The sequence below is a fragment of the Phlebotomus papatasi genome, chromosome 1, assembly GCF_024763615.1.
Source record: "Phlebotomus papatasi isolate M1 chromosome 1, Ppap_2.1, whole genome shotgun sequence".
NCBI classification, from domain to species: domain Eukaryota; kingdom Metazoa; phylum Arthropoda; class Insecta; order Diptera; family Psychodidae; genus Phlebotomus; species Phlebotomus papatasi.
Window position 1 is genome coordinate 31,347,327 of NC_077222.1, and position 257,652 is coordinate 31,604,978.

The 257,652-nt window shown below is 34.2% G+C and overlaps 13 protein-coding genes across 19 annotated transcripts; 5 read left to right on the top strand and 8 right to left on the bottom strand.

The window, feature by feature from the left end:
- Positions 1-519: 519 nt before the first annotated feature.
- LOC129800084 (CUE domain-containing protein 2-A) lies at positions 520-6,047 on the top strand. The gene is made up of 2 exons (XM_055844770.1): positions 520-540; positions 1,374-6,047. Exons 1-2 carry the CDS (start codon positions 520-522, stop codon positions 1,725-1,727), a joined length of 375 nt encoding a protein of 124 aa, XP_055700745.1. The 3' UTR covers positions 1,728-6,047.
- A 3,496-nt stretch (positions 6,048-9,543) lies between these two features.
- LOC129798829 (deoxynucleoside kinase) lies at positions 9,544-16,256 on the bottom strand. Of its 2 annotated transcripts, none has more exons than XM_055842218.1 (3): positions 16,060-16,256; positions 15,362-15,584; positions 9,544-10,270 (listed from the first exon to the last, which is right to left on the bottom strand). In XM_055842218.1, the coding sequence occupies exons 1-3, from the start codon at positions 16,073-16,075 to the stop codon at positions 9,739-9,741; spliced, it is 771 nt and encodes a 256-aa protein (XP_055698193.1). In that variant the 5' UTR covers positions 16,076-16,256; the 3' UTR covers positions 9,544-9,738. The 2 variants fall into 2 exon arrangements, with proteins under 2 accessions (XP_055698193.1, XP_055698194.1); XM_055842219.1 differs by lacking the exon at positions 16,060-16,256 and adding an exon at positions 15,652-15,869.
- Positions 16,257-21,986: 5,730 nt separating this feature from the next.
- On the bottom strand, positions 21,987-34,253 carry LOC129798805 (ATP-binding cassette sub-family G member 5). The gene is made up of 9 exons (XM_055842160.1): positions 33,562-34,253; positions 33,186-33,485; positions 32,816-33,114; positions 31,238-31,381; positions 23,261-23,428; positions 23,029-23,203; positions 22,927-22,963; positions 22,725-22,863; positions 21,987-22,655 (listed from the first exon to the last, which is right to left on the bottom strand). Exons 1-9 carry the CDS (start codon positions 33,613-33,615, stop codon positions 22,163-22,165), a joined length of 1,809 nt encoding a protein of 602 aa, XP_055698135.1. The 5' UTR covers positions 33,616-34,253; the 3' UTR covers positions 21,987-22,162.
- Positions 27,830-31,058, bottom strand: LOC129798802 (uncharacterized). The gene is made up of 2 exons (XM_055842154.1): positions 30,471-31,058; positions 27,830-30,379 (listed from the first exon to the last, which is right to left on the bottom strand). Exon 2 carries the CDS (start codon positions 30,307-30,309, stop codon positions 27,907-27,909), a length of 2,403 nt encoding a protein of 800 aa, XP_055698129.1. The 5' UTR covers positions 30,310-30,379; positions 30,471-31,058; the 3' UTR covers positions 27,830-27,906.
- A 134-nt stretch (positions 34,254-34,387) lies between the features above and the next one.
- Positions 34,388-102,455, top strand: LOC129798800 (ATP-binding cassette sub-family G member 8). Of its 3 annotated transcripts, none has more exons than XM_055842149.1 (10): positions 34,388-34,839; positions 36,324-36,352; positions 71,460-71,593; positions 92,346-92,495; positions 95,332-95,787; positions 95,851-96,224; positions 96,284-96,890; positions 96,950-97,353; positions 101,783-102,063; positions 102,134-102,455. In XM_055842149.1, coding segments are annotated over exons 1-10 (2,676 nt in total). In that variant the 5' UTR covers positions 34,388-34,838; the 3' UTR covers positions 102,374-102,455. The 3 variants fall into 3 exon arrangements, with proteins under 3 accessions (XP_055698124.1, XP_055698126.1, XP_055698127.1); XM_055842151.1 differs by having other exon boundaries at positions 92,364-92,495; XM_055842152.1 differs by lacking the exon at positions 36,324-36,352.
- A 14,138-nt stretch (positions 102,456-116,593) lies between these two features.
- LOC129798830 (uncharacterized) lies at positions 116,594-121,213 on the top strand. The gene is made up of 2 exons (XM_055842220.1): positions 116,594-117,815; positions 119,382-121,213. The coding sequence occupies exon 1, from the start codon at positions 116,709-116,711 to the stop codon at positions 117,414-117,416; it is 708 nt and encodes a 235-aa protein (XP_055698195.1). The 5' UTR covers positions 116,594-116,708; the 3' UTR covers positions 117,417-117,815; positions 119,382-121,213.
- Positions 120,689-195,218, bottom strand: LOC129798799 (dedicator of cytokinesis protein 3). Of its 2 annotated transcripts, XM_055842148.1 has the most exons (11): positions 194,976-195,202; positions 172,105-172,346; positions 171,867-172,015; positions 136,801-136,921; positions 136,104-136,733; positions 129,587-131,740; positions 126,696-126,805; positions 126,053-126,259; positions 125,764-125,938; positions 120,992-122,707; positions 120,689-120,911 (listed from the first exon to the last, which is right to left on the bottom strand). In XM_055842148.1, the coding sequence occupies exons 1-11, from the start codon at positions 195,007-195,009 to the stop codon at positions 120,753-120,755; spliced, it is 5,697 nt and encodes a 1,898-aa protein (XP_055698123.1). In that variant the 5' UTR covers positions 195,010-195,202; the 3' UTR covers positions 120,689-120,752. The 2 variants fall into 2 exon arrangements, with proteins under 2 accessions (XP_055698123.1, XP_055698122.1); XM_055842147.1 differs by having other exon boundaries at positions 120,689-122,707; positions 194,976-195,218.
- On the top strand, positions 155,788-168,013 carry LOC129798821 (innexin inx3). Its single transcript, XM_055842199.1, has 6 exons — positions 155,788-156,084; positions 162,322-162,530; positions 165,384-165,589; positions 165,665-166,125; positions 166,339-166,492; positions 166,826-168,013. Exons 2-6 carry the CDS (start codon positions 162,368-162,370, stop codon positions 167,033-167,035), a joined length of 1,194 nt encoding a protein of 397 aa, XP_055698174.1. The 5' UTR covers positions 155,788-156,084; positions 162,322-162,367; the 3' UTR covers positions 167,036-168,013.
- Positions 195,219-195,471: 253 nt separating the features above from the next.
- On the bottom strand, positions 195,472-205,624 carry LOC129800888 (protein sneaky). Its single transcript, XM_055845966.1, has 7 exons — positions 205,482-205,624; positions 205,229-205,386; positions 204,703-205,172; positions 204,484-204,650; positions 200,498-200,619; positions 199,720-200,438; positions 195,472-195,597 (listed from the first exon to the last, which is right to left on the bottom strand). The coding sequence occupies exons 1-7, from the start codon at positions 205,622-205,624 to the stop codon at positions 195,472-195,474; spliced, it is 1,905 nt and encodes a 634-aa protein (XP_055701941.1).
- Position 205,625: 1 nt separating this feature from the next.
- On the bottom strand, positions 205,626-212,498 carry LOC129798806 (guanine nucleotide-binding protein-like 3 homolog). The gene is made up of 3 exons (XM_055842161.1): positions 212,393-212,498; positions 211,177-212,316; positions 205,626-206,314 (listed from the first exon to the last, which is right to left on the bottom strand). Exons 1-3 carry the CDS (start codon positions 212,412-212,414, stop codon positions 205,686-205,688), a joined length of 1,791 nt encoding a protein of 596 aa, XP_055698136.1. The 5' UTR covers positions 212,415-212,498; the 3' UTR covers positions 205,626-205,685.
- A 38-nt stretch (positions 212,499-212,536) lies between these two features.
- On the top strand, positions 212,537-219,697 carry LOC129798816 (actin-like protein 6B). The gene is made up of 5 exons (XM_055842192.1): positions 212,537-212,857; positions 212,923-213,056; positions 213,117-213,276; positions 218,736-218,797; positions 218,871-219,697. The coding sequence occupies exons 1-5, from the start codon at positions 212,653-212,655 to the stop codon at positions 219,582-219,584; spliced, it is 1,275 nt and encodes a 424-aa protein (XP_055698167.1). The 5' UTR covers positions 212,537-212,652; the 3' UTR covers positions 219,585-219,697.
- Positions 219,698-219,726: 29 nt separating this feature from the next.
- On the bottom strand, positions 219,727-235,689 carry LOC129798814 (juvenile hormone epoxide hydrolase 1-like). Of its 3 annotated transcripts, none has more exons than XM_055842175.1 (6): positions 234,376-235,689; positions 230,980-231,154; positions 230,328-230,543; positions 224,162-224,708; positions 223,910-224,101; positions 219,727-220,241 (listed from the first exon to the last, which is right to left on the bottom strand). In XM_055842175.1, exons 3-6 carry the CDS (start codon positions 230,520-230,522, stop codon positions 219,781-219,783), a joined length of 1,395 nt encoding a protein of 464 aa, XP_055698150.1. In that variant the 5' UTR covers positions 230,523-230,543; positions 230,980-231,154; positions 234,376-235,689; the 3' UTR covers positions 219,727-219,780. The 3 variants fall into 3 exon arrangements, with proteins under 3 accessions (XP_055698150.1, XP_055698149.1, XP_055698148.1); XM_055842174.1 differs by having other exon boundaries at positions 234,269-235,689; XM_055842173.1 differs by having other exon boundaries at positions 234,221-234,440.
- A 3,415-nt stretch (positions 235,690-239,104) lies between these two features.
- LOC129798812 (facilitated trehalose transporter Tret1-like) lies at positions 239,105-248,883 on the bottom strand. The gene is made up of 3 exons (XM_055842170.1): positions 247,735-248,883; positions 240,355-240,503; positions 239,105-240,295 (listed from the first exon to the last, which is right to left on the bottom strand). Exons 1-3 carry the CDS (start codon positions 248,177-248,179, stop codon positions 239,426-239,428), a joined length of 1,464 nt encoding a protein of 487 aa, XP_055698145.1. The 5' UTR covers positions 248,180-248,883; the 3' UTR covers positions 239,105-239,425.
- Between the last annotated feature and the right edge of the window lie 8,769 nt (positions 248,884-257,652).

Here is a 257,652-nt window from a genome sequence, read left to right on the forward strand (position 1 = left end):
AATTATCTCCCAATATTCTGATTCTTGGTCTATTTTTTAAAATTTAAATCATAAAAATATTATCAAATAATTTTTTCACAAAGAGAAAGTTACGCTAGAGAAAATGCTCTCTGCAGTTCAGACTTTACCATCTTTTTCCGGGAAAATCGAAAATTAATCTTAATTTTTGCTACACAAAAAGAATCTGTAATTCTTTAAGATCCATTGCTTACCTCATTTAGTATTTAAAGTTCTTAATTTTTTGTTACAAGACAAATAAAAAAGCAATATCGATTTGTTCCAAGGCATATGGTACAATTTTTACATTCGAATGTGAAGGTACATGCCTCTGAATCTCGAACAGTTTCTGAAAATATTGCTGTCGAAACATTAAACGAGGTATTATTTACAAGCCTGGGCCTAATACACTCATTGGAACTATCATTTTAGTGAAACAAACTATCAAAAAAAAATTTAATTTTTCTGAAGTGTTACTTTTTCTTTGGTAATAAAATAAGTTGGAAAAACCATTTTATCGATATGGAAACTATAAAATCCGATGTAAAAAGAGAAATGTGGTGCTCCACGACCCCATACATTGAATTGGCCGGTAAGGCTAGCTTGCCTAGAATGCTGTGAATTTTTTTCTGTATAGTCTCTATAATTTTTCAAAAAACTTAATAAAATTGAAAATTGACTAAGAAGTGTACAATGAATGCAATTTTTAAACATATTAGCTGCAAAATAAGATTAAATTTTAAAATTTAACAATGGAAAATCGATTTAAGGAAATGATTGAGTTTAATGGCATATATGGACGATATTTTATCCTAGGCAATTTTAATATCATACCCAATGTGGTCATATTAGTAAAAAGATGTTTTTTTTAAATCAAAATGTATAATATTATACTTATTTGAAGTTCATTAGCCGAGGAACAATAAATATATTTTCACTTATAAAGAAAATTAATTAATCTTTGCAACATTATTCGATTCTTATTTTTCTATTACAAATGTTTGACAAATCTGAGTTGTCGACACTGTACCAGTCGGGTAAAAGTATCTACGTCACTGGCGGTTCGATCTGGCCCACCTTATACTTGAAACATCTTGGTAAACAAGCTTTATAGACGAGTATTATTGTTTTTCTTATATACACTGACGGCGTTGTTAATGTCATTTGGTGCGATTAGACCGATTATTAGAAACGTGCTTAATCAGAAAGTTTTTGGTGTTCTAAGGAGGACTCAAACCTCGAACACTTGCATCTTAGAGGACGCGCTTTAGCATTTACTATATTACGTATCAAAATACACCATATGAGCCTAACCTAATAAGACTTAATACTTGAGTCGGCCATTTTGAAAATGATTGTTTTCTATTGGCTGACAGGTGAAGCACTGCGTGACCATTGCAAGTGGTGACATTGATCGTGCCACGCAGATTCTGCTGCATCGCCAGGAAACTGGACAGTGTCTCTCTGGAAATGGCACAAACATCCAGGCTCCCAAGAGTCATGCTATTGACGATGCTGAGCTCAAGAGTCGCATCATTGCGCGATATTCGTATGTGGACAAGAACTCGGAGAATCGCGAGTATAAGCCAGTGGCTCCCAAGGTGGAACCAAAGAAGATGGTTCGCTATCGGGACAACAAGATTGTTTCGCTCAAGGGGGAGCGATACACTGAGGTATGTGGTGATGATGAGGCTGAGTTGAAAAAACCAAAGAAACCAATTTGTCCGTAACTAAGATTGTTCACGTATAAAAAACAGAAGCGTAAATTGTCCAGTGTGCTTATAACCTCACAATTTCACAATCCCAATAGCCACTCTGTCCTTCCTATGTTTCTGTTTTTTATATTGAACCACTTTCAGTCGAAATCACACATGAAAATTGACAGTTTGTGCAAAAATTTGCAATTTTCGCTGTGGTCAGGTGCATGGACTTATGATATGTCGAGTCCACCATCAGTGCTGTACTTACTGCTAACCCTAAGTTTATTATCCACCTATTTGGCTAAGATGATACCCAGAAATGGTGCCCGAAATGAGCATAAAGAGGCACCTAGATGGTGTCTAGATAAGTTATTGATGCAATTACCATTTCTGCATGAATGTCTCATGAATGAATATTTTAATAATTATTACTTTAGTGTGTTCTGCCGAAGAACGTCAACAGTTACAATTATGCATATTGTATTAGTTATTTCAATTAATTATTTATTAGTTAATGCAAATCTAGCATCTATGTATTCCAATTGGACATTTTTGTGATATTAGGACTATACTGTGACAAGAACAAAAAGAACAAAACTTGTGGGAATCTCAAAAGGGGGCGCGCTCATTCGTCTCAGAGGCGAAACGTTCACATATTTTTTGTTTGACAACCCCCCTTGCATTTTATGATAATAAAAAAAAACACCAAATATCTAGTCATTCATTTAACTCAAATGTCTCCCTACTAAAAAAGGTCCAAGACGCGGGATGTTCAAGAACTATTGCGAGAAAATTTTATCTAAATTTCCTTTTAATGCCATTATTGCTTAACTTTGAGTTTGACTGTCAAATTAGAAGAACTGATTTTATTTAATGTTGCCAGAGTTCTAAATTTAAATAAAAACTAAAGGGATTTGTTACAAAGCCACATGCTTTTTTCAAACTTTTAGTTTGCAGCGAGGTAATAACATTTTTTCCTGTTTAAGCTCTGTCCAAAAGTAATTTTAAGCCACGCCCTCTCATAGGCTTTATACTGATTTTTAATATATGCAAACGTTAGTTTGAAGTTAGTTATGAAGTTCATTTGGTATGTGGTTTATGAAGCAGTTGAGCTTGGACAGATGTTTTGAAGTTTTCCGGCTTATGTTCCCATTTTTTTTTTAATTCCGAAGTTCTTTTATTTTGGTACAAATCAGGGAATATTGTCTGTCATGGGGTGCTGTGACTTGGTTCAAATTGCAACCAAAATCATGATACTGACAGTCGTCACTGAATATATAATTGATACATAAATTCTTCAGATCGGATCAAAGGTTCACCATTTTCAACATTAAACATGATGATTTTGGTGGTGCTGGTGTTCTAGTGTTTCCCTAAGTTTTTTTTCTTTTGCGATCCTTTTGATGACTTCTCGATTTGATTTTTTTTAAATAGAATAGTTGGACCTTCGGATTTGTTTTCCCATGTTCACTGCGAAATGAATATAGGGGGAGGCTTTCAGGCTTCACATATTTCATACTATTCCCGTGTTCCTTTAATGAATCTGACCTATCACATATTTCTAGAAAAATTAGGTTGGATTTATTAAATGAATATGAGAGAAATATGAAATGTTCGAAGTGAGAGAATGTGCGAAACCTGAAAGCATACCCCTGTACATACGATCCTACACTGAGCCGTACGTCTTCAGGCATTTACTCATGCGAAGCTATCTTCTACGCAGTGTTATGGTCTCTACACAAGAAACTTACGTCACAATTTAGTATTTTGAAGTAAATCGCCTTCAATTGATTTTGAAGATATACCGGCGATTTTCTTCAAAATACTAAATTTTGACGTAAATTTTTACAACTATAGAGGCCCTTATGCTGCTCTTTACTGTGTGCAATTCGCAATTCATGTGGTATCGTCGTCCTTTTTTTGCGTAATACTGTCTAACTTTTGCACCTCTTCTAATAACAATTTGCCAGTCACATTGATTCTGCAATTTTGACGAAAACATATTCAGAAAACCCTCATGAATCATATTAATAAACCGTTCTCTAACTTTTTTACGTAGAAACTTAATTAAGAAAACTTTGATTCTTGTCTCTGTTCCCTGAGTGAGCAAAGGGCTAAGTCCTTCCAAATCTTATGCTTCTCGGAGGAAGTACTCCCTTGATGGTGCATCACTCATTTTTCTGCACGCGTTCTATCACTTTAAGTCAGAGACAGCTTCATTGAAAGCTTACCTAGCGCTCTCTTTCTCTCTCGAAACACCAACGTCGTGAGAACAAATACTCATGCCGAATATTTATCCCCAAAACGGGGATTTGTCCCAAATTTTATATTGTGCTGGCGAGTTCATTGGAGAGCTGACTGGTGCTGATGTAAAGCAGTGTAGCTAAGAGACTGATCTTCTCTTCTCGGCAGACTGTCTCACCAGATCCTGCTGATGTGAATCCTTCCATCTAGCTTCTTTCCACTGTCAGTGCCCTCATCACCTCAGCAAAAGTAATAATGAAAGATTGATTTCAAACCACAGAATTTAATAATAATAATAATGCTGGCACAATATTCCATGAGGGAACTAGGCCTTCCCGCAAGGGGATTTCTAGACATACATTATTATTTTTTTCTGATACGGGATGAGGTTGTCAGTCCCATGCCCGTGGAATCAAGTGCAGTGAAGCTCACTGGATACAATCCGAACACCTTTAACGCCAGAAAAATTCCTGGTAACCTAAAGGGGATTCGAACCCGGGACACTTGCATCATATAGCGAGTACTCTACCACTTGACTCATTGAGTGCCCCCACAGAATTTAAACATGCCCAAAATCTGCTGAAATGAACCTCTCCCTGATGATGCACGTGACGGAAAACTGACTTTTTGTCCTTGCAGGCTTGATAATAGAGTCTCTTCAAATACTCTGTCACATTTTCCTCTTTATGGCCTCTGCAACTAGAGACATTTATGTCCATATTGAAGCAAATTCCCTACGTTGATGTAGGAAAAACTCTTCAATATGGACATAAATTTCTCTAGTGTGTAGAGACCATAAGCTTTCCGTGCATATTGAAGTAGAAATATTTAAATCTTCTCCACTAAAATAAACACAAAACCACTGTCCAATTTTTTCAAAGTTGCTTTCAAATGGTATCTACTATCTATACCTTCGTTGTTCCTGGCTCTCGCATTGTTTGGTATATGTTGCAAGGAAGGAAGACTCATATCAAAGAATGAGAATTCTTTTTGAACAATATCAGTAGGGAAGTTTTGCAGCCTTGGATGATGAAAGTATTGCAAAACTCGGGTTTTTCTTTAATAAATCTAACCAATGACAAGTCAAATTAATTAGGGAAAAATCAAGTGGTATGATGCTTCCATCGCTCGAAGCTTTAAAATCTTCTCCTGAATTTGTGAACGTACATCATCCATCCCATGTATATGATTTGGCGTGGCTTTTTTATACAGATTTTTTCATCCTTATTCAGAACTTAATACCAGAAATTGTGGTAACTTGAAGTATAGTGTAGAAAATGATTTTAAAAAAGTAATTTCAATGAAGTATACATATTTGAGTGGAGCGTGATTAAAAATTATGTATCAGCGGAGTTTTTGAGTTATGATGTCTGTGAAAGCTTTTTAAACATAATTGAGTTATGGCTTTAAATGGCATTTTATAGCTGATAAAATTAATTCAAATTGGTCCTTGAACATCTTTCTATCCCGAAATCTCTTTATTATACCAGTACAAAAATTATTTTAACTGTATTCTAATTAATTTTTCATCAATCTTCCCGTAAATAAATGTGCCAATCATTTTATTTTTGTATTCATGTTTATTAGAGAGAAAGAAAAGAAGAAAAAAAACTTATTTTATGTGTTCCATCATAATTAGTGTTGATTCCTTAAGCGAAACAAAAATAACCATGACTTGATACAGGAATAAAAAGGAAGATAAAATTGATAAAAGAAATACCATTGAGAAAACAGTATGGCCCTAATATTACCATTTGTAATTTTAGTTCCTTTATTATTAGTAATTTCCTTTTTATCCCCAATTTTCTCAACAGAGAAAGACAGAGTAGGATTAACAAGTGCACATGAATTTATTTGCGTGTAGAGAAAAAGAAACCATTAATTAAAGAGGTTTTAATCAAGAAAAAAAAATTACAGTAAAAATAATCGTATTTCTTAAATGTGTGTTTAAACAAAAAAAAAGAAGAAGAAAATCAAGAAAAAGAAACACTTTCTTTGAGTATTGAATGTATTAAGTGACATGATGTAGGAAATATTATGTGAAAAAATGACGATGGAAATATTGATGATAATCTTTCTTGGAAATACAATTCAGTGAAACTGAGAAGAGATAATGCATTTTAAATCGCAGATTTATAGAGCCACTCTGCTCTACTTTTTTTCCCCGCGGTAAAACTTTATGCAATCGAAATCCCATTGAGCAGCTCTGTCATGCCGCAGTTCCTGATAAGGTAATTTATCCCAAAGTTATGTAATGTATTTCAAGGTCTATCGAGTCACAGCACTTTAAATCAGTTTAGAAGTTGAATGTCTATAAGAGGATGAGCAGGAATGTTGATAAATCGTCAATCGTCGGTTGTAGGAAGAGCTAATGATATCGATGTATAACAAAATACTTTTAGGCATTATGTTAATATGGGTTTCAGATTAAAGTTGGAACTCCGTCTCCGAAGATACCTAAATTATGATAGCAAGCAAGACTACTGAATTTTGAGGTATTTTTTTTGGGAGTAGTGGTTACTTTAGTGAATCGCATCTAGGCCCAGAAATGAAACTTATCTCTGACAGCTATTGCCTTCGGCAATACTTCGGGGTCGAGCTTGAACCGAGAGTGCTTTACAACCCTCCAGGAAGAGACGAGGCTTTAGCCCCTTCCTTATTACCATCCGTTCCCCGAATTCGTCACTTTAAACGGCGTTAACACAGATATTGTGATCGGCAATATCACCGGAGAAGACTGAGCCCGCGAATGCTGTACTGCTCTTCAGGAAGTGACGAATTTGTGGCCCCCTTCCGTGGTCCTCTTAATCGTACAAGCCCGCTTCCTTGAACATGGAGAGAACAGATAGTCATTGGCTACTTATGGATCGGACTTATAGAGTGTTTGAATCGTCGTTCCTTACCCTGGTAAGCAAATCCAATAGACCCATCGCAGAAAGAGTGTCGAGGCTGTTGCCCCCTTTCCTGATCACCCTCTGTTCCTAAGCCCGCTTCGTCCTACACCGACTAGAACTGAGGTTAACACGGCTAGATTATCTCAGAATCGACGTTCATCTTTAATGGATCCCACTACTTAGTTGTCGTAAATCATCTAAGTTTGACGTCGAGGTCAGTCATCGAATCTACCTGGAAAGAGTAGCCGCACTCCATTTAGAATGGTAAGGCCTTTGCCCTTATGATTCCGTCGTAATCTAGCCGTCGGAAGTGTAGCGAACAAATTTAAAAATTTGAAAAATTTTCTCTCTTGAACTGAATTGCTCGCGCCTCAAAAGATGCTATTCGAGGGTAGCAATATTTGTGCAACTTCCAAGTGAAAGTGAGTGTCCCGTTGTGTGATGGGAGAGCACACGATGGACCAGGAATTGAGTTAGTAAGTGCCCAGTCGTAAGTGTGTAAATCTCACCCAGAGGAGCCCACCATTACCCCATCATTACCGACAACGCTGGAAGGAGCTACAAAGCGCTCCCAGGAATAAGTGTGTGCTGTCCCCCTGAAGTGCCCGAGACAAGATCGCGGAATCAATATTATCAGAAGAGCAAAATATTGTAAACTAATTTAATAATATAAGTGCGATTGTGAAGAGAATTTCCCTTTTTTTTCATTTTCCACGAGGAGGCCAGAGGCCACGTTTCAGAAAGTCTAGCATAATCATTTTCGGGACGTGCCGAAGCCATGTCTCCTTTTCCTGGTCAACAACTGTGCACGTAATAATAGTAATAGTAATATTTATTCAATCACAAAAATAGGGTTCATCCCTCTTACAATTGTGATAAAGAAAAACAAGTACAAAAAAACAGCAACAAAAAAAAAAGAAAAATAAAAGGAGGATTTACAATAGTATTAGAAAAGGTAAATGAAAATTAAATAAGAAAAAAAAAAGATCTAATAAGTGCTTCCTTAAGATTCAGCCTGAAAAAAGCGTTGGATGCCATCTGCAGACCTACGCAGATTACTTGAAACGGAGTTAAAGATAACTACGCCCTTTACAAATAATGACCGGTAAAGACAGTCACTCCTGACCTTAAGCACTATGAGTCCCCGAACTCTGGCCGAGCCCCCCCTAACCAGAAGACTCGACAGATACTGAGGACACCCAAATATTAACAAATTAAATAGAAAAAGCACAGCTCTTAAGTGTGAAGTAAGGTCACAGCCAATAAATACATTTCTATGGGAAGTGATATGGTCCCGACGATTTAAGTCACAGATATACCTGACACAATTATTGAAAGAAACTGTGAGACGACGGATGCTGTCACTATCCGCCGAAAAGAAGAGTTCTGCTCCGTAGTTAAAGAAAGGAAGAAGAAGCGCTCTCGCGAGGAGCAAGCGAGTGTCATAAGGTGTGATGTCCCGGAAGCGTCGGAGGGTGTACAAAGAATAGTTGACCTTACGGCAAATTGATGTGGCATGATCTGACCAAGACAAAGCAGAATTAAAGATTACTCCAAGGTTTTTTACCTGATCAACAAAGGGAATAATTTCTCCGTGAAAGATTAGAGGATAAAAATCAAAAGAAACAGTTCTCTTATAAATAACGATTGTTTGAGACTTTTTCGGGTTTAAAAGTAAATCATTCGAAGACGCCCAGTACTTAATATTAGAAAGGTTGGAATTCATAAGTTCAAAGGCGTCCAAGGGATTGGTAGGATCACCATCGACATAGATTTGAAGGTCATCTGCATAGAGATGGAATAGGCAATTTAACAAGATTGAAGGTAAATCATTGATGAAAAGACAGAATAAAAGAGGGCCGATGCCATTACATAGGAATGCAGGTGGGGAATTATTGTCACCAAATTTTACAATTTGTGATCTACCAGCAAAGTAGGATCGAATAAGGGCAACAGCAGAAGAAAATTTGAATAGACTACACAGCTTGTAGCAAAGGAGGTTGTGAGGAAGACTATCAAAGGCCTTAGTGAAATCTAGAAGAACTAGAATCACAAAACGACCACGATCAATAGCTGAAGAAATGTCATAATTTACCTTGAGAAGGGCGGAGGTAGTAATATCGTCGGTTGCGTCTACCTCTGTCGTATCTGCATTTCTTTTGTGTCAGCATTTCACGCAAGAGGGGATGTATGTATTGTAGCTTGCACCAAATGCAGATACAAAACAAATGCAGATACGACAGAGGTAGCCGCAACCGACGATATGTGCGACAATCTGATGTGTCTTCGGATGAACTGTTGCTGGCGCAAAACCCAGACAATTTTCTCACTCTAAAAGTTGAAAAGTCTCATCGTCAACAATATTAAGATTACAACGGTCATGATTTGAAAAGTTATTGAGGAGTGGATAATTTGGTTATCTCAGGGCTAGGGACAACATCTCTTATCCGGATTATCTAACCGGCTAAATGGGTACTTCATTGCTGTCACCTTTCATATATCTACCCCAAGGGATACCTTTCCGATAGAGACTCTGGCTGGGGTTGACGGAACTGCTCCCGGGAGCTGGGGTCAGTGTGACGCCTCTGCCATGGATTACCTGTTCCTTTCTGATATGCCCTTCCAAGGACCTCTTACCAAAAGTTATTTTAAATCTTGTCAGCTTTGTTGAGAGCGTTGAAAGTTAGAAAAATTGAAAGGCCTTACAATTCATTATTACACTTTTATTATCAAGAAAGTTGTATGTCCAATTGCAACTGAAATACTACACTCGTGTTTGGAAAAAAAAAACTTTCACCATCAATCTTTGGTCCATTCCAAAAATAGAAAAAAAAGTTCACACAAAAAAAGACACTACAATTCTAGTAAGGAATAAATTACTTCATGTGGAAATGCTGCAAATGCTAGAAGTTCTCCTTGGTCTGCTTACTAGGCGAAGCCAAAATGGGCTGCCTGTTGGTATTTTCAATTAGGATTGGCTTGAGGATGCTACTCTCTGACCTCACATATTCAGTTCCAATGAGATTGAGGTCGAGATTTCCGTCTAGCACGAGAACCGGAGCTGGTCGGTGGTGTAGACCATGAATGAGCCAATCCTCGTAGCGATTGTGGATCTCCCGGAGGTATTCGAGGGGCACGCAGCTCTCCTCTGACCGGGCACGAGCCTTCACTCGCTCATAGGCCACCTCGGGATCCGTCCGGAGGTAGACAATGAGATCCGCCTGGATATTCACCATGGACTCGATGCTAGAGTACCATTCTTGGAGAATGTTATACATACCCGGATGCAACATTCCCGAGCGCGTCATGTTCTCCACGAAGCAATAGCGAGCGCTATACATAGAGCGCTCCATCAATTTCACAGACTTCTCCGTGGGATGGACGTGCATGTTCAGCATTGTAATCGTGACGTAAGTTTGGAAGGGCATTGCCCACCTAGTTACCCAAAAAATCTCATAAAACCATCTACAAGTGCCTCATATTTTTAAAGAATTAATCATTGCACTAAAATTATTCGAAATTTTACAAAAAAAAAGCTTAAGTTAAATGGGTCAAAGTTGATGATCTATGGAGGGTCGGTCAGATATCTAAAACCGTTTTGCCTCTAAATCAAGAACGGTTAAACGATGAGACGTAATTTTATAGAGCGATTACACTTCATTGAGACTTTGAATGCAAGTTTGTTTTACCGTAGATTCTCGCTCAATCGGTTATTTTCTGAACCGGGCGAAAAATTTTGTTGGCAATTTTCACGTTTAATTATGAAACAAATTTGCTCAAATTCGCTGTAGTTCCTCTTATTTTATCATTATTCTTTATAATTGAGCGCTTTTTGTGGAATTTACAATGGCTTTGACTCCAAATCTATCGATAATTTGGATGTGACATTTTGCCCCATATGCCCGATTGAGAGAGAGTCTACTGTATAATCATAATCTACAAAAAGAACTTGTTTTGTAAACCAATAATGGTTCTTTTCTTAAGAAAGTTGAAAATTTGTAGAATATCCACGATTAAAACGTACATTTTGCACGTCAATTTACTTGGATAAGCAAGATTTAATGAAAATTGAGGTTATTTTTTACTTAACCTTTAATAATTCATACACTGTAAATATTTGTTACCCGGGTGCATTTTTAATCCTTTATTTTACCAATCCACATAGTAATTAATATGTCCTTCTGGTTTTATCAAATATCTTTTCTAAAGTTCCTTAAAATACTTTTGAAGGTTATGTTCAGCATAACCTCGTTTTGTGTGAGAACTCTTCAGCTAAATATAAAAATGAGGACCGTAGACTTTATTTTTGCTGAAAGAAACTTATGGAATAATTTTCAACTTTTGTGCTGGTTGTTTAGCGTAGAATATTCGCCGGCGTGAAGGTTAGAATTTTCCAAAGTTATGACTTTTGAACAAATATTTAACGAAAATCATTGCAAAATTTCACAATTATCCGCTTTTTTTCCTTGAATCGGTATTACAAATACATTTCCCTAATACAGAATCCCTAATTCCCAAATGTTATGGTAGAATTTTTGGGTTATTTACAACATAACCTCAAAAGTTCCAAACAAACTTTCTATTTTCTATTTTAGAAAATAGAAGCTTCTAAATTTACTTTTAAATATAATTTTTAAGCTGAATACACATGAAAAAAAGTTGCAAAGGAATTTTTACTTTGTACTTGGTAGTTCTCAATTTAACTCTTAACTGTTCCCAATTACATTTGATTCAAATATATGCGAATGAATCGGTTGTCAAATCATTTCTCTCAAATTTACACGAAAGAAAATATAAACAGTTGCTTTATGCGCGCAATGCTAATTTGACAGACGATTCATTCGCATGCACTTGATTCGAATGCAATTAGGAACAGTTGGGAGTTAAATTGGGAACTACAATCGTCTTTATGAAAAAGTTTAATGGAAAAATGCTTAAGAAAGATCAGCCTATCAGAGTGTTCTATTTCGGTCTATGTCTATGCATTTTTTTATGCACTTTTTCATCATGTGAATGAGACTTAACAATTTTGAGAGACAATTTGCGATTTAAAAAAAAAAAGCTTAACCTCGTAAAAACATTTTGAGCTTACGACCTAATGCAGTTCCACAGCAAGAAGACTTAAAAATGTTAACAAATTAATCTAAATTGTTTGCATTCAAATTTCCGACATTAAAAAATATCAGAAATAAGGTTGTTTTTACTATTCAAATATTTTAGCGAAAATATTTTAAGGTTAGACCCGAAATAAGCTGATCACATCTGTGATTTTTCTATTCAAATTTTTCAGCAAAATATACTCTGTAAAAATAAATTACGAGGAGAATTCAGTATATTACCCTGAGAAATTATTTAAGAATACAAGGTTAGGTCGGATTTAACCTCAAAAATATTTTGAGCAGTAATACTTCTCCAAATTCTAAGAAATTTATGAAGTTCCTTTTTTGCGATATACAGTAGAGTCTCTCAAATCTGAATCTCTCAAATTCGAATGATAGTTAAATTCCAAACGTCAAATGTAAGGTTATGTAAAGTTATGTTACAAAATTCATGCTATAATGATTGAGAATCATTTTTCTCTGTTGTGCCCTAAATATTTACAGACATTATTATCGTATAAAATGAAGAAGCAATATATACATCACCACGAAAATTAGAGAAAATGTACGGGAATTTGATTTAAAGTGCAATTTAATCAGAATTTGAAAGGTGAGAAATGTCATTCATAGCCCGCAAGCGTTCAAATTTGGAAGACTCTACTGTGTTTTCTAAGCATGCTATAGTATTAGGTGAGATTCTTAACAATCTCACCTACTATAATCCTAACAAAATTTCATGTCCTCCGATCGCGCTCAAACTTGGCCAAAATGTGTTTCGCCACTTCCTGATCACGAATATATGGGGGGCTAAGTTACGTTCCCGGCCGGCCGGCCGGCCGTCCGGCCGCTCTTTGGAGCTTAATAGCTCCTAAACTAAAAAAGATATCGACTTGCGGTTTTCGGCAAAGGTTAAATATCGTATGAAAATTGCAACATGGTGCATTGACCCCCCACCCCCCACCCCTCCTTCCGCCATTTTGAAGACCCCCATTTTTTTGTTTTCTCAATAGCTCCGCCCCTATGGCATCAAGCGGGCTCAAATTTTAGTAAGTTATAACTGGGCCTTAGAGCTTTCCATCAATACCAAACTTAAGGTCCCCCGACCCCCCTGACCCGAGCTATAAGGGTCCAAAAAAATTTCTTAAAATGGCCATAACTCCGGTTCTAATTGTCAGAATTTAAAAGATGAGGGCTTTTTGGAAAGCTCTCGTGAAATGCCACTTCCCCTTCTAACATCGCAAGTTCGTAAAACCACCGCTAGGGGCGCTATTATTAAAAAGAAAATTTTTAAATCTTAAAAGTTAAATAACTCAAAAATTCCTTATGCAATCGGGCTGAAATTTTAGTATGTTGTAGCCGTTGATTATACCTATCAAACAAAAAAAACCTTAAGTCGATCCATAACCCCTGACCCGAGCTATAAGGGGTCAAAGTTCGAACATTGACCGGCCTCTATCTCCGGTTCTAATTAACATAGCGGCCTAAATTTTACCTTTTTGGTTTCGTCTCGATGAGCACTTTCAGATGGAAGTTCAAAAAGTTACCACAGGTGGCGCTGTGATAGCGTCAAAATTCATCGAAATTCAAAGACATTTTTCTCAAAAACGGCATTGTGCAAGTTAATGAAATTTTAGTATGTTGTAGTCCAGTCTAGGACGTTTCCAAAATGGTGCGTAAGCGCGCTGTGCTTAAAACAGAATTGGAGATATGAGGGGTCAAAGTTCACAAAATTCAAAAAATCATATCTCCGGTTCTATGTGACCGATTTTGATGAATGAGGGCTTATACGAAAGGTCTCACCAAATGCTACAACTTTTTAGAATATTTGAACTTCGTGGGACCAACACCAGGGGCGCCACAGTCGAAAAACCAATTTCAATATCACATAACCTCAATTATCTCGACTGTCGCTGAACCGATTTTGATGATTACTTCAACATAATTGTAGAGCACATTTGTCTCTACATTTCGTCCATACATCATTTTCCGCTCAGACTACGTTATCACTCCGATTTTGCCGTTTAAGTGTGAAAAAATTGATTTTTCCAATAATAACGCTTTGAAATCACTCAGATGCCAATTTGACTGCCTCTACTCCACCAAGACACTTAAAATAGGGTTTTAAATGGAAAGTCCCACAAAAGACAACAATTCTTTGATATAGTTGAAGTTCAACAAATGACTACTTGGGGCACTCTGGATGAAAAAACGAGTTAAGAAACAAAAGACCTCGCTTATCTTGGCTTCTGAGTAATCGATGAGATCATGTTCTATGGGAAAATTATAAAGAACATTCTGGTCTACATTTCACCCATATATCACTTTTCTGTCAGTTCATCCAAATCCTTGATATTTTGGTTTAAATGCAAAATTTGTATAATTTCACGAATTTGATTCAAGATGACTGAATGGCGTCTCCCAACTTCAGCTCCAAATCGAATTTGCTTGCACTCCGAGTTAGCTCACGTTAAGAATCTCACCTACATAAGCCGGTTAGGATTATCTGTCCCTTTATATACCCGGTAATCCCAAATAGCCAAAATATATTAAATTCTAACCTCCAAAATTGCGTCTTCAGCGTCTATTTCTCTAATTATCTCAAGAGGTTATGCGTGGTTATTTGTGATTTAATTTAAATATGATTTTGTTGAAAAAAAAAATAACAATTATCTTTGCATAGAATATGAATCACATTTTTATTTAAAAGATCTTTTTAAGCAAAACAAACTCTTTTATTAGGTTATGGTTAATCTAACTTCAAACTCTTAATAACCTTTTGGAAAATTAAGGGAATGCTGCAGAAAATAATTTTGAGGTGACATATTTTAACGATTTCATTTTACAAAAACTTCTAAAGTTGTCGGAGAATTAAAATAAAAATAAAGATGCGTAGTTTTAAGTGAGGTTGGAGACGGTTAATGTTAGTTAAAGTGCAAAAACACTCATCTATTTTAGAGAATGTTTAAGAAATCGTGAAATTTAATTTATATCAAATTTTTTTTTGCTAAAATTACATGCTAGTTCATAAAGTTTTTCCAACCAGAATCAATTTATTTTTTAGGTTATGTACAACCTAACCTCAAATTCCTTAACCGTTATGTAATTTTGAATTTTTTTGTGGCTTACACAGTATTTTTTGGAGTTCATTGACCCATTCGAAGATTTGGAACATGCTAAATTCAAATATTTGTCAAACGATTGTGTGCTAATGGGTTAATTTATGTAAATTTCAAATAAATTTTTAGGACTTTGACCCTAAGCCTCCAATTTGGCTACAATTTTAAAGCTATGCGCAATTATTTTATTAAACTTGTGAAAATTTAGTGAGACATCTTGGAGGTCTTGAACACTTCCCTGATCTCTCCTGACCATTTATAGTAAAAAATAAATAAATAAAAGAAATTTCTAAGGCTTTTTTTAGACTCACCTGTACGGTTCCTTATACATCAGATCCAGCAAATTGATCCCCCCACAGTTCCTCCACTGCTCCACAGGCTCAGTGAGCAGACAAACGGAGTCCTGGTACTTCTGGAAGTGATTCAGGAAGGTGGTTTTCCCACTTCCAATATTTCCTTCGATGAACACCGTGAAGGGCTGTCCTTCGCTGCAGTATTTGGGTCTATTGCTGGCCATCCTCGAGATGAATCTACCTGAAATGGGGCCAAAGATTGTCCTCATTAGCCAACTCATCTGCAACCCACGCTAAACTTTTCGCACTTTTCTCCAAGCTGAAAAAATCACTTTCTGCAGGTTTTTCCACAAAATTCCAACGCACAGGGACTTATTGCGATCTTTAGCAGACTTTGTCGTATTTTTTAGTAAAATCAGACTATTAAATCTGAGGGAAAATTGAGGAAAATCACGAGTTACCGCCTGAGGCAGAAGCCAGAGTCTAAATTAGGAACGGTTTTCCCTCCAATTTTGAACTGACATACTGTCAGATTGTATTTCCGCTGTCAAGCTTTCTTCTGGTCTTTTGTTTACTTCCTGCGACGCAATTTCCCGCTTTTGCTGACTTCTGCCTCACAATGGAACTTGAGGAGCCACCCTCAGTATCGCAAATGCAAGGATCAGCACATTATCATCTTTCGTCAATATTGCAAAAATTATCAAAACATTACTCACATATTGATCTTCTCATTGTCGTGATTTAAACCACGCAGAAATCACTATTTATGCAATTTGATACTTCACAGCAAGCACTATCATACAAACAACTACATTTGAAGAAACTTTTACAATTTCACCATCTATCGCAAACCAGATAATCGCGAAAAGTCATGGGTTTGTTTACGCTACACAAAGAAGATAACCTCACTTTTAGAAAGTTTGCAGAGTAGAGCACTCTATTAACCGCTCCCTGAAACTTGTTATACACACTGTTTGCGGGATTTTTAAATTTTCGACGAGTCATTTTGAATTCGAATGGTATATTCGTCAGACCAGACAAAAAATGAATAAATTAAAAAATATTTCCAGTTTTAAGTAAAAAAAAAGTTTAGAAAAACAATATTTATTTGAATATTAAGAAGCACTAGGACTAGGTCATTTTTTCTACTTTTATACAGAGCGACAGGAACTCAGCCAATTAAAAAATAAAACTGTAGAAAATTCTTGGAAGAATTCACCGGAAAGGGCATTTCTCCCGAGTCTAAAATATAAAATAAAATATAAAACATTCTTCAAAAAGTAATTATGTATATGAAAATATAAATACTTATAGTTAGAAAGGTCAATAATAACATTATTAATAAAGTCATCAATGTAAAAACAAATAATATTTCTTATTTGCTTCTAAATTTTATGATTTATATTTTTAATAAAATGCAACCAATGAAACCCTTTATTTAAAAAAAAAACCAAAAAATATTTTTATTCAATGGGAATAGATTTCTATTATCTCTAGTCTAAAAATACCTGCCATATTCTAAAATTCGTAAATATATAAACAAATAGGGGAAAGTGCTCTCCCTTCGAACGTTCATGCCTTCGAATAAATGTGAATTTCGTTTGTTTTTCGTAAAAGATTCACAATAAATTATAACAGAATCATCAACAAATGATGATAAGCCAACTAAATATTTAATAGAAATGTGTGAGTCTCTTAGGAAAACTAAAAGAAAATTCACATTATTCGAAGGCATAAACGTTCGAACCCATTCCTTATGCCCAACGCATAATAACTTTTGTTTGTAAATATGTTTTCAAAATTTTCTATGAGAGAAAACGAGATAACTAGATCTCTGTTTCATTCACTCTCATTGAAATGTTAAAAACATGTTTACAAAATAAAAGTTATTGTGCACTGGTCATTACCATTATACGCATTATACTGGTCATTATACGCAAATTCAGTGATTTTATATGATTTATTGCTAGGCAAGTGTTATCCAAAATGCTATAAGGAATGAATTTTTAGTAACTTTAATCCTTCAATTACTTGGGAAAATTAGTCTAGCAGAGATGAAAATACATTTTATTGTTCATTTCCCAATTCGCAGAAAGTCATGCAAAAATTTTGCTTAAAATGGCGTACGGCAAATACGACATCCCGTAGAATTTGTTTAAATTGACCTTCATCCTCTTTCTCCTTTTTCTTGATTTAAATTTTTAATGCAAATTTGTTTTCGTGGATAGTTACTAAATCAATAGAGTTTGTAATGAATTTACAGAATTTAAATTCGGTGACCGTTAAGACGCGTGTTTGAGAGCGACTCCTTGCGCCCCCATATTAAATTTTTTTTCTTTTCAAAAGAATCATCTATTAATCTGTAATGACTCCGACACACCTTTTAGATCAGGAAAATTTCATGAAATCGAAATTCGAATCCCTTTCTTTCTCATATGTTTTCCATATGACTATCTCATTCTTTCGCACAGCAAATTCGATTGAGCTAAATTGAATTTGGAGTGATGTTTAAAAGAAGAAGAAGAGCACAGTAGAATGAGATAGACATATTCAAACCATGTGAGAAAGAAAGAAATACCAATTTCGACTTCATGAAATTTTCCTGATCTTAAAGGTGTGCCAGAGTCATAAGAAACTAATTTCAAAATATGAACATTCTATCTCAAGTATTTCTAGTACATTGACTGAGTGGGTTAAAGCGTATCCTTAAAAAAAATTTTCCAAGGAAAATGCTTCAAAAATAAACACAAAAAAGGTAATAAAGCATCCGAGTCTTGCGAGCCGAACGAACTTCTCAGAAGAACCTGTCCTATAACTCTTTCTCGGAATTTTTTTTGATTGAATATAAGATTAATATTGATTTAATTTTTTTTATAGATTATCATAAAACTATTTTCATGTTCAAAAGAATTGAAGAAAAAGTTAAAAAATTATTAACATTTTAGTAACTTACTTGGACCAAATCCGGTTAAAATTAGGCCCTTTGTCCTTTGAATAATCCAAGAAGGTGATTTTTTCGGTGAAATGTGTCGAAGGAAGAAATGTTCAACTGGACTTACCTCCAAAACATATTCAAAAATTAACAAAATCGGCTGTGTCAATATTTTGAGCAGTTACAAAAATCTCATAACCAAGGGGGAGATATTAGAGTTGGAAGTGGTGTACGGTTGAAAATGAAGTGCTTGGAAGTCTTTGGAAGTGGAAGTGCCCGAATATAAGATCTTTTCTGCCTAATTCCGTATTTTTTGGACTACGGTAATTTTAGTTGAGATTTTTAATTCGAACGGCAGTGTAATTTGAAAAGATTTTTTTGACATTTTACAAGTTCGATTATGACAATGAAATGGGACAAATATGCTCAAATTTATTACAGCTTAATTTGGGTAGTAATTTTTCCGAGGAAATACAGTAGACTCTTCGATATCCGGCTGACTGGGGGACAAAATGACATTTAGGTTTTTTGAATGATCAACGGTTTTTCTATTTTGTGCTGTGTGAATTTATTTTCTGTCTGACAAAGAACAAGAGAATTTTCTTCATGGTGTGCTTATGTTTCATTTTTTATCACAATTATGTATTAAAAACTTCGATACAATGTTAACTCTTTCCGGACCACAACATATCCAGCGAACGAATTTCAGTAAAACTCACTTTATTGTAAGTCTTACTGGTCAAATATGATACTTTTGTAGAGAAAGAATTTTCTCCGCCTCTGGGAAATTGGAAAACTCATGGGAACTCTCGTCCCCTAAAGAACGCAAAAGATAGAAACTTGGACAAACTTCAATTTTCCAAAAGCCAATAATATCAATTTTGTGAATTATTTTTGCATGTCAAATGACTCCTTTACAATGTTGATCACTAAAACAAGAAGAATTATTGACCAGTATCTTGTGGGATGTCCAGGAAGTGCTGAAAAGGACACCCAGCTCCTGCTTGCCAACAGATTCCTCAAAATATTTCACAGAATAACACTTTAACACACATTTCTCTCAACAGGATGTTATTGCAGACACATTAAGCTTTCTCAAGAGCCAAAAAAACACTTCCTGGACAATCAGAATTCACCAAAATCTGGAAGAATAGGAAAAACTTCCCCGAAAGCAATCTCTTTCGCTGCCAAATGTCAAAATTATCGGCCATATTGACAAAAATTTCGCTCCCGCTTGAATTTTCTTACAAGGTTGGTGTCAAAAAGCAAATGGCGGACATTGGCGGGATAACCTTACATTTGACCTCTAGATTTTTGGGGACGAGAGTACCCATCAACTTTGAACAAGTTTTTTGAAAATTTATGAAAAAATTGTTTTTCGAATTTATGTAATCTGTAATTGATAGTTATCATACTTATTGGCCCCGAGAGGTTTTTCCTTATTCGGGTCTAGAAATATGAAAAAAGTCACAATATGTGCAAGGAAGCAGAAAATCGAAAATTCACGATTTTTGACCAAGAATATCTTAGCTCAGGAGTTAATTGGGATCCTGCAAAAAATATCCTAGATTTGGACATCCTTATAGTTTGTAATCATCCACAAGAATCGGAATTTTATCGATTCTAAATAGTCTAAAAAAATTATTTTTTCCATGGGTACCCAGAGTCCCAAAGGAGACGAAAGAGTTAATAAGGTTAATAATACTTTAATTCACTCTGGACAAACTTCATGTTTAGTGAAAATAATTTTGAATATATCAACCGCCAGTGTTTGGCAGCTGTCACCCGGATATCGAAGTGCTGGATATCGAAGAGTCTACTGTATTCAGCTGAATAATAATTTTCCTTAATTTTTACATGAATTTCAAATTCAAAATTGCTCGTAAATACAGTAGACTCTCGCTAATTCGGCTCTTTTAAGATCCGGATTACTTTATAATTCGAGCAGAAGTTGAAGTTGAGTTTGTTGACATTTTTCAAGTTTAATAATGCGATTATCAAATGAAGCAAATATGCTAAAATTTGGCATGGTTTGTCTTAGTTTTGATGTGATTTTGCGTTATTAAGAGGTTTTCATGAAATTTGTAATAACAATGAGCATGTAAACTCAATATGAGTATGCATATCAACAAAAAATCGTTGCAGTTCAAACAGTTTGATGTCCGAATTTCTCTCTAATTCGGTTGATATATCGGTCTCAAATGCCCGAATTTGGGAGAGTCTACTGTAATGACATAGCTATTGCAATTGTCTTTAAATCCTTGCTCTAAAAATGATTAAAAGTGGCTTTGAAAATTATGAAATAGGGATTTATTCTTCGAAACATCAAATCTGTTTTAAACGGTCTCTAATATTGATGGTAATATTGTGAGTATCCTAGTGGGAGAAAATTTTTTGATAACAGTTGAAGAGATTATTAAAATAATGGAAAATAGTAATTCGATCGTATTTCGCTTTGTAGGAAAACTTGGATGTGTTTAAAAGCTCGCTACATGGGTACCATATATTTCACGGAAAGGAATAAGAGGAATTGTGTAAATGTGGCCATATTTCTTCTGATATGTTGCTGTAAAGATCCTTTTCTGAATATGGATTGATGACAGGTGATGAGAAATTTCTAACAATAACGGAAAAGATCCTGGAAAAAGTAGCCAAGTTTGTTGCAAAAGTTAATTAGCAAAATGTTTTAATTTTAAAGGATTTAGAAGCCAAGGAGAGAATCAAGTTTAATAAAAAAAAATGAAGACACTTCTAAAGTGCTGAATTAGTTGTTGTACTCGTACTTTTGGTCTCTTAGACTTTCAAACGCAGTTTCAATTGTTATAAACTACAATACATTTTTTTTTTAAAAACTCTCTTTTCCAAAAGTAGCTTCACTGGTCTCTTATGAAAATTCAAAATAAGTATGCAAGAATATCTGTCGCTAGAAATTCAAAATATAAGCAAAATGTTAATAATATGCGTAATAACAAATTTCTTGAGATATTTTTTAAAGTTTTCTTAACTAGATTTCTCATCAGATTAAACTATTTATTTCTAAGTATGAGAAGTGCATGAAGTTACACTCTTTGTCTCCAATTAGAAACTTCCCTTGTCTCCGTTTGGATTAATTTGTTTCCAATAGAAGCATTTTACACTCGCGTATTTTTCTTGTATTTAAGAGGTTTTCAAATTATATCTAAAGAATTTTCACTAAACATTAACATTCTAGAAGAGTCAAGGAGCAAATTTATGTAATTCTCTTCAGAAAAAATATGAACTTAACTCTTTCCGGACCGCGGCATATGCTGCAAGCCAATTTTACCATTTTTTAATCAAAAATATCTAAGTTCAGGAGTTAATTGAGGTCCTACAAAAAATATCTTACATTTGGACATCCTTATAGTTTGTAATCATCCAAAAGAATTGAATTTTTCTCAGTTCTGAATAATTAAAAAACACGGTTTTTCACAGAATATTCATATGCTGCTTTGGGTACTCAGAGTCCCAAAAGAGACGAAAGAGTTAATGTGTTGAATCTTCCGTCAAAGTTAAAGCGTCTGGAAATGGTTTTGAATTAGGACATTTACCCTAAATCCGAAATTCGGGTCCGATCTGACAAGGTCGGATTTCACCTGAGACCACAAAAACTGAGATTGTAAGGAATCTCAGCTAACTAGGTCAAGTGCTATCAAAGTTATCAATTGACTGATTAAATTAGTTTTCTAAAAATTTTCTGAAGAGATTTTTATTGTCTTCACTCATACTGATCGTTAAATCTACGATCGCTTACAAATCACATACATTCAGGCGTTATAAAATGCATTTGAATAAGTTTGAAAATAAAATCAGTTGAAGAAAAAAAATTATTAAATATTCTTTTAAACCTAAGTATTGAAATTTGAAGATTAGTCTCTGAACTTCCTCCTTACAAATCTGGGCAGTGGCATCATGTAGAGGATCATATTGATGATGGCTAGTCCAATTGGGAAGGCAATTGAGAGTGCAAGATCAACACTTTCCTGGGGATCAGCTTTGCCAAGACGCTCGTGGAGGAAGTCATAAGGTGCCACACAGACTGTCTGAGGACCTGCAGTGCAACTGACAGGACGGGACAAGAAGAATGTATTGTGGAGCAGCAAAGAGGCGTATCTTGTATGAGTTCCTCTGGAATTGTCCTGAAGCCATGGAAGGAGACCTTTGTAGGATCTCACTGTACCACTGGCCATAGAGAGGCTGATGCAGAGTAAATAGGCGACTGCAACTGATGTGTTGATCCTCGATTTGACGAACAAATGGAATAAGATACAGAGCTGCTCTGCAAGAACGAAACTTGTCCACAGTGCTATTAAGAGGTAAAGGAAGGCTGTCCCAATGGGCCTGGAGGGATTGAGAATGATCCTGGGATGAAAAAATTTACAATTATTTTTTTTTTCAATTGAAAGTAAATTAAGTAGAGTGCAATCTTACGGATAGACCACGCATGAAGCGATTGCTGCTGATATAAAGGAAAATGGGAGTGAAACGGAGTCGTAAGCTATCAGTAGAGAAGCTCCTGAGTACAATCCTTCAGCGTTCTCTTGTATAAATCTCTTTCTCCAAGTGGGAACTAATTGAAATAAACCGTAATTGTATAACAAATTTCAAGAAATGTGTTAATTGTAAAACTCACAAGTCGTGATCGTCGTCAAGATTCCGGAACCGTACGCCTACAAAATGAGAAAATGATAAACACGTGCAAGAGATCATTCAATGTGAAAGGAAGAATAGCTACCAATCCCAAAACATTGAGAACCATGCCGCTCTTGCTGAAGAAGCCCCTCTGATCGTCCTTCAAGTTTGTATAGAAGAGCCATAGGGTACACATGGCCAGAGGAAGTGCAAATAATCTCAGAAATAGATTTTTCATACCAGCATAACCGCATGAAAATGTTGAAGCCAGAAGCCGTCTGCAAAAAAGAGATCAGTTTGCAATTTGTTTTTGTAGAAGATCAAGGTAATCTTACAAGTAGATTGTCCCGAAGACTTTCATCTCGTTGGGTTTCCCATAGGCCAAGGGTACCTTTCCGGCTGTCATGGGGTTAATGGGAGCTTCGGGAATTGGAGTCTCTCGAGCAAATCGGTCAACAAGGGCCTCAATTTGCTGACTGGACTCGAGGAAACGATCTCGGCTTCTACAAAAAAAAAAGCATGAAAGAACTTTACAAGTTTCAAGAGATAACCGTTAATTAATTACTTTTTTCAAATCGCAGCATAATTTGCAAATTGGCGATCGTGACGAGTGATGTTAGCCGATATTTGCACACAAAATAAAAAGATAAATTATAGAAACACGTTTAACCCATTCCTTACCATGGTATTATACATCATACGTAAATTGAGTGATTTTAGATGATTTATTCCAGGGCAATTGATATTCGAATTTCTGTCGGGAATGGATTTTTATTTACTTTAGGCCTTCAATTACTTGGAAAAAATAGCCCGAGAGAGATAGGAATACATTTTATTGTTCTTTTCTCGCTTCACGTGAAATCATGAAAAATTTTGCTCAAAATGGCGGACGGAAAATACGACATCCCGTCGAATTTGTTAAAATTGACCTTCATCCTCTTTCCTGATTTGAATTCTGGTTGCCAATGTGTTTCTTTGGATAGTTACTCTATCTAAATCAATAGAGTTTGTAATGAATTAATGTGCAGAATTTAAATTCAATGACCGTTAAGACGCGTGTTTGAGGGCGGCTCCCATGGGGGCGCGCATAATGGATAAAAATTATTTCTTTACAAAAAAAATCATCTATTAATCTGTAGGAAACTAATCCCAAAATATGAACATATCTCAAGTATTTCTGGTACATTGACTGAATGGGTTAATCCTCTCTCGGGTTTCAGTATCAAATGGGCAAAGAGAAAAAGACAAGGGGAGATATTAGTGGAAAACTCGTGTACACCACTTGCAGCACTTATTAAATTTGTATGAAAAATGTCAAAGACTTCCTCACTTCCGGAAGTGCCATAGATGATTTCCAGCACTTCTGCACTTCCAGGCACTTCCAGCGTTTGAATTTAAAAGAAACGGTTAAAATCTAATGTGAATTTTCTTCAACAGCTGGATTATTATTTTTGACTTTATTCAATATCGCAATTGCATTTTAATTTAACTGAAAAATAAAAAAAACTTGTTTAACTATTAAAATTGAATTTTAATAGTTTCTCTCAGATAGTTGATCCGAGTTGGATCGTGTGTAATCGTGAGGTGTTGTGCAGGATGCCCTGTCTATTAAAGGGACGTAAGTGGCCATTTAAGATAAGAAGTGGTGGATTTGCACGGAAAAGCATTTTGGGCGTTCATATAATTTCAATTCAATTCAAATTATTTAGAAAAAAAAAATGGACGGTATGTCTTCTATACAAAATCTCTCTATATTTAGATCATGTTCTTCAATTTAGAATGATTAAAAGGTGTCTTAGTAAATTCCGAAATAGGGATTTATACCCTTCGAAAGATCAACGCCATTTTAAACGGCCTCTAACATTGATAACGATATTGTGAGTATCCTAATGGAAGAAAATTTATGCATAATATTTGAAAATATTGTTAAGATGTTGTAAAAGAATAATTTGCTTGTATTTCGTTATTTCCAAAATATTGGATACATTTCCAAGATCGGTATATGAGTTCCACATTTTTCTTGACTGAAATGCTTAAGGTGAACCGAACGAATGTGGCCATTTTTCTCCTCGTTTGTTACGACAAATAATCTTGTTTTGGATCGATTGGAAAAAAGTGATGGAAAAGGTCTTGAAAAAAACAGTCAAGCCTATTGGAAAAACTGACCTTCATCTCACGATGGCGATGTTGCAAATTTAAGAAGATTTCAGGGAAATTGTTTAATTTAGGCTATCTAAACTCGATGAAATAGTCATAGAAGACAAGAACAGTGAGCATTTTTTTTAGTTTTGATTAGTTTTTTTTGAGAAAACTCAGTTTTTGGCCAAAAGAAAAAAAGCATAATTTTCGAAGGCAATAACGTGAAATTGTGTGTCTCATAACAGAAGTTGTCAAAGTGCTAAAGGGGTTGTATAGTAGGAAATTCTTCAAAACCTAGAATAATCTCCGTTAATTGAGCCTTCCGATTAGCATTTCTTCCAATTTATATCGAATAATATGTAAAAAAAATGTAACTTTCCCAAAAACTGTCAAAAACAACCTTTCGAACTATTTTCAAGAAAAACGGATCTTTTCCTTAAAAAAATGGAATTGATAGGGGAAAATACTCTAGGTTGGACCACAAATATGAAGTTCAAACTTGATGATTTTTTTTTGTGAGAAAATCGAAAATTAATCCCAATTTTCATTACACCGAAAAAAATTTTTAGTTAATTGAGATCCCATGCTTATATCATTTACCATTCAAAATCCCTTAGTTTCTTTTTATGAGGTAAATAAAACTACTGCGTCGATTTGGTCCAAGGCATGGTACAATTTTTGCCTTCGTATGTGACGTTACATGCCTTTGAATCTAGAATTTTCTCGGAAAATATATCTATCGAAACACTAAACAATCTATTATTGATTAGACTGAGGTCTAATACACTCACTGAAACTATTACTACAGAGAAAAACGCTAACAAAAAGAATCTTTTCCAATTTTTCTGAAATACTGCTATTCCAGTAGGAATAAATTGTTGGAAAAGCCATATTATCGATATGACAACCCTAAAATACGACTGTAAAAAGAGAAGGGTGATACTTTATGCCATTTTGAAGTCAATAACCTGAGGTTATTTTGTTTCCGGAAACAAATAAAAACAAAATTTTGGAAATTGTTTCTTAAATGATATCAATCCAAATGTCTTGCCTTTGTGTGATCCTGCAAGATCACCATGGTGAGCAATGAAATAACCCTAGCCACGTACCGATTTGAAGACTTTTAAACATCTTCATCGGACCATCATTTCCAGACTCTCAAAAAGACAACACATTACACTATAACCATTCCGATTGGAGTGAAATGAAAATAAAGCTACAAAATTTGCTATTTTCCTCACGATACAAGAATAATCCTACTTTTAAGTAAGTACATTATATACGATGCATTTAGTCAGCAGTGACGGTGAATTTATTTGCTTTACTGCTAGAATCCTTGAGGATTTTTCGAGCGCAATGTGAAGCAAAACATACAAAAATGTGAGGTTGTGGAATAACATATGACATAATGGCGGTAGTGTTACTAGATAAGCATTCGAAGGCATGAAATTCTTAAATTCTAAGGCAAGATATGGGGTGATTTTGCATGTTATCCACCACCCACAAAAATGGTACCCTTCTCGAGAAAAACTATGTTGACGATAATCAACTTTAATTAACCCTTTATCATTCACACTAGTCACTTTTTTCCAAAAATCATTTTAAATAGGAAAAGCACATGTAAAATTCAATACCAAAATGAAGCTTTGAGTTCATTTTCAATTTTTTCTTCTAAAAGCATAAAAACGCATCACTAGGCCTTCTATTTTTGGAGGAGACTCGTAATTGATAATAAGCTAACTAATATTTGATAGAAATGTGTAAGTTTTTTAGAAAAACCAAAAGAAATTCACAATATTCGAAGGCATGAACGTTCGAAGGGACAGTACTTTCCCCTATATCTTTGAAGGACAAATATTAGGTCAGGATCAATTGAAATTACACTCTTGATTATATTAATTATATTTTTGAAAGTATTAACTATTGAATTTGCATTGGGTGGCCTACGAACTTATGCAATCATCCAATAGTTATTTCTGATAGTTTCCTGTAGCTAAACCAGCTAAACCATCCGAAAGAATCGACCATTACTACATTATTCCAACTGAAAATGTAATTTGAAATTTAAATATTTGTAAGGCATTATCAATTAAGTTTCCTTCATTGGAACAGTGGACGTTAGTTGAACGATATTTGAATTTTTTTAACCATAATTTTGATGAGGAACTCAAAATAATTTCAATAAAAAACAACATTAATTTAACTCTCAGGACAATCCTTAATTGCGCTATATGCTCACAAGTAATTTTTCTACTGTAATTAAATGAAAAGCGCATAAATCATTACATTTTTGAGATTTCCACTTCCGCAGTACTTCCACCTCAGTGTACACCACTTCCAAGCTAACAACTTCCCCTTGGAAAAAGAAGAGAAGATCACGAAGAAGGACAAGCCTACTTACACTCAAGGGGTAGTTCTTCGCGTTTTCCTTTCTTTTGCCCATCTAAAACAGTGAGGAAATCTCAAAATTCCAAATTAGAAATGATTCCAAATTACCCATATAGATATAAACCTACGGATAGGACAAGATGAGCATTTTCCTAAGGAGCCAGCGAAGCGACCTCAAAAACTGAAATGAAATCAAGTGTTCTGAAGCAATGAATTTATCATTGTTTTTCTTTTTCTTGTCGGGTTGGTGTGTGATTCAATATCAGTGAGGAATTTAACTAACTAGAAGCCTAGAACAAGAATTAGGATTCTTGTTCTATAGACAAGAATGAACTACCGCTGCTGATAAAACAAAATTCAATATAAAATTGGGTGGATTATTGAAAGAAATTCACATTGTTTATTAAAATGTCTTGCACCTGAAGAGTGTCTTACAAAAGCATTTAGTGGATATTTAGTGTAATCCTGTGTTCTGGCGTAGGAAAAGCAATGGAATCATCTCGTCCTTGGGCAGATTCTGAATCTTCTCCGACACATAAATACTGTCTGGACTGAGGACATGGCGACTTCTGGACGATGTGGCGGGAATGTTGAGCACACGGCGAGCCAGTTTCTTAAGACTGGGACACTGATTGAAGCCCTTCCAAAATTGCAGGACATCCACGGGCTCCGTGAGACGAATGTCCATGTAAGTTTTAATTTCCGTCTCAATGGGTTCCTCAGACACGGAATTGTCCATGAATTCCATGAAATTGATCAGTGATGAATTTGAAGTGCCAGGAATGGGTTCACTGAGATTCATCTTGATGGATTTATTGGCTGAAGAACTGTCATCAGTACTAGATCCCATGACAGTTTCCAGATTCTGCCGTACAACATCTAGAATATCATTCTTCTCATCTTCATGCAAGAAACGCATATTCTTGAAATTGGGATCAAGGAATAGGGCTATTTTGTGATACTGAGACACAGTGAAGTGTTTCTTGAGTAAAGCATTAGCACTGTTTTTGATGTGTGCCACAAATTCGCCATTTTTGGGCAATATTCGACCACTCTGCTGGAACTTCTTAGTCCACAGGTACACTTCATTGAGGGTGGTGTTACTTTCAGAGCGGACACTGTCAAGGGATTGTTGGAAGGGTTCCAGGAAATCTAGCACTTGAATAATAGTTTCGAGTTTTTCATTGAAAAACTCTTGGAAAATGTCCTCTTCACTGTGGTAGGTCTCGGAAAAATTTGCAATGGCCTTCAAGAGCCGGAAGTACTTGTGCCATCGTGTGGGATAGCTGGCTTCGAGGATCTCTTTGAAGGAAACCACACCTTGTTGCATCAAATGGTGCGAAAGGTCATCGATTGACTTGAGGAATGTGGGAAATTCAGTGAGAAGATCATCCAGTACCTGGATTAATATCTCACACATGCAGTTCATCACAGTGACGTTGGGGAATGCTTCGCGAATTACAGTATCTTCCATCCGGATCACCATTTTTAGACCTTCGAGCTGGACGGAATCGAGAAACTCACTGAGTATCTCATGGACAATGACCCGAATGTTCTGGGCATTTGCTTCAGGAAGGACACGAGAGCCCAGATTGTACCGAGTCAGGATGAAGTTTTCATCAATAAGGAAGACCTCTACGGTGAGGCACATGTCGTCACGATGACGCCACAGATCCAGACATACGCAAATGTCATTGCCGGTGAGAACGGACTTGATTTCTTCCTTCATTTGCGCCATCACCGCTTCAATGTGCGTTCCTGCCAATTCTTGGGGCATTGTGAGGATGTTCTCAATACTCTGGTGCCCGTACTCAGCACCAATATTTAATAGGATTTGAGCAAATTCATGGAAACCTGGCTGTTGGAAAAATGCCAGTGGCAGGAGATCCCGGGCGGCAAATTTTATCTGAGCCGTAGCAAAATGGGCCAAATCACCAGGAGGAATGATTTTTGACTCCCCACGTAGACCAGAATTGGCCAGGAAATGTGGCATCAGCGACACCAAGGCTGACGTCATGGCTTGCTGCCGATTAGCATGCTCAGCATCTGTTATGTCATCTGCGGAGGACGTTGGGGCGTAGTTTAAAGTGCCCTGGATAACCCGCGGAGGTGATTTCGATGGAGCCCTCATATTGCACCTATGTCGGACCAGACTTGCCGTTCCGGTTTTTTTCTTGTACGACAGCACTACGCCACAGTGCATGCAGCGGATAAAATCCTGCCTGATGCTGTTGTAGTAGATGATCTTGAATTGCTTCCACATGTGATTCTTGTACTTGGTGGGATCACGTGCTGTGATGCTGGGATCATTGGCACGAATAAGGGCTTCCAGTTCGTGCTTCTGCAGCTTAAAACTCAGATCGGCCTTGCCATCCAACTCCTCCATACTGACATCTGGTTCAGGGAATGAGCCATCGCTATAGCCAAATATTGGTTCCTCTTTAATAGTGATGTCATCTTTAATATCATCACCCATGGTCTGGGAATCCCTGTCATCATCCACCATTTCTTGAGATTGATCAGGAAGAAAGGAAGCAGTTGAAGTGGAGGCCCGATGGCTGTTAGCTGTCTCATTAGGGGTTTCGCGACATCGACCCTCACATTTGTGGCGCAACAGACTAGCTGTGCCTGTTTTACTTTTGTAAGCTAACACATTGTCGCAATCCAAGCACTTCACAAAGTTCTGGCGAACACCGCGATAGACAATGGGCCTGAAGTACTTCCAAACGTGACTTTTGATATTCTCCGGCATCACAATGTCGATCTCATCACTCGCTTCGCGCAGTTTTTGTTCAAGTTCTGCTCGTGACAGCAGAACTGCCTGGCATGACGATGTGGGTCCGTATTCTTGCTTCATTGTCTTCAGCACACACACAGTCACCCGTGGCTGGACGGTGGATTGCTAGCGGACGCGAAATGGCTGTCCACTGTGAAGAGAGAAAAAAAAAACTGGTATCTACAGGGTGTCTTTGTTCACATCTGCAACGAAGCACGGAAGGTGTGCGTGGGTCAACTCACCTCTATAATGCCCTTTCTTGGAATTCTCCAGTTACCGAAAGATATTCCCAAGATTGGGAAAATACGCAGACGAGATTTGGAACTTCTTCCCAAGGAGAAAATAATTGACTTTGTCACTGATGTATCTATCTCACTCTATTTGTTTGTCTCGTGCAGCACAGGAACCAGCTACATTCACTGCCAACCAACCACTGACTCTGTGAGTCTCTCCACATCGTCCACATAGCGAATGTCGCCACTCACACAAGCCCTCGTACGTGTCTCTCGAAATCGATGAACGACCGAGAATTCTCCTCCACAGTTCACGGCCCATGTAACACACCCGAACAATATCTCACGAACACATGGGAAAGCCCGATCCAATGGATTCTCCAACCACTTCTCACCTTCCCACTCTGCCGACATACACATGCCACTGGTCAGACAGAGATGATAAACATAGAAACACACATACTAAAAGGAGACGCATGCGTGTATTGGAGCATGTCACGTATTCACCACTTGCGTGACTCACGTAATTCCACTGTTTCTTTTTTTTACCTTCGGTTTGCGGACTCCTCCTCTCTCTTTCCATCTACTGTAAATTTATCTCTGGCCAGAGCGAGGAGAAAAATACCGCTGTGGACCCTCGTAAACGCGGAGGTGATACCGAGACCGAGTCATGAAATCCAGAGAGGTATTGGCGCGTTCGTCACGATTTTGCTCATAAATTGAGTGGCGGGAAACTAAGGGGCTGCTCAAAAGAATATTTTGAGCTCTACACTCACCTTCGATCAACTGTTGAAAGACACAGGTAATACATTAAAGGATTTTCCAGCTGAGGGCAAGGGAAACCAATTCCATGGAAGTACTCCAACATAGCCCTAGTACCTCCGGAGTAAACCACACCGCCCAAGCAAAGGAACAGCGCTCTTAAAAAAACAAAAAATATATATTTATATAATGCCGTAGATGCACTTAAAGGATGGTCTTCATTGATCCGATCTACCTTATTTGATCAGTAAAGGCCCATCCTTAATTCTAGAATTGAGGAAAAATTTACGAACAGCAGAGGGACAAAGTCACCTAGGATTTATGTACTACCGTAGATGCGCTTAAAGGATGGTCTCCATTGATCCGATCTACCCTATTCGATAGTTGAAGACCCATCCTTAAGTTCTACAATTGAGGAAAAATTTACGAACAGCAAAGTGACAAAGTCACCCCCGCAGATTAAAGTCACCTAGGATTTATGTACTACCGTAGATGCGCTTAAAGGATGGTCTTCATTGACCCGATCTACCCTATCCGATCGGTGAAGAGGGTGAAGACCCATCCTTAAGTTCTAGAATTAAGGAAAACTTTACGAACAGCAGAGAGGCAAAGCCATCCCCGCAGATCAAAGTTACCTAGGATTTATGTAGTACCGTAGATACGCTTAAGGGATGGTCTTCATTGACCCGATCTACCCTATCCGATCGGTGAAGAGGGTGAAGACCCATCCTTAAATTCTAGAATTGAAGAAAAGTTTACGAACAGCAGAGGGACAAAGTCACCCTCGCAAATCAAAGTCACCTAGGATTTATGTAGTACCGTAGATGCACTTAAAGGATGGTTTTCATTGGTCCGATCTACCCTATCTGATCGGTGAAGACCCATCCTTAAGTTCTAGAATTAAGGAAAAGTTTACGAACAGCAGAGGGACAAAGTCATCTAGGATTTATGTAGTACCGTAGATGCGCTTAAAGGATGCTCTTCATTGATTCGATCTACCCTATCCGATCGGTGAAAACCCATCCTTAAGTTCTAGAATTGAAGAAAAGTTTACGAACAGCAGAGGGACAAAGTCACCCACGCAGATCAAAGTCGCCTAGGATTTATGTACTACCGTAGATACGCTTAAAGGATGCTCTTCATTGATCCGATCTGCCCTATCCGATCGGTGAAGACCCATCCTTAAGTTCTAGAATTAAGGAAAAGTTTACGAACAGCAGAGGGACAAAGTCATCTAGGATTTATGTAGTACCGTAGATGCGCTTAAGGGATGCTCGTCATTGATCCAATCTACCCTATCCGATCGGTGAAAACCCATCCTTAAGTTGTAGAATTAAGGAAAAGTTTACGAACAGCAGAGGGACAAAGCCACCCCCGCAGATTAAAGTCACCTAGGATTTATGTACTACCGTAGATGAGCTTAAAGGATGGTCTTCATTGATCCGATCTACTCTATCCGATAGGTGAAAACCTATCCTTAAGTTCTAGAATTGAGGAAAAGTTTACGAACAGCAGAGGGACAAAGTCACCCCTGCAGATCAAAGTCTCCCGCATCTACGGTCTATAAAAGTAGGACTATTATCAAAACTTACCTATCCAGGAAGGGAAATACATCTGAACGAGGCTTTTCAAGGGATAGCAGGACACCGCAACCACTCTTTTTAGCAGAATTGGACAGGATTGAGATTAATAGATATGCACTGAGAGGATCTAGTCCTTGAGTGGGTTCGTCCAAGAGAAGCATAACTGGATCGCGAACCAACTGAACACCAATGGCAAGTCGCCTCTTTTCGCTGATTGTAAGGTATTCTACCCTTTTATTGCTGACTTGAGACAGGGCTAGATCAGCTAGAATCTGACGGACCTTTGAAGCTTTCAAGTAGCCAGTAAACTGTAATGTAGGATCATGAAGTATTAGTTACAGTTTGGTCAGTAAAGGACCTCTTCAATTAGTACACTTACAATGGTGGGGGTGTAATGCAGGGTCTGCGAAACCGTAAGTCCGGGAATAAAGTTAGTAGCATGTGTGACATATCCACATCGTTGCTGGAATAGGCTCTTGGTCAAAGGAGCTCCATTTAGTAAGACCTGTCCTCTAGTGGAGCCATCTCCGCGCCTTGCGATCACATCCAGCAAGGCTCTCTTGCCGCTTCCTTTGGATCCTAGGATCGCCATAACTTCTCCACTGTGCACGGTTAAATTGACACACTTGAGGACGAGTGCTGAGGTGTCTCCACCGCTGAAGCATCCACCCCCATCGACCTGTAGGTCATACATTTAAATCATGATCAATGGACAAATTGGTTATCCAGGGAAGGGTAGCCATAGGGAGTCTTACCTCTGTCGTGTGATAGATATTGTGCGCTTCCAATACATAATCACTCCCGATCATTGTGGAGCTGGAGTTGGCGTCTGACACACACGATCAAGTAACTGGTGATCAATTGCACACAACCACAGATTAGTCTACGCAACTTCTTGGGTCGGACCACAAGATAGATGGTTAGGAAGGCACGTTCATTGAGTGCGATCGCGTCAGCGACCAATACTGTACTGTAGCAGCTCTGAGAGTTTATAGGTGATCCCACAGAGTTGAGCTTCTCTCGGAAAAACGGGGGTCTTTAGTGTGTAGTGGTAGGCCCCATGATGATTTTGTGTGACTCAATACTTTAGCGTTACCTGTCGTTTGTGTATTTGTTCAACAGGTAACATTTTACCTGAAGAGGCTTTTAAATCAAACAATTGGGACAGCATTTCTATCAATAGTTTGGTACTTTCACCTTATGACCCAAACGTGACTCCTGCGTATTTTCCCAATTTCGATTTATTGATTCTTATCGAGGTTTACTTCACGCTTTTTATTCTTAGTATGGCTAATGATCTTTAGTATCGTCCAGTGATCGTCTTGTTTGTATTTTCAACCTCACACAGGTGCAATAGGTGAGCTCTTTAAACAATCAACGTGGATTCTCCAGCAATACAGTTGCGCGTTGATTTTGTACACTCGATCTAGTGTTTAGTGGCTATATGAGAAGTATCTCTGCAAAGGCCTGAAAGAGCCACAAACGGCACAAAGCACTGGATTGAGTGAACATATGATGGATGTACAGGTAAAAATTGAGGTGGATCGCGAATGTATGTGTAGCGTTCACGGTTCTTGTTCAAGATGGCGTCACAATTGTTTTAGTCATTTACTTGCACTGGCATCGGGCAGATCGTATGAAGATCGCGGTGCCGGATACCAAAATTGACCTCTTCAAAAAAAGAGCTGTATTTGGTGAATTGGACCAAAACCAGACCATCGTGGTCACATATCAACCGCAATATCATCATTCATTACTATCACAACCACCGTTTTCTTGTTGGAATTCATCAGTGATCGGTGCTGTGGCTTGATTAGTGTTTTGTGTGCAAGAACCCATCATCCTGTGTTCTGTGATCGCACCAATCTCAGTTGCATAGTTCTGTTTCTCTTTTTTTTGTTCAACGCGAGTGCAATGATCGTAACACGGATGGATCTATGAATGATAGTAACACCTAGTTCGTGGTGATCGAGACATGCAATTCTATGGATTAAATTATCTCACCTAATATTGTATTCTGCAGAAGAAAATCAGTAAGTTCGCCAATTGGTACGCCTTCTTCTTGAATCTCAGACGTGTCACAATATTTATTCATATGGCGATGAAGGTTTCTCTGACGTGATCTTTTGGGTGGAGATGTAGCACCAATGTGAGAAGATCAATCGAAGCGATTCTTACCTTGCCAATTGAGTATTTCTTCTTTTTCACCATTCTGGTGTATATATATGTAATTTCGACGAATGACACAGAGAGAAAAAAATGTATGACATAAATCCACTGAGAATTCCAAAAATGTGTGTCACATTTCCAATCCAACATCAATGGTATGGACTTTCTTGAGCTCACCAGGCGAAAGATCACCCAAAAAAAAGCGATCACAACCACCTCTTGAATATTTAAACGGTGCTATTTTGAGACTCTGCGACCGGTTATTGTTTTATTTCATTAAGTATTTATGGGGCGACTTTTGTTGAGGGGGAGAGGCGAATAAGCCAGATGAAAAGCATTCGCGGTTGCCACTGCAAGATCGCCATCGAGGATCGAATGAACGTGCGCGTGCAGAATGCAGAGATCGATGGAAAAAAAAAAGAAATCCTCAAGAGTCCCAATCAGAGTGTTTAATCAGATTTCCCGCTCGTTGATCGCGGGAGATTTTTAATTTGCTGAAAACAAGACTTATTGCAAAATAACACGAGTCGCCAAGCACAAACCGTAACTAGGTGATCATTACATAAATGCCACAGAGAGACGCCTACAGATTGATTTGTACAAAATGGTACAATTTACCAAGTAATTTTTTGGTGACTAACCCATCATGCCCAAAAAGATGGCAAAAATCCGCTCGATCGAGGACGATGTGCATCAATCAAGCGAGAGTTGCGTGCAATTTATCTGTTGAATGACATGTGATCTTTTTCCCAACACAATATTCTTTTCTTCACTCTGGGCTTAAAATGTTTTGATATGATGGGGCAAATGAATAGGAGGAAATACAATATCCCAATTCCCATCGTCATCCCATTAAAGATGTGATTAAGAATAAAATTCAAGTACTGTCGTGCCACTTTTTTGCACCATCAAAGTGATCGCAATTTAATGAATCGCGTTCTGTGTGCTTTAACGGTCCATTGATTGCATTTGTCTGCACCGTGAAGATCACAATTTTTACCAATCAATTTCATACACCTCAAAGCCATCAATATTTTGGCTGACCCAGAAACTTTTTTCCCCACCTAAAGCATAATAGCAATTTACGATATCACTGAGAGTTAATTTTGATAATTTTTCGAACGCCTGTGGTGATCTTTTCGCATCAATAATCAGTGAAGATCATCTCAAAATTTCTGCAGATCGCCAAAAAAATCACATGAAAATTACTAAAGATCGCGTGAGATCACACAATAATCGCAAATGATCATTTAGTTTTGATACATTTTTGACAAATTGCACCTTTTTAATTGATGTTTATCTACTGATTTTCCTAACGTTTCTCTTTTTTGTCTCTTCCACTTTCTAGTGAGTCGTCAAGAACGTACTTTTCGGAATGTAAGTCTTTAACCTTCACATACCATTTATTTTCTCCCATCAAACATTATCTTTAATGAACTGTAGTATTACACTAGGCAACAATTCTTTTGGCGCAGAAATCTTATGTTTTGAAACTAGCGAACCACGATATTCTAATTAGAGTAAATTGACATTCAAATAAATATTTAGTCACATAAAATATTTTGGTCTCGTTGTGAATACTGACTGGCTCAAGCTTTGAGCAATTTGAGCGCTTTTAAGTTCTAGCCAATCACAGAAAGTTATAGGACTACAGCAGGACCTTATTCAATAAGTTCCGATACTGACTGATAGATGACGTTAATTAATAAATTAAGATAATAATGCTCCCGGCACACCTTTTAGATCGGTAAAATTTCATGAAATCAAAATTCGCTTCCTTATCTTTCTAGAAAGATTTGTTCATCTACAGATAGAGATAGATAGATTTTATTTCAAAAATTGCACTGAACAAAATTTAATGTGATGTTAAAAAGAAGAAGAAGAGTGCAAAAAGAAGGCTAGATATATGCAAATCTTTAGAAAAAGAAAGGGATGTGAATTTCGACTTTATGAAGTTTTCCTGATTTATAAGGTGTGTCGGAGCCATAAGAATAAGAAAATTAGGAAGAATAAGAAATTGAAAATGAAATTTAAATTTCAATCTTCGAATTTTAATTTGAAAAAAGGAGAATTTTAGTTACTGAATTCAGTTAAATTGAAAAGACGTTGGAACAGTGGCGGATACAGGGAATTCAGAAAATTATTAAGAGAGGTCCCGGGATACCAAGAATAAAATTGTGAACGTGGGGCCGCTATATCTTGATCTAGACCAGATTGATCCATAGGTTGAGGTGCCTGTCATTAAGGATTGATAAGAGACTGTATTTAGTGTCAATGGCGTAGCCAGGATTTTACTAATAGGGGGCCAAATTTGTAGATTATCCCCAAAAGAATTCGGTTTTCGAACGCAAAGACCAAGAGTTTGCTCGAAAATGAGTAAAATGTCATTTTTTTTTTATAAATTTGAGCTTATTTAAAAATCAATAAGATTCTTATGCGGACCTTTCGAACAATGAAATCCATTTAGGAAGTTTCTTTTTAAAGAAATTCTGTTACTGTTTTAATGGTATTTCTGCACCGATTTTAACGGTTTTAGACAAGGGGTACAAAAACGTTTTCATGGCTCACAGAAACTTTTCATTGGAGGGAATTGCATTTAATGCTCAACGCACAACAAATTTTGTTTTGTAAACATGTTTTTGACATTTAAATGAGCGCGAGTGAGATCTAGATCTAGTCATCTCGCTCACTCTTATAGATAATTTCGAAAACATGTTTACAAAACAAAAGTTATTGTGCGCTACGTATAAAGCTTTTGAAAATAAGCATCTTTAGTTTTGTTTTTTGAACCGTTTGAAACCGAATAAACGTCAAATGAAAATTGTACGTCCATGGTCAAAACGCTACATGGACAAACTTATTTTAACGTTTATTCGGTTTTAAACGGTTCTTGCTCACTGCAGATTTAAAGGTACGCCGGAGGCATAAAATTTCATAAAATCAAAATCTAAATCTCTTTCTTAAATATTTTGAATACGTCTATTTCTTTTTCCGCTCTCAAAATTAGATTTAGCAAAACTGAATTTATTGATGTTCAGAATAAGAAGAAGAGTGCGACATACATGTACAAAATGTCTAAGAAAGAAATGCGAATTTTGAATTCATGAAATTTTTCTGATCTAAAAACTCAGAGTCATTATGGCTTCGGCACACCTTTCATGAAATCAAAATTCATATCCCTTTCTTTCTTACACGTTTTACATACATTTATCTCATTCTTTAAATTCGACTGAGCTAAATTGAATTTGTGATTACGTTTAAAAGAAAAAAGAATGCGAAAGAATGAGATAGACACATTCAAAGCGTGCTAGAAAGCAAGGGATTCGAATCGAATTTCGATATCATGAAATTTTCCTGATCTAAAGTGTGCTGGAACCATTATTGACCAAATTAAACTCATTTTATCGAGCTATTTGATTTTTTTTACTGCTCATTATTGTGTTAAAGGTCAAACAGACGTTAGACATAGTAATTTTTTATGAAAAATGCAAAAATTTGCAAATTGTATGTCTTATTTTACATAAATCTTAGGAATTGTCATCTTCATGCAATAGTTATAAATTTTGTACTCAATGCATAATATTAAATACTTTTTTCCACTTTGTAAAAGTTTGTCTCTAAATTATTGCATTTGCTTTATATCTCAATTTAAAAATTCACTTGAGAAAAAGTGTACCATGCACCATGGTTTTGTATGGAAGATGTATAAGAATGCTCCCTACTGGTTAATAGTTATAGATATAATAAAATTATTGCAATAATAGTAAAATAATGTGTCTTTTTTATTAGTTATCGTCAGGAAGTATTAAGTGGTGTATCATTAAAATGGGTCTGATGCTAAAATGTAGCAGTTAAGTGAGATTCTTGACAATTTAACCTATTTCTGCATAACATGAAATTATTTAGGTTTACATTGTTCCTATATTTTCCCAGAGAAATTCTAAAATGGTTCAACTTCAATAGTTTAAACGAATTGGAGGCAATAAGAATTAAAAATAGTGGATTCTTTTATCTGATCGGATTGTGAAACAAAGTCTAAATTAAAAAAAGAAGTACTGTGATCCTCTCGTTATTTTAAAAGTCATACCCTACTACACTGAGAAAAAAGAGGCTGCGATTAACTTTTTTTCGTCAGAACTAACACTTTTTGGGTGTAAAAATATATCAACATTTTTAATGTTAATTTTACACCTTTTAAGGGTAAAATCAACATGAAAGAAGGGTAACTTTTACCCGTAATGCACCTAAAAAGGGTAATATTTACACCGTTTTCGGATCAATACTGCAGGGTAAAATTAACATTTCCGGAAAGTTATTTTAACTTTTTCGGATTTCTCTCAGTCAGTGTATGAATTTTAAATGTTACAAAAACTTATAGATCATTCCAAAACCTCTCCATATTTGTCAAATATATTCAAAAAGCACGATAAATTTGGTCGCAATGGTAAATTCAATAAAAAAAGTGGAAAAATTTAAAATTTATATTTTCGTCAATAGGATTCATGAAATTAACTTATCTTGTGATTTATTTATTTGCGAGCCTTTAACTAAAAATTTTGTTGCCTAGTGTATTAGTTTGCCAAAGTAGTTAATTTCCAGTCAACTTTTGACTAATGGTGTGTGAAAGGTGTGAGTTTAGAATGCGTGCTGAAATGAAAATATTAGTCATTTTGTTCTTCCCCAAAACTATTCATTGCTAAATAGGTGGTAATTTGAGTGCATGACGATCACTCGATCATTAAATTTGACTCAGTTTCTATTGAAATTCGATGTGGATGGAGATGAATCTTTCTACTGCGTGTGCCAATTCTGAAAGCCATTCCCACCTTTTCTTTCACACAGAGCAATTTCCCTGATGAGATGGAATTGTGGATGGAAAGCGGTACACTGTGTGAATCAGTGATCTTTCAATGGGAATTCTCGTTGATCTATATAATTTTGTGAAAATCCCCTCGGGCCGCATCCCAAAACGGGACTCTATCCTAAATTCCTCATCAAATTGCATTTTCTCTTGTAGCATGGACTTATATACCTATCATCCATGGATAACCCTTTTGAACCCTTTACTGATTACACACAATCTCTTCCGTGGACACTAGCAATTAACCCATTTTCGCGGGCTTTTTATCCAACTTCCATCGTGATTTGTTGGCTCTATTTTTCTGCAATGATTTCTAACTAATTGGGCGTGTCTCAATGACATTTTTGTTCGCCTGCAAAATTTATTCAACATGCAAATATTTTTATTATAAGTATTAGAAGAGAGAGAGAGTCGCAAAACAGATGATGGTTTTCATATTCATGGAGCCCACAGCGTGTGTCGAATACCGATCATAATAGTGATTGAATGGAGGACACAATAATTGGAGGGTTTTCCAGCATAAGACCCACTGGTACAACCAAGATCATTTGGCACAATTTTCTTCTTCCAATCTATTGTGTTACCTAACGCCCACAGGGAAGCATTTTCACCCATCAATTTTTCATGAAATATGATGTGGGAAGAGTTAGAAGGACTTGACATTATTTTATTTTTAATTATTTAATTGCTTTACAAAATCATAGAGAACAAAAGTTGTTAAATATTTACTTTGATATTCAAAATATTTTTCGACTATAAAGACGAGACCCTTTTTACAGATCGAAAATCTACAATCTTAGTCTGACTCGATGTATTTTTTGCCGCTATGGACGATAGGGACAAAATTAGCCCAAACCTTTTCCTGATAGTACTTATAACTGATAATTTTCACTTTATAAAACTCATCGTAATGATTTCGAACTTTGGTGTTTAAGGACGAAAAATTTGCCTTGATTACCTTCAATGAGAAAAAAAGAGGGTGCGATTAACTTTTTTTCCTCGCAACTTTAACACTTTTTAGGTGTAAAAATATATCAACATTTTTTATGTTAATTTTACACCTTTTTAAGGGTTATATTAACATGGAAAAGGGTAACTTTAACCCCTAATACACCTAAAAAGGGTAATATTTACACCGATTTCGGATTAATAATGCAGGGTAAAATTAACATTTCCGGAATGTTATTTTAACTTTTTCGGATTTCTCTCAGTGTTCAAAACATATTCAAAAACTGAAAGAAATCGTAGGAGGCGTTTTCGAAATAAACCAAAAAACATGATTTTGGAGGGAAAGGAAGTCGATATCCCTTACCGTTTGTCCTCTAGCTGAGTCACAGGTTGAAAAAAGTGGATTATATAATTGCTTTCTCTTTGAATTCGAGCATTTTTTTCAAATTCCAAGAAGGTTTTAATAAAAAAAATTAAATACAAAAATAAAAAAAAATAAAAATTATTCATCAATGCGGTAATTTGAAAATTCGTAACTTTTGATTTTAAATATTTACTATAATGCAAATACCTGGATTTTTACAAAAAAAAAAAGATTATGGAAACTGCTCTCTCGTGGAGTTCGAGCGCTTAATATTCTAGATTTTCATAATCTTGTATTTTACGATTATGTACAAAGATTAGAATTAAAGAAATCACTTTGGATAGACAGGAAAATTTTTTTTGGGTCATCGGTAACCCATCGATGACCCAAACGTCCTTAAAGGGTTAAGTGTATTTAAGCTCATTGCATGCAATTGGATTAATGCTTGGATTAATGACAACCCAAAAAGGATTTTTTTTATTGTTTAGTTAGAAGCTAAAATATTTTCCTAATCAATAAAAGGTCATGTTTTTTTTTTTTAGTTGTCCTTAAAGGATTAACACTACCAAATTTACAGTGACATTAGTCATATAAAAGGGTCCAATTGAGTCTTTTGCAATCTCTTTTTCAAATCTGATTTGGCCTTTTAAATGATTCTTTTCGATCCTTCTTTGAAGGATCATATTGACCTTTTACGAAAGTTCGAAATTTTGATTCTTGAAAGCTTACTTTGAGGACTCTTTTCAAAACGATCATCTGCCGAAAACCCTCAACCCTTCGATTTTTCCATTTGATAGTATTATTTATAGTATTATTTATAGTATAGGAACACTGTTCCATTTCCAGTGAAATTTTGCACTAGAATTCCCCATAGAATATGTATTAATATACTCAATAAATGACTTATGGTACTTTGCTTTCAATCAAGCAATCGGTTCGGTTTCATTTTCCGGTTGGATATTATTTTAATTGCTCTGTAAATTCAATTTGATCATTAAAATAGATTCTGTTGTTATTTTTGAAAAGCTCGAGTTGAAGAACTTTTTAAAGGGCCACTGCACGACAACCAGGCCACCACTTACTTGAATCACTGAAGTGATCTTTCAATGAAAGAATGATTTATCCTTTTACTTTAATGCAATTGAGCCTTTTAGGCTATGATCCTTTTAAAAGGATACCCAGTGACTCTTTTATTTTTCCCAGTGTGTTGAGGTATAATGGATTAGAATCCGGGATACTTTCTTTAAGCATTCTTTTACTTTACCCGTTGAGGTGCACTACTTTTTTTGTAAAAAGAAAAACATTTTTTGCCACTTTTGAAACATACCTATAACCTCAATTCAGTGATAAAGCACGGTTTATGATTTAAAATAAATAAAGCATGTCCACGATAAAATTGTTCCCAAAAATAATGCTATAAAAATGAAGTCTACATAATATTTAAAAAAAGAAAATATTTTTTTTCTTTAATTCATTGTAGATTTATTAGATATATTAGTTTTTTTATTCAAGTATTTGATTGGCGAAATCTCAAATCTTCTTCTTGAGTTCTCCCATCAAGGTCTGTACAAGATCATCACCGCGGTTTTTGGTTGTTTCATTCCATTTTCCTTGAAGTCCTCGATGTTCTCGATGCGTTTAGCCTTCTTCTTGAGATTGTATTTGTTAATAGACCGATATGTTTCAACTGGACGGAGATTTGTATTGTTTGGCGGATTCATCTCCTTGGGTACATAACGAACGTCGTTCTCCTCGTACCATTCTTTGGTTGCTTTTGAGTAATGGCACGACGCCAAATCTGGCCAGAAGATCGGGGGTATGTCATGGCATCTGTACAGGAGGTAACAGGCGTTTTTGGAGACACTCCGTGATGTAAATTGACGAGTTCATGTTGCTCTGCATGAAGAACGCCTTGCTATGACGTCCACATGAGCAGATCGCTGTCCAAACCATGTATTTTTTTGGAAATTTCAAAATTTTTGTACCTGTACTTTTTCTTACATCCTGTGCAAAACTTGGCGGTGTAATACTGCTGTCCTGGTAATTTTTTGAAGTCTCCTTTTACGTATGTTTCATCATCCATCAAGATGTACTCACTAAAGCCAGACATCATCTTATCGTGCAGCCTACGAGCTCGTGTTTTAGCTGGCTGACTTTGTGCATCCGTGCGGTGAGGAGCTGTTTGGCCTTATAAGTCTTCAGTCCATTATTCTGTTTGATTTTGTTTACAACGCTGGGAGAACATTTAAGTTTTTTAGCCATATCCCTCACAGATGTCGAAAGATTGTTCTTGTAGCGTATGATCACCTTCTTCTCCAAATTTCGATCTCCAATACCTCCGATTTTTTTTTCTGGGAAGTGGTTTTACTGTCGAGGAATCGAAGAATCACCCTCCGGACGGTCTGGTGGGAGGTGTTTGTGAGTTATCCATGGTTCGCGTAATTAATTCCAGAATTTTTCAGATACACTATCAGTTTCCTTCTCTTTTCCATTATTATTTCGTATCTCAGTGAAAAATGAACAGAATTTGATGAGAGCTTCGCTAAAAGAAAGGTAAAAACACGTGTTACAATGTTTATATACAACGAAAATGCGGAGCTAGTGACATCTGTCATAATAATATAAAAACACTTGGAACAATTTTATCGTGGACATGCTTTTTTTAATGGGAAAATTAAAGATTTACGATTCTGAATTAAAAGACGCTTTATCTGCTCCTATCTTGAGACTTGTTTGTGTTTAAAGGTGTAAAAAGTTCTTCCACTAGATTCAAAATTAAACTAAAAGACATTTGGCATTTCCTTTGCTGCTTCGTTATTGTGTAATTTGTTACCTTTCAGTTTAAAAGCCTGAGTTTAAAGTTAAAGTTTTTATAGGAGAATACGAATCATCCTTTAAAGGACGATATAAGGATGTAATTCTTTAAATATTTATCTCAGAATTGAAAAGATATTAAGAATATTCTAAAGAAAAAAATCTTTGCTAGGATAAAATGTTGATATGAGAACAATTTATTTTAAGTTTTCGTAAATAATGTATTTTTTTTTAAATGTATAGTATAGATGCAGATGACTTTGTACTCCTGCTTTTCGTATAAGCTTCTCTTTAATTCTAGCATTCAAGGATGGGTCTTCACCGATCGGACAAGGCAGATCGAATCGGTGAAAACCATTCTTAACAGATCCCTTGGCAGGGGTAAAATCGAAAGATTCAAACGAACACATAAAAAAAAATCAATGAGTTATCCTATCTTTTGAGGAATTTATTTGAATTTCTCAAGAAGACCTTGGGCTGTTCTTAACGAAAGAAAACCTATGCCTTATTGATCATTCTTGTATGACTTTGATTTATTGTCAACGATAATTCAAATTTAATTGTTAAACGTTAGATATTAACAGTGAATTTTTATGACTTTGTTTTTATAGTAAATGGAAATTGATCACATCTGAAGCAATATCCGTAACAATAAAGTGTGTTAGTATAATAAAGTATGTGACATATAAAGTTTGTTGTAAAACACCTATTTGCTCCCGAACAACCAGAAATTTTCTCACTTACGAAAATTTACATCAGTTGTAAACATACTACTCAAAATTCTTTTTACTGTTTGAATAAGTGACGTAAGGGTCTGTTTTCACGCATATGAATTACAGAATTATAAAAAATTATGAATATTGATGATGCTTAAAATATCATCACTTTGTGACTGTATTCATCTGGTATTTTCTTGGAATTGTCTTCAAACAAGCTTGTCAAGGAATATCAAGGTAAAGAATTAAATTACAATGGAACTTCAACAGAAAAAAATACAGGAAAACAAGATCCCCCATCTGTGATTGAAGATGCGTCAAAATGCCAGGAAATTGTCCAATGATTTCACACAGTCGCACCTAAAATGGAATAAATATGTGGCGGAACAACAAAAAATTGTCGCGAAGAGTCCTTCAACTTCTCGCTATGGCAATTGAGAGGCACAGGTGAATCTCAACCTTGTCGAAGAGAGATAAATTAGCACCGGTGGTGAATGTGGAGGGCGTGCAGATGTCCAATTCCGGTGCTGTGTATATGCGTGTATCTTTTCACATTTCATTTCATTTCCGATGGAACAATGGTGCATTTATTATCGTCAATTTGTTACTCCATCTCATCTCACGATAAGCCCCACATAACTACTGCATCCCATTGTCTTTAGCCACTATTGAAGAGGGGTCTTCAAAGAATCTTAAAAAAAAAGAATTTTCTTGTGGGGAGAACGAAACCTCCACAAAACCCTGACTTCCTCCAACCTAAGTATTCAACCTTAACACAGAGTTCAAATGTTGATTTTTTTTCTTACCTCTGACAATTTCTGCTTCTGCACTTTTTATACCTTCCTTCCCACGAAAGATCTGTTGAAAGATCTGACTCATGCGAAATGCGCATACGATCTCAAGTGTTGATTCATCAACATTTGACCAATTTTCATTATGACAAATTTTCTTGACAAATATTGTCAATACCAATTTGCAATCGTCTTCGGTCTTCTTTTAGTCATTCTCACCTTAAAAAATACCATAAAATTATACAAAATGCGAAGTTTGGGGTTTTCCATCGAAAGCGTTAAGCGAAATTAGTAAAGAAAGTTCACTATAAAGTGAAAACTTCTTTGCAAAATGTTTGATTCATGACCCAAATGGAATTATGGATGTTTGTAAATAAATAAATCTCTCTAAAGAATTTCAAAAACAAAATAGTGTAATGATTTTTCCATTAAATTAATTTTGCGGAATGCATTAATATCAAAAGTAATAAATAAGTAAATAGAAAAAATTAATGTTTTCGTGATTATTTGTAGATAAATTTGATATGAGGACTTCCCTTAAACAGTAGAAGTGATATCTAAGATGTTTCGGATTCTAGTTTCATCATACATGTTCTTTATTGCTATTTACTTGAGTTCTTTAAAAGAGAAATACTTTTAATTCTAATGGCACTGAGGACACCTTTCAGTGCGTGAAATTCCATATATTTAAACTTTACATATTTCTCTTTGAAAGGAATTATAGATATATTTGTCTCCTTAATGTCAAATGAAAATTGAAATACAAATTGAAAATGAAAATGAAATTGAAATTTCAAATTTCGTAAATTGAAATAGAAATTGATACTGAATTTTTCTTTGAATTTCATTCAATTGAAAAGGTGTAGGGGGAAGTACTCTCCCTTCGAACGTTCATGCCTTCGAATAATGTGAATTTTCTCTTATTTTTCCTAAGAGACTTACACATTTATATTAAATATTAGTTAGCTTATTATCAATTACTGACAATTATGTGATAATTTATGTAAGTCCCTTAGGAAAAATAAAATAAAATTCACATTATTCGAAGGCATGAACGTTCGAAGGGAGAGTACTTTCCCCTACTAGTGAAATAAGAGACGACATTTACTTTTAAATAATTCATGAGCTCTCTTAGGACCCTCATAGACCCACATACCCGTTTTGAAGCGAAAAATACAATTTTTACACTTATGCTTATACTTCGGGAGGGCCACGCAGATGCTTTTGAAAGACAATCTCTGTCTGTGAGCAGACCCTCCTTCTTATTTAGTGACCTACGTGCATATGTACGGCTGCAAAATATACAACTTGAGAGAGGATTTTCCTTGTGGTGGTTCAAGAAACAGAGAGGTGATAATAATAATAATAAGAATAATAATAATAATCATAATAAAAACAAGATATGATGATTGATGATGCTTATGGAATACGACAGAAAGAGAGAGGAGTTAATAATTGTAACAGAACTGACGTAAGACATATCTTGAGAATCAAGGAGATAAACTCGCTCCGGGTGCATCAGGGATGGTTATCCTTTCATGACAGGAAAACACGAATATATTTTTGCCAAAGCTTTCGACGCTACAACGCACCTTCCTCAGTGGCTAAAAAGGAGGGAAAATTTTATTCAAGGCAATTGATTTACATGAGAGAAATGTCTCTGAAATTTGTCTCTCTCAATTGCTCTATTCCTAATCAGGATGCACTAAAACATATGTTTTAGTGCATCCTCATTAGAAGTACAACACGATTTTCAGTGAGTTGAAGCTAAACAAAGAAATCTAAATCAATTGCCTTGTATAAAACTTCCCAAGAAGCAAAATAGCTGCCTTATAGAACCAAGTATTTGACAAGTCTTCTAGTGCACTTTTAAAAGACTTAAAGTGAAAATTTTTTGTTGAAATTCCCATAGCAGCTCTTAAGATCCTTAAGAGTGCGCCACTTTACTCATAGTAATCTCAATGATGGAAGCAAGAGCGTTATAAGTAAATAAATAGATTTTTGGTTCTATAGTACCTTTCTTAGGGAATTCTACAAGACTATTTTAAGAAAAAAATGCTTCTTGGGTTTCCTTCCTTTTTAGCCACTGAGGAATGCGCGTTGTAGCGTCGAAAGCTTTGGCAAAAACATCCGTGTTTTCCTGTCCTGAAGGGATAACCACACCTGACGCACCCGGACGGAGTTTATCTCCTTAATTCTCAAGGAGTTAATAATTGCCCCTTTATGACCCAGGCATAATTATCGCCAGTAATCCGTCACAATTTTTGGTGAATCGCTTTCTATTTGAATGGAAGAAATTCTTCAAGTTGAAATAGTTGTGTCAACCATTAACATATCAGACATGCGTACCTCCTTCGTTGCTCAGTAAATATTCTAAATAAATTCTGGATTAATAAAATCAGTTAAAAATAATTTTATTTGTTGTTTATTTGAATAGGGGAAACTGGGGCACCACCAAACACGAGGTACCAGCAAACACTGCGATTTTTTAATCGGATATTCGACTTCAGAGGATAAGACCTATAGGAATTTATAGGCACTATAGGGATGCTTGTCCACTGCAGAAATGATCGAGATAGTCCAAGTAGTTTAGAAATAAAAATTAGTGTTTGGTGGTACCCCGTGTTTGGTGGTGCCCCAGTTTCCTGTAGTTCAATTTAATTCAATTATTTTACCGATTGATAGTATGGTCGGATTTTGGGCAGAATAGGCCTCAAGGACTTACCCAAAAAATAAAATTGCTGTCTTATGGCTTCTACATACTAGAGAAATTTATGTCCATAATGCAGCAAATTCTCTACGCTTGTGAAGAAAAAATTCTTCAATATGGACATAAAATTCCTCTAGTGTCTAGAAGCCATTATGGAGTGAAGGGTTTGACAATTTTTTAAGCATATTTTAAATATTCATGTAATAAAAATTTTGTAGTCAAATTTAAGTAAAAGATCTTGTGGTGCTATTCCAATTAAAAATGAACATGTTTTTGGCACTTCACTGTTCTCCAGTACTTCTATGTATACATTATCGACTTTTCTTTGTGTTGGTTCTTGTCACGACTGTTTCATGATGTTAAAACACGATGAGGACTGGGAAAATAGTCATGACAGGAAAGAACACAAAGAAAAGTCGATAATGTAGAAGCACTTGAGAACAGTGTAATGTGCTAGAAAAACATGTTCAGTTTTTATTTGAATAGCATATTGGAACAAGTCCCTTATGAGCGCGCCACTTTACTTTTGTAGTCTCAGTGACGCAAGCAAGAACGCTATAAGTATACTATAAGAATTTTGATTCTATTCCGCCTTACATAGTAAATCCTACGAAACTACATTAAGAAATAATGCTTCTTGGGTTTAGGGTGGTTACTAGGATGATAGACTAACGGATGGAGCATTTTAATTCATAAATGGCATATTTTTCTTAAGTTCTTTATAATTTTTAAGCCTTAGATCCCACAAAAATAAATATAACACGAAATGGTATCTACATACAGAGAATATATTTTTATTGAATTTAAAATTTTACTGGTGTTACAAATAGAAAAATTGCCAGAAAAATTCAAAAAATTGCGAATGTTACATCTTTTTCATATGGGTTTTAGGAACTGTTATCCTCATCGTGCAATCATTATAAATGTTGTGCCAATAACAGAACATTAGATACTCTTTCATTTGGTAAAATTTTAAAATGATTGCATTTGGTTTTATTACCAAAACTAAAAAATCATTTAAGAAAAAATATACCATACTTTTGTACGGAAAATGGTCCTGGGTGGTTATGATATTTCTATATAGTTGTCATAACCATTGAGTAACTCCTTTGACATCTTATTACCCTTTTTGCATCACAAATTCTAATCAATTTGCACGAATTTTTAGTACGAAAATTTAAAAATTTAAAATTAATTATATTTTGTGCAAATATAAAGTTATTTACTTTTTAGCCGAGACACTTTTGAAGAATCAAACACTGTCTATCAGCACAATGATTATCTTGTTCTTTGACGTGAGTAAAAGCGATATTGTACTGATTATGCTATATCATTTTAATTCCATTTTATTACATTAAAAATTAAAAAGAAGAAAATGAAAATATTAAGGTTCAAAATATATGGGATCGTGGGTTTGGGTCCTGGTTAAAATCCCCAATAATGGTTCAAAATCCTGAAAAGCCAAAGTACGGAAAAGTCAAAACCACGAAAGAATCGAAATCCTGAAAGCCAAAATCTTAAACCTCAAAATCCCGAAAGAGCCAAAATCCTTAATAGTAGTATCATATCTACTCCCACAATTGCATCTGAGCTTTTTGGGGACAAAGGGATTTTTTCTCTCTATCAGGAAATTACTCTAGACCCCCTCCGTTTAATTTCGTCCTATTTAGAATTTTGATCATTCGGTATTTTGGCTTTCAGGATTTTGACTTTCCGGATTTTGACTTTCCGGATTTTGACTTTTTGGGATTTCGGCTTTTCGGGATTTTGACTTTCGGAATTTTGTCCAGTGCCGCTTGGGATTATATCAGTGAGAGAGAAATTACCGCTTAATTTTTCAATTAAGAAATACAATTAAAAAAATCATAAGTTTGTACTAGGCTGTGACAAAATTATAGAGGATCTCTTCTGGTTGCATTTAAGATTTCGAACCTAAAAAGTCATCATCTCTCACAAATGAGCATAAAAATTTTAAATTCTGTATTTATTCAAATGTAAAACGGAGGAAAGTCATCTTAAAAATCCACTTTAATCTCTCTCTTAAAAATTCCCCTAATATTAATTTCCATCTCAATGTCAACGTATGATCCTCGGTTTGCATGAGTAATTCTTTTCTGCTTGATCGCCAAGGTCAATGTTTACCTGAGCACGATCACTTCTTCTTCGTGGTCTGTGTGCTCTTCCTCTCCATCTCGGATGGTGAGCTTGGAATTGTGAGCTCTAAAGTTCAAAGACACTGTCTGTTGGCTTCTTTGCAGACAATCGACCACCTTTACGTTCAATTTTTCGTAAAGATCTCTCAGTATGAAAACATTAAATTTCTATAACTCTGTCCCAGGGAGAATTGTATTCAAGTCACGATATCCAAAAAGTGCCAAAAAATTCTTGCCTCATCGACAATTCTCTTCCATCACTGATATCACTGGAGACATCTCCATTTGCTATCCAGGTGAGCACACAAGAAAGGCGTAGTTCGCATGTATAGAGAAGATTCACCGGTATGTCTCTGAGAAGTGCTTCAACAAACGGAATTGGCAGAGATGAATAGAAAACGGGAATTTTATTTAAAACTCTAATTACGATGGTCAATATCTTAAGGAATTTTATTCATCCAACAATTTTCTACACATTTATACTTAATTTCCTAAGCAAACAATTTAGCACGCAGCACAGTTTTCAACCTGTCCACCTCTTCCCCAAAAATTCACTGGAATTCTGTTAATCGTCCAAAGTTGTTGACGCCAAAGAAACCAACTCAATGAAATTGCCTTACTGATTCATTCAGCAGATATTTCCTCCTATTACATTGTACTAAGTGGTTTGTGTGAGATATTGCAAAACTGCGATCATGTAAATCAAATTGAAAATTTCCTCAAGATTTGTTGTGTGGTGTAAAATGTATTGCTCAAGTGGCTTTTGACCCTGCAGTTTCATGCAATTGGAGAGTTTTCTTACTTTTTCGCTAAGCTGTCTACACATATGAGCATTTTTTAAAAAAATTCTTTAAAAAAATTTTTAAAAAATAAAAATGGGTCGGTTTTTTTTACAAAATTGCTTACATACTAGGCAAATTTCTGTAAAAAATCCATTTTTTTACAAAAATTTTCACTAGTGTAGAGCCGATTCTTTTTAAAAACCTTTTTAGGGTTATTTTTTAAAGAATTTTTTTAAAAAATGCTCATAGTGTGTAGACAGCCTAGACCAAAAAAAAAGAACAACCATGCAAAAGATTTATGGTCGATAAAGAGATCAGGGGGATTTTGTAGGGAAAATGTTTGTTTGAAGAATTTACTGCAATTGCTTTTGTTTGCTAGAAGATGCATCAATCTTTACTCAATTTGCAGAATTGTCTATTTTTGCTGTGAGAGAAGTAATTGCAAAATTGCTGCAAGAACTGTTTCTAAAATTATGCAAGGCAAAGGTTGTGAATGTGCTTATAATCTTTAGTGAACGATAAAATATTCTTGTAAAGATGACTTAGCATTACTTATTGGGTAAGAACATTTAGGGAAGAACGGGGCAATTAATAACTAAAAATTACTTTGATTTTGTAGTTTTATATTGGGATAGAACACCAAAGACGGGTTAAAAATTACGATATAAATTTTCGTGTTTATAAAACGTTTTAAAAACGGTTTTGAAGCTTAATTATAATCAAAATAATGATTAAAGTAAATTCCTATCAGATTCCTCTAACTAAACTATTTCTTGGCTTATGTAGAGAGGCATTTTAGCCAGATACTCGTGGAAATGTAGGGGGAAGTGGGGCACCTTTGAAAGTGGGGTGCCTTTGTAATTGGGATTTGTCACCTATACTTTTAAATAAAATTAAGCCTTATTGGGATATAATTTAGCTGCACAAACAGATTGAGAAGCTAAATAACATTATGATTGGCTCCAGAGTTAAGAATTTGGGAATCATTTTCAATGAAACCCTTACTTGGACTGACCATGCAGCTGAGATTTGTAGAAAGGTTTTCCATACCTTGCGCACTCTTAGACGTCTCCAAGCCTTCACACCACAGGGTACCAGGCTCCTACTTATTAGGTCCCTAATTATTCCTTTCTTCACCTATGGGGCTGAATTATTTTTCAGCGCCAGTGTTGAGACGAAGGATCGCCTGAGTAGGGCATTTAATTCTTGTGTGCGTTACGTTTTTGGGTTGCGCAAATACGATCATATTTCTCCTTGGGTTGACTCAATCCTAGGCCTTTCTCTTGTCCCTTATCTGCAGACTCGTGCTGTTGACTTTGTCTCTCGATTATTGTACACTGGTGGGCCAAGGTATCTCACGGAGTTTGTGATGGCTGGATCATCCACTAGGGCTTCGTGTCTCCGTGTGCCGGGTTCGGGGTGTCGCATTCTCCGCAATTCCCTTTTTGTAGAGGGAATTATTCTATGGAATAACTTACCGCGTGAGCGGAAGAGGGAGCTTATCCTCAGATTTGTGTCTACCACGCATTCCTTAAATCCCGCACAAACAATTGTTTAGGGAAATGTCTTTGTACAGAGGACAGCTTGTCCTATTTATTTATCAATAAATTGAATTGAATTGAATTGAATATGGCTCACTCCCACTTAAACATAGGAGAAAAATCCCAATTTCAAAGGTGCCCCACTTTTAAAAGTATCCCACTTCCACCTAATCTATTCATTAATTTGATTAATTACGTTAGGCCGGTTCTTGGGTTAAGTCGTAAGTGTGTCTAGGTCTAGGGCATAAGAGATGTGCATTACGAGTTCCGAATTACTCCAATCATTCCCCTACAGCTATTTTGGAATATATTTAAATAAGTCTTAATAAATTAGCCACTATGACCTAATCAGGTTCAAAATTTAGTATGTAATGGTCACCACAACCGTAGATACGCAGTGCTCTCCGTTAGAACGTTCATGTCTTCGAGTAATGTGAATTTACTTTTATTATTCCTAAGAGACTTACACATTTCTATTTAGTTAGCTTATTATCAATTGTTGATTATTCCGAGATAATTTAGTGTAAATCTCTTACGAAAAAACAAACGAAATTTACATTATTCGAAGGCATGAACGTTCGAAGGGAGAGCACTTTCCCCTATTTGCACAAAAATTCGTTGATGTTCGAAGAATTCAAATCAAACTCATTTTTCGCACAAGACAATAAAAGTTTATGAAATATTTTTTTAATTGAATTTATCTCAATAAGAAGCTGGTAAGGGAATGAAACTCAGTAATAAAATGAAAGGGAATTTTAATAATATAGGTTTTGTTGCTTTAATTACTTTGACTAACACGTGGACGAAATGAGAAGTAAAGATATCTTTTCTTTGGTTTTAGAAATCGATCTTTGAGTTTATTAAATTACACTTGTGAATAAAGCAAAGAGTAAAATTTTTTTCGGCTTCATGAGGCGCTTCTTCACTCCTCAGAACTAGAAAAAAATAAAAACTAAATTATGTATTATAATGTAATTTATGTATGTTGTAACTGTTCTTTAAACATTCTAAACAAAATAAGAAAAAATAGATATATGTAACATGTCATTCAATAAGTCCGTATGATGATTAAAAAAAATGTTGTTTAAATTCGATCTTGTTTATCTATAATTTTATTTATTTAATATCTGAATCATCCTAATTTGTTAACTAATGGTGAAGAGTCTGGTTAATATATTTATCTAACTTGAATATCATTTCAAAGATGGGTGGGTAAGGATACATTCAAGTTTTTTTTGATAAAGTTGCCATATATTTATATCATCCTACGGATACGGACTTAATGAATGACCTGTTTCACCCTGCTCCACTTTTATTTTTATAATTTAGTCAAACTTTTGTTTTGAATTGTATTTGTTAACCCTGCAAAATTATTTGTTCATGATACTGATAAATATATTCCAAAAGCATTTTTTCGATTCAAATACTTACAATTTAAAAGTTTAGAACAACTGTAAATCACGTTCATATTTTTTGTACGTTTACCTATAATAAAACCAATGTGGACAAAAAGTGGATAAAACAACAAATCGTATTTAAATAAATAAACTGGCAGTTAATTTTTATTAGAGAGAGAGAGGGATTATTTTACATTTGGAATGTTTTTAAAACCATTTATTATATAAACCTGATCACCTCTCTAGAGAAGGGAAAAAATATCTTATGGACCATACGGGGAGGGTTTCATGTTTCGCATACACTTCGAACACTTTGTATTTTTCCATATTATTTTAATGAATCTGATTTAATATTTTGAGGAAATGTGTGAAATGTGACTTAATATTAAAATATATTGACTTAAGTCAGGCTCTCCAAAGGAATAAGGGAAAAATATGAAGTGTTCGAAGCCTGAAGGCCTTCCCCTACATCTTACCACATTTTTTTGTTTGAAGAAGTTTTGTTTAAATTAATTCTAAAATCGAGCAGAATTTTAATGACATGAAATTCTCAATTCCTTAATGCTAATGACTGAAATACTAGATTTTTCTGTTCTTTTCGATACGGTTAAGTTTGTAGAATTTTAAAATGCTTGAATACGGAATTTTGTTTTGAGATTCTTTGTGCAAAAAAGAATTCTTCAACTTCCAGATGTCTGTTTTTTGAATAAAAAGATTGAGTTGTTTTCCTTGATTTAGGGGGAACTGGGGCAGTAGTAAACTGGGGTAGATGTAAACACTGTAATTTTTTTCATTAATTTTAAGACTCCAGAGGATAAAACCCATAAGCATTCATAGATACCACGGGGATGTATGTCCACAGAAGAATTGGTCAATAAAATCCTAATACTTTAAAAATAAAAATCATTTTCCCCAAAAATGTTGATATTTCAATTATTTTGGTCATTTAGATTTCCACCTGGAAATTAAAAACTGTGTAAAATAATCGAAATGTAGCAATACCAGTTCTTTCCTACATCTTTTAGGATTATATTTATGGATTTACTAGACAAATTGAGATTCTCATTATTTCAAAAGAATTAATAATTGGTCAGAAAACAGCATTTGGGGTAGATGTAATCAGGCAATTTCAATTTCACAAAATGAGTAGGTAAAAGAGCGGGAAATTGACCTTCATGCGAAATATCTATAATTCATAGATTACGAAAAAAATTGGTGGCGCTGTGTTCAATAAAAAGTCACATGATGTCAAAATATGGGGAAAATCCATTGAAAAATGTCTTTGATATGCATGCTTTTAGTTTTTTTGGTATTTTAATTATTCTTTGTAAAAAGTGTCATGATTTTTTGAAAAATATACAGTCTTTATATATCTCTTAAGTAATTAAAATAATCGAGAGTGGTGCAAAGTTAATTTCAAGAGTGGGAAAAAAGGTGTTTACATCCTCCCCAGAAAGTGGTTACTTCTACCCCAGGTATTTTGTGAAAAGAGAAAAATGCACAGGGACACAAATTTTATTTTTATGGAAAACTCAATTGTTTTCCAGCATCCGCATTATCTTCGACGAATTGCCTATACCCAAGGGTAAAACATGAGCTAAGAAATATTTTCCAAAAAATCACGGTGTCCTTGGAAAATCACCTCAAATTCGCATCTATCGAAAATGGTTACATGTGCCCCAGTCTCCCCTACGGGAATCGGATTATCAATCAAATGCTGAATTCCGTAAATTTTAAAACTCAAAAGATGATTGAGAATTGATGATAAAAACACATTTTTTGTGCGAAAATGAATAATGTAATTAATTTCGTTGAATGAAGAAGTTTTTGAGGTGATTACATTGGATATTTCTTCAGATAGGAGTGAATCACAAAAGATTCAAATGTATTGAGAGTGAGACTTTTCAATTGTGGAAAAGAAAGAGTCTCTTGAGATCTCGGAACCACCCACTTAGGTGTCTTTAACAGAGAAACCACAGTTTGTGATTGAAGCAGAAATATATCTTCACTAGCTTCTTTTCTTACTACCATTTTTACCCATGAAAGAATCATCAAGCTTTGCGATCAGAAAAGTGCTTCGTTTTTATTCCCCTTACAACTCATAATTCCTTCCATTGTTCTTGTATTTGGTGATTTTTGCTCTTAATGGAAGTCTCACGGTCTACATTTAGTTTCTTCTGCTCTTCTTCGGTCCATTCTGCCCATTTTCCACCCAAGTTTTTCTTCCGATTCTTCGTTAAATCGTCGAACGGGCTGTTTTTGTGCATATGCCACTAGCAAAAAGAGATGTACAACTCTATATAACTAAAATTTTAATGGGAGAAAATGTTTTTCATGCATGATCTTCTTCTTTTTTTTAGTACATATATACTTCTCACTTTTCTATGTTATTTTCACTTATTGCCGGGAGAGAAATGTTAAGAGTCACGAATGCAAATTGAACCTCTCTTCAACATAACAGACACTTGCAAAATTGTGCTCTAAATCTGAGATAACAATCTGTGCTTACTTTTAAAAACGGGTTCTCAATTCTGTAGTATTTTTTATTAATCAATTTAACAGAGAGCCCCACTTTTGCACAATAAATTAAAATTTTGAATGTGAGATCTAATTCAAATAGGGGAGACTGGGGCTGAATTACCCAATAAATTACATTCTTCTTTCGATTCAATTTTTGAAAAACAAATCTTGGATTTTACTGATAAACATTTAAAAAAATTGGTCACATGAGCATATTTCGATTAAATAAAATCTTTAAATTGAACCTAAGTTTTAGTAACATAACATTTATTTATTTCTAAATATTTAAAAAGAATTCTTTATGACCTTTAAATATTCCATTTAATGGTTTTTCAAGGTCAAAACCGGATTTGGAGGCTTTTTCAGAAGGGTTCTTTGAAAACTTGAAAAGTAGTTTATCATCTTAACTTTCTTTAAATCAATTCGTAAAACATTTTAAAAATTGATAAAAATTCAGACATCAATTTGGGTGATACTCTGACCACTTTGAGTGGAATTTCGGCCGCCTTGTTTGTGACCACCTCTTGTGAAATAATAGATAGAAAATTTCTAAATGTCGTACGAAATTTGTTTAATATTTACTATATTCATTTATATGATCCATATTGAGATATTTCTTGTAATTAATCTTAAAGACCTGAAGAGTTGGCATTACCAACTTGTCCTTCTTGAACTCTACCAAGGCCTTTTCCATATCATATTTTTCATAGAGGTGGTGCTTTTTTCTTTCTTTGAGCATCTCACAACCTAGAAATTTAAAGGGAATTAAAATAAATAAGTAACTTGAGGAAGCAAAAGATGTGGCCGAAATAGTAAACATCACCTCACTAGAGATAAGCTCACAAAATGTCTATTTTTCACGCTAAATATTTCATCGAGCCAGGAAATTTCACTCGGAACCAAAGAACGATTCACTATTAACTTTAACAAAAACAATCTTTAATAAACACTTTTCAATTTTAATGAAAAACCTCGAAGGAAAATCATTTATTCTTCACTGCAAACTACAAAACTAATAGCAACACATGTAACCTGTCACATTTTTTGTAAGACTCTTTTCTCACTAAAGTTTCTCTAACATAATTTTAATCCATATTATATCCAAATTTTAACGATATTTGTGTCAATATATTCTAAAAAGAAAAAGTATATAAAAAATCATTGACTATTCAAAGATTAAGTCCAAAATTCTGTTTCTTGACCGAAGTTGCACTCAAAGTGGTCAAAATTTCAAGCTAGCTGAAATTTGGCACACTTAGAAGGTGTGGCAAATTTCGTCATAGTTGCATGCAAGCGCCAAAGTCTCAAGTTTGTACTTTAATATTTTTAATACAAATTGATTTTTTTGTTACTTTTTTATAAGGAGTGCTGCTTGGAGCTTGTAAACAGTTTATCGTCTTTATTTTCTCTAAAATAACTCTTAATACATTAAAAAAAGTATAAAAATGAAGATATAGCCTTGGTTGCCTATTCCGGCAACTTCATTCTCATAGTTCCTTACCTTTCCGGAATTCTTCCAATGTCTTTTTCAGATCATCTTGCTCGTTGAAGAGATTTTTTTTTTTGTTATTTTTTGCATTGTATAATCTCTAGATGGAAAAACTAAAACTTCATGGAAATTTGAGGATCAAAAAATGTGGTCGGTATTGCACGTTGACCGGAATTTGGTACACTTACCCTACCCTATAATTTAGAGTTTCCAATTTAACATTGGAAATGCCCAAATATTAAGAGAGAGACTATTGCAGCCTGACTATTTTGTTTAGACTTATTTTTAAGGAGTGTTGTTTTCGAACTTTGTAGGTAGTACAATTTTTTTTCTCTAAAATCATACTCCCTCCGTCTTCGTCATACGTTTGTTAGTACATTTTATATGAAAGAATGTACGACTTTTTTGGGACAGAAGGAGTACATTTTAAAATGAATAAAAATATAACTTTGACTAATATTTTGGCCATGTTTTTCTAAATTCCTTACCTGTCCGGAATTATTTTAAAGTCTTTTTCACTGAAGCGATATCTTTTTTTTTTGTTTTTTGCTTTGTATAATCTATAGAGTATACAAAAAAATAAAGTTTATGGAAATTTGAGGAACAAAAGAAGTGGTCGAAATTGCAAACTGGGCGAAATTTGGTACACTTGCCCTAATTCCGAATCTTATAACATTTAAAAGATATTTCAGATATTAGTTATTATTTTATTAAATGAAAGGGAATCACTTGGATCAGCAATTTTTGTAAATTTATCGTGTTCTATATCAGTAATTATTGTATCAATATGGAAGGATATACACAGCCTATAAAAAAAATTGCTGATTTAGGCGACGGGTAAGTTATGACAATTGCCGATATCAGTACGAGGATTAGGGTAAACTAGCTTAAAAAACTGCCCCATTCTCCCCTACTTCAACATCCAACTAATGTTGCCACGGGTGCCACAATGATTTGTATACCGTTTGCGATATGATCTTAAAGACAGATTTACCTGGCATATTTAGTAAATATCAAGGTAAATATTACCATAGTATCTTGACTTTCTCAATTAAAATGAACAATCGGAAGAGATGGTTTTGGTGAATAGGCGACTTTTTTCTGTGTGATAGGAAGTGTAAACAGTGAGCATCCGCACCCAAAAAAGGGTCCACACACCCATCTAAAAATGCGGATTGTAATGAGAAATTCCTCTGCAGAGTCGTAACTTATCCATCATTCAATTCACATAGGATGAATGTAAAAGCATTTCCACGTGCAATTTACCACAAAATTAATTTTTGTCCCCAAAGCCGCACTTTCATTTATAGGAAGAAGGAGTGCCATTTCCTCAGCATTCACTAGCCACAAATTCAATTTCGCCCTCAAATGCATCCCAATTGTTCACCCATAGTGCATTCTTTTCACCTCCACCGCCCATGGGAGACACGTGGAAGTGCTTTCCATTTAATTGCACCTCAAACAGACGGCAGTCTTATACAATGATGTCATTAGGTGGCTTTTTGGCGCCAATTTACACTGTCTCATCCATTCTGGAAATAAATTCGCGCGTTCTGTGAAATAAAAAGAGCCCATGTTGAAGTTCGTGAGAAAGATTCACACTTGCTGATGGTCAGACAAGAACAATAACACTTGTCCTCCTATCTCGTCTAATTTAGCAGTTTAGAGCCATAAATGAATTAACCTCATTTTTAAGAATCTCCGCCACTCTGCACATTTGACAAATTTCCCGACTCCAAAAGAATAACCGTTTCACTCGATTACTGGAGCGGATTGTGTGACTAAAGAACCAACTAATCAACTTCCAAGTGGAAGATTTTAAGACCTAATTGCAATCCGTTATTGTATAGTTTTTCAGTGAATTGCACTGCAATTGCCACTCAATAAAATTGATCTGATTGCATCGTAAATTGAGATGCAATTTGTCTTTTTAGAGCAAAACGGAGAGAATAAAATTTATTGTAAAATTACATTAATAATGACATCTATATAACTGCATGAATTGCTCCTATGAGGTATGCTGACTGAAAAGATGATGATCGTGACAGCAAAATAAAAGTAATATGAAAAAAAAAGATTCACCAATTTTACTTGGACTATAAAATGTATAAAAGATTGTAAAACATCTTTTTGAGATAAGACTATCTCGAGATGAAGTTTTTAAGATTCTGGGAATCTAAAAATAACTGTAAAGCAAGAACAAGAGTGTCTGGAAATGGAAATTTCAGACGTCCTCAAATGAGGCTTCCATTGATAAGATTTACAACCAATAAATAAAATTTAAAAATGAGTTCAAAACAACTTTTCTAAATTAGTCTATTTTCCAGTTCCCAGACATTAGGGGAATTGTCCTAAATTTCACACAGTTCGTAATATCGGACACTTCTTTTGTTTAATTTTTCGATTTCCTAGAGATTGTACAATGGCAAAGAAGTAAAGATCATCGTCGCCTTTATAAACTGATAGACGCCATACGAAGATAGGAAAATCTTTAAAAGAATTCTAAAAATACGGGAAATATCAATATACTTAGTGTCCGATATAACATACAAAGCAATATCTATTTTTTATTCAATTTTAAATGTATTAGGAATAATTTTAGAGGAAACACAATGTTTTTGAGGCTCCAAACAACATTCCATAAAATGAAGTAACGAATTAAATCGATTGAAATCGAAAATATTACATTTCAAACTTAGACTTATGCAGCATATCCAAAATTTTGAACAAGTCTTCTTAATTGGGAAAGGTTTTAAGGCTTCTCATACACTCTGGCTTCGAACACTTTACATTTTTCCCATATTCCTTTAATTCAGGAATACTCTACCTACACTATTACTACTTGTTTTGTCCGCCTTTTGGCTGAAATAGGGTAAGTGTACCAAATTCCGGCCAACTTGCAATTTCGGTATTTTTTTTTCAATTCAATTTTTATTTTCTATGAATTCCGAGAAAACCAACGATATTGATAAATATTCCTGTCCTATTGGACAGAAAAAATTATTTTGTAAAATTGAGGCGCTCAGAATAAAAAACTCTAAGTCATATGCATTTCTCTATTAAAATAGCGTTTTTTTCTCTGAGCTCCTCAATTGTTCGTAAATGTTTGTGAATTCCTACTGGGGACGAAATTTTCCAAAAAAAGCTCGTTACAGTTTTTTTCTTTTTTCACAAACATTGTTCGTAATATGATCATTTGATAAGCATCTTTTATTTTTTTTTAAATATTTGTTCGTAAATGTTCGTAAACACAGTAAAATGTTTGTAAAATTTTGTCATTCGTTCGTAAAGTTTTACCAAACAAACAAAAATGTTCGAACAAGTGTTCGTAAAAGAACATAAAATGCTCGTTAAGTGATCATGTTACAAGTAAAACTTTTACGAACTCGAGTTATACGATTGTCGAGAATTTAGTAAATCCCCAGGAATTCACAAACATTCACGAACAATTTTACGAAATATTTTTTTCTGTGTATTAAAAACATTCATAATCATTTAGTAACTCCTTTTAAAGTTTTTTACTGTATATTTCATAAATTTTCTCATACTGTATCATGTGCGAAAAATTGAATTTAAAAATTCGAAATTAGATTTGAATTCTTTGAACATAAATGAAATTTTATGGACATTAAGCAAAGACGCTTTTGTAGAATTAAAATCTCCGGCTATTTGCGAATACTTTGAGGCACTCTTTTTTGCTTAAGGCGCTTAAGGAATGCTATAAAATTATACAATTTTTCTATCTTAGAAAAAAACAGGAAAAAACTTGATCATAAGTGGTAATCACTATTTGAAGAAGCCCTCGATCATCCAGTTTCTCTGCCAGTGTTAACGATCAGCGTGAAAGGGAGTGTTGCTCTGAGATAATTTTCTCAGGAGATTGATCATTAAGTTGATTAATCGTTCAAGCTTGTTCGATAAATAATAAATAAAATGCATGTATGTACTTAAAAAAAATACATCAAGCATCTTTCAGGGAAAGAGATAAATCACCTGAAACACTCTTTTCCGCCCAATTGACGCTCCAGTCTGTCAACGCGAAAAATTTAATTCATTCAGAAGATAAATTTCTTGTAAAAGTCCACCTTTTGTGTAAATTTCTGACCATCAACGTGCATTCTTGACCTCATTTCTCTGACGATGAGTTACTTGCCAAACTCCATTGATTACAAACGAGATGTAAAGGAATTTAATATAAGAAAATGATAAAATAAAATTTTATACACAGGCGGAATTTTTTAACGCTATATGAGGCATGAAAATTATTTGTTATTTTAATTTTAACACTTTCTTTGACGCATTTAGCAAATACAAATAATCACTTATATTTAGATTTAAGATCAAAAATACCACCTGACTGTTCGAACAACACGTGAAATTCCTGTGCTCATGCTTTTCTTTTACTTTAGTTGAATACTATTCAAATTTTTGCTGCATAAGAAATATTTTTCAAAATTTCTAATAAAAATTACTGTTTACATTTGGAATAGGGGAAAGCTTTCAGGTTTCGCACGCATAGTAGCTTCGACCACTTTTTCCCATATTCTTCTTTATTGAAGCTGACCTAAGTTTAATATATTTTAATAGCTTGCCTTAAGTCACATATTTGCTGACAAAATTAAGACAAATTCATTAAAGACATTTGGGAAAAATATGAAGTGTTCAATGCCAGAGTATGTGCGAAGCCTGAAAGCCTTTTCTTATATTTAGACCACCAGCGCAATAATAAAAGGAGCAAATTGATCCAAATTTGATCCTTTTGCAAAGATCAAATTAACATGTTCTAGATAAATGTGCATTCAGAGTTTGAAATTTGATCTGTCCTTTGCAAAAGGATCAAATTTGGATCAATTTAATCCTTTTATTTTTACCAATGTATTATGACACTTGTATGCATATTGCTCCTTCGTGATCATTAAAAACTTCTTAAAGCACACCTCCCATACACGATAATAAAATAAGTATAACACTAAGAATAACTAATTTGCCAGATCAGGGGGAGAAAAAAGTTTTTTGATTGCCTTTTGTAAGTATTTCATGAGCTCTTTATACAAAGTGTCATATGAAACAGTGACGATATCCTAGAATTAACGAGAATTTTTGTTAAAATCTTTTGAAACACTTAGATAAGACGATCTTAGATCAGTGGATTTGTCACGTGACAAACTCATAATCTCAGAATTCATACTCAGGGCATTTGCAGAATCGAAGAAAAGCGCCTTCATTGACTGGAAAGGTGTATTTTGTTGAATTTTATGAGCTTTCCAAAAACCCCAAAATCATTCAATTTGGAAAAAATGGATTAACGGTGAAATTTATAAAGAATCCTTATACGAAATCTAATATTAAAAAAATCAATATATTTTTGGAGGACTTTGGAGAAGCTTTTAATCAACTTTTTTTAAAGAAGCTGCTATTATGTATTAGAAAAGTTCTTAGGGAATCCTCAAGCTTTCCACATTCTATCCAAAATAATTAAAATCGGTGCAGTATTGAATTTTTGAAAGAAAACTTTAGAGATAAACTTTTAAGACTCTAAAAGAACATTTCACATTCAATTTTTGACCAATTTCCCGGCATTTTCTTCAAGAAAAGTTTTCTTGATGTCTTTAACCAACTTTCAAATAACGAAATTTGCAAGATTAATTAAAATTGAGTTTAAATTAGATTTTAAAACACATAAAAAAACATAGTATGTTTTTTAGGATTTCCGTCAAGAAAAGCCCATCTTGATGATAGAAATATTCTCGTTTTTATAAGGTCAATTTTAAATCGAAAGCTTGTAACTTTACTTTGCAGAAAGCATCAAAATCAGTTCAAAAACCAGTGATAAGCCCAGATAAGCTTATGGTAGCTGATGTTATTTACAGGTGACCTCGAAATGCGTGCAACTCGGGGTGCTTGCAACTCGGAATGCGTGAAAATTCGATTGTGAGTTGAATTTTGGAGGTAAAGAATCGCATCGAGCCACTTTCATCCATTTCGACTGCCGAGAACAGTTTACTCGACGCGATTCTTTACCCCCAAAATTCAACTCACAAACGGATTTTCACGCATTCCGAGTTGCAAACACCCCGAGTTGCACGCACTTCGAGGTCACCTGTAAAGAATCTCAGCTACCATAAGCTTATCTGGGCTTATCACTGGTCATTTTCTATTTTAAATAGTCTCGGTTAATAAATTTTAGAGGTAGAGTCCGGCCCATATGGATATAGTAAGGGTCGGGGTACAGTGGGTTGGGGTAGAGACGGATGGGACCCATTATTAGAAAGATCTTGCTCTCAGATACAATATATGCTAAAATTTCATCGAAATCCCTTTATAAATACAGAAAATGCAGTCCGGTCAAGATATCTTTAGTTATAGCTCCGGTCATGGAACATCGAGGAATGAGTGCGACCCACCGTTGGAAAGGTCTCAACCTCGGCTACAACATACTAAAATTTAAAGAAAAAGTATCGTCTAGTTTTCGAAATATTCGAGATCGATTAATCGAAAATCGATTTTTCGATTAATCGATCCTTCGATTTAATCGGATGAAATTAAGGCGTCACAAAGGTTGTAGTACTCCACGAGGGCTTTCCAAAACACTGAAATTTTTCCAAATCTGATAATTAGAAGCGGAGATATGACCAATTGAAAATTGAATTTTTGACTCCCTCTAGGGGGTCGAAGAGAGTTAACTTTGGTATTGATCGAAAGCCCTTAGGCCCAGCTATATCATACTAAAATTTGAGCCAGATCGATGCCATAGGGGCTGAGTTATTGAGGAAACAAAATTTTGTGGTATTCCAATATGGCAGAAGGGGGTAGGGTGGGGGTGGTTCTGACATCACCTACTTCTAGCCACTCATCGATATTTAACCTTTGCCGAAAACCGCTTGTCGATATCTCTTTCCGTTCTCTCTCCAGAAGCGTTTGTACTCCGGACGGGACGGACTGGACGGACCGTCCACGAAAATCGATTTTTAGCACACATGATATTCGTGATCTATGAGTGTCAAAACGTGTAAATCCAAAATTTGGGTCCGATCTGACGAGGTCGGATTTCACCTGTGACCACAAAAGCTGAGATTGTAAAGAATCTCAGCTAAATATATCAAATAACAGAAGTTCCTAAAAAACTGTTCCCGAGTGATTACGTAAGATTTAAAGTCCAAATAGAAGATTTTATTATAAGTTTCCAATAAGCTTAAATTCGTCAAGATTTGACTAAAATTAGTTATAATGTGCAAAACCTTTAAGAAAGAAAGAGATGTGAATTTCGATTACATAAAATTTTCCTGATCTAAAAGATGTGCCGGAGTCATTAGCACCAAAAATTGAATTTGAAAATAGTAAATTGAAGAAAATTTTCTGGGTACATAGAGCCATTTCGCGCGGGTTCTTTCGGTCACGTAAAATATGTAGAACCCCATGACTCCCTGTAATATGTGATATGTAGTGGATTTAATTATAGAAAAGTTTTTGGACAGTAACTAACTCTCAGTAAGTGTCTTTTGACTTCTAATTTCCCTTCAATCAATTAGGATGATTCTGCAATGAATTTTGTAGTCAATATCTTATTACAGTTTTAAAAGACTTTATATCAAAAAAGCATAAGAAAAGTACTAGGGGAAACTGGGGCACCACCAAACACAAATTTTTATTTCTAAACTACTTGGACTATCTCGATCATTTCTTCAGTGGACAAGCATCCCTATAGTGCCAATAAATTCCTATAGGTCTTATTCTCTGAAGTCGAATATCCGATTTAAAAATCGCAGTGTTTGGTGGTACCCCGTGTTTGGTGGTGCCCCAGTTTCACCTATAGGTTAGTCATTATGCTTCAGTAAATTTATGACTCCAAAAACAAGGACAAAGGGTTCTGAATATAATTAAATAACCGTTAAATCTTTTATCGGAAAAGCCGTATTTTATTTCTCCACATTGTTTAATAAAAAAAATCGGAAGCAAATCTTTAAGATTCTTTTCCGTCTGATACACATAAAAAATAAATTATTAATTTGACCGACTTTTGAACAAACTGAATAAAAATCTCAAATTCATTAAGTATTTTTTTTAATTGCAAAAGAATCATCAAGTCATGAATTAATTTCACTTTCAAATACATGTGTTAATCAGCCATGGATTTTATTATAGAAATTTCTTGCGAGATTATGTTTCTTGGCACTTGAAGAATATGTTGTCCGGGAATGCTCCAGGGCATTTCAGATACATTTTCTGTGAAATTCTTTTGACAATTGTGAGCATAACAAGCATAACGAAATTTTTTGAATTTCTCATGACATGTGGATGATGGAATGGTTTAATGACAAGGGGTCGCGATGATACACGCGCCCACTGATCTGGAGATACTCCAAGTAGATCTCTGTAGGATGCTAATGATGTTGGGCTGGTTGAGCTAAATCGGAGGGACTGACCGAAGAGGTAAAATGCGGCAAATGAGGCATTTATCTGGGAAGTGCAGCGTATAGAAAAAGGTGTCTAATACTTTGGACAAGAAGAGCTCTATCTCCACATGGAATGCAAATACTGATCAGTGGGAGAAATGTTGGGCGGCAGAACACGTGAAATGAAACGCAGTCACGGTTTGATGGACAGAAAATACCCGTATCATAACAGTAACATTTATGTCTGAAAACACTCTCTAAGATTTTGTGCTGTTGTCTCTATACACTATACGCAAAGAATGCTGGAAATTATTGTCAACTAAACAACTACGATGGCATCAACAGTAAACTAATAAAATACCTATCTTCCATATATAGCATGGTGTGAAGTAAAACAATAAAGATTCATATAAGATGCTAAACTTGATGATGTGCGAAGACTCATTTTAAATACACACTGCACAATTATTTTTTCCCCTTTTTATCACAGTTTTTTCCAGATGGCAACAAAAGATTAAACACTAAATTCATCTAATCGCAAAAAAACTAATTCTCAAACTTAATACACTCGAAACATAATAATTTTATTTAAAAAATTTTCAATCCGAATCGTTTTTGCGAAAGAATGGAAGTTTTAAGAAAAAATCTTCTATTGGATAGTTCTTGAGAAGATTTTTTTTTAAACAAATTTTTGATTTTTTAGGAACATTTCAAATACTCACAGAATATTTGATAAAATCTTCAATCTACAATATACTTATTATCTAAAGAAACTTTTTTGTTAAACTATAGGGTAAGTGTGCCAAATTTCGGCATAGTTGCATGCAAGCGCCAAAGTCTCATGTTTGAAATATAATATATTTAATAGAAATTGATTTTTTTATTCCTTCTATTTAAGGAGTGTTGCTTAGAACCTTGTAGACAGTTTATCGTCTTTATTTATTCTAAAATCATTCTTAATACATTTTAAAATGAATAAAAATGTAGACATAGCTTTGGTGCCCTATTTCGACCACCTTTATTCTCATAGTTCCTTGCCCTTCAGTAATTCTTCCAATACGTCTTATCGTTTGTCGAAGCTACATTTTTTTGTTATTTTTTTTGCATTTTATAATCTTTAGAGTATGTAAAAACTAAAAATTCATAAAAATTCAAGGAACAAAAAAGGTGGCCGAAATTGCAAGCTGGCCGGAATTTGGCACACTTACCCTACTGAACAATGAAAAATACTTCTTTAATGCGAGATATACGTGAATTTTCATGTCCGACTTTCGGTTTATCTCCAACAGGACTTTCGAATATCCTTTTAATTTTGAATAATGCCTTATGAATCAATCCCAAAGTCAGAAATTCAAGAGTATAGGTACAAAGAAGTCAAACACCACTGAGTTTGAGTAGTTTGAGTACTCTGCAAATTTTACTTGGCCATTGTGTTAGACATCTGAATTATTTACACCTAAGTAATGTCTTATTCACTTTTTCTCTGCTAATTTGTGCTTCTTTCTTGGGCCCTTTTTTCCCTCCAATTTCCACACCACACGCGCCATTTGAGGGGCAAACAAATCATGTTTGTTGCGACACATGCAGTGGGAGTGAATAATTACTTTCTCAGCAAATTGCACAAGAGACTTGAATAAATTTTGAATGAACTAGAAGAACTTTAGCGTACAACTTTGTGAGTACCGTGAAATTTAAAGCTGCATAACCAAATGGATTGAATTTTCGAAGGGCATTTGAGAAATTTGCAAGAAATACTAAATGTATACCTTATGCTAAGAAAGATTCCTTTGTTATAATTTTACTGAAAAAATATTCGAACTGCTGTATAAAAATTGTTGTAAATTTTCCAAGCACAAGGACTATACAGACAGAGAAGACCGGACCAGAATTGGACAGTGGGGTGTTATGGTCTTCCTCAGAAAGAATATTGAGCAGACTATTATTTGTTCAGAATACAGGGGGACTCGGGATTATAGATATTTTCGGGACCGAGAAAAAGCGGTCGAAACGGCTCCATGCATACACAAATTTTGCATACTCTCAGGAGACTTCTTCTAAATAAGTTACGGAAATGCTGTAAAATATGCAAAATATTATTAGCGCCAAAATTTTGGGCTATTTTCAGCGCCAACTGTTCATATGTTACACATTTCGAATTTACGACCTCGAAAAAATGCATACATTTATGGGAATTTCAAAAATTATTTCACAAATTATCTCCTAATGATAGACAATAATAATTATATGCATAATTCCGATATGTATAATCCCGGGACCCCCTGTAATTAAATACCTTTCTGTTCATTAAAATATTTATCAGTCTGATCCAAACAAGCCTTTCACAAATTATAGGCAAAGAATAATTTCATTTGCTGTTTAATTCTATCCCGGTCTTCCCTATATATGATAAAAAAAGCTATACAACTCTCTCCGATATCCGGCACTTTGATATCCGGCTGACAGCTGCCAAACACTGACAGCTGACAGTATCACTGACAGTATCCAACTTGTCCAGCATGAATTAAAATGTTATTTTCACTGCATCAAAGCCTTTGATACTTAATTTTGCTACAAAATGAAGCATTGGCGCATCACAAAGAAAAATCTGCTGTTTTTCACACAGCGCAAAATAGAAAAAGCGTTGACTAGATTCAAAAAACCAAAATGTCATTTTGCTCCCACGTCAGCCGGATAACGGAGAGTTCTGTGTAATGTTAGTTTTTGTTGTGCGAACTCCATACACCAGAGCAATAAATATAATGAGCCCAATCAGAAGTAGATTTTGATTCTCCAATAGTGTCTTGGATAAAAGGTAAATGGAATTCTATTTGCACAAAAAGTCGTTGAAGTTCGAAGAATTCAAATTCAATTTCGAATTTTCATACTAAATTTTCGAACATGGTGGGGAAAATTTATGAAATATTGCACTAAAAATCTGGCAAAAGAGTTACTCAGTGATTATGGAGTGATTAAGTAATGGGACAAGAACAGTAAGCGTCGTTGTTCTGTGTTATTCCTCACAACAATATGAAGACCGTCACATTTTGACACTTGAGCACTTCGAAATTCGAACAGGATGTATCTCAGCCACCTTGAGGAATTATCTAAAAGTAAGAAAGTCTCTTTTTTGGATCTTCAAATAGATTTTCGAATTTTTCAAGATCTACTTCTGTACGGAAAGAATCAATCTATTTTTTTTTAAACTCGAAATTTCTACTTTCCTTCATGCAAAGACTAATTTTTTGGACATGTTTGCGAATCTAACTTCTTCCATTTACGAAAATGGTCTTGAATAATTCCTTTTAATGGTGTTTTAAGGTCAAAGAGTTGCAAAAGAGTCAAGCAAAAGAGCTGTAGAAGGCATATAGGGGTATATTAAGCTTCATTTGAGATTCGAGATTTTGATTTTCGGAATGCTGACTTTTAGGGATTTTGACCCAATCACGATTTTGCCTATTCGAGATTTTGATTTTCGGAGTTTTGACCCAATCAGAATTCTGGCTATTTTTAATTTGGACTTTCGGAATTTTTGCTTTCAGGATTTTAACTTCCAGGGTTTTAGATTTTTAAGATTTCGACCCATTTAGCATTTGGGCATTCGGGATTTTGGCATTTGGGATTTTTTTTAACCTATTTGGGATTTCGGCTTTTCAGGATTTCGACACATTCGATATTTTAGCTTTTGGAATTTCGGCTTTTCGGTTTTTTGTTTCTTCTGGATTTTGGTCTTTCAGGATTTTGACCCAATCAGAATTTTGCCTATTCGAGATTTCGATTTTCGGAATTTCGACTTTTCGGGATTTTGACCCAATCAGAATTTGGATACTTTTGGTTTTGACTTTCGGGATTTTGACTTATGAGATTTTGGCGTTCGGAATTCGAGAGTGATGCAATGGAAAATAGCTTTCATAAATGCTCAAATTTGTATGTATAAATTGCATTCGCCACAATTTTTGCCATGCGTTAGGTCAGTGACTAACTATATGAATTTAAACGAATAATAACACATTTATTGAATATTACCAAATCGAAAATATTCTTTAAAAAATCCGCCAAATGTTAAAATGATATGACGAAATATGTTTTTTTGTCCATTTAAAAGTTTTTGTAAACTATAAATCGGTTTAATTCAGTTTTAAATAGGTGAACATGACAACAAAATAAGTAATAGAAAAGTAATGTCTCTAAATATCTCAAATCAAGTTCAACATAAAAAATAGCAAAAATAATATTTGCGAAATATTTTAATACAATTTTCTGTGAGAACGAACATATTATCTGCACGTGGGACCACCAAGCGCGCATATCGTGCTGCTTGATGGTCATATTCAAAGAGTTATGAAAATGTAATATTTGTGATTGGCACTTGTTCGCCCCTCCACACAAATTAATTATTACAATTTATACGGTCAGTTAATTTGACTGTTCTTTGGCAGTATCATTAGTTTCTCTATTTCGCTCAGTCGAACCGTTGTCCGGTGCTTAGTGTCTCTGTCCAGCACGAAGGAGCGGATGGAAGAAAATTGTCTGAGAAACATGGACAGAGATCCATGATCTGGAAAGTGAAATTTTTCAGTTCCACCTCCATCTCTTTCTTTAATTGCAGAAATATTTTAATTTTTATACCATTTCGAAATGGGATGTAGAATTAAAGTGTTGCAATTTCATTTTTGTACATTTCTGTACTTTTATTTCTATTCTCCCGCACTAAAAACACTCATTGTTCGATGGTGGGGGATAGAATAAAATAATATTGCAGTGGAAGAGCAGAAAAAAAGGTCATTGAAATTATATGTATTCGGAATGGTAGCTGATGGTGAAAAAATTGTGCAAAATTTCTTTTGATTTTCTTGGCAAATTTCCCAAGAACTAGTCCACTCCCTCTAATTTTATTCCTATTATTTGGAATTGAGATGTTCATTTTATTGCTCCACTGAGAAGTAATTTGTCTATTTGCTTAGCTGTTGGATCGATTTTGAGAAAAAACTATTTTTTTTCTTTCTAGGGCATAGAACTCAATAATATGTCATCACCGAAGAACTCACGAGAAGAGAGACGCTACTCTGTGCCTCATCATGGTCCAAATACTCCACTTCCGCCTCCAGCATCGGAGGATTTGCACGCGTGGTCGATCTACAGGTGAGAAGAATCTTTTTATAAAAAAAATTAATCATTTTCATTCATTAAATAGATTGAATCGCCTATAATGAGAATTTTATACAATTGAGAAATTTTTAAAGCGTAATTCATTTAAGAAACTAAACCGTTTAAGTGTTTAAGGTACTTAAGGTACTTAAGGTATCGACTTAAAATTTTTATATGACTCCCTTCTTAAATTGAAGTAAATTATTATCGAATATGTTTTTCGAAAAAAACAGGGGAAGGTTTTAAAGCTTCGCATGAGGGAAGTTTCGTACCATTTGATTTAGTCAATGTTCTTAGACAATTCCGCATAGGGTCCTTTTCAGAAAATGTACAGTAATGTACCGGACCAGATTCATATTAATTACTTTTAAAAATATTTTTTCAATAAATTCAAATTACAAATTGTTACTGAACGTTAAATCTCAATTGATATGAATAATATTAAAAATTGTTCGACTTACGCTTAAAAGAAGACGTGACAAAGCGTTAGATGCTATACTTCAAAACGATAATGAAACGGTAATAAACTGGTTACGTAACGAAAACTATTTTTATCCGAAAATCAATTGTCTTACTTCTTAACTCTTTGAGGACGAAAAGGTCAAAAATTGGGGATCAGAAAAAACATATTTTCTGACTACTTAGAGGAAAACATAACTTCAGAAGACCGTACACTGAGAGAAATCCGAAAAAGATAAAATAACATTCTGGAAATGTTTATTTTACCCTGCAGTATTGATTTAAAATCGGTGTAAATATTGTGCTTTTTAGGCGTATTAGAGGATGAAGTTACCCTTTTCATGTTAATTTTACCCTTAAAAGGTGTAAAATTAACACTAAAAAATGTTGATATATTTTTACACCTAAAAAGTGTTAAAATTATGAGGAAAAAACTTAATCGCACCCCCATTTTTTTCTCAGTGTAGGAATATGTTGCTTTGTCTCACCGGTGACCCAAGACCCAATCATCTTTAAAGGGTTAGGGTATTTTAGGTGAACTTCTATTTGATTTATAAATTGTTTCAAATCGGTTCTGAACAGGTATACGGTAAATGATACGAAATAACTTTAAGGTTATATAATCTTAATCACAAGTACAAACATATCGCAAACCATGAGACGCTTTGTTACTCTTTTTGAGTTTATGTTTATTGGATCATATACGATGTGAACTAATTTATTAAAAAAAAAATATTGCCGAAAAAGAAGCAAAAAATCGCGCTACAAATTTTCGAACAATACAAAAACTTTGTCATTTGTTGGAAATCGTTTGCAACGAGAAAATACGTTCATAAAAGTGACGTCCGAATGGTCCGAATCCTTTATTAATCGTTTCAATAATCTGGACATTTTTCCTCCTTATTTGTTTCTTTAACAAAAAAGTTGCTCTTAAGTGTCATAAAATTAGCAATTTACATTTAAATGTATAATTCATGCGCCCAACACTTATAGATTGGGTATAAGAACTCTTCACAAGTTTCATTCAGCAGATCGTCAAGAGCTTCTAGTAGAAGTAAATGTCTTATTGGTGGCTTTAGCAAGCTTTCAGCTTAAAAAATACGCCGAAAGATAGAATTTAAAATCAACTTTTAATTTTAAACATTAAAAAATATTTCTTGTCTTTATTGATCCGAGAAAAGCCCATTTTAGAAATATTTTAGACGTTTTAGAGATTTTTTGTGGAAGTGTTCTCGTTTTTTCAAATAAATTTGAGGCCATAAAAAAACGATACAAAAATGGATTTATGGTGAATTTCAAAAGGAAAACTTGATAATATTTTCCTAAAAGAGTTTCAAAAAAGAAAAGTTAAAATTGTCTAATATTTGCTTTTGAAAGATTACTGAATCACTTAAAAAAATAAAATTAAAAAAATTAAAATAAAATTTATATCAATAGAGAGTCTAAAAGCCTTTTTTGTATAAGAGTATGGTTTTGGGACACTATTAGGGGAATGTAGGCATGGTTAGCACAGAGTGAACCTTCAAAGGATGCGAATTTTCTCTTTGTTTGCAAAGAGCTGACTTACCATTTCACATCTCGTTTCATGAGCTTAATAATTATCTATCTTATGTCTAAGAAAGTACGTACTAGCTCTTTGCAAACAAAGAGAAAATTTGCGTTGTTTGAAGGTTCACTCTGTGCGAACCATGCCAACATTCCCCTATCAATAACTTTAAATGCAATTTTCTCCAATAAAAAATCCATTAGAACGTCTTGTACCACTTTGTCTAAATCCGTGAAAATAGGCGCTGAAATAGAATAAATAGATGTGAATTATGAAGCAATCACTTAAAGGTCCTTATTAAGGATTTTATTGATTTTTAAATAAGCTCAAATTCGTACAAATTAGAATTAATTTTTGCAATAATTCGAGAAAGCTCTTTTTGCGTTCGAAAAAAATTTTTTATTCGAGATATGGGAGACTGGGGCAAGACTTGTCAAAACGCATATTTAATTCTTTCACGAGCTCTGAAAAAACTTAAACGTTTTATAATGAGCATATTCTTATAGGAAATTTACTGCTCTATAACATTGCAGAAGACTATTTTCCTCTATCTCGAAAGAAATATGATTTTCGAATTATTTTCTAAAAGTCGATTTTGTGGAGATTCACAAAATTGCTGGGGCAAATTTTGTCAGTCTTCGGATAATTTGTGACGTTTTACTCTCGCAAACGTTAAAAATATCAAATAGACATATTTTTATAGGAAATTTATTTCTCTACAACTTTGTCGCAGATAATTTTTCTCTATTTAAACGAAAAATGTGCTTAAATTGAGCTAATCAGTATTGATATTTTCTGTAAGCCAAATATTCCAAAAATAGGCCTCAAAATTTCATTATTTTCTTTATTTTACATAATCCTTCCTCGAATCACTTGAAACTTTGTAAGTTTAAGAAGGTTCATGAAGGTTATCTATAATAAAACTTTCAAGCCTCAGTCTCTTTTATTTTAGAAAATAGTGAATATTGAAATTTTCGTTTTGACAAATTTTTCCCCAGTCTCCCCTAATAATCCAATTTGGCCACTTCTTTTACTACCCTTGACCCTATAATAGAGCCTTTTGATAATCCTGAATGACTTGTTTTTGATATCCCGAGGCCCTCTTTAATCAATTGCTGACTAGGCCCTTGACCCTATATCCTCGCAACTCCAGACTGGGTTCTCATATTGAAGACTTTAGATTTAAAATATCAATATTAAAAAGAATAGATCAAAATAGTCAGTTCGAAAAATTTCTTTGAATTGAGACCTTCAAAAAAGTGAGGAAGAGATGGACCACTCTAATTTTGACAAATATTATATTTTTAATTTATTTTATTAATTTAGAAGATAAGAGAGTCGGTTTTAGTCTTGGAGTACCTTTAAGTGAGATAAATTGTTTACAGAAAAATATGCCGTGAATATTCTAAATCCGAAAGATTACTAGGGAGGAAGTGCGGCATTGGGAGCACTTTTGAATTGGGGCAGCTTTGAAATTAGGCTTTTTTCTCCTATTTATAAATGAAGCTGGACCTTATCATGATACCGGCTTGTCAGAATATAATGCCGGCTTCAGACTAGAGGTTTAGCCCAGTTCCCTAAGGTCTCAAAAATATAAATAACAAGCAATTTTATTGATATTTCAAAATTTAATCAATCATTTGCCCTTATAATCCAATCCTAAACAACCATTTTCTGAAAAATCGTTCCTGATTGAAGCCTGATTGAATCGTTCCGGTCTGAAGCCCATATAAGTCGCATAAGTCGATTTTTTGTAAAATTAGTTTTTTGGCTTTTCGTGTACTCCTTGACACCCCCTACCTTCCCTGTTAATATATACCGGAAAGTTGATTATTCTCAAAGTTATAAGGATTTCAAACCTTAAAAATCTTATACTTATTAGTATGTTAAATAATCAACTTGAAATCGCTCTCCTGTAAAGTTGGCCATTCGCGACTTATTCGTTTTATATTCTGAGCCGTCGATATGATGATAAAGGTCAAATCCGTTTAAAAATATGAGAAGAAGAGCTCAATTTTTAAAGCTGCCCCATTTCAAAGGTGCCCCACGTTCCTTGCAGAACAGTAGAATAATTACATTTCTGATTGGAATGGAATTGGTTAGAAAATTCACTTGAAAAATTCCGAAGACTTCTTTAAATTTCGTCACACTGGCATGTGCGACATGTGCAATTGAAGAGAATTTTGGCGGGAATTCATTTGTTAGGCATGGTTGTACCTTTGTAGCCCAACGAAGTGAATGATGCGGCTGGTTGTGCAAGACTAAATTTTTATTCAATTGTCAATATATTAATTAGTGAATGAGGGAAATTGGAGTAAGGAATGGAGTGGGAAGAAGGTGGGACTGGAATATGGGAAGAAAGTTGCAAGGGGTTTGCAACATTTTCCTCCCCATATAGGGAGTTTCCGAAGGAAACAAATGTTAAAGTTGTGGAAAAAAAAATGGAAATCGTATTGTAGTAGATGGAATCGAATGGAAATCGTAGTGTAGTGGGTGCGATGGAATACAATACAAAAGTTGGTTAGTCTTACAAATTTTACAATACAAATACATTGGCTTTATAAATTGAAGTTAAATTTACCCAAATCAATATTAAAAATTCCTGTTTATAGTCATTCATAATTAACCCTTATTTATCAAAAAATTATAATTGATTGTATTATAGATTTCTTTTGACATTGTTTAATGATATCTACTTATTATTTTATTTTAATTTATTTATTTATTTTTTTTTTATTTTTTCAATACTTTTTCTTTCCCCTTTTTGAAGTAGATTATTCCTTAACTTTTTTCTTTTTTTTTATTTTTCTATTTTTTTCTCTTTTTTTAATTTTTACCCATAAAATGAATAGACCCCTTTAATAAATGATACAAAAATAATATAAAAATGAATTAAAAAAAACCTTTTTTAAATCATATAAAAGTAATTGGTTTACCAAAAGTAGCTTTTCTATGCAAATATATAATTTTCTATAGTGTGACATAATTTATTCTTGGTACTTGTTGACGGAGAGATGGATCTACAACTGCGTTAGATGAATCATTTACAGGTGTATCAGGTGGTTGCGAAATCGATGGCTCAGTTATTACTACACTTTGGCTCGGTAATAGGGCAATCTGTGGCGTTACTTGCACATTAGATGACTGAGACTGTAATACCGTATTAGACTCGGTTTTCGGAACAGATTTTTTGAAAAATTTATATAAGAAATAAACAATTAAAATTATCACAAATACAGATGGTACTGTAAGGGATGGAATTAATATGTTATTGTTATCTTCAAGTCCATCAAAATCCGAAAATGTTTCCTGAACTTCTTCAATTTTATTTTTAAATTCGTTAGTTCGTTTTATTAAAATTTGCAAGTGTTCCGAATTTGTATTCGAGGTCAGAGTTACAGGGGTATTATTCATAAAATATTCTTTAAAAGAAATTTGACTAAATTTTAAATTTTTGTGAAAGATATATGGCGTTGAAGAAAGAGTAATTTTCGGAGCTGCATGAAGCTGAATGCCTTTATCATTTAAATAACAACCTGTTCTCAGTTCAACTACACCTTTTCTCTCTATTGTACGATATACAGGATTTCTATCCATCCTGCAAATTATTTGAATTTTTGTTGGCTCTTGAACAATATACAGATATGTGTTACGTTTTAAATAAATCCAAATACTATGGTCAAATTCGTAATTTGTCAAGACACAGTAATCAGATTTATTTTTCAAGATTGATACTTCGCAAGATGGAACTATTGACGAAAAGAGTATATGTGCGTTACAGATATAGAGACTATTAACTTTAGTACATTTTTGATACTGAATATCCGAAAAGAGAGTATATTGTTCCTGAAGAGTATCAATCGCAATATATTTGTATTGTAATGTGGCGATATGACTACGATTTTCTTCACGAAAAGGTAAAGCAAGGATTTTATGAAGTCGAAATTCCTTGTTTTCGCACAATGGGATATTTACCAAAGCTGTGATTTGAGTTTTATTAGAAATTATAAATAATTTTGCCACATTATAAAACTGTGACACTGATAAAGGAGGTAACTTAAAATGTTCCGGAAGTCGAAACGTTACTTCTTGAATCGCTCTCTCTAATTTTGTCGGGGACAACAAAAGAGGATGACATTTCCCATAAGTGGCTGTAGTAATTATTTGTAACAAATTGTTTAATTCATGTTCAATGTTTTCGGATTCCAGTTGAAACTCAATTTCTGCATCGCTAAAAAGTTCCAAAATCGATATTTTTGTATCTATCTGCTTCACTCTTTGCGAAAGTATGTACAATTTTAGAGCTAATTTTGAAAGTCCTTCTCTCGTATTATTTAGTTCCGTAAGAGTGGAAGAAATGAGGCTTGTCTGAGTATTTACAAGATCACCCATTCGCATATTTTCTTTATGGACAATATCTAATTTGAATCTCATCTCTTCAACATCTTCTTCGGTTGCGGTACCAAAGAGAAGCTTGGTACCGTGACCTATTAAATTCATTAAGCCACGCTTTTGCCTACGAGGAGTTAGAAGATGATCAAGAATTCCAAAAGTTTCCTTAATTTGACCTATCCTGGTGTTAATTCTTGCCTTAAAATTGTTACAATCTTTAGTATCATTATGCAGCTGAACACATGCATTTACAACCCTGACGGTATTTCTTTCTAAACTGTTTATATTAAGTTCTAAATCCGGAAAATGTACGGTGGCGATGATTGTCCAGTGTCCTTCAGTAAGACAAATCTCTCCTAATTCCTGAATGTAAAAATTTCCTGTATCCTGTAGCTGAGTGATCATGATTTTGTCTGTCGTATTTCCGTGAGCTCCCGTACCGACCGCAAGGAGTATAAACAATCCTGCAACTACCGCAAAAATAATTTAATATCGGATAAAATAAAAGAAATAGATTTCAGCAATGAAATCAATTTAAACATTTAAAGGAAAATTATTCTATGAATTTAGTTAACAAATTGTTGTGAAAAACTTTTTCTCGATTGCCAATTCGGATTGTAGTATTCAAGGGAGAGTTTATTTTAGTAACCACGTATGGTCCCTTGCGTCTGGGTAGCAGTTTAGAGGACTCTCCTTGTCTCGGAAGTGACTTATTTATAATGAGTATCTTATCTCCTATTTTAAATGAAACCGGATTTAAGTTAGAATCGTAATACTCTTTACTCTTTTGCTTGTTTTTGGCAATCATTTCCAAGGCGAGTCTCTGAGTATACGAAAGTTTCCTTCTTAAATTGGTTATATAATCATCAGGAGTATAAATTGGTACACCTTCCTGAGAAATCAAAGAATTCATATCAAACTTTTCCCCAAATACTAATTCGTGTGGGGTGTAGTTGTGCGCCTCATGAACAGAGGAATTGTAGGCCGCAACAGCCTTTGCGATCCACGTATCCCAGTCTTGAGAATTATTCTTAGTGTAAATACGCAGATACTCTCCAAGACCTCTGTGTGATCTCTCAACTCCCCCACTCGTCTGAGGGTGCCAACTACTAGCCTGAATCTTCGTGATTTGTAATAAACGGCACAATTTCTTAAAAATATCCGAAACAAAACAACCACCTTGATCGCTGCATAGCTGAATTGGGACCCCATACAGACAAATAAACCGATCTACGAAAGCTTCCGCGACCGTTTCTGAACTTTGATCTTTCAGGGGTACCGCGACCAAATATTTCGTAAGGTCATCGTACACGGTCAAGATGTATTTATTTCCACTTTGTGTCTCCGATAGTGGACCTACAATATCTAGACTGACTTTATAAAACGGATACGGGCTTGACGATGTAATAGCCATTTGCATTCGCGTGTTTCGCCGGATCTTATTTTTTTGGCAGGCCTCACACCGTTGGACATATCTTGAAATTATGCGTCTCATATTTTTGAAAAAATATGATTGCTTGATCCTCAGATATGTGCCCTTGATACCCCGATGTCCAGCAAGAGGACTTTCATGAAAAGTTTTAATGATATCCTGAATTTTGATTGGATCTTGTAAATATTTAATTTTCTGGAAATACATATTGAGATCAATTTTGGATTCACGAAAAATATAATTTATAATCCGTCTAATAATATTATATTCCAAATGCTTCATATCCAAATTCGTTTTATCAAAATTTATTATTTGAATTTTGTTTTCTTCAACAAATATTTTTAATTTAGAAAAAGCCATGAAAAGCGTTTCATATGAAATTCGTGCTACTGAGGGCATCTTCATCAAAATTACAAGACTCATTTGGGTCTGATGTGTAAAGATTTTAAAAATTTCTTTTGAGTTTAAAACTGAATTTAAAGTGGACTTTTCTATATTTGGATAATCATCTGGACAACTATCCTCGGGAATAAAATAAAATATATTTCCCGATTGATTCGGTTTTAAATTTTCAGACTTTATTTCCAGCAAAACTTTGGGAATATCTATATCTCTTATCGATGAAAAATGTGGATATGAGTCAACGGCACTTATTTTTGCTGATTTGGATTGTGCCCGTGTTACGACATTGACATTTTCCTGATTATCCTGCGGTATTCTCGATAAAGCATCTGCATTTGAATTTTTAGCACCTGCTTTATAAACGATTTTATACTGATACTCCTGTAATGCCAATCGCCATCTCAATATTCTTGAACAGGGGTCTTTAATACTATAGACCCACTGTAGTGGCTTATGGTCAGTTTCAATGAGAAAGGGACGTCCAAGCAAATATGTTCGAAAATATTTACAATAATAGTAAATTGCTAACGCCTCTTTCTCTATCGTGGAGTAATTCTTTTCCGAAGGGCTTAAAATTCGACTTGCATAACATATCGGATGTCCATTCTGTGAGAGGACCGCACCTAATGCATGATTACTCGCGTCAGTCGATAGTGTAAAAATTTCCGAAAAATTAGGAAATTGTAATACTGGATAGGAGCACAATTTATCTTTCAAAATTTTGAAATTTTTATCGCATAGAGATGTCCATTCAAATGGTAGGGGGAGGCTTTGATGTTTCGCACATACGCTACCATCGGACACTTCGAATTTCTCCGGTATTACGTTATAACTTTCACTGATGGCTATATATTTTAGTAGCTAGTCTTAAATCACACCTTTCCTGAAAAAATTGGGAGTCTAATCTTTTTCCCCTAGTTTTAGGAAACAAAAATTAAAAACAGGTCCAAAACTGTAATTTTGCTGTGCAATATTTCATACGATTGTGCAGAATTAATATCACTTTTCTGAAAAACTACTATCACAGAGGGTAGAAGGGTTATTAGGAATCAGATTTAAGTAAAAATCTTTTAGGCTGAACAGGCACTTTTTGTGGGTGGAACAAAATTCACAAACTTGACTCAGATTCATCGATCGCACATAGAAGACATGGCTTCTCTCACATTTTCCAAGAAACTTCATTTTAGATGCGATCCCTCATATTCACATCTATTGTAATCTACCGATTTGATCCACCACTAAAAAGGAAAACTTAAAAATCGTAAAGTTGATAAACAAGAAGTAATTTGACTCAAATAGGCTGCAGTTGAGTAATTATTAAACAATTTTGCATTTCTTTGATATAAAAATATTTTTCAAGCTTGCATAAACTGAATGTGCAATGAAAGAATCACATCTGCAATAAGCTCATACAGTTTACAACTGCTTTTTGACAATCTTTGACATAACCTCACTATATTGTGTTGTTTTGCATGACAAAGAAAAGAAATTGTCCGTAAGAAGATGTTTTGTGAAAATTTTAGCTTGTTCACCTGCTGAAGCTCAATATCTGTGCTAAATCCCGATTCCTGCAGCTGCAGGAACAGAGAAATCTTCAATGATGCGCATTCAAACTTTTTTGTGCATATCCGGCTCCGTGGAGGAATGGTGGAATCTTGTGTGGTCTTCTCGCTTGCAGAGTTTTAGTCAATTTTTAGCTTTAAAAACTTATTGATTCGTGTAAATTTAGTGATATTTGGACTTTTCAAGAAAGTATTCATCAGATTTAACCGTTTCCGGAGTGAAATTCTCGTAGAATCAAGCAAAAAAATGGTTTTTAATGTCAATAAAACATCTCTCAGAAAAGTTCCAAAAAAGTGATATTAAAATGATTTATTCCTTATAAAAATGGTTTAATCAAGTAGATTAGAGTTCCTTTTAAACAATGATGTGCAACTTTTAGTGTCCGGTGCAAAATTTACGGTGAAAATGGGGTGTTCAATGATGGCGTGAATCGTGTGCGATAATAGAAACTTGATTCATCTATCGGACAAATCGCCATTAAATTTTCATTTTCCTCTGGAGGAAAATCTAAGGATTTCCTGGGATTTTGTTTGGTGGGATTATGAACCTTATAAGTAAGACATTTTTTTGGCATAGTTGGAGAATCCATACGGTTTGCATGGTAGTCAGAAAAAATCACTGAACTTGAACATCATTTTTGTGTGCGAAAGTTCAAAGCCTCCCCCTACATCGTTTTTCGTTAGACGTGTAATGGGATAGGCAAGATCCGAAAATTGTGGTATGAACCGACGGTAATATGAAGCAAGACCTATAAAAGATCTAACCTCTTTGACGTTTTTCGGGGCTGGATAGTTCACGATAGCTTCAACTTTAGCAGGATCACAAGCGAGTCCTTTATCTGATATTCGGAACCCTAGATATATCAGATCAGTCTTCGCAAAATCGCATTTTTCTGGATGCAGCTTAATGTTAAAGTCCGATAACCTTTCAAGAACTTTTGCAATTTTCAAGAAGTGGTCTTCCAAGGTCTCTGAGTAGATGATGATGTCATCCAAGTAGGACATACATATACCATCTAACAGATTCCCAAGAACATTACGCAGCATTCTTGAAAATGCTCCAGGGGCACTACAAAGCCCTTGTGGCAGTCTTTTGAACTCGAAGTGTGAGCCCAAAGCGCTGAAAGCGGTTTTCGGTCTGCTCGATTCTGCGATTTTCATCTGAAAATATCCAGACGCGAGGTCCAATGTTGAGAACCATCTACTTTTACCCAAGCTATCAAAAATATCATCGATATTCCCGATCGGATATGTATCCGGGACCGTGATCTCGTTTAATTTACGAAAATCTATCACGATTCGATAACGCGGGTTTCCTCCCGAATCAGGTCTTTTCGGCACAATTAAGACAGGTGAATTAAATGGACTATAAGAGGGTTGTATAATGTCGCTATCCAACATCTCTTGTATTTGCTTTTTCACCTCCGATCTTAAATGAAATGGGAACCTATACGGTTTCTCGTTAACGATGCCTGCGCCAGGCATTGTCCTGATTTCGTATTCTTCACTCTTCGCATAGGATAACAAATCTCCCTTTAAGTGAAAGGTATTCTGATATTTCTTAAATATCTTCCTTAATATATCGCGATGATCGGCAGAGAGAGAGCCATTTATTTTCACGTCCTTCATGATCTTCTCTATCCTATCCTCATCATTAACTGAATTATTCCCAATCAGATCTTGTACGGGATAAATATCATAATTTTTAAGTGAAATAGTGCGTGGGATGAAAGAGGGTATCTCGATTTCATCGTCACTCACATTTCTTATCAAAATTTTTGCTTTGTGATTTCGCGGATATACAAGACAGTCCGGAATGTGAACCTCGTGACCCAATTCTGGAGCAAAACACAAAACTGCCTCCTCATCACTTAAAATAGGGACTTCTATAATTGTTGACGAGTGAGATGGCAATTTATGTGTCGTTGCCCTGAGATATGGTGTTACGTTGTCCAGCAATGCATACACCATTTGTTTTGTATATTTTGGCCGAATTGCATAATTTTTATTATTCACGGTGTCATCTTCTTTTCGCGCTCGCGCTGAATCATGTGTGTAATGGAAACTTTCTTTTGCGTCAATTGATGAACTCAAAGAGGGTTCATTTTGTTTTTGTGGAAAGGGATCGATTGACAAATCATTTTTGAAAATTGCGAAATCGGTACTTTTTGCATGTCTATTTGCGTCATTGGGCAAGCTCGTGGAGAGTGCATTTCCGTTGTTTTCATGAGAACCAGAGGAGGGTTCATTGTCGTTTGAGACTTTTATTTCCATTATTTCCTTAACTACTATATCATTATCCTTAAAACTAATTAAATCTATATTCTCAATTTCGCGATTTTCAGTATCTTTAGACATTTCTGTTTTTAATTCGTTTTTCTTGATCCCATGATTTTTCTTGTCGCATTTTTCATCTTCCATTTCGATCTTCTTAAAATGACTCAGCGTGTCAAAGGTAAATGGTACCAAAATATTTAATTTATTGAAAATTACGTGTCTGTATTTGAGATTTATTGATGCATCGAGTTCTTGCAACAAATCTCGACCGATTATTCCATCAAAATAGATATGATTGCACTTAGGAAAAATTTGAATTTGGCAATCAATCGGGAGAAATCTGGTAGAATAGAAACCGAGGCTTAAAGTGGATGTGCCAAGGGTATGGAGGACTCCAGAGACAATTCCTCCTACGGGGACTGAATTAGATGACATAATTTTTGTATCTGGTAAAAGGCATGAGCTCTTTATGAATGATCTTCTCGCTCCAGTATCTACGAGAAATTTCAGCGGAATATTTGGGGGGCTTGCGGATGTGAAAACATCAATTATTGGTGTATTATCAAGCTCTCCCGCTAAATAATGATGAACATATTCTAAGGATTGAGGGTCGACAGGGGATGTTAGGGTGCCGACCCCTCGCAGTTTCCCATGTCATTTGACACAGTAGATTCTTCTGACTGAGGGCTTAAATCGATTAAATTAACGCCTGAATATGATCCATTTCTGTTTGGTGCGATCATTGATTGATTTCCTCTTGGAAATGAAGTGGAATTCAGTGGGGGTTGAAAGAAACTTTGTGAATTATTCCCCCGAGTGATATCAACACTAATTGAACCATTTGGATTTCTTTGCGCGAATGAATTTGATCCACCAGAGTTGTTAAAATTTGTTGGATTCTGCGGACGTTGTTGGAAAGAATTTGTATTGGAACCTACAAATGGATTCTGAAAATGGTTCATTTGCTGAGATGTATTAGGGAATGAATTCTGAAAATTTCCTTGCGTTTGAAAGTTCGGGAAAGGCGACTGATATGAATTTTGATAAGGATTAGAAAATAAAGCGCCATTTTCTTGTGAGGGAAATCTTGTGGAATATGACCATGGATTTGAATTATTTCCTCTGCCACGCCATCTGCGTCCTCTAAAATTTCGTCCATTTCCTCTGTATTGAACATCACCGAAATTATTATTTCTCTCACCAAAGGTCATACCCTGAGGGGATTCCTGATTATATGAATTTTGTTGAAAATTATTCAATCCATGATTTTGAGAGTTCTGCGGATCTTGGTGATAATTCCCTACTTGCTGCATTCTTTTAATTTGATTTTCAGCAAAAACAAGAGCTGATTGCAAAGTATCAAATTGACGGGATTTTACCATGATTTGTACAGCAATATTTCTTATAGCATTCCCAAATGTTTCAATAGCTAACCGAGTATTTGATTCTAAGATCATGGCTGTAATTTTTCCCGCAAGATTAGCTGAGTACGCATGATTAAGTACATCCAAAGCTTCCTGCACTCGTGTAGCAAAATCTTTTAAATTTTCACGCGGTTTCGCGGTAAGGTTTTGCAAAGCTATCAATGAATCATTTATGCTTAAGTCGGGAAAGATCGCTCCTTGTAACTCCGTTCTCAAATCTTCATATCTTATAAAGCTTGAGCCTTGCACGCGCACAAATATATCTGGGCTAATTTTGAGTGCTATAATCCCGATAAATTCTGGGTCTTTGGCAAAATTGGGTGTCGCGAAGTACCGTGAATAAGCTATATCACATAATGAGAAGAAAATAGAAGCTACTTTTGGCTCACCCGTAAGGATGGGAATATTCCTGAAGTACTCTTTGAAGCTCAGCATCGGGCCATCTGTGTTGGAGCTGGTATTGTTGGTTGAATCTTCTGCAGTACCACCGCCATTCCCAAGAAGTCCTCCTTGATTGGTTTCTGGTGGTGTCCTGTTTAGCGGCATCCTCGTTGAACTCGCTGGAGAAAAGTCCCAATCAAGTGTGTTTTGCCGGTTGAATAAATTCCTTCGTGGAAATTCTGGTGTGGTGACAACAGGCCAATCTCTTATCTCCTCTAAAAGAGGGGTTATTCCTGCGATGGAGTTTGAGCGGTTTCCCAACAGTCCTGGTGTTCCAAATGATGTTCCTTCGTCTCTGGGAAGAGTTCTTGAGTTGTCTGGTTCGATAACAACAACTCTTGTTCTCAAATGAAGACTCTTCCGATTCTGCTTTCCTCCTTTCTTCATCCAAGAATTTTCTGCTTCTTTACTTCACTACTATCACTTTTTGCTTATCACTTTAAATTTAAATTCTTATACTTCATACACATATATATTGCATCGATCCGAAATGGGCGAAAACACCAAAAATGTAGCCCAACGAAGTGAATGATGCGGCTGGTTGTGCAAGACTAAATTTTTATTCAATTGTCAATATATTAATTAGTGAATGAGGGAAATTGGAGTAAGGAATGGAGTGGGAAGAAGGTGGGACTGGAATATGGGAAGAAAGTTGCAAGGGGTTTGCAACACCTTTACTTGTCCACCTACATTAATCACTATTTTCTTTCTCTCGCAATTTTGATGGTTTACGAGAAGAATTCACACTTTTTTCCCCAATAACCTCATTCAAATTTCGATTTCGTTCACTTTTCATGGCAAGAGGATGAATAAAGTGGATTCGAAAGGAGAAAGTCTTCAATTGATTTGTTTATTTCTTTCTACATTTAATTGTTCAATGTCTATTGAACTTGAGGTAAAGCGAATTAATAGCAAATCGATTAAAGCAATTGGTTTCATTAGGAATTTAGAAGCGGTTTAGTGAGTCATCGACTTGGAAATTAAACTTTTTTTCTTCAGTTGAAATTTCTGTTTCTTTTGCTGAATTAGTCAAAAATTTGAAGTAAATTTTTGTGTATTTTCCCACAAAATTCTTTAGTTACGCGTAAAATATAGATCAATAGCTGTGTGAGCCAGAACTTGAAAATCACTTCATATTCCATTGGATTTCACTGACCTCAAGTCATGGAACGATTGTTATGCTTTTTTTTTTGGGTGTGTTTGGGAATCTCTATTCTATGACCAATAATAGTTTATTAATCTTTTTTCCACCTCACCCATCTGTGCGTCTTCATTTGCGTGAACGTCTGCCGATGAAGCGCGAAAGAACCTGCGCTCCGCGAGAAGAATCTCATTTTTTTTCTTGATGCCGTTGGATCGTCAATCCCCAAACCAGAGGAAGAAGATACAATTGGAAAAAAGATGAATATAAGAAAAAGAAATCAGTTATGGTTGTACGGAGATTTTTTTTTCAATTCCTTCCTTCATTACAAATAATTTCCAAGCAATTTTTCTTCAAAGCTTCTTGGTAGAAGTGATTTTAATGTATTCAGAATGGAACTTTCAGTCTTGCAACAGGTTCTTCTTTTTCTCTCATTACCATGTCTGGATTGTCCAGTTTGTGTTCTGCTAGCACAAACCACGCAGATCCTCATGATTATCTTGTGGATTTCTGCTCTTGCGGATTCTCCAAGACACAGAAAAAGTTCAGTGAAACATTGTCTGAAATTGAAACTTATAGTCTTCCTGTCCTTGATTGCAAATTCACTCAATTTGCATTTTCTCGAGGTTATTCATGATTGAAATTGAAGGAAAGAAATCAAAAATTTCATGGAACAGGTCGCCAAAAGTTCTGTTCAATGTGGTTCAATGAATCTTCAGTGATATTTTACTTAAATATTGTTTTGTGAGGGAGAAAGATTTTAGTACATTTTTAAAAAGGAATGAATGAACGAAGTTATTTTGAGCCTCACATTATTCTTAAACAAATATAGGGGAAAGCAGAGATATTTTTGAGAGAGTGTCAAAAAACTTAATCAATTTATAATAAACAACTTGTATAGGAAATTTAGCGCTCTGCAGCTTTTCTGAACACTTACTTTCCTCTATCTCGAAAGAGAGTACTGCTGAAGGAAATTTTCTCGGATATGTGATATCATATTTGAATGTATTATTAACTGCTCGAACTCAAAGAGAGAGCAGTTATATAGGGTGTCCCATGAATTACGCAAGATTTAAATTAAATAAAAAACACATTTTTTTGTATCAATTAATTTTTTTGTAAATTGAAAAGTAAACTATATGAGATAGGGTTTATGTATTAAATATCGCATCCAATAAAATTAACCTCAAAAGCTCTACTTACTGGCATATGAATCCTTTCGTCGAAGGTTTCCCTGACATTTTTGGACAAATGTGTCTAAATTTCGATAATGCAGTGTTAAAACTTCTCTTTTAATGCACAGAGGTGGATGTAAGTAGGTTGACTTAGGCTTGTGACTTCGAATAACCGAATAAAAAAACATGTAATGGTCTAAAATTACATGATCTAAAAGGGACCAATTCTAATCACCAATAGAGAAAATTACAATCAGGAAAGATTTTATGCAGGAATTGCATTATTTCATAGGCTATATGACATGATACACTATCATGCTAAAGCCACATGTCCTCAATATTAATGAATTCATAATTAATTAATTTATTAATGAACAAATCCTCCAATTTAGGCTTCATAAACTCGGTCATCATGTCGCGATATCGAACGCCAGTAACAGTAACGCTTGATCATCTTTATTTTCCAATAATACACTGCTTCAATATTATTAATCATTTAAAGGATTTGTTCTTGGATGGCAAGTGTATTTAGCCTCCCCAATTGATTTAGTTCTGTGAATTTTTCAATTATACTCTTCATAGTTGACGAAGTTAAATCAATTTTCTGACCAATTCTCGAACCAAATTATTTAATTATTTTTTAAATATTTTTTAAGAACAAAAGCACGTTGATCTGGCATTTAGTGATGGATTTTTTAAAAACCCTAATCTATAAACTGTCACGTAGTATTTTTATTATTCGTTGCGGACCTTTATTTCAGAAATGCCACTAAATTGAAATCTTGCGTGATTTTTGGGACACCCTATATAATCGACTTTTTTCATCCAGTCACCACTCTAGAGCTTAAACGGTAAAAGATATCAGTTTCCGGTCTCCGGTGACCCCAATAATAAAAAAAATTCTCCAGACGGTTTTCTTTCCTGTATGCAAAAAATTTGAACATGTTCTTACATGACTGACATACACAACCTGAGAAAGAGTTTTTCCATCCTTTTGCTCCGGAGGTTGGTTACCAACGCTAAGACAGCGGTGGACGCTGAAAACTATACACGGGATCTCATTAAAACAAAACTGTACTTCGAAAGCATTGTTGATGAATAAATTTATCTATCTATTTATCAATCTATCTATTTACATTTTTATTTTTCCGTATGCCTGTAACACATATCAGAGCATTCTCAAATAAGCATTTCTTTACCAATTTGCGATTTTGAAATGCTTTCGTGATTTACGAATTCATTTTATCTTTAACTCTTCTCACTCTTTTATTTTGGAAAATATTGAATTTTGAAATTTTCGATTTGACAAATTTTGCCTCTGTCTCCCCTACAAATTGTATTTAAGGGGTTGCGTGGATTATATTTAGGGTTAAATGAACACCTCTTCGACAGGGAATCTCTATTGACACTTTTGTCAAATTGTTGAAATTTATTTAATATTTCTAATAAAATGTAAGTAATATAGTGTTTTTCATTAATCTGCGTTTTTTCGATAAGGATAAGTGTTCAAATTTCGTATTCCAAATGATACAGGGTAGGGTGTCAATAGGTCCTGACACGAGTTCTTAAATTAAAGTGTCAATAGGTGTTCCTATTCACCCTAAATACATAAAAGTACGACAAATCTACATACCCAGCGAGGACACTTAGCTGGAAGTAGTGTCTCCAGCATATTTTGATGAGTCGATCAGCAGAAATATGCTGACTGGTCAGGAGTTCTCGAACAAATAGTGCTAACCAAAATATGGAAATGGCACTGCCTCGTGATTGTTGTTTTAAGGTTAGCAGAATTCAGCTGAAAATATATACGTTTTCAGCTGAATTGAAATCGGTTACCATTTGGTACTCGCTGGATATTCTGAATCTTTCCTTGATTACCACTTATTTTACAAGATAAACCGTTTTTGCTATTTTTTTTTGTTTTATTTCTCTCAAAAATATAAATTAAATTTTGTTCCAAAATCTTTCATCCAAATACGAATTTAACACCTATTTGCTAACAGGAAATATTGTGGCTTTGGATTTCTGATGAATCTCTTCTGAGTAATCTTGACTACCGCAAAGTAAGTTTTTTTAAATCACCAAAAAAGTCCCAACGGCAGAATTAAAAAATAATAATAATGAAAATTTCAGGAAATATATTTTAGATATTCCATTTTTAGATGCTTAATGGCTTAAGTTAAATAAATTTGTATTAATATTCAAAAAATATTAGAGAAAATATGCTGTTTATTAAGTCTTCCTGACTCATGTAACCCTGTTGAACTAAAAGAAACGATTAACTTTAATTTCTTTTCAAATTGTTATTTCATTACACATTTTATTGCTTTTTTTATTACGTTTTTAGTACATAGGTTATGGTTGGTTATAACTTCCTCGAAAATTTTTTTCAAGTCGGTTACTTATGGAAAAAATAGAATTAGAAAAAAAATATTTTTTGAAATCACAGTTCTTTTTAACAATTAAAAAATGTTTAAAGAAAAGTTTCATATAGTAGCTTTTAATTCCACTTTAAAGTTCTATTAAAGTCTATTAGTTCTGAAAAGGAATAATGAGGGAATTCAGAGGAAAAAGAAAAATAGCACTACTGTAATTATTTTTATGGGGGGTCACCGAAGACCAAAAGGCGACATTTCTTACGGTTTGGGCTTCAGACCGGTAAAAAATTAGGAAAAACGCATTGTATACGGCTCTCTTTTACAAGGAAATTTCTCTAACTCGAAATCAAATATCTTAAAGAAGTTCCGTATAGGGGAAAGCACGCTACCTTTGGATGGCTCAAGCTTCAAATATTGTATTTGAACCATGGCTTTTTTTTTCAGGAAAATTGAAGCATCGGAGTAGCAGGACTAGCTATTAAAATATAAATATTCTAATGGGTTAAATTCTTTAAGAATCATCCGAAGGTAGAGCGCTTTCCCCTATCCTCTAATTCTGACCTAAGAAATTTTTGGTGATACAGGTTTAGGATACTTTCTGACCTCCATAAATCAACCCAGGGAGGATTTGAAATTATACCATCTAATTTATTAAATTATGTTAGATGATCCACTAAAAGAAACGTTTTTAGAATGCAAGAATAAGAGTTTTCGAAAAAGAAAAGAATCAAATTTTTGTCCAAACTTTATCAATTTGAACTTATTGAAATTAGAATTGCTTTTATCTATTCTTCACCGATTTTGACAATTTATACGGACTTAGGCAAATGTACAAAAACAATCTTATGGATCTGAGTAGCTTTTCATGCAGAAATTTGACTTTTTTTTTGACATTTTTGACTTTAGAATAATATCCGAAAAGAAATGTTAAACCAAAAAATTTAGACATGCAAAATCGGTAAAAAAAATCTATTAAATACGATTTTGATGATTTTAAGTGGCTCAGATAGCTAATAAACTTGTTTTATTTTTTAGAAAAAGAGACTATAAGTATCGTCAATTCTTTTCTCTGAAATTCTCTTCGAACGTTGTCTCAAAATTATTAAGTACAGGCGAGAACGTATTTAATCAAACTGATGGATTTCGTAAGGTAATGGTTTAAGAACATAATGAAAAATTGATCTAAAACCGAATATAAAATGCTATTTGTAGGTCTTTAAAGCTTTTCAACAAGTGTTTCTTTCAAAAATTCACCGAAAATTTAATTCTAAACCGATTTTGATTATTTTGTGGATACCGAACAAATGTGGAAAATTTATGAAATTTTCTAAAAGCTCCTCTAAGACGATATTGTAAGCTATCTTTCCTCATCCTGATTCCCAAATTCTCTCTCAAAAATCTATTTTGCTGCAACGTGTTCTTCAAAAATTCACCATAAGTCCATTTTTGATCCAATTAAAATGATTTTGAGATTTTTAAAAAGTTCATAATACTCAACAATAGACGTTGTTTTTAGACATTTTTTTTAATAAATCGTTAAATATCGTGTAAAGGGGGAAACCACCTTCGCTACGCCTTTGGTTCGAGTAATAAAATTTAACACACTTTAATTTGTGTAAATTTGAGATAATTTTACCCAATTATCGTGATTAATATTTGCAAAATGTATATCTTCTAAAAATGTCTCACATTAAGCCATTTCTTTTTTTTCTTGAGAATTCTTGAGACAAAACTATCACCTAAAGTTTATGGGTGAGATTATAAAAGAATTTCTGATGCTCAAAAAATACAATGAGGCCAAACGTGATAACAAACTTTTTATAGTTTGTCTAAAAATTCCATTAAGGTGCTAAAATTTAGTGAAACTCATCTCTTAAAGTGAACCCAGGGTACAATGGCATCGCATGACTATTTATTGTAATGAACTCTTTCCCATAATAGTTCATTCTTTGGGTAAAATACCAACTGTGCAGAAAAAAAATAAATTAATGACCAAAGTGCAATAATTTCTGCAGATGAATGTGTCAAAAATGTTCTTCGTGTTAGATCCTCATGTTCTTTTCTCATAAAAAAGTACAATCACCACAGACATGTTTAACAATGTAAAATAATTCTAGACCTGAGGCTTTTTACAGACAAAACCTCAACTCGGACTTTACCGACTCGGCCCTGGGATCATCCGACAAGTCTCCACTGCCATATGGGAATTTTCAGCTGAGAGACACCACAGTCCAGTCAATTCTCAACCATCCACGATATGGGCCCAAGTAAGTTTTTCTACCAAATCGTTTTTACACAGGATAAAATATTTCCCAAAATTGTTCGTAAATGTTTGTCTTGTTCGTAAATGTTCGTAAAAATTTGTACTTTTTCCACAAACATAGTTTACTTTTACAAATACTTTTTTCGTACATTTTTGTTTGTTTGGCAAAACTTTACAAACAAATGACAAATTGTTACGAACATTTATCAGTGCTTACAAATATTTACAAAAAATATTTGTAAAAGAACATTACTGCTCATCAAGTGATCATGTTACAAGCAGTGTTTGTGAGAAAAGTACAAACTTTTACGAACTTTTTTGTGGGTTATGCGATTCACGAGCATTTCGTAAGTCTCTAATAGGAATTCACAAACATTTGCGAACAATTTTACGAAATACAGTGGGACCTCGATAGAGTCAAGCCCCGATAGAGTCAACAGCTATTTTTTTACTATACGGACTTCGATAGAGGCAACTTGGACCTAAAGTGACTCCGATAGAGTCAACTTTTCCTTTATTATTGAACTAATAATATTAGGGTAAATTAAGCTAATTCAAAACCTGCTCCAAATGGAAATTTTTCGCTAATCCAAATGAAAACGTAATTGTTTTCACGATAAATACAGTACTAAATTATTATATTTATATATTTTCTATACCACTGTTTCATTGTTTAGTTAATTTTGCTCCAAATTAAGCGAAAATCCATTCATATTCACAAATTTGATTTGGTAATTTCTCAGAAAAATTAAAAGTGTACATTTTCACCATCTACTTTTCATCGATCGACCATGTTTTGCAATGAAAAACACAATAAGGTGATTGTTGTTTATTTCGTTTTATTTAACATTTATGCCATATTTCTGGCTAATTTTAGTTAAATTAAGTGCTAATCTTTATTGTTAACGGTACGTGAAGTTTTCAAATGAAATAATTATCTATTTCGTGAAGAAAAAGGGGTTTTCTGAAGCGTCCGCATATGCTTTCAATAGGAAACCCCGGAAATATGTTTTTTTGGAGAGATTTTCTTATTGTTTTGGATGGGAAAGGAGAAAAAACCAGGAATAAGAACGAATTCTGAACTCAAGAGCAACTCAAAAAGGTTTTGGAAGCCTTTCGTCGCGGTTTCATTTACACTGTTTGTCTCCAATTAGAAACTTTCCCTTGTCTCCATTTGGATTAATATGTTTCCAATAGAAGTATTTTACACTCGCGTATTTTTCTTGTATTTAAGAAGTTTTCAAATTATATCTAAAGAATTTTCACTAAACAGTAACATTCTAGAAGAGTCAAGGGGCAAATTTATGTAATTCTCTTCAGAAAAAATATAAACTTAATTTGTGTTGAATCTTCTGTCAAAGTTAAAGCGTCTGGAAATGGTTTTGAATTAGGACATTTACCTTATATGGTTGTATTATATTTTTTCGAAATTAAAATTAGTCTTTTGGTGTATCAATGTAACGTTTTTAACACAAGAAAAACATTTATGTAAGTATATTGTAATATTATGATAAAATTCGTATATTAACCGTCTAATAATTTTCCAACAAAATAATTTTCTTTTCATGATGAAACTTTTTCTAAATTTATTCAAACTTTTTAAAGAACTTACTTGTTTAAATAAAATGTACATGATAAACGACCATAAAAATTACCCTTCTAAAGAAAACGTGTAAATTAATTTTAAATTACATTTTTAATTTAAGAAAATTTGGATCAAAAACAAAATAAACATCAGAAAATTAAAATTAGTCACCAAAAAGATGGTTAAAACGTCCTTGTTTTGTACATTTAAGATTAAAGTTCTGATTAGTTAAAGATATTTATTGACTTGGAGTTTTCTTACGCGACCCCCCTTATGTCAACTGGAAGATTATTAATACGACTCTCATTTCCACCCCATGACGTAATTTCCTGTAATCACAAAAAACGATCTTAGTGGTGAAAGGGAGAGTAAGGAGGAAATGAGGGTCATATTAATAATCCTTAGATTGACTTATTAGGGGGTCATCTGAATTAATTAAATGAATATTCGACTGTTGTTTTGAATTTACCAGTGATCTAGAAAAAAAAAAACATAAGACAATACCCCTTTCTATCAAAATTTCATATTTTAATTATTTTTTACGGACTCCAATAGAGTCAACGAATTAGTTGACTTTATCGAGGTCCCACTGTACTTTGTATTGGTCCCACTGTACTGCCGCTCACGGCTCACTTGGGTGAGATCTGCCGATCTCAGGCCGGTCTCATGCCGATCTGCCAATCTCTGGCCAAATTTTGCCGATTTGTCGATCTTTAGGCAAAATAGTGTAGATCTGCCGATTTTTAGCTCCAGATCGGCATTATTTTGCCTATCGCCGCTCACGGTAAACTTTAAGAGCCACTTATGCCCTAGACACACTTATGACTTAAGCCGGGAGGTGACTTAGTAGAAAATAATGGAAATGTAGTTTGACCATTATTTCTACACTGAGAGAAATCCGAAAAAGTTAAAATAACATTCCGGAAATGTTAATTTTACCTTGCAGTATTGATCCGAAATCGGTGTAAATATTATGCTTTTTAGGTATATTGGGGGTTAATCTTACCCTTTTTCATGTTAATTTTACCCTGAAAAAGGTGTAAAATTAACATTAAAAAATGTTGATATATTTTTACACCTAAAAAGTGTTAAATTCATGAGGAAAAAATGTTAATCGCACCTTCTTTTTTTTCTCAGTGTAATATAATTACACTAAGCCGTCTCACGACTCATCCTCAAGTCTGTCAAGGCCCTTATTCACTCCTTGATTAGGGCAGTTCCCTTTAAACTTATCCTCTTTGATTTATTTTCAAAGATCTCCTCTGGGATCCAACATGTACACTTACCTTAAATTCGGGCTGCCACGTGTTTTTCCGCCGAATGCGGGCTCTCAGAGGTCCCACAGTCGTCCAGGACCTGGTGGTGGGGGCAGAGGAAGGGTCAACAGGGGCTACCGGGAAAGTCAACCAATAGGTGGTGCAAGCAGTGGTTACGACAGCAGCGACAATGAGACAACACGTGGAAGGGTTCCGCCAAATTTGCGCAAATTCCGCAGTGAAAGTGACTTCAGGGCCCTTGGGGTCGTTACTGGATCACGACCTAGTTCCAGGGCACATGGAAACATCCCTCTGGCAGCTCTGAAGCAGGCCAACAGTCGGGCTAGTATCGCAGGAACGCACTTGAATCATCACGCTAATTCGCGCCATTACGGCAACAGATCACATAGTGAAGCTGACCTACTAGGTCCAGATACCTACGACTATGACTCGAGGTAGTGTTTGCCATGCTAATCCAAAGCGATGCTTAGACATAATGCTTTTGACAAATTTTTCAGACTATACGCTCCATCGAGGGCGAGATCAGATCAGGTTCTTCTCTCACGAAGACAATCTCCTTTAGGACTGGTATACCCTAACATTCAAGTTCACTCTCTGGACGTAATGCCGGGTATTAGGGGAGTGTCTTTGCAAGCAAAAGCTGGCGATCTCTTTGCCATAATGGCAACATCGCAAAAGGAAGGAACAGCACTTACGGAAGCGCTAGCTGGTCTTCGGAAACGCCTTGCTGGTGAGATCCTCGTTAATGGGCAGCATATCACGCAACGGGGTCTTCGAGATCTCTGTGGTTACGTGCCAGCTCCTGATCGTGCAGCTCTAGATCCTAGAATGAGTGTCCAGAGTACACTGAGTTTCCATGCATCTTTGCGAGGTGAGGTTCTGCCTAAATTTATTGATCGAGGAGTTGATAAAAACAGATTTTCTTGCTAGGTCCTGTTGATCGTAGCGATCTCAAGGAGAGGATTGATATTCTTATAGAGGATCTAGGCCTAACAGCAGTTCGTACAGCCAATGTATCGCGCTTAACGCATTCAGAACGACAACGTCTTAGTGTGGCATGCCAACTTCTGACTCAAGCTAGCGTTCTGATCCTCGATCAAGCCACTACTAGCATGGACATCTTCGATACATTCTTCTTAGTGGAATACCTCAGGCAGTGGTGTAGCAGTGGACGTATCGTGATAATGACTCTGCAACCGCCGACTTTTGAAATTCTATCGATGTGTTCTGGTGTTCTACTTTTATCTGGAGGACGTACTGTGTTCTCTGGCAGTCGATCTGATCTACCACGCCACATGGGCACGCTAGGCTATCCGTGTCCACCGTTCAAAAATCCAGCTGACTACTACTTAGACCTCGTAACTCTGGATGATCTTTCAGCTGCTGCCATGTTGGAATCTTCAGCTAGGATTGATTCACTGGCATCGGCATGGGAGCAAGTTAATGCTGAAGTGCCAATTGGAGCTCCTCCAGCTGCTATGCCCAATTTCACGAAGAGAGCTGGGGTATTCAAGCAAATAACAACTCTATGTAAAAGGTGTGTAAAAGGACCCTTACAGAATGTAATTTGTCAACTAATCCCATCTTCTTTCTCAGGTACATTGTGTACAAACAACCAGGATCTTTGCTATCCTGGATCAGTAGACTTATTGCAGCAGCTGTACTGTCACTCTGCATCGGAAGTATTTTCTGGGATGTGCCAGCAACGGATCCTCAGTTGGTCCAGAATGATCGCCTAGGTTATCATCATTGCATCATGGCTGTGGCATTCTGGCCTCTACTTCTACTTGCCATCCGTGATGCTCATGAAGATCGTGAACATGCAGAACGAGAGATTTCGCTGCGGCTCTACTCACGCCCACTCTACATCATCGTGCAGAGTGTTCTGAGCGTGATGCCTAGCCTCTGCATCTGGTTGGCCTACCTCCTGCCAGCTCACAGTATGGCTGGCCTCTATTCCTACACCACAAGCAGCGACCGCGGGATTTACATCTACATGGGTGAGTTTTACACAGGATCACCACTCATAGTGGGGCCGTGGCGGCCAAAACCTATTTTTTCAACTTTTTTTAATTGCACCAAAATATTTTTAGTTCATTTGGCATTAATTGAAGATCATTTTCCCAAATTTTCATGAAGATCGGTTGGAAATTGTAGCCTAGAGAAATTTTTAAAGTCACCTCTTCTATGAATTTTTTCGTCATTTTGGGCTTCTTAGAGACATATTCATGCACCTAAATGGTACGGCGAAGCGTATTTTTCTGGAGATATTACAAAATATTTATACAGAAGATGAACCACTGAATTGAATATGATCATTTTAAGTTATCCTTATAAGGATTTTCAAGGATTTCTTATACGATAAAGAACAAAAATTAGCAGTTCTGAAGATTCATCAAAGGTTCTACTTATGATGCCGCTACTTGCCGCACTTCTAAACAGCATAATTTTTCTCTATTTTTAATCCACTTTAAAGAGATACTAAGCTCATTTTGCGTCTTTTTGCGCAAAGGACCTTCCCAAGCAATTTTCTGAGACGATGCGCACCAAAAGTGACGTTTTTCCTACTCAAACTCCATCGACAGAACAATTTACAAATATAATACTATAATTTTGAATTAAATGTATGTATATAATATATATTTTAACCTTTTAACCTCCAAGCAATATATTTTAGTGAAAAATCGGAAATTTTAGTGTACTTAAATCTTTTGCTCATTTTACTGCTCGAACTCTACGGAGAGAGCAGTATAATCCCTCAATTTTTTCACCCCCTTAAAGTTTTCACCTTCCACCACCCGGAGACTACTTTTGTTAGACCCAGGCGGACATTTCATTCTTAGACAAAAATAGTGTTGAATCATTCCTAATAACGATTTTTCAAGGTCAAAGGTTAAAAAGACACTAGAGAGCGCATTTATCAAGCGAATAGGGTCATATTTGGGCTCGTTGGAAAGGTCTTGGAATTTCCTATAAAACTGAATTGGTTCCAATTGGTTCTGAACCGATAATGAACCGGTTTATAGCTGATAACTAATTTTTATTCAAAAACCGATACTTTGGAAACAATTTTGGAGGATTTTTTGTATGATGTATGAATCGGTTCAAATTGGTTGAGAACCGGTAAATGGTAAATGATGCGAAAGTACTTCTGAGGTATATAGAATCTAAGTCACGAGTTCGAGCATTTCGCGAAGCCTGGGACGTTTTGCCACCCCTTTTTCAATGTAATCCTTTTGGTCTTCGATAGCTCTAGAGTCAAACGATTAGAGATAGCGACTTGGAATTTGGGAAAGACCCCCCATGAATCGAGATTACCTAGGCGTACATTCATCTATATACGAAAATATGGGGAGGTGGGACTACTTTGAGCTGTGAGACTACATTGTTATACGATTTTTTTCACATATTTCCAAAGAAAACTGGGTTTTAACATGTTGTAATTTGGATAGACAAAGCAATTGTAGATCTAAATGAAATAATTATTAAGATCAGCCTTATTTAGAAATAGGTAAAAAATCATCTACTGTGGAATCATTCCTAATAACGATTTTTCAAGGTCAAAGGTTAAAAAATCTCTACAGAGTGTCTATCTCATCGGAATGGTATCATATTTGGGCTTGTTCGAAAGATCTTTGAATATCCGATAAAACTAAACCAATTACAATTATTTCCAGGGACCAATTATGAACCGATAAATTTTGATCCGAAAATCAATTGTATTGCTCCTAAACTATTTTGGGAAACTTTATACCAAGATAAATCCGACACTCTAATCAAAAAGTTTTACTCATAAATTTCACTAATTTATTGTGCTAAAAATACGCAAAACTCGATTGTAAAACGGTTAGGAATGCGCTTAAAAACACGCACAGCTCAATCGCAAGAGGGTTAATTATGCGCTTAAAACACGCACAGGTCAATTATAAAACGGATAAAATTGTGCTGAAAATGCGTACGGTTTCTAATAATAAAATGATTAGGATTATGCTGAAGACACACACACCTTTTAAAATAAAATGGTTAAGATTATATTGAAAACGCACGCAGTCTAATAATAATAAAATAGCTAGAATTGTGCAGAAAACACATATAGATTAATCATAAAATTGTTAAGATTGAGCTGAAAACACGAACAGTTGAATCAGAAAACGCTGCAGGTTTTAAGAAGAATCCTCATCGTTTGTGATTGAGCTGAGCGTGCTTTTAAGCGCATAATTAACCCTTTTACAATTCAGCTGTAAGTGTTTATAAGCGAATTTTTAACCGTATTACGGGTGAGCCGTGCGTGTTTTTAAACGCAATCTTAAACATAATAGTATTTTAACCGAGAGTACCTTGACTAGACGCTCTATTAAACTGTTTAATAATCCGCATTTTTATTTTTTTTTTGATCACTTAATACGTGTAAACTATAAACATCCAAAAATTTCATGAAGCTTGGTCGTTTTTGTGTCTTCCAAAACCATCGCGAAATGCTATTCACATTTGAGCCCCAAAATTAGAGTACCACCTTAAACATATAAAATGTACAACATTTCCGAAATTTTCATTTCTAATAAAAATCCAGGTGTTGAGGCCTAATTTTTGAAGTCCTTTTTGAAAAGTAACACTTACTTTACGGTCAAATATATTTATCTGAAGTACAAAAAAAAAACAAATATTTCACGTTAACAGTTGAATTAAACTTTTACATGAAAGAAGGTTTTCTTCTATTCCTTTGATCACAACTTATTTTACAAGACAAAAGTTGATATTATACGTCGAAAATCGTAATTTTTGTACACTCCCAGAATTTCGAATTTTGGTTTTTCAATAACCTTTCATTAAAGCACTAGTTTTTATTCATTACCTAACAGAAAATATTTGGTTTTTTGATGTCAGATGAATTATGAGAAATCTTGCCCAACACACACCTAGTTTTTTTTAAAGGAAAACTTACTTTACGTTTGTAATGAAAATTTCAAAAATGTAGTTTAAATTTTGTACTTTTATATAAAGAACTTGAACTAAATTAAATTTTATTATGCTGCATAGTAATATTAGAGAATATAGGCTTTCTTAGTTTTCTTGACCCAAGTAAAGGCATAAGAAATTTTAAACAAATTACTTTCTTAAATCAAGTAGGGAAGTGTGCCAAATTCCGGACAGCTTGCAATTTCGGCCACCTTTTTTGTTCCTCGAATTTCCATGAACTTTTAGATTTTACGTACTCTATATATTATACAAAGCAAAAGAAAAACAAAAAATGTAGCTTCGACAAACGAGATGACGTGAAAAAGATATTGGAAGAATTCCTGAAGGGCAAGAAACTATGAGAATGAAGGTGGCCGAAATAGGGTACCAAAGCTATGTATATATTTTTATTCATTTTAAGATGTATTAAGAATGATTTTAGAGTACATAAAAACGATAAATTCTTTACAAGGTTCCAAGCAACACTCTTTCAGAAGAAAGAATAAAAAAATCAATTTGTATTTAAAATATTACATTTCAAACTTGGGACTTTGACGCTTGCATACAACTATGCTCAAACTGGGCACACTTACCCTAATGTAATTTTTAAAACTAAAAAAAAGTAAAATTCTTAGCGCAGACTTGGCTTTTTTAGAGTTAATTTTCATCATTATTATCATATTTACCTCGGCATAAAGGTTGCCAAAATCACTTAAGAGTAAAATAATTAATTTTCGTCCGGATAAAAACTAGTTATCGGTTATGAATCGGTTTTTTACCGGTTCATAACCGATTGAAATCGGTTCAGTTTTGTCGGACATTCCAAGACCTTTTCGGTTGATAAATGCTCTCTCTAGAGCAGAGGCGTGCAAGAACCGTTGAAACCGAATAAACGTCAAATGAAACATGTACGTCAATAGTCAAAACGCTACTATAACAAACTTATTTTGACGTTAATTCGGTTTCAACGGTTTTTGCACACCTCTGCTCTAAGCCTTTTTAACATTTGACCTTGAAAAACCGTTATTAGAAATAATTCAACGGTATTCTCGTGCATGGGCAAATGGCCGACCAGGTTATATCTAGAACATATACAAAAATTAACAAAATCGCTCGACGCATTTTCGAGCAATCTCAGAAAATATGTTTTTGGAGGGGAAGGGGAGGGATGGGGGGAAAATGAGCGGCATGTTAACGATCTTTGGATCGACTTATGCGGGGGTCCCCCTTAGGCCCCAAATCTCTAACTGTTTGCCCTATTAAATATGATTTGTTGGTATTCAAGCTCCCTATGTACGTGTTACCCCCCTTTCCCCTATATATTTTTTTTAAATTTTCATTGCCAAAAATGAATTCAGGGACCCCAAATTACCTATATTACGACCTTCTTGTCTCAGACTTAGGGTTTTGGCCCCAATTTGTATGGAGTGGCCCCACTGTGAATGAGAACTTCATGAACTATTCCCATTCCAGGTTACATGCTTCTGTACTTAATGGCCATACAAGCACTCGCGCTCTTTGCTGCGCACTTCTTCTCAACAAAAACCAGCGCCGGTGTCTTCACAGGACTAGTGATGCTCGCCGTGACGTCCGTAGGTGGATATTCCATTCACTCAGCATCAATTCCTGCATTCTGGAATTGGGTATCTGTTCTATCGCCCGAACGCTGGCTCCTCCCTGTCTTGGCTGAAGATGAATACAGTGCTGAGACAATTGCTAACACAGCTGGTCTTCAATTGTGTCGAAACAAACAGGTTAGCCTCAAAAAAAAAAAAAAACATTTTACATCAGAAAACCAAGATAACAAACCCCCCTTCGCCCTAGGTGCAACATCAAGAGATCATTGTTCAACAACCCTGTCCTCCACCGAATGGGACTCAAATCCTCGCTGATCACTTACTCCTGCCACGCGATCATGCCCTAGATCCACGGAATATGCATGAAGCCACCCTCATAGCACTTATCGTGGCAGCTTGTTTGCTCTTCTTCCTCGCATTTGTAGCCTTTAGCGTCAACACATGGCGAGTTTTCTCGCGCAAGAAGAAGAGTTCCCAGGACAGATAAACCATCAATCAGATAAATTTATTCATTTGACACAATTGCAATTTTTTTGCTCCTTAAATATACAAATTTTTAAGATAACAATTCAAAAGCATTTTCTTCTTCGAAATATCTCAAAATAAATGCCAAAATTGCCGCCCCAACTCCTGTCATGTGATCAGAGCATTGGGATTGATCTTCTGTGATCCTCTTGAAAACAAAACATCCAGATTTGTCTTGCCAAGAGATAATTTCTCTAATCCACTCAGCTTTTAGGAAATCCAAAAAACCACTGTATGAACAAAGAAATATTTGTTCCATTACCAAATCCTGAAGATAATCTGGGAATCCTTGATGAGATATTGTTAAAACTTCAGAGAATATTCTTTTGCATAATTTATGAATGATTTTCTGGGTTGATTTATGCGGAATTTTACAATTTCTTTCTCGACTCAAAACCATATTGAAGAGAAGCCTGAAATGTATGGTTTAGAATTGTCCTTAAAATGGAATGCAACTTTAAAATACTGTAACTTTTTTTTAGAATTCCAAATTTTTCAACGTGCTGCACCATTGAGCAGAATCTTTTTAATAATCGCAGTTTATTTCAGAGCATTCTTTTTTTTTAATGATAAAATGAGTTGGCCAGATTTCTCAATCGCATCCTAGGAATTCAGCCTGAGTTGAAAAGGGATCTAATACGTATACAGGAATGATGTCTCAATAGTAAATTATTATCAGTGTATATTGAGAGATTACGAAGCTACGGGTTTTTTGCACAAGCTGACTCTGATGTGATTTTCGGAAAAATTACCGAACAATCTTTAAAAAAAATGGCAAGATAATTGGGATTCTGGGGAGTTAGGAAGATATTGTCACTCAATTATACCTAAGGTAGGACCGAAGGTTTGGTTTAGGAATTGTGGAAAGCTTTCTAGAAATAAAATAGTCGAATGGCAAGTAACCATACCAAAGTCAATACACATCTCTTTAGAATAAATATTAGTGATACTCAGCTTTGTGACTCTTGTAATGTATACACATGGATGTTGATCATCTTATATTTCATTGTTCTTTTGTTTCGTCTGATAGGTTACAATTAAGACAGGAGTGTAATGGTCTTACTAGTGTTAGAGATATTTTGGCTGTCGCTTTTGAAAACCGCAATAAAAGGGTCCTCAGAAGCTTAACTAATTTTATTAAAATAAACAGCATTGATCTGTAGCGAGTTTCCAAGGATCTGGACCGATAGATCTCCGGGTATTTACGTGCGGCGGGACTTTCTTGCTTGTGCGCCGTCGGGTACCTTAAGTTTCTACTAGGTCGTCTAGCTTGAAAGTTTGTGTTGGGAGGGTTTCTCTGGGCTTAACCGAGTTCTTTACCTCCATTCTGTAAGACCGGCTTAAGACTGAGGGTTTAGTCTAGTTCCCCCGAAGGTCTCAAAAATCTAAATAATAAGCAATTTAAATGATTTTTTCAAAATCTATTGGATAATTTGCCCTTAATATCCAATTCTAAACAACAATTTCTTAAAAAATCGTGCTTGATAAGGAATTAGAGGAGTTAAGCCAGATGGCTAAGCCTTAGATCTGAAGCTCGTATAAAGCTCGGGCTTCCAATGTCTGGACGGGGTACCCAGTGGCGGGATTGTTCCCGAGACATGTGATTCGATGGAGTCAGTCGATACATTATCTTGGTGAGTGATTTTCCTCTGTTAAGACTGTTATTTGAAACTTTCAAATTTACAGTTTGTGCACTTTGTGGAGCTTTTGCTTTATGTATGTTAGTGCCTTACGGCAGTGCCGGTAGTCTCACGGTCCGAAATCAGCTCTTAGAGCTGAGGACCTGTGAGTGGAGGAGGGGAAAAAAGGATGAGTTGGAATTTGGAATATCTTCAGTCAGTTAATTCTTCTCAGTAAGGTGTTCAGGATATAGAGGAAACTTCCCATGCTTCGTACAATCCCAAGCTTCGTAATGACTAAATTTTTCACTTACTCTTGATGCTGTGAGTGAAAAAGGCGACAAACATCTCGAAAACGTCGCATCTTATGAAGTAAGAAGAGAAAAATTTCAAACCCAGGTCATAATCCCTTTTTAAATTCCCATCTAAAGGATGTGTATCAGGGATCATTGAGTCATGAAAAAATACTACAAAATTTGTTTAAAATACAAACTTCAAAACACTCTTCGAACTAAGAGAGCAAAATAAAAAAAAAAAAAACTGATTTTTTAACGTGTCACTGCTCTAGAGCTCAAAAGGAGGGAGATATCAACTCCTGACCTTTGTAACCCGCATAAAAAACACATTATCACCAAAATCTTGTTTTTCAATTTTTCTCAAATTCGACTTAATCTTTCAATTATTTATAATTGTAGATAATTATTATTAGGTAATTATAGATAAACTTTAATGATTTACCTTAATATAATAATGTCAAAATTAAAAATTTCCAATTCCTAATGAAAGATTTTAATTGCTACATTTTTTATTCCAATCTTTCCTCAAAATTGTCTGTACGCAAAGATTTAAAACGTCCTCTCGACTAGCTTTAAAATTTAAGAAGTTTATCGTTTCTATTTCAGCTTCGTTATGATAATTTTGTTACAGTTTACCTTTAAATTTAAATCAAATTTGTCACTCTTAAATTGAAAATCTTTGTCGGACAATATGAATCAGCCTATAAAAAACGATTTATAGATTTAACATTTGAAGATTTATCTCAGAATTTAAGGGTACTATAAAATCTGTCTAATTAAATTTTTAATATTTCTAAAAGTTCATTTTAAAAATATAACAGAAATTGCAAGTATTTATTCATTCTGATCATCAAATTAACTTCTATTTTGTAAGAAACTCGAAGAGAAAGTTCATTCTACAAATTAAATAAACGACATTGTTAAGAATCTGACCTCGCTTATATAAATTAATAATCCAAAACACTTAACAATCATGTAATAGAGTAGAGTCAGTACTTTTGACCACACTCAAGCTTTAATGGCCTCGAAAGTTGTAAAATTTTTGTCAGACTAAAATGAATTTATTATAAAGATACTTTAAAACAATATCTATCTATATCTAGGATTTATCTAGTACTAGTAGTAGATCTAGTAGTAAATTTTTGAGACGTATCTATCTAGGATAGGGTGGAATCACCAGTTCTCGCCAGTGCCCCACTTCTCGCCACTTACATTGAAATCGCTATTTTTCGCAATTTATGAAATAAATGAGTCGCAATTTTTTTGTATTGTTTCTGCTTCTACGCATAGAATCGAAAAATAATAATTATTCGTTTTGGAATCACGATTTTGATCACTTTTTAGAGCAATATTTTAAGCAAGTGCATCGAATTCAACATCTCTTACCAAATGTACTAAGTGTCGTCAAATTTTCATCAGGCCAAAAATACCTATTTGGGTAAATAATTTGTCTATTGAATATTTAATTGCACTTGTGGAATACATAAAATTTGTATTTAGTCAATTAATATTTCATTTTATATTATTTTTGTATAAAAATGAGGCATGGCGAGAAGTGGTAATATTCTGGAATTGATTTTACCACCTGTCGCCATATCTTTTCAATAGGCGACGCTAACTTCACTTCGTACATTCTCAGTTGTCAAATCTGCATTGTTTACTTTCTGCAAAAGCCCCATAATTTGATTTCTCAAATAAAAGTGAAGAAAAATCATTTAAAGAGAGTAATAATAAAGTGATCACAACGAAAGAGAAATGGTGAATGTATTCTTTTCATAGCATTGCCTAAAATAACCGAGTGTGGTTCTTTTCAAGTGGGTGGCGAGAAGTGGTTACAAATTTTACAAAACTGGCGAAAAGTGGTAAAAAGTGGCGACGAAATGGTTATTTTTGCATTATTAATAAAAATCAGTTTTTTAAGTAGTTCAGCGTTATGTTCTAGGATTATTGTTTTCACGTATCTAGAGCCAATACATCTAAGTAACTTTGTGTCAAATTTGACTTATCTTGTAACAAGGATTCAAAAGTTATGATTAAATGAATTTAATTTTTTCCTAAACATGGCGATAGCCGGTTATGCCACCCTACATTTCGAGAATTTTGGCGAATCTCATTGAAAAATATGCATTTTCCTCAATTATGTTAATTTCAGTACTTTTCGCCACTTTTTTAAAAAGGATTTTTAAATAAATAATAGAATTAATAACCCATTAAAACAGAAGAATAGAACACATTATGAGTGTTGAAGTATACCTTTTATTTTTAAATGATTTAAATTAGTTATTTTATCTTAGATGGTCAAAAAGTGATTACATGCCGAAAAGGGCTGACTCTACCTTACACGCAACTATCCGGAAAATAATCCCAAAATCTGAAAATTCACCCCGCTCTTCTTTTAATTTTAAATCACTAGAAATTTCTGTTTTATTTAATTGTCTTGCAATATTTCTCGCCAAAAAATTAGTAATTTTGACTACTCATGAAAAATTTCTAATTAGCACATTTTACAAATTTTGACCCATTTTCACAAAAAAAATGATTTTGTGGATATTCTCGGAAATATTGACAGACATAGAATAAAATTACTAGCCTTTTGATTTGGTAAAAATTATATCGAATTAAATTTTTAATGTAGAAAATTTATTGCGAAATACAAATGAGCAGTAAGAATTTAATTTATGCCACCAATCGATACACCTTTTACTGTGCAATCACATTAGTATTTTTTCAATTTGTAAATTCAAATTATTTTTTTACATTAATGGTTCCCATGCGTTATTTAGCAATAAAAATTAATTGAATTGATAGATTTTCACTAATTCATTGATATAAACTACCATTTGCTCCACAAAAACTCGCTTAAATATCTTAAAATAGCATAAAAAGAGGTTGGTCATATTAATTTGAATTCAGCAAATTAACATGTCACAATTTCTTATTATTTTTTAAAATTATCTTGTAGTCAAAGACACACCAAAATAAATCAAATAAATAAATAAAATAAGCAGCATTGATTAGCATTGATTTTTTTTGGTTGAATTATTGAAAGAAACCTTTCGAAAAGGTCTTTTTGACTCACAAAAAACATTTTTCATTCAAATTTTATATTTTCCGGAATTTGCTTCAGGAAAAGTCCTTCAATTGTCTTTAGTATACGTTTCAAACTTACGAAACATGTTCAATAAGAATGAGTTTAATTCGTTTAATTTTTTAAGTTGTTGAAAATGTTAAGCATTTTTCTTTATCGAAATTTTCACTCAAGAAATCCTATTTTGAAATGTATTAGTGTTAGAGATTCTTAGGTGGAAATGTTTTCGTTTTTACAAGTAAAATTTGAGCCATTAATGACAAACTTTAATTTATTGCTTACAAAATTAAATTTTGTTACTGCTCATTTGTTTTTTTTTGCTTTCCATTTTGCTAAAATAAATGCTCCAACACACCTTTTAGATCAAGAAAATTTCTCGAAATCAAAATTCACATCTCTTTCTTTCTCACACCTTTTGCATATGTCTATCTCATTCTTCCGCACTCTAAATTCGATTGAGCTAAATTGAATTTGTGATTACGTTTAAAACAAAAAAAAAAAAAGAATACGAAAGAATGAGATAGACATATGCAATGTGTGTGAGAAAGGGATTTGAATTTCAACTTCTTGAAATTTTACCTATATCTAAAACGTGGTTTGAAGCCATAAAGTTCAAAATTGAATTCTGGTCCCATTTAATTTTAGCTAACCAAATTTAATTATTTAACTCTTTCCGGACCACAACATATCCAGCGAACGATTTTCAGTAAAACTCACTTTATTGTAAGTCTTAGTGGTCAAATATGATACTTTTGTAGAGAAAGAATTTTCTCCGCCTCTGGGAAATTGGAAAACTCATGGGAACTCTCGTCCCCTAAAGGATGCAAAAGATAGAAACTTGGACAAACTTCAATTTTCCAAAAGCCAATAATATCAATTTTGTGAATTATTTTTGCGTGTCAAATGACTCCTTTACAATGTTGATCACTAAAACAAGAAGAATTATTGACCAGTATCTTGTGGGATGTCCAGGAAGTGCTAAAAAGGACACCCAGCTCCTGCTTGCCAACAGATTCCTCAAAATATTTCACAGAATAACACTTTAACACACATTTCTCTCAACAGGATGTTATTTCAGACACATTAAGCTTTCTCAAGAGCCAAAAAAACACTTCCTGGACAATCAGAATTCACCAAAATCTGGAAGAGTAGGAAAAACTTCCCCGAAAGCAATCTTTTTCGCTGCCAAATGTCAAAATTATCGGCCATATTGACAAAAATTTCGCTCCCGCTTGAATTTTCTTACAAGGTTGGTGTCAAAAAGCAAATGGCGGGCATTGGCGGGATAACCTTACATTTGACCTCTATATTTTTGGGGACGAGAGTACCCATCAACTTTGAACAAGTTTTTTGAAAATTTATGAAAAAATTGTTTTTTGAATTTATGTAATTTGTAATTGTTAGTTATCATACTTATTGGCCCCGAGAGGTTTTTCCTTATTCGGGTCTAGAAATATGAAAAAAGTCACAATATCTGCAAGGAAGCAGAAAATCGAAAATTCACGATTTTTGACCAAGAATATCTTAGCTCAGGAGTTAATTGGGATCCTGCAAAAAATATCCTAGATTTGGACATCCTTATAGTTTGTAATCATCCACAAGAATCGGAATTTTATCGATTCTAAATAGTCTAAAAAAATTATTTTTTTCATGGGTACCCAGAGTCCCAAAGGAGACGAAAGAGTTAAGAAAGTTCTTGACGGATATAAGTATGTTGCAAAACTTTTTTATCTTGGACGACATCGAATTTTGAAACTTTCTTCTTCTCCAAGCATTTTCTACCACCTTTTCTGATCAATTGAGGTTGCATTGTTTATTATTTTGAGTAAATTATTTTTTAAAAAAAGAAGAACATTATTTTTATCCTCGCAAGGATTGTAATTGTTTTACCTATTTTTCTAGTCAATTAAAAAAAAGTTACAGTATTGTACAGAAGTCTTTCTTGAATTAAGAAACTCTCAGTGCAATTTAAAGTAGCTTTTACTCACTTGTGTGTCTGATGATATCCAAATGCAATTCCAGATGACATAATTTCCCAGCACTTCTTGGATACATGGCAAAATTTTCCTGAAACTTCCCGAAGACACTCATCTGATTCCTCCTCACTCGGACTCCCAATGTCCAATAAAACATTGTAAGCATCAATAGATACATTCAACGATTCAGAATGTAGCTTTTCTTTTGAAAATTGCAAATTTTCCCTCCAGAATTTTGGATTTATCACAAAGTCAAAAACATAAATGCCAGTGTTTCTCAGAAAATCTTTGAAATTCTCACGAAGAATTTGAAATTTTTGCTTCAAAATTACAGCTTTTGGATGTGATAAATTTCCAGAAATTAATGCATCGGCAAAATTAATACCAAAAAATGCATTTGGAGTTAGAATTTTGGGATTTTCGAGGCAATAGTCCACTAGAGTCACTAAGTTGTCCTCCACAGGGACAGAAAAGGAAATTTTCACTGATGAGAGGAGCAAAAGAATCAGGAGGATTGAGAGATTCATCATGGTTGGATGTCAAAGAGTCACTGAGAAGTGTTTCTTGCCTTTCTCAACACTTTGCCACAATCCATAATTGTACGCCGAATGGATTTAGTCTCCTTGACGACACCACTTCGCGGGGAGACTGTAAACATGCCTGGATGCCAAGGTGGATTAACTCTCCCACGAGCTTGAGTGTGATTAATTGCAACCGCAGGCTTCGGTCTGATTCCAACAACATTCCCAGAAATCTCAGGATATGCCTCTTTTTTCTTAGTTATTGGAATCTCTTGTCGCCGTGGAAGTCCTCTTACAAATCTCGGTGTTGACTTTAGAGGGAAATTTGATCTCTGGGATGGAGGTTTAGCATGAATTTCTGTAGCTATCCTCTTCATTAGACCACGTTTCTTTGCCTCTTCTGCAGTCTTTACTTGTCTTTCTCGGATTCTTCCTTGTTGATCGACTATCCTGGTAGAAGTGACTGGGAGTCTTCGATCTTCCAGGATAGGTCTTTTCTTTGAAATCACCTCCCTGACCCTCCCTCTCGAGGGTTCCCTCAACTTTGATACCTCATTGGCCTCACTCCTTTTCAATCTTTGATTCATTTCAACAATATTTTCCAGGATTTTTTCGTGTAACAAAAAAAAAGACTGCGTTTCCTTAAATCTACAAATATTTTTTCCACTTTATTCATTCTCATCTTTCTTTTTTGTTGTTCCTCATTTTCTTGACTAGGTTATGTTTAAATATCAAATTACATAAATGCTTTTACATTCGTATAAATAAATCCCTTAAGGACAATACTTGAGATAATTTTGATCCTCTGGGAAATTTTGTCTAATCCCTTTACAAAATCTTCGGAGCTGAGAATCAATAAATTTCACCAATATGGATTTCTCTCTTTTTTAGTTCATAGAAAAAGATCGCATAAATCGTTAGGAGATTCAAATTAAATTAAAAAATAAATTGTGCGCAATCAGTTGCATGCAATTTAACCCTTACGTAAAGGGCAATCGATTTGAGCGTAAAAGCAAATTGTTCCTGCGTTGACTATATTCCTTTGAGAAACCACTTGTGGCCATTGTAAAGAGATGACCTAAAGGATTTTTTTTGGGACTCCTACATTCTAAACTCTCAGCTCCAGCAAACACTATTAGAAAAATGTTACATGCTAGATTTTTACTTTTTTTTTTATATTTTGAAAGACAATTTATAAAAGAATATGCAGACGCGAGAGATACACATAGAAATTGCACAAATTGGGATAATTCTCTATCTGATTTTGTCTATAATCATTGCGAAACAGGTCTTAATGGACACTGCTTCATAGTCACTAAAATATTTGGTCTTTATATATTGTTTTTTTTTACGGAAGCAACGGATAAGTGGATAAAATTGAAACATGCTTTCAGACTGGAGGAACTGGGGGTTTTAAAAAATATTCAAATAAATTATTCTTAGGCTCAATAATTTTCCTTAATCTGTAAGAGTTCAATTTCACATCAGGATATTAATTTTTCATTGATGATTGCAATAATACTTTTGTATTGATTGGCATCAATCATGTGTTTAATTGCACTGTGCCACACATTGTAGATGCTGTGTCAAAAATGCCTACACTTAAAAAAGAGCTTATTTAAGGCAAGGTTTAAAATCTACTACAAACAGGGTTAGCCACGGTTTGATTTTAAAAAGGTTTTAAACTGTAAACCTGAGTTAATTCTGTTACAGCAATTTTAAATCCTTTTTTTAAGTGAAGGATTTCAATATTAACCATAAACACATCGGTTTAAATCTTGCGCAAGGTTTGAATGGTTTTAACCCTTTAAGGACGATTGGAACACCGGTGTCCCATAAAGAAAATAATTTTTCCTGAGTACCTAAAGTTATATTTTTCTTATGTTTATACGTAATTGCAAAGTAGAAGGTTTAAGGAATCTAGGATAATTTTTGCGAGTCTTCATCTATTTGCTATATGATAAATATGTAAGCTCAAAAATTACGAATTTTTAAATTCTCATATTGAAAATTGATTTCAATTATTTTTTATACTTCTAGTTTTTTTTAAGCAAAATCGTTTTGAAAAAGGAAACTACAATACACAAACATAATATTTTTCGATAGAGTGAAAATTATGAGTCATTAATATCGTCAGAAAAATTACTTAAATTTTTAGGCTATTTTTGCCCCTATCGTTCATAGAGACAAAAAATACACGAAATCAGACTCTGTTGGCTTTTCGAAGGTTAGATGTAAGACGTTTTACAAGTTTTGTTTAACGGTTTTATTTTTATTGCTGATTTTCGGTCAGCGAAAACTGTCTCGTCGTTAAAGGGTTAAATTTTTATCATGGCGGGATTCCTTATGCATTTAAGAGTTTTCGTGTAAACATATCAAATGGAATCAGTATGAGAAAAATGGTGTTTAGTGTTCACACAAACGGCAATTTTGAGGAAGATTACTGTTGGATGTACGTATTCTGGATCCAAAAATGGGTCCCGTGACGGTCGTCAGAGCGTCGAATGACGGAAAGTGGGGAATAATATGACGGTTATTACGAAAGTCACTTGGCGTCGTAATAACTCTGAGATTACTCGTCCACGACTAAAATATGACGCGCCAAAATGGGCTCTTCCAGTGACTTCCAGTGTCCCTATAAATAATCTTCCCCTCGCTTGGTATATCTGAGGGGAAATATCACTTGTCAAATGGCAAATAGAATTACGCAGTGCTGTGAATTCGCAAAGTAGTTGGCAATTTCGCATGTTTTCTCAATAATATTATAGTGTAACATTAAGAGGAAAAGCTCCTCCAGTAGAGAAATGTGTTGTGATTTACAAAAAGACAGTGCCGACAAAAATTAAGCAAAAATTAGGCAGTGTTTTGGTTGATAAATACCCGGACAATTTTTATGGAAAATTAAATTTCGTTATTCAGGTGTTTGCTCCTGTCTCAGGAGTATTGTGTGATAAAAATCTTGTGTCTAAAAGTCCTATTTAGTGAAAATAATAAAAGATTTTTGTGTGTTGTTGCCATCCAGCTGGAATATTTTCGACATGTCGGACGGCTAATTCATTAATAGTCGAATAAGAAAAATATTCGAAAATGTGAGTAGTGAAATTGAAAAAAATTGACCAAAACTCCATAAAAAGTAGCAAAAAACAAGAAAATATGTGAAGAATTAATGAGAAAACAGTGTCTAAGGTGATAGTATAGTGCAAAATTGTGCAGTCCATTTGACTTTTTCATTGAGAGTACGTACGTCGATTTCGTACATATGCGGTAGAGAAGGATGGCAAGTGCACTGTTTTTGGCGCGTCATTTTTTCGTACGGAAATGGACCGTCCTTTGGAGTCGCTTTTATTACTTCATGTTAGAGTAAATTTTAAGCCCGTAAAATAACTAATGTATTACTAACTCAATTTTGTGTAATGCTCTGACTAAAATTCGACGCGAATACGACTAATTTTTAAGATTCCAATTAGGAGTAATTTTTTGACCATTTCTTGTACAACAAAACCCAGTCATTTTTGAGTCGGAGTAATTGTTTGCCCATTGGGTGGGAGTGTGTCTCAAAGAATGGAGGCATTCGCGTTGACATTTCGGGGATTGGGGCTTAATTTGAGCCCCCAGTGACCACCCAGGGACATATCTGCGACATAAACATGAATTCCTAAACATGAATTCCCAACCACTACCAAAATAAGGCCTGTAATTTTCATTTGGGACAATGCATTTGGAGGAAAATACAGTCCCTGGGCTATGCTTCAAGATACGGCACTAATGAAGATTTCAGCCTAAAGTTGAGACATTTATTTGCACTAGCATTTCTGCCACCAAGTGAAATTCCATATGCATTTGACTTATTGAAATCATTACTTCTTCCCGATGCAAGTGAACTCCTTGAGTAGTTCGAACAGAACTACGTCCACGGCAGGATAAAACGCACAGTACGGAATAAAACTCGAACTCGAACAGTTCCCCTTTTCCCACCAATTTTCTGGTCACTGTCACTCCATTGCAAAAGGAATTCCACGGACTCAGAACCTTTTTGGAAGCATGGCACAGGCGTTGGGATTGATTAGAGCTTCTCATGTTGATATCTACAGGATTATCAAGCATATGCAAGAAGAACAACATCAAGTAGACGCGCAAGTGGAAAGAGCTCTTCGAGGAGAAATTCAAGCGAAAAGAAAAAAATGGCTAAAGGCGTCTACACATTGGGAGCAATTTTCGTCAAAAATTGCGTTTTAGACAGAAATTTGACGTTTCCCCCTACAACGCTGCATGAAATTTCCTTCAAAAAAGCAATTTTTGACAAATATTGCTCTCAATGTGTAGAGGCCATAAGGAAAGAGAGGCCAGAATTTTAAAAGTGTACCACTACAAAGAAAGTAGAAGTGTGCTGGAATATTTGCGCGGAATCGCACACAACACGCATTATGTATAGTTAATTTAACTAATAAAACCCAGTAATATGCCTAGATTAGACTAGTGTTGGTGAGATTCTTAACGCGAAAAGACACAGGTTGTATACAAATTCGATTTGAAATAATTTGAAATATATATTAAATATATTTTATATTTAACTTTCTTGTTATGCAATAATTTTGAATAAAATTTCTGAAATAAATTTGAACTCTGTATTTAGACCAGAGGAATTTGGATAAACTGCAAGATGTTTCAAGTATAAGGTGGGCCAAATCGAACTGCCAGTGACGTTGATACTTTTACCCGATTGGTACAGTGTTAATAACTCAAATTTGTGAAATATTTGTTATAGAAAAATAAGGATCGAATAATTTTGCAAAGATTAATTAATTCTATTCATAAATGATAATAATATTAAAATATAACTGCTCTCTCTTTGAGTTCTAGCAGTAAAATAATTTTGAAAAATCATAGCACTTTCACCTTCTCATTCACCTTCTAACTCACATTTTGGTCGATTTTGAGTTATTTGTGGTACTATATTAACCCTATACTATTGGGAAATGTATAAAAATTTCCCCAGAAACCATTTATTTTACTCCCTCCGTCCCGAAAAAAATCGTACGTTTGCTAGTGCATGAAGCGGAAAACTCATCCCAGCTAAAACAATCCAGGAAAAATTCAAATTGCAGGTTAAAGTGTTATGAGAAGTTCTCAGATGAAGAGTGACAAAATATTTTCGAAAAATACTAGGGGAAAGTACTCTCCCTTCGAACGTTTATGCCTTCGAATAATGTGAATTTTCTTTTGTTTTTCCTTTGAGACCGATACATTTCTATTAAGTATTAGTTAGCTTATCATCATTTATTGATAATTACAAGATAATTATATGTAAGCCTCTTAGGAAAATTAAAGGAAATTCGCATTATTCGAAGGCATGAACGTTCGAAGGGAGAGTACTTTCCCCTATAGTCTGTGTGACTCAGAGAAGAGATCTTCTTTACCATTTTCCTTGAAAAAGAAAATATTCAACGTCTTCGCAGGAAAAATTAGCAGAGCATTAGCCGTCGACACTACTCATTTAAATTTTGTTTTTGGAGAATGATAAAGGGAAGCACCAAGCTTGCAAAACATTATTCCTCAATACACTATCCATTAGCCAGCAAATAGTGTACTATTTCTTCAAGAAAAATCAGACGCAAGAAGGAAATAAACGTCATCAGTGAAAAAACGGAAAAAAGTTGTGTAAACAAGTGCGCAAAGTTGTGAATAAAAAAAATGTTTTCAGAGGATCTGTAAGTGGTGGAAGAGGCAAATTTCGCAACCTCCACACCCAGCACATCCGCCACTGCGGGGGCAGTGCCCAAAAAATCAAAAAGTGGTAAGTAAAATAACATTCCCTTCGAATTTCAGATTTCATCAGCATCAGCTTCATCGTGAAATTCCAAGACCTGTGATGAACAGATATCTCCAGACCAGATTAATTCATTCTCTTAAATCACCCTGATCACAGTTTTCCAGAAATCGTGTGTAATACGATGAAAATTATGAGGAAAATTGTGACTAGGGTGATTTCAGAGAATGAATGAATCTGGACATCTGGAGATATCTTTTTATCAGGTCTGGCCTCTACAAATTGGGAGCAATTTTTGTCAAAAATTGCTTTTTTGAAGGAAATTCCTTGCAGCGTTGTAGGGGGAAACGTCAAATTTCTGTCAAAAACGCAATTTTTGACGAAAATTGCTCCAAATGTGCAGACGCCTTTACAGTCCTCCAGATTTGATTCGTCATCTTCAATCCATTCGCGAGAAAAAAAAATAATCTCGAGATCTTGGAAATGAAAATTTCTAATTTGTTGGATTTCGCGAGTAAGGTCAAATTTCTTGCTATGGAAAGTATCTCCTTCCAACACGTTAAAATGTTACAGCAATGTTATAACAAATATTTTAACAAATGTTCAAATGTTTTAACAATGCAATGTTAAAATGTTATCTTCTGCGAAGAATTTATATAAAATTGAATATAAAATCGATTGGGTGAAGGATCTCATAAATCAGTCAATATTAAACGTAATCGCATACAGGCGACGCCTCCTGGACTGTACGATGTCATTCCACTGAAAGTAGTGACCACCTCAGAAATCATTTCGATGGAGAAATCAGAGCAGTTCAAATATCTGTTTCCATTTATTCCCACAAAAGATAGGGATTTCTATAATAAAGCGTGTCCGGGATTTAAATGCCAAGTTTTCGACATGATGATAGTCACAATAGGAATTGAGTTTTGTTTTGATTTTTTTTCACGTTTCAAGAGAATTTCGTCAGCTTTTCATTTCTGAAAAAATTTTGAAAAAGGTTGTGTTTTGGCTGAGAAAAGTGATAAAAATGGAGAACCTGCGCAAATTGATCGTGAACACGTACCCAAGAAATCCAAAAGCGAGCTATTCTGAAATCGGAAGGATCACCGGAAAGTGTCCATCCACGGTGCGAAGGGTTATATTACGCTTCAAGGAACTCAAGACTGTTGTTCGAAAGCCAGGATGTGGCAGAAAACCTGGAGCTGTAGACAAGAGGATGGAGAAGAGAGTGTTGGCGCTTTTCCAGAACCAACCTTGCCTTTCAGTCAAAGATGTGGGCAAAAAGCTGGGTATCTCCAAGAGCTTAGTGCAGAGAATCAAAGAAAATAACGGATTGATAACGTACAAAGCTCAAGCTGCTCCCCATCGCACGGACAAGCAGAGGCAAAGTGCCAAAACGAGGTCGAGAAATCTGAGTGATCGAGTTTTGAAAGGCTTTCAAGGATGCATTTTGATGGACGACGAAACTGTCGTAAAAGGTGAATTTACTCAGTTGCCCGGCCAACAGTTTTACACGGCGAAGACTCGTACGGGTGTAGCCAGCAAGTACAGGTTCAAAGAGTACGACAAGTTCCCGAAGAAATATGTGGTTTGGATGGCAATCTGCTCTTGTGGACGTCGCAGCGAAGAATTTTTCATGACAGGGACGATGAACGCGAATATCTACCTTAAAGAGTGCCTCCAAAAAGGACTTTTGCCACTGTATCAAAGCCACGACATCCCTCCTCTATTGTAGCCTGATTTGGCATCATGTCATTACGTGAAAGTCACCCTGGAATGGTTTTCCAACAACAATGTCAAATATGTAGATAAGAAGGTCAACCCGCCCTGCACTCCAGAAGTCCACCCCATTGAGAAATACTGGGGAATTTTGAAAGGAAACTTGAAGAAGAAGGCTAATCCAGCCAAAGATTTGCAGAACCTCGCACGAAAGTGGAAGAAAGTCGTCAGAGATCGTGGGGACGACCTTATCCAGAGCCAAAGAGTAGGCAGTAATGAAGATGGTGCGAGATTTCGCGGAGAAACCGCTTGAATAAAAAAAACATAAAGTGGATTTGAATCACAATGAAATACCCTTTCAAGAAATATAAATAGTATTTTTATATGTACTATAGCTTTTCAATGAAATACTATAGTACCGTCGTTGCGGGTGACTTTGCACGTTTTTTCGCTGTTTTTCAACTTTACCCTCAAAAATTGGACAGTTAAAGTGAAGGGAGGGGGGTTAATGGGTAAAATTATTTGTATTCAGTTGTTAATGAATGGATTTTGTGCCACTAACATTAATTTTATAAAATTCTACTATGTTTAAAAAAATCAAGAAAAAAGGCTTGCACTGGGGATAAGGTGCGGGTGACTTTGCACTTTTTAATAAATACTAAAAAATCAACAATTTCTAATAATAAACGACGATGAAGATCTTCACATCTAAGGGTAAGATGCACGAGATCTACAAGATGACGTGGTCGCCATCTTGATTTGACGTTTCTGTCCGCCATTTTGAATAACTATCAAACCCTAAAACTGGTCCGATTGGATTGAAATTTTAGTATGTTGTAGCTGACGTCAAGACCTTTTCAGAACGTATCTATGTCCCAGTCTACGTTAAGTATTTACCTTGATACAGAGGCTCAAAGTTTTAAATTTTGTAATACTCATATTTTAGCGGTCTTTATTTTTTAATATTCAATATTTGAAACCTAAACGAAATGCCTCAGTAACTATTAAAAATGGTTGAGACTTTTATTTTATATATTTATTTGCTCTAACATAATTGAAAAAAAAATAAACGAAAAGCGCATTTAACTAATTTTTTATTTTTCATCTTTGCGAAAACAGTTTTAAAGATTCTCAAATAATGCACTGTTATAAACAAAAACATTACTTTTCTTATTGTTTGTTTGTTAGATCTCATCTCCTAACGATAGCGCTGTCTTTTTTGTGATGGTTTTGATAAAAGAAGCTCCCTGTAGTTCTATATTCATGAAAATGTCAAAATTTTGAACTTGGAGCCCCTATATCCAGACAATCACTTGACCTAGGTCGGATTTTATATATGTTCTGAAAAGGCCTTGACATCAGCTAGAACATACTAAAATTTCAGCTCAATCGGATGAGATTTTTGTTTTGACAGTTATTCAAAATGGCGGACAGAAACGTCAAATCAAGATGGCGACCACACCATCTTGTAGATCTCGGTCACTTTATATTAAGTTCCCACAAAATTGGATAATTTTTAACCAAATACTTCTATAATAAAGCTTTAGAAAGACCATTATATGCAATTTTATAACATAAATCATGCGTTCTTAGGAAGATAATAGAGAAAAAAAATATTTTAATAGAAATAATCCACAAAATCGAAGTGGATTATTCTAGCCAGATAAATTTAGATTGGATTTGGGCAATTTACTACTCTGAAATCGATTTCGGAATTGCACCTTCAGATAACTTTTTCACGGAGCCGTTTTTTGACAAAATACCTATATTAGCATTTCATTGACTATTACTGAAACTACAAGAATCCTTTTAGGGATCATTGTACCTTATTTGGTACATAACATATCCCTATATACTTTGACATGGTAGACCGGATCGGCGAAGACCATCAATAAGTGCTAGAATTTATGAAAGTCTTACGGACAGCAGAGTGCAAAGTCACCCCCCGAGTGCAAAGTCACCCGCAACGACGGTACTATAGTTTTTTAATTTAAATCTGGGACACGCTTTACATCATCGACATTTCTTTGTATTGGGTCCTGCCACGACTATTTTCCGCAGTCATCGTCCGTGTTCTTAAAACACCAAACAGTCATGACAGAAACCAATATAAAGAAAAGTCGATAATGCAGAAGCACTTGAGAATAGTAAAGTGCTAAAAAATATTCATTTTGGTGTTTCTGTAATCCTTATCATTTTGATATCTCAATGAAAAATTAACATGTTTTTTTTACCATTTTACTGTTCTCAAGTGCTTGTGCATTTTCGACTATTCTTTGTGTTGATTTCTGTTACAATTGTTTGGTTGTTTTAGACAGAAACCAACACAAAGGAAAATCGATAATGAAGAAGCACTTGAGGATAGTAAAGTGCTAAAAAATATTCATTGTAATTGTTCCTGTCTTAACTGTTTTCCTCACACCTCGTCGGGTTTCAAAGCCAATACAAAAAATGTCGATATTGCAGAAGCACTTGAGAACAGTAAAGTGCTAAAAAAAAATATCCATTTTGGTATTCTTGTAATCCTGATCATGATGCTATCCCAATTGAAAATGAACATGTTTTTCTTAGTACTTTACTGTTCTCAAGTGTATCTACATAATCGACTTTTCTTTGTGATTGTTCCTGTTTGGACTATTTTCCTCAGTGCTCATCGCATTTCAAAACCACCAAACAGCCGTGACAGGAACCAACACAAAGAAAAGTCGATAATGTAGAAGCACTTGAGAACAGTAAAGTGCTAAAAAATATTCATTCTGGTGTTTTTGTAATCCTTATCATAATGATATTTCAATGAAAAAGTAACATGTCTTTTTAGCATTTTACTGTTCTCAAGTTCTTGTGCATTTTCAACTTTTCTTTGCTATGGTTCTTGTCTCAACTGTTTTCCTCAGACCTCATCGGGCTTCAAAGCCAATACAAAAAATGTCGATAATGCAGATGCATTTGAGAACAATAAATTGCTAAAAAAAATACATATTCATTTTGGTGTTTCTGTAATCCTCATTATGCTATGCCAATTGAAAATGAACATGTTTGCTTTTGCACTTTACTGTTCTCAAATGCTTCTACATTATCGACTTTTCTTTGTGTTGCTTCATGTCTCGACTGTTTTCCGCAGTATTCAGCACGTTTCAAAAGTCGTGACAAGAACCAACACAACAAAAGTCGATAATGCAGAAGCACTTGAGAACAGTAAAGTACTTAAAAAAAACATGTTAATTTTTTATTAGAATAGCCTTTAGTCCTCCAGTCTGAGCATGTTTTTACAAATAAAAATCTTTGCTGTTTCTTTTTTTTTAAAGGGTTTTCCGGGAAAATTGGCACGAGTAAATTTATGAAAATTTTTGCCCTAACAAAGTATACTCAATAAAGAGATGAAAGAAAAAAAGAAGCACACTACTTGCCGGTGGAGATTCAGTTGCCATCGACGGAAGAGTCGCACATTGAGACGGAATTCTTTGGCACACAGTAGCCATCGGAGTTGGTGCCTGTTGTAATTCTCTCGAGGCTGTGATTTGAATTGGAGTTATTATTGGTTTTTGGTGGAATTGGTGGTGGACAAACCCCATCGAGACTACCAGAACCCACCAATCCAGCCGCCAATGACATAAGTTCTGCCGCCTGAATATTCAATACTTCCGGATTGGAACTTGTTTTGTGATGTCCACGTATATGATAATCCTCATATGTATTGAGATTATTGAGTTGATTGAGATCCGTACTACTTGTTGATATACCCGAATCACGAAAATCAACACCAACATCGTGATTATTTTGTTCACTATTTGTATCTGAATCATCCAAACTGATATCTACAACGGAATATTTATGGGATCTCCTTGGAATATTTGGGGCTTGTTGATCACATTCGGCAAATGGAATGGGATTTGAGGCTCTTTTGTCCGGTGTATAGCCTCTTGGTGGCAATGGGGGTGCATTTGGTGAACCAATGGAATTATTATTTTTACCACTAGCGCCATCTCTCTTTGGCGGAACTTCAGGACTCTCACTGAGGCTCACATAGCCAGCAGATTTTGGTCTTGCTGGCACTGGAGGTGCTGGCGAATGAATGCCATTGTGATTGATTGGTCCAATCTCTAGAATCCCCAGAGCTTCACGATTGCCACTGTTATTCACTGAAACTGCCCTGGCTCCATCAACGGGCCTTGTATAAATGTCATCTTGCTCATAAATGCCCCCATGACTATTCCCCAAACTCATGGCACGCTTCTCAATGGGCAACGGCGGAAGTGGTGTATTGACAATACTCTCAGAATGCTGACGCTTGAGCTTACCCAAACCCGATAGGCTCTGCTTCATCTGGGAAAAACGCTCAAGAAGCCGCTTATGGAGTGGCTGCACAGAAGCCGGTGCCAATTGTCCATGGAGTTCCAGAGCTGTCTCCAACACTTGCACCTGCTCCAGTATCAGACACTTCAACTTCTGCACATTGGTAGCCTGTCCCTGACCCTGTGGTGACTTCATGAAACTATCCGTAAAAAATGCCTCCTGATACTTACTAATACCCCCCATGACATTAGCATCAATTATCCCCTGAAGTCTCATGGTGAAAGGATTGATATTCTTCCTCGGATCTGTCCGATATTGTGCTACCAAATCCCACAATTCCTTCCCAACATTTCCCATTGTTTCACATGCAAATTCAACAGGTGTCACTTCCAACATCGATCTGGCTGTAACTTCAAACCATCTCAAAATTCCCGGAAGTGGACATGCAATGTCCAAAGTCGTCCGTTCAATCCACAAACTCTTAAATTCATTGTCCTTATCCACAATTCCCTTATAAACAGGACGATCGTGTTGGAATCTTGTGACATCATTCACCTGATAGTATCGTGCAATTTTCTCCGGAACTGGCACCATGGCACTCTTCAAATGCGGATGATCCGCAATCGGACGTACATTGCTAATCTGTATATACTGATCCGGTCCAGAGAGAATTGACTGATCCGGTGGTGAATTTTTCGTAAGTATCTGAGCTTGAGGAAATTCAGTTTGAAGACGTTGTGTAAATGCCCCAATTCGCTCATATTCCAATCCCCTGTAGACAAATTGTTTATTCCGAACAAAAAGTGGAAAGCCCATTCCGTAGAAGCCAACCCGGAAGTATTCAGGTTCTGGACGAATCTGTGTTAAAATTTGCTGAAAGAACTTGGCTTCAGTGATAAGAATCTCACTCAAACGATTGTAGTCAAAACGACGAGTCTCATAGAGATTGGCCAATTCCTTGCACAGAGGAATACCCTTTTCCCAGCATTTACCCTTGTCGAAAAATTCCAGAATCTGCCAAAGAACGGAAACACAAATATTTTATGTTAAAGAAGAACTCTTTTCCAAAGTTCATCTCAGTGAACTAAGGAGGGTTTTTCAAGGTCAAATGTTAAAAAAAGCTCCAGAAAGCCTATTTCTCAACTTATTTGTTAAAATTTTATGCTCTTGGAGAACTCTTAGAACCTCTAAACCCGTTTCAACCGATTACGAAACTGTAATAAACCCAAAATTCAATTATATTTGTTCAAGATGAACACATGCACGTTCATACAAATTATTTTAAAATTAGGATTTTTTAATCTTTGAGGGATAATAATGGGTTTTAATTCATATCGAACTACTTTTAAATAGTTAAATCGTCAGGATATTCATCATAAGTCCTCACATCCTAAAAAGGACACGAATAATTCAACACAAAAGTTGGAAAGTTTTGGCTTCACCAAAACTTTACAAGGGTTTTCGTTACCGCTACTTTTTAAGTCAATGAATTATCCTTAAAGGATTTAAGGACTACTATACTATTTTTAGATACCTTTACTACTAGGAATGTCCTGTTATTTCAATTAGAGACGAATAGTTTAACTAATATACGGATTTTAGTTTTGGTTAAATCGAGTCATTTTACGAAGTATACAAAACAAGCCTCACTTTAACGGCAAATATTGAAGAAACTAGGATGCTAAACGATCCTAAACTTTTACCATCCTATTTTCTATATCCTTAACTCTATCTGATATCAATTTGCTACCATTCTAACAAGTAGTTTTTATGATATTAGAGATTGAAAATTGTCAAATTCTTATTGAAATTACGTCATTATGCTTAGTGCTAATGACACCCGTTCATTCACTTCTTGATCAGCATTTTTTCGTCAGCAAAATAAAGAATGTGCAATTTTGCAATAACGCATTATGGGTTCACAGAGTTCACCTTAGTAATTAAGTGGGGTAAAAATGATTTTGTATAAATAGGGTTAATTTTTGTTAAATAAATCAGATTGCGATAGAGATTCCTGAGTTTCACTTCTAGCAGCACGAGAGTGCTTGTTCCAGAGAAATCGCATCTCTCTTTTGGCCCAAGACCAGCGACATCCTATTGCCTAAGGATTACCAGCGGCCAATTGGCTCCCTACTGCCAGGAAACAGCGGCTTCTCTTCAAGAGACCTTAAGACCTAGGGCAGGATTTGAGAATATTTCTGGAGGAATTTTTCCCTAGAGGCATTCATTTGCCGGACTGCAAGGTTGGAAATTTATTTCTAACCTTGGTTAAAACTCTCTCGAAGCACCCCCGGGGGTAGCCTACACAAGGGGGCATTAAGCCCCGTGGCTCGAAAGAGCCGTTACTAGAGGCCGTGAAAACAGCCGAGAGTCAGTCCAAACAGTGGAAGAATTCCCCAGAAAGTTCTCTCCAGAGCAAGGGAATAATCTGGCGGGATTCGGATTATACTCTTCATCTAGCTTCGGCTTTTCAGCTGTTTGGAGCTGAAACAATATTACTTTTAAGGGGTTTTCCTGACGGTGCTATCACACTAGGATTATCACAATTTAATTTTAAATTCAATTGAGCCAATTGAGCATTAAGTTTTCTAGAATTTACTTGAAAATTCTCACAGCAAGGACACATTTGGCATGAAAATTTGCTCAATTTTAAATAGTGCCGCGAGATTTTCGATTGTGAATGATTCCGGAAAATGTGGGATGTGTGGGATAGTAGGGGAGACTGGGGCAAAAAGTCACAAAAATTGGAAAATTTAAAATTCATTATCTTCCAAGGTAAAAAAGATAGTGGCTCAAATTTTTTTTCTATAGATAGCCTCCATAGACCTTCAATGTCGTAAGTTTGTTAGAATTCGAACAAGGAATTTAGAAAATAAAAAATATCGAAATTTTTAGCCCTATTTTTGAAATATTTTCCTTGCATAAGATAACAATTATTACCTACTTATTTTCCAAAATTGATGCACTGGTGAATATTTTCTAAATAATTTGGATTTTTTGAATATGAATCAGCTATCTATTTTAGAATTGCACAAAAGTTCTTTTCTCCAGAAATCCTTTCATTAAAAATGGCCACTTGGAGTAAAAAGTAACAAAAGATATAGAGCAAAAAGTAACAAAAAAAGCGAAGCAATTTTTGATGTCATGGTGTCTACACAGGATAGGGAAAATTTTCTTTAAAAAGCCATTTAAAAAAAATTCTACTAATGTGTAGACGCCACGGCGAAAAGAAACGTCATTATCATGTCTCGCCGCTTGTTGATTACATGAACCGATAAGTAATTTTCATGCGAAAATCAATTGTGAGGTTTATGGTTATTTTGAGCGATTTTTGAGTGATTTATGAGTCGGTTCAAATCGGTTGACAACCGGTAAACAGTAAATGATTCTAATGTACTTTTGAGGTATAATATCCAAGCGACGAGATTGATCAATTCGTAAGGCTTGGGACGCTTTGTCATCTCTTTTTTTTATCAAATAAATTTTATTAAAGATCAAGAATACATATTAAGAATATCATTAAATATTAAGAGCTTTTAAATAAAAAAAAATGTAAGCCTCCCTTGACCTCCCTGACCCGAGTGACCAAGGGTCAAACATTTTCAAGTGGCCATATTTCCAAATCTAATTGTACAAATTTGGAAAAATTTAGTGATTTGGAAAGCTCTCGTTAAATGCGAAACATTTTCTGATACATTAACTTTATCTGATTTTAATAAAAAAAATTTATGTCGAATATCCCGGAACTTCCATTTTCAATTTTGTTGAAATTTAGTTTGTTTTACCTGAGGTCGAGACCTTTCCAAGAGTAGATCGAATTTTGTTCTCGGATTACTCTGATCCGAGCTATAAAATCAAAAATAATTTGACCGAAATTTAAGCAATTTCGATGAAATTTTAATGTAGTGAATTTGAGATTGAGACCTTTCCAAAAATTGGACGCATCAGGGGTTTGCCTAAAATTCAGGCGCCAAAACAAATTTAAATCAAAAAGGTAAGCATTTTCGTAAATCATTTGGATTTGACCCAACCAAAAGGAAACTGCTGAAGGATTATTATTAATTATTTACCTCATGATAGAGATGTTCCTTGCGTTGCCACTCAGGCTGACCAATGTTATCTTGAGGGGAAAAAGTCAGTGCTTCTCGATCCCAACTCAACATGTCAGCATAAAGTTTCAGTGTAAATCCGGCTTCAGTATAATTTTCCGCTTGGATATGCAGATCTAATAGTTTATAGATATACCTTGGAAATGGGAGAAAATAATCAAATTCGAATATTTTTCTTTTAACTTTACAAAAGATACTGTTTCAGTTATGGCTTCAAATTTCCAAAATAAAATACAATCGATTATCCTACCTCAAATACATCTCCTTCCTGTTGATTTCATTCTTGTAGAAATTGAGAAGATTCACTGTACAAGACATCCTCTTGTCCCTGTTCTCATCGCCCTGCATTACACTCCTGTAGTCAAGGAGGCGTTCCAACAGTCTCGTGACGGAAGTGATAAAAGCCGCTCCAGCCTCTTGCCAAGTGGGCGCCTCCATTTGGACCTTCTCCAGGAGACTGTCGAGAAAAAAATATATTTTCTAACACCCCGCCAAAAAAAATTAAAAATAAAAAGAAATTCTAAATGATAGAACAGCGAACAGCATCTAAAATTATATTTTTTTTCATATGAAGCATGAAATGATCCATGATACTGAACACAAAAGCACATTTTTTGGCCAATTCTTTATGTACATCATCATGAAAAAATAATGAAAATGGTAAACAAGATTCACAGGAAGACACAAGAAACTTACACCAAGCTCAGATGTTCCCTTCAAGCGTGAAAGATCCGCAAGCAAATTATTTTTCATGTTATCGATTTTTTAAAGTTTTTTTTTAAGACTTTTTGGTTTTGGATTCATTTTATGTACAAAATTACATGAATGTATGATCATGGTATTTACAATGTGATTTTTTTGTTGGGATTGTGATTTTGTAAAAGGATACTTACATAGTACTAAACAGTTCCCGATATTCATCATCTCCTTTATTTTCGCTGATCAAGAGATCCAGCTTGTCAATTAGTTCACTTTCCACAAGACGGAAAGATCCTCGTGAGGCCTGGAAAGTAAGGCGTTTTAAAATTAGTTAAAAACTAGTGATAGGCCTCTCTCTAAACCATCCTATTGTAAGAGATATTTGTAATGTGATCAAACTCGCAGATTCTATAATATACAAATACAATTTATTGCTGAAGTTGAGATATTAGATATATCCTCTATATTAGATTATCCTCTATAATTATGCCGAAGTAATAATTAAAATCGGTTAAGCGGAAGCCGAGATAATTGAAGTTATGTGTTATTATGAAAATTGTTTTTTCGACTGTGGCGCCCCTAGAGTCAATTCTACGAAGTTCAAATGTTCTATAAAGTTGTAGAACTTTGTGAAACCTTTCATTTTTGCACCCTCAGTCGTCAATTTCGGTCAAATAGAACCGGGGACAGCGTTTTGAATTTCGTGAACTTTGATCCCTCATATCTCAGATCCTATTGAAACTTGCAACATTCTTTTTAACATTACTGCATTAATAGCAAAAGAAAGCGGAATAAGGAATCACAAGGAAAAATTCCTCAGAATTTTCCAGTATTTTTCCTTAGTAAATTCCACGGAAATTCTCCATGGTATATTTCCAAGGAAATTCCCATGGATTTTTAGTGGTTTTTTTGTGTGAAATATTTCCTAGGAAATTTACGTGGATTGAACATGGATTTTTTCACTAAAGAAAATGGAGAACAAATGAAGCTGTCACATGCATTTCATATTTTCATTTCCCTATATTAAAAAAAAAAATAATAAACTTCACGAGGACTTTGATATGTTTTGTTAAATCAGCGATAATGAATTTACACTTTAGATAAGAAAAAGCTTTCGTACAAAAAAATATTTTCCTAAAAAAATACATTCCATGAAATAAAACCACATTTTAGGTCTGCAGTCTGTTTAGTTATCAGTTATCACTTCACTATTATCTACACAAAACGCAGCGTCGCATAATTCATAATATTATATGTAACACAGAAATCACACACAAAATCACACAGAAAATGCTCGCCGTAGCCTCACCGTATTTCGTTAATTTACGCATTTTGATTGCAATTCTTATGCAAATTCCCGATTACCGTATTAACTTAACTCATACTCGGTGGCACTAGGTGAAAATAATACAAGAAAATTTAAGAAATAAAACGAAAAAGAGATAAAGTATGAGCAAAAAAACTACGAATTATTTCTCTTAGTTTTTTTTGCTCACCGTTTATCGAATATTCGTTTTATTTCTTCAATTTTCGTATATTATTTTCATCTAGTGCCACCGAGTATGAGATAAGGTAATACGGTAACTGAGAATTTGAGTAAGAATTGCAATGAAAATGCGTAAATTAACGAAATACGGTGGGGCCACGGCGAGCATTTTATTGTCAATGTGATTCTGCCCTAACTCTTCCGAATATTACACCTAAATAGAAGTAAAATCAACTCTAAAATATAATTAATCAAAAATCTATATAATAGTATTAATTAAGTTAGTAGTTATTTTTAAATAAATCACAATAGGGTAAATGTCCTAATTCAAAACCATTTCCAGACGCTTTAACTCTGACAGAAGATTCAACACATTAAGTTCATATTTTTTCTGAAGAGAATTACATAAATTTGCTCCTTGACTCTTCTAGAATGTCACTGTTTAGTGAAAATTCTTTAGATATAATTTGAAAACTTCTTAAATACAAGAAAAATACGCGAGCGTAAAATGCCTCTTTTGGAAACATATTAATCCAAATGGAGACAAGGGAAAGTTTCTAATTGGAGACAAACAGTGTATAAGTGAAACCGCGACGAAAGGCTTCCAAAACTTTATTGAGTTGCTCTTGAGTGCAGGATTTGTTCTTATTCCTGATCTTTTCTCCTTTCCCATCTTCCCATCTAAAACAATAAGAAAATCTCTCCAAAAAAATCATATTTCCTGGGTTTCCTATTGAATCATTTGCAGACACTTCACGAAATTGGTAATTATTTCATTTGAAAATTTCATGCAGCGTTAACAATAAAGATTAGCACTTAATTTAACCAAAATTAGCCAAAAATATGACATAAATGTTAAACAAAACGAATAAACAACAGTCACCTTATTGTGCTTTTCATTGGAAAACATGGTCGATCTATGAAAAATTCGATGATGAAAAGGTACACTTTTAATTTTTCTGAGAAATTAACAAATTAAAATTTGTGAATACGAATGGATTTTCGCTTTATTTGCAGCAAAATTAACTAAATAATGAAACTGTGGTATGGAAAATATATAAATATAGTAATTTAGTACTGTATTTATCATGAAAACACTGACGTTTCCATTTACAGTAGTGAAAAATTTCCATTTGGAGCAGGTTTTGAATTACCTTAATTTACCCTAAACAAATCAGATTTGACAACTGAGAATCTATGAAGTGAAGTTAGCGTCGCCTATTGAAAAGCAATGGCGACTGGTGGTAAATCCATTTTAGAATAATACCACTTTCCGCCATGGCTCATTTTTACATAAGAATTATATAAAATGAAATATTAACTAACTAAATACAAATTTTATGTATTCGCTGAATGTAATTAATTGTTCAATAGATAAATTATTTATTCAAAATCGTAAATTTCGGTCGATAAAAATTTGATGACATTTAGTATATTTGGTCACAGAAGCTCAAATTTACAGGCAATTCGAATTGGATCACATTCAGAATCTTTCTTACAATAATTTAATCAAGGCTTATCACTGTTTAAAATTTAAAAAAAAATCTGGTTTTTAAAAAAATATTTTTACGGAAATTATCAAAATAGTGGTAAACTCACCTGTTCACACTGCATCATATCGTAGAAAACAGTCAGTGTAGCTCGTCGTAAAGCTGGCTCTGGAACAAGGGTCACCTCAAGAAACGGTCCAACCATCGACGGGATGAAGTGCAACTTGTGATCTCCCAATTGTGACCACATACTCAGAATTTGGAATCCCATGAGAACTCTCATGTCTCCATGAGCATGAAGAATTTTCCGTCTCTTTGTCTCATGATACTGCTCCAGCTGCAAACACGGTTGAGTGAGGAAGGATACAGCTAGACTAAAATAGGCCCACCACAATTGTGAATCAAAAATATTCGGTCCAAGATATCGATAAACTAGAGGTTTTGCAAATTCCTCAAGTGCCTTCCGGACAACATCATTAGCCGCCATCTTCATTACGAGCCAATCATTGGGGAAAACTTGCCAGTCTTGCGTTAGGAGTTCCTTGAAAACAGCCAAAGTTCGATGGAGAAAATCTTTCAATTCCATCGATTCACCATTCATACTCAATTCATCCCAGAGATGTTTATAGTGCACTTCATCCATTTGCTGCAAAATTCCCAGCATTACTGCCACAAGGGGAGATAGGACACTCGGAGAACCCTCCATAATGATCATAATAGCTTGCATTAGCATATCCAGAATATTTGTGGATAGTGCATCTAAATCATGTTGGAGAGTATTTGAGGGCTTTTCCAGTTGTTGCTGTTTCAAATCATGCGTATGACTAAGGATTTCAGCCAATATCTCACTACAGAGACGTAGTTCATCTCTCCTGGCCAGATGAATCCTCAAATGTTTGCATGCAACCGTAAGGATTACCGATCGAGATTCATCATCATGGAAAAGTTGTCCAGACACCAAATCCTTCACAGCTTGCATTTTTGCCTGAATTAGACGTGGCTGAGAATCCCTCGGGACAGCATCTAGCATATTCCTGGCCAAAACACCCAATTCGGACGGTGGCAGAGTCCCTTTCAACTGTTCCAGAACAATTCCCGTTGAATGCAACAGTGCCTCTTGCGTCAGCAAAATGACATCGTAAGATGGCACAGAGAGCATTCGATTGAGAGCTGTAAACAGTGAATAGAGATCACGCCTAAAAGACTCCTCATACTGCCCTCCAGTGGCTCTTGAAAACAATTTTCTAGACTGAATAATCAACTTGAAAATATATTCAAGTGATCCAAAACACTTTTGAATGGGTTCTGGACGTTCCGCTGATGTCATCCATTCAGCCAAATGCTGTACAGATGTTATGAGTCCTTTGTACACAAGAGCAGCAGCAAAGTGATTCTCAATGTACTCATCAATGACTGGCTTAAAATGCTGAAATTTACTACTCTGCAGAAGACTGAAGATACTAACAAGAACATGAAATACTAGCCCAGAATGTTCAGTACTATTTCCCTCTTCATTTGAAAACATTGCAAACAGCGCATCCAAAACATCCTGCAAAAATTTCACCAATTCCTCATCCCTCAACCTCAAAACACGCGTAAGGGCATCCTGAATTTTCTCCGGATGTGTCCTCCATTGCAACAGAGACAGCAAATCGGCATTTTGAGTGAGTTTTGTCGAACACAAAAGACTCCTTACATAGAGAGTCTCCTTTGAACTTCGATGAAATACTGAACTATTATCTTGTTGAGCTTGTTCATCATTTGCCCAACATGGAAGTTTCAAGTAACTGGCTGAAATAAGCTTTGTGGGATCTTCACACTTGTACACATACAACTCATGCATCCCATCAGCCAAAGTTGCCCCACTTGGTTCCATTAGACGAGCAAAACTGAACCCAAACAGCTTAGGATCACTTTTTTCGCGTGTTGAGCAATGCCTAAATTCAAAACGAATGTGAGCCATTGAAAATTTCTCAATGGGCACACTGAGTCTCAATGTCTCATTCCAGCAGGGTGAATTGTGGTGATAGAGGATCATTGTGCGATAGGTATTGTAGGGCTCCATTCCCGAAGCTCCCCACAGACACTCACTGAGAATCTTTCCAGTGGCATCATAAACCAATACTGTCACTTCAATATTCTTAGCTGTGCTCTTTCCTCCACGCTCAAACTCCCCCCGTTCGAGCGTCAGAAAGAGATCATTGCGGACATCCCCGGGCATTATCACATCAGGGAAGCCCATTTTTCGTGTGATTGTAGTGCCCTGTGAGAAAAAATTATTGCAATTTGAAAATAGGCCACGCCCACAGAATAATAGGCCTGGTCTATTTTTAAGCACCCCTTGGACCCCGCCTCTTCCAAAAATTGAACTAAGACAAAGCTTTAAAAAAAATACTGAAACAAAATGACAGTAAAATAGAGATGGCAAAGCGTCACATTTGCGGAATGCTCGAACCTAGTCCCCGGCGAGTAGCCTTCAAAGTTGAAGCCAATTTCTTACTTTCACATACAAATGTGTATGGGAATTTTTCTGCATTCGTGACCGTTACACGATATATGTCAAAATTGAAGTGAGCCTTGTGTACAAGACTCTGAGCCTTGTAAAGAGGGATGAATATACTATATATCTGTCTAAATGCGGTCTTGTTCTGAGAAGTGTAAGTTGAGTTTCTGATCAATTTGTGAGTTAGCTTCAAACAGCTTCATAACAAAAACACTTCGCCGGCTGCTAGGCTCGAACACTCATGAGACAGAGCTCTCTGTGAAATATTTTTCCGTATGGTTATTTAGTGCTTATTGGATTAATAGCGACTAAATTGATTCTAAATCGAAATGGAAAATTGGTAAGGAAGTGCATATTTTTGAATGGCTTGGCATTTAGAATGTCTGATGCAAGCACACGGACAAATAACAAAAGTGTAAATTCGAGAAAGATGGGACATTTATTACTGATGCAGCTGCATCGAAAATTTCAAGACCTTTCTGAAAAATTCAAAATTCCGATGGTATAATGCTCTGGGCGGACTGTTAGTTGATCCTGAGCTACTTGTACTACAAGTACGTCAACACACCCTTAATAAGAGAAATCATGTCGGGCCGCCATTACCAGTTGTGCTACTATACCCGTTTTCCAAGTACTCGGTTATTTTGATTTCACAATTTTTGTCCTTTTTTTTTACAAGTATTCTGGACGTTTTCGAATTAACAGTCCCCATTTTGTCTTAGTTCGGAAATGTTGTGGACGTTCTTGGACTAATATTCCTTAATTTGTCCTTTATTACAAGTATTCGGAACACTTTTGGATTAACAGTTCCCGTTTTGTCCTATCTAGCAAGTATTCTGGACCAAATTAAACCGAATCGGTTAAAATAAGTGTTCTGTATGGACGAAATGTTCATCTGAACCACCTTCAAAACATATCCAAATTAAAAGAAATCGTAGGAGCCGTTTTCGAAATAAACCAAAAAAAACATGGTTTTGAAGAGGATGGGGCTTATGGGAAGAAGAAAAAAAAACGTTTGGAGGTAATGCTTTTTTTGTCGGGGAGCTAATATCTCTTACCGTTTAAGCTCCAGTAGGGGAATTCTGTAACAGTATGACAATGTCATATGACAAATTTAAAATTTTTAATGTCGTAAATTTGTAAGTTACTAATTAAAAATCCGACTCATATAAGTTACTGAAAGATTCATAGACCTGCTTGCAATGTTCATTCGATACTTATACGCTTCAATGTTGGCCTACTCCAGAATTTACTATGAAAATTTGTCATATGACATTGTCATAATGTTACAGAATTCCCCTACAGGTTGGTGACACGTTGATAAAATACTGATTATATAACTTCTTTCTTTTTGAGTTCGAATTCGAATAGTAAAAAGATTTTTATGCCCGTTCAGGGAATCTACAAGGGCGGAAGCCCTTAGGGAAATTACTTGGATAAGCGCCCTAGCCAATAGAGTTTTCTCCGGAACTTTCAGCGTTCCTCCTAACGAACAGTTCCCTATACGACAGAGTGTACATTACATACTAAATATATTTTTTTAGTACTTTACTGTTCTCAAGTGTTTCTACATTACCGACATTTCTTTTTGTTGGTTCGTGTCTCGACAGCTTTCCCCCAGTTCTCGTGGTGTTCCAAAACCACAAAACAGTCGTGACAGGAACCAAAACAAAGAAAAATCGATTATATACAAGCATTTTAGAACACTCATGAGCTAAAAACATTTACAAGAGAAAGATTTCCCCTTTTCATTTTTCATAAGAATAGCACCATAAACCTATCTGCGATTAAGAACGTTCTTAGGAGAAATCAGCGCTGCTATTAGAATCATCTATATCAATTCAATTACCAAGGGGGAAGATTAACCTTCGGAAGAGGCTACAGATAACAGTTATTTTCCTTTATCCATATCATAAAGTTTTCTAAAACGTATAAAGCCAATCTGAATATTTTTAAAATTAGGCATTCAGTATCTAAATTCAACCCAGAAGGCTTTTAGAATTGATCCTACGAAACTTCTAAAATATAAGAATAGAGCTGTAATATTGTCCGTACGTAGAGATAAAATCTATCCTCGATTTTCCTAATATATTTGTCAGATAAGTTTAATAAATTTATTGGTGATCTTGACCTATAGAATGTAACGAAACTGACCACAGAAAGCATCGTTTAACATTCAATTTCGATGAGAAACTTCCTTTACTGCTCGAACTCAAAAGGACGACAGTTATAATCTGTTTTTTTTTTTCAAACTTTCACCGGTATGGCGTTCAAATCTTAAAAGTTATTAACTTTCGGTCTTAGATAACTTACAATTAAAAAGGTGATTTTTAGGATCTGTTGTACATAGGTAGTTTAGGCGAACATTTCGTGCATAGACCCCTATGACAGTAAAAAATTCGCATTTTGAATTTTTTAAAGTCAAACTTCAACTCCTATAAAAGACTCATTTATCAACCGATTTGCTTAAATTTGGATTTCTTGGAAGGGTCTTGAATTTTTTTTGCATCGTTCTTAATCAGTACTAAATCGATTACTTTTCGGTAATTGCTGTATTTTTTTAAAAAAATTATGGATTTTGAAGCTCGCTGCTTTTAGTATTTAATAAACTTATAGACCTGAACGGATCCCGGTCAAAATTCTTCAAGTCAAAATCTCGTATGGGCTAAAATGTCGAACGCCAGAATCTTGGAAGCATAGTCCCTAATGGATCAAAATCCGAAATATCCAACATCCCGTATAGGTCAAAATCCAGAAACGCCAAAATTTCAACCGCCAAAATTTTGAAAGCCAAAATCCTGTAAGAGCTAAAATGCCGACAAACCAAAACACCCGAAAGAACCAAAAGTCCGAATACTTTAAAGTGTCATATCTACTCCCACGATTGTTTATTTATTAGAAGGAAAGGGAAATTTTCTGTGTCTTGGGAAATTATTCCACACATTATCCTCGCATAATTTCATCCATTTCGGGATTTTGGCTTTTAGAGATTTTGGATTTATGGGGTTATGGAGTTCAATGTCTTGGTTTTCGAAATTTCGATCCATTCGAGATTTTGGTTTTTAGGGATTTTAGTGTTCTTGATTTTGGCCGGCCCGACCTGAATATTATCTCAAAATTCCTTTATTCGTCTACATCATTACCCTTCCCCTTGTTATACTTTTTTAACTTTCGTTTTTGTAAATGCGTAAGCTTATTATTGGAAACAATAAGCCAAAATTTTATCATTTTTTTTCCTTTAATTCTCCTCCTCCTTATCCAATATTTTTTTTTTTTTATTTTTATTTATTTATTTATTTATTTATTTTTTTTGAAATCGATTCAAGCGATTTTATTCATTTTTTATTTCGAAAATTGTCCTAATGTACATTTCGTCTACAGACACCTATGATCGAAAAAATCGCCGTTTTTTCGGTCGACTTTAAATTAGCTTACATGACTTATTTATGAACCGATTTGCAAATATTTTGGATTTATTTGAAAGGTATTGACATTTTCAACCAGAATACGTCAATCCCAATAACTTTAAATGTTGAAGATTATATTTTACAACAAATAAGATTAAAGATTACTTCAATGTAAATGGGCAAAACCATGCAAAAATGTCCACATTTTAACCCATTTTCAATTTAAATTGGTTACCCTTGATCTAACAAAGGCTAGTAAACCGACAAGTGTCTAAAAATAATGCAAAAAATAATAATTTACGGTCTGCTCTAAATAGTGTGTTTGAGCATTTCGCTAAGTTGAGACACTTTGCCATCTCTTTAAGACGAAAATTGCACACTTTCGTCTCTAACAGTAAACGATTTTCGCCCTGGGATGGGAGTGGCTTAAAAGGCACGTATATCAGCCGTATTAGAATTTTTTCGCAAACATGCAATAGGATTTTTTTATTTTTTTTTTTTTAATTATTGGATTTTTAGCATATTTCCCATTAATGATTTTGTTTCTTCTCGTAGAGCCCATTAGACCACGTCCTTTTAGGGGCGTGGTCTAATGTTATTTGTAACTGGACCCTTATTCAACAGATTTAACAGTTACTAATCGCAAATAAATAAAAATAAATTAATGAAATAAAGTTAAAATAAAATTAATTGTTGTATTATTCAGAAAGTCTTACCTGGAATAGCAGTGGTTGCTCCAATTTAGCCTGACCGAGACCTCCATGAAGGAGTTTAAGAGACACCACAAGCCCATAGTGATTTTGTCCACTTGCATTAATCGGAGAAAATTTCCCACTGGCCTTCTTGATGATCAACTCATGCAACTGATGAAAATCTTTTTCTTCACATTGGAAAATTTTGAAGCTAAATTCCTTCTCTTCGGGCTCAATTGAAGTGTCATATTGAGCAATTTCTCCCAATGGTAGTACACCGACACCATAGGGACGCCGATAGCTCTGGGACCCCAAGAGCTTATCACCTTTCTTAATACTTTCTGAATGCAGAATTCGTCCAACTCGCATTACATTGGCCACAAGATAGAGATCTCCACTGAGATCTGATACTCCCAAATCTGTAAAAACTGTACAATTGCTGTGGAGCTTCTCAACATAGTTGGAGAAGCCATCTTTGGATATTTTCACGAGGAATCTTTCAGACAAGGCTCTCATTCGACTTGCATTGCCATCATAAAGATAAAAATACACCTCAGCATCATCTCCAATTCTATGTCCGAAATCCCTCATGCAGAAATAGAGATGATGAGTGAGGATTGTTTTGGTCGCCTTCCGTCTCAATGTGCCTCGACTCTGAAGAACAATTAAATTTTGCAAAATTTTCAAATGAAAAATCTCTAAAAATAATTCTGTAACTTACAGAAGACGCTTTGGCATTTTCAGCACTATTCACATGTACATTGTGCAGAGATACTATTCCAATATTGTGCGGATTAACAGCTAATGGTCCAATCCTTGGCACTAAGTCCAGACATAATTTTCTGCAATGAACCAGAAAAAAAGATGAATATTTTAGTTAACTCGAATTAGCATTCTGGGTGTGATTCCACTTAACAAAAAACTTTCTAGTGCATTTACATGGAATCAATCACAGAGAAGCAAAAGAAAGAACCACAGTTCATTTTTTTTCTTTCTTTCTCGTCATATTCTTGTCTCGTCCGTCTTTTATGTGAAAATTCTAGGCGGTATTGATACTTTATGTTTAGTGTTTGCGTTTTATGATTCCAAGACAGTTTTCAACTCAACTGAGAAATTGGCTTCTTAAGCCTGCTTTGCATAAGAAAAGAACCATTATATTGTATTGCAATCTTGATCTTGACCATTCGTCTGTAAGTTTTGGTAAATAAACTATTTACTAAATGGCCTGAGACATCCGAAACACTTTATGAAGACTATAAATTCCCCGAAAAAATGCTCTTACAAATTTTATGTTGAATATTGGATTTCCCACATTCATTGTTAGATATGCCATCGATCCATTTAATTTCACACTTATCTTATAATACAATCATAATCATATAATTCCTCTGAGATTATCGCCAACTCAAAGCTCTAAGTAAGTGACAAAACAGATTTACAGAGAATTGGGAAAATAATTTTACCATATGAAAATTAAATTTAAAGTTATTAACATAAAGGTCAACACCAAAGTACCTAATACCTCATTTATTCATTATCTTTTACCGATGTCCACCAAAATCGCGAAAGCTAAAAACCCGAAAGCTAAAACCCCGAAAGCCAGAATCTTGAACGCCAAAATCCTGAACATCAAAATATCGAAAGCCAAAGTCCCGAATGGTCAAAATCTTGAAAGAGAGGAAATTCCGAAAGCCATTATATCGAATGTCAAAATCCTGAAAAGCTAAAATCCTGAAAACCAAAATCTCGAAAGCCATAATCCTGAAAAGCTAAAATCTCAAAATGCTAAAATCCTGAAAACTAAAATCCCGAAAGTTATAATCTCGGGAAGTCAAAATCTTAAACGTCAAAATCCCGAAAGCCAAAGTCCCGAATTGTCAAAATATTAAAAGAGACTAAATCCCGAAAGCCATTATACCGAATGCCAAAATCCTGAAAAACTAAAATCCAGAAGACTAAAATCCCGAAAGCAATAATCCTGAAAGCTAAATCCCGAAAGCCATAATCTCAGAAAGCCAAAATCCTGAACGTCAAAATACCTAAAATTTAAAAACCTAAGGGCCACAATCCCGAAATTTATAATCCAGAAAAGCTAAAATTTCGAAAAGCAAAAATCGCAAAAAGCTAAAAACCCGAAAGCTAAAAAAAACACCGAAGAGCCAAAATCTTGAATAGTCAAAATACCTATACTGAGCAGGATGAAGTTGTACGGAGCACAATGCGTTGAATCATTAGCGAAAGTACAAAAAATTTCCTTTTGTCTCCAACAAACTCGGATACAATCATAGGAATAGCTGTGACACTTTACGCATTCAAGACTTTTTTCTTTCGGGATTTTGACCGATCTTTGACCCATCTTTTATATATGGAAAATTATTGCCTCCAATTCGATTTTCCTGAAGATCCCTACAGCACTCCCTTTATAATACAGAAAGTCCACTTCTGTCTGTATTAAGGACCTCCGTTGCGTCGATTTTACTTTCACTTTCGCAGACCCAACGAATATCCATTTTTTATATCCTTATATCGCGTATTCCTTAATGAAAAGAATTTCTATAATCGTTTCCCTCAGTTTCACGAGATACATGAGGGACAGCTTTAGGTATCCTCGTGCCCCTCGTTGCCTTTTGAACACTTTAGCATCTATTTCATGTGATACTACTTATGTGAAACGTCTCAAATGAACAATTGCTATAGCAAGATTGAGCAACGTACCTAAAACCAAGCCTATTGACATCAGGATAGGGGAAGGATCAGTGCTAGCAGACATATTCAAATTTTCCGCGGTAAGTCCGATGAGTCCTTCATTAGCGAACGTCTTATAAATAATGATCGGAAAATTGTGTTCTCAACTAGATTTTGGGTAAAATTTGGAGTTCCGGAAACATCGAATTCCAGATAAACCTTTTTAAAAGTTCGAACCTCAGAGTAATACTACGGGGAGGACATTCGAATAAAAAATTTGTACCAGTTTTCATATAATTTTTTTTTTCATATTGAGTAAAATTAGTGTAACCAGCCTGGGGTAGAATGATAACTTTTGGATACTATACAATCGATAGTATCGATAAATCTATATGTTAGATTAAGTGAATGGCGACTTTTCAAGGAGCCATTCATTTCGACATTCTTAAAAGAATGTTACCGTTGATAAATATCTATATTAGTGCAAGAAAGTGCAGCTATCGTTTAAATTTTTCAGAATCGACAATCGATAGTATCGAAAATAAGTTATCATGTTACCCCTGGTTGCTCGGGCAATGCTCGCACTTTTATAATGAATTGAATGAATTACTTCACGCTATTTTTAATTGATAGCTTATTATAAAAGGGACAGATAATCCTAACCGGCTTATGTAGGTGAGATTCTTAACGTGAGCTAGCTCGGAGTGCATGCAAATTCGATTTAGAGCTGAAGTTGGGAGACGCCATTCAGTTATCTTGAATCAAATTCGTGAAATTATACAAGTTTTGTATTTGAACCAAAATGTCAAGGATTTGGATGAACTGACAGAAAAGTGTTATATGGGTGAAATGTAGACCAGAATGTTCTCTATAATTTTGCCGTAGAACTTGAACTCATCGATTACTCAGAAGCCAAGATAAGCGAGGTTTTTTGTTTCTTAACTCGTTTTTTCATCCAGAGTGCCCCAAGTAGTCATTTGTTGAACTTCAACTAAATCAAAGAATTGTTGTATTTTGCGGGACTTTCCATTTAAACCCCTATTTTAAGTGTCTTGGTGGAGTAGAGGCAGTCAAATTGGCATCTGAGTGATTTCAAAGCGTTATTATGGGAAAAATCAATTTTTTCACACTTAAACGGCAAAATCGGAGTGATAGCGTAGTCTGAGCGGAAAATGATGTATGGATGAAATGTAGAGACAAATGTGCTCTACAATTATGTTGAAGTAATCATCAAAATCGGTTCAGCGACAGTCGAGATAATTGAGGTTATGTGATATTGAAATTGGTTTTTCGACTGTGGCGCCCTGGTGTTAGTCCCACGAAGTTCAAATATTCTAGAAAGTTGTAGCATTTGGTGAGATCTTTCGTTTAAGCCCTCATTCATCAAAATCGGTCACATAGAACCGGAGATATGATTTTTTGAATTTCGTGAACTTTGACCCCTCATATCTCCGGTTCTATTGAAACCACAGCGCACATACGCACCATTTTGGAAACGTCCTAGACTGGACTACTACATACTAAAATTTCATTAACTTGCACAATGCCGTTTTTGAGAAAAGTGACTTTGAATTTCGATGAATTTTGACGCTATCACAGCGCCACCTGTGGTGACTTTTTGAACTTCCATCTGAAAGTGCTCATCGAGACGAAACCAAAAAGGTAAAATTTAGGTCGCTATGTTAATTAGAACCGGAGATAGAGGCCGGTCAATGTTCGAACTTTGACCCCTTATAGCTCGGGTCAGGGGTTATGGATCGACTTAAGGTTTTTTTTGTTTGATAGGTATAATCAACGGCTACAACATACTAAATTTTCAGCCCGATGCACAATGGAATTTTTGAGTTATTTAACTTTTAAGATTTAAAAAATTTCTTTTTAAAAAAAGCGCCCCTAGCGGTGGTTTTATGAACTTGCGATGTTAGAAGGAGAAGTGGCATTTCACGAGAGCTTTCCAAAAAGCCCTCACTTTTTAAATTCTGACAATTAGAACCGGAGTTATGGCCATTTTAAGAAATTTTTTTTGGACCCTTATAGCTCGGGTCAGGGGGGTCGGGGGACCTTAAGTTTGGTATTGATGGAAAGCTCTAAGGCCCAGCTATAACATACTAAAATTTGAGTCCGCTGAATGCCATAGGGGCGGAGCTATTGAGAAAACAAAAAAAGGGGGGTCTTCAAAATGGCGGAAGGAGGGGTGGGGGGTGGGGGGTCTATGCACCAAGTTGCAATTTTCACCCGATATATAACCTTTGCCGAAAACCGCAAGTCGATATCTCTTTTAGTTTAGGAGCTATTAAGCTCCAAAGAGCGGCCGGCCGGCCGGCCGGCCGGCCAGCCGGCCGGCCGGCCGGGAACGTAAATTAGCCACATATATATTCGTGATCAGGAAGTGCTGAAACACATTTTGGCCAAATTTGAGGTCGATCGGACGACATGAAATTTTGTTAGGATTATAGTAGGTGAGATTGTTAAAAATCTCACCTAATAGAAGTCCAATTGCGTGGGGCCCACAAAAAAATCGGGAAAGCTATTCTCTTCCTTTTGTAGAAGAACTTTTTTTTATAGCGGCCATCGGTGGTAGATTATCTCTAAAAAGAAACTTCAAGATGTACTCACTAAAAGAAACCCTCAGATTCGGAATTTTTACTGATTCTCGTTCATAACTGGTATATAAAATCTGCAAAAGATCTTTTCTACCGTTTTGCTCTTCAACGCTAAGACGGCGGTGGACTCTATAAACCACAAAATCCCTTATTATAAGGAAATTGTGCTTCTAAAGCATTGTTGCTATATTTATCTAAAATCCAGTATTTTTCTATCACAGAACCGAAAATAAGATATCATCTTGTTATAACGCACAAGACAACTCAATAAAGTTTTTGTGACACGGCCTCTGTAAGATCGTCACTGAGTGAATCTGAGTGAGAGTACTACTATGACTGCTATCGCTGCTACTAACCAGATATTTTGAGCATTTGAAACATTCGGTAAAATTTCAACAGTCAAAAGTTTTCGCGAAATCTTTAAAGCTCTGGACTAACAATATAATAAGAACCGGAGCTGTTAAAAGGCTGGGCAACTGAGCATCATTTTGATCGTCATACAAGAGAACCCATTGAATTCCTCCATCTCACTCAAGCCAACTTCCTACCTCAAAGTATCCCGCGGGACAGAGTGAGATGCGACCTCTGAAATTGTGGAATTCAAATAAGACAAAAGCACCAAAACCTATGGCGAGTTCAAGACATTTCTCGCGGTGCCTTTTGGAACACCAACGGTGCACCAAGAGCGAAAGAGTAAGAGGTAAAAATCCGTTCCGGTGAGTCTCTTTGTACATAAATTGGCTGGGTATGGAGTTTTCTGTTGCGACTTCGTGTCGTTCTCCTCCAAATCATCTTCTCTCCAGCACCTCTTCCTCCTGACCCACCCTCAACCTATCGCACACTTTTATTATAAGCCATCAGCAACTGAAAAACTTGTTCCCAACACATCTCAAAAAGATCTTCTTTTTTTTCTTTAAAGACTCATGCACTGGAAAGTAATTCATCTGTATTGAACAAAGATCTTTCCATGTGTTCCCAAGAAATGGTCTCCATGGAGTCATTTATCACCTTTCAGGTATACAAAAATCTTAAGCACATAAGGTAAAACGCAATATTCTATCTCATGCAAGCGTACAAAATTCTTTAACACCATCTCGCTCCGTTTCAAATCTCTTGAACTCATGCTCATCCCAAGAAGGAAGAATTTATTTTATTTCTTATTTACTTTAAGATGCGATGGCTGACGGAAAAGCAAGAAGCAGCCACAGATAGAACACAGTGAAGAATACTCGTATTACACATGTGTAATTCGGAATGAGAAGAAATCTCTCATACACCAAGAGATTTCCAAGCAGCATTATATAAAAAAAATTAAACTCTCCAGTAGCTGGTTGAGCTACCGATTTACACCATTCAAATAATCCACGTGTTGCTTTCTTTAAATCACTCACACGGACATTCGTTCTGTGTTTTTCTTTTTCTTTTTCTTTTTCTTTTTCTTTTTTGCAAAACCTATCAAAATCAGGTCACAAGATTTATAACCACTACTACATCGTCTTAATTTTATGCTATCGGTCACATACATTTTGGCATTGAATGCTTTTATCACATTTTCTTCTAAGCATTGGAATGATTCATTCAACAATAGCAATACTACACTTTATCTTGAGCAGATCAAAAAGAAAGCAATAGAAATATAATGCTGCTGTGTGGCATAAATGAATCACCGGCTTTGGTATTTAAAAAATCTTTTCCTGAGAAATATAAATCTTGTGTTGCTTTTTACCAATAAGTTTTTTTTTTCAATCGTGATTAAGGAGAATTTCTTCAAGAATTTTTCGCAAAAATTGAATAATCATTTTCATTAGGTATGCTTCGCGTTCTAGCAATCAAGATTTTCAGCAACCTTGTAAATACAGAAAAAAGTCTGAGCCAATTTCGCAAGCCCGTGGCGTAATTGGTATGTAAATGAAGATAATTTTCAAAAAAAAACGAACTTGAATAAAAATCTTGGGGCATTTTAAAAACAAAGTTAGTATTTTTTTTATAAAGTTTTTATAAAATACAATCACATTGTGGGGTTTGGATGAAAAATATGAAATTGAGTAATGACCAGCGCACAATAAATTTTGTTTGTAAACATGTTTTCAAAATTTCCCATGAGAATGAGCGAGATGACTAGATCTAGATCTCACTCACTCTCATTGAAATGTCAAAAACATGTTAAACTAAACAAAAGTTATTGTGCGTTGAGCATAATATAGACCAAAACATTTGAGATGGGCCTCTGCACACTAGAGAAATTTTTGTCCATATTGAAGCAAATTATCTACGCTTGTGTAGAAAAAACTGTCAAAAATGGACATAAATGTCTCTAGTACATAGAGGCCATAATGTTTTAAAGGTTTTAAAGAGCGCTTTCAGAAAAAGTAAGAGGATAGTTCCACGTGTATGAACTATTTAGATGGGTCCCGGACAAAATCCTGAAAGTCAAAATCCCGCATTTTTAAAGTGTCATAGCTACTCCCACGATTGCATCCGCCCTTGCTGGAGGCAAAGGAAAACTTTCTGTATCTTGTGAAATTATTCTCCATATAATTTCATCTGTTTCAGGATTTTGAATATTCGGGATTTTGGCTTGTGGGATTTTGACTTTAGGGATTTTGACCGTTTTGGGATTTTGGCGTTCGGGATTTTGTCTGCCTCCGATAAATAATACAATGCTTCTCTAATAGTGTAAACAAATAAAAAATCAGCACCATTTACACTTTTGCTATTTTTTGAATTTATCATAAATAGAATTTTATCATAAATTTGTTGTGGTCGTACACAAAAACTTGTTTAAAAATGATTCAAAATATTTAAATATTCATAGGTTTTAAATTTTACATTGAGTGAGAGAAATCTGATTAGATTGAAATAACATTCTAGTTATATTGAATTTACCCTTAAACGGTCTTCAGACAAGAGGTTTAGCCCAGTTCCCGACGGTCTTAAAATCCTAAATAACAACCAATTTTATAGATTTTCCTTTTTAGAATTTAATAGCTCATTTGTTTTTAATCGAATCCTAAGTCAAATTTTTCCAAAAAATCTTGATTGCTGAGGAATTAGAGCAGTTAAGCCATACGGCTAAGTCTCAGGTCTGAAGCCCATATTACAGAGGGCTTCAGATCTAATGCCCTATATAGACAGATATACAGCTTAGTAGGAAACTGATAGGTATTTAGTCTAGTCATTATTTAGTTTGTAATTACGTTAAGTCGTCTCTCGGATAAAGCCATAGGTCTGTCCAGCACATAAGTCTTAGTCATTTGGTTTAAAATTTTCAATTTTTTAATGGGATTAAATTATTAAAATAAGGTGATCTATTAGATACTAAAAAATCTGTAAAATTCGTTGTTAACTTCCAAAAACCGGTTTTAACCCCGTCTCAAAAATAGGTCGATTATCAGGTTTTTCGATAATCCGTCCGCGATTAACCGTTTTTGGAATCGCAAGTTGCTATTTAGGATTCCAATACCTTCGGGAACTGGGCTAGGCCTCTAGTCTGAAAACCAGTTTACGGTATTAATCCGAAATAAGTGTACATATTACCTTTAATAGGTGTATTTGTTAAACTTACAGTTAACATTTTGAAAAAAAAAAACTCTATGAAGTTCTAAAATTATTTATCAAGATGTTGATCTATTTTTTCACCTAAAAAGTGTAACGGTTATGACAAAAAAGGCTAATACACAGTCGCACTTTTACAATTATAATTTATTTATCTAGGTATTGTGCTATATTTTTTTGAAATAGTCAAAATCTATGCACAGAGAAAGACTATCAATTATTGAACTCATGTGAAAAATTCTCAAGAGCAGAATAATACCCCTGGCATATTTGAAGCGTTTTAAATCAGAATACTATATCCAACCAAGACTTTGTGTTTCATTATTATTTTGCGACCATTAATTTATGAGCCGGTAAATTAAAAATAAATATGTAAAACAACCGTGAGTAACCCAGCAAAACTTCGATCTGCAATTCTGCACTTTTGAATTTTTAACCTTTCTTGTCATTCAATCGGATACTTCGTGTGGCTTCGGCATAGTCGTGCGACTTCGTGAGCATCGCGAATTTCTTTCGTGTTTGCTAACCATTTCCTTCCCCTTCGTATTTTCTATTATGGCTAATTTAATAATATTGTATTATAACATTATAATAATATTGTAAAAAAAGAGTGTATTCACGTAAAATTGTTGAATAAAAATTGAATTTTAAATAAATTGAAATACATATTTTTATGTAGTTAAAATAATGTTTAGAAACATTAGAAAGGGTAGAAGAAATGTAGAAATCATCTAAATACTCTAAAGAAATTCTGCAGATAATTTTAAAATTTTCTATAGAAATTCTGCAGAAAATTCTGCAGAATTTTCATACAACGATCGGATCCACCTTAGAACAAAATTCTGCAGAAATTCTGCTGATTTTTCGGCAGTTAGTAATTCAAATCTTACGAATTTCTGCAGAATTCTGCAGAATTTGCCGGGTGGGAAGAAAACACCTTAGGGGTATTGTTGCCAACTGACAGAATTTAAATTCAAATGATTATTGTAAGCTCTTCTGGCAAATCTTTAGTTCAGTTTAATGGCGTGCAGACTCAGTGAAAAACGTGCTCTATATTGCTCTCTAAAGTTTATTGATTTAAAGTGATCTATAGGTGAGAGTATGACTTCTAAATTTGAGATTTGTTTCTGATGTTTAATGTAATTTTGCAGATATTAGAAATTTGATTGAATTGATCAGGGAAACTAGAAGAGATAAGGAAAGGAGAAGATTCTCAGAATGTAAGGTTAGCTAAAAGACAAAATGACACGCCATTAACTATTAATTAATTATTTTCAGATTCCTATCGTTCTATTGTTCTATCGTTCTGTTCCATCTATAATATTAATAAAGTTTGTTTGAAAGAAATGAAGACTGATTTGGAACAGGTATCAAATTTACAAAACTTTAAGAAATAACTAGCATAGTTCTCACTAGCAGTCGACATCATTTATGATACTTTTAATGTCTTGAAATTATAAATAAATCTAATGAGGTTTTAACCACTAAAGAATTGATAAAGAACGTACAATAGATTTTTTATGACAATCATCGTTATATAAGAATATTATTTTAAACACTTATTTCTAACTAGTACAAACTGGCAGAAAATTCGTAGTTACATAAATTCCGCAAGTATTCTTTCGCAATATTTTTTTTATCTCTAAACGAATGAAAGCCTTCGTAGAAAAATTGCAACAGTTTAACAGCTGAATGTTGAATCGAAGTATAAAGATAATTCGAGGATGATCCACCGTTTTCTAATGTTTGAACGAGAAATAGAATAAATTTAAACAGTGGATTAAAGTTTAAGCCAAAAATTAGACCCCCGATTTCGGAGGTATAATTTTTGGCTTAAAGATGGAATAAACCTGTCCACATCTATTCGTAAATTCTTCTCGAAAATACTGTTAAATGATACCAAATAGATCTAATCTGCACTTTAGTGGATTTAATGAAAAGAAATAAGGCTTTCACTCTATTTACAGCTTCTTAAAAAGCCAATTTTGCCTGAAATAAAAAGAAACATCCACCATATGCAACTTCAATGAGTCGCCACTGAAGTAGGAGTCGCGAGAGTCGCGCTTTTTTGCACCCAGAAAACATGCACAATCTTTCACATCCACAATATTGATTCTTATTTTATTTTAGAGAATTTTTAGCAAGTCTGGTGGTTCAAGATCACCAAATACCGAGAAAAAGCCGTAGAATCTTGCTAAATCGAACGAAAACACTGACGAATTGACATTTTCTGGCATGCCAGAAAAGCAAAAATATGGGGTTGCCGTATGACAAAAACAGCTTACGCCAAAGCACTATTCCACGTTTCTGCATACGAAAAAATATTTAAACCTAGCTTAATTTTAACTCTAGATTAACGCTAATCTGAGGTTCAACTGAAGTTATTCTTCGTTTCAACATTCAGCTGTAAGAGATTAAAAAAACTGAAGGGCGTAAAACCGCAAACACCGGCAATGATTCATTCACAGTTTAGAAGTTTTAAAAATAAAAAAGGGAGAAGATGAAGCATAAAATAAAATTATAGGTATCAAATCTTCTGACCTTTTGGATTCTGGGAGCGGAACATAGAAAGTCATATCCGTTCTTAGCAATAAATCACAATTATTTATCAAAGAAAACTATGCACAACTTGAAACTTATCACAAAACACCTTGTGTTTGATTGACAAATCTACCACACAATAATCATTCACATTTATTTGAGAAACGTGCATTAAAATAGAGGAATTGCAACAATTGCAATATTTCTCTTTAAACATCAGAAATTTGATGTTGATGCGACACATTACTTGTTAAACTGAAAAACAATAGCTGAAAGTACACTTCAAGACCGAGAGAGCAATGTTTCGTTGAAATTATCTCTCATTGACACACATAGACGGAAGACTGATAAGATAGTGCAAGCAGAACTTTGTTACTTCAGAAATAAAATAAGTAATATTATAGAGAAAAATCTTGTTATCAAACAGCTGAAAAAAAAATTGTGACAAAACTTCCATCGAAAAGTTGCACAGGCTATGCTGTGCAAACGATAAATTAATTAAAGTAATAAAAACAGTAAAGGTCAAAAACTGTAGCATTTAATCAAATAATCTTCAATTGAATCTCTATATAAAATGCATCAATTTGCATCCTAAGTGAAATTTCATTTTAGTCTATGAAAACTATAAATTAAATTATTTTCATGGGGAAATGGAAATTTGTTATTGAAGATGAATAAATTGATTTTCAAAACATTTCATTTGAAGGTTTTTTGCATTTTCATTTTAACGTAAATTTACCAAAGCATTGTCAACTGATTTTCTCTATAATACATAGAGCACCAGTTAGTTTAGTTATGTGGTTGGTTGTGTGTATATTGAAATTATTATAAAATTCACACGTTACTCACTAGAGCTGAAAATAGTTGTATGTTTTTTCAATTAAATACTCACAAATAATAAAGGAAAATAAAATGGTTTTTTTTTCAGAGAAAAACACAAATTATGTTGATGTTTTGATATAATTTTCCAAAAATTAAATTTTGATGGGAAAAGCGGGCATATGGTTCTGTATCAGGACTAGAATTTTATTTTCATTGAATGACTTTTATTATATGGATTTTTTCAATCAAAACAGTTTTTTTTTATTTAAATTAAGTTTTCAGTTATAAAAAGTCGTTGAGCTTTATGCCCTAGGCAGATTTATGCCCTAGACACACTTACGACTTAAGCCGAGAGACGATTTAGTGGAAAATGATGGAAATGAAGTGTAATCATTATGTCGAATATAATGACGTTAAGCCGTCTCTCGGCTAATCCTCAGGTCTGTCAGGGCCCTTACGGTTTAAGCCAAGAAACGGCCTAGTCGTAAACTGATGGAAATGTAGTCTAATCATTATACTTTGATTATAATTACGTTAAGTCGTCTCTTGGCTTAAGTCGTACGTGTGTCTAGCACATTAGATAGGCCTACAAGGCTTACAAGAGTCCATCCGTCCGCCCGTTAGGGTAGCGGCATTATTTATGGCCTGTCTTTACTTATGGCTTTGTGGGTTTTAGAAATCATTTTGCAAAAAAAAAAATGGAAATTTTTGTGAGGATACCACAAATAAAAACAAGCCATAAGTAATGCCACAACTCTACCACGCCTGGATGCCAAACGATTAGAGATAGGAACTTAGGACCTTCGCGGAACTGCCTATAATTCGACACTGAGGCCACTAACATGCCCCTCATTTCCCCCACAACTACACACAGAAAAATTTTGACTCTAAATTTAAGAATATATATATATATATAAGATCCTGGGAACTTAAATTAGACGTGAATCCCCGAGGCGTTTAAATTTAGAAGCTCTGAGCGAAAGAAATGAGCTAGAATCCCTAGCTTTCAAGTTGAGAGATCGGGAACTTCAGTTCAGCATTAGCTGGAAAATGAAAAATGTCTACAAATTTGCAAATTGCAACTAAAACTAAATGATCAAGGATTTAGAATTAGGGCATTGGCATTCATTGGATGGGATTTGAAATTAAATTCCTGGGTGTTTCTGTTTAAGAATTTTCCATTTTCTGTGTGTACCCTTCTTTTCCTAAATTATGTTTTTTGGGATTGCTCGAAAATGGATCGTGCGATTTCCCAGGCGGACATTTCGTCTTTATACGAAAATACCGTCGAATCATTCCTAATAACGGTTTTACAATATCAAAGGTTTAAAAGGCTCCAGAGACCGTATTTCCCAACCGAGAGAGTTATGTTTGGGCTCGTTGGAAAGGTCTTGGAATTCCGTGGCAAGCCTGAACCAATTAGAATTATTGAACTGATAAGTAATTTTTGTCCCAAAATCAATTATAGGACTCGTAAGTTATTTTGTACGATCTCTTATGTGATTTATAAATCGGTTGCAGTACGGCTATCAATGTGTAAGGTTCCCGTCTTAAATATTTATTGTTTGTCCTCAGTATTTGTCAGATATTAATTTTATATACAGTAGACTCTCTCTCAATTGGGCATTTGGGGCAAAATGTCATCCGGATTATCGATAGATTTGGGCGTCAAAGCCTTTGTAAGTTCCACAAAAAGCACTCAATTGTAAAGAATCATGATAAAGTAGGAAGAACTAAAGCGAATTTGAGCAAATTTGCTTCATAATTTAATGTGAAAATTGCCAATAAAATTTTGTGCCCGATTGAAAAAGAGCCGATTGAGTGAGAGTCTACTGTATTGATGATCTTGGTATCTATTTTTATGGATCTTTTTAGTTTTCGAAGGATTTGCAACATAAGATACTGGTCAAAATAGGCCTAAAGGCCTATGACCTTGGTAAGGGAGGTTAAGTAAGAGGGAAAACAAAAAAAAAGTTCAAATCGGTTGAGAACCAGTAAACGGTAAATAATGCGTAAGCATAAAGTCACGATTTCGAGTATTCTCCAAGCATGGGACATTTTACCACCCCCTTTTTATTCTATATAGGCTTCAGACCTAAGGTCTAGTCTTATGCCTTAACTTTTCTAATTTTTTATTGATCAGGATTTTTAGAAAAAAAAATAAGATGGGATTGGATTTTAACTCTTTCGCGTCCCACTTTTATTCAGCAGATGAATTCATGCAAAATTGAGTTTTTCCTAATGCTTTATGATCAAATATAATAGTTCAGAGAGGAAAAAAAAAATCCATTGCGTGAACACTCGGAAAAACCCCGGGTCATATATGACCCTGTTGTCCTCAAGGGAAGTGTATTTACCATTTTCAAAATCTATATCACGGGCTTTTTAAGAGTTTTTTTTGCTTGAAGTTATTAATTTGGCCAAAACCATGGCAAACTGGATTGTCTTGATGAACACTGTACTCCTGGTGTTCAAGGAATCTTCCTGGTAATCCCTTGAACAGTCACTGTCACAATATTTTGAGTGATATTTGGCAAAAATAAACTTATCCACATATTTATTCACGCACAATACAATTGCACAATATGAGACGCTTGCAGAATACTCTAAAATATTGCAAAATATGTTATAATTCATCAGATATAAGATGAAATGTCCAGGAGCAAGATGTCCCACCTGCATTTCACAAAGAAAAACAATGTCCCAACTACATTTCGCTATAGCTTTGGGACGAAAACACTGTTACCCTTGGGGACCACAGGGTCATATATGACCCAGTAAATTCTACACGTTTTTCTGGAAAATTGAGAGTAATTTATTATATCAAAATATGCAATATACAATCTTTGGATATTCTATTTTGTGTTTCTAAAGAACTTTTTGCTGAAAAAAATAAATGAATATAAAAAATTTTGAAAAAGAAAAGTTATTTCACAAAGTTTGAAATTCGTGATTTTTGATCTCAAATATTTTCTTTTCTTGAATAGCTGGAGTCTTGAGAAAATTAGCCAAGAATCTTACATCCTTCTATTATGATGTCGTGCACAAACCGATAGATTTCAATTAATGTAAATTGTCAAAAGAAATTGTTTTTTCCCCGGGTCATATATGACCCTAATGACGCGAAAGAGTTAAGGGAAAATTTCATTAGAATTTGAAAACTTACTAAAGTTGCCTGTTATTTGGGACTGAGACCTTCATCGGAAACTGGGCTAAACCTTTAGTCTGAAAATCCATGTTTTTCTATTTTAGACCTTACTGTTATCATATTCAATCTTTTGTATTGTAATTTTATAAGGTGTATTTCATGAACGATTAATTCGAAGAAAGGAAGATTATATACGATTAACCAATTTTCAAGTTCTGGAGGTCGTCATGCAGAAAACCTAGCTGCATATTACTGCGAAGCTTTAGGAATATTCTGCAATGTTTTTCAAATCTGTTAAAAATATTTTGAAAGCAGTACACACATGAATCTAAGCAATTTTCTTATTTCTTTCTACATTTTATAAATTACCTCTAAAATAAAATTTTATTCTTACAACTTTGAATAAATGAATATCATGCAAAAAATATTTTGAAATAAAATTGGCTGATAAATGATTAATCCACCATACACAATCGCTGCAGCATAATTAAATTTAAAGTCGTGACAGACGGCAAATGGTTTACCTTGTACCACATTGGAATTTTTCATTTCAGATTTATTCCCCTTACAGTGCACCATTCTTCATTGGGTGACAATGTAGCAACAGAAATGTATATCTTTGCCTGAAATGGCGAAATGTCGCACTGTGATCTTGGCAATTTCATGTCCATTGTCCCTATACCTTTAACAGTGAGGATACTAAAGAAGAAGCAGAGAAGAAAAAGAAGAAATGCGTATATGGGGACTGAAAGAAAAAGTCAAGAAAGCATTCTCGGTCTTACTGCACGCTCACATGGAGAATATAACAGGTTTGGCAAGGAATCCAACTCTCTCGGTCATCATCACACAAGAAATTCTACTCTTTTAAGACTATACAGCAGGAGACTTGCCAATTCGATTTGCAAATTTTTTTTTCTGCAAGCATCACCAATCAAGCCAATGTGCTGCAAAATACCTGTTTGACCAACACCGGGTATTTATATATATTTATTCTTCTTCCACACCTCAAATATGGGAAGCTTTTGGATTCATTAATCACTCTAGTCTGGGATCAGTTGGTGATATCTGATCGTGGTGGTATTTGGTCAGTCATTAAACTTTTTTGCAAGATTTTGGGTATTTAAGTGGTGAATTGGAGATCATTCGGGTAAATTCCATTTTAAAAGTGCGATCACATCTAAAATCAACCAGAAGATACTAAGTCGGAAAGAAAAGAGAAATTTTAGCGATACAACTTCACAATTATCACACGTTTCTATGATAATTTGTCAAGCATAACCATCTATTTTTTTTAAAACATTTACTACTTTTTAACAAATTTTACTCATTTTATGATTTAAAATAAGTAATAGGGGAACGTAGGTATGGTTCGCACACAGTGCACCTTCAAACGATACGAATTTTCTCTTTATTTGCAAAGAGTCAGTTTAATATTTCTTATCACGTCTCATGAGGTTAATAATTATCTCTCTTACGGCTAAGAAATGACGAACTAGCTTTTTGCTACCAAAGAGAAAATTCGTATTGTTTGAAGGTTCACTGTGTGCGAATCATGCCTACATTCCCCTTTAGAGAAGAACGGGCAGCTTCAGAAATAAATAAGACTTTCGAAAATATAGAATTTTGACTCATAAGTCGCGCATTCCTCATCAATAGAACATAATAATCTTTATTGTTTTCCTATTCCGTTTAGTACTTAAAATCTATATTTTTAATGATTTTTCACGAACGACTACTAAACTTTTAATTTTTCAAATAGATCTTAGATAAATACATATTTTGGAAGGACTTATGCCCAACGCACAATAAATTTTGTTTAGTAAACATGTTTTTGGCATTTCAATGAGAGTGAGTGAGATCTAGATCTAGTCATCTCGCTCATTGTCATGGGAAATTTTGAAAACATGTTTACAAACAAAAGTTATTGTGCGTTGAGCATTATGACCAGCGCACGATAACTTTTGTTTATAAACATGTTTTCAAAATTTCCCATGAGAATGAGCGAGATGACTAGATCTAGATCTCACTCACTCTCATTGAAATGTCAAAAACATGTTTACTAAACAAAAGTTATTGGGCATTGAGCATTACAATACACGATGTTTATTTTTTTTTGTTTAGCTATGTTCGTCCATTAGTACGCCCATATCCGGTTGACTGGTAATTGGAAGAATTTAAGGTTAAACGGTTAAAAATAGCGACTTTTGGTGTTTGGGGAACCCCCTATAATTTGACTTAACGATCTTGTATGTTTCCTTAATTTTCTAGTCATTCATACCTTCTCTATCCCTCCAAAACCGTGTTATCTTTAGGATATCTTTAAAATGTATGTTACGATTTTAATATACGAAAATACCATTAAATCATTTCCCAATATGTTTCATTTATTGTTAAAAATTGAAGATTTTATAGAAAGTTTGTTTTTTTTCAAATAATTGGATCTAATTCAGGTTTATTGGAAAGGTCTTGGAATTTAAGAAAAATTTACGATTTTGATTAGCGGTGCTCCAAATCTCAATAACAAATACACCCTACCGGACCAAACATATGAAAAAACCCATAGGGCTTTTCCTTACTGGGTTTTTATTGCCTAACTATGCTCTAATTTTGGTATAATACTCCAGGATCCACATCTGAACCCTAAGGGTAAGAGGATGATGTAGTTCCAGGGTGGTCGATGAAAAGTCCCAAAGAACAAACGAGTTAAAATATTGCCTAAAGCCCAAATTAGACATAGGGATTGGATTAAGGATCAGCTCAAAAAATGAAGATTGGTGACAATACACTCAGGGATCAGCCAAAAATTTGTGAGATTATTATGAGCTTCTATATTCATAAGGTCTAGTGAAATTTACTAGAATTAGAGACATCAGCGACAGTGGCAAAAATATGAAGCTTGCCTTTAAGTGTTTTTGGTTACTTTTAAAAATATCAATTGGGTGAAAAAAAACATGTAAAGTAATGATACGTAATATTGCAAAATCCTTATATCGACCGCTCAGAATAAGAAACGAACAACTCGTAGTAGGCAAATTTTACAAGAGAGCGATTATAAGCTGAGATTTTCCATGCAAATTATAGGATTTTTGAGATTTGAAAATAATTATCTTTCGAGTATAATATTCACAGGAAAGGTAAAGAGTATAAAGAAGTATCCAAAAAGCGAATAAAACGATTTTTGTAAAAAATTGAATCGTTCGACTTATATTCTGAGTGGTTGATATGCATTAAGACTGGAGTAATAGGAAGGTCAGAGTGCTCCTATCTGTATGAAAAATTCATTGATATTGCACTTAGGAAGTCTTACAACAAAGTGTGCACATTTAAGAGAAATATACGCAAAAAACGCTAATCTTTGGTCCAGGGGCCTATCAAGCCCAATAAAAAGTGAAGCTGTTTTTCACTTTCCCTTGTAAGAATTTTGCAGATATTGCACCGCGACTTCAACAAATTTGCGTGTAGTTCTTGTATTATTTCGGCGAACATTATGAAATATGTATTTTTAGATAGCTTTTAATGCACGATTTCGAAATATATCAGATTGATAAGTCAATTCTCTTTAGGAAAAAACTTGCCAATAGTCTTCAGTGCCTCTGTTCAAAAACGTATGGAAAAATGAAATATCGAGAGGCCCCTGTTTTGATCCTAAATCCTTAGTGTATAATAATTTAGTCTGATCTTTTACTGCTAAATTTTTCAAGCTGAGTATTCTCGAGGATCAGACTGTATCTTGCCATCGCTTTATTAAACGATCGCTTGACTAAATTACTCTGAAACTCTATTTCTGAAAATGCATAAAAGGCAAATTAGTAATATTTGCCAGATATGGCAAAGGTGATACCCGATCACGGTGTGATCATTTTCAATGATCTTGCGATCATGAATATGATCGGTATGATCCCTGTGTTCGTGTATTAAAGACCGTAGTAAAGGTAAGGTAGTTGAATATTGAGGCAGATTGATGGGGATTTTGTATAAGAGAGTACCGGCAATATAGCGAAACGCTACTTGAGTTACCTGTCTCTCAGGTGAATTCAACTAATTAAAACATCAAAGAATGCTTGAGTGAGAGAGAGGTAAGCCCCACACAAATACCAACTCTCTGCTTGGGTCTCCCAACCAAATGTAAGGGAGATCTCCAACACAGACCATGTATAGTAGGCAACACATGTATATTATGAGAAAAGGCTGTTGGAATCAAATATGAACGATCACTATATAGCAGAAAAATACAACACTATTATTTATAAGGCATACTATATAGGCATCTGCAGCTGTCTCTGTTCATTCCCTCCACCAGTAAAATACCCAACACATCAAGAGTGAGTCAGTACCCATGGGTACTGTATGTATTAGGGGAACGAGGGACCCAAAACGCAACCAGTTTGAGCTTAGTTGAAGAAAGAGACTTGCACCAGAAGGCAACCTCTCGGAATTCACATCAGAAACCACACTCCTCAGTTAGTCTGAGACCTCCGGAGGGGAAACGCAATGGTCGGATCAATTGCCCTCATGTGTGATCTCTGAGTGTATCTGAAATTCAATACATTCCATACATTCCTCTTACCACCTTTTTCGCAAAATATATATACACAATTTATAAAAAAGACACCAATTCAACAAGTTTGACCCGCGATTGAGTGAAAATTAGGTGAGAATTATTAATGAATCCCGGCAAATTTTATACATTCTGTGTTTCTTTTCGTGTGTGAGCAAATTCTTTTTTTGAGCAAATGAACTTTTGTGGTGGAAAAATTTGTTTTTTTTTTCTTATTCTTGGTCTTTTTGGCTAAGACCAGAATGTTAAGTAAGATGGTGGTGTTAAAGTTATATATATCTCTTGCAAGAAAGCATCGAAGAAAATGGGATTTAGAGTGCAGATGGCTCTAACTAAAGTTCTCTTTCCACCGCACACATAACATTCCATCATCAACCAAGAAGTTGGACGCCTTCTTCGGCAAAACGACCTGTATATGATGGCATCTCTTTTCGTAACGAGCACTCTTTCCCTCCAACATATTCTTCCTTTACCAATAGTCGCTCTTTTTACGATTATGTGGCAAACGCATTCTTCAGTGTTCTCATCATACTTTTTCTTCATGAATGACTTGAGAAAGAAGAAAATGATAAAATTGTGTTGATTCCTTCAAAATTACATACACAGCATTACTGGAATTTTGGGAAATAATAGTACAAATTCTGAGGATTTATGCTTCAGCGGTACAACAAAAAAAATTGGTTGATTTTACCGTAGAAATATAACTGGTGAAACTCCAATTTTCCACCTTTTATTTTCCATCAGTTGGTATATTCCCCAATTACGAAATATCTTACATGTAGCTCTTGCAATCGATTTTACCCAACGCATATACACCGAGAGAGTTTCTATGGATACAAAAAAGAGGCTATCACATCAACCAATGAATTCCCCCTTTTTTCCCAAAAACAGAAAAACCTAAAAAGAAACCATTTTATTCAAACAGTATCAACTTGTTCTAAATTCAATCGTACACAAAAACCAATCTCCAGACATGGTTTCTGTTTCTCCCACATTTGAAAGAATAAAAAAAAATCACTGGAAATACATTTGAATAATTGCTGTATGAATAAATTTACCTTGAGTAAATACTAAAGATAAAAAAAACCAATAAAAAATTGTGAGAAAAAATCAATCGATAGCGTCATCGGGTACTTCTGAAATATTTCAAGTGTGTTTCTAATGTTTCTGAAAACGCATCACTTTCCAGGAAGAGAATGTGCGTAAAACAAACATCCTTCAACACAAAAACGGATATCCCTCTCAGCCCTATTCACAAAAATTCCACCATTTGTATATTGTGAACAAGGGGACCAAAAGCATAATAGTTTAGAGGGGAAGAAAAACATTGCAACATTTGAGGAAACCCGCATTGAACACGCATAGAATCTCTCTCTCTCTCTGTGTTTCTGGGCAAAAGAGCATCAATTATTTTCAATGTTTCCAATTGTACAGTGATAAAACACGCGATTTATCATCCAATACTTTTAATTACGCTGTTCTCTCACTTTGCATACCTCACTAAAAGATGCATTCTCATATAGATACCTTACATAATAACCACGAGATCATGGTGATTTGGTGAAAACACAAAGAAAATCTACAACTAAAATGCGAAGAAGGCTATACAAGGTATTCTAAAGTGACTTTTAACGGTTAATCCAAAAGAAAATAATTAATTTGACGACATTGTCACACTTTTGGGAGTGTTTTTTTTTAGTGTTGTTGAAGCAGTATAAGAAGAAATTGTGAAATAAACCTCTTTGGACTGTTGACCACAAAAATAGTTCTGAACATCTAAAGAAGTGAATCACTCAGCCATGACCAGGAAGCTTGGAATACTTAAGCATAAAATATCTGTGATTCATTAAAAAGTTTTCAAGAAGGATATAGTGATTCACTGTTTTAAGACACTAAAATTATCTCAAAAGTGAAAAAATCTCCATCAGTGTAACACAATTTGTGCAGAAAATCAATGCATTTCAAGCAGAAAATTTCATAAAAATTAACTTCTCAATGGTGAATTTATCGAGATGGTGAGAAAAGTGTTTGAAAATGGAGGAGAGAAACCCAACAAAAGCTGTGAAAGACTCGTGACTGAATTTTTTAACAAAGACTCCAAAGTACACATTACAATAGAGCTTCATCTCCATGAAGAAAGACAAAATCCCCCAAAGAAGTCCAAGATTTTTGTGTAAATATTTATACTTGGTTATGGAGAAAAAAAAGCAAAGTCAGTACTATATATGTTATCTTAAAGTGTGAATGAGAAATACTGATGATCACAGCGTATTTGTAATTCTCTAAGCACTATTTGGAACTCTCAAAGAGACCCATAGCTTTTTTTTATCATGATGACAATTGTGGAGCATTTTTTGAGCCTAAAGTTGCCCTTCAAGAACCACATAAAAATGCCATATGGTCTGCTTCTTATACAAATAAACTTCACATACAGAATGTCTTTAAAGAACATTTCTCAGCAGCTAAAATGTACACCAGAAAAAAAAGGAGATAAGAAAAATTTCCTGCCATAAATAATACTTCATAATATTTGCTTTTCAAATTAATCTTTTCTTATTTTGACGTCGAATGCATTGGAATCGGATATTATACCTCGAACTTAAAGAAACAACAATGCTATCCATTTTTGATTTATTTATATTCACTTATAACCCTTACGAATTCTTGGTTAAGTTTACCAAGAAGGATAGTTCATCCTCATTGATATGATTCCACAGGAAGAGTTCTCTTTTCCTTGTCATGTTGTGATTTCTAAATAAAACATTGTAGAACCAAATATTCTTAAAACGTACTTATATCACACAGAACTGTGATCTTTATCTGAGTGCCATCAGACCTAAAATCGTTTCCAGATTAGAGGTTTAGTTCAGTTCCCGCAGATCTCGAGATCCTAAATAGCAATCAATTCAATTGGTTCTATAGAATCTAATACATAATTTGCCATTAATAATTCAATCCTAAGTCAAAATTTTCCGAAATGACTGATAAGAAATTAGAGAAATTAAGCCATATGGATAAGCCTTAGGTCTGAAGCTCGTTTAATGATTAAAGATTATTTTGACTAAAGATTAAAGATGTTATATCAAGGGTCCAAAGACTCAGACTGATCCTCAAGAAAAATTTGACAGCAAAATATCTGAAAAAGTAAATTTACGGACAAGACCACTAAACGATCATTCTAAACCCTCAGTGTATAATAGTTTGTTTAAAATAAATCTTTACTTCCAAATTTTACTGGCTAAATACTTTCGAGGATCAGCCTGAGTCCATTTGGGTCCTAAGGGAAAATGACCCGAAATATCTTGAAAAATTGCAAAAACATGCATCTCGTTTATAAATTTTAGAGTTCAGGGAACTGGGTTAAACCTCTCCTAATCTGAAGACTGCTTTATAATTTAGGGACTTTTCAACTTTCGATTTTTAGGAACTTTTTTTTGCTGTATTTTAAAAATTTTAAAAGTTTGGCTTCTAAATACAAGACAGTAACTTCTTGAACTTTAACACTTCAAGGATAAGTGGTGTGATCAATCATAAGTAAGCAAGAGGACGCGAGGCTACATTGAAAATTCTATTTTTTCGTATATTTCTAAAAGCCTAGACCTAAATATCCTCAAAAAAAACCGATTTCAACTCGGTTTCTTACTCACGAGGGATGGTAGGATGTACGCAGAACTATCATTGTAGATTGGTCAAGCTTCTGCAGTAATGAGGGAGTTTGGCAGAAGCGTGGCGAGGAAGGCTTAGTCGTTCGGCTAAGTTATCGCTTTTCAAACCTCTTTTAATTCCTATTCTCCCCTAAGGTTATGAGGTTTGGGTAGTGACCGAAAAAGTGTAAGATCGCGAGTACAAGCTTCCGAAATGAAACATCTCCGGGTGGTTAAGGGAATCACTCGTCGAGATCAAGTGAGGAACGTAGCCATTCGTGAGGAGATAAGATTCGAGAAGTTGCTTCTTCAAGTTGAAAGATCACAACTTCTATAGCAGAGGTGTGCAAGAACCGTTTGAAACCGAAAAAACCTCAAAGGAAACTTGTACGTCAATGGTCAAAACGCTACCTGAACAAACTTATTTTGACGTTTATTCGGTTTCAACGCTTCTTGCACATGTCTATAGTATGGACATGTTCATCGCATGAATAGAGAAAGATGATCTAGAAAAGCTATGCAAGCTATTGTAAGAAGACCTCGACTTTGGGGCAGATCTAGGACAAGATGGTTGAACCAAATTCAAAATCTTGTCTTATATCGCCTTGAGATCGAACCCAAACAAATTCCTGAAGTAGCGGAGGATAGATAGGCGTGGGCTGCTAAACTGAGTCATGGGATGGGTTCGCTAACCCAATAGGGATAAGCAGTTGAAAATGATGATGATAGCGTTTTCAATGTAGCCCTACCTAGCTCTATTTTTTTTTACTTTGATCAGTTAACTTATGTTTATTTTTTACTGATCATTTGCTTTTCATCTTCAGAAGAGTTAGTAAAAAACTTTATTTCTTATTCATGGCTGATTCACTCGTCCTCAGAAGGTTAAAATATTCCCTCTATAGTTGTTTTTCAAGGTCATAGTTAAAACGCCTCTGAAAAGTGTCCTTATTAAAATCGGTTAATTCTATATTTTCAAAAACTTAACATCTTTGCATTCCGCTAAATCATGCAAAACGTATCTTTGCATTCCGCTAAATCATGCAAAACGACACTCGAGAAAGTAATGAGTACCCAATTTCAAGAATAACAAAAAAAACTACGAATTCAAGCATTCTATCAAGTCTTTTCATCTCCGCCACCTCCGCTATGTCAACAGATATAGAAATAATTACCAGAAACGTGGAAAATCATCATTTCCTCTTTTGTGGACACAGGAAATATCAAACAAATCACACGAAAGGCTTTTATATTCAACACAAATATAGCATCAAAAACCACTACACAAAAGGCATCTTCAACAATTAAAGTCACCAAATGAAACCACAGAATTAAGTTAAATAAATTCTCCTCGTAATGCTCTGCAATGATTAAATTCAAAGATGTAATAAAAACAACAACAGAAGTTCTGAAACTTCTTCGTTATTACTCCACTTGAATGCATTTAACTGAATTATTCATAAACCAGTCAAGATTAAAATAAAAGAACAATTGCAGTACAAAAAAAAACGCGGCAAGACCTAAGGAATTTTGCACATAAAAAAATCCATCCAATACAATGTCAGTGAACCCAATGATTCCCAAGAGTCAAAGAGGGTGTTTGCTAAAATTACCATTCTTGTAATTTTTTCAACACCACTTCGAGAGAAAATTAAATGATATATACCGTACGCTGTGACTAAAGTTTCTTTTTCTGTAAAAGAAATTTCGGCCAAAAGGAGAATGACACGAAAAGAATATACGAAAAAATGTCCAGAAAATAAAGTGAGAAGGAGTTCAATTGCCCTATTTGCACGTCTTTGGTGACCAAACAATGGATATCAAGAACAAAAACACCGACGACTCATGAAGAAAAAAAAACTGTGAAGAATTGTACACTCAACTCTTATTGTACCGCAAATCACGCAATCTCCTCAAAAGGGGCCAATTGGAGACCTTTAAAAGATGTCTCATCATCATGCTAAAGAAAACATTATCATGAAACAACAGGTAGACATGAGAATTTTCTGCAATTGACCAAGGTCAAAATAATTGCATCACCAATCCATTGGAGTCATTTATCAAGCACTAAAAACACTCTACAAAGTGCATCAATTGGCTCTTGTTGATTCTCACATACAAAAGAGATTAATCTAGAGCCACTAAAATAAATCAAACATGTTGCGTTTCAGTGAGGGCAAAAACTTTTGCTGATTTTGCATGGAAAACAACCTGTTGATGAAGCACAATATTGCCACATTTTTTCCCATTCTCTTTCCCTGAAATTCAACACCATGCACCATTATCGCCAAAAATTGCTCAAACAAGCTCTTTTATTTGAATAAGATACAGAAATAAGTGAATCGAAAAAAAAAGTTTACAAAACAATTTCCCTTTAGGATAAGTTGGTATACCAACAACAGGGGGAAAATCCGCAAATTAATTGAAAAACTTTCAACATACCAGAATTTTCCCACAATACCTCGTCCAAATTCCCAAATTTTAATATCGCTTCTCCTCCTACACAGAAACACCGTCTTTTTTTATCACTTATTGTGGTGGAATAAAAATTAGAAATGTTAAACATACAAATTATAACGTGTGATAGCAGCGACAACAATATTTGGGTCAACTCCAACACGCAGCATTTACTAATGGTTTCAATTAAATGACAAGAGAGTAATTTTACTTTTTTTTTGTGTCTTTACAGAACACCAGCTACGTGTCTTTTATCATCGTAGTTTTATAGAGTAAACATGGCAGTGTTTGGTTTAGTGTCTGCCGTAGCCGGCTTTGTCAAAGTTCGGTATCTTATTGATAAGGCCATCATCGATAATATGATCTTTAGATGTCACTATAGGATAACTAGTGCGATCTTATTCGTCTGTTGCATCATTGTCACAGCTAATAATTTAATAGGTAAGTTAATCCAATTTATATTCTAACGAAACCGCCATTTCGGAGCTAAACCTTCAAGCTTAAAATCTTTAAATCAATATTTAGATCCGGAGGAGCTAGAATACGAATATCACAGATTGCAAATTTATCGCATTCTGTGATAAAGATGTTTTATTTCAAAGTAGCTTAGTTTAGAAAAAGTTTAGTTTAGTTTAGCTTAGTTTAGAAAGGATTTCGAATTTCGGCTTCATGAAATTTTCCTGATCTAAAAGGTGTACCGGAGCCATTATGGCTTCATAAAATCAAGAATTTCAGAAAGAAAAATTCCATAAAATCAAGATTTATATCCCTTTCATTCTTAAAGGCTTTGCATATGTCTATCCTAATCATTCGCACTCTTCTTCTTCTTTTAAACATCACACCAAATTAAATTTAGTTCAGTCCAATATTGAGACCGAAAGAGTGCGATAGACTTATGCAAATCTTTTGTGAGAGAAAGAGACGTGAATTTTGATTTTATGAAATCATACCTATATAGCTGAAAGGTGTGCCGAAGCCGAAGGCATTAAGTATCATTTTTAAAAATTGGCGGGATAAACCATAATTAATCCAAAGTAGGAAGTTTAATATTAAAGAAATAACCGTGTTACTTATAGTACAAGTTCGTACATACATTAAGACCGAAAACTAAAAAAAAAACAAAAGTTTCAATATTATTGCATCTAGAAAGAAACATTAAAAGATAGAAAAATTATAGTTAGAAAATAGAAACAATTCTTATTTAAAGTATTGATAGAGAATAAAAAAGTCATGTATGACAAAACAAACATTCAGAAATGTTGAAATATTTGTAATCACTTCAATTTCGTGACGATTGAAACTTGCTTTATATGTATCCGTGCATATTACTATATAATTTCGCGAAGCAGAGTTGTCAAAATCGCATTATAAAATCGTAAATGTTAATTTAAAACCTTTCATGATCCTTACCAGGGATGAAATATGAGCCAATTTATCAGAAGGGTCATTTTTGGTTCCGCCAATTGATTTATTTATTTATTTATTTTTTTTTTTGTGAAAGTACCAAATCTTTATGCTTACAAAAGGATCAAATTAGGAAACTTTAAATGCATTATAAAAGAATGCTTTCGAATGAGTTAAAAGGATTATTTTTTGCACCAATTTTATTACTTAAATTTTCCTCCATTTTTGGTGATCGAGATTCCCGATTCTATGCAATATTCTGAACAGAAATTCTAAAACGAATAACTTTAAAAAGAATAGAATAATAGGAAAAACGGGTACAAGGAAATAACTTTACGATATTATCGAATCTATACAGAACAAAATATTTTGCAAATTATTCGTAAGTGTTTATGAATTCCTAGTGGGGTATTACGAAATGCTCGTAAATCGTATAACCCACTAGTAAGTTCATAAAAGTTAGAACTTTTTCAAAAACATTATTTATGACATGATCAATTCATGAGCATTTTTTATTCTTTTACAATTATTTGTCCGTACATTTTTGTTTGTCTTGCAAAACTTTGCGAACAAATTACAAAATTTGAAGTGATAGAAATGACTAGATCTAGGTTTCATTCACCCTCATAGAAAAGTAAGAAACATGTTTACAAAACAAGTTATTGTGCGCTGGGTATAATTCTTTTTATTTAATTAATTTATCGCTTAATTTTCAAAACATTATATTAGTTTGAGATGACGAATAAACTTTGATGATCAATACATGATTCATTTATCTTATTGTTAAATCCAAATAAGCTAAATGTTTAGACCCTTTATGTATTGTCGGGCCATTTTTATTGTAACTCGTAACACTGAACAGGGGCCCAATATTGCAATTTACTTATAAATATCTACGTCAGCTACAACAAGTTCAGTTATCATTTAAATTTGTCTTAATCGACGGTGCTGATATTATTATGAAATTATCATGGTTATACTGAATTTTCCTGAGCAGAAGTATCACATACAAAAGTGTTCTCTTGTCGTGCAAGTAAAATAGAACTGTTTTTCAACTGTTCTTTAATAACTTTTCTTCCAGATTGACGTCTAAAATTAAACTGATCCTTCTCCTAGTAGATCTGATAATGCTTTCTATATATTCAAATCCATATAGCTTTCTCTCTCGAAGTATACGCTTAATTGTTAATCTATTAGAAATGATCGAGTTTATGAGTTTTTGAGAGTATTAGAGTTTTGGATACTTGGTTCACTGAATAGAAGTATGACATTCAAACAAGTTCCACAATAAAAAGGATTTAAATCATGAACCTTTCAAAAGAATCTCCTGTCAATATGCCTTCTCTTTTCAACACTGAATTTTCTAACTTTATAAAGTGAATAAAAATATTTCTAAGAATAATTTTTACGTAAAGATTTCCGCATGATAATAATCGTGAAAAATAAGATTTGTGAATTTTCACTATCTGCCTGTCACACTTCACTAGAATTCGAGAAAAGTAAATATCAATCCTATGGAAAAATGCTTTAGCTAGAATATTAATTTTCAGTAGAAAAAAAATTTGCAAATATCACAAATTAAATCTTTAAGATATTTTTTTCTCTCTTTGAAAGAAAATTGAATAAGCGTTCTAAATGGGTTAATATTGTTTTTCTCTCGCTATAATGAAAATTACCTAAGCACTTAAAACTCAAATGCAATATATTTAATGATTGATTTGGTATTACTTAAAAATTACCTTGATTCTTTTAGCACAGAGTGTACACAATTTAATTATAATCTGTGCAAATTGACTTACAAATGCTCCATTGTTTTTTAAACACAAACAGCAATACAATTAATTTATCAATGTAAATGATTTTTTAATAAAATTGCCTTTGTACTTTTAGGTGATCCAATTTCTTGCATTAACGATGGGGCCGTTCCCACTCATGTGATCAATACATACTGCTGGATCACATATACTTTCTCCATTCCCGGACAACATGGTAGATCAATTGGCACAGAAGTTGCCCATTCGGGATTGGGAAATGACAATGCTGAAAAAACTTTCCACAGCTACTATCAGTGGGTTCCCTTCATGCTCTTCTTCCAGGTACGTTCCGAAACAAAATGCATAATAATGTCAAAAATGAAGATAATCAATTAACGAATTTCTCTAAACCCGTAGGGAATTCTCTTCTACATTCCTCATTGGTTTTGGAAGAATATTGAAGATGGAAAAGTTCGTATGATCTCGGAGGGAATGCGTGGATTCCTTGTATCAAATGTCGAAGAGAGATTATCAAGACAACGACGCCTTGTTCAGTACATGGTAGACAGTTTGAGTACGCACAATACCTACGCTACGGGATACTTTATCTGCGAAATCCTCAATTTTATCAATGTGGTTGGAAATATATTTTTCGTGGATAAATTCCTCGGTGGAGCTTTTTTGACATACGGAACAGATGTCGTCAAATTCAGCAATATGAACCAAGAAAGTCGATATGATCCAATGGTGGAAGTTTTTCCAAGAGTCACTAAATGTACATTCCACAAATACGGATCTTCGGGAAGTATTCAGAAACACGATGCTCTCTGTGTTCTTGCACTAAATATTCTCAATGAGAAAATCTACATCTTCTTATGGTAAGTTTATCAATTTGAATTTGATGATAAAACACTAGATTTTTCTACAAGGTTTGAGGCACTATAAAAGACAAGGATCAACCCCCTATACCGCTTCTATTTATCAACTTTAAAATATTGCTAGCACTTAATACAGAAATTGATTGCTCTTTTAAAACACTTTAAATTTCCATGGAGACTAATGAAAATGTTTTGTTATTTATTGCCACACAGGTTCTGGTTTATCATTCTATCAGTTCTTTCCGGTATGGCCATCATCTATTCAGCTGTCATCGTGATGATGCCAACAACACGTGAATTTATTATTAGGCGTCGCCTTCGCTATAAAAGCTCGCAGGAAATTGAGGCACTGATTAGGAAAATTGAGGTAAGTTAAAAATATCAATCTTGAAGATGTTACAACACTGAGAGAAATCCGAAAAAGTTAAAATAACATTCAGAAAATGTTAATTTTATCCTGCAGTATTGATCCAAAATTGGTGTAAATATTACCCTTTTTAGGTGTATTGGGGGTTAAAGTTACCCTTTTTCATGTTAATTTTACCCTTAAAAAGTGTAAAATAACATTAAAAAATGTTGATATATTTTTACACCTAAAAGGTGTCAAAGTTACGAGGAAAAAAAGTTAATCGCACCCCTTTTTTTTCTCAGTGAACAAACTTCAACTTGCAATTATACTAAAATAATCTTTACTACGCAGGTTGGAGATTTTCTACTACTTCATCTACTGGGACAAAATATAAATGTGGCATCATTTGGTGATATACTACACTTACTATGCAATCAACTTGTTGAGAGTCCCGACGTAACCCCATCGGCCCCATCAACCCTAGAAATGGCACCGCCAGCCCTAGAAATGGATCCAATTAACAATCCATTGCTGAAGAATCTCCAAATGGAAAAAGTCTGATAGTGATTGAAATGGGGAAGAACTTAGATCAACAAACATTCAACATTTCTTTTTTTTTATATAAAAAAAAACATTTCATCAACATAAGAAATGTAAGGAAGGAATATTAAGGCCAAAAATCCTTCCTATATTCAAATTGTCATCCTTTGCATGAAAAAAAAATTCTACAGCATTTTTTTCCCATATATAGTTAGAAATGTGCAAAATTTAGCATTTAAAAAACTCATTTTATCTCATAACAAAGTGATATCTATAAAAAAAAAATTTCGCAAAAGTATTCTAATTAAAGTAAAACGATGTGAAAAGACAAGAGAAATTATCATTCCCATTTAGAAAATGAAAATCACCTCCCCTTCTTTTTTTTCAATCGAGATCATAAAATAGATACAATAATTTTACTTAAAATTTTTATTATTATCAATGACGCCATATTTTCTTAGAATTTTATTTAATTAAGAAATTTTAACGATTGTTTTATGAATGAAAGCGTAGCAGTTGTCCCGCAGAATTGTACAAGATCATATTTTAGTTCTTTTTTTCTCTAATTATTACATATTCAATACCACGTAGAATGCTTTTTTTATTTTATTTGTCTTCATAAAAATAGACAGAGAGAGAAAATAAAACAAATCTCATATTTCACTTTTGTATTGCACAACAATAATATCGTATTTTATCAAGACTGCAAAAGATCAATATAAAATTGCTGTGCAATTGAATGGAGAGAAAAATTTCGCATGTGTATGTCTCTTTTATAAAAATAATATTTTTTTATATCATAAGAAATTCCATTCTACTGAAAAGAAATCTTAATAATAGAAATAATTTGAGTAGATAGGCAAAAACAAAACATGAGAATAAGTATTTGCAGAGAGAAGATTTCTTCGTATTTTTGATAAGAACTCTTTTTTTAAGATAAATTGTATCTAAGAAAATGCCGGAATATTTTGTGATTAATAAATATTCACATAAATTTAATCAATTTTTGTTTTTCCTTCGATTTAAAACATTGATCTTCAAGGGGTAAATTCTCTAATTTTCGTGAGTTTGTCACCAGTGACATTCACGAAAAAAATCGACCACTTTGTTCTCCGAATTATTTTCGAGTCACTGGATCATCATTCTCTGAGAAGTGTCACGAAAATATCGCGAGAAATGTCACAAAAATGGGCATGGAGAATTATAAGTGACAAATTTCGGTATTTTCTCATTTTTAGCACTTTTCACGTTCTCACAAAGTTACAGAATTTGCCCCCACGGGTGGAATGATAACTTTTCGTTCCAATCCTAATCGATAGTATAGATAATTCTGTATCTGTTTGCTTAAGATAATGATGCGATTTTGAACGTTATTAGACAAATGATTGCACCGTTCTTAAAAGAATGTGACTGTTGATAAATATTTACATTAAGTACATAAAGTGCAGCTATTATTTCAATATTTCAGAATCTACAGACGATACTATCGAAAAGAAGTTACCAGGTCACTTCAGATTTCAATCAATTTCTAAAAAGGAGTAGCAAAGCGTAGCAGGCTTTGCGAAACGCTCATATTTTGTAACTTACATGCTATAACTCAAAAGTACTTTCGCATCAACAATAGGAAAATCCGAAAGTCGTCGAGAAGCAACAATTACTCAGGGAAACATATCTACTATCTCCAGAGCTTTCGGTTCGATCTTCAAGCCTTCATTAGAGGTTAAGCCTTGCAATTTTTCTCTGAGATGCAACTTCACGTCGGTTTATTCCCACAATACCTTCGCATCATTTACTGTTTATTGGTTTACAACCAATTTGAATCGATTCGTAAATCACTTAAAAGATCGTCCAAAGTAGCTGAAGAGTAATTGAATTGATTTTTGGGCAAAAATTATTTATTGGTTCATAACTGATTCATTACCGGTTCATAACCGATTGGAACCGCTTCAGATTTCTCAGAAATTCCAAGAACTTTCCAACAAGCCCAACATGAGACCATTTAGTTTGAGATGTACCCTCTCAAAGGCCTTTTAAACCTTTGACCTTGAAGAACCGTTATTAGGAATGATTCAATGATATTTTCGTAAGGTAAAGTCGGCCGGTATCTCAACTCGGCTAGTGGATTTAATTATTTAATTTACTTACATTTGCTACAATTTGACCTAAACCAGACTAACATTATAAAGTCTATTATATGCAGGGCAGAGCATTCTCATACATTTCCGTACAAAAATGTGGTATATGTATATTTTCTTAAGTGGTTTTTTAGTTTTGGTATAAAACCAAATGCAATCATTTTAAAACTTTTACCAAATGAAAGAGTATTTAATGTTATGTTATTAGCACAAAATTTATAATGACTGCACGAGGATAATAGTTCCTAAAACCTTTATGAAAAAAACGTAAAATTCGCAATTTTTTGAATCATCCTAGATTAGATGATACATAATACAAATCAGTGACATGTTCATAGAAATTGGCTATAAAACGTGAAGAAATTGAAATTGAAAAATGAAAAAAAGCACATGACGCGTTTTCGAGCAATCCCAAAAAACATGATTTTGCATGGGAAGGAAACGGGTGCGGAAAATAATCCAGCTAACACAAAGTAAGCTGCTACTATCGCAATGCTATAATTAAAGGCATTGTCCATGCCCTTAAAAAATAGCTTTGTTTAAGTGGATAAAATAAGTGCTTAATAAGTACTTATTTAGTACTTAATTAAGGATTTTTTTTGGCCATGATAGTGACATCTTATGGCAAAAACTGGAAACTAGAATAGAGAATGCGAAGCACAAATGTCAACCATTCATTGGATAGAAAAGGATAAAATTGAGACGTTTCAGAAAAACAAAATCTTATCAATTATTAACCCATTCAGTCAATGTACCAGAAATACTTGAGATAGAATGTTAATATTTTGGGATTAGTTTCCTACAGATTAGTAGATGAATTTTTTGAAAAGAAAAAATTTTTATCTCATATGGGGGCGCGGGGAGCCTCTGTCAAACACACGTCTTAACGGTCACTGAATTTAAATTCTGCGCATTAATTCATTACAAACTCTATTGCTTTAGATAGAGTAACTATCCAAGAACACCAATTGGCAACTAGAATTCAAATCAGGAAAAAGGAAAGAGGCCAATTTTAACAAATTCGACGGGATGTCGTATTTTCCGTCCGCCATTTTGAGTAAAAGTTTTACATGACCTTCCGCGAAGCAAGGAAATAATAACAAAATGTATTTTCATCTCTGTCGGACTATTTTTCTCAAGTAATTGAATAACTAACGTTACTAAAAATCCATTCCCGACAGCAATTCGGATAAAAATTGCCCAGAAATAAATCATCAAAAATCACTCAATTTGCGTACGATGTATAATACCATGGTAAGGAATGGGTTAAGTAAAAAACCTATTAAAAAAATTATAATTAATGAAATCAACGGAGTCAAATTTGATGTGGTAGATTTATCTCAAAGCCTTCCATTTAGTCCTAATAGTTTGAAAACCATCATTTGCCCAGAAATGCCTCAAATTCTGTTAAACCGTTTATTGCCGTGCCCTCAACTTGCCAACCGGAAACGTGCATTGTAAAAAAATCCTAATATTCTGTATGAACTTTCCTTTAGCATGACAATCTAAGCTTTCTTTAGAGATTTCTAAATTTCGATTAATCCTTTATCTAGTTTCTACCAGAACATAATCCGGGAGTGCAGTTTAGTCCCATAAACTCGTGTTCCGGGAGTTTAACTTTATCAGATTTTCAATATTTCTTTTCAACCAATCATCTTAAGTGTCTTAAGTGTAGCGTGTTTTATATTTGAGAAATAAAGAAATATAATGAATTAAAAAAGTTTTATAAACTTTAGAGCAACTACTTTAACCCTTTAAGGACGATTGAGTCACCGGTGACCCAAAAATGAAATTTTTCCTACAGCCTTCTAAAATTATGTTTTGCTCTAAAAAGTCAGAAAAAGTGATTTTTGATCCTCTCGTCCTTAAAGGGTTAAAAGTACTTAGTTGAAAGTCTTTAATTAAGTCATTATTATCATTATCATCATCATTTTCAACGTGGTCGCGGCCCATGACATCTATTTTAGCAGCCCACGCCTGTCAATCCTCCGCCACTTCAAGAAGATTTTCGGGTACTATATTAAAGCGCTCCAAGACAAGATTCTGAATTTGATTCAGCCACCTTGTTCTAGGTACGCCCCGACGTTAAGGTCTTCTCACAATAGCTTCCATAGCGTTCCTGGGGAATCTTTTTTTAATAAGTTTATAATTAAGTACTTAATTAAGTCTTTAATTAAGTCCTTAATTAAGTTCTTAATTAAATCCTTAATTAAGTATTTAAAAAAGTACTTTTCATATAGCCTTTATACAAACTGCTGGATTAAGGAATTTTACAAAGGCCCTAATAAAGTAATTAGTGTTAAAGTTATGTCATCCTATTTTCGCTATTCGCCACAAAGCGCTGAAGTTAGTCCCGTTAGTCTCATTTTCATATATTTTTGAAGTATTTGGATGTTTTAGAACTACTTAAAATTAAGTCATTGAGTTACGAACTTATTAAATACTAAATAAGTACTTAATATGTTAGTTGGGCCTGTTAACAGTCCTGGGATGAACTTATGGGGAGGTTCCCCAAAGATTCCAAGCCACTATCTCATCAGACGGACATAAATAATGACGTCGAAAAAATGTAGGGGCTTAAGGAGTCGAAAAATTTGATTAACTCCAAATCGAGGGATTATACTGCTCTCTCTGTGAAGTCCATATAATAAAAATAATCTCTATGCCGTCATGGTACAGAGTTATTAAGATAAATTAATTTTAAAAGAAAGACTCACCGATTTCCCCAGTCTATTTTGGATATAACTTTCAACTGCAACTCCAGTGTTTGGTCTTGTGTCAAGGTGAGTCCCAGCAATTCGCGTCGACTCTCCAACAGTGAAAGCATTACCTTTCTTAAAGTCGTAAATTTGTATGTTTCTCTCTCCTACGGAGAAAATTACAAAAAAAAAACATTGCAATAATCAGTAATCATGAAAAGAAACCACTGAAAAATAAAAATCAATCGATACCAACCACAAATAATTTTTTCCATATTTCCGACCATTCCCGGAGAACTTGAGTACATTCAGCCACAACTGGATCAACCTTGTTCAAATCTTTAATGTGAATGTAAGACTTTGGGAAAAGTCCTACAACTCTTGGTCTCCTGGGACATGTGCCACGAAACCATGGTCCACATTCTTCCAGAATCTCAACAGAATCACCAACATCCAGTGGCAAACCACAGCGAACATCTCCGTGCCAATTGTGAATGGCTGAAATAGAACAAGAGCAAAGATCTAGATCCAGCGATCATCACTCCAAATTGCCTAACTTTTGGCTATTTGCTCCAAATTTAAATCCCATAAGAACTATATTTGTTCTCCTTTGACCATAAGTTTAATGAACTTTTCCGCCAATTAAACTCGAAAAAAAACTATCAATTAATGAAAAATTGTGTAAATTGCCACTCTAGGTTACGAGCTAAATGAATGAATCAATAAGCAGAGATTTTCACTGAATTTTTATCACATCTCTAAGTTTCTTTTTTACCTCTTCCACGAAGGCGAAAGTTTTTCTTTTCTGTTTATATACTATCGCTCTTTTAATGAATATTTTATCTGTCTCATTCTCTAACATGACATAGGTGTGTCCACAAACAATCTTAAATTTAAGAGGTACTTCAGAGAAGAGTGTCTTACCCTCCAGAATGACGAAATCACATAGAGGTTAACAAAATTTTTTCTTCATGTACAATGAACTTTAAAAAATTTATTGCACACTCAAAAACCTATTGCTATAATGTTATTAAATTCAAGATTATATAAGCTCTTCTGCTATCATTATAAAACATGAACTTAAGATTCTCTATTCGTCATTAAAATCCTTTCTTGACGAAATCACACCCTTTTGGCAAGAATCTAAATTTAGAAACGCAATACGTTATTTTTGCCGCAAAGAAAAAAAAAAGCATCGACAAGAGAAGAGATCGAGAAGAGAGAAATAATTTTTAAGATCTTCTTCTTGTATATTTACACAATTTTCTCATCATCTGGAGAATATGTGAAAAGTACTTGCTCATATGAACCGGAAATACACGAAGTTTTCGTCTACATAGATACCAAGAAGAAACTTATCAAGAATACAAATACAAAGAAACTCCAATTTTATACATATATGCGAATTTAAACTTACATCACTTGATTTATATTACAAGAGTTTGAAAAAGACAATTAATTTTATCAAGAAAATGATCTTAAAAAAATGAAACTTTTAATTTTAAATACTGAGACGGCGACGGACGCATGATACGAGAGAATTATGCGAAATTGAATAAAATTAAATCAAAACTCCTTTTCCTTTTTCTAGCTACTTGCACAATTTAAGAACTATTTACATTATTATTAATGTTAACCTGCTCCCGGATTTACTATGAAAATTTGTCATATGACATTGGCACGGTGCGAACCAAAATCCTTAACGTCGAAAACCCCGAATGGATCGAAATCCCGAAAGAACCAAAATACCGAAAAACCAAAATTTCGAATGGGCGAACTGCCGAATAGGTTAAAATCCCGAAAGCCAAAATCTCGAAAGTCAAAATTCCTGAAAGTCAAAATCCCAAACATTGTTTTTCATTTTCATTTATTTCAAATACTGCTTTTGAGCTAGAGCTCTTGAAAGCAAAATTTAGATAGAGATATAGGTGTACAAAGACTTCAATGTTTGTATGATAGCGGCCACCGCCGTCTTAGCGTTGGTAACCAACCTCCAGAGTAAAACTTAGTTTTCGGTAGTTAGGATTACTCAGGATAAATACATCTTCTAAGGTCAAAATAACACTGTAGACAGAGCCGACACAGCCCTATTAGCAGATGAGTTAAATTCGAAGATTTTTTTGTTTCCTTGATTACAATTCTTATTGCAAGACGAATTCTTGTGTGAAATACGTCAAAAATCGTAATATCTTGTGAAATTCTCCCAAAAATACAATTTTTTTAATCCTACGTTCAAAATATTTGAACGATTCGTTCGAACTATTTTGTTTTTTGACTTCAAATGAATTCATTCTGAGTAATCTTGTCCACAGTAAATTAAGTTTAAAAAAGCTAAACATCAAGTCCGTAAATCAGCTCCCACACTGAGAGAAATCCGAAAAAGTTGGAAATGTTTATTTTACCCTGCAGTATTGATCCGCAATCGGTGTAAATATTATGCTTTTTAGGTGTATTAGGGGTTAAAGTTACCCTTTTTCATGTTAATTTTACCCTTAAAAAGGTGTAAAATTAACATTAAAAAATGTTGATATATTTTTACACCTAAAAAGTGTTAAAATTATGAGGAAAAAAAGTTAATCGCACCCAAGTTTTTTTTCCTCAGTGCACCGGCAGAATTAAAAAAAAAATAAATGAAAACATTAGAAAATTTAGTTAAAATATTGTTTATAGGGTAAGTGCTCATAATTTTGGACAGTTTCTAAATTTGGACACTTTGAGGGTAAAATTGGACACTAAAAATAAATTGATTAAAATGATGGATTTTTATTCCAATATTTGATGAAAAATGAATTCTATCTAAATATTTGTTCTTTTTGGAAGATTTTGACACTAAATACGTTAAAATTTGAATATGATTTGAGTTGAAATTGCTTTGTTGAAAATTCAGTGTGAGCAATTGCTTACGAGAAATATGACAGAACTTCGTGGCTTACTTCAGTCTTATTTAGTTTTGGTGAAGTACTAACAAAGTTTGTTCGCTGTTTTTGAGTGATATTATTGAATATTCATTGAATATTGTGTTGATTCACGTTACTGATGATTTGTACATTTGACCTGAAGTGAGATTTGCCTTGTGAATTATATTTTTCGTGTGAAAAATGGGAAATTTTTTAAGATATTCACCAGTGAGGTGATGATTCTTATTTTGGACAGGTGTTTTTCTCACGAAATTTCGTGAAGTTTTAGCTTTTGTGATGACTAGGTTGGACAAATGCCTGGAGAAACAAAGGAGCATCATCTCTACGAAAGAGATGTAGCGAGAAATGCCTTGAAAGGCTCCCGGAAAGGTCAGGGAATGAGCGAATCTGCACGTACTTGGAGTATCGAAGTCAACTCACTTTAATGAATGATATGGAAAGTTTCCGGGCTTCTGTGACATTCTACGTTTCCCTTACTTGAACAGGAAGAGGACTTGGTAAGATTGGTTCATAAAATGAAGAACAATGGGCATCCTGTTGAGGCGGATTATCTGTCCAAATTTACAGACAAGTTGTAAAAATTAATAACCAAGTTGTCCAAAATAAGAGTCAAATTCACCTCTACATATCAATTCATTTTTAAACGTATTAAAACTAATTTTAGTAAAAATGAGATGATAAATAGCTTGCCAAGTTTCTAAACAATCCTTCTGAAAAGAGAGTAACAAAAAAAGTCAATTAGTATTGAAAATATCGCACTTCAAACTTGGGATATCGATGCTTATATGCAGACTGTCCAAAATTATGAGCACTTCCCCTATGTGCTTAAGAGCTTAATTGGAATGAATTTTTTATTATGTTGAAATAAATATAGAGAATTTTTTTTCGTGACCTATGTAACCCCTTAACTCATTGGCCCTGATTTAAAGGAAAAAATAAAATTATTTTAAAAAAAATTAGTGTCATACTATTATTTAAAAGATAAAAGGGAGATGGCGCAAATTTCCAAGGGTATAGGGCTATCTCCATGATCAAGAACTATTCTTTCGGGAATATAGCTTCCGCGGTAGCACGGTTTATATAAAAAAAAAAAAACAATAAATGGGTTGATAGTCTGAGAGCCATTATCTAGATCTGTATATCCTCTATGAGAGCATGATAATTCTCGAAATAAATTTGAGCTTTTGTTGCACGAATATAAAGCAAGACTTCAGGTCATACTTTTCGGTGCAGTGCAATCCGCTTAGGATATCGAAAGACATGGATTTTTTTACGATTTTTAATATACTTTTTTATAAGCAATTCGAAAATGGATTTTATTATGGTTATTGAGGTTGTTGATATGAACCCACCGACCCTACATTTCACCTATCTTCATTTTATCACTCTGAATCCATATTTTGAATGATAAGGGCAGAATTAAATGTTTCTCCATTCAAAGGGAAGCATGGGGAGAATATTGGAAATTCGACAGTCTTTAAGGATCCCCTACAATCACTACTGAATCCCCAACGATTAGTTCGACAGTAAAAATCCTGAATCATCAATTCCAGAGGATTCTTCGGAATAAATGAGAGGTCTCTTAACCCGGGAGATACGTCCCGGGTAATGCCCTTTTCTGCGTCAGAGAAGAAACCCTAGGGATCTTTTCTAAAGCACTTTTCTTTACACATCGTATATACATTGTCCATTACCCTTACTCGGAATGAGAAAAAATAGTTAAAGATAGATCTTAAATTTGAAGTAGAAAATACTTATTCTAAGATTTTCTTTAAAATTAACAATTAAAGTTTCATAAATTATTTCAATTATCACCGGTTAATAGAACAAATACTTGATACAAACTTCCACTCGAAACTTTTATGAACGAATCCTATTGTTTTTTTCTCACAATAAGTTTCCACTTTGATTTAGCTGAAATTTTTCAAATTCTCTTTTCAACTCCAAACATTTTATCTCGCAATTTTTCATGAGAGTCTTTTTGAGTCATATCAAAAAAGTATATTAAAGACTCATTTGTCGTCACATTAATCCAGACATATGGTAAGCATTTATCTCTTATGATGTGTTATGACCACAATTTTCTAGTTCAACTGACACACAAGTCTATAATGAAAGCCACTTTACGCACAAGGCGAAAAAAGAGTGTGAGGTCAAATAGAAAAAAAAAGTTCATGGAGCGGTCAATTGGAGTGTTTATTGACTGATAAAGAGGCTCACATCACAAAATCATAACACACCCGGCCAAATCACGAGGGCGACTTTCCCACACAATTAAGCGGCGCTTACAAAAATAGACACAGACAGCACGCAGATTTTCCAACACATAACATTTTTTTCTACATCGAAAGAAAGTGGGGAGATACATCATTAAGTCTCGGTCAGGGTCATGAGATTCATAACAGTCTATGTTCTTTTATTTTTTTCTTTCTTTCTATGAGCCCCAACATGGCAAATTCAGTGGCAATTAGGTAACTGAATTAGGAGCATTCAATTGTTATGACTGTATAGCCTACACACGCATTATTGCTGGAATATCTACGCGGTATTTTATAAAAGAAAAAGAAAATGCAATTCCTTTTTTTCAAACAGAAGTGAATCTCACACCAATTTAATTACCATTCATTAACCATGATGAGAGAGACCTATTTGCAATCGAAATGCTTATAACAAAGATTAATCTTCATTGCATTACCATAATTCACTGTCATGATCTTCCATATTATTTGTGTTACAAGGCCTCATATTGAAAGTGTGAGAACATTAGAGCACATTACATTTTGTGCTTGATCTTCTTCACATAGATGAATCTTTGTACAATGTTTTGTAAATATTCTTAAACAAATTTGCCATAATCGAAGGATATAGAATTTAGTGCAAAACCGGCAAAAATAAAGATAAGGAATTGGCCTTAGATAAATTTGGAAAATTGTTCTATGCGCAAATTGTATTTTTTTGGCATAGGAACAGAAATTGTTAAACTTATTTTATGAAAGGTACTTCTCTTTTATGGTTTTATTTCAATAAAAAATTAACATTTTTTTAGCACTTCACTGTGTTTGTGTTTCTACGTAATCGACTTTTCTCTGCATTGGTTCCTGTCATGACTATTTGGTGGTTTTAGAGCACGTCGAGAACCAGAGAAAACAGTCGAGACAGGAACCAAAACAAAGAAAAGTCGATAATGCAAAAGCACTTGAGAACAGTAAAGTATTAAATCAAATGTTCATTTTCATTGTAATAGCATCTGATCTATTTAATAAAAACACTTCGTATTAATTTTCAGCGCTTGAAAATAAGCGTGTTATTGGTCTATTATTTTTTTTTAACCTATTATACATGTAGTATAAAATGTATTTAATCTGAAAACTAACTTTTTTGTCGTATTGCTTTTGAATTTTATAGCAAACTGTAAGACGGCGGTGGACACAAAAAAATGTTGCAATTTTAATTGTATTTCAATACATTCTCAGCCTATCTTGTTATTAAAAAACTAATCTATCTGCGAGAGAAAACAAACACAAATGTATAGAGTAATTTTGGAAAAAAAACTGCTCAATAATAAAACAAAATTGAAAGTTTAAATCATGCATTAAAACAGAGAAATGGTAAAGAGAGAACTAAAAAGTTGTGAATCATCTTAATATTTCAGATATGATTTTAAGTCATTTTTGCTAAATTTTATGTAATTTTTTGACAAAAATTAGGATATTATTAACTGAAAAAATATTGTTTGTTTAGACAGTAAAAAAATGTTTCGTAAATGTATGTGAATTCCTACTAATGATTTACAAAATGCTCGTAATTCTTATAACTTACCAAAAAAATTGTCAAAATTTGTACTTTTTTCATAAGCTTTGTTACAAACAAACGTAACATGATCGCATTATGGGCATTTTTTATTCTTTTGTGCACATTTGTATGTATATTTTCGTTTATCTAGAAAACCTTACAAACAAATGACAATAATTTACGAACGTTTGCGAGCACTTACGAACAAATGTTTGCAAAGGAACAAGCAATGTTTGTAGAAAGTACAATTTTTTATATAATTTTTAGTGGGTTAAGTACGATTTTCGAGCATTTCGTAAGTTCCTAGTAGGATTTTACAAACATTTAGAAACAGTTTTTATTATAATAATAATGCTGGCACAACATTCTATGAAAGAACTAGGCCTTCCCGCAAGGGGATTTCTAGATACGCATTATTATAATTATTTCTTATACGGGATAAGGTTGTCAGTCCCATGTCCCGTGGAATCAAATGCAGTAAAGCTCACTGGATGAAATCCGAACACCGTTAACGCCAGAAAAATTCTGGTGATCTAAAGAAGATTTGAACGAGACAATTGTATCATAGACTTGCCACTTGATCCATTAAGTGTCCAGTTTTCTGTGTGTTTACGAACTTTTACGAACAAATGTTTGTAAAAGGACAAACAATCTTTATGAAGAAGTACAAACTTTTACGAACTTTTTAATTGATTATATAATTTACAAACCCATTAAAATCCCCAGTAGGAATTCACAAACAACACATAGGAATTGAACAATTTTACAAAATATTTTTTTCTGTACAGAACTAGCTAGGGTTTATTGGAAAGTTATTGGTACCTTTGATATAAAAACAGTTAAAAGTAAGAACACACTATTTTAATAACAGTTTAGAACCAGTAATATCGGTAATTAACTGATCACAATGCCGACCATTTTTAGCTAAAATTCTTTTCAATCTCAGTTTATACGGAAAATTTGAGATGATTTATTAATTGAAATGTGAATACCAAAGATTATGAAATACAAAAGAATTTTGTGGAAAGCTTATTAAATTCGTGAACGTGATTCTATTAGATTCTATTTCCTATCCTCGGATCGTCATGTACTTAATAATGTCTACGACATAGTAAAATAGTTTTATGTTAAATATCAAACATATTTACTTGGAACAGTAAATTGGTAAAAGGCAGCAAATAATTTTAATAATTTATTTTATTTTGAAGCAACAATACAGGGGACGACTTAAGGGGAATTCCGTAATAATACGACAATGTCATATGAAAAATTTGCGTGGTAAAATCTGGAGCAGGCCAACATTATAGCCTATTCCAGTGTGTATTGAATGGTCACCCAATGGGCAAACAATTATTCCGACTCAAAAATCACTGGGTTTTGTTCTACAAGAAATGGTCAAAAAATTACTCCTAATTGGAATCTTAAAAATTAGTCGTATTCGCGTCGAATTTTAGTCAGAGCATTACTCAAAATTGAGTTAGTAATACATTAGTTATTTTACGGGCTTAAAATTTACTCTAACATGAAGTAATAAAAGCGACTCCAAGGGACGGTTCTTTTCCGTACGAAAAAATGACGCGCCAAAAACAGTGCACTTGCCATCCTTCTCTACCGCATATGTGCGAAATTGACGTACGTACTCTCAATGAAAAAGTCAAATGCACTCCACAATTTTGTACTATACGATCACCTTAGACACCGTTTTCTCATTAATTCTTCACATATTTTATTGTTTTTTGCCACTTTTTATGGAATTTTGGTCAATTTTTTCCAATTTCACTACTCACATTTGCGAATATTTTTCTCATTCGACTATTGCTGAATGAGCTACCCGACATGTCGAAAATATTCCAGCTGGATGGCAACAACACACAAAAATCTTTTAAAATTTTCACTAAATAGGACTTTTAGACACAAGATTTTTATCACACATGATCAAACACCTGAATAACGAAATTTAATTTTCCATAAAAATTGTCCGGGTATTTATCAACCAAAACACTGCCTAATTTTTGCTTAATTTTCATCGACACTGTCTTTTTCTAAATCACAACACATTTCTCTACTGGAGGAGCTTTTCCTCCTAATGTTACACTATAATATTATTGAGAAAACATGCGAAATTGCCAACTACTTTGCGAATTCACAGCACTGCGTAATTCTATTTGCCATTTGATAAGTGAAATTTCCCCTCAGACATACCCAGCGAGGGGAAGATTATTTATAGGGACACTGGAAGTCACTGGAAGAGCCCATTTTGGCGCGTCATATTTTAGTCGTGGGCGAGTAATCTCAGAGTTATTACGACGCCAAGTGACTTTCGTAATAACCGTCATATTATTCCCCACTTTCGGTCATTCGACGCTCTGACGACCGTCACAGGACCCATTTTTGGATCCAGAATACATACATCTGACAGTAATCTTCCTCAAAATTGCCGTTTGGGACTGTAAGGAGCTTTATGAACGAAGCTCTTACTAACTGATATGAATCTGATTTTCAATTAATTTTTCCGAATTTACCATGTAAAAATTTTTAAATTTGTCATATGACATTGTCATATCGTTACAGAAATCCCCTACTGCGTAGTGTGAAGAACACCGCCGATCACTAGTACCCTTCCCTTTAACATTTTCATATTAAGTTCATGTTCTACGTGTTAATATAACATGGAAAACTCTTGGCACATTTTATGATTTATAATATGCTTTCGATGCTTTCAATCTATCATACAGACTATAAATTTCAGTGTGGAAAGAGTAGGAAATAGAAAGAGAAAATGCAATAATGTAGGAAATTCAATAATCTTCAGCATATTCTGAAACAACAACAAAAATACAAAGTTGTAGGTATGTATTCAGAGAGTAAAAGAACACCAAACCCAAGAAAATGCAATTGTCGAGGAACTATCTGAGAAAGAAGACCAAGTATATTTCATATTTTTCAGTCATCAGCAGTGAAATGTGTGCACAACATGTGACACTTTGTATTAATTCCAAGATAAAGAAGTGCAAGATTAATTCACCACGATGAGATAATCAAATGAGGAGTGGAGTAGAAAGCAAAGAAATGGGTTGTTAAATGGGCAGAGTTCACATTTAATTAGAGAATTGCATAGAACAACTAATGATGATGATGATGTTTACAAAATATATACTACTCATTTAGAATCATCTCCCCTGTCACACTATATAAATGTTCTACTGAATAATATTCTCTGTTGAATTCTGTCTTGCGCATTTTCAAATTATTCAATTTGCTGTTTTCTCTCTCAGTTTAAACGTTTGAGGAAGTGACTCTTAGAATTTTTAACCACGAAATTTCAATATCAATAGACAAGTATATATACAATTTGTTTCGTGGTTCCAATGTTAGCAAAACATCTTGTTCTTTTTTCTTCTCTCCGCATAAGAATAATATGTGGAAGTATATCTCTTGTTTGCAGGATTGCTCAATATGGAGAATTTGAATGAAGTAATCAAGTGTATTCAACGTGAATTTTAATGCACAGAATTATACTAAAATACTCAAGGGACAGTAGAAAGCCAATCCCCAAACTTCTCACCCCTATTTGACCATTGTTTAAATAAATAAATGATAAATTCTAGCGGCAGAACTTAGCATATTACGATGACACGCGATATTCTCGCAATACTCAGTGGAATAAGCAACATTGTAATATTAAATGAATACTAAAAAGCATTCTGATGGACACAATAATTGGGTAGAATTTTTATAATACTGAGAAAACTTAACCGATTTTTTGCATGAGTTGATAAATTCAAACAAAAAATTTCTACACTTCGATCGAGTGTCTCAATTGAATTAAAGAAGTTTTTCATGCTGTTATATTCCTCATTATATCCACAATCTTGCAACTTTCACAAAGTTATAATTAATATCACCGTTAGAAGAGTGAAAAAGTTGTTGGATGAAGCTTCTTGAAGAACAACTCAAAGATATAATTAAATGTAACAAGAAATTGTTACAAAATATTCATCATTGTCATGCTGCAAAATTCCATCACAGAAAGACATTCTTCCACGAAAGTAGCCTATTTAGCCACCGAGGACGTGTCCTATCTCCTCAATTTTCCTCTTTTCTCTCTTCGTCTTCACTGGAATTCAATTTTCTTCAGTGATTGAATCACGATTACAGTTCATCATTATCAAATTAAGCATTCTGTGTGGAGACCAAACAAGAGATGAAAGAGCAAATGCTTCAGTTTATGAATGAAAATACTTCACGATGAAGCTTCAGTGTGTATCTTTTAAATTAGTCAATGAACAAGTTCCATTGACGATTGAAACTTGCTCAAATTTTTCCACACCAATTTCTAAGAATATACCTCACTTTGTGCGGAGGTTGGTTTCCTCAACATAATTTGATTTGCGATTGAGATGGTTCACTACATCTTTTCTTATGAATCATCCGGCAACAGAGAGTAGATTATTCGCATGTTTATTTATGTAAGAAAAAAACATCTGTATAGATAAAAGTGAAAATTTATATGAGTCAAGTGAATAAATTATTTATAAAGTAATGAGGAGGAAAAATCATGATTTTCTTTATTGTTCTAACTCCAACAAGACAGAAATATGAGTTTGTCTCCTAAGTTGAAAAGAAAAACTTACTAGTAATTTATAAGCTCCTCCCATTAAAAAATAGGTCACTCCCACTTTGGATATAATTAATTTCATTTAAGGACATTGTAATGTAAACATTCAAAGATGACATTGTTTCTAAAACTTAGGGGGAAGTGGGGCTATTTTGAGCCCTGGCGCTATATTGATATACGATTTTTTTGCATATTTCTAAAGGAAACTAGGCCTTACAATTATTTTATTTAGTTTCTCTTTCTCAATTGTTTTGCAGAGCTAAATTACATTTCGTTAACCCTTTAACGACGAGACACTTTTTACGGACTGAAAATCAACAATAAAAATTAAACTGGTAAATATAATCAATAGTAAGTCTTACATCTAACCTTGGAAAGTCCAACAGAGTCTGATTGGATGTATTTTGTGCTCCTATGAACTATAGGGACAAAAATTTAAGTAATTTTTCTGACAATCCCAATGAATAATACTTTTCGCTTTAATGAAAAATTTTACGTATGAGTACTGCAGTTTTTATTGACAAAAGGGTTTTTCTTAAAAAAAAATTGGAAGTATGAAAAATAAATAAAATCAGTTATGAATTTGAGAATTTAAAAATTCGCCATTTTTGAGCTTAAATATTTACTACATAGCAAATAGCTAGAGACTTGCAAAAAATATTCTAGATTCCTTCAACCTTCTACTTTACAATTATGTACAGACATAAGAAAAACAATAACTTTAGGTAATCAAGAAAAATTATTTTCTTTATGGGACACCGGTATTCCAATCGTCCTTAAAGGGTTAAAGCTTAGTTTCCTTTAGAAATATGCGAAAAAAATTGTATATCAATGTAGCTTTGTAGCCCAAAGTAGGCCTACCTCCCCCAAAGTTTAATAAATTTTTTTCATGAGAGCTAGATGCAAAAAAAATTGCAAGTTGTTGTCAAAGAATAAAGAATGATTCTGCCCCACCTTAAAGCCACATCCATTTATCTTAATTATTCTAACGCAAAATTCCTATTTTTCATCAGCACCTTATAAGGAGTAGTAGAAATCACACGTGGTTTGAAAAGATTTTACACAAGTAACAATATTTCTAGTCTTTATATTGTTATTGTGGGCGGGGCCTATTTTTCAGTAAGCGAAACATATATAAAATAAATAAATAAATATATATAAAATTTTAATATAAAATTAAGATTTTAAAATTAGAATCTCAATTTTATTTTACCAATAATTCTTAAGTGTATTTAAAATGTATTAAATTGTAAAGATTTCAGCCATTAGTCACACTGAGAAAAAAACGGGGGTGAGATTAACTATTTTTCCTCGTAACTTTAACACTTTTTAGGTGTCAAAATATATCAGCATTTTTTAATGTTGATTTTACACCTTTTTAGGGGTAAAATTAATACGAAAAAGGGTAACTTTAACCCGTAATGCACCTAAAAAGCATAATTTTTTACACCGATTTCGGATCAATACTGCAGGGTAAAATAAACATTTCCGGAATGTTATTATAACTTTTTCGGATTTCTCTCACTCTCAGTGCAGAGTCAGAGTCATGATTTCAAATTTCAATACTTGAGAAAATATTAATGATTGAGTTGGTCTTGCAAGAAAGTAAGGCCATCAAAAAAATCTCTATGTTATTTAAAAAAAAAAACAAAAAATGATAATAAAAAATTAGGAAAATTGTGTTTTTGAAAAATAGTTAATATGAGCGATTCTTTATGTTCACTTAAATTTATTTTAAACGTTTTGTTAAGGACATAGGGGAAAGTGCTCTCCCTTCGAATAATGTGAATTTCTTTTGTTTTTTGTAAGAAATTTACACTAAATTACCACGAAATTATCAACAATTGATGATAAGCAACTAACATTTAGTAGAAATATGTAAGTATCTTATGAAAACTAAAAGAAAATTCACATTATTCGAAGGCATGAACGTTCGAAGGGAGAGAACTTTCCCCTACAGTAGATTCCCGCTTATCGCGTATGTGGGACCAAAATGTGACACCGGGAAGACATCATGATACATATTAAACCATTTGTAATCCAATGATTTTTTTGTTTGCGTTCACGTTACGTCTTGTTTACGTTTTTTGTTTATAATATTCCTGATTATATATAGGTTCCAAAAAAATCACAGTGAGAAAAAATAAGAGTAGATTAGAGCACATTTGCTTTAGCAAAAACCTCCAAAACGTAAATAATGTCAAAAACATTTTTAAAATTCAACTAATACCCATATTATTTTATATCATCCGAACGAAGAGTAAAAGGATAAGCGAACTTGTGTTATGCTAGCAACGGTTAAATATACTGCCCCTCACTTGTGAGAAGTTCTAAATTCCAAGGGTTAAGTGGCAGTACAGGGAGTTTCACTTCCAGAAGAAAGAGTTTCCGTCTATGGTTTTATAAAATCTGTACGGGATTATCTTAGATTTCTAAAGGTGAAAGTTGGTGAACATTTGGGCATTACGAATTTACGTATTAGGTGATGAAGTTTTCGCTCTTAAGGTTCGACACCAATGCTAAGACGGCGATGGCTGCAAATGAACTACACGCAGCTCTCCAATATCCGAATGATTGGGAGTGAAAATTGTAGATTTAGGGCAGAATCACATTGACAGTAAAATGCTCACCGTCACCGTCAAAGCCCTCACCGTATTTCGTTGATTTACGCATTTTCATTGCAATTCTTACGCAAATTTTCCATTACGACATTACCTTATCTCATACTCGGTGGCACTAGGTGAAAATAGTATAAGAAAATTGAATAAATAAAGCGAAAATGCGATAAACGGTGAGCAAAAAAAAACTGTAGGATTTTTTTGCCACAGTTTTTCGTACAATTTTTTTGCTCACCGTTTATCGCATTTTCGTTTTATTTCTTCAATTTTCTTATATTATTTTCACCTAGTGCCACCGAGTATGAGATAATGTAACACGGTAATTGAGAATTTCCGTAAAAATTACAATGAAAATGCGTAAATTATCGAAATACGGTGAGGGCTTTGACGGTGACGGTGAGCATTTTACTGTCAATGTGATTCTGCCCTAAAATCCAAATAATGTAAAGAAAGACTTTACTGTTTGAACTTCATAGAGAGAGCATTATATATAATCCCCCAATTTTACAGCCCCCAAAAATTCTACTTTTAACACCCCGAGGACCACTTCAATCAAACATATTACCACATTTCGGATAATTTCTGTTAAATAATGTCACACTGTTTGTCCATCTGTCGGTCCGACTGTCGCCAGCTCTAGTCTAGAGTCTAGAAGTTAGAGATAGCGACTTGGAATCTGAGGGAGCCCTATAAGTCGATCCTGGAAGCATTAACATGTTCCTCAATTTACCTCACTTGCTCCTTTCCCCTACAAAACTGAAATTTACTGCTCTACAACTCTGTGAAAGTGACTTTCTTCTATTTTGTAAGGAAATATATTTATCGAGCCGTTTTCTAAAAGGTAGCGCCTCGAGTGGGTCAGTGGATAGAGCAATGGCTCTGTGACTGCGAGGTCGTGGGTTCGGAGCTGAGCGGCAGCAGAAAAAAGATTTCTCATGCCATATCGGCTTCGAATTCGTCCAGTGAATGAATGAATAGTAATGTCAATGGTGCATATTGGCAAAAAAGTGAACCTCCTAAAAACAATAGAGGCTGGTACGAAAACGAGTTTCGACATGAAAGTGGTACTCAGTCGATACAAGTATTCGCTGTCACTGATCCCAAACACACACCGAGAAGGGATGCTGTGATATAGTAACGGCACTGATTGTCCACACAGAGCTGCGATATAGAGCGGCTACCCGTATCGGGGGATAAGATAGAATAGGAGTGGGGAAGCATAAGGGGCCCAATTGGTGGCCTGAATGCATCGGAATATCCGAAATGGAGAACTGACCCCTGGCAAAATCTTATCTTATCTCTTTCTAAAAGGTAATTTTGTGATCATTCTCAAAAATGCTGGAGCAAATAGTATCAGGCATAAAATACTATCACATTTTGATTCGCTTTATTACGGGATTTCGTAAATTAAAGTAAAATATCTAAATTACATATTTTCAAAGGAAATTTATTCTTCTACACCTTTGTAAGACACCGTTTTCTCTATCTGAGCGAGAAAAGCTCATTTTTAAGCTATTTTAGAAAAAAAAAAAACAGACAAAAAACTGCAAATCGTTTGACCAATGCAAACAACAAGCGGCGACACATAGCATTGACGTTTGTTTTCACCGTGGGACATAAGAAATTGTTTCGATTTTTGTTACTTTTTACTCCATAGCTTTTGTTACTTTTTACCCCAAGTGGTCGTTTTCAATAAAAGGATTTCTAGAGAAAAGTATCTTTGTTAAATTCCAAAATAGATAGCGGATTCGTATTCAAAGAATATCCAGATAATTTGGGAAATATTCACCAGTGCATCAAATTTAATATAAGTATCTAATAATTGATATCTTCTGCACGGAAAATATTTCAAAAATAGGGCTAAAAATTTCCATATTTTTCATTTTCTAAATTCCTTGTTCAAATTCTAACAAATTTACGACATTGAAGAAGACCTATGGAGGCTACTCCCTGGCAAGTGGCCTTCAAAGTTGAAGCCACTTTCTCACATTCCATTACAGATTCGTATGGAAATTTTTCTGCATTCGTGATCGTTACACGAATATATGTCACAAGTGAGGTGTGCCTTGTACACAGGACTTTGTGCCTTGTAAAGAGGGATAAATATTCTATATTTCCATCTAAAAAGTTTTTCGAAACTCCAAGTGTAAGCTGAGTTTGGAAGCAATTTACGAATTGGCTTCAAACAGCTCCATATAAAAAAAAACCTTTTGCCAGGGGGTAGTATGGAGGCTATCTAAGGAAAAAATTTTAAGCCGCTATCTTATTTATCTTGGAAGATATTGAATTTTAAAATTTTCGATTTATGACTTTTTTCCCCAGTCTCCCCTATTCAAAATTCGATTATATTACTTCTAAGCTGTTTTGATGAAGTGTTCGAAGCCAGAGTATGTGCGAAGCCTGAAATCCTTCCCCTACACTGCTCTGCCAATTTGTCTACTTAATCAAATTTTCAGGGAATAGAATTAACGTCCTCGAGCATTTTGTTAAGTGTTTTAAACTTTTCCACCCCTTTAGTCCGAGTTCCACTTGAAAAGTCTGAGTGTCTTGGTCTTGACATTCTGTACTTCCTCAAACTAATAAAATGCACCCAGACAAAAGAGCTAGGGAGGAAGAGATTAAATTTGCTGGTAGAATGGAGATTATCAATCTTCTCCTCTGACTGTTATACAGAATTGGCAATTTGTCTTATCAAGTAAATTTTGCCTTCGTCATAGTGAGTCATTAATGTTTGTACATCTTTTGAAATATTCTTACCCCATGTGGCCTTTTCGAGTATTTTTGTAGTGGTCAAATAGAAAGACAAACAGAAATCTTCCCTTCCATATAGCGAAATAAATATACATAAAGTATCATAGAAAATATCATAGACTACAAAAAAAAATTAAAAAAAAGAATATGCATTTCTTGGGAAGAAATTTTATCGAGAGGAAATGATGAATAAGTTTTGAAATTAAAATGAAATCTTATCATTCAAGCAACAATCGTGACATCCACTGAATAACAATAATTTATCAATTTTCAAGCTCTTCCTTCCACCACTTTTCAGAGTGTAGAAAATACACCAAAGAAAATGAGACATGACGCGACACAAAGACATTTTCAACATAATTTCAACTGACAGATTAAATTTTATGAGTCGTTTTTCATAAACACACCACAATTCATTAGTAGCAAAGAATAACAACAAAGAACAAGTGATAAACACAACAACGAAACAACATATTGGAGCAGATTCTGTGCATAATCTCAATGGAATTTCTAAATACCCAATGGAGTTTTTTTTTCTTCAATCATATGCCGTCGTGTAGTAAATATTATCATTGTTTGAAGAAGGTTTTTACAGTTAAAACAGAAAATCTGTGTTTGCAAGTTTTGTCGTGAGGAAGAAGGGCACAAAAAAAAAACAAGAAATACCTCTTTGAACTACTAACCAAGTTTCTAAGCGAAGCTTGATGATGAAGAATTAGAAAAATGTGTGCAATAAAACCACTTTTCCTTCCTTTCAAGACACACACATTTCTATAAAATCACTTCAGGGTATTTTCAACGTTTACGATTTAATTACATACAGAGATGCAGAATTATAAAAAAATAAAAAAAAAACATAAATAAATAAAAAAGAAATTCGGATATTAATTGCTGCGAATTTTTCTTTCACTTTTAACCAGGTCAAAATACACAGCTAAAGATGACTCTTCATTTTGCACTTGGCAAAAAAAAGAAATGGTAAGTGTTGGATACTCAAACGCCAACATAAAGAAATTAGAGAAAGGGACTGTGTTATCGATTTTTGTGCTTTTAAAAATTTTCCAACATCCCACGCTCATGGAATTCCCAAGAAGCCGCCTCCCAAAAATGCTTACGCTAAAAAAGCCAATAATCTTGAGAATTTTGGTCCTTTTTAAATATTCAAAAGACAACTTTCCATTTCTCTCAGAATCCTGCCATCCATTTTTTTTTCACGAGAAATTGTATGTTTGAGAGTTCATTTATCTTGCAAAATTGTCTTCCTTCTCCTTATCAAATAATTAATTGATATAATTGAAAATGAAATTGTAACAATTCATCAAATTAGAAATTGCCACAAGATAAAAACGTCATGGTTTCACCTTTCTCAACAACCTTTTTGTTAATAAATATTGGGACATTCAAAGTGCAATTTAACTTGTGCTTAAATAAAAATCCAATTAATCCTATTTAGTCTAATTAGAGAAATCCGAAGAAGTCAAAATAACATTCCGGAAATGTTAATTTTGCAGTATTGATCCGAAATGGGTGTAAATATTACCCTTATGGGTTAAAGTTACCCTTTTTTCATGTTGATTTTACCCTCAAAAGCTGTGAAATTAACATTAAAAAATGTTGATATATTTTTACACCCGAAAAGTGTTAAAGTTATGACGAAAAAAAGTTTATCGTAGCCTCTTTTTCCTCTCAGTGAATGAATAAAGTAATTAGTAGAATAACTTTAGCAAAGACATTTCTAGTATATTCATAGATTGAATAAAAGGACAATTTGAAGGGCATATTCCCTCTCTATGGAGCAAAAAATTGCCAGACAAATGAAACACCTAATGCCGATATCTCCCACCGTTTGTCATCTGAACCGGTCTAACAAACGTCAGAAAAACATTAAAAATCAACATTCTAGCAAAATAACCGTTACTCTACTGATGTATTACCAGTTGCAGTTGAATTAGCAATTTCAAAACCTTTTTAATAAATACTATCTTGACTAAAACAGATGAGAAATAAAACCTGTAAAAATGATTCAAAAATTGAACATGAAAAGTTCAAAATATTAAATTTTGAGTTCAAAAGGCATTATGAAATAAATGCGTGAATTATATTCAAAATAATGCCCAACGCACAATAACTTTTGTTTAGTAAATATGTTTTTGATTTTTCAATGAGAGTGAGTGAGATCTAAATCTAGTCATCTCGCTCACTCGAATGGGAAATTTTGAAAACATGTTTACAAACAAAAGTTATTGTGCGCTGGACTTAATACAATAATAAGAACTAAAACTCCTTGGCACGGATACAAACAACCGCTCTTAAGATACCTTTTAAACAATACAGTTTTGTGGTCTACACACTATGAGAAATTTCTTTAAAAAATGCCTTTTTAAAGAAAATTTCCCCTATCATTGTAGGCAGAAACGTCAGAATTTAAAAAAAAAGGCACTTTTTGACGAAAATTGCTTCTAGTATGTAGACATCATTAGAAAGGATAGGAATGTGTGGCGTTATCACTGAGAAAAAACGGGGGTGCGATTAACTTTTATTCCTCATAACTTTAACCCTTTTTAGGTGTAAAAATATATCAACATTTTTTAATGTTAATTTTACACCTTTTTAAGTGTAAAATTAACATGAAAAAGGGTGACTTTAATCCTTAATACACCTAAAAAGCATAATATTTACACCGATTTCGGATCAATACTGCAGAGTAAAATAAACATTTCCGGAATGTTATTTTAATTTTTTCGGATTTCTCTCAGTGAAGTAATGGTGTCTACACACTAGAAGCAATTTTCGTCTAAAATGGCCTTTTTCAAAAAATTTTGACGTTTTAGTCTACAGATATGGGAAATTTTCTTATAATTTTTTTTTTAAATTGTTCCTAATGTGTAGACTGTAGTCGCTTTAACACAAAACGTCTCTGGAAAATGCCCTGTTCATACCGAACAGACTGGGATTTTCTACATGGTCATTGCTTTTTTACGCCTTTATTGCTTTTTTACACGTGGAAAAAATAATCAAAAAATTGCGGCACCAAATCAATTAACGATCCAGTTACCCGACCTTACTATACGCTTTAGATTTCAGAAGTGTTCCAAGCCAAACTGTGTGCAAAGCCTAAAAGCCTTCCCCTATGTATAGTTCCTCGGTTTCGAATTTTATATATATTTCGAATCCTTCCTTACCTAGGGTTCGTATTTTGGTAGAATTTTGGAAATATGAATTTGCGGTTTGCGATTTGCGAAATCTATTTCAAACTTAGCCAGGACTTATCTTATGACCCTTTCAACTTTATTTGTCCCATAGAATACATTGTGATGAAATACTAGATTGATTTTACCAAACTGAACAATTCGTAGATCCTAAATTTTTGTTGTTTTCTTAATACAGTGCCCGCTTCGTTATTTGGACGATTCGGAGACAATATGAGAGATGTCCGCTTCGTTATCCGGATGAATATTTAGAATTTGTTCAAAGTCTCGAAAATATATTACAAGTTTTTTTTTGTAGATTTAGAATAAAAGTTTTAAAGACGTTTAAAAAGATATAATTAGAGAATTCTATGCTATTATACTTCATTTATTAAACAAAAACATCGATAACTCGTCCGATTACTCGATCGATAAACTCGTCCGGATTACGCCGATCCGGATTATAGAGCGGGCACTGTACCATTGGGACGTGGAACCGATAGCAGCCAAAATTCCAAGTCTTACGGCGTTATCACACTTGGACATTAAAATTTTAATGTAATTCACATTAATTGTCGCTTGTGAGCGTCCAAATATGTTATTTGTGTCTTTGAGTCACTTAATATTTGGGATTTTTCTATTTATTGATAAAGTGGAATTGGCCTGCAAAAATAAGTTTAAATTTACCTAAAGCATAAATATTTTTCACATTAAAAAATTAAAGAGAAAATCGCATTAATTTCTCGCATTAATGCTATAAATCAATTTATACCAAATTTTGCGGGCCAAGTCTACCTTTTTATCAACAAATAGATCAAATTTTGAATATAAAATGATTCAAACACACAAATTACACATTTGGACTCTCACCAGCGACAATTAATGTGAATCATATTAAAATTTTAATGTGCAAGTGTGATAACACAGTTATATTTATAGGTAAACACTAAATTGTGTTATGGATTATTGATTTTCACGATTTTCACGATCATTCCATGTTTTCGTAGCCTCAAAAATCTAATAGAGCCTCTAATGAGAAAGTTTTAGGGGAAACTGGGGCACCACCAAACACGGGGTACCACCAAACATTGCGATTTTTTAATAGGATATTCGACTTCAGAGGATAAGACCTATAGGAATTTATAGGCACTATAGGGATACTTGTTCACTGAAGAAATGGTCGAGATAGTCCAAGTAGTTTAGAAATAAAAATTAGTGTTTGGTGGTACCCCGTGCTTGGTGGTGCCCCAGTTTCCCCTACATTTTCTCAAATTTCTCATAGTTTCCTTTATCCAAACTTGGAAAATTAATTGTCAAGACACCAAATAATGACTGATATTAAATTAAAATTTTGTTATTTTTGAAATACTCAAAATGAATTTCAGTTTATGGCTATAAATGAAAGTGATTTTATTATGACGCATTAAGTAAGAAAAAACAGACCTTTAGCGGCCAGTAGTGTACTTTTTCGACGTAAGGCAATCACTTTAACATTTCTAAATTTTTTTTTTAACATACTAGAAAAAAGTTAACAAAAGTTAAAAAAAACGCAAATTTTCAGGAGTGATTCTATTTTTCTGGTCGCCACTGTACACGCATGCAGTTCGATTATTCTACATTTTACAAAGCCGGGACGCTTTGCTACCCCTCGTATTGTAAAATGACCTATATTCGATTAATGAAAAACTTTGAGACTCAGGCTGACCCTCGGGAATATTTTGTCCCTTAAAATTTTACAGTGAAGGAACATCCCAAACTAATCATACTTAGGATTAGTGATAAACAATTCTTTGCATACACTTACTTTATCTGATCCTTAAGACCTAATAATGTCGATTTTGAAAAGAAATTTTGCTTTGCTGATGAATTTTACAAACTTATGCTACAATTATTATTAAAAAATTCTCAGAATAATTTTTAATATCTTGCATGCCTACAATGAATGGATACAAACTCATCAATTTTAATGACTAATCATCTGTATTTGCATTACAATCACTTAAGAAAAAAAAGTAAAACATTTATGTAAAATTAAGCAGTGTCAATGAGACTGAGAAAGAATTCAAAGAAAAAGAACATCTTTCTATTGTTTCTCCCTCTAAAAATTTGCATAAAAATCCCGCAAATCTTTTCTTGGAAAAAATGGCAAAGAATGCATTGATGCTTCGACTCGATTTACAGAATCGAGTCGAAGAGGTTAATTTTCTTTTTTTCTGGTTATCAAGACAATTGATTCATAATCAGAGTGACACATCAAGCAAAATAAGACACAAATTGAGCCACATAAATTAAATCCCACATCAATTTCTGGCCATTTGACAAAAGGCGCAATTAATTAATTACCCGAAACCGCTGTAGATCGGACACCAACACGTAATTTATCATAAAAAACATACTCGTGGTGGGGATATGATTGTGTAGCAAGTGCAGCTGTGCTGGGAAGTTTGCAAGTGCAATTGACTGGAAAAGTGACCAGTATTTGCATCGGCATGTAGAAAATGAGCCAATCGAGTGCATAATTAGCAGATAAGTTTTGCTTGTATGTGTTCTATTATGTCAAAAAAGGTTAAATTACGAACTCCCTGAGAGGCATTTTAACAGCTTCCCGGTATCCCTTCGGCTCTCAGGGCATTCCTCCTGGGGGAGTCAGGCATTTCGGCCGACATTTTGCACACTTTCTCCTGCAATTGAACTGGGGGGATGTCTCGTGATTGAATTGAATTAGATTCAATTGAACAGGGAACAGGGGACTGTACTAGTCACAGAGACTTTTCTGTGGCCTTGCAGAAAGTCACACAGTTGTATTATTATTTGCGATTTTCAGCTGAATGTGCGAGAAATTAGTAGACATAAGAAAAAAAGTGTATTCATGCGGGAAACACTTGCCAATCGATTTCCCGGAATTTTCTCTGACTTATCCCGCAGAGTTCGGCGTTTTTAGCTCATTATTCCACAAACACCGACAAAATCAATACAAACGTAGTAGTCCGGGAAGGAAAAGTCGCCGCTTGCTTAGAACGAACTTTTCTTTTGCGCCCCTTTCGATTCTTATTTCTTTTTTGCAGACGTTCTGCCTACTTTTTAGCCCATCGGGAGCTATCTAATCTAATGTGCAATTGATTAGAAAACTTTCCTAGAATATACTTATTGATATCTTTACTATTTTGCCGACATATTTATGCCATTTCCGAGACATTTTTCGATGCTTTGTGAGACACAGAGGAAATGTACTTAACACTCACCCACTCCGTATTTATTGTTAGTTGGCACCCACATTTTATCCACAAGATATCCAATTCTTCCTCACTAATTGGTATTCAGTAGACCATCCTGTGTCTTGTCACAAAGTTCACGTAGGAATTATCTGCACAGTGTTGTTGGAAATCAATGAAAAAACACTTTTAGTTTAATGAATGAAACACAAGTTCTTCATCAACAAAACACCTCTCTTACAAACCACACGCCATGACAGATCGAGTACTACTACTACAAGGCGGCTCTCTCAGTCCAAGAGAGAGCTCTTAAACTGCTGTGTTGGTATCTCTATCTCCCTCTCGCTCACTACAAAACCACACAACTATCTTACTCACCGTCACTCTCTCTTGAGATAAATGCTCTCTCACAACTACAAATAAAAACACTCCCGCTCTCTTCTCTCATTGCTCTTGATTATCTCCCTCTCTTCATCTCTTTTCCAAGGAGTAACTGCTGAGATTAAGAAGAAAATTGGCCTGAATTTCACATGGAACTTCCGGTTTCGCCACCACACAAGATGCAAGCACCCCCCAAATCTATCCAGCATTCATCACAGTAAACTGTTCGACAACCTTCAGTTGGGCAATCCACAAATTCTCCCTGGATCTCCTGATAAAATGCCCCCAAAGAGTCATATTTCAATTTTCCGGGCTTTTTCTCTTTCTCCTGGCACACTCGACACCGGCGAGATGCTGGAAAAATTCTCCTAAACACGCCAACAATTTCCTGTGAAAGAGAATCCCTTTGAAAATACACTTCGATCAATGATCGTCGCTTCGATCAGCAGTTGTCGTAACATCATTCTCAAGATTTTGAAATAAATCATGTTAGAGGGAAGTGGGGCACCTTTGAATTTGGGGCAAATTCAAATGTTTTTTCTCCCATTTTTAAAATTAAACTGAATTTAACCAGACTAACGGCGTTATCACACTTGCACATTAAAATTTTAATGTGATTCACATTAATTGTCGCTTGTGAGCGTCCAAATATGTTATTTGTGTCTTTGAGTCACTTAATATTTGGGGTTTTTCTATTTATTGATAAAGAAGTGGACTTGGCCTACAAAAATAAGTTTAAATTTACCTAAAGCATAAATATTTTTCACATTAAAAAATTAAAGAGAAAATCGCATTAATTTTTCGCAATATTGCTATAAATCAATTTAAATCAAATTTTGCGGGCCAAGTCTACCTTTTTATCAACAAATAGATCAAATTTTGAATATAAAATGATTCAAACACACAAATTGCACGTTTGGACTCTGACCAGCGACAATTAATGTGAATCATATTAAAATTTTAATGTGCAAGTGTGATAACACAGTAAAATACATTAGGGCTCAATTATTACAATTAAAAATAGGAGAAAAAGGCTAAATTTTAAAGCTGCCACAATTCAAAGGTTCTTCACTTTTCCCTATATGTACTTATTTGAAATATATAAAATTTTGTTTATTAAACGTGCACTTTGAGAAAAGAAAATTTTATAATCAAAAAAATAAATAAAAAATTATCGTGAGAGTAAAATTATTAATAAATTAACAAAAAGTATCAAGATAGGGGGAAGTGGGGCACCATTGTATGTGGGTAAGCTTTGAAATTGGGATTTTTCTCCTATGTTTAAGTGGAACTGAGACATATCATAAAGCTCATGAAGTATAATTGAGCTTCTCAATCTGTTTATGCAGCTAAGTTATAAGGGAAGTGTACCACGGATCGGAATGTTACGAGACGTGCTCCATAGTTAGTTGAATATATGAGTTCCAAAACACTATTTGGTATTTTTTTTACATGCCAATTGATATATTATTGATCCATTTAATCATTTCCGTGTATAGACACTTTTGCTAATTACGGAAATTAATAATATAAGGTAAAGTACCCTTACTCGACCGGGTTCCTCTATTCGACCAGTGGGTCAATTTTTGAATATTTGATGGTGAATTTCATCAATTTCTATGAATTTGTCACTGATTCGTATTATTTAAAGAATAATTGACCTATTAATGTTAGATCATACACAAAATATTATAGCAAATATAATTAAATTGAATAAATAAATCTACCGGTCGTATAGAGGAACCGGTCGAATAAAGGGTACTTTACCTTATAGGTGTAATTGTAAGGATGCAATGTGTTTCGCGGATCGGAAGGGACTTAATCAGGTGTTCCACGGATCGGAAGGGGTGAGCCACGGATCGACAGACGTTTTTGATGAGGATTCTTTTGCTTTCTTGGCATTTAAATCACTCTACAAGGCTTCATTAAAGCTTTTTGTCATCCTTATATTGTGCACTGTGTATTCACATGATACAACTTCTAAAATTGTTAAATTTAATGAAATTTTCACTGGTAAATTGTTCTTGTTGGTAAAAAAATGTGTCGATTCGAGGAACAGATGAAAGAAAACGTACTTGTTCGCAAAAAATAATTTATTTTCATATTATTTGCCGAAATAATTGAAAAAGTGTATTGATAGTGAAATTAGAGTCCCTGCATATTCATTTTTTAATTAAAACAGATTTGTAAATCATTTTAATCAAACCTAATTCCTCATATTCTTGCAGACAAATTCTCGCGTGAAATATTAAGAAAGTGATGAAATGCGGATTTTTTGCTAAGACTCTGATACAGTGATTCAATAAATTAGGTAAATAATAGTAATTTTGTTTGAAACTCGTCGAGAAAATTGGTTCTGTAGATTAAATATGAACTAACGTGATGCATCTTGCTAAAGAAAATTACTAAAATACAGTGAATAATTTTCAAAAGTACATTTTATTTTGGGGTGCCGATACGCGGGACAACCTTCTGATCCGAGGAACACTGACGATCGCTGGTACATTTACCTTATTCATGATAAGCCTCAATTTTATTTAAAAATAAGTTAAAGATCCCAATTTCAAAGTTTCCCCACATTCAAAGGTGCCCCATTTCCCCCTATATCAAAAGTCCCCTTAAAATAAAACTTTGAAAAAACAATTTTTGCGGTAGTAATGATTAATATACTCAATATAGAGGAGACTGGGGGCAAAATTTGTCAAAACAAAAATTTCAATATTCACTTATATTCGGGTTTTCAAGGTAAAAGGTTAAAAAGACACTAGAGAGCGCATTATCAAGCGAATAGGGTCATATTTGGGCTCGTTGGAAAGGTTTTGGAATTTTCTATAAAACTGAACCGGTTTTGAATCGGTAATCAACCGGTTCATAACCGATAAATAATTTTCATACGAAATTCAATTAAATTACTCCTGAGGTGTTTTTTGGGAAATATTTTGAGTGATTTATAAGTTGTGAAGGTCATCATGAACCAGTTAATTATCGATAAGTAATTATTTTTGTTCGAATATAATTTTTATGAATCTTCAAACTATTTTATGGAATCTTTTGAGTGATTTATGATTATGAATCGATTTAAATCGGGTGAGTACCGGTAAACGGTAAATTATGCGAAAGTACTTTTGAGGTGTAGCATCCAGTTCAAGCAATTCGCAAAGCCTGGGACGCTTTGCCACCCATTTTCTTCAAAATTCAATTTTTAAATCAGTCAAGTTTTCTTAAAAGCGGAAAGTATCTATTTTATGTAAATTTTGCACAATGTTTCTAGATAAGTAGTAGCATTTAAACTATTTGGACAGAGAATTTTTATATCCTTTGGGCGCTATTTTTTTTACAACATGAAAGTGATGTAAAATACAACGAAAATTGTACTTTATAGCTTAAATTTATCCCAAAAATACAAATTTTCATTTTATTTTATTTTAAAAATCCGTCGTAAAAATATGGAGTTTAACTCACTTTCTAACGAAAAATATTTGTTTTTTTTACTTTTGATGAGTAGGGGAGACTGGGGCAAAACTTGTCAAACCGCATATTTAATTCTTTCACGAGCTCTGAGAAAACTTAAACGTTTTATAAAGAGAATATTCTTATAGGAAATTTACTGCTCTACAACATTGCAGAAGACTATTTCCCTCTATCTCGAAAGAAATGTGATTTTCGAATCATTTTCTAAAAGTCGATTTTGTGGAGATTCTCAAAATTGTTGGGGCTTTTGTCAGTCTTCGGATAATTTGTGACGTTTTACTCTCGCAAACGTTAAAGATATCAAATAGACATATTTTTATAGGAAATTTATTTCTCTACAACTTTGTCGAAGATAATTTTTCTCTATCTTAACGAGAAATGTGCTTAAATTGAGCTAATCAGTATTGATATTTTCTGTAAGCCAAATATTCCATAAATAGGGCTCAAAATTTCATTATTTTTTTATTTTACATTTACATAATCCTTCCTCGAATTCCTTGAAACTTTGAAAGTTTAAGAAGGTTCATGAAGGCTACCTATAATAAAAATTTCAAGCCTCAGTCTCTTTTAATAGAAAATAGTGAATATTGAAATTTTCGTTTTGACAAATTTTTCCAGGGGGGGCTACTTTTTCAATTTTTGATTCACTTTTGTTCCATTCAGGATCAGGGTTCATCTTGAGCATTAATAAAGTATTGAGAATTTCGTCACATGAAAAGTTGTCAATATGAGCTTATGATAAATGCTGATCGAAGCGACGAATGCCTAATGGAAGAGTGAAATCTTTTTATTGTCGATATGGAGTAGAAAAAGTTTTTTCTCCTCCATTTCAATCTTTTAACAACCTCTTGTTAATAAATTTAAAAATTGTATACAATTGGGTTTTCCATAAGATTTACAAAAATATTGCAAAAGATCCTACCTTGAAAGGAATGTCCAAAGATCCCTCGTCATTTTGCATAATTTCCTCCTCCAGAATCCGCTTCATATGCTGAAAACGATCCCTACGACCCAGAAGAATCTTACTGTAGAGAAAGTTGCTCCTCTCCTCCTGCCTCACAGGATACAAGAAAACACAGATGAGCAACAGAAGACGATGAGTGTAAGATTCATTGTAGATCATAATGAGTATCACCAGGAAAAGTCCATAAGTCTGCAAGTACCATATTGTGAATAATTTTGATGGATTAGGAAGGCATTCCTTGTTATCCTCGAATATTTCAACAGTTTGATTGACACTAAATCCGGAAATAATATTGCCAATAACTGATGCCATCATTCCTTCTCCTGAAACCTCAATCTGCACCTCGATTTCACTATTTTGCGTAAAATCTACCTCACCATGAGCAGCCACAACTTCCAAGGCAACCACAAGAATCCAATCCAAAAGGATGAATACCGATACAGCAATTAGTTCAAGGAAAAATTTTAGAAGATGATAAATAAGATTCCTGTAATCATTTTGAATCCGACGCTTCTCAAAAGGATCCACTAGATAAACTCGTTCGAACTTTTTCAAAGGCAAGAGATTTCTTTGTCCTTTTTGAGCACGATTTTGATCAATTTCCCGAAAAGCAGTGGTAATGTAGATATTCTCAAAGTCCAGCTCCATAAGATAGGAATAAAGGTATAGAATTGATCCTGAAATTACCATTAATCCTTGCGAAAGAATTTCTAAAAATTTAATATATTACACTTACTTATCATGACTTTTATGTAAGTAAAAGCAAAAATGATATCCATCAATTTGAGCAAAAACACTAAGACCGTTTTCTTATCTTCCAATATATTTGCAAGATCGGTTTTGTATTCATCTACATTCCTAAAATGAATGTAATAAGATGGCAAATGATTTATGTGGAAAAAACATCATATTTTACATTACAAAGTTTATAAAACCTGCAAAAGAAGCTCCGCCCTAAAATAATTTTAAATAACTCCCCCCTAAGTAAAATGACTAAGTAAAGTTTCAATTCTTTTATTATTTAGATTTATAATAAAATACTACGTATAACATTCACGTCAAAAAACTACTTTTTATCATTTTAATTTGGTTCAGAAAAATAAACCACGCTCCGGAGTAATTTATAGTATTTCTGAAATATTTGGACAATACAAAAATCTAATAAATATAGGGGAAACTGGGGTACCACTAAACACTTTTGAAAGATGCGATTTTGACTGAATTTCCTAAGAAAACTGTGAATTTTACAAAAATGTTGCTTACCCCATGTTATAGTCTTAGGTATAGGCTGCATATTAATGTATACAAGGATTATGTGAAGCACTTCAATTTTCTGTAAAAAGGAAAATTGTATCACCATGCATTTTTCGCTTTTTTCCAACCACCCGGGGTACCAATAAACACTTTCTGGGGCACCAAAAAACACCTGTTTTTCTCACCCATTGAAGTTATTTTGGACATTCACCACAACTCTTAATTATAAAGAAGGTATTGAAAATGTAAATAATTCTTAAAAAAGCACTGCAAAATTTAGAATCAGTGTCCAAAATAGCAAAAAAACTAAAGCACTGCACACCGAACATATTTTTCAATGGATTTTTCATCATTTTGACAACATTCGACTTCTGACTGGAAAGCAGCGCCAGTAAAATCGTGGCAAACATTTTACCTAAAGTTCAAATTTTGCGCGTTCTTCTGATTATTTGTAATAAAATCGAGAAATCATTCGTCAATCCTTGATTAAAATCATTTAAGAATCATTAAGAATCATTTAATGCAAAATTGAGTTCTTGAAACTATATTTCTCCTGAGTCTTGAATGAAAATCCCATGAATGGGTATAAATTTCTGAAATCGAACAAAGAGGGAGATGAAGAGTAAGAAAGATAAGAGGAAAAATTTTGCTATTCAAGCTACGCTCGCGACATCTTCAATTGTGAGAAATTTGCCTGTTTGTTGGTGCCCCAAACTCTGTTTTGTGATGGATTTTATATTCTTTTAAAAAAATGTGAGCTTTAATTTCTTTAGTAGATACATAAATATTATCCTAAAACATGTAGGAAAGTACTGGTGTAGTGAAATTTGATGTAACTTATTTCAGTTTTATTTTCCAGGTAGATATATAAATGACTAAAATTATCAAAATCTCACAATTTTGCGAAAAAGTATTCTTATTTCTAAACTACTTGAACTATGTGGATCATTCTTTCTCTGGACAAGCGTCCCTATAGTATCTATGATTTCATGTAAGTCTCATTCTCTGAAATCTTATACCTATTTAAAAAATCGCAGTGTTTGGTGGTACCCCTGTTTGGTGGTGCCCCAGTTTCCCCTATATTTTCGATCAATAAATTTGCATTTTGTTGAATAATACCGGCTGTCCTGCACACTTTTTAGATTAGGAAAATTTCATGAAGTCAAAATTCACATCCCTATCTTGCATATCATACATTTCTTCTTCTTTTCAACATCACAAATTCAATTTAGATTTGACTGCAATTATATGATAGACATGCAAAACGTTGAGAAAAAAGAGGTGTGAATTTCGATTTCGTGAAATTTTCCTAATTTAAAAACTGTTCTGATCCATAAAAAAAAGTACATAAATAAATTTTGATCAGTAAATAACACATAATGAATTAAAAAACTCTTCACTGTTGAAATTGTATTCTTAACTGACTTTTAAATTTTTCTTTGCCTAAAATATTTAACTATTTTCAACCAATAAAAGTTTACAATTTCCTTTTTTATGGCTCTGGCACACCTTTTACAACGGTATTATTTCATGAAATCAAAATTGATGTCCCTTTCTTTCTGAACAAAAACTTGCATAAGTGTATACCATTCTTTCAATCACAAAATTGGATTGAACTAAATTTAATTTGGTGTGATTTTCAAAAGAAGAAGAAGAGTGCAAAAGAGTAGGACAGACATATGCAAAGCTTTTAAGAAAGATAGGAATGTGAATTTAGATGTTAGGTGTGCCGCGGAGCCATTATTACTTCATTTGCAAATTTATCTTTTTATGCTACACTGACGTATACTTTTTTGGCTAACCAAATGTCATGAAATCAAAATTAATATCCCTTTCTGTTTCAAACATATTTCATATATCTTTCCTACTCTTTCACACTCTTATTCCACTTCTTATGAGAATCACAACAAAGTCATTTTAGATTTCAGCGCGAAAGGGAGATATTGACATGTGCTTTACGTGAGAGAAAGAGAAAGACAGAAATTTTGCTTTCACAAATTTTCTTGATCCAAAAGGTGTGCCAAAGGCATTATTAACCTTAATAAAATTTTAATTGAATATTATATCCTTTAAAAAAAACTGTTTATGATGTGACGTATGTAGAGGAAAGTGCGCTACCTTCGGACGATTCAAGCTTAGGACACGTCATTTTTTTCTATGTTCTTAATGAATTTGACAAATGGCTCTTTTCAGGAAGTTAGGGCATTCGACTATCTATTAAAATATAGTGGGAGAAATTAGTTAAAAATATATTGAAAAAAATATTAGTTCGAAACTTGAGTCATTCGAAGGTAGCGAGCTTTATCCTATCGTCGTTTGCGACAAATGTTAATGCAAAACAAATGCAGATACGACAACAACCGATGAAACCGACGATATGTTGCCACGCCCCCTGGTTTATAACTTTTCTACTCAGGGCCCTTAATTTTTTTTATTCACTGTTCCTAGGGGTTTTTTATGTGTTCTGTTTAAAGACGAGATGCTTATAAAACAAATTCACCTTTTTTATTCACCTTTTTTCATTCTGAATTTTAATGTTATGCAAAGAGGGCGTGGTCTATTTTTCTTCAATGTCTCTAGAATTTCAATTTCGCAACTTAAAATCCCGATTTAAATAATTGATAATGCTTTTTTTGATTTGATCGTAAGATATATTGTTTTATTGACTCATTGAATATTCTACGACTTCAAATACAGTGAGTGTCAATAATTTGTTGCCTAATGCATGTTTGAGAAAACAAGTGAAAAAAATGATAGAAAAAAATACTTTTTTTTAAATTTTTCTTTTTGCAGATGAGTTCCCTGTAATCCGTAGATATTATTTATATTTTTCAAAAAAAATTATTTAATTTCATAAATAAAAATAAATTAATTAATTTGGCAATTAAGCGACGCCGATTCATTCCAACAGTATCTCTGGACGATATCCCACCTTTCAACTTTTTGTAATTTGCCATTTTTAACCTAAATTAGAAATTATCAAAAAAACAGATTATTTTTGTCATTTATCATCATTTTTATATTCATATATTTACCATTGACAACTTTAAAAATGTACAAACCCACCATTTGCCTTTCAAATGGCATAAATTCAAAATGTAACCGGTTTACATTAAGTTGGTTGCACGTTTTCACCATTTTGAATTAGTTTTTTTAATGAGGCAACAAACTTTTGACTTTTCAAAAATGACCAACTTTTGGAAAGCAATTATTTTTGATATGAAATAAAATTAATTTTTTTCTTGAAAATTATAAATAATATCTACGGATTACAGGGAACTCATCTGCAAAAAGAAAAATTTTAAAAAGTATTTTTTTAATCATTTTTTTCACTTGATTTCTCAAACACGCATTAGGCAACAAACTATTGATACCCACTGTATCTTAAATGTAAAGGGGTGTGACTATAAAAATATTTTGGGCGTGGCTTACGTTATTAAAGAGGTTACTCTTTGAAGTGATTATTACCTGATTTCTTCAATAATATTCGATTCATTGAAACTGTAATCAATTGAAACACCCTCAATTTCTTTAGAAAATTCTTCCCTCTCTGACAAAAGATCGAGATAGTTCTTTCCAAATGAGTCATCTAGGACATTTTTTGGTGTGCAGAGTTCCTTGGTTTTATTATCAATCTAAAGATGACAAAAATCAGAAGAGAATTTACCAAGGAGTGAGTTAACTTACTTTAGAAAGACAAATTGACTCTATGTCCATCATCCAGCAAAACTGATTCTCCAGGAAACCGGGCAATTTTTCTCTACATTGCTCATGGATTCCGGAAAATGTATCTGCACAGGCATCTCTTCCCTTCTCCAACTGTTCCAAGCATCTTTGACTGAGCTTCTTGGAATAATTCTCAGATATGCTTTTAGCATCTCTAGGGCTTGATTCCGAGGATTCTGAGGTATTTCTTATTACCGAACTTTCAGTATCATCATCCAATTCAATTTCCTGAACAAGAGGATCTACAACTTGATTGACTATATCAAAAGCCTCTGTAACTTGGGATATATTGCGGAGGTCTTCAATGGCAGCCCGGAAAGGTAGGATCATGAGATCAATATGAGTTTTAGTTAAATTGTAGGCTAAAACTGAGGAACATACAAAGACTCTATTGATCTCGAGAGCGTTCTTTGAGAGATTCGTCAGCGGACCTGTAAAAAATCAATTTCTAATCCTTTTCCCGGAGTGAAAGTCTAGAAAACCTAACCTGTGATTATTAACGTGAACAAAATTGTTTTAATTGCACTTCTTCCTGCTTTCCCGAAGAATTGAAGGGAAACTAACATGAAAATACATCTAATACTCTTGATGGAAAGCGATAGTCCACCTGATAAAAGGAACTTTAGATTTCTTTCAGGATTAAACCTATATAATATAACTTACAGAATAAAATGACCAGGATCAGAAGAATCCACAGGGAGGATGTAATTTCACTAAAAATCTTGTAAAAAATCAAATACCAGAAAATCAACGCGGTAAAGAGTCCAATAGATAGTCTTCCAATGAAGAATATTGCCCATTTCTGGACACGAGGACGATCCTCGTTAGTCAGGAAGCCAAATTTTTTCACCAGGAAAACAATTACCGAAATGAAACAGATCATGTTCCGAGGATCCTTTGATTTATTAACAATTTTTTATTTGATTTTTTTCTACAAAGCCTACTTAATTCATGTTGAAATCTGTGTCGAAGCTGTAATCATTGTCATCGGATTCCTCTTTCTTAGTCCCAAAACTGAAGTTATCCAGAACATCAGCCACATTGTCAATCCTCTTCGTGGATTTGGCTTGACGCTTCTTTTCCTTCTTCAGACGATTCTTCATATCCTTATTCAGAGTCTGATTCCCAGCAATTGCAGCCTCTCCTGTAGGCTGCTTCACGGGCTCAGGCTCTCCCCTTCTCACCCTCTTGGCCACACTTGGTCCAGCCTCCTTCATCTCAATAGCATCATCTTCTATTATATGCGTCCTGGCTGCAATGAGACTCTTAAGACCATCATCATCATCATCATCCTCGACTTCCTGCATCTTCAGGGGACCTGTTGAAGTAATTTCCATCACTTCCTCCTTCTTCACTTCACCAAAACTCTCTAGAATCTCCGTTTCCATCTGCTCAAAATTCTCCACATCGAATTCTCTGGCTTCTGCACTCACAATCTCAGCACTAACATGGCAATCAGTGTCCATGGTCTCAGGAGGATGAGTGCAGTAGCGAATCTTCCCCGTATTCCAATCATCCAAGACACTCCTAGCTGCAGCCAGAATATCCAACCTACCGCCTTTCTTTATTTTGCCTTGGAAAAGAACAATTTACAAAAGGAATTTGCTGAATATTTTAAATTTATTCTTAAATTAGCGACTGTTTGTAAATTAGAAATTTTGTAATGAACAATACCAATTATCTCGGACATCACACCATTTACCCTTACCCGAGACACTTTCTACTGTTCCAAAATAGCCTACAAAGCTTCACATAATAAGTATAACTAAACATTATTTTGCTTTTTTGACTTTATTGGAATTGATTTATTCCAAAAATGGTAGAGGAAGGCTTTCAAGGTACGCACACACTCTGGCTTCGAACTCTTTATTTTTTTCCCATATTCCTGTAATGAATCTGACCTATTTTTTAGCTCAGACTCTTCACAATCTCATTTCATAAACCGTGTGTCTTAAGACTAGCTATTAAAATTGCCACAGATAGGTCAGATTAATAAAAATGTTGCCAGGTAATTTTTAAATATTCGAAAATTAAAAAATCATTACAGCTATTTACGAAATAAACCAAAAAACAACGAGGATGCAAGGGATTTAGGAGAAAAGAAAAAAGCCAATAGATAAAATCCATTTATGGAGAGGTCATCGAAGAATGAGTGTCGATATCTCATACCATTTAGTCCCTTGAAAGAAAAAAAACTATAGGGGAAACATTTGCACCTTCGTATTATTGCAGCTCGATAAAATTATTTTTTTTATTATTTTACTAAATGAATCTAATCGATGGCCATAAGTTATTGTAATAGCTTGCCCATATCACATTTCTTGAAAAAAAAATGGGAGCCTAGGCCTCTTTCTTCAGGTTCAAGAAGGGAAAATAAAAAATTAGCCTGAAACTATAATTCTGATGTGTAATATTTTATGTACTTTTTTCATATTTCAAATAACTTTTCGGATAAAACAACTGTTACAATAGAGAATTTATCAGAGTTAATATTTACGTAAAAGCCTTTTGCTCGAAGGGGGCTGTTTTTGTGTTTTTATGGAAAGTTCATAAACACTACTATCTTGGCAGCTCGGGAAAATCAAACTTTTGCAGTTTTGGAAAAGTGTCAATCAAAACTATTGACCACGGGCTTTGGGAATATCACACTGTGCAAGCCGATGGATTTCTTAGAATTACTTCAGAAAACTTAGGAAGATAAACGATAAAAAGACACGGATTGACCTTACTGCTTTTCACTCCTTTACTTTCCTTACTTAGGAAGATATTAAACATTCTGCACGAAAAATGCAAAGAAAAACACGATTTTATTTATCGGTATTACTTTTATTGTTAATTTTCAGTCAGTGAAAAGTGTCCTCAAAGGGGTGAAACGCATGATACCTCATTGAAATAGTTACGAGTAGATGAATGTTTCATCTAAATACTGATATGAAAATTTTTGTATCCAAATTTAATTCTATAACGCTCTGGCAATGCCATATGACAAATTGGGTTCGAATATTAGAAGAGCTTTTTCGAAAATGCGATTCTGTAGCCGTGACATTGCCATTTCAGCTCACGTGGAATTCTCAGAAGTCACATATTTGAGATTTCTGGCAATTCAAATGACAACGAATTTTGTTAAACAAATCAACCAAGACGTATGGTATTTTCATAAAATTATCAAGTAAAGGGATTTCATTAAAAATTCAATGAATTGCATTTTCGAACTCATATAATATGACAAAAAAAGCTCGATTAGCTCGATTAGCATTATCAGCATTCGAACTCACGCGCGACAATGCTACGAAAATTACAGAATTCCCCTACAGGTGTGTATTTACGAGGAAAATAGGGCGTATGTAGGTGGATAAATTTTGTACAAAGCTCAGCAAACCGGGAAAACTTTGTAAAAATTGCCACTAAATTTTAATTTTCCTCTAGAGGAAAATCCAAGGATTTCCAGAAATTTTGTGAACATAATAAGATATTTTTCGGTAAAAAATTTTAAAAATTGGATATCGTTTTCCGTACGAAGCTGCAAAGGTTTCCCTAACCGTTTGCCGGTTCTCAATCGATTTGAACCGGTTTATAAATTTAACTAGAAAAATCTGGGAAATCTCAGGAAAAATAAAGAGATAGGAATACAGTTTGTTCTAGGAAAATATTCCTAGAGTGCTCCTCTACAAGTCATTCCTTGACTTATAGAGAATTGACTTGAGAAATGGGCAGTTTTATAAAATATTTCTACCCATTTCTTGAAGATTTAAATATATAACTATTTTTCTTAAATATATAACTTCTAACAATGCCACGTGAGCTGAAATGGCAATGTCACGGTCACGGCTACAACATGACATTTTCGAAAATACATTCATGAGATTCGAACACAATTTGTCATATGGCATTCGCAGAGTGTTACAGAATTCCCCTGCTGTACAAATTTATGCAAATCGCATTTTTAGTTTTTTTTTAAAGGTTTAAGAATCAAAATTCAAACTCTGGGAGGAAATCAAATATTGCAACTGTCAAAAAATTAATAAACTCCAAGCGATAAATCGACTGTGTACTCTTACTTTACTACCGATTAAAAAAAAAACTATTCCGAAATAAAAAAATCCTCAAGAAAAGCACATTTTAGAATATTTTAGCATGAGCAACAAACATATGGACACAGACAAATAAAAAAATAAGTCTGAGAAAGGTATATCATTTGCGGGTACAACACCGATTCACTACTGATTAACCCATTCCTTACCATGGTATTATACATCATACGCAAATTGAGTGATTTTAGATTATTTATTCCTGGGCAATTTTAATCCGAATTGCTGTCGGGAATGGATTTTTAGTAACTTTAATTCTTCAACTACTTGGAAAAAATAGTCCGACAGAGATGAAAATACATTTTGTCACGCCCCTGGCAAGTTTTCCGAAATTTGAAGCCACTTTCTCATACTTCGATTTAAATTTATATGGGAATTTTTTTGCACTCGCGATCATTACACTAAATAACAAAAAAGTGAGAAGTTTTTCCATATTATAAGATCCCTTTCCGTATGGATGGATAAATATACTAAATTTTTGTTTAAATAATTTTTTTCCTCGGAGCACTGTGAGCTGAGTCCGAGATCAATTTAGGAATTGGCTTCAAATAACTCCATATAAAGAAATTAACTTGCCACATGCTTGCATTTTGTTATTGTTTTCTTATTTCGCGGAAGGTCATGCAAAATTTTTGCTCAAAATGGCGAACGGAAAATTCGATATCCCGCGTCGAATTTGTTAAAATTGGGCTCTTTCCTCTTTTCTGATTTGAATTTCAGTTGCCAACTTGTTTTCTTGGATAGTTACTCTATCTAAAGCAATAGAGTTTGTGATGAATTAATGAAAAGAATTTAAATTCAGTTACCGTTAAGACGTGTGTTTGACAGGGCTCCCCGCGCTCCCATAATAATAAATAATAGGTCCCATAATAGGTTAAAAAAAAATTTCTTTTCAAAAAATTCATCTATTAATCTGTACACTGAGAGAAATCCGAAAAAGTTAAAATAACATTCCGGAAATGTTAATTTTATCCTGCATTATTGATCCGAAATCGGTGTAAATATTATGCTTTTTAGGTGTATTAGGGGTTAAAGTTACCCTTTTTCATTTTAATTTTACCCTTCAAAGGTATAAAATTAACATTAAAAAATGTTGATATATTTTTACACCTAAAAAGTGTTAAAGTTACGAAGAAAAAAGTTAATCGCACTCTCTTTTTTCTGAGTGTAGGAAACTAATGCCAAAATATAAACATTCTATCTCAAGTATTTTTGATACATTGACTGAATGGGTTAAGTCCGATGCAGTCGGGTTGGAAATTATTAGACCTTCAAAAAAAATCAAAATATAAGCAAATCGGTTGAAAAATAGGCCTTCCGAAGTGGTTAAACTTCGATTTTCGAAAATTCAATATCGAAATGGTTTTCGTACATAGGTGTCTAAAGGCTAAATATTCGCCTTTACTGCCTCTAAACATATTCGAAAATGAAAAATCGTAGGAACCGTTTTCGAAATAAACCAAAAAAAACTTGCTTTTGTCCTAGATCTAGATAATATTGACTTAGAGAGGGGTCATCGAAGATTGGAAATCGATATCTATTACCATTTGGCTTCTAGCCGTGTCACAAGTTTTCGAACAAATTAAAAATAGTTTTGAAACATTTTTGAGAAGGATAAAAAAATTATGGGTACTATACCGACTCCAAAAATCCAAATTTAACCAAATCGGCTAAAAGACAGACCCTCCAAAGTGGTTAAACTTTGACCTTCGAAAATTCGATATCGAAATGTTTTTCGGTTATAGGTGTCTAAGGACGAAATAATCACTTTGGCCTTGACTGTCTCTAAAACATATTCGAAAATGAAAAAAAAATCTAGAAGCTGTTTTTTTTTTAAATAAACCATAAATAGGGGAAAGTGGCCTGCCTTTGAATGCTTCAATTTTTCTCTTATTTCCCAACGCTAAAATTCCATTTTGTTAATCGAAATTAATAGAAAATAGTTAATAGTATTAACTATTGTTGATAAAGTAGAATTTTTGCTTTGAGAAATAAGAGAAAAATTGAAATATTCAATGGCTGCCGCTTTCAAAGGTAGACCACTTTCCCCTATCATGGTTTTGCCCTAAATAAGATTGACTTAGGGAGGGGTCGTTGAAGACCGGAAATCGATATCTCTTACTGTTTTGCCTGTAGCTTTGTCACAAGTTGCAATAAAGTGGCCAGGTTTTTTCATTATTTTCTCATTTTGATGTATTAATTTTATTTTTGTGTAATTTTTTTTTTCTTTTCTTTATTCACAATTGTAAGAGGGATGACCCTATTATTGTGAATTAAATAAACTATTATTATTAACTATTATTATTAGTTATAGAATTTTGAAGGAAATATTTTACAAAAAACTTACCCATCCTTTTGGCCTTCTTAGCAAAGAACTCTTCAGGAGTATCAAAGAGTGTGATATCGTAGAGTTTGCAGAAGAACATTTTGCTGGCCCTCTGCAAAACAGCCGTTGCCACTCCGACCGGATCCTTGACATCGGTGATCTTCTGCGCATTCTTGAGGACATATCCGGCATCATTGTCACTGCCCTTGGAAAATACGATTCCAGGACAATCCAGCAAATTGATTTTGGAATCCAATTCAACTTCCTGCATTTGCTTCGTGATTCCCGGAGTTGATCCAACATTGCAGGCACGGCTTCTCTTCAGCGAATTGATCACTGAACTCTTTCCCACATTCGGAATTCCAACTACTCCCACACGAATGGACGTCTTGATGCCCTTATTCCGGCAATAATTTGCCAGCATGGACATCAAGAGTTCAGCTCCTACGCAAACTGATCCCTGGAGTGCTTTATCACTCTTGCTCTCGTTGAACTTTCGCCGTCCCAGCTTCTGAACTTGATCCTGTGTTGAAGCTTTAAAAGCTGTCGCTGGACCAAATTGTCTGAGGTACTTGAGCCAGTTCAGAAGATTGTCTCTGGGCACGAGATCTGCTTTGTTTAGAACTACCACGAGTTTCTTGCTTCCTGCTGCTCTAACAGCTTTTTCCACTTCTTCACATCTCGTGCCAAGAGGATCTCGAGCATCAACCACTTCGAGGATCACGTCAGCTGCTGCAATGACCTTCTTAAATTCCTTGTAATAGGCTTTCAGTGAATTCTCCTTGGATTTCTCCTCCTTGTAAACTTTTCCCTCTGTCGGGGTCTGCTTTGACGTCAGAGCTTCATGGACAGCTCCTCGGGATTCGGCACTAGCAACAAGAGACTCAAGTGTCTGATTTTCCACTCTCTTCCTCTTCAGCTCTTCCCGGCGCTTCTTCCTTTCCTCCTCTGCTTGCTGTCTGGCAATTTCTGCCTCTTTGAGAATTTGCTCCTTAAATGGACAGATATTGGGCACTTGGATCATCTTCTTCTTTGTCCCCTTGCCCTTCTTCCCAGCCTTGACGGCCTTCTTGGCTTCCTTACGCAGTTTCCGGTGATGCTCCCGGACTTTTCTCTGAATCTTGTACTTCAACTTTGCAGGCTGCCTTTTGGACTTTTTTGCTAGAAAAAACAGAAGTTTACTATCAGAAATGATTCTTTCCTCTCTGAAGAACATATTTAATTGATATTTACTTACTTTTAAGTGCTTTTAGAGCCATTTTTTGTGTATTTTCTGCAGCACAATTTACCAAAACAAAACACGTGCTTGCACGTCAACTGCAAATAACTAAAATTTCCCCTCCAACTTGTGCCTAACTTCACACTCGTCGAAGGAGGCGAAGTTAGTCAGTTGTCAAATTTTCCGGCGTCTGAGTTGCAGTTTTTTTGTTTATACCGCAGAAAATTGTGAAATTTGCGAGATTTTCCTATAAGAATCAGTGAAAAGTGTCCCTAGGGATGAGTTCAGGAGGCATGCTATATGGTGGGGATGAGATTGGGGCTCTGGTCTTCGATCCAGGACATCAATCGCTAAGAGTGGGATATGCACAGGAAGACACACCAAAAAGTGAAATTCCGGCTGTTGTGGGCGTCGGTCCGGACAATACCACTCCAATAACAGATCTGGAAGTCAGACCAGACAACAATATCACACCCAGCAAGAGTAAGTCACTGGATTTGGGAAGGTAAAAGAAGATCTTTGAGGTTACTTTATGCACTTTTTTGCAGACTTCAAGTACTACGTGGATACAACTTTCCTGAATGTCCCAAGAACTGGCCTGGAAGTGCAAACATACATGAAGGATGGGATGATTGACAACTGGGATTTATTCGAAAAAGTCCTGGACTATGTGTATGCAAAGGTACGCCCGGAAACTCCAGGAACTTGATTACAAGAAGTAATACTAATTTTTCTGTTGCAGGTTATTCAGTCAGAATCTGAGTATCATCCTGTCCTGTTCTCTGAGGCTTCCTGGAATGTGAGGAACAACAGGGAGAAACTCACAGAATTGATGTTTGAGAAATACAACGTACCAGCATTTTTCCTGGTTAAAAACGCAGTTCTGGCGGCATTTGCTAATGGTAAGTCAAAGAAGAACTTGAAAGAATTTTGAGAATCATTATTTTATGTAGTTTACACCGATTTGTAAGGAAATTTCTGATTTTCAAAAAATAATAATTTCAGTTTTTTAATATTAAGTAAATATCAATTTGTAAAAATCTGTTATTTTCCGAAGCTTGCAAAATATTTCACTTATTAGTTTTGATTAATATAAATTTAAAGATATGGCAAAGTGTCCCCGCTTTGCGGAATGCTCGAACGCACGAGATAGAACTCTCCGTGAATTGTTTTATAAATCAAAAAAAAGCACTTGAAAATTAAAAAAAATCGGTAGGGTAAATTAAGCTAATTCAAAACCTGCTCCAAATGGAAACTTTTCGCTACTCTAAATGGAAACATCAATTTTTCCATGATAAGTACAGTACTGAATTACTATATTTATACATTTTCTATACCACAGTTTCATTATTTAATTAATTTTGCTCCAAATAAAGCGAAAATCCATTCATATTCACAAATTTTAGTTTGTTAATTTCTCAGAAAAAATAAAAGTGTACCTTTTCACCATCGAATTTTTCATCGATCGACCATGTTTTCCAATGAAAAACACAATAAGGTGACTGTTCTTTATTCGTTTTGTTTAATATTTATGTCATATTTCTGTCTAATTTTGGTTAAATTAAGTGCTAATCTTTATTGTTAACGTTACGTGAAGTTTTCAAATGAAATAATTATCTGTTTCGTGAACAAAAAGGGCTTTTCTGAAGTGTCTGCAAATGCTTCAATAGAAAACCCCGGAAATATGTTTTTTTTTTTTGAGAGATTTTCTTATTGTTTTAGATGGGAAAGAAGAAAAGACCAGGAATAAGAACAAATCCTGCACTTAGGGCAATTCAATAAAGTTATGGAAGCCTTTCGTCGTGGTTTCACTTACACTGTTTGTACCAAATTAGAAACTTTCCCTTGTCTCCATTTGGATTAATTTGTTTCCAAATAGAAGCATTTTACACTCGCTTATTTTTCTTAAGAAGTTTTAAAATTATATCTAATGAATTTTCACTAAACAGTAACATTCTAGAAGAGTCAAGGAGCAAATTTATGTAATTCTCTTCAGAAAAATTATGAACTTTTAAAGTGTTGAATCTTCTGTTAAAGTTAAAGCGTCTGGAAATGGTTTTGAATTAGGACATTTACCCTACTTAACCGATTAATAGCCGATGTGGACATGCAGCCGGGTTTGAAATTTCAATACGTTTCCAAAAAATCCAAATTTAACCAAATCGGTTGAAAAATACACCCTCCAAAGTGGTTAACCTTTAGACCTTCAATAATTCAAAATGGCGAATTTTCCGATCATAGATACAGTAGAATCTCTCTGAATTGGGCATTTGGGGCAAAATGTCATCCGGTGTATCGATAAATTTGGGCGTCAAAGCCTTTGTAAATTCCACAAAAAGCGCTCAATTAATAAAGAATCACGATAAAATGGGAAGAATTACAGCGAATTTGAGTAAATTTGCTTCATAATTAAACGTGAAAATTGTCAACAAAATTTTTCGCCCGATTGAAAAAGAGCCGATTGAGCGAGAGTCTACTGTATGTTTGAACGAAATGTTCACCTTGACTACCTCTAAAACATATCCAAAAATCATTGAAAAACCTTGGGCCAATTTTGAGAAAAACTGAAAAAACATGTTTTTTTTATTGGGGGTCATCGAAGACCGGAAGTCAATATCTCTTACGGTTTAAGCTCCAGGACGGTGACAAGTTGAAATAAAAGGATACCTCTTAATCCTGTTTATCAATTCACAACCGATTTGAATCGGTTCATAAATCCCTCAAAAGATCGCAGTAAGTGATCTTCGAATGACAATTGAAGTTTATTATTTGTTCACAACCGGTCTATAACCGATTAAAAACAATCCTGATGGTACAAGGTTTGCAAGACCTTTTCAAAAACCCAAAATTTGTTCAAAATGGTAGAGAAATACGCTTTCCAGCGTGTTAATATAATAATAATATGTTTAATCGTTGACCTTGACAATGACCAGTGATAAGCCCAGATAAGCATATGGTACCTGAGATTCTTTACAGGAGACCTCGATATGCGTGCAACTCGGAATGCGTGGAAATTCGATTGTGAGTTGAATTTTGGGGGTAAAGAATCGCGTCGAGTTTAATGTCCTTGTCGGTCGAAATGGATAAAATTGGCTCGTCGCGATTCTTTACCCCCCAAAATTCAACTCACAATCGAATTTTCACGCATTCCAATTTGCAAGCACCCCGAGTTGCACGCATTTCGAGGTCGCCTGTAAAGAATCTCAGCTACCATAAGCTTTTCTGGGCTTATCACTGGTCATTTTCTATTTTAAATAGTCTGAGTGGGGAAGACCAACAAAAGAAAAAAAGCTCATTGAAATCGGTTAATAAACATAAGTGATAGAGTCCGGTCCATATGGGTATAGTAAGGGTCGGGGTACAATGGGTTGGGGTAGAGACGGATGGGACCCATTATTAGAAAGATCGTGCTCTCAGATACAATATAGGCTAAAATTTCATCGAAATCCCTTTATAAATACAGAAAATGCAGTCCGGTCAAGACATTTTTGATTAGAGCTCGGGTCAGGGAACATCGAGGGAGGAGTGCGACCCACCGTTGGAAAGGTCTCGACCAGAGCTACAACATATTAATATTTAAAGAAAAAGCATTCGAGATCGATTAATCGAAAATCGATTTTTCGATTAATCGGACCTTCGATTAAACCGTATGAAATTGGGGTGTAGCAAGTTGTAGTGCTCTACGAGAGCTTTCCAAAACACCAAATTTTTTCGAATTCCGATAATTAGAGGCGAAGATATGACCATTTGAAAATTGAATTTTTGACCCACTCTTGCTCGAATCAGGGGGCTCGGAGGGGGTTAAGTTTGAAATTAATCGAAAGCTCTTAGGCCCAGCTATAACATACTAAAATTTGAGATCGAACGATGCCATAGGGGTTGAGTTATCGAAAAAACAAAATTGGGTGGTGTTCCAAAATGGCGGAAGGGGGGTGGGGGTGGATCTGACATAACCTATTTCTAACCACCCATCGACATTTAACCTTTGCCGAAAACCGTTTGTCGATATCTCTCTCCGTTCTCTCTCCAGAAGTGGTTATACGACGGACGGACGCAACGGACGGGACGGTCACGAAAATCGAGTTTTGGCGCACATGATTTTCGTGATCTATGAGTGTCAAAACGTGTACATCCAAAATTTGGGCCCGATCTGACGAAGTCGGATTTCACCTGTGCCACAAAAGCTGAGATTGTAAAGAATCTCAGCTAAAAGCCTAAAATCCGAATCGGCCTAAATCTCAAAATTCAAAATCTCGAATGGGGCGAAATCCCATATTTTACGAATTTATTCTCATTCATTATCCTCTGTAAAATTTCGTCCTTTTCATGATTTTGACCATTCGGGATTCTGGTTTTCGCGAGTTTAGCTTTTTGGGACTTTGGCTTTCTGGATTTTTGCCGGCACTGCTTAAGAATGCATTAGAAATTGATTTTATTGCTCGATCTTCACTGAGAGAGGAGAGCAGCAATTTCTTAATTTTTTCATTCCAAAAATGTCCACCTTCCATCCTTCGGAGACCACTTTTCGCAACAAATCTTCGCGTTCCAGACGATTTCTGAGAAATGGCGTCACGCTGTTTATCCGTCCGTCCGGTTATCGTTTTCGGCTGTTCGGTTGTCGTTTGCGATTTTTGTTTTTATTTTTGGATATGTTTTAGTGTGGTTGTCTGGGCGGACATTTCGACCTTATACGAAAATTCTGTTGAATCATTCCTAATTATTACAGTTTTTCAAGGTCAAGGGTTTAAAAACGACATAGAGAGCGTATTTCCCATTCGAATCGTATCATGTTTGGATTCATTGGAAAGGTCATGGAATTTCCGATAAAACTGAACCGGTTTATAACCGAAGACTAACTGCTCGAACTCTATGGAGAGAGAAGTATAAAATGAAATGTCGTAACGCTGTTTGTCCGTCTGTCCGTCCGGCTGTCATCAGATCTAGAGGCCAAACGGTTAGAGATAGCGACTTGGGACCTTCAGGGGACCCCCCATAAGTCGACCCAAGGATCGTTGACATGCCCCTCATTTCCCCCACCCCTCCCCTTCCTCTCCAAAACCATGTTTTTTTGGCATTGCTCGAAAACGCGTCTTTTTTCATTTTTGGATATGTTTTAGAGATTATCCAGGCGAACATTTCGTCCTTAGACGAAAATACCGTTGAATCATTCCTAATAACGGTTCTTCAAGGTCAAGGGTTAAAAATACACTGGAGTGCCCATTCATCTAGCGAATGGGGTCACGTTTGGGGTCGTTGGAAAGGTCTTGGAATTTCCGACAAAACTAAACTGGTTCTAATCGGTTTTGAATCGGTAATGAACCGGTTCATAACCGATAAATAATTTTGATCTGAAAATCAATCCTATTACTTTTAAAACTATTTTGGGGGATCTTTTGAGAGATTTATGAATCGATTCAAATCGGTTGAGAACCGGTAAACGGTAAATGATGCGAAAATACTTTTGCGGTATAGCATCTAAGTCTTTGCAACCCCTTTTTTTATCCGAAATACAAATATATTATTCATAAGTTATTGAGAGCGATCTTATGAGTTATTTATAAATCGGTTCAAATCGGGTGTGAATCGGTAATGAACCGGTTATGAGAAGATAAGGAATTTTTGTCCAAAAATAAATTTTATAACTTTTATAAGTATTTTTAGGGATCTTTTGAGTGATTTATATTAATCGGTTGAGAACCGATAAAGGTTACATAATGCAAAAGTACTTTTGAGGTATCTGAGTCACAAATTCGAGCAATTCGTAAAGCCTGGAACACTTTGCTACCGCTTTTTTTTCTTAAGTGTCCCATTTTCTAAATTTACCCTGATTGAAAAAAAGCTAGTGATTTTCCTAGGTAAAATTTGTAGCTTAGGGTAATTGTGCCAAATTCCGGCCAACTTGCCATTCCGGCCACCTTTATTATTCCTCGAATTTCCATGAAGTTTTAGTTTTTATATACTCTAGAGATTATACAATGCAAAAGAAAAACAGAAAATGTAATTTCGACAAACGAGATGACGTGAAACAGACATTGGAAGAAATCCCGAAGAGCAAGGAACTGTGAGAATAAAGGTGGCCGAAATAGGGGACCAAAGCCATGTTTATATTTTTATTCATTTTAAAATCTACTAAGAATGATTTTAGAGAAAATAAAGACGATAAATTGTTAACAATTTTCCAAGCAACAATCCTTAAGAAAAAGGAATAAAAAAAAATCAATTTGTATTAAAAATATTACATTTCAAATTTGAGATTTTGGCGCTTGCATGCAACTATGCCGAAATTTGGCACACTTACCCTAGCTAGATTCTAGGAATTCTAGGTTATCCTCTGCCATATTTTGATTTTGGTAATTTTTAGGGAGAGCAACAGCTTTGGTTGTTGACAGCGGAGCCACGCATACTTCAGCAATTCCTGTCCATGTAAGTTTGATTTTTTTGAGGGATTTTTCAGGGATTTTCCTTCGAAAGAAATTGCAGTAAAGTTTCCTTTCAGGAAGGTTATGTCCTGACTCAGGCTATAATCAAGTCTCCTCTTGGCGGAGACTATCTGTCCATGCAATGTCGTCAGTATCTTGAGGCTCAGGGGATCGATTTGACCCCGGCCTATTGTATTCAGAGTAAGGATGTCATCAAAGAGAGAGATACTCCGAGATTCGTGATGAAGAATCTCCCAGACAAGATCACAGCCTCGTGGCAGCAGTATATGCTGAGATCACTGCTGCAGGACTACCAGATGTCAGTGGTTCAGGTGTTGGAGTCACCGTATGACGAAAGAACTGCAGCCCAAATTCCAGCTGTTCACTATGAATTCCCCACGGGATTTCATCAGGATTTTGGTTCTGAGCGCTTCAAATTGGCTGAGAGTCTCTTTGATCACACAATGTTGGGCGCTGGTCAGTTGGCGTCCACGAGTGTTGGAATGTGCGATGCTGATGTGAGATTGTCACTCTATGGATCAGTCGTTGTGACTGGAGGGAATTCCCTGCTTCAGGGCTTTCCAGAGCGTCTCAATCGCGATTTACAGCTCAGGGCACCATCGAATACCAGGCTCAAGATGATTTCTGCCAATGGAAGTATCGAAAGGCGCTTTGGAGCTTGGATTGGAGGATCAATTCTTGCTAGCATTGGAACATTCCAGCAAATGTGGATCTCTTCGCAGGAATATGAGGAGTCTGGAAAGAGTCAAGTGGAGCGGAAATGTCCCTAAATAATGCAACTCTCTTCCCGGATAGATTAAGATTAATGGATTTTTTTTCTGATGGAATTTTGTGAAATTGTGCAGATTGAAGAAATTTTTAAGACTCTCCAAGTAGATGATCAGGTACGTGTTTTTTTTTCATCCCCTTGAATTTTTTTTTTAAACAAACCATTTTATTGCTAAATGCAGTTACAAATTTAGACAATTACAATTCACTTTTGGTGGCTTTGCCACGGTTCTGAACCTTCCCAATAAAATCCATGAGGTCTTTGTACATCACATCGGGCACTTCCATGGCGGCAAAGTGTCCTCCTTGCTCGTAGTAAGTGCTGTGGACTAGATTCAGGAATTTATCCTTGAGCGTCCAGTCGATACTGTGCGACAGGTCGTACTGGAATCGAGCACAGCCCGTAGGGACACTCGTAGGGACTCTGTCCATATTCATGGCCAATTGCCGGAAGGTAAAGGCTTCGGAGTACAGTCGCTGGGATGTTGTGATGGAGTTTGTAAGGTAGTACACCATGATGTTGTCCAAGAGGGAGTCCATTGTGAAGCGTTTGGAGAGTCCTCCATCGGGTAAATTGCGGTAGTCTCGGTTTGTCCAGGTGGAGAATTTCTCAAGAATGTATGCAGCCAATCCAATGGGATTATCAGTTAGGGCAGTGCCTAAAATTTAAGAAGTTAAAAAATATTTAGTGATACAAAAAGTCATAGATCAGTTTATGGTAAAGTGAAATTCTCAATGCTGGAAAATTTAATTTGGTCTTGAAAATTGCAGATTTCCCATGAATTTTTACACAAACTAAGTTTTTTTTTTTTAATTTGGACAGTTTTTTCTACAAAAACGTATTTGTCTCTTTTAGATTTTGATTTTTCGGGATTTTGGCCTTTTGAAATTTAGGCGTTCCGGATTTTGGTTTTTCGAGGTTTTTGCTTATTCGCGGTTTTGGCTTTTTAGGTTTTAGGATTATCCGGATTTTTGCTTTCGGAATTTTGGCGTTCGGGATTTTGGCTTTTCGTAATTTTGTCGTTCAGTATTTTAATTTTCAGAATTTTGTCTTTTGGAATTTGATCCATTCGGGATTTTGTCTCTTCTGGATTTTATTTTTTTTTTTTTAAGGATTTTGGCTCAATCAGAATTACAACGTACTCGGGATTTTTGCTTTTCGAGTGTTTGGCTTTCAGAATTTTGACTTTCGAGATTTTGGCTTTCGGAAAGTTTGGCTTGAGGGATTTTAGCTTTTCGGGATTTGTGCGCATTCGAGATTTTGTCTTCTGGATTTTGGGGTTTTGGGATTTCGGCTTTTCGGGATTTTGGCTTTTCGCGATTTTAGCGCATTCGGGATTTTGTCTTTTCTGGATTTTGTCTCTTCTGGAACTTTAGTTCAGAATTTTAGCTTTCGGCATTTCGGCTTTTCGGGATTTCGACGCATTCGAGATTTTGTCATCGGGATTTTGTCTCTTCTGGATTTTGGTTTTTCGGGTTTTCGTCTTTTCGGAATCTTTGCTTTGAGAATTTTGACTTTTCGGGATTTTAGCGCATTCAGAATTCCGTCTTTCCGAGATTTTGTCTCTTCTCGATTTTTGCTTTTCGGGATTTGGGCGCATTCGAGATTTTGTCTTCTGGATGGTTTTTTTTGGAGTTCGTCTTTTCGGAATCTTTGCTTTGAGAATTTTGGCTTTTCGGAATTTTAGCGCATTCTGGATTGCGTCTTTTCGGGATTTTGTCTCTTCTGGATTTTTGCTTTTCGGGATTTGGGCGCATTCGAGATTTTGTCTCTTCTGTATTTTACGTTTTTTTGGAGTCCGGCTATTCGGGATTTTAATTTTCAGAATTTTGACTTTTCGGGATTTTATCTTTTCTAGGTTTTTTGTCTCTTCTGGATTTGGGTTTTTCGGGATTTTGGCGTGCGGAATTTTGGCTTTCGGGATTTCGGCTTCTCGGGATTTTGACGCATTCGAGATTTTGTTTTCGGGATCTTGTCTTTTCTGGATTTTGGCTTTTTGGGATTTCGGCTTTTCGGGATTCTTGCATTCGGAATTTTGTCTTTTCGGGATTTTAGCGTATTCGGAATTTTGTCTTTTCGGTATTCTGTCTCTTCTGGATTTTAGATTTTCGGGATTCTGGTGTTCGCGGTTTTGCCTTTACTTAAACTTTTTATTTGACAATTTTTTTTTTCGTACTCGAAGTCCATAATCGTTAGATTCTTGGATATGATGCACGCATTTTCACGAAATTCCTGAGCATATTCCTATTTGATATTCCTTATAAATTTTGCAAAATTAATTTCATCTCGGCTGAAGTATATTCTAAAGTCGAAAGCATTTAAACACATACTTTAGTCGAGATAAAATCAAACATCAAAAAAACAAAGATTGAAATAGCGATATCAGTTGATGTAACCGAGTTAGTGTAACACGGTCGTACAGTTGTTTAAACTCTTAGGTTCTTTTCTTGGTGAATTGCAAGAATTAACATAATATGGGTAAAATGTCTTTTTTGCAATGAGCTTACAATCATCCCATTTGTAGTATTCTTTTGAGACACTATTCTTTGATTGGTTTAACACTTGCTTAAAGAATTGTTAATTTGTTATTATTTTATTTATTAATTTTAATTAAGCATTTTAAGATTCGTTCGTTCATTATTTCATTCGTATCTTAATTATTCTTGTATTAAAAGAATTAGGCAGTCAAGAAAAGAAAAAAAAAGACTGTCCTAGATAATGTTGAGTTATGGTGGGGGTCGTCCAAGATCCGAAGTCTATATCTTTTACAGTTTGGCCTCTAGCCGTGTTACAAGTTGAAAAAAGTGGATTATATAACTGTTCTTTCTTTGAATTCAATCTGTAGAAATATGAACCTTAATTTTTGTAAAAATGCGTCAAAATTTTCTTTAAAAAGCAATTTTTGACGGAAATTGTTCGATACATTTGATATAAAAAAAAAACGTGGTTTTAATTTGGAAAAACTGGAGTGTACGAAAAATGATGGTTATTATTAATGATACTCTTGCGATTCATATAAAAAAATCCTAAGTTGCTCTCTGTAACCGTTCAGCTTTAAATTCTGGTAACACACGGACGACGAATAAAACAGTCCAACAGCATGATAACATTTTTCAAAAATATCGTAAAGTTTTGTACAAAATTTTAGAGAATTAAAGCCTCTTGGGAGCAATTTTTGACAAAAAATATCTTTTTGACGGAGTTTTGACATTTTTCTCTACAGTATAGTACTTGTGATGCCCTTCAAAAATCCAATTTTTGACAAATATCTTCCAAAATACTTCAAAATTTGATGTTTTGATGTATATTGATGCGATATACGTGTATTATGGCCCCTATACACTAGAGAAATATATGTCCATATTGAAAGAAATTCCTTATGCTTGTGTAGGAAAAACTCTTCAATATGGACATAAATTTCTGTAATGTGTAGTGGTCATTATCTAAGTAATGGTTTTTTAAGTTCTCCGTTTTCACGAAAATTTCTAATGTTTTTGATCTAAATTTACCGTAAAATTTTGAACTTAAGTCTTTAGGAACACTGACAAACTAATTAACTTTTTTCCTCGTTACTTTAACACTTTTTAGGTGTAAAAATATATCAACATTTTTAATGTTATTTTACACCTTTTTAAGTGTAAAATTAACATGAAAATGGTAACTTTAACCCATAATACACGTAAAAAGGTTAATATTTACACCTTTTTCGATCAATAATGCAGGGTAAAATTAACATTTCCGGAATGTTATTTTAACTTTTTCGGATTTCTCTCAAGTGAGTGAATGGTGGAATTCTTAAAGGTTGTAGGGATCGCAATCTCAATTGTTTTTGATTAGATAATTTTGAAAATAATTAGATTATTAGCACAGTTTTTGAGCTCAACTACACAGAAAAAAAATCATAAATATTTGTGAATTCCTTCTAATTAAAAATTTTGTAAATGTTTGTAATTTTTTCACAAATATTGTTCGTAACATGATCATTTAACGAGCATTCTTTTACAAATATTTGTTTGTAAATGTTTGTAAACACACAAAAAATGTTCGTCAAATTTCGTAATTTCTTCGTAAAATTTCGTCAAACAAACAAAATTGGTCGAACAAATGTTTGTAGAAAACAGCAGAAATGTTCGTCAAGGGCTCATATTTCGAAAAATGTGAAAAAGTACAAACTTTTACGAACTTTTTTGTGGGTTATGCGATTTAGGAGCATTTTGTAAGTCCCCAATAGGAATTCACAAACATTTACGGACAATTTTACAACATTTTCTGTGTAAGGTTTGATCAATGAAATGAGTTTTACAAATTCAAATTTAAAATACTCACCAATGGTATCAGGTTTAGTGCACTGTATGTGCATGTATCCACTCTCCTCCAGAATGAAACTAAACTTTGACCAGAAGGGATAGAAGAAATGAACAAATTCCTTGGGGATGAAGTATGAAGGATAGAAGCTGGCGATGGTCATTTTAATAGCATACGATGGAGCCATAGCTCCGCACATATTCGAATGATAGCCTGAAATAGGACAAGGTTTAATTTCCTTTGCCATTTCGAGATTGTTTTGAAAGTCCTTACCAATAACGTTTTCGGGGAAGAGTGTAGCCAAACTTGAGCCAATGATTGATCCCCAATCACCGCCTTGAATGTAGAATTTCTGATAGCCCAGACGAGTCATTAGATTTCTCATTATCACAGCAATTTCAACATATCCCAAATCCTTCTTAGCTGAAGCCTGTGACCATCCATATCCCGGTAGACTAGGTGCAACAATTTCGAAATCATACTCTTCGTTACCCTTTAGTTTTTCAATCAATGAATAAAATTCTACAACGGATCCTGGCCATCCGTGGAGAAGAAGAATTGGCAGCACTGGACGTCCAGATGCTTTGGCTGGTTTTACGTGGATAAAATGCATGTCTAAGCCTTGAATTTGTGTCTTAAAATGGGGATATTTGTTGAGGTAGGTCTGACGCAGTTCCCATTTGCTCAAGTATCCATCCCTCCAGTACTTAATCACCTGCTTGAGGTGATTGCTGTTGAAACCATATTCGAAATTGACACCTTCCAGGGGCGGATGGTATTCGGGTACATTCTCCAAACGAGTCTTTAGCTTACTAATCACCTGCAAAAGTTACAATGTGAAACAGTTGGAGGGGATTTAAAGGAATGATTTGTGAAAATTAAAATTGGATTGCTCCATGGTGATGTGTACTCTATCAATTTGTCCACGTCTTATCGGTATTATTTGACTAGAAAGCGAAATCAACATGAATATCTTGTTTAAACACGTCTGGAAAATACTTGCGATAAAATTGAAGAAAAAAATACGTGAAAGATGATATGAAAGTTATCGTGAAATTAGGTCTTCAACTTTGTTGTTTAAAAGGAAATTAAAATTTCATTGAGGCTTCTTTACGGAATTTGTACATTTTTATTGAATTGTGTCTGTACTCAAAAACATTTCCGGGATTTATTATTGAACTTACAAATTGAAGAAAAATTAAAATTATCCCTTCAAAGTGTTATAGCCTATTAATATTGAAGTTTTGCGAATTTTAAATGATTTTCCAAATCCACCGCAACTTCTCATTAGATACGGTTTAACTAGGATTATAATTAGTGTCTAAAAAATAGACCACGCCCCCAATGATTCTTGTACTTGAAAAACTAAAACATTGTAGGCTAGATTGTTTTTTAAGCGGATAATTACTTTCTTAAAAGAGTTGAAAAAAGAGTTTTAATATGAATCATACGTATTAGCAATTCAGATTTCATTTAGATATTCGAAAAAATACATTTTAAAAACGGCACCGAACAAGAGAGATTTCATTATTGAAATTACTGAAATCTACATAAAAGAATATAAGCCACGCCTTCTTCAAAGGCAAGTCTATTTTTATGTGAACTGTCAATCATTTTGCAAGAAACATATTTTTTTACGAAGACCTAAGGTAGGGTGGGCAAAAAAAAAATATATATATATATTTTTTTACTGATATTCTGGACAGGGATGATCCTCTTAATCGTGCTATTCCGATAAAAAATTAAAATGGGAAATCTTCTGAACATTTTTTAGTACATGACTGTTCTAATACGCTTTAACTCTTTAACGACGAGACACTTTTTACGGACTGAAAATCAACAATAAAAATTAGGCTGAGAAGCATAATCAATGATAAGTCTTACATCTAACCTTTTAAAGTCCAACAGACTCTGATTCGGTCTATTCTGTGCTTCTATGAACGATAGGGACAAAAATAGCCAAAAATTTAAGTAATTTTTCTGGCAATACCAATGAATAATATTTTTCGGTTTACTGAAAAATATTACGTATGAGTATTGTAGTTTTTATTGCCAAAAGGGTTTTGCTTAAAAAAATTAGAAGTATATAAAAAATAAATAAAATCAATTATGAATTTGAGAATTTAAAAATCCACCATTTTTGAGCTTAAATATTTAACTAATAGGAAATAGCTAAAGACTTGCAAAAAATATTTTAGATTCCTTCAACCTTCTACTTTACAATTATGTACAGACATAAGAAAAAAATAACTTTAGGTAGTCAGGAAAAATTATTTTCTTTATGGGACACAAGTGTTCCAATCGTCCTTAAAGGGTTAACGGTATCGTCTTTTCTTTATGTTGGTTCCTGTCTCGACTGTATTCCCCAGTCCTCGTCTTTTCCAAAGCCACTAAACAGTCGAGACAAGAACCAACAACAACTCAGAACCAAATGAGAACAGTTATATCTACTACAAAAAAAAATTATGAGAATGTTTTCCCTTTTCATTTCTCTTTGGAATAGCACCATAATCTCCATGAATTAATCAAAGAGTGAATATTGGCTGTTTTTTTTTTAAGGAAATGGGATTAAAAATAGCCTCATTTTACCTGTAAAATTTTCTTGGATTTTTTAATAAACTTTCTGTTTAAAATTCGTCATTAAACTATTTTCAAATAGATTTTTTTTATCTTATTAAATTATTTGTATAGACGAGAAGATTTCCATAAAAATTATCTAAAATTAAAACATTACTAAATGAGCTTAAAAAATACTCTTTAAAACAGGTCTCAAAAGCTTTTTGCGCAAAGTTCCTTTCAAGAATTCCCCAAAAATTCAATGCAAACCGATTTTGATTATTTGTGAACGGATGTGAAAAACTCGAAACATTCGCGAAAGTTCTTCTAACTGACTGTTAACTCTTTCGTCTCTTTTGGGACGAGAGTACCCAAAGCAGCATATGAATGTTCTGTGAAAAACAATGTTTTTTAAGTATTCAGAATTGATATAAATCCGATTCTTGTGGATGATTGCAAACTATAAGGATGTCCAAATGTGAGATATTGTTTGTAGGACCTCAATTAATTCCTGAGCTTAGATATTTTTGATTAAAAATTGTGAAATTGGCTTGCAGCATATGCTGCGGTCCGGAAAGAGTTAAGAGGAATTCCCACGAAAATTCACATGAAGAATTTCATTCCGGATGCGAATACGGTCGGTTAGATGACATTGCAACTTCACTAAACAGAAGTTGATCAAAATTTTGCGCAATTTTTCTTTAAAAAAATTACCATAAATACATTTTTAGTTCAATAAATGATTTTTTCAAATAATTTTGAGCTTTTTTGGAAACCTAATAAGATTCAAAAAAGGGGCTTTTAGGCCAGTAAAGGCGTTTTTTGGGATAGCAAGGCTATTAAAGTGAGCTAAATCTTAGTGTTTTTGAATAATTTTTAGTTTTCTGTTTTTTTGTTCTTAAATATTGTGTAGGATAGGGCATGGCCTCTCCCTGCCCCATGATATGTACTTGATATCCTTTACGTATTACGTTGTTATTCGTATAGTGCGCCTATGGGAGAGTGGTCTGATTTTACTGCACGAACTCAAAGAGAGAGTAATATAGATAACAATCTGCTTTATTCAAATTTAATTTGTCAACGGTCTCTAGAGCTCAAACTGTTAAAGACATTCCTATGACCGAAAAAATTTTCGACATCGAATTTTCGTAGGTAAAACTTTAACTATACTCCGGAGGGCCCATTTTTTAACCGATTTGCTTAAATTTGGATTTTTTGGAAAGGTCTTGAAATTTGCAATCCGGTTGCATCCATCCCTATCGGTAATGAATCTGTAAAGTACTTGTAATTTGTCTATCTTTCTTTAATATTTGATTTTTATTCGTCCGAAATTTTGTTAAAGGGCTAGAGGTCGAACGGTAAAAGATATCGATATCGATTTGCGGTCTTTGACAATTTTTCGATTCACTTTCTTCCCTCCTCTTCAAAACCATGTTTTTTGGTTTATTTCGAAAACGGGCCCTGCGATTTCATGATTTTCGAATACGTTTTGGGGGCAGCCTAATAGCTTTCGTTGTCTTGACTGTTTTCACTCGTTCTTGCGACTTCTGATTCTGTAAAATAAATTGCATATTTTCCTGATCTCAGATAGGAAATCGCTCGCTCTTGCGATCTAAATAAAATCGCACGTTCTTACGATTAATAAAAATGCAATCGCGCGCTATTGCGATATTTGAGAAAGAAGTTGCATACTTTTCTGATATCAAACCGGAAAATGATCGCTCTTGTGATCTCTAAGAGACAAATCGCATATTGTTGTGATCTCTTAAGACACAAATCAAACGTTCTTGCGATCTCTGAAGAAGAAATCGCACTCTTGTAATATCCGAGAAGGAAATCGCATGTATCTGCGGCCGCCAAACAAGAAATCGTACTTCTATGACTGAAAAAATGTTCGACATTGAATTTTCGAAGGTTATATTTTTAAGTACTTCAAACTTATTTCAAAACTTAGTATGGATTAGAGTTTAAAAGTAAAATGCTTTTAAAAAATTGCAATTTAATAAAAATTATAAATTGTAAGATATTTTTTTTTGTAATTTATGAACCAAATTAAATCGATAGTTAACCGTTATGAACACAAGTATTATGTGAAAAACATAACTCACGTGAGCTCTATCTTGTGAGTTCTAGCACTCAGCGAAGCTGGAACGTTTTGCCATCTTTTTTTTTGTGAAAAAATGTGGACTCTAATTCTGCACTAGTTGGAACTCCAGGGCTCATTTTATCAGAAGTATTGTAGTACCCTTCTATTTAATACTCCCTCCGTTCCGAAATAAGTCGTACGTTTGGCGAAGAATTAGGGATTAAGGAATGGTTTCAGAAAATGTTTTTGTTATTTGCAAATATCTTATGTATGAACTGTCCTCCATGTTCAGGGATAATATGGGGATCCTATCACGATGGTAAGTTGAGGAATTCATCTGTTGAAGTTGTCTATTTTTCGCGTTTTTTTTTAAAGAGCTCCGGTAGATAGTTAATTATTAAAAAATGGACTGTGATTAACATTATAGGCTAGAATTTGTTCTACATTTTTAGTATGCATAAGTAGAACTCAACAGTCATTGCCAATATGACACTTTTTATTGGTCAAATTTTGTAGAATGAGCTTTTTTGTGTGTTCAAATATCTGGGTGCTAAATGGTTAGAGATAGGGACTTGGGACCTTCGGCGGATCCCTCCATAAGTTGACCTTGGGACCAGTAATATGTCCCTAGTTTTTATCCCGCTCCTCCCCTTCCCCTCCAAACCAATGTTTTTTGTGATTGGTCGAAAACATGCCGTGCGATTTTTTTTTCAAGGGAAGGGGAAAGGTGGGGGCTAAATAAAGGATATATTAATGGTCCCAGGGTCAACTTATGGGGGGGGGGGGTCCACCGAAGGTCCCAAGACCCTATCTCTAACCATTTAGCACCTAATTTAGATTAAAAATAAAACGTAAAGACATTTTTAAGACATTCGTTCCTCAACTTACCATCAAGACTGGACCCCAATTTTAGATCTGAACATTAATAATAGTTCTTTACAATCGATATTTGTTGATACACAAAAAATTTACCAATAAACTTTCCCTTAATCCCAATTTTTTCCCAAACGTATAACCTATATCGGAACAAGAATTTTTCCCAAACGTACTACTTATTTCGGAACGCAGGGAGTATTTGTAAAAAATTACCGATTCGTCATTTAGAATTTATGAAAGAGGCATGGCTGGGCGTGGCCTAGTTTTCTTTGTGTAATATCCTAACGTTAAATAACACAAATTGATATTTTTACTCTTCTTATGCGATAAAATTTCTTTCTAGATATATTTCCAATATATAATATATTTCATAAATTTAATCTTTTGTTCAGTAATTAAATTTCGTGTTATTTGCTTCCATTAAAGTTACCATCTCATCTGTTAATTTCTCATTAAAAAAAGAAAAATATCATCCTTTTATTCTTCAATGATTTTCACCTTGAAATTGGATATTGCGAAATCTTGAATTAGGGTTCGCAAATCTTGATTTACTTCCTTTACTTCATATATTTCTGTGTATTTGTGTGACAATCAAGATCAGAGAAGGGGAATATCTTAGAAAACGTTTCACGCCGATTTAAAATCAATATTTTCCCTCAAAAATGTGTATAACTGCTAAAATTTATTTAGAATTCTATAAATATTTCTTCTAATTGGTCATTTATGTTTATAAATTTGATATTTCTGAATGATTTGCCAGATGATCATGACTTTGTAAATTCAATTCAATACCAACTGACGAGATTTTAACTGACCTCAAGGACAAACACGCAATATACAAAGCAACTCAATTGTAATTTTTTTATGCATAATGGGCGATGATAATTAGAAAAGAAGATATTTTATTTAACGTAAACTCACCTCGGCGGAGTAGGAAATCTTAAAAGGATGCACAGCAGTGTCTTCCTTGTAGGATGCCCTATCTCCTGGACCCCAATAGGCAGCAACATCTACATTGGGCTTGGGTAGTGGTCCAAAGGTCTGCCTATAGATTCTTACACCCAAAAAGCCACACATCCCAATGAAGATGAGAATAAAATTCTTCAGTAAACTCATCTTGGAAGCAGTGTCACAACTCTGCACAGGAATAAACAAGAGATTCCAGTTATGCAATTAAGAATACGGTAGAATGTGAAGCGTCTTGGGAAGAAAAACACAAATTGAGTGGAAATTCTTCTTGTCTTCCTGGCCTCACTCTTCGCACTGTTGGACAATTTTCGACGGTGTGTGAGTTTTGGTGGAATGAACATAAATTGATAGGGAGAGAGACTATCGTGGAGAGCGATATGGTGGGGAATAAACGCAAGTTGTATTTGTAAGACAGAGGAGATTACTGTTTGATGGAAAAAAAATCTATTTCACAAGTCGAAGAAAGAACGTACATCTGCTTCAAGAAGCTGTTTGGCGCCTCATTCAATCCAATTCATTCACTATCGTCACTATCTTGATATTCTCCGTGGTTTTCAGTTTAAGTTTTGGCAATAAATTTGCTTTGTAAGAAAGAGGTACTCACCTGAAGGTTTCTATGGAACTGGCAACCGAAACCTGCGTTGAGCTCGGATGGTGAAGCACTAATGATCAAAATGCTCCGTCATCTGATTAACAGCCTGGTCACATACACAAGCCGGCCGGCTTGGTGGAAATGTGTGTCGAAATGGCTCAAATACAGCAAGACCTTGACTCTTTTTCTGGACGCAATAAATTTAATTATTGTTAGAATTTATTACAATAACAACTTTATGTGAATGGCACAATTTCAGATGAAAGAAAGTCACCTATACGTAAAATTCTTTCAGCGAGTGTTAAAATTACACTCAATTGAAAATAGGGCTTAAAATTACACATAATTTATTTAAAGCTTTCAAATGAATCAATAAGATATATGTGTGATTATGAAGGAATCACACCTAAAATTATGAATTTACTTAAATTATTAGACTACTAAAAGGCTGAAATCTTGCAAAAATCGCAAGCTTTTGTAATCTTTCTGAGCGGAAATCGCTCGCTCTTGCGATCCATTAAAAAGAAATGCCATATCTTTACGATCTAATGGCGGAAATTGTTTATTTTTGTGATTTCTATGAAAGAAATTGCATGTTTTTGCGATCTCAGAGCAGAAATCGCTTGCTATTGTGACCTCTAAGAAATAAATCGCACACTTTGTGATCTCTGTGGAAGAAATTGCATATTTTTGCTATCTGAGAGCAGTAATTGTTAGCTCTTGCGATCTCTAAGAAAGAAATCGCATGCTTTTACGATCCCTGAGAAAGAAATCGCATATTTTAGCGATCTCAGAGCAGAAATTGCTAGCTCTTGCGATCCCTGAGAAAGAAATCGCATATTTTAGCGATCACAGAGGAAAAATTGCTAGCTCTTGCGATCTCTGAGAAAGAAATCGCATATTTTAGCGATCTCAGAGCAGAAATTGCTAGCTCTTGCTATCTCTAAGGAAGAAATCGCATGTTTTTGCGATTTCTAGGAAAGAAATTGCATATTTTTGCGATCTCAGAGCAGAAATCGTTCACTATTGTGACCTCTAAGAAATAAATCGCTCACTTTGTGATCTCTGTGAAAGAAATCGCGTATTTTTTCGATCTAAGAGCAGAATTTGCTTGTTCTTGCGATCTCATAGAAAGAATTGCAAACTTGTGCAATCTCACAGCGGAAATCGCTGTACCGTACGGTTTTATGATCTTTTAGAAAGAAAATTGCATACATTTGCTATGCCGCTTGCTCTTGCGACTTTTAAGAAAGAAATCACATACTTTTGCGATCTCTGTGAAAGAAATCGCACGTTCTTGCAATCCCTTAAAAAGAAATTCCATATCTTTGCGATCTAATAGCAGAAATTGCTCAATTTTGCGATTTCTAAGAAAGAAATTGCATATTTTTGCGATCTAAGAGCAGAAATCGCTCACTATTGTGATCTCTAAGAAGTAAATCGCTCACTTTGCGATTTCTGTGAAAGAAATCGCATATTTTTGCAATCTCAGAGCAGAAATTGCTAGCTCTTGCGATCTTTAAGAAAGAAATCGCATGCTTTTGCGATCTCTGAAAAAGAAATCGCATACTTTTGCAATCTAAGAACGGAAATTGCTCGTACTTATGATCTCTAAGAAAAAATCAAACACTCTAACGAACGGAACTAACAGGCTCTTGCGATAGCTGAGCGAGAAATGACACGCTCTCGCGATCTCTGAGAAATATATTACATACTGGTGCTATTTCAGAGCGGAAATTGTTCGCCTTTGCGATATCTAAGAAAGAAATTGTACGCTCTACGATCTCTTAGGAAGAAATTGTATACTTGTGCGATCTCAGAGCGGAAATCGCATGGTTTTTCGATCTCTAAGAAAGAAATCGTGCGCTATTGTGATCTCTAAGACAGAAATCGCACGCCCTGGCAATCTCAAAAAAAGAAAAAAATCGCACTCAATTGCTATCTTTGGGAAATATATTGCATACTTGTACGATTTCAGAGCGGAAATCGCTCGCTCTTGCGATATCTAAAAGAGAAATTATACTGTTTTGATATCTCTGAAAAAGAAAATTGCATACATTTGCTATGCTGCTCGTTCTTGCGACTTTTAAGAAAGAAATCGCATGCTTTTGCGATCTCTGAGAAAGAAATCGCACATTCTTGCGATCTCTGAGAAAGAAATTGCATACTTTCGCGACTTCAGAGCGGAAATGCTCGTTCTTGCGATCTCTGAGAAAGAAATTGCATACTTTTGCGATCTCAGAACGAAAATCGCTAACTCTTGAGATCCATAAAATGGCGTCTACACATTAGTAGAAATTTCTTTAAAAAATGCCAAAGAAAATTTCCCCTATCCTTGTAGGCAGAAACGTCAGAATTTTTTTTAAAAAAAGGCCATTGTTGACGAAAATTTCTACTAGTGTGTAGACACCGAAATTACATATTTTTGCGATCTCAAAGCGGATACCGCACGCTCTTTCAATTTCTACTTTCTCTTTGCTTTTTATATAATTTAAATTAATACGTTTAAAAATGAATTAAAATGTAGACATGAATTTGACTGTAATTTTGGACACTATGCTTGTAATATTGTACATTTCTTGTAATTTTGGACAGTTAATTCGCCTTAATTGGATGTCCACGAAACGAAAAACGTAATTCACAACACAGAAAAAAATGTTTCGTAAAGATGTTTGTAAATGTTTGTCAATTCCTATTGGAGGCTTACGGAATGCACGTAAACCGTAAAACCCACTAAAAAGTTTGTAAAAGTTTGTACTTTTTCACAAACTTTGTGCGGTTTGTGCGTAACATTATCACTTGACGAACATTTTTGATCTTTTACAAACATTTGTCGGTACATTTTTGTTTGTCTGGCAAACAAATGACAAAATTTTACGAACATTTTTCTGAGGGTTTACGAACAATTATGAAAACAAAATGTTTGTAACAGAACAAAAAAATGCTATTCAAGTGATCATGTTACAATGTTTGCGAAAAAAGTACAAACATTTACGAACTTTTTAGTGGGTTATGCGATTTACGAGCATTTTGTAAGTCCTCAATAGGAATTCATAAACATTAAAGAACAATTTTACAATTTTTTTCTTTATTATTTCATAAAAATCAATTTAATTTATTTGCTTTTGAAAATTTATCAAAATAGCAAGATAATAAAAATTAATAATCCATGCTTAAGAAATTAATGTGAAGCAATCAATTATACAGCTTCTTCTTTTCCAGTTCATTAATCTGATGTCAATCGAGGTCATACTGTTTTGAACTTGAGCGCGTATAAAAAATGTATATATTAGATAAACACCGGCTTTATCACACAACAAAACAGACACACTACACCGAAGAATTGTTGACTTTATATACTATTCTGTGTGTCTATTTCAGACCACATTTTATTACACTCTCACTCACGAATTTATTTATATTCTACGCGAGAAACAAACCCAAAACATGCACTCAGAATCTTTGCCTCATCAAAAGTGACTCTTTGGAGTTTACAAGGACAGGAAAATTGTGTTATCGGTGTGATTTTCTTTCTGATCGAAGTATTCCCAGCCGGTCGCGAAGGTCAATTGGAACACGGTGTGACGATATTGAGCTCAAAATCTTAACTGATTGTATAGATAGATTATGACGAAGAAAGTATAATTCAAGATTCAGTTCATAAATTACTTGAATAATTTAATAATATGAAGAGTTTGTGATAATATTTGTGCGTTATCAATTTTCCCTCACGAACTGCTGTTTTGTGATCTTTGCGAGTACTTTAGCTGATAAATGCCCCCTTTAATCCTTGATAATGAAAATCATACCCCAGAAACACGACTGTTCAATTTGTCAATGATTCTGATTTTCAATTATTTGTAGACGTAGACGATAATTACTGGTTCATTTTTGCATCTTAATTATCGATGTTATGCTATGCAAAAGCACATAATAAATATATTTCAAGGTTGTGTAATGACAATATCCTATACCTCCTATAGGCATATATGCTTATAGTTCAACGTGTATTTCATTAACACAATATGAACCCTTATGCAAAATTTGATGAAAAAAATCATAAAATTTACAGTTTGGTAGATAAACTTTTGATAGATATAAAGAATACTGGCGAAAAGTTTGTGTATTTATCGTGTAAATGCAACACAAATGTGAATACACAAAAGTTACACGGTTGTGTAAATTTACTGTTATTAATTTTAATTGATTTTTGTAATAATCACTTGTATTTGAAATAAACTAATGCATCGGCAGGTTAAATTCTTAATAATGTCACAGTCCAAATTCCTCAAATATGAAATACGCCGACGCGACGATTGAAATCAAAATGTGGAATTTGAGTGATAAATACAGGATATTGTGGTATTATGCACTTCGGGATGATGCACCTGATGAGCTCATGCAAATAATCATGTAGAAATTGCCTACTTTTGGGAGCTAATTTGTAAAATAATTTTTAAAGTACCTCTAAATCTTCCCATTCAAAGCTGGAGTTTAATTCTTGAATAGTGTTCTGTAAGTTATTTGAAAGAAATCTCCTGAGGATATGCAAATTTTCAGTATGCATAAAGCCATTTTGCGCGATTTTCTTCAGTCACGAAAATATGCATAATCCTGCACTGAGATAGAAAAACGGGGGTACGATTAACTTTTTTTCCTCATAACTTTAACACTTTTTAGGTGTAAAATATATCAACATTTTTTAATGTTAATTTTACACCTTTTTAAGTGTAAAATTAACATGACAAAAGGTAATTTTAACCCCTAATACAACTATGTAATATTTACACCGATTTTGAATCAATACTGCAGGGTAAAATAAACATTTCCGGAATGTTATTTTAACTTTTTCGGATTTCTCACTTACGTGTGGAGAGTCCCCTGGATTCTTACGAAAATGTTGTTTGAAAACTCGAAATTAGTTGAAATTTCTTATTGAAATTTGAATTTTCGAAATTGTCTGGAAATTTTCGAATTTTTGAAACTGAGTTGTAATTGCAATTGAATTTAAATTTTTTAAACAATGTTTTCGTACAAAGTGGTTAAAATTTACGAAATATAATACCAAGAAGCTGTTAAAGAATTGCTTAGTGATTATGAATGAAATTATAATAAGCAGGAATAAATATTTTGAGCACCATTGTACTGCTTTACCCTTATAATAACGTAAAATTGGCACATGACCTCAAGACATTTGAAAATTCAAACAGGAATCCCTTCAGCCACCATATGGATTAAAAATTAAATAAAAATGCCATTTCTTTGGCTTTTGAAACAGAATTTTTAAACTCCATCTGTGAATAAAGGGAATGTTTCTAAATATTTTTGACGTATGACTTCGAAAAGCATCTCTTATAAACAATTAACCCCGAACGTTGAAAAATTTCCAGTGAGTATGCAAATTTTTTTGGATACATAAGGTAAGATGGAGTAATTCGGAATCATGCCTATTTTGGGATTTTGAGATTTTTTCTTTGTGTCAAATGATCAAAAAAAAACCACGAAGTACAAAACTTTATATTCGAGAATACTTCTTCGTTATTTTTTCCCTTTGCCATCTAAAACTCTTAGGAAATTTCAAATTTCTAAATTAGACATGATTCCAAATTACCCTATCTTAATTTCGCCCGGCTTTTTCAGTCCGAATGTGCATAATGCCGGAATCCACTGTATTAGTACAATGAGTAGAATAAAAGGAGATGCTTACTTGAATAAAATAATAGTTTGTTCTATATTTCTTCTATGAAAAACTGTAATATTCGACAGTCTAACTCTCTCTAGCTAATTTTGCCCCGGTCTCCACTTCATGAATGAAATATTAGCAATAGTTGAAAATTTGTGCTTACCATAAATTGTTGAATGATTTACGATCACGAAAACAATGCATTTTTTAGCTGTAATTCTTTACAATCTCATATTTTGGGGTCTGAGATGAAATCCGATTATGTTAGATCGGACTCAGATTTTAGATTTACACGTTTTGACTCTCATAGATCACGAATATCATACCCGCCAAAAATAGATTTTCAAGAACGTTCGGTCGATTCTACATGCATCTAGCGAGCCAACGGAAAGAGATATCGACAAGAAGTTTTCAGCAAAGGTTAAATCGGGAGGACGACATCAGATGGTGATATCAGATCCATCTCCCTATTCAATATCTCAGCCCCTTTATCGGTCTCAAATTTTGGTACTCTACAAAAAAAAAATGTCAAATTAACAAGACAAGTTTGTCAAAAGAATGTTCTTCAATACAGAATGTGAAAAGTTTTGTCAAATCTACGGCCAACCGGATCTTGTTAAAAGTTTGTCGAAATTATGTTTTTCCATATAAAATGTGAGAAATAGTTTTGTCAAATTGGTAAATAACATCATCTTGACAAAATTTGATCACAATCTATTTGTTCTTTTAACAAGACTATTTTTCAGAGTATGTTATAGCTGGGCTCAAGAGCTTTCGTTAATAAAACTTAAGCCCCCTTCGATACCTGAGCTAGAAGGGGTCAGAAATTAAATTTTAAAATAGCCATATCACTGGTTCTAACTAACAGAATTTTAAAAAGTTTTAGTAATTTGGAAAGCTCTCGTTAAATACTTACATTTTAACACCCCATTTTCATGATTAATCGAAAAATCGAAAAAGTTCCTGCAATAAATATCTTAAATTTGGTCATTTGGCTATATGGATCTAAATTGAATCCGACAGCCGTAAAAATAAAATAAAGAAGAAGAAGAAGAAATTTGGTCATTCTTTTAGTTTCTTCGACGAGAATTGAATTTTTATCTATATTTATATCTGTATTTTCCTTTTGATGTACAAGAGTACCAAAAAATGTTACAGGGTTAAAGACCTTACTTCTAGTTCGTTCTTATATTTGAAGAAGGCGTAACTTAAATAATTTCTGGGCAGAGTTTACTCAAAAACAATATTACTACCTCTCTGTTGATGTAGCAATATTCTATATAAGTCCAATCATTTTACTTGATCGCTGTAGCATTTAATAACTTCAGTATAAAATCGAAATGGCATCAAAATAAATAAAATAGCAAATGAAGCTTGGAACCGAAATTTCTGTATTTGAGGTTTGTGAACTTAAATGTAAACGATAGCAGGATATTAAGGGAAGGCTTTCAGGCTTCGAATATACTCTGGCTTCGAACATAGGGGAAAGTTCTCTCCCTTCGAACGTTCGTGCCTTCGAATAATGTGAATTTCTTTTGTTTTTCGTCATAGATTTACACTAAATTATCACGGAATTATCAACAATTGATGATAAACCAACTAATATTTAATAGAAATATGTAAGTTTCTTAGGAAAACTAAAAGAAAATTAACATTATTCGAAGGCATGAACGTACGAAGGGAGAGCACTTTCCCCTACTCTGACTTCGATCATTTCGTATTTTGCCCATGTTCCTTGAATGAATCCAACCTAAGTTTTTCAGGAAATGTGTGACTAAATATTAGCTATTTAAATATATATAGGTTAAATTCATTAAAGGAATATGGGAAAAAATATGAAGTGCGTTCGAAGCCAGAGTATGTGCGTAGCTTGAAAGTCTTCCCTTATCATAAAATTTTCATTTAGCACTATTTTTTTAAATATTTTTTTTATCAATGACTGATCAAACTCGTTTTTCTACTGATCCAATTAAATAATTTACTGTCTAATAATAATCGAAGCTATGTGTTTACCCAGTTTGAGAGATAGGAAATTTACTCAAAACACAAAAGTCTTCTGTTTACACGTTTTGGCTCAGATGTAGTTATTCTAAGAATAAGACGCGCAACAAATAGAGCGAAATAATATAATATTGCCCTATAAAGCCATTAAATTTAATCAGTCAATTTACACAAGGATAAATAAGAATATTTTTATCACAGAATGATAAGTATAATTTTCTCCAAGAATCCAAATGCTGTTCAATGTATAAATTGTAGCAATTTAATTGATATGAACCATATAGTTTTATTGACCATTTGGTTAATTGTATAAACTTACTATTCCGATGAAGCGTTTAATTCAAATATCTCAATTTATTGTCGCATTTCTTAAGAACATTAGTTCAACTGTTGAAGCAATATTCTGTTTTTATGAGGCGTCTTCAAGGGTATCTTTTATAAGAAAATGCCTTATTTTTCTAGAAAGGACAGTAAACATTTATTTATGCATACTTTAAATTTTATAATCCATTCATTCTTCAGTACAGTTTACTTAGTAACAATCGGTAAAGAGTTTTTTTTCATTGGATTGATTCAGTTAGATTCCTGCTGAATCTCTAAGTAAAAATGCAATTGATCTTATACACAGCAAATAATGTAAAAGCACAAGTAATATTTCCTGAAATTCTTTTTTTTTTAATTTCCTATAATTTCTTTTTATCAAGAATTATCACAAAGAGAAATTTAGTATTCACTATCTAAAAATAAATACAGCTTAAAAATTCGTTTTGTTCTCTATTTTTTTGTGAAAAGCTCTTCAATTTCCTGAAGGGTCTTTTTACTGGTTTCTGGGAGGAAATTGTAGACAAAGATAACTCCTAGGAAAGCAATAGAGCCATACATTAGGCAAATGTAGTCACTTCCAATGATGCTTACGAGTGTTGGGTAGAGTTTGATGGAGAGGAAGCAGAGAATATAGGCATAGGATACGGTTATTCCTGAGGCAAAACCTCTCATTTTTTGCGGATAGATTTCGGCAATCATGGCAAAGGGGATGACCAAGAAGCTAATAGTACTGGCAAAGACATAGAAAAAAATGAGAAATGCTGCAATCCACTTGGTCATTGTACAGGGATTCCACATGCAAATAACAATTCCGAATAAACTGACACCCATGCCCAGTCCTCCGATAATTGTAGGTAGTCTTCGTCCTAAAACATCCAGCAGAGCCCCAATTACAATAGTTCCCATGACTCGAGACACTCCCAGGATGACAGTGAATAGGAAGGGATCCACTGTGATTCCTGCAGCTACACTGAATTTCACAGAATAAACCACAAGGACAAAAACCCCGGACAATTGTTGAAATGTAAAGAAACACATCATAATGGTCAGAGGTCTGTAGAATATTGGTTGTTTTATCATCTCCCAACGTGAGAGAGGTTTCACTGGAGTCTCCTCATTTCCGCGAATTTGTTCAGTAAGCTGCTGTAGTTGTTCTTTTAAATTACTTTTTGATCCACTGAGACGCTTGAGGGATTTCTCCGCCTGACGCTCTCGATCCTTCATGACAAGCCATCTTGGAGATTCTGGTACAAAGTACAGCATTAAAAGTGCTCCTATTGATATACCTCCGGCAATTCCAGCCACCTTACGCCAATCATCCTGCAATCAAGACTCAAAATTAACCCTCAACTCCTCAAGACCTTTGCAAAATTACTCACATTTATGAAAAATCCAAGAATATAGATTATAAGTACTCCAGATGAGATTGAGACAGATGTGAAGACTGTGAGAAATCCACGCAGTTTGGGACTTGCAATTTCAGCTGAATAAACTGACGAGGGGGAACTAGAGAGTCCAGCAACAATACCTGAAAGTTTACAACGGAATTTCCGTATTTTCAGTAACAAATCATTAATTTGATAAGCTAATCAGTACGCATTACTTATCAAAAATTATCACAAAAATGTCAGCATGATAAAATGCACAGACAGAGTATTTTTTATTCTACAAATAATCTGATGATACAAAAACGTTGAGATTGAAAATAAACGGTCATAAGGATATAGCGGAAAGTATCCATGCTTCGTACGATCCCAAGCTTCGTAATGAATAATTATTTTCCTATGTTTCTCAATATATTTTAAAAACTAGGCACTTTCTCCTTAATTTCTTCTTAAGGTGAATAAAAACATTTACAACCCCTATATATACATCTAATCAGAACAATTAAAAGATAATCAGCTCATTCAATAAACAGTAGAAGAAAAGTAGCAATAATAAAGATAGGACTGTAAAAAGTGTTTTAAATTGATGCATTATCAGCTTCAATTTGAATGTTTTTATTCAAATTTCAATTTAAAATACAAAAAATTTAATTAGTGTAAAAAAAATTTTAATGTTCAAGATCGTTTCTGATGTGCTCATAAAATTATAAACTCCATATGATTCGCCTAATTTTGTTTTAAAAAAGGTTATATTGTTATTGCAAACCAAGTAAAAAATTAAGCACTCAACTTGTAATTTTTATCACATTTTTTTTTATCCTCTTTATCATTTAATTTATCACTAATTAATTAAATTAATTCAAAACCGGATTTCACACTACGCTAATTACATTATATCACAGATGTTAACTGCAGGGAAAAGTGCCCCTGCTTCGTACGATTCCAAGCTTCGTAATAACTGAATTTTTCCTAAGTTCCTCAATAAATGTGAATAATCGCACCCATATTTTAAAAACTAGGATAAAGTGCTCAGTTTTTAAAATATATTGCGGAGTCACATTTATTGAAAAACATAGAAAGAATTTAGTCATTACTAAGCTTGGCGTTGTACGGAGCATGAGCACTTTTCATTATTTTAATATTTTCGGTAATAAAATAACATATTCATATAAATATTAAAAATAATACTATAAAATATGAATTATCAGAAAACAAAATAGTATTTTAGTCTACAAAAATAAGTTATTAGTCCTTCAGCTTTCCTCTTTCCTTTAAATACTCTTGATTAATATTTCCGGAATGTTTATTCTCTTTTCCAAGATATTTTAATTTTAGGTAACTGGATCAGATTAGACAGTATTTTATAGTAAAAGTAATAAAAACCCAAATTTAAAATTATTCATTTATTAAAACATGAAAATAGGGTCGAAGGAACACCTGTCCGACAGGGACACCTATTGGCAATTTTGTCAAAATATTGAAATTTATTTAAATTATTTAATAAAATACAAGTAATATTCCCTTTTGTTCAGTAGTCTGCGTTTTCTTATAATAAATATAAGGTAACTGTATCAAATTTCGGTCAGCTTGCAATTAAGGCCACTGATTTTCTTACTCAAATTTCCATGAAATTTTAGTTTTGTATGGAGCACAAGGAGCTATGTGAATCAAGGTAACTGCAATATTACCTAAAGCTATGTCTATATTTTTATTCATTTTAAAATGTATTAAGAATGATCTTAGAGAAAAAAAGACAATGAACTATCTACAAGGTTCCAAACAATACTCATTAAAAAAGTAACAAAAAAAAAACAATTTTTATTAAAAATATTACATTTCGAATTTAAGACTATGGCGCTTGCATGAAACTATGCCAAAAATTTGGAAATTAATAAAAATAAAAGATTAAATTTTTAAGCAGTCGTAATTATCATGTCTAAAATAATCAAATAATTGTTTTTTACAATTTGTGTTTTTTAATATTAAATTTTACAAAATAATGTTCTCTGCTTAAAATAAAAATTATTATTGTTAATCGTGTCGAGTCGTGTGTTTATTTTTCGACACTCAATTTTAGCCTCGTGGTGGAAGGATTAGTCAGTTCCCGGGGACTGTCGAGCACCAATTTAGTTCCGAAAAAGCCCTAAATACGCGTGGAGGTTCCTTCCTTGCTCCCAAAATAAAAATGTATCAATAAAAATTGCATAAGTATTATTAAAAGAGAAATAAAAATGAAACTTGTATTTTGATGCTTTGCAATCTAAATCAGTAATCAAAAATATTTGGCTTTATTTTTCTTCGACTGAATCAGCAAATGTGCAATATGCATTTGTTTTGCATATTTATTTCCTGCCAACGACATATCACTACGTGGTCATTTGTAACAAATGCTGATACAAAAGTAGTGCAGATAGCACAGTTACTTATCTAACCGATACGATTTATAGAATAAAGCAATTACTTTTTGATTAATGAACATTTCAAAGAAATTGTCAAACTTTTAAAGTAGACTCTCGCTAATTCGGCTCTTTTAATATCGGGCTACATTTTAATTCGGACGGCAGTTAAATTCGAAAAAAGTTTGTTGACATTTTTCAAGTTTGATTATGATTATCAAATAAACCCAATATGCTCAAATTTGCCATGGTTTATATGAGTTCTAGGGTAAGTGCTCATAATTTTGGACAGTTTCTAAATTTGGACACTTTGAGGGTAAAATTGGACACTAAAAATAAATTGATTAAAATGATGGATTTTTATTCCAATATTTGATGAAAAATGAATTCTATCTAAATATTTGTCCTTTTTGGAAGATTTTGACACTAAATACGTTAAATTTTGAATATGATTTGAGTTGAAATTGCTTTGTTGAAAATTCAGTGTGAGCAATTGCTTACGAGAAATATGACAGAACTTCGTGGCTTACTTCAGTCTTATTTAGTTTTAGTGAAGTACTAACAAAGTTTGTTCGCTGTTTTTGAGTGATATTATTGAATATTCATTGAATATTGTGGTGATTCACGTTACTGATGATTTGTACATTTGACCTGAAGTGAGATTTGCCTTGTGAATTAGATTTTTCGTGTGAAAAATGGGAAATTTTTTAAGACATTCACCAGTGAGGTGATGATTCTTATTTTGGACAGGTGTTTTTCTCACGAAATTTCGTAAAGTTTTAGCTTTTGTGATGACTAGGTTGGAGAAATGCCTGGAGAAACAAAGGAGCATCATCTCTACGAAAGAGAAGTAGCGAGAAATGTCCTGAAAGGCTCCCGGAAAGGTCAGGGAATGAGCGAATCCGCACGTACTTGGACTATCGAAGTCAACTCACTTTAATGAATGATATGGAAAGTTTCCGGGCTTCTGTGACATTCTACGTTTCCCTTACATGAACAGGAAGAGGACTTGGTAAGATTGGTTCATGAAATGAAGAACAATGGGCATCCTATTGAGGCGGATTAGCTGTCCAAATTTACAACCAAATTGGCCAAATTAATAAACAAGTTGTCCAAAATAAGAGCCAAAGTCACCTCTACATATCAATTCATTTTTAAACGTATTAAAACTAATTTTAATAAAAATAAGTCGATAAATAGCTTGCTAAGTTTCTAAACAACCCTTCTGAAAAGAGAGTAACAAGAAATATCAATTAGTATAGAAAATATCGCACTTCAAACTTGGAACTTCGATGCTTATAAGCAGACTGTCCAAAATTATAAGCACTTCCCCTACTAACACTACTGGCAAAATTAATTCGCAATTCAAACAATTAATTCTACTGGCAAAATTAATTCTACTGATTGAATTGAAATACCCCTATAAGAGTCAACAATTTTTAGTAATTGAAATAAAACAATTTTAAGTTTATTTTAATAATGAATATAAAAAATACTTTCTCACTGTCCTTTTTTTATTTTCTATAGATATTTTTAAAAATTTGTTTTTAGAGTCAAAAAACACGGTGTAGACTAGAGTCCTGCACGGGTCCGGTTTTAGGGTTTTTTCCAACCCGCATCCGCAATAGATTTGACCTGTACCCGACCCGATCCGTTGAAATTTAGTGCTGCCTGACCGGCCCGACCCGACCCGGCCCGCAAAAAAAATTAATACCCGTACCCGACCCGACCCTCAAGAAATATATAAACCCGAACGATATTAACCCGAAAATTAACCCAATCAAAATCCTCGCACACCATTTGCTTTGCATTAAGGTATAATTGAATTAAAGTGATCAATATAAGTAATTCTAGAACTATTAATAATTTAATGTTAAGTTTCGTAGTGTGATCTGATAACTTTCAGAACATAAATTTCGTTTATTTTATCAGACCGGAACATAAAGAAACTTTTGTCTGTTTACAATATTTTGATTATTTTTTTTGGTTGATCCGCCAAGTTTGTCTTTTAATCACAGTAACAATACAGTAATTTTAGAGCAGTAATTCTGTAAGATTCTGAATAATTTTCAGCTTACATTTAACTTATTTGCTTGGTAAAGCAGCTCACTTAAAAAAACAAGTTTAAAAAACATTTTTTGTCAGGCGAGATGAAAGCGATTCAAGCGGAGTCACAGGAAAAATTTAATCATTATAAGGCTTTGGATCGTACAAAGCATGAGCACTTTCTCCTAAGGTGTTTTTGAATTTGCTATTATTTCGAAAAAAAAAGTAAGATATCGAAAAGAATCCTAGCCCGAAATAATGAATGCCGTACCGTAGATAACGTCTCGAAATTCGTGTCTTAATTGCGATTTATGACAAAAATTAAAGTCCCATATCTCAAGAACGTGTAAAGATTCTTCGTATATTTCTTTTATTTTGAAAGGAAATTTTGTTATGTTTCAGACAATATACTTGGTCTTAAATTAAGTGTTCAAGTTTTTCGTAAGAATTAAGAACCTTCTGAATTTTGTTTGGAATAAATTAAATAATGTTGTTAAAAAAATTTAAAAAAAAAATGGAAAAAAAATAAAGTGTTAATCAGTAATATTGAATGTCACACTGCATGACAGGACAGCTTTTACTTTTACTTTTATTTTCTTTTAATATAATTAAACTACATTTTCACTAGACCAATGAACCCAAAAGTGGAACTCTATTACTAGTTTTGAAGAATTGTAGTATTGTTACAGATTTTTTAAATCGATTTTATAGACCTTTTTTAAACTTATTTCCTCTTTCTATTATCCAAAGAGACCGAGAGAATACAATTTAATTTGTTGTTATCTCAACAAAGTAAGAGTTAATAGGGCAGGAGTAAAATTTTTGTATCATGCCCCATTAAATGCCACTTCTGAAATTATTTGATGTTTTTCTTCAAAGTTGGACTCTCCAATCTTTTTGAATGGTTTTAAGTGCATACCTCTTTACTATCGATTAAATTGACCCGTAAATTATAAATCCATTCCCATATCAAAATTAACTCACGTGCACATTTTAGAAAAAAAAAATCGTGAAAATTAAATCATTTATGAGTATTTTACCGATTAAAACCAATGCAGTAGGGTTGTAAATTTCAAGATCTTACTGAAAAATCCAAATTTAACCAAATTTGTTGAGAAATAATGCCTCAAAAGTGGTTTTATTTTGATCTTTAAAAATTGAAAATGGCCATTTTTAGGTCATAGACAAAATGTTCATCTAGACTAAACCATTGCCAAACGGTTTTAGAAACTAACCAAAAATACGGTTTGGAAGGAAATGAGGAGGTAAGGGTGAGAAAAAAAGAAAAAACATACTGCTAGATAATTTTCTATAAGGGTCGTTTATGACCGGATGTTGATATTAATAATAGTTTGACCTCTAACCCGGTAATAAGTTGAAAAAAAATCTGGATTATGTCTACTGGTCCCTCTTTGAGTTCGAGCAGTAATAAACTGATAAAGTATCTTGCAATTTTGCAATTTTCAGACATGTCGCGATTTAAAAAAAATACAATTTCATTCAAATTGAAATTAAATGGGTTATTCCATTAGGTAATTCCACTAACTTAAATCGTTGTAGATTATTGTTTACTTCTTTAATCTCTCAACATTTCATATTCTTTCTGGCAAACACATTTATATTTTGCTTTTTAATTTTTCATTATCTTAATGATTAGAGGCTATGAACACTTTATATTTCTTCCATATTCCTTTAATAAATTTGCCCTATTTTTTCTGGAAATGTATGATTTAAGACTAACTAATAAAATATATTACTACAAATACATAGGTTAGAGTCATTAAAGGAATATGGAAAAATATGAAGTGTTCGAATCCAGTGTGCGTACGAAGCCTGAAAGCCTACCCCTATTAGCTCACAATTGTTATTCGTTTTCCTTTGTGCAATTTTTTTCTTAATTTTAATATAAAGTATAGGTACATCTACTAACATTTCAAAAAAAAATACTGTTAGACATTTAGGGTAAGTGAGCCAAATTTCGGCATAGTTGCATGCAAGCGTCAAAGTCTAAAGTTTGAAATGTAATATTTTAAATTCAAATTGATTTTTTTTATTCTTTCTTCTGAAAGAGTGTTACTTGGAACCTTGTAAAGAGTTTACCGTCTTTATTTACTCTAAAATCATTCTTAATACATTTTAAAATGAATAAAAATATAGACATAGCTTTGGTGCCCTATTTCGGCCACCTTCATTCTCATAATTCCTTGCCCTTCGGGAATTCTTCCAATATCTTTTTCACGTCATCTCGTTTGTCGAAGCTACATTTTTTGTTATTCTTTTGCATTGTAATAATCTCTAGAGTACGTGAAATCTAGAAGTTCATGGAAATTGGAGGAACAAAAAGAGTGACCGAAATTGCAAGCTGGCCGGAATTTGGCACACTTACCCTACTGTTGAATGTTCTCGAGCAATAAAAGGTAGGTTGATTATTCATCAAGGTATAATAGGTTCATTCGCCAGAATTAAAATGCATTAAATTACGTCAATTAAAAAGAAACTTAATACATTTAACAACAAATTTTATTTATCATGTGGGTCTAATTATTATATGAATACTGTGAAACTATTGCATAAGCACTTTTTAAACAATTCTCTAGTTTTACTTCCAGTTGAAAAATCAACATTGTTTGATGTTTTATACAAATATCGATGAACACTCCCTTTTTTTGTCATAAATCATCCAGCAGAAAAATCACTTTGTTCATTTTGTGCTGTAAAATAGTGCCACAAAGTCGCTATCCTTTAATATTTTGCGAAAAACCGGTTTATCTTTAAGAGGAGGAGAATCTAATTTCACGAAAGCCAAGCACAAAAAAGATATGTTCAATTTAGCAGAATGGTAGTTCATTTCATTAGTATTCTCTGTCTGTTTAATGTTAATGCATATTCATTGATAAAGGTTTAATTTTGGGGAATACTTCTATTTACTCACCTATAATTATTCTGGCCCCAATAATTTCCATGTACATCAAATTGGAGTCAGATTTACTGGAGAAAGCCACAATAAACCAGGATATTATTGACAAAATATTGATGGCAATTAGTGTTTTCTTCCTTCCAAATTTGTCCAGTGTATAGCTGGCAATGAGTCCACCGACTGGACTGAAGATGGTATTAATGGATGCCACCCATGATCCCTGATTCTCAGTCAGAGATACAATACTTGTGGGATCTGTGAGGAGGGAAAGTGTCGTGGCGGGATATCCAAAACCCATTCCTGAAGCCAAAACTGTGAGATTTGCCACGATACTCGCAAGAATTTGCCTTTTAGCTGCTGTTTTTGAATTTTTTCGATTATTTTCATGCTGTGATGAATTTTTATCAGTACATGCTTGTGGCAAAATTTTTTTATCAACCTCACACGCTTCTACAGCCATTTAGGAAGTTATTTTTTTTAAACTTTTTTTTCCTTCCACTGAGCACGTTTTTCGAACACAGTATTTAGAAACCCTTTTTTTCAAAAGAGTCTCTTTCAGATTATTCTTTTTTTCTTTACTGGAAAATTCACAAAACCTATTTTTCACTTGGATTACAAGTTCAACAACTCAGCTGTGTAGCAACTTAATGAATAAGAGGCATATCGCAATGGACAGCATTTATTAATTAACGGAGATAGAGAGCAACCGATTGATTCGCGACAAACAACCAAATGGGACTGATTTAATCTTACGACCAAGCAATTCTCAATAGCCATTTTCGCTTTGAGCGGGAATCTATTTACAGTCACATTGTGAATAATTACACGCACTGTCTACTTTATATATACATAAGTCTTATATAAAGCACGTTAAAAGAACAATAAATATAGAAGATTAAGATTTTTTGGACAGTTCGCGGAAATATAATTCAAAAAAATTTACGACATTTTTGAATCACGTTTTTAAAATGTGAAATATTTCAAGTATCATTATACTAATTACTAAGATCATCCTCTATAAAATAAATAAAAAATAACTCATTCATGTCTTTATCACCGTAAATTATTTGCCATTTTTAGTAGAAGCTTTAGTAGTTAGAAAAAGCTGTGGTATAATAAAAATTGCAATATCTATATGTTTTTTAACAAAAACTTTGTAAGCAATACTACCCCCCACTGTGTCCAAGCGTGTTAGAAACACGGTTTAATTTTAAGATAACCCTTACACTTGGGTCAATTGGGAAAAGTTGTCTTCAGCTACAAAAAAAGGCGAATTTGATTATATTACACGAAACTGACCTTTGTAAGATTTTTCTATTTTAGAAGACCTCAAGGGGGAAGGTGGGGAAGGTCATGGGATGGCCAAAAAAATATAACGATGGTTTCCAACTGTTCATTGTGAGGTTCATTGCTCATTATTATCAGTTATTTAATTTCATAAGAAAATAAATTTAAGTTGCACTACATAATAAATTACGACTTCAATAGTGTCAATCCCTAAAAACGTAAACTCTTCACTCTTACGGGACCGGAACATATCCAGCTAGCGAATTTCAGTAAGACTCATTTTATTTGTAACTCTTAGTAGTTAAATATGATACTTTTCTAGAGAATGAATTTCTTCCGCCTCTGGGAAATTGGAAAAGTCATGGGTACTTTCGTCCCCAAAAGAACGAAAAGGAGACAAACTTCAATTTTACTTATGCCCTAGACACACTTACGACTTAAGTCGCGAGACGACTTAGTGGAAAATGATGGAAATGAAGTTTAACCATTATTTCGAATATAATTACGATAAGCCGTCTTTCGACTAATCCTTAGGTCTGTCAAGGCCCTTACTCACTTAACTTAAGCAGCTGTAACGTCTCTTTAAGGGACCGGGCCTCTCCAACTAACCTCCTCTAGTCACTGGTAAAAAAGGTGGATCATTTTGATCCATACGCGATCCTTTTGGTGAATCAAATATGATCCATCATTTCAAATGTTTCATTTCGATCCTTTTTTGAAAGATCATTTTGATCCATTGCAAAAGAATCAAATTTTGATACTTTGAATGGTTCACTTTGAGGAGCTTTTCAATGGATCAGTGAGTGATACTCCAAAATAGATCAAATGGAACTTATAAAATGATGACTTTTTAATCTTTTTTTTTTTAAATGTAATGCATTTGCCCTTCAAAACAAATTAAAAGAAAAACATATTATTATTGTCCTGCAAATGAATTTTTTATTGTTATTTGTTTTTACCATTTACAGTTATTACATTAATTTTTTTTACTTGTAAATACATTTTTGACAAGAGATTTTTTTTGTTAAATATTATTTTACTGATATTTTCAGTTTATTTGGCAAATTTGAATTATTTATGAATTTTGATTCAAATTGACGTATATTTGAAGTTTAAATAGAAATTTTGGAAATTATAATCATTTTTCAAAAGATTTTTTTTTAACCGATATTCTGTACATTCTCTTTTTTTTGATAGATTTAGGACGCAAGATCCATTCAAATGTATCACTTTTGACATATCGTACCAAATTTTCAATCGCTGAAATATCACGGTTAAAATTTTAAAGCTATCAATTTATTGGTTTAGATACGTTCCCCTTATATGAGCAAATACAGTAAACATATTTTTTACTGTTTTGATGGTTTTATTTAGTAAAAAAAATTCATGGAAAATAATCTCAATAGTCATCCAATTTGAATGTATCCCATTCGATATTTTTTGGCGTAATATCCTGAAGATTGAAAATAGTTGTCTCAAAAATGTCACATTCTGCCTTACTATATATTCCTATTAAACCTAAAAACACTCATTTTCGCTGTTTTCCTTTTATTAGTTGGCAGAAAAATATTCTTGAACATCGACCTTTCTGAAATGATCAATTCGAGGAACCTTTCAATGTATCATTGAATGTGATCCTTTACTTGGATCACTGAAGTGATTCATTAAAGAAGAATCAATTCAATTCAAGTGATTTGATGAAAATGAAACTTTTAGGCCATGATTCTTTTGAAATGATGCCTGGTGAACCATTCATTTTTTACCAGTGGTCCTGGCGACTCTCCATCAGCTCGTTCCAGAAACGTCTCGTAGGGCTCGTAGGTCACTGTCGAAAAGTCCGTCCTATCGGAGGTTCCTTGCAAGTTTTTGTAACAATCTTGCTTTTACGGGGATGGGTTGTTAGTCCCTCGCCCAACCCTCTCTAGCAGAACCAGATCCCTTGTTCATTAACCTCAGGTTCGTGACTTCCCATTCCCACTGGGTTGGTTACCCAATCTTCTATCACTCACCTGAATGTACCACGGCCTATCAGGCATCTATCCCGTTTGGAAATGATCAGGAATTGAGCAGAATACATTATGTGTCGCATTATCCCCCCATTTAGACCCCAATTTTGCCAAGTAAATATTATCGATTCTGTGAAATATTTTTCTCAAAGGACTCTTTTATGATGTGGACCACTAAAACAAGAAGAATCCTTGATCAGTATCTTCTAGAATGTCCAGGAAGTACTCAAGAAGACACTAAATTCCTGCTTGCTAATAGATTCCTGATAATATTTCACACAATCACACTTTAACCCTTTAAGGACGAATGGAATACCGGTGTCCCAAAAACGAAAACATATTTTTTGACTATAGAAAGTCATTTTGTCCTCTAAATAGTCAGAAAGGTCAGAGCTTTTCAAAATTTAAGAAAGATTTATTTTTCAAATTTATATTAAATAATTTGTAGTTTTTAGTTATCATACTTATTGCCCACGAGAGGTTTTTCCTTATTCAGGTCTGAAAATATGAAAAAAACGCAATATCTGCAAGGAAGCAGAAATTCTAAAATTCATGATTTTTGATCAAAACTATCTTAGCTCAGAAATTAATTGGGATCCTGCAAAAAATATCCTTGATTTGGACATCCTTATAGTTTGTAATCAGCCACAAAAATCGAATTTTTATCGATTCCAAATACAGTAGACTCTCGCTCAATCGGCTCTTTTTCAATCGGGCGACAAATTTTGTTGACAATTTTCACGTTTAATTATGAAGCTAATTTGCTCAAATTCGCTGTAGTTCTTCCTATTTTATCGTGATTCTTTATAATTGAGCGCTTTTTGTGAAATTTACAAAGGCTTTGACGCCAAAATCTATCGATAAACCGGATGACATTTTGCTCCAAATGCCCAATTGAGAGTGTCTACTGTACTCAAAAAAAATTGTTTTTTTTTTTTTTGAAGAGATCAATTGCGTTTATTTGACCGATTCATTACCGATTAGGACTGACACAGCCGGATAAGAAATCTCAAAACTTTTCCAAAAAATCCAAGAAATCCCAAGGTCTTGAAACCCAAGGTAAAAAAATCGAAAAAAATATTCAAAAATCGGTACTTAACCGGTTTACTACTGATGAAGACCGATGCAGCCGGGATCTAAATTTCAATACCTATCTAAAAAATCCAAATTTAACCAAATCGGTTAAAAAATGAGGCCTCCAAAGTGATTGACTTTTGAGCTTCAAAATAATTCAAAATAGCGAATTTTCCGATCATACGTATATTTTGTTATTTCATTTTAGTACTATTATAATAATTATTTCTACTCTTTATTGCATTTGGGCCATTACCGAGGGTTGAATTTTACTAATTCTGTAATTTATTTGATTCCTTTTCAATTGAAAGTTGATTTTTCCAGTGGTTGTTATTCGAAATTTCAACTAGTTCAGTTCAACGAATAGAATTCAACCTGCCAAATTTCATCTGGTTTTTACTGTGTAGATTAGGGGAGACTGGGGCAAAATTTGTCAAAACGAAAATTTCAATATTCACTATTTTCTAAAATAAAAGAGACTGAGGCTTGAAATTTTTATTGTAGATAGCCTTCATGAACCTTCTTAAATTTATAAAATTTCAAGGGATTCGAGGAAGGATTATGTAAATTTAAAAATAATGAAATTTTGAGCCCTATTTTAGGAATATTTGCCTTACAGAAAATATCAATACTGATTAGCTCAATTTAAGCACATTTTTCGTTAAGATAGGGAAAAATTATCTTCGACAAAGTTGTAGAGCAGTAAATTTCCTATAAAAATATGTCTATTTGATATTTTTAACGTTTGCGAGAGTAAAACGTGACAAATTATCCGAAGACTGACAAAATTTGCTCGAGCAATTATGAGAATTTCCACAAAATCGACTTTTAGAAAATGATCCGAAAATCACATTTCTTTCGAGATAGAGGAAAATAGTCTTCTGCAATGTTGTAGAGCAGTAAATTTCCTATAAGAATATGCTCATTATAAAACGTTTAAGTTTTCTCAGAGCTCGTGAAAAAATTAAATATGTATGCGTTTTGACAAGTTTTGCCCCAGTTTCCCCTACCATTAAAACATTATCCGAAAATAATTGAAAAACATGGGCCATGGTTTTGGAGAAGATGGAGGGGGTTTAAGAGAAAAAGCGAAAAAGGCCGTCCGAAATAATGGTTACTTATTGGGGGGGCGGGGGCCATCGAAGACCAGAAGTCGATATCTCTTGCGGTTTGGTCTCTTTCTCAGGAACAATCTTAGGATCAAGTCGAATCTTATTTTTTCTAACCCAATATAAACTCTTTTTTTTCACTTCATCAATTTAAAAGAAATTAGAATTAGCCAAAATTACGAGTTTCTATTACATAACAAAAAAATCTGAAGTTATAAGATTCTAAAAGGAAATCTAAAAAAAAATTAAGTTGGATTGTTTAAAGACGCTTTATCAATATAATTTATGACTTTATGTTTATATAACGAAACCTATTACTAAACTGAGTTTATAATATTTTACCAGTGAACTGTAGCTGTAGGTCATATTCACGCACATTTGTGACGAAATTATGTGAGTCCCAAGAGAAGGAGTGTGACGTTGTCTCAAGCAAAACATCTATTTATAAAATGTTAAATAAAAAAGAGCAACCGAAATATTATATACAAAAATTTATTATCTTTCACTCCCAATTCAGCCCGAGTTTATTTGTATTTTTTCATCCACTTTATGACTCAAAATTCTCCCAAAGAGTAGCTGTGTCTAGTCTAGAGACTCCTTTTCTCTATTGGCTTGCGTTTATCATTTAAAAGATTATTAAATGAATTGCTGTCATAAAATTTTACATATCATATCAGCAAATTAAACCGCAGAACACGAATTTTGCTTCTGAGGTTCATCAGAAAAGAATGGATTGATCATGTTTTCAAAAGGTAAAGAAAAATCGCGATAAAAATTTACAGCAAAATAAATATCTGCGGTATTATCAACAATTTGCATTTAATGAAATTTTCCAACACGCTCTTCCACAAACAAAGAACAGTAGAAAAAAACAACAAGTTTTTTTAGAATGATTGTTTTTGTCTTTTGTATGAGTGATATCATGAATCGATTGATTGGGAAATGATTTGCTAGTTTACGTAGTATCTGTCCAGAGTGTGGCGCTTTAATTCACTTCTATATGTTACTAAAAAAAGCTGAACTCATACTTCAGATGACATAAAACGGATTTCCCTTAAATGCCGAATGCAACCAAAATTCTACGATTTTCCTTACGCACTTCAGGTATCCCACATAGTGAAAACAGACAAGCATTTTCTTATTTTTCCGTAAAAGAAAAAAATGTAATTTTACATAACGTACATAACGATAAAAGTCATTGAAAAACCTTGACTAGGTTATAAGCCGGTGAGATTCTCGAGTGAAAAATTGATTTGAAAAATTGGAATTGAGGGCATGTACATATAAAAGTCGATGGTAGTCACAGTTTCTATAATTTTTTTTTACATTCTGCTATGCAAACAATAATTCTTGTATGTATTTTGAACGTTGGGTTTCATAGTAGTTATATAAGAGTTATAAGGATCCATGATTTTTCAAAATATAAAATTTGGAAGTTAAAAAAAAAATTGCTAAAAGGCGGATAGACAATACAGAAAGGTGAACCAATGAGTTCGGAAAGGCGAAAAATTCACATAGGGTAAGTGTGCCAAATTCCGGCCAGCTTGCAATTTCGGCCACCTTTTTTGTTCCTCGAATTTCCATGAACTTTTAGATTTTACGTACTCTTGAGATTATGCAATGCAAAAGAATAACAAAAAATGTAGCTTCGACAAACGAGATGACGTGAAAAAGATATTGGAAGAATTCCCGAAGGGCAAGGAACTATGAGAATGAAGGTGGCCGAAATAGGGCACCAAATCAATGTCTATTTTTTTATTCATTTTCAAAATGTATTAAGAATGATTTTAGAATAAATAAAGACGATAAACTGTCTACAAGGTTCTAAGCAACACTCTTTCAGAAGAAAGAATAAAAAAAAATCAAATTGTATTTAAAATAATACATTTCAAACTTGAGAGTTTGACGCTTGCATGCAACTATGCCGAAATTTGGCACACTTACCCTAAAACCTAATAAAATATGAAAAAGATTTTAAAGTTTATTAATCTTGGGGTGTGTGACATGAGAATTTCTTTTCGATAGTATCGACTGTCAATTCTGAAAAATTATAATGATTGTTGTGTTTATTGCAAATAATATAAATATTTATCAAACAGTCACATTCTCTGAAGAACGGTACAAAAATTGTCCGATTGTGTTTAACTCTTTCCGGACCGCAGCATATGCTGCAAGCCAATTTCACAATTTTTAATAGAAAATATCTAAGCTCAGGAATTAATTGAGGTCATACAAAAAATATCTTACATTTGGACATCCTTATAGTTTGTAATCATCCACAAGAATCGGATTTTTATCAGTTCTGAATAATTAAAAAACATTGTTTTTCATAGAATATTCATATGCGTTTTTGGGTACTAGAGTCCCAAAAGAGACGAAAGAGTTAACTCTTTCTCTGTCCCGGGTTCGAGTCTCCTTTCGGTCACCGGTGTTAAAGGTATTCGGATAGCATCTAGAGACCTTCGCTGTACTTGATTCCACGGGGAATAAGACTGATAACGTTGATAATTTCATCCCGTATAAAAATAGTAATAATGCATGTCTATAAATCCCCTTGCCGGAAGGTCTAGTTCCTCTATGGAATGTCATGCCAGCAATATTCTTTATTTTATACAAATAAATATTTTACAAAATCGTGAATGCGTGAACTGTTTCACCAGTTTAACCATTTTGGGATTTATGCTAATTTCGGGACCAAAAACCGAAAAAAATCTCGGGAAGTGACTTTATGGTGCTTCCAATGAAAATGAACATGTTTTTTTTAGCACTTTACTGTTCTTAAATGTTTCTGCATTATCGACAATTGGTGTTGGTTCCTGTCTCGACTGTTTTCTCCAGTTCGCACCGTGTTCCAAACCATCAAGCAATCGTGACAGGAACCAATACTTAGAAAGTCGATTATGTCGAAACACTTGAGAACAAGCACGTGGCAAGTTGACTTTCTTATATGGAGCTATTTGAAGCCAATTTCCTAAATTGATCTCGGACTCAGCCCACAGTACTCCGAGGAAAAAATGTGTTTAAACAAAAATTTAGTATATTAATTTATACCTCGACGCAGTAAGGTATCTTATTATACGTAAATACTTCTCAATTTTTATACATTTAGCGTAATGGTCGCGAGTGCAAAAAAACCCATATAAATTTAAATCGAGGTATGTTCCAATATATTGGCCCTAGTTTTTCTGAAAATTTTCGGCGCTAATTGTTCATAAAAAAATTATTTTTTCCACAAATTATTTTACAAATAGCTCCCAAGCTTCCAAAAAAAACATGCATAGGGGAAATCACGCTGCCTTCGGACGACTCAAGCTTTGGATAACTCTTTTTTCCTACCCCCTGGAAAGTGGCCTTCAAAGTTGAAGCTATTTTCTCACAATCACATACAGATTCGTATGGAAATTTTTCTGCACTCGTGAACGTTACACGATATATGTCACAATTAAGGTATGCCTTGTACACAGGACTCTGTGCCTTGTAAAAAGTAATAAAAATTCTATATTTCCATCTAAAAAGCTTTTCGTAACTCGAAGTGTAAGCTAAATTTGGAAGCAATTTATGAGTTGGCTTCGAACAACTCCATATAAAAAAAAAACCTTTTGCCAGGGGTTAGCTTTTTTCTATGTTAATAATGGATTGGGCCCATTGCTCTTTTCTGGAAATTTGAGGCATTGGGCTAGCAATTGAAATTTAATCTTGTAATGGGTGAAATGGGTAAAATACACTAGACTTTCTCAAATTCGGGCATTTGGGACCAAAATGTTAGCTGAATTAGAGAGAAATTCGGACAACATACTTTTTGAAATGCAACGATTTTTTATTTATCTGCATACAAATTGAGTTTACACACTGATATATATATATATATATATATATATATATATATATATATATATATATATACAGTGAGTGTCAATAGTTTGTTGCCTAATGGATGTTTGAGAAATCAAGTGAAAAAAATGATAGAAAAAAATACTTTTCCAAATTTTTCTTTTTGCAGATGAGTTCCTTGTAATCCGTAGATATTATTTATAGTTTTCAAAAAAAATAATTAATTTTATTTCATATCAAAAATAATTGTTTTCCAAAAGTTGGTCATTTTTGAAAAATCAAAAGTTTGTTGCCTCATTAAAAAAACTAATTCAAAATGGTGAAAACGTGCAACCAACTTTATGTAAACCGGTTACATTTTGAGCTTATGTCATTTGATAGGCAAATGGTGGATTTGTACATTTTTAAGGCTGTCAATGTTAAATATATAGGTGTAAGTGTGATGATAAATAACAAGAAATAATCAGTTTTTTGATAATTCATAATTTAGGTTATAATGGCAAATTACAAAAAGTTGAAAGGTGGGATATTGTCCAGAGATACTGCTGGAAGGAATCGGCGTCGCTTAATTGCCAAATTTTATGGAAATTCATGAAAAGTTATACATAAAATGGTCAAATATTATA

Excerpts from the sequence above, each read along its gene's own strand:
- LOC129800084 (XM_055844770.1), top strand. The coding sequence starts at position 520 with ATGGAAACTATAAAATCCGAT. Across the intron at positions 541-1,373 it reads TGGAAACTATAAAATCCGAT|GTGAAGCACTGCGTGACCAT; the intron begins GTAAAAAGAGAA and ends ATTGGCTGACAG.
- LOC129798829 (XM_055842218.1), bottom strand. Across the intron at positions 10,271-15,361 it reads ATGTATAAGGAACCGTACAG|GTGGGCAATGCCCTTCCAAA; the intron begins GTGAGTCTAAAA and ends TTGGGTAACTAG.
- LOC129798802 (XM_055842154.1), bottom strand. The coding sequence starts at position 30,309 with ATGAAGCAAGAATACGGACCCACATCGTCATGCCAGGCAGTTCTGCTG.
- LOC129798805 (XM_055842160.1), bottom strand. The coding sequence starts at position 33,615 with ATGATCGGGAGTGATTATGTATTGGAAGCGCACAATATCTATCACACG. Across the intron at positions 33,486-33,561 it reads ATATCTATCACACGACAGAG|GTCGATGGGGGTGGATGCTT; the intron begins GTAAGACTCCCT and ends TATGACCTACAG. Across the intron at positions 22,656-22,724 it reads GCTTCATGCGTGGTCTATCC|GATCATTCTCAATCCCTCCA; the intron begins GTAAGATTGCAC and ends TTTTCATCCCAG.
- LOC129798800 (XM_055842149.1), top strand. Across the intron at positions 95,788-95,850 it reads ACCTACGACTATGACTCGAG|ACTATACGCTCCATCGAGGG; the intron begins GTAGTGTTTGCC and ends CAAATTTTTCAG. Across the intron at positions 96,225-96,283 it reads TTTCCATGCATCTTTGCGAG|GTCCTGTTGATCGTAGCGAT; the intron begins GTGAGGTTCTGC and ends TTTTCTTGCTAG.
- LOC129798830 (XM_055842220.1), top strand. The coding sequence starts at position 116,709 with ATGGAGAACCTGCGCAAATTGATCGTGAACACGTACCCAAGAAATCCA.
- LOC129798821 (XM_055842199.1), top strand. The coding sequence starts at position 162,368 with ATGGCAGTGTTTGGTTTAGTGTCTGCCGTAGCCGGCTTTGTCAAAGTT. Across the intron at positions 162,531-165,383 it reads CACAGCTAATAATTTAATAG|GTGATCCAATTTCTTGCATT; the intron begins GTAAGTTAATCC and ends TTGTACTTTTAG. Across the intron at positions 166,126-166,338 it reads AAAATCTACATCTTCTTATG|GTTCTGGTTTATCATTCTAT; the intron begins GTAAGTTTATCA and ends ATTGCCACACAG.
- LOC129798799 (XM_055842147.1), bottom strand. The coding sequence starts at position 195,009 with ATGTGGGTGCCAACTAACAATAAATACGGAGTGG. Across the intron at positions 136,922-171,866 it reads AAAATAGACTGGGGAAATCG|AAAATTATGTCTGGACTTAG; the intron begins GTGAGTCTTTCT and ends GGTTCATTGCAG. Across the intron at positions 122,708-125,763 it reads AGGAACATCTCTATCATGAG|ATTCTGGAATTTTTCGACAA; the intron begins GTAAATAATTAA and ends GTTCTTTGGCAG.
- LOC129800888 (XM_055845966.1), bottom strand. The coding sequence starts at position 205,624 with ATGATCTGTTTCATTTCGGTAATTGTTTTCCTGGTGAAAAAATTTGGC. Across the intron at positions 205,173-205,228 it reads GTTCACGTTAATAATCACAG|GTCCGCTGACGAATCTCTCA; the intron begins GTTAGGTTTTCT and ends GATTTTTTACAG. Across the intron at positions 200,620-204,483 it reads AATATTATTGAAGAAATCAG|GAATGTAGATGAATACAAAA; the intron begins GTAATAATCACT and ends CATTCATTTTAG.
- LOC129798806 (XM_055842161.1), bottom strand. The coding sequence starts at position 212,414 with ATGGCTCTAAAAGCACTTAAAA. Across the intron at positions 212,317-212,392 it reads GGCTCTAAAAGCACTTAAAA|CAAAAAAGTCCAAAAGGCAG; the intron begins GTAAGTAAATAT and ends TGTTTTTTCTAG. Across the intron at positions 206,315-211,176 it reads TAAGAAGGCCAAAAGGATGG|GCAAAATAAAGAAAGGCGGT; the intron begins GTAAGTTTTTTG and ends TTCTTTTCCAAG.
- LOC129798816 (XM_055842192.1), top strand. The coding sequence starts at position 212,653 with ATGAGTTCAGGAGGCATGCTATATGGTGGGGATGAGATTGGGGCTCTG. Across the intron at positions 212,858-212,922 it reads CAATATCACACCCAGCAAGA|ACTTCAAGTACTACGTGGAT; the intron begins GTAAGTCACTGG and ends ACTTTTTTGCAG. Across the intron at positions 213,277-218,735 it reads TCTGGCGGCATTTGCTAATG|GGAGAGCAACAGCTTTGGTT; the intron begins GTAAGTCAAAGA and ends GGTAATTTTTAG.
- LOC129798814 (XM_055842175.1), bottom strand. The coding sequence starts at position 230,522 with ATGAGTTTACTGAAGAATTTTATTCTCATCTTCATTGGGATGTGTGGC. Across the intron at positions 224,102-224,161 it reads CTTCCCCGAAAACGTTATTG|GCTATCATTCGAATATGTGC; the intron begins GTAAGGACTTTC and ends GTCCTATTTCAG. Across the intron at positions 220,242-223,909 it reads CACTAAACCTGATACCATTG|GCACTGCCCTAACTGATAAT; the intron begins GTGAGTATTTTA and ends CTTAAATTTTAG.
- LOC129798812 (XM_055842170.1), bottom strand. The coding sequence starts at position 248,179 with ATGGCTGTAGAAGCGTGTGAGGTTGATAAAAAAATTTTGCCACAAGCA. Across the intron at positions 240,504-247,734 it reads TGGGGCCAGAATAATTATAG|GTATTGTTGCTGGACTCTCT; the intron begins GTGAGTAAATAG and ends GTAAACTTTCAG. Across the intron at positions 240,296-240,354 it reads TTCTTGGATTTTTCATAAAT|GATGATTGGCGTAAGGTGGC; the intron begins GTGAGTAATTTT and ends TCTTGATTGCAG.